General features: G+C 42.9%; 16 protein-coding genes, 2 long non-coding RNA genes and 2 pseudogenes across 24 annotated transcripts; 9 read left to right on the forward strand and 11 right to left on the reverse strand.

Moving 5' to 3' along the window:
* Window positions 1–349: 349 nt before the first annotated feature.
* On the forward strand, window positions 350–13,040 carry LOC101732591 (acyl-CoA (8-3)-desaturase-like). Its single transcript, XM_031900748.1, has 8 exons — window positions 350–424; window positions 604–669; window positions 2,584–2,631; window positions 7,939–7,999; window positions 8,083–8,159; window positions 8,241–8,338; window positions 9,402–9,557; window positions 13,001–13,040. Exons 1-8 carry the CDS (start codon window positions 350–352, stop codon window positions 13,038–13,040), a joined length of 621 nt encoding a protein of 206 aa, XP_031756608.1.
* A 2,599-nt stretch (window positions 13,041–15,639) lies between these two features.
* Window positions 15,640–38,948, reverse strand: LOC100490855 (anoctamin-9). Its single transcript, XM_031900750.1, has 24 exons — window positions 38,832–38,948; window positions 37,614–37,727; window positions 36,238–36,371; window positions 35,926–35,984; window positions 33,914–33,972; window positions 33,739–33,824; window positions 32,696–32,830; window positions 28,624–28,720; window positions 28,446–28,506; window positions 27,372–27,454; window positions 27,132–27,236; window positions 26,359–26,523; window positions 24,893–24,929; window positions 23,895–24,006; window positions 22,934–22,991; window positions 22,762–22,859; window positions 20,826–20,980; window positions 20,540–20,692; window positions 20,129–20,276; window positions 19,506–19,613; window positions 18,220–18,313; window positions 17,998–18,110; window positions 15,976–16,053; window positions 15,640–15,839 (listed from the first exon to the last, which is right to left on the reverse strand). The coding sequence occupies exons 1-24, from the start codon at window positions 38,946–38,948 to the stop codon at window positions 15,812–15,814; spliced, it is 2,397 nt and encodes a 798-aa protein (XP_031756610.1). The 3' UTR covers window positions 15,640–15,811.
* Window positions 38,949–40,492: 1,544 nt separating this feature from the next.
* LOC101732542 (anoctamin-9-like) lies at window positions 40,493–62,263 on the reverse strand. Its single transcript, XM_031900534.1, has 21 exons — window positions 62,111–62,263; window positions 60,743–60,876; window positions 60,431–60,489; window positions 56,883–56,941; window positions 56,708–56,793; window positions 55,700–55,834; window positions 51,143–51,239; window positions 50,965–51,025; window positions 49,884–49,966; window positions 49,643–49,747; window positions 48,788–48,952; window positions 47,657–47,693; window positions 46,659–46,770; window positions 45,701–45,758; window positions 45,529–45,626; window positions 43,520–43,674; window positions 43,234–43,386; window positions 42,823–42,970; window positions 42,207–42,314; window positions 40,923–41,016; window positions 40,493–40,813 (listed from the first exon to the last, which is right to left on the reverse strand). The coding sequence occupies exons 1-21, from the start codon at window positions 62,246–62,248 to the stop codon at window positions 40,640–40,642; spliced, it is 2,259 nt and encodes a 752-aa protein (XP_031756394.1). The 5' UTR covers window positions 62,249–62,263; the 3' UTR covers window positions 40,493–40,639.
* Window positions 62,264–77,304: 15,041 nt separating this feature from the next.
* On the reverse strand, window positions 77,305–80,187 carry LOC101731494 (serine/threonine-protein kinase 4). The gene is made up of 5 exons (XM_031900535.1): window positions 80,097–80,187; window positions 79,542–79,969; window positions 79,370–79,442; window positions 78,681–78,856; window positions 77,305–78,591 (listed from the first exon to the last, which is right to left on the reverse strand). The coding sequence occupies exons 2-5, from the start codon at window positions 79,558–79,560 to the stop codon at window positions 78,287–78,289; spliced, it is 573 nt and encodes a 190-aa protein (XP_031756395.1). The 5' UTR covers window positions 79,561–79,969; window positions 80,097–80,187; the 3' UTR covers window positions 77,305–78,286.
* A 2,355-nt stretch (window positions 80,188–82,542) lies between these two features.
* LOC105947186 (acyl-CoA (8-3)-desaturase-like) lies at window positions 82,543–91,125 on the forward strand. The gene is made up of 6 exons (XM_031900751.1): window positions 82,543–82,720; window positions 89,308–89,368; window positions 89,452–89,528; window positions 89,610–89,707; window positions 90,757–90,929; window positions 91,070–91,125. The coding sequence occupies exons 2-6, from the start codon at window positions 89,314–89,316 to the stop codon at window positions 91,123–91,125; spliced, it is 459 nt and encodes a 152-aa protein (XP_031756611.1). The 5' UTR covers window positions 82,543–82,720; window positions 89,308–89,313.
* Window positions 91,126–92,406: 1,281 nt separating this feature from the next.
* Window positions 92,407–93,091, forward strand: LOC108647373. The gene is made up of 3 exons (XR_001924382.2): window positions 92,407–92,513; window positions 92,895–92,955; window positions 93,040–93,091. It is a non-coding gene; the product is annotated as an uncharacterized LOC108647373 (long non-coding RNA).
* Window positions 93,092–99,092: 6,001 nt separating this feature from the next.
* Window positions 99,093–120,652, reverse strand: LOC101732650 (annotated as a pseudogene).
* Window positions 120,653–128,506: 7,854 nt separating this feature from the next.
* Window positions 128,507–131,448, reverse strand: LOC101731667 (serine/threonine-protein kinase 4). Its single transcript, XM_018093317.2, has 5 exons — window positions 131,358–131,448; window positions 130,804–131,230; window positions 130,631–130,703; window positions 129,909–130,084; window positions 128,507–129,819 (listed from the first exon to the last, which is right to left on the reverse strand). The coding sequence occupies exons 2-5, from the start codon at window positions 130,820–130,822 to the stop codon at window positions 129,488–129,490; spliced, it is 600 nt and encodes a 199-aa protein (XP_017948806.1). The 5' UTR covers window positions 130,823–131,230; window positions 131,358–131,448; the 3' UTR covers window positions 128,507–129,487.
* LOC108647376 lies at window positions 131,355–133,050 on the forward strand. The gene is made up of 3 exons (XR_001924385.2): window positions 131,355–131,464; window positions 131,558–131,679; window positions 131,763–133,050. It is a non-coding gene; the product is annotated as an uncharacterized LOC108647376 (long non-coding RNA).
* A 1,120-nt stretch (window positions 133,051–134,170) lies between these two features.
* On the forward strand, window positions 134,171–140,991 carry LOC101732828 (acyl-CoA (8-3)-desaturase). The gene is made up of 5 exons (XM_031900538.1): window positions 134,171–134,216; window positions 139,341–139,401; window positions 139,485–139,561; window positions 139,643–139,740; window positions 140,747–140,991. The coding sequence occupies exons 2-5, from the start codon at window positions 139,347–139,349 to the stop codon at window positions 140,883–140,885; spliced, it is 369 nt and encodes a 122-aa protein (XP_031756398.1). The 5' UTR covers window positions 134,171–134,216; window positions 139,341–139,346; the 3' UTR covers window positions 140,886–140,991.
* An 8,086-nt stretch (window positions 140,992–149,077) lies between these two features.
* LOC101732885 (guanine nucleotide exchange factor for Rab-3A-like) lies at window positions 149,078–174,992 on the reverse strand. Of its 2 annotated transcripts, XM_031900539.1 has the most exons (7): window positions 174,884–174,992; window positions 157,358–157,536; window positions 155,131–155,208; window positions 154,657–154,866; window positions 153,089–153,157; window positions 151,120–151,248; window positions 149,078–149,629 (listed from the first exon to the last, which is right to left on the reverse strand). In XM_031900539.1, exons 4-7 carry the CDS (start codon window positions 154,858–154,860, stop codon window positions 149,279–149,281), a joined length of 753 nt encoding a protein of 250 aa, XP_031756399.1. In that variant the 5' UTR covers window positions 154,861–154,866; window positions 155,131–155,208; window positions 157,358–157,536; window positions 174,884–174,992; the 3' UTR covers window positions 149,078–149,278. The 2 variants fall into 2 exon arrangements, with proteins under 2 accessions (XP_031756399.1, XP_031756400.1); XM_031900540.1 differs by lacking the exon at window positions 153,089–153,157.
* Window positions 174,993–176,354: 1,362 nt separating this feature from the next.
* Window positions 176,355–185,529, reverse strand: LOC101732939 (annotated as a pseudogene).
* An 18,987-nt stretch (window positions 185,530–204,516) lies between these two features.
* On the forward strand, window positions 204,517–213,203 carry best1 (bestrophin 1). The gene is made up of 9 exons (NM_001161751.1): window positions 204,517–204,696; window positions 205,365–205,459; window positions 206,646–206,879; window positions 206,969–207,123; window positions 207,807–207,884; window positions 208,540–208,692; window positions 208,996–209,076; window positions 210,446–210,597; window positions 212,203–213,203. Exons 1-9 carry the CDS (start codon window positions 204,545–204,547, stop codon window positions 213,113–213,115), a joined length of 2,013 nt encoding a protein of 670 aa, NP_001155223.1. The 5' UTR covers window positions 204,517–204,544; the 3' UTR covers window positions 213,116–213,203.
* Window positions 213,204–221,837: 8,634 nt separating this feature from the next.
* Window positions 221,838–227,592, reverse strand: ftmt (ferritin mitochondrial). The gene is given in 4 exon segments (NM_001005135.1): window positions 221,838–222,095; window positions 223,267–223,392; window positions 223,931–224,077; window positions 227,414–227,592. Coding segments are annotated over 4 exon segments (534 nt in total). The 5' UTR covers window positions 227,516–227,592; the 3' UTR covers window positions 221,838–221,936.
* An 8,358-nt stretch (window positions 227,593–235,950) lies between these two features.
* incenp (inner centromere protein) lies at window positions 235,951–247,234 on the forward strand. 3 transcript variants are annotated; one of them, XM_012960973.2, is made up of 19 exons: window positions 235,951–236,105; window positions 237,632–237,776; window positions 239,151–239,261; window positions 239,596–240,365; window positions 241,432–241,480; window positions 241,568–241,604; window positions 242,208–242,337; window positions 242,852–242,891; window positions 242,974–243,088; window positions 243,171–243,317; window positions 244,110–244,115; window positions 244,512–244,621; window positions 245,039–245,159; window positions 245,322–245,444; window positions 245,532–245,713; window positions 246,001–246,106; window positions 246,322–246,471; window positions 246,594–246,750; window positions 246,857–247,068. In XM_012960973.2, the coding sequence occupies exons 2-19, from the start codon at window positions 237,640–237,642 to the stop codon at window positions 247,066–247,068; spliced, it is 2,703 nt and encodes a 900-aa protein (XP_012816427.1). In that variant the 5' UTR covers window positions 235,951–236,105; window positions 237,632–237,639. The 3 variants fall into 3 exon arrangements, with proteins under 3 accessions (XP_012816427.1, NP_001121150.1, XP_031755909.1); NM_001127678.1 differs by lacking the exon at window positions 244,110–244,115 and having other exon boundaries at window positions 236,055–236,105; window positions 246,857–247,232; XM_031900049.1 differs by lacking the exon at window positions 235,951–236,105 and having other exon boundaries at window positions 237,640–237,776; window positions 246,857–247,234.
* An 888-nt stretch (window positions 247,235–248,122) lies between these two features.
* On the reverse strand, window positions 248,123–255,333 carry ppp1r32 (protein phosphatase 1 regulatory subunit 32). 2 transcript variants are annotated; one of them, XM_002937629.5, is made up of 12 exons: window positions 255,149–255,333; window positions 254,431–254,569; window positions 253,976–254,129; window positions 252,987–253,115; window positions 252,750–252,813; window positions 252,401–252,507; window positions 252,043–252,111; window positions 250,838–250,924; window positions 249,767–249,847; window positions 249,392–249,480; window positions 248,528–248,673; window positions 248,123–248,276 (listed from the first exon to the last, which is right to left on the reverse strand). In XM_002937629.5, the coding sequence occupies exons 1-11, from the start codon at window positions 255,252–255,254 to the stop codon at window positions 248,556–248,558; spliced, it is 1,143 nt and encodes a 380-aa protein (XP_002937675.2). In that variant the 5' UTR covers window positions 255,255–255,333; the 3' UTR covers window positions 248,123–248,276; window positions 248,528–248,555. The 2 variants fall into 2 exon arrangements, with proteins under 2 accessions (XP_002937675.2, XP_012817586.1); XM_012962132.3 differs by lacking the exon at window positions 252,987–253,115.
* Window positions 255,334–259,484: 4,151 nt separating this feature from the next.
* Window positions 259,485–263,757, reverse strand: sdhaf2 (succinate dehydrogenase complex assembly factor 2). The gene is made up of 4 exons (XM_018093319.2): window positions 263,632–263,757; window positions 261,521–261,705; window positions 260,063–260,172; window positions 259,485–259,909 (listed from the first exon to the last, which is right to left on the reverse strand). The coding sequence occupies exons 1-4, from the start codon at window positions 263,665–263,667 to the stop codon at window positions 259,779–259,781; spliced, it is 462 nt and encodes a 153-aa protein (XP_017948808.1). The 5' UTR covers window positions 263,668–263,757; the 3' UTR covers window positions 259,485–259,778.
* Window positions 263,758–263,995: 238 nt separating this feature from the next.
* cpsf7 (cleavage and polyadenylation specific factor 7) lies at window positions 263,996–275,266 on the forward strand. Of its 3 annotated transcripts, none has more exons than XM_012961295.2 (8): window positions 263,996–264,277; window positions 269,929–270,147; window positions 271,493–271,596; window positions 271,680–271,825; window positions 272,674–273,109; window positions 273,685–273,800; window positions 273,927–274,074; window positions 274,171–275,266. In XM_012961295.2, the coding sequence occupies exons 1-8, from the start codon at window positions 264,191–264,193 to the stop codon at window positions 274,301–274,303; spliced, it is 1,389 nt and encodes a 462-aa protein (XP_012816749.1). In that variant the 5' UTR covers window positions 263,996–264,190; the 3' UTR covers window positions 274,304–275,266.
* Window positions 275,267–276,356: 1,090 nt separating this feature from the next.
* Window positions 276,357–282,392, forward strand: LOC100497696. The gene is made up of 10 exons (XM_002937631.5): window positions 276,357–276,673; window positions 277,129–277,163; window positions 277,803–277,877; window positions 278,052–278,143; window positions 279,304–279,417; window positions 279,567–279,621; window positions 279,699–279,761; window positions 280,023–280,078; window positions 281,249–281,332; window positions 281,828–282,392. The coding sequence occupies exons 1-9, from the start codon at window positions 276,577–276,579 to the stop codon at window positions 281,325–281,327; spliced, it is 666 nt and encodes a 221-aa protein (XP_002937677.2). The 5' UTR covers window positions 276,357–276,576; the 3' UTR covers window positions 281,328–281,332; window positions 281,828–282,392.
* A 2,257-nt stretch (window positions 282,393–284,649) lies between these two features.
* Window positions 284,650–286,873, reverse strand: hspa1l (heat shock protein family A (Hsp70) member 1 like). Its single transcript, NM_001078961.1, is given in 1 exon segment — window positions 284,650–286,873. A coding segment is annotated over 1 exon segment (1,920 nt). The 5' UTR covers window positions 286,798–286,873; the 3' UTR covers window positions 284,650–284,877.
* Between the last annotated feature and the right edge of the window lie 1,485 nt (window positions 286,874–288,358).

Here is a 288,358-nt window from a genome sequence, read left to right on the forward strand (position 1 = left end):
TTCGGTGCTCTTGATCAAGTCGTACAGGGAGCCGCCGCTGCAGTACTCAAGGACAAGCTGAAATAGGAAGGAATGATTTCAAGCCGTGTATGTATTTTATCACCTCCAATGGAGGTCTCTTTGGCACATAAGGGATGAATGTGATGCAACAAACAATTTCTTACTTCCAGATACTCCGATGACTCCTCGTTTGGAGCAGGGTGGTGATAAGCTCCATAGTAAGAGGCGATGTTCCTGTGCCTGCTGAACTTCAGGAGAAAGTTTACCTCTCGGCAGACTGACTCCTCATCCTGGAGAGGAAAAATAGAAACCCTTTAGCTCACATAGGCAGCCACACAATAGGCATGATATGGAGAAAGGAACTATAAAGAAACCTTACCCAAGTGATGTTGGCCATCTTGACGGCTACCTTACCTCTGCGATGGTGATGGCCCTGTAACACACACAAAAAGGTGTAACTGACATTCAGTATTAGCTGGAAATATCAACACTCATATTGGGAACAAAATGACAGAAATATTGAGTGATTAAGAAATGGAAAATGTGCATAGCAGGGATAGTGATAGCACTTTCAACTTGCTTTCAGCTCCCCTTGCTCTCTAGGAATTTGGTTGGTCCCTTACCATGAACACGGCTGCAGTGCCGCCCTCTCCGAGAAGCTTCTCCTTGGTCAGCCGACCATCAGGAGGCTGGGAAAAATAGATAAATAGAATTAACAGGGGATTTTATAGATAACATAATATTCCACAGGAAGGAGAGGGACTATTGGGAAGGAGGGGCAAGAGAAACACAAGAAAGACAGAGGCAATTGGAAGGTGTGAGGTTCATAAAACCGGGGGGGGGGGCATCACCAAACCAACACCCAAATTCCATGCTCAAGTCTAGCAGCCCCTACAGGGACTTTTTACTCACCTTATATATTTCGGAGAGGCATCCGGATTCAGCCGTCCGCTGAGGGAAAATTAAAAGATTCTGTTAGTTTAAAGGAACATTATTAGGCCCAATACTTGCTGAGTAACAAAATGGTACTACCCCGTGTGGAACATGCCCTTCCCCCTTGCCCTTACTCAGTAAGAGATAGGATAGTAAGTAAGGATACCTATAGCAAAGTCACTTTAGGGCCCTCTAAACCTTGGGAATGAGACTTCCCACCCCCTATGCCCAATACACCCCCTGGGCCCCCAGCAGTCACAGGGTCTCACCCCTGGATAGGAAGGAACTGTCTGAATAAAGTGTCTGATTCTGGGATAAATTGGCCCCATATAGAAGTAGATATTTATTCAGGCTCATTAAAGAGCCCCATATGGGCAGGACACTGTTCTGTGTGTCACTGAATGGGTTAACATTCTATACTTTACACAAAAACCCTTGAGTCAAATGAAATCCATAGCAGGAGCCTTACCTTCCTCCGGGGGGCGCAGAATGGCATTGCGCCCTAGTGGTTTTGCTCTTAAAAGAGCAGTTGGGTTTATAAAAAAAAAAATATATCAGCTGATGTCAATGGAAGATGGTTTTTCCAAAGAGAAGCTGAAAAAATCACAAAGTCGCTGATTATCGCAAGAAAATCGCCTTGAAGACGCCTGGAAATCGCTTTCTCGCACAGAATTTCACTTTATGTGGAAACAGAAATGAAGAAGAGATTGTAAGTTCCATGGTCCGGCCCTCTCTGCTATACAGATCAGGATACACTGCATTATATTCACAGTATTCCCCCCTGACCAATCCACCCATTTAATAAAAAAAACAAAAGCCATAAACTGATATTTATTCTCTGTGATATTTTCATTCAAATTTCTGAATCTGATTTCTGTGTAATGTGACGTTATCTCAGGTAATGAAAAATCATGCTGCGGCTTTTGCAGCAATAACGGCATTAAAGGTGAAGTTCCCGTATAAATTAGGGTGAACAGGTTGCAGCATTTCCCCGTATTTGGCACCTTCCTTCCTTCCTTCTATTAGAACATACTGCCCAGTCCCTGCTGAAAATTCTATGCCATGTTGTACCGACCCCCTGCTTGCGTTTCTTAGTTCAGAAGGCAGCTGCAAAGGCTATCAGGGCATGCTGGGAGCTGTAGTTCTGTGCCACATAACTATGGACAAAGCTCCAGGCAGAGCAGAATTCCTAGGAAACTAATAGCTGTGCCTATAAACTGATGCTGGATAGAGAGGGGGCATGCTGATCTGTCCCATCTAAATCTAACAGTCTGTTATAGGGGTCAGATCATTCATCCATTTAAATCTCCCGGGCTTTACATTACTGTAGCTTTTGGGGTTTCCCATGAGAATGGACACAGTTGAAGCAGGGAAGGCATTTCTTATTAGCAACCCCCAGTATGCACCTTTGGGTACCAGCATATGCCAGCAGTGATTGGTGGAGCTCCCCTGTGGGAGATCATGGCTGGCTACATAACATAAAGCTCTCAGATGTTACTAGGCATCATCACCCCCCATCACTTGCACCAGTCCAGGTGGTGATATCATTACTAGCATAGGATACTGACATTTTGACTGTTTAACAGGGTGTACCAATACATAAGCAGGGGGTTATCAATCTGCACAGAAGGGAAATAGCAATAATGGCAGCTCTCAGAGCAGAGGGGATCCCATATAAAAGAAGGGAGAGGATTACAGGTACTTGTTTTGGATTTCAGGAAAGAGAACAGTAGTTGGTTTGGGAATGATGGAGCACATTAATGTATCCCCTGTATGAGTGTCTGTATGCTCCACTCACCTCTATAGTAAACATTAATATACCTGCATTGGTTTCAGCCAATCCCAAATTGCAATGGCAAGATCATCCCACATAGAAATGCTGCTAAGATGAAAGGGACCCTAGCAACCAGAAAGCAAGGGCCAGGCTGCAGGTCTAAAAGGGATGATGGGACTTGTAGGTCAGTGATAATTAGAGGACTACAGACTGAAGGTCTAATAGGGAATGCTGGGAGTTGGAACAAGCACCTGTCAACAGCTTCAAGAAGCATCAGGGGGATCATTAGTGGCTGGAAAATGGCAGCTCTGCCACTTTTCCCTTAAAAACTTTTAAAGAAGGCAGTTTTATGTACAAAGTGAGATACAGAGAGAGAAATATGAATATTAAGAGCATTGGAGCTGAAACATGAACACCAAGTGGCCAATTGTCATCCCAAACACTGTCAGAGTGACTGTTACTGGATGGGAAACTATGAGATTTCATACTGTGACCATAATAATTTCCAAACTTGCACATTATTAAAAAAAATCACAAGCAAATACAGAACTATGTGAATATTAACATTAAAATAGGAATCTGAAATCCAAATGTTACTTTATAGTCTCCCTGCTCCCCTGCTCCTTCCCCAACTCTCCCAAAATCATGGTTTATATCTATGAAAATGATACAATATATGCAAACCCAAGGCTAATATCCCAGGCGCTACCTAGTGATGCCATTAAATAGCGATTTTCTGCATTTATGTCATTATTTTCCTAAAATGTCTCCCCCAGCGTGTGGCGCGCTCCACTTACCTCTGATCCCAGAAATGAAAGTGAGAAAAACCGTTAATTAACGGACACTCTAGCAACCAAATGACAGTTAAAAAGTTTAAACTTAAGGGCATGACAATGGTTCAGTCACACATCAGGCTTATGGCAGTGTCACAGTGACAGTTGGTGGCTGTGAAATAGCAGCTCTGAGACTTTTAGCTTAATATCCTTCAAACCAGACACTTTTAAATGCAGTGCGACTTACAGAGAGAAATGGGAATAACAATATCTAATGCCCTGGGTGCTACACATAGTGATTTATGCCAATATTTTTCTCAATGCCCCCCCTTCCCCCATGTGTATATGCTGCACTCACCTTTGATTGTAGTAATAAAAATGTGAAATCTGGGCATGTGTCACAGTGGCTGTTGGGGGCAAAATGGCAGCTAAGACTTAACCCTTAATAACTTTCAAATTGGGCTTTTTTTCTCTAAATAAGATTCAGAAAGAAAAGTGCATAACAATGGCAATAGATGAGGAATCTATGGTCTTGCTGCCAATATAAGACATTATGCCAGCCCTAATGTAATATCCCATAATCCCATAGGAACATTACCTTTCCTGACACATTGGCACCAACTGCTGAGGAAGCGCCATATTTAGTGATTCCAGCTGCCTCCTTGAGTTCTCCATTGGCCGCAGGATTATCTCTAGGGCGCGCTTGCCAACGACGGGACCCACAGTAGGTACAATAAAACTCTGTAATGGATCTGCCTGTAGATAGAAGGTCTCCAGCGATGAGCTCTCCCACCTGGGCTGAACATTTCCATCTTTCTCCCTGAGCAGAAACATGAAAGTGTAGACACCATTGGATATCCCTGTTTGAATCACGGGGATATTAGAGTTACAGTAAAGAGAAATAAACCAGTTTATATTTATGGTTGTGGTGATGATTTATTTTTCTATTGAACAGACTAACTACAGTAAGGTGCTGTCTAAAGATTAAAAGCACATATACATGTACAGTAGAAGCGCCACCATGTAGGTATTCTGCCTGCCTGGCTGCTAACAGTTACCCTCTATGTCACTGTCATTAATAGGGAGGAAAGATAACACAGACAGGAAGGCTTTGTTCCCCCACCAATTACAAAGAGATGCAAAATGGAGTAAATGCTGGGGTAACTCTGTAGCTGCAGGTTTATACATAGGCACATCCAAGCATTTATACATGGAATAAATGCCAAAGGGCAGTGTTAATTAGTGGTGCTTGCAAAGCATCACTACTATTATCTCACAGGCTTATTATTATTCTTCTTCCGTACAAAAGTTCGGCACGGAACTTGTCCCGCACCGTTTGTCGTAGACCCATGAGTGAGGTGTCAAATCGTGCGGCCTATTCGGGAATGGGATGCTATCACTTTTCTGAGGTGTGGGTGGTTAATTGCCCCCTGCAGGGGGCAATTAACAGGGCCAAAAATCCCATTGACTTAACATTGAGGCCAACTTTGACGGATTGTAGCGCAGAGAGGGAATTTTTTCGAAACGTGAAATTTACCACATTTGAAGAGGTTTGCAACCTGTGTCAGAAGATACCCCGCACAAGGGTATAAGTTTTACCCCCGGGGCAAGAGAGGTCCCCAAATTTGCCCCATTGACTTATAATGGGGATTTTGGCAAATAATTAGTTCGTCGTAGACCCATGAATGAGGTGTCAAACTGTGCGGCTTATTCGGGAATGGGGTGCTATGCCTTTTCTGAGGGGTTGGAGGTTAATTGCCCCAGCAGGGGGCAATTAACCACCGTTTGTCGTAGACCCATGAATGAGGTGTCAAACCGTGCGGCTTATTCGGGATTGGGGTGCTATGCCTTTTCTGAGGGGTTGGAGGTTAATTGCCCCAGCAGGGGGCAATTAACCACCGTTTGTCGTAGACCCATGAATGAGGTGTCAAACCGTGCGGCTTAATCGGGAATGGGGTGCTGTGACTTTTGTGAGGGGTGGGCAGTTAATTGCCCCAGCAGGGGGCAATTAACCACCGTTTGTCGTAGACCCATGAATGAGGTGTCAAACCGTGCGGCTTATTCGGGAATGGGGTGCTATGCCTTTTCTGAGGGGTGGGCGGTTAAATGCCCCAGCAGGGGCAATTGTCACAGAGAACTGAAGGAAACATTGTAATATTGGGGCACGAGTTTTGCCATGGCAAGCACCACTCACATTTTCTTCAGGAAATGTACCTCTCTAGTTAACATACTGCAACCTTAAAAATACCTTTTTTGGTGTAAATGAAACAGCTTGACTTTACAAATATGAGCCCAGGCACCCACCCATCTCTGCCTCACACAGCTCAGCATGGTGGGATTTCTGCTGACTTTCTGTGGGAGAAATCATTCTGTAACTTTAGCCAGTGGGGAAAGCATCCTGCAGCCAATGGGAGAGTCATCTAAGTTTAGCCAATGGGAGAGTCATCTAAGTTTAGCCAATGGGAGAGTCATCTAAGTTTAGCCAATGGGAGAGTCATCTAAGTTTAGCCAATGGGAGAGCTTCTCCAACCATCACTGGCAATACTTCCTGTTCCTTTAGCTAATGGGAGAAAGCTGCACCCAGCCAATGGGAGAGCACTTCCTGCTCACACCAAGAGATGGCAGACAGAGCAGAGGGGGGCCTCTCTGGACAGAAGTTGCAATAGCGGTTCCATGCCCAAAAGCCAATGTTTCCTACTCCAGCTGTTGTGGAACAACATCACTCCGCACTCCATTGGGCTCTTTAGATGTTAAACAACTCCCTAAACCCCTGTGATCCACTTGCTGACAAAAACTCCTGCACAACTATGGTGCCCTCTAACCCCTGTAATCATCCAGCCATTGTGCATAATACAACTCCCAGCATCCCCTGCAGCCCTGCAGATGTTCTTGAAGTACACACGCATATTGCAACAGTCACCTGGGCATATTTACTGAGTTGGACCTGGGGCCCTGCAGGTTTCCCAGACATTTAAGGTCAATGCAACAGGTCGGGCTATATGCTAAATATAAGCCTTAAGGATTTCTAATCCCAGATTGCCCAATATAATGAATGGCCAAGGATATTGAGACCCTCAGACAGCTATGGCAATGATTACATTCATTTTGTGTTTTCCTAGGCCGGTGCTCCCTCAAAGCTCTGCCTTGTTCTCTACCCTCAGGCACACATTCACCCCCATAATATCCCCTGGCAGAGTATTAGCACTATTACCACCTCCATCTTCACAGTTGGCAACTGGTACCAATCAATCAGCACCTTCCAATATTCTGAATACAGAGAAGAAAAGTGCTGTTTGTATTTTGGGTCCATCTGCAAAGGGGTCTTCTTTTAACTAGGTGGTACCAGAATATTAGTCGTAAGCTCCATTTACTGCCTTGAGAACACCTGCCAATAGTTTGTAGTTTTTGCTACTTTCTCCTAAGGAAACAGATGCACAAAGGACACCACCTGACTTTATCTGATCCCACTCCCATTACAGCAATGGGGACCAGATTCTATAGGATCCCACTATATCTTGTGTTGTTGCATGCAAAGTTTGTGGGTCAGATAAAGTCTGACCCAAAACCCTGATCAAAATCTCCTGTGTAGCTTGGCCCTAAGGAGCTCTATTAAACTTTGTTTAATGTTATTTGACATTAGCATTTGCTACTGGAAGCTTTTATCATAGGTTTTAGTTTCCTGGGAGAACATATTGGGTCACCTGCCCCACAGGAGAGAGGGGGAAAAAATATAATGAAAGGCACCGGTTTTAATCTACAGCTCTTAATCTGTGTGGCAAACACTTACCGAACAACAAATGTGTTAAAATATAGTTTAAATACTGTTTGTAGAAGTAACATCTGGTTAAAGGCTACAGGTGCCCACCGACCTCTGTGCACACATGCAACTTACATTATTTTTATTTTTTTTACTTTCTGTTTATATATTAGCAGTTTTGCACTATTAATATCATACATGTGTTTCAGGAGCACCCCCGTCTGTTCTGTCCTGTACTGAATGAAAAAACCTTTTGGTTCGGTATTCAGCCGAATCGCTTGGGATGGATTCAGGGGTTCGGCCGAACCCGAAAAACTAGGTTTGGTGCATCTCTAATTTTGTCACCCAGAAAGATACACAAAGACGCAACAAGACTTAAACGACCAAATGAACTTGTTTATTTATTTTAATTAACATAAAACACAAACATCAGCAATTAGCAAGGGGGCTGATTGGTCAGACATTGTTCCAGATTGGGCCGTATATGGCTACCTAACTATATATATAATTAATAATAAAAATAAAAATGTGGTCCCCATTGAGCTCACATTCTAATGTCCCTATAACAGTCACACAATGCGCACACAACAGGGACTATTCCATCAGGGAAATGCACAGAATGAAACATCTATGCCTTGGGATGGAAAAAGATGTGAATAACGTTCATAATCCTTCCGGCACTCTCTCGTTTCCCCCCACAGCTTGGAATGAAGAAGAAGAAATACATGCCGTATAATCACCAGCACAAGTACTTCTTCTTCAGTGAGTGAGCTCAACACCAAGTACTTCATGTCTCAGGTATAAAGCTATTGCTAACGGATATTCATCCTCTGTTCTCTTTGCAGTTGGGCCTCCAGCACTGATTCCCGTCTATTCCCAATGGTATATTTTCTACTTTGCAATACGGCGCAAGAAGTGGGCGGTAAGCACGTTTAATTCTGCAGTAAATGGACTGACAGTAAAGTGAGGTTGCAATGGCTGACTCTGCCTCTTGTTCCTGCAGGACCTGGCCTGGATGATTTCTTTCTATGTGAGGTTTGGTCTGTGTTACATCCCGTTCCTGGGAGTGAGCGGCACCATCGCTCTGTTCATGGTGGTTAGGTGAGCACTGTTATAAACAGAAGGTACAAGGGAATGGAATAGCTGCAGGGAACAGGGGTACATACTACAGGCCATACCATGCCGTCAGATCTACAGCTAAGGAGTAAAACAAGAAGCTCCACAAAAACTATAGGTGCTTGTTTTGCTGCATTTGGTTGTACCCTATGGAATGCTGAAATCTATCAAATAGAATAGGGACCCAGTGTGTGTGGGGGGAACACAGTTTTGCAAACCCAAGGTAGTATTTTTTATAGATGTGAGCATGGTGTGAGCAAGCTGTATCCAAATGAATAACTTCCTCTAGCATTAAACAACAACAGAGAGAGAGAGAGAGAGAGAGAGAGAGAGAGAGAAGGCCCCAAGATATTATTTATGAAGCAAAACTACTACATGGTGGTCCCTGAGAAGTAGGGCCAGTAACAGGGGTAGGCAGGAGAGGCAAGTGCCTAGGGTGCAACAGTGGGGGTTGCACAGCACATACATCTTTCTGCCTTCCCCTAGTCCAGTCTAGTTTGATCCATCAGCACCCGCTCCTCAAATCTGCCTCCCCCAGTGGTCGGCACCCTTCTGTGTGTGCGAGCGTGCACGTGCATGCTCTCATTGAGGTGGGTGGGGTTTGGAACGAGGTGGGTGGCTGGGTTGCCTTGGGTACCCGGCTGGCTTGGGATGCCACTGGCAAGAAGTTTTGTTGCATTCAGTTGCATTGTGTCTGAACACATAAAGAACACCCAAATACACAAACACATTTTCCTCTCTAGGATGGTTCCTAAATTACAATTTTGTCCATGTGTGTCCAAATGCAACATAAAGAGATGAGGCATCTGATACATACACCGCTATTGCCTGCAGGGAGCTGATCCAAGCAACATATTTTATCCCTGAAACAGATCCCCTCAAAAGAGCCAGATGCCCTATTTGTGTTGCTGTTTTTATATGATCATGTATGTCCCCTCCATTGATTCACCTTGGGCCCTGGATACAGGGAGGATCATATTATAGATGGTAGCACGGCGCTGGTAGCAGCACATTAGTCTCTGATCAATGTCTTTGTCTTGTGTTTCAGATTTATTGAGAGCGACTGGTTCGTGTGGGTCACTCAGATGAACCACATTCCAATGAACATTGACTATGATCAGAATAAGGAGTGGCTCTCTACGCAGGTACCCATCCATATTAGTGATGGGCGAAATGTTTCGCCAGGCATGGATTCGCAGCGAATTTCCGCATTTCGTCATTGGTGGATTGTTTCGCAAAATGGATGAAAAAATTTGCCACGGAAAAATTTGGCCAAAATTGCGCAAGAATAGTCGCAAGTCCAAAAATGGTCTCTTCCTCCACTTTACTTTCTCACCCCGTGTGACTATTTCTCCCCACAGTTTATTTCCCACCATGCCCCAGCACAATTACTGGATTGTTTGCCTTCCTCTACTGAACCCAGCAGCCAACAAACAATTTCTCTGTGTAGCTACAATTTTATTGTTATTGTTACTTTTTATTACATATCTTTCTATTTAGGCCCTCCTCTATTTCTATTCCTGCCATTATCTGCCAACAGTCATTGAACAGCAGCAGAGGAGACCCAGGGGCTACTAGGATTCTCCCACTGCGGTGCCTCCTGGGCTTGTTTGGCCTCTGTGCCGTATTGGGAACCTTATACAATTCTGATGCTTTATGTCACTACTTCAGTGTCACAGGAGATCGGCCTACACAGTAATTCATAGGGAAGGCTCTCTGGGTTATGAGTCCCATTCATACAGTTTGCCCAAAGATTATATGGTGGAAATGCTCCTCAGATATGTCCTAGCTATTTATTTGACTCTACAGCGACACCCTCAGGAGACCCAGCAAGCTGCACCTTGAACGTATAAACATAAAGTCAGAACTAAATTCACTGCTTCGAGGCAAGATAAGCCATTCACCCAATCCTGTTTTTCCTTCCAAATCATACAATTCAGGCAGCCAATGGGCAGAACTGCTGTTTGCAAAAGTACAAAAGATACATTTTATAGATTCACAGAGGTGGCTTTTTGGATTTTTCAAAAATGATGTTCTCTCTGGCTGAGACCCTCAGGCATACGTAGCGTGTTCCCTGGCCAGAATCATATGAAAATGTCCCAACGTTTGAATGATTACGTGTGCCTTAGGCCAAGTCGGGGTGCAGCTTGGAGTAAAGTGGCTTCCTGTATGTCATAGTGGTGAGAGCAGTTTTAAAATCGATCCCCTCCTCCCTCCGCTGCCCAGGATCATGTCCTAGTGCCCTTCCTTCTCCAAACTGCCTGTTCTTACCAACAGATTACACATTATATATGCTAAAGTGTCAGTACCACTTAAAACATACCTCCCAACATTTGAAAAACAAAAAGAGGGGCACATTTTTGACCACGCCCACTTTTGTGACCACGCCCCAATTAACACACCCCATTTTTGTTCTAAAAATTCTCCTTTTATATAGTTGAAATGGCGGGATCAGACGCAAATGTGCTATACCCTCATACTGTACTACCTAAGGAAAACAAAATAGCAACTCCTACATATAAAATACAAATATAGAGAGAAGGCAGTCAGTTATGTATGTATGTATGTATAACTTTATAAATAAAGCACCACAAGGGTACGCAGCGCTGTACAATCTTACAATATACACAATTACACACAGGGAGGACAAATGTTATAATAAATATAAGTGAGTTATAATGATCTACCAGTTTTGCCCCCCCACACAGGGGAGACAGTACCCCCCATACACAGTGCCCCCCAGGCCCCCATAGACAGTACCCCCCATACACAGTGCCCCCATACACAGAGCCCCCCAAACACAGTGCCCTCAATACACAGTGCCCCCCATACACAGTGCCCCCCATACACAGTGCCCCCCCATACACAGTGCTCCCCCATACACAGTGCCCCCCCATACACAGAGCCCCCCCATACACAGAGCCCCCCATACACAGTGCCCCCCCATACACAGAGCCCCCCCATACACAGAGCCCAACCATACACAGAGCCCCCCCATACACAGTCCCCCCCATACACAGAGCCCCCCCCATACACAGTGCCCCCAAACACAAAGCCCTCCACAGAGCCCCCCATACACAGTGCCCCCAATACACAGTGCCCCCCAATACACAGAGCCCCCCCATACACAGAGCCCCCCATACACAGTGCCCCCCCATACACAAAGCCCCCCCATACACAGTGCCCCCCAATACACAGAGCCCCCCCATACAGAGCCCCCCAGAAGGAGCAACATAAGAAGAGAAGCAGCGCAAGGAGTCGGAGCGCTCAGCTGAAGACCTTCTCATCCTGCTGTCGCGGATCCTTCTATGAATGTCCCGCATTTCCGTAATCTATTACGAAAATGCGGGACATTCAGGGAACTATCCGGGACAGCGGGACGCGCTATAGAAAGCGGGACAGTTGGGGGGTATGCTTAAAAGCCACCTGTATCATGTGATAGGGGTAAGATGGAAGTAAGATGAAGATTAAAACCTTGATTTTTTTGTTGGTATGAGTTGATGAATAATGTATCAGTAAATTCATCCAGAGCACAGCCAGTAACTATCAGTGCTCCATCACATTCCTTTGCAGTTGGTCATTTTATCAAAGTCCCATTTGGCCCCGGTGCCATATTGTAATCTGCCAAAGGGCCATTCTAGCCTGACCTGCTGCTCCAACCTCTGACTGCATGGGGTCTGGGGAATTTTCTGGCATTCAGTAGCCATGGAAAGTAGCTGCTACTAGTAGCCCAGTGTGTCATTACCCTTAGGGTGAAGTCACACAGAGCTACTAGTAGCAGCTGTTTTTATTTCGGCTTTCTCACTTTTAAATCTAAATTTAAACCACAAAATCATTCATTACTTCAAACCACATAGGGCACATTCTATAACATATCAATATATATAATAGATTATTATTGTTGAAACCCTTTTAAATATGTTTTGTTCCCTGGCAAGAGATAGTCCCTTCCCCTTTGAATTGATATCAGAATAAATGAATTTACTAACTCTGCATTTATTTATACACATGAATTACTGTATAACTTCTCAAAAGCACTTTTTCCCAGTACTAAACATATCTTTAGTCATTTTGTGCCTTATATAGATCTTGATAGATGATAGGCCTTTAATTCTATAAAATAACAGCGGGACCTCATTAGTTACCACTAGGTGACTCACTTGTTCTTTCTGGGTCTTCACCTCATTAAGGGGTATCTACATAAATAAATGGTGAGATGTGGTTTCAATGTCTAATTATTCCTCTTACAAGCTCCTGGGGGTGCTCTTTTTTGCTATTTTGCTATTTTCATCAGGTTCCCTGGTTACTAAGTTTCCTAACTGACCTTGACTCAGTGTTGGACTAGGCCGGTGGGACACTGGGAAAAAACCTGGTCAGCCCCAGCCACCCAACAGACCCAGACCTACTCCCCTCTGACCTCCCCTCCAGATTGCTGCTGCATCGGAGATTACAAGGTATGAGTGATGGAGGGAGGGGGGGTTGTGGTGTTGCATATTCTTTGGAAGACTTGACAGTGACCTCATAACTGGGGGGGGGGGCAAGGGGTCCCTGAGGTGGAAGCCCTGGTGGGCCTTGACCCCCAGTTCTACTCTGTTTTGACTATTTTGTTTCCGAATATTGGATTTTGGTCTTTTGTTCGATGTCCAGCTTCCTCCTTAATCCTGACTTGAGCTCTAAGAAAGCCTAATGGCACAGTAGCTTAGTAAACAGAGTGTCTATGAAGGTTTTCATTCATCCAGGTGAAAGAGTAGTTGATCTCAGAGTGTGAGCACAGGTAGCCCAGCCAGGGCATAGTGTGTGTATACGTAACCAAGAGATAATTGATATAATAAGTGGCCTATTAAAGAATCTTGCCATACTGGCAAATATAGATATATATATCAGTATATAGTGTCATTTTACAGATTTTGCCTTGAGCCACCATCTTGTGATTGGCTGTGTGCAAAGATCACCTGACAGGAAGTAATGAAACAATGTTGGCTCTAATTGTATCAGGAACAAGAAATGTAGTAGTAAAAGAGCTTTGGCCATTTATGTAACCTGCGTGTAACTGGCATGTCTATATGTGCTTTAAAGCCTAATTAGAGCCAGATAGTAGGAAAACTATACCCCCAGAATGAATACTTAACCAACAGATGGTTTAAAGAATCTTACCTAACTGGTTTATATATATATCAGTAAATATTGCCCTGTTACATCTTTTCCCTTGAGCCGCCATTTAGTGATGGGCTGTGTGTTCCTTCAGAGATCAGCTGACAGGAAATAATGCAGCTCTAACTGTAAAGGTATACATGGGTATACAAATACACGGGCCGATTGTAGCTGCCAATATGGGTCCCTTAGACCAGTGTTTTTCAACCTTTTTTGGGCAAAGGCACACTTGTTTCATGAAAAAAATCACGAGGCACACCACCATTAGAAAATGTTAAAAAATTTAACTCTGTGCCCAGCAGCAGTGCCCCCCTAGTACACTGGTGCCCAGCAGCAGTGCCCCCCTAGTACATTGGTGCCAAGAGCAGTGCCCCCCTAGTACATTGGTGCCCAGCAGCAGTGCCCCCCTAGTACATTGGTGCCAAGAGCAGTGCCCCCCTAGTACATTGGTGCCCAGCAGCAGTGCCCCCCTAGTACATTGGTGCCAAGAGCAGTGCCCCCTAGTACATTGGTGCCCATCAGCAGTGCCCCCCCCCAGTACATTGGTGCCAAGAGCAGTGCCCCCCTAGTACATTGGTGCCCAGCAGCAGTGCCCCCATAAGTCAGTGTGCCCCGTGGCCCCCCCTAATACATTGGTGCCCAGCAGCATTTTACTCTTCGGCGGCTTCAGCAGCATCTTCCCCTCACGCGCGCCGCCTCTGCACTTCTGCCTACACGTGACCGCACACAGGCCCTTTTATAACGTTGTGCCCCATGCGTACTGACGTCACCCGTACACACGGGGCGCAACCAATGACAGGGCCCGGATTTTTTTTTTAAAGTAAAAATTGCGGCCCTGCCTACGGCACACCAGGCGTTGAAAAACGCTGCCTTAGACCGATTCGGCAGCTAATCGGCCCGTGTATGGGCACTACCGACGGGCCTGCCCGACCGATATCTGGCCTGAAATTGGGTAGGTTATAAAATGTAGTCGGATCGGGGGCCGCATCGGCTCGTTGATGCAGTCCCCGAACTGACTGTGCCTATTACCGGCTTTCTAATTCGATCGTTTGGCCCCAGGAACAAACAACCAAATTAGCCTTAATTCAACCGATGTTGCCCACCCGTAAGACATGTATGTGGGCCCTTGATTTGTTTGCACTATGAATCGTATGATCCCAGGGGGTGGCCCTTAGTACTCTATTTAGGATTACCCAACGGCACAATGGCTGTTTTATGCTATGTATTTTTTATAGAGACCTACATTGTTAGGGGGGTATAGTTTTCCTTTAAATTGCAGTTTTTTTTCATATGGGATTATCCAATAAAACACATGACTAGAAAAGAAAGTCTTTGCTGAAATGGCTTAATTAATCATAAAACAGGAAGAGGTGTGAGAATAAAAGAACTCCATTCATTGGCTCATGTAACCAGTATGTCTGTGTGCCTTTGGTCTATGCATAGGGAATTGTGCGAGCCAGGGGGCAGCTCTTTGTACATAAAATAGTGGCTCTTTCATTTAGGATTTCCAATGGCACACACCCCTAGAAATTATATTATATTTGTATGAAAATAGTTTATTTAGATTAAGCAGTGTTTTACATATGGGATGTATTATACTAGGGATGCACCAAATCCAGGATTCGGTTTGGGATTGGGCCAAGATTTAGCCTTTTTCTGCAGGATTCAGATTCAGCCGAATACATGGTCCTGGCCGAACCGAATCAGAATCATTAAAATCACATGACTTTTCATCATATAAACATGGAGCAGAAAATTTTCCACCACTCTGCGAGCAGTTCGGTATTCACAAAGGAATCGGGGTTTGGCCAAATCCCAAAATAGTATATTTGGTGCATCCCTACTATATACTGGGATGCCCTGAGCTAAGGCAATCTACAGAAGCACAGATCTTTACTGCTAAAGGGCAGTGGTTGCCTTGGGCTTGTAAATAAGCCCAAAACATAATGTCTAGCCTTTATTTTACATTATTAAGTTTTAGTTTTCCTTTAAATTGGAGTAGTTTGTGATTTTATTTAGGCCTCGTGGTCAGTAGTGAGCTGTTTTTGTTCATTAGAACAGGGGTTCAGCTGTGTAATGCATTTTATATAAGCATTTTCAGCATGATAATCCCCAAAAAATGAAGAAGCTTAAGCTTTGTAATAAAAAAAACCATTTATTTTACAAAAAAATAGAATTAAAAAAACAATAATGAAGTGTGGGGCCAGCCAGCAGCCTTATGCCAGCACTGTGCTTTGAGCAGGCTTTGTACATCTATAGAAAGGTCCCAGTTCCACGGTATCTCATTGCTCTGAGCCAGGCGTCCTCTCACACCTCCGTAGAACGTTCTATCATTCTGTAACAAACGAAAAATGCAGTTATAGTCTAGACATTTTTAACTGTAAAACATTCTAGTGAGTGGGGGGGTGTTCAGTCCAGGTAGGCACAGAATATTTATCTCCTGCTTAGAGTGGTCTGTGATTGGCCTTTACCTGTCGTCCATAAGAAAATCCCTGTAAGAATTGGGGCTGCCCTCCTTGTGATATTCATCACTTTCCTCTGGCATCATACTGTGGAATAGAGGAGGGGGAGAGTTAGCCCCCACTGACAACTCTCATTGGTGCTGATTTTTTATTTTTGGTGGAAGCAGCTACTTATCGAGGCTGAAATGGGAACTTAATGTGTCTAAGGGCGACTAATCTCCCCATGTACCAGAGCCCTAAGGGTAAAGGTGGCCACACACGTGGCGATCTGACGACATCGTCAGATCCGCCACACACCATCAGGGCTGAAACAGCAGATAAGGAGGTAAAAACAATAGGATTTCTACCTCCTTCTGCCGATTCAGCCCTGACGGCAGATTTTGGTCAGGTGCCTTCTATGGCGCCCAATCAAAATTTTCTAACCTGGGCGATCGGCGAGTCGTCCGATATCAGCAGCTTCCTGCGATATCAGTCAACTCGCCGACATGCCATACACGCACCGAATATCGTACGAAACGAGGTTTCATACGATAGTATCGGTGCGTGTATGGCCAGCTTAACTATGGCGTGTGTTGGTAGCTACAAGCTCCAGAAAAAGTCTACTTTCCAATTTTTGAGGGACCTAAATTAATTTTGCTGTGGGCTGCAGTAACAACTAGTTATGCCACTAGTTTTGTTGGATACATTTTGTTGAGGGTTTCCACCTGTATGGTTTTTTTAAGGCTGTGCAGGTCAAAACAATCTGCCCAGTTTTCCAAATTAGGAAAACCAGACAGGACTCTCTGCCCCATGAAAGCAGTATGCAGACAATGTGACCCCCCTGCCCGGAGTCACAGATGGAGAAAGGTGGCAACCCTAATTATGATCTATCAGTAGGCAATAAGTAGGTTACAAGAAAAACTGGTAATAGGTAATTAGTAGGTTTCAAGTGTTAAGGTGGCTATACATGGACCAATAAAAGCAGCGGATATCAGCAGCTAATTGGCCCATGAATGGGACCCTCAAATAGTCCTTCCTGACCGATTTCTGGCCGATATTCATCTTTGCTTCACACCCTGACTGCCTGCATCCAATCAAGATGGTCATACGGTGAAAGATCCACATCTTCACATGTTTAGCCACCTTTATTTACAAAACAATTCCATCAATGAACTTTTTATGCACCAAAAGCTGGATCAGAATTCCAGCACTCATTGCAGAAAGGAGCGTCGGGAGGCACCTCCTGCCATTCCCCTAAAGCTGGCCATACATGCACCGATAATATTGTACGAAACCTCGTTTCGTACGATATTTGGTGCGTGTATGGCATGTTGGCGAGTCGACCGATATTGCTGAAAGCTGCTGAAATCGGTCGACTCGCCGATTGGCCAGGTTAGAAAATTTTGATCGGGCGCCATAGAAGGCACCTGACCAAAATCTGCCGTCAGGGCTGAATCGGCAGAAGGAGGTAGAAATCCTATTGTTTCTACCTCCTTATCTGCTGTTTCAGCCCTGAACGGTGTGTGGCGGATCTGACGATGTTTCGATGTTTCGTGGTCGCACAAAACATCGTCAGATTGCCACGTGTGTCGCCACCTTAACTTGTGTGTTCGTGTAACATGCAAGTTAGATGGCAGATAGGGGGCAGGAGAGGGGGTACCTACGTGCCGCCCCCCCCCCCCCATGGATACAGCACTGACTAATGCAGTTATGTTGGCAGATACTGTATATTAGAATAAGGGTTGGATGCCTTTTTAGAAGTTGGGAAAATGCCCTAGTGAAATTAAATTGATGCAGGGACTGATTTCCCACTCAGGAGTCAGGACTAAAATTATTTTCCCTTGGGTTTTATTCCCCATCCTCAATAAAGGCTAAATTTCACTTAGTCAAAAAGCATGAATTTGATGGTTGGCTTTTTTTTTTATCATCTACTGTGCTACTATGAGACTGCCCCAGGTATACGAGGAATGGAGCAATGCTGCTGCATGTAACTAGTGAGGGGATGAGTAGGACATATTAGGAGTATAAGTTACACAGGTGTGTGCTTTATACCTGAGCTCCTCCAGCAGGTGTTGCTTTTTCATGTCAAGGTTATAGTTTTCCACTCGCTGAGGGATGTCTGGCACAAACCAGGCAGCGACAAATTTTATACATACGGCCACGTGCTGATAGAAGAGAAAACATTATTAAGGGACACGAAATGCCTTTTATTCTATGGCACAATCCTAGAGAAGGACAAGCAATACAGACAAACACTGCACATAGATTCCTCACCTCAAACACAATGAGAAAACCAAGTCTGGCAGCGAAAATGTGCCAAAACTGTGTTGAAAAGCTGTAATCGGCTGCAGAGCGATAGTCTCGGTACCTGCAGAAAGGAGGCAAACATTAGTCTAGTGGGAAGTTTGGGGTGCAAATGTCCAAACAGTCAATGGAAAGGATAGACAGGTACAAATAACTGGGCTGTTAAAGGTAGAAGGAAATAAATTCGAGGTCAGTAATTACAACTCAAAGATGTCACCGTGTGCTCCTAGTTAAGATGAGCAAACCTGCTTGGCCATACATGTCTAAAGGTCTGGAAGGAATAGTTCAGTGTAAAAATGAAACTGGGAAAAATAGAAAGTTAGGCAAAAATGTTATCTATAAAGGCTGGAGTGAGCACATGTCTAACACAATGGCCAGAACACTACTTCCTCCTTTACAGCTGTCTAAGCTGTTAGCAGTCAGTAACCAATCAGTGACTTGAGGGGGGTACCATATGGGACATGACTGTTTGGTTAGTTTGCTAAGACAAGGAGGAAGTTGTGTTCTGATCATTATGTTAGATATCCACTCACTATAGATTACATTTTTGCCTAACTAACTAAATTAGAAATATATTTTATTTTGCGCAGTTCATCTATTTTTTTTTTTAAAGGTTTTTTTTCTTTATTTGTAACTGTAAAAAAAATAAAATACAACACTTAATAAAACAGGTTACATAAGTAATATGGATGTTTGGTACAGTTGGCAGTTGAACTATTTACCCAGATTTTTACACTGAACTATTCCTTCAAACAATGTGGCTCTTATTTCCAGGAAGAAGTGTGTGTGGCCCATTGTAGCTCTTATATCACCCTAATTGAGTTTTACCCACTTAATACTAACCCCTCTGTTATTTTTGTCAGACCATTGGAAGATAATGGTTTGGGCCTAGTTTCCTACCCAATCAGAGAACTTAATAACTGTTCTTGGAGGAGCACTAATTGGATCTCAGTAGATACACTGTGGGAGGATAGAGGGATGAATATTTTAGCAAAGAATGACTGTGTGGGCATCACAGGTAGTGAAGGTAGAAAGCTGTTTGTGAGGAAGGGTCAGGCTGGTATACATGTACATGAACAAGTCGTAGCGGGGAAAGACAGATACGTTTCTATATATGTCCCAGAGGGCGATGATGACAGAAAAGTCACTTCAGAAGGATAGATGTGTCTGCAGAGACACTGATCTATATCTAGCCAATCCCCATGAATGTTATTACATATCTGATCTGCTTGGGCTCAACACAAACACACATTTACCTGCACTCTGTCACATTCGTGTACAGAGACCGCGAGACCTGCGTCAGATCCTCAAAATCTTTTGTGTAGAATACAGACAAACTGGAATCAACGTATCCCGAAAGACAGCTGAGGCGGAGAAAGAGAACACATAACAGATTAATCCCTACACCTACCCCCTAATATTGTGTATGAGCGGTAACAGCGCTGCCTATTGTTATTGTTATATATCTGTTCTCTCTCGCTCCACCACCAGGGGGTCATCTATACAATTGGCACAGTGCAGAATTATTCACACAGTGTACATATTTGCCCTGCCTGTGTTAATATATATATTTACATGATGCAGGGCAATATGTTAACTGTGCGAATAATTCTGCGCTGCGCTCATTTTATAAATGACCCCTCTCTGTTCAAATTACGCTACAACTTGGGTGGAGGAAAAAAACCACAATATAATTTGCGAAATTTTGTGCGTGATTTTTATTTCACGCAATTAGCAAAATAAAAAAGGAAAGACGGACACAGCAGTGCAAAACATAAGGGTTTAGGGGAAACCCCGAGCCAAAACAACCATTGTCTCTGCGCAAACTTTATATATGACCCTCACTGACTTTTATTGGATTCCATCTTAGATGCCTTACTTTATTCCTTCTGTGGTTCCATTGGCACAAGGTCCATAAACATAGAGGTATATGAGCCTGGGGATGAAGTCAGATGTGACAGCAATGACCAAACCATTGGTAATGACAGCAAGAACCCCAACTGCCTCCAGAACCTGCAGCCAGATACCTGGGAAAAGAACAATGTGACAGGTAAGAGCAGTACGAATAGAGTTGCACGTTGGAAACAGTCAACTCCCCAGTTAACTTTTTTCCTTTTCATTTATACATTCTCTTTCCCCCTGCTATGTTGAAGACTGTACCACTCCTTCTTGACAGTGGGGGATGCACCTAGAAGAAGCTAGAAGCCCTGGTGGTGAGGACCGAGGGGAAGCAGATTCTGTTTGAAAGTGGGCCCCTCTGAGACTGGCTTAATGTAAAGTAAGTTATTACCTATGTCATTTGCTTTTCTCGGCACAAAACGGCGTTGCAAACGTGTCATTTTGATGGCGTCCAGTCGTATCTCTAATACATTGTTTAAAAAGGCAAGAACCGGTGCCAGAGGGAAAGCAGCCACGAAGATTGTAGTAAAGCTATACTGGATCACTGAGGACGAAGAGAGGAAGAAGTAGAGTTAACAGAAGACCAATATAAAATAATTGCAATATATATTTGCCATATTAATGAAAATAAGTTATATGAAGAATATGAATGGATACAACGCTTTGGTGCACCTCACCCATTTCAAGGAATTCATCAAACAAGCTGAAGACATGAACAGCACCCAGCCTGTAGTTGGTCCTCCAACACTCTGCTGCGGAGTCTTCAGATCCATCCTCCCCATGCACCCTGCATCTCCGATCCTTCATAAGGCGCCATTTGTAGCTAAAGTACCTTTAGGGTGTGAATAGTAGGAACAGAACGTATCAGAACCACTGAAGAATGCAGGCAGCACTTTCCTCAACTAGAATACAAGGACATGCAGTAACAGCAACACAGGGTATAAAGTGCAAAAAAATGGTAGTTTGTGCATGTTCTTTTGCATACTGCACCCAGCCTTATACTACCTAAATAAGCCCTGTTATCTCCTGTTACTCCCACTGGAGCATAGGATAGTCAAGAATGTTGATTCCCCCCTTATTTCTATACCAGGGGTCCCCAAACTTTCTTACTCATGAGCAACAGTCAAATGTAAAAAGACTTGGAGAGCAACACAAGCATCATAAAAGTTGATGGAGGTGCCAAATAAGGGCTAAGATTGGCTATTAGGCAGCCTCTATGCACACTATCAGCTTACAGGGGCTTTATTTGGTAGTAAATCTGGTTTTTATTCAACCAAAACTTGCCTTCAAGTCAAGAATTCAAAAATAACTACCTGGTTTGGGGGCACTGAGAGCAACATCCATGGGGTTGGTGAGCAACATGTTGCTGTGAGCCACTGGTTGGGGATCCCTGCTCTATACAGTGCCCAAAAGGTGCACTAAACCTAACCATAAATATGTCCCACTGCATCCCCATGTTCTCTATAAGATACAAAATGTAATTATACATGGAAAACAATTCACCAATGAGAATTCTATTAAACACAAACCTAATTATAGATGCAATGGAATGCACCAATGAGAATGCAGCACTATGTCAGGCATCTTGTTGTTATGTTACATACAGAGATGATTGTGTCATAGTGGCTTTATTATATTACACTGGAAACAGATATGGGGGAGAAAGGAACTTATTTAATGATGGGAAAACTGTGCCTAAAGCTCACTAATGGATTGTGCACAAAACACACCTGTCTTTGGCCTGAGCAAATGGCTCGTTGAGTAAAATGGGGAGAAAGTGACAGTTCCTAGTATTATATTTCAGCACACCCCAATTAATCAAGCTGAAAAGTGACAAAGCCTTTCAAAATCCACTTCCCCTGTGCTAATTTGTGTGAGTTGTATCATTAAAGATGGCGGCTGGATAGATCACTGCTAGGGAAAACTGAGTGCTGGACTTCCTGAAATCTAAATGCAACAATTTTATCTTCACAGATCATGTATGGGGTGTATCCACCCACCTTCCCTCCACTAATAAAGCACTGACCAATGCAGTTAGTGCTGTTTTAATAAAGGGAACCATAGGCCTTTGTGCTCCGAAACAGCATGCAGAGGCCTGTAGCTATTCAGCATAAGCAAGTGCAAAAAAAATGGCTGATTATGGACTTTATTTTGCATTTGGGTTCACAAATAAGCCCTGTAATGTTTTTAAATTTTCTCAAATCTGAATATACAAATCAGGATTTGGACAAATCTTTTGTGGAGGATTTGGTATTTGGCCAAAGAGCATCCCTTGTAGATTGTAAGCTCTTTTGGGCAGGGCCCTCTTCACCTCTTGTATCGGTTATTGATTGCTTTATATGTTACTCCTTGTAGATTGTAAGCTCTTTTGGGCAGGGCTCTCTTTACCTTTTGTATCGGTTATTGATTGCTTTATATGTTACTCTGTATGTCCAATGTATGAAACCCACTTATTGTACAGCGCTGCGGAATATGTTGGCACTTTATAAATAAATAATAATAATAATCCCTAATAATCTTGTGTCTCGGAGCTACTTCTAGTATGAAGCCTGGTAGAACACAGACATAGATACAGATATTATAATTTGATGATAATTTCCCTCCAGTACTCACGGGGATAGATATTCCACACAGTTACTAAGCGTCTGTTTGAGGACCATGATCACGCACATCTGTATGAACAGGTCAGTGATGCAGCCACTGGGATGGCACTGTAAAGAAAGGAAGGTCAGCCAAACACAGCAGGCTTTAATGCCTCCATATGAACATCATGTGCCGCACTTACCTCCTCAAGCCTCCACTGCCCCGCGATTCTCACATAGTTTCCCGGGTACCCATTAATCCTACACAGAAATAAGTGGCAGACATTGGTATCATACATATATCATTTTTAGACTTTTGTATTCAGGATACTTGTTTTATTACTGCATGGATGAAGGTCTGTGCCTGGGGACCATAGTCCTGGGGTTTGTGCCCTGAAGCGTGGCTCTTTGCACTCCAAGGGGCCCATTTGCTAAACAAATTTGAGATAAATTCGTATTCTATTTTATTGTATTTCTAAATTTCGTTAAAGTTCCACCAGTTTTCTGTAAATTTTCGGTAAATTTCCACGAAAAAATCGTACTTTGCGCAAAGAATACGATCATTTTGGAATTCATTAATGCTTTGGTTACACTTTCATCGGGACTATCTTTTAGCCAGGTTTGATCTGTCGAGTGCCATTGAGTCCTATGGAAGGCATCAAAGCCAGAAAGGTTTTCATGGCATAACGAACTTTTCAGCACAAAAATATAGTGACTTTCGGAACACAATTGCAATATTTTCGTATGAACGATAAAAGCATTTTCGAGACATTTTAGAACTTCAAAAATTATCGTGGTTACTCCGAGTTTATACCATATCGTTTTTTAAGCCCAGAAAAAATAGATGTAATAAATGTGCCCCCAAGTGTAAAGAACTGCACCTCACTCTGAATGTAATTCTATCTAGTGCCCTTGCATGTTCCCCTGGAGTAATGAAAAATAAGCCCCATAATTACATTTTACATTATAGCACATGGAGATGGATTTGCAGTATCCCAAAAACCCGTGTTTGCGGTTAGATGTAGTTGCACAATAAGATTTTGTGGTATAGACCACATTTTGCCATGTTATTCAGCTCTAAATGTAAAAAAATCTAATTCAGGAATGTCCAGATTCGTTATAAGGCTGTAAGTGATAGTGATAAATACATGGCAAGGGCCTTACCGTCCCAGAAAGAAAGCCACGTAGAAGAGAGATGAAAAATGTGTAACGAACTGAAATGTGAACACTTTGGTTGTGAAACTGTTTTCTCGCTCTGTGAATGTTCGAGGTTTCTCTGCAAAGAGATAAAGAAGGACAGGTTTGTAATGAACACTGCTAATTTAATGAGTATGAAGAGACTTATTGGTAGGAGCTTAATTTACTTACAGAGGGCAATGGAATTGCCCAAGGTACCAAGGAGCGTGTTTACTAAGATTAGATATAAATATCACCAGTGATGTTGCCCCTAGCAACCAATCAGATCTTTGCTTTTGATTTATAACTTGTAGGTGACTGTTCTAATCCATATTCCATGTTCTTATCCATATTTCCCCCCCAAGAGCTCCCTATTTACGGTTATACATACAGGAAGGAACTGAGAAGAAGGAAGGGCTAAAGTGAAACTGCCTTCATCTTGTTAAGTGCCAGAAATAACAGAAACCATAGATATTTCTTAATTAAAACAATAGGCAAAGCTATGTTCAGCAAAGTCCTATTCATTGTGTGTACTGTCCCTTTAAGTGCAAACTTAAACTTGAATATACAAATCTGCCATCTAAAAGTTGGTAAGTTCATGTAGTCAATGAGAGTTGTATTTGTAGAATTCAAGACATTTTATAATTCCATGTCTCAGGTGGCACTTTACCGGGAGGAGGGCCAAAGTGCCCCTTTACATTTTGATGCCATTATTGGTTATACGAAAACAACTTGCTATGGAAACAGAGTATTAATGGAACCCTGGACTCAAAAGCAGTTGTTACATCCAAGGGTCCCTTGTGCCTATAACGTCACACTTTATACCTCATACACAAAGGCCAGCACTAAGGCTTAGGCATGTGTATTGTGCCAGTCTTGCCTGTTTTCCTTCCTTGTACTGCATGGCAGCTTGATAACTGATACCCAGAATCTCCTCTGAAATAGTCCCTGGACCCTGACAAGTGTCTCTAACGCAGATAACTTACCCAGGTTACACAGATAGCCGGCTATAACCCGATTCACCTGTTAAGAGGAAAGAGGAGAGCAATGTAAGATACAACAGAAGTCTTACAGTAGAGTTCCACCTCAAAAAGATTCAATCATTATGGACTCCCAATGTCTTGCATCTCCTGACACCCCTGGCTAGCAGTTCATGTCCCACCTCTATGTAATGTTGCTAAGTGCATGATAGGGGTTAAATTGCGCAGGCAGCCCCACATACAGAAACAGGTCCAAAACTTACTTTCTGGAAGTGACAGTGAATGAGCGGAAGCAAGAAGCCACATACGGAGAGCTTCACTGTAATTGCAAATGACTTAAGGTGGCCATGCACAGGCCCATTCTGGCTGCCGATATCGGTTCCTTAGACCAGCGTTTTTCAACCACTGTTCCGTGGCACACTAGTGTGCCGCGAGATGTTGCCTGGTGTGCCGTAGGCAGGGCACCAATGTACTAGGGGGGCACTGCTCTTGGCACCAATGTACTAGGGGGGCACTGCTCTTGGCACCAATGTACTAGGGGGGCACTGCTGCTGGGCACCAATGTACTAGGGGGGCACTGCTCTTGGCACCAATGTACTAGGGGGGCACTGCTGCTGGGCACCAATGTACTAGGGGGGCACTGCTGCTGGGCACAGAGTTAAATTTTTTAACATTTTCTAATGGTGGTGTTCCTCGTGATTTTTTTCATGAAACAAGTGTGCCCTTGCCCAAAAAAGGTTGAAAAACACTGCCTTAGACCAATTCGGCAGCTTATCTGCCCGTGTATGGGCAGTAACGACGGGCCTGTCCGACTGAAATTGGTCAGATCTCGATCGGGCAGGTTTAAAAATTAGTCGGATAGGCACGTTGATGCGGTCCCTGAACCGACGGATGCCTATACTTGTCGTTCTAATGCGAACATTTGGCCCCAGGGACAAACAACCAAATTAGCCTGATATCGTCCACCCGTACTGTAAGTGGGGATTTCGGGAGAAGATCCACTTGCATGGCAACCTCCCCAAGCGAGCGGATCTTAGCGTGTATGGCCACCTTTACAAATGAAACTGCTTCACAGTTTTAGATATACCACTCAAGAACCCACACAGGAGTGTGCCGGTAAGAACCTTCATAGGTGTGATGGGGGGTGATATTGGTCCTATATTTGGGTCAAATAGTTTTTGCTGGGGTGTCAAGTTAAACGTTTACCGGTCAGATGGCTGATACTGTAATGCATCTTGTACAACAGAGAATATTTGTATGCCTCTTGCCAGCACCTTTTTCTTATGTACTGTATTATAAAAGCTACCATACTATACACTAAAAAATGGCTAATGTGTTGTTAGGCAGTGAGAGCTCTATTGTGTACATTCCATGGGCCACAACTTAGTAACACACACAATGATGGATTCCCATTCCTGACTGGGCTGTGACACCGACAACATTTGAGATAGAGACAAACACACACATTATACCTTGGTCATGATGACGATAGTGAGGTAATGCAGAACTGCCCCTGACATGACGGCTGCGGTATTGGCATGTTCACGTAGGAATTCCCATGATGAGCGCATGAAGGACACAGTCACCACCACCCGATATATGACCAGAGCCTGGGCTATACCGATCAGAACTGCTATCTGTCATGGGAATCATAGAGAGTGGGTCAAACAACAGAAAGGTAAAAAGATAAGGCTGACGGCACTGTATATACTGTAATGGGTAAAGGAAGTAATGGACAACTAGTCAGTTCTTTGATCAGGCAGGTTTAAAAATTTCATCTGCAAAGGAACCATCAGCCAGGGATGGGCAGCTGAAGTGATGAGGAGCACAAAGTGGTAGGGCTGTGCAAAAATAAATATTTCCCACAAAAAATGGGCTACCAAAAATCCCTCATTAGTAAGATATTAATACTGAAAATGTGCTCCTGCCCTTTGCAGAGATTGGCAGCATCTCAATTGTAAGCTCCACGGGACAGGGACCTCCATCCTCTTGTGTCTTTGACTCTTCTCTTAGTGCAACTGTATCTTGTATTTATGTGTGCTTATTGTAATACTTTGTATTTATCTATTATCTTAATAACCCCCTGTTTGTATTAATTTATTCTACTGTACAGCGCTGCGTACATAAGTAGCGCTTTATAAATAAAGATATACATACATACATTGGCAGTGGGGAGTGAGTTGCACCCAGGACAGGAATATAGATGTGGGAAATGGGCCAGTTAAATGAAACAGAAATACATTACCACCACTGCAGCTCCCAAAAGAACTGCCATAGAGCGCCAGTATGAATGTTCATGTTTCTTAATGGTGCATTCTGGGTCATTTATCAGCTCCAAGGCGAGCTCCTCCTACAGAAAAAACATACACACAACAAAAACATACACACATGAAATTATAAATTACTTAGGCCACGGAATAATAATTTTATTTACAGTTTGGAACTATAAAATCTGCTTTTGGGTTTACTGAATTTCCCCAATTACCTCATCTTCGTCCCAGTTATAGAGGTTCCACCCGGAGACGGTATTTGCACGCGCTCTTTTCCACAGCTCCAGGAAAACAGTGGCTGCGGGGAAGGGAGAGCAAGGGCACAGTGTTATCTATCATGGCAGATCATTTGATCCCATCATTGAATCTTCATTGTGATAGCATGAAAATATATTTAATTGGATTTTCTTTAGAGCCCCAGTATAGTGATCCCTTAACCCTAAGCTACTGGCAGCAGCAAAGAGGCTCATTACAGAGAGTTAATTAACACTCATTAAACGTAGCTCATTTTAAGGGGAGGGAGCAAGGGTAGGTACAAAACCATAATCAAGTTTACCCCTTTTTTTATATAAAAAATAAGAAACTGTCGACTTTTAAATTAAGAACAGGTAGAAAACCTTTGGGATTCATTATGCGGAAACCTATTATCCAGAAAGCTCTGAATTACTGGGGGGCAAACTCCTATGGACATTTTAATCAAATAATTTTTTTTCTCTGTAATCATAAATAAGCACATTGTACATGATCCCAACTAAGATGTCATTAATCCTTATTGGAGGCAAAACAATCCTATTGGGTTTATTTTATGTTTAAATTATTTTTTAGTAGACTTCTGGCATGGAGATCCAAATTACAGAAAGATCCCTTAGCTGGAAAACCCTAGCATGCTGGATAATACTGTAGGTCCCATACCTGTACAATCCTTATACATTTGGTTCATGCTGAACATAGTTCGGAGTTGCTCTTGTAAGTTTTGTAACATGCTTAAGGGTGAAGACACACAGAGCTACTAGTAGCAGCTACTTGTCACAGCTACTAAAATAGACAATGCTGATCATTTACTGATAATTGTCTCTACATGTGTTTTAGCAGAGGCAATTCTCAGTATTGTCTATGGCAGGGGTTTTTCTGGTATTTAGGAGCTGTGACAAGTAGCTGCTACTAAGTAGCCCTGTGTGTCTTCACAATAAGTCTCTCAGGATGATTGGCTCTGTTCTGTAGTTATAATATTTTATAGCAAATTAAACAGCTATATTATTGCATTAAATATCATATCTGTATCTACTTACCCCAGACGGCCATGAACATGGCAAAGAAAACGGTGCCTTCATTGTCAAACAAATGTGTCACCTGCAAAGGATGGTACCATATTAGTCATGGCAATAAGAATAAAGGGATAAGGCTTGGTCAGACATATACGTATACTTGATGTATCTATACAGATGTATATAATGTATGTATATTCACCTTGGCATATGTACAGGTATCCGACAGGGGCCAGTAGGGGCAGTTCTGATCACACAGAGGACACATGAGTGTGTTGTTGGCTGTGCAGATCTCTTGGCTAATAACAGAGAGAATACAATGAGAACCTGGTACCAACACAGAGACATAAGTTGACTTTTGCACAAGTATCGGGCAACGCAGAGAACATATAAAAGGGTGATATAAAACATGATATAGAAAGAAACTGAAACATCATTCAGATACATTCATCCTATAGTACTTTAGCAGATGTCAGGCCCAGACTGGCAATCTGTGGATTATGGCAAATGCCAGGGGGGCTGCTGTAAGATGCCATAGGCAGTCACTATTTATTGGGCTGGTGGGGGCGCTATTTACGTCCACTTTTCTGGTGTTCGACTGTTTGGGCATTGTCTAATTGACTGGAACAGCAGGAAGTGAAGAGGAGCTGCAGTTCCTCCTCACTCCCTTTTAGCTGACCCATGGAAATTTGCCATATGTCTCCAGAGGGCCAGGTAGTATGGTCAAAAACAACGAGCTTGAGTATGTTTAGAAGTTGTAATTGTACAGTAGAGGCACTGCCACAAGGAGGCAAGCTGAAAATCTCGCCTCACGTGGCCCCACAGGTTGCCATGGGCGGCAAAAAGCCACTTGGAGCCAAAATTCTGGTGGTTACATTTTGGTTATTCTAAGAGGAGAAAGTGCAATTGTGCTCTCTGCACGAGCGTTGCAGCTCCCTCTCGACTTGCTGCATAAAACCGTATGTGCATTGGGGGGGGGGGGGAAGCATTAGGAAGGCATCCACGGGGCAGCAGAGAGGCCAGAATTGTCCCTGTCTGCTGTCCTAGGTATTCTTAAAACTGTGACTGAATGACTGATACACCTATACGTTTCTGTATCTTTACTTATTTTATGAGCTACGTGGGGTCCTGACCAAACCTTTGACCTTCATGGGGGGTTAAACTAAAAAATTTTGACAATCACTGATATAGGGTGTAAGGAAAATAGGTGATTCACAGAAGAAGATAGAGAGAGAGAACAGAACAACGCCGTACAGATGGCACTTAGAGCTTTTAGCAAGTCAAGGAATGTGACTGTTTAATGCCTGTGTAGGGACCCATAGGGTTAAGTTCCCTATGGCTTTACTTCCCTACTTTTCCTTATCTGTAGTGTTATAAGGCAGAAGCCCCTGTACTTAGTTTACAGTGTAAAGCTATCCCTTATAGGTTTAGCCTGGTTGTACACGCCCCCTGCAGGCTGATATAGTGTCTGGCAGGAGGGTGTGACTTCCTCTTTTGGCTGCATGCTGTGCCCTAGGCAGAGCCCCAACTGAGCCTGGGTACAGATCCGGCCCAGTAGCCACAATTCCATCCAAATTTAAGTCGGGACAGGGCCCCGTGAATGAGGAAAAGACAGCATAGTAATATATGTAATAGCACCCTCTAGGAGGTGTGAGTTCAGACAGAATTATATAGAAAGAGCAGCCATTTGCTCCATCAAGGATAATAGCAAAGGAGTAGTATTCCTACTAGGCCTTTATTGCCTTATTGTAGGGACACAGAAGTGCTAGGGAAATAGGTTAGCAAATATGCCTTGCCCTAACCTCCAAAAGAGCATGGGACTATGCCGGTGAGCTTTCCTACCTATCACTCTGTTGCTGTTCTACCTGCCCAACCTCTTGATGAGAAGGGATATCCAGGGGAGCATCATACTTCTGCTATTGATCCATCTTTACATCAATTGTATAACTGCATGCTGATCTGTGTAACATCTGAGTGAGTATATTGAAATACCCTGAATACCCTTGTCTTGGACAATAAAGTACTATCCAGTTATTCTGCAAGAGCTCCTGGCGTCCTATTACTTTAACCTATTGCACAACACCAGTGTGAGTTGTAGTTCAACAACACCATCTAGCCCCTGACATAGCTCCCATATAGCGGAGGCCCATCCTGGGAAAGGGGGTTGCATGTAACACATGCTCTAAGTCCAAACTAGCCTGGTAATAATACCACTATTAAGCCAAACAAGTGTTACACCTGCTTTTTGCTATATACAGTATACCTGTAGTATGCTAGCTGCTAAGATATACTCAATAATGCTGTATTTTACCATATATAGTGTGCTAGCTGATAAGAAGTATACTTTTCTTGTATTCTTTTTGGAGGTAAACATATATAAAGCTGGGTTTGGGGGGAGGCACTTTGACTTCAACCTGGACTTCAAAGTGCCATGATGTCTGGTTTTGTTGGAATTGCTGCTGAGCCATTGTTTATGTGGACTGGGTCCCTCAGCGATCAGTGCTAAGTATCAAAATATCTCTATATATTTATTTTTACTTGTGTGTGTGTCAATTTATTCACTCTACAGAACTAAAGGTGGCCATACACGCTAAGATCCAGGCCCGAATTTGTGGCGAGGCCACAAAGGCCCAAGCCTAGGGCGGCACAAACTTAGGGGTGGCATGCCACCCCGCTGCAGTAAAATTTTGCTCCCATACAGAGCAATTGGGACCTCTCCCCACTGCTCCATATGGGAGCACATGCATGCTCGTGGGGGGGTTGTATAGTGTTTGTGCATGCACACAGGGGGGGTTAGGGGGGCGCAGAATGGGGGTGGCCTCGGGGCGCCCGGATTAGAGATCCGGCACTGCTAAGATCTGCTCGCTTGGCGAGGTCACCAAGCAAGCGGATCTTCTCCCAATATCCCCAACTATGGGAGGGCGATATCAATCAAACTAATTTGGTCGTTTGGCCAATGTGCCAAAAGATTGCTTTAGAACAACGAGTATAGGTGTCCGTCGGTTTGGGGACTGCATCAACGAGCCGATGCGGTCCCCAATCCAACTAATTTTCTAACCTGCCCGATCGAGATCTGCCCGATTTCAGGCCAGATGTCAGTTGGACAGGCCCATCGTTAGTGCCCATACATGGGCCAATTAGCTGCCGAATCGGTCTAAGGGACCCATACCGGAAGCTAGAATAGGCCCGTGTATTGGCACCTTAACAAGGGCCCTTCTCAATACATAGGGTGAAAAAAACAGAAATAGAGAGAAATACTATGTAAAAAGATCTAATAGAAAGACATAGATATTGATTGAACAGATATTGGCTGTATAGAAAAGACAGAGGTTCAGCAGCCATGTAACAGTGATAGAGATGAGCAAGAGATAGAATGGTGGTGTTAGAGGAACAAGAGAGACACCAGCATGCACAGTGGGAGTATGCGTGTAACAGTCGTGTAGGATGTATGTGCTGCTATTGCTGCTATGCCAGGCAGGTACCGGCTTGTACAGTTAATGTGAATATCTCAGCAGTTCCCAACCTGTAAGCCTGTCAGTAATGGAAAGGGGGGTCAACCTGAAGGTTATTAGCATTATGGTTTTGGGGGCTTATTTACTGCCTTTCAGCATCCACACATCAATATGAGTGGCCCCAATAATGTAGCACCATCTGCACAGGCAATAGGCCATGTGTACTGTATTGGTACCGTATTGGTACTGTATTAGTACTGTATTGGTACTGCATTGGTACTGTATTAGTACCGTATTGGTACTGTATTGGTACTGTATTAGTACCGTATTGGTACTGTATTGGTACTGTATTGGTACTGTATTGGTACTGTATTGGTACTGTATTGGTACCGTATTGGTACTGTATTGGTACTGTATTAGTACCGTATTGGTACTGTATTGGTACTGTATTGGTACTGCATTGATACTGTATTGGTACTGTATTGGTACTGTATTGGTACTGTATTAGTACCGTATTGGTACTGTATTGGTACTGTATTGGTACTGCATTGATACTGTATTGGTGCTGTATTAGTACCGTATTGGTACCGTATTGGTACTGTATTGGTGCTGTATTGGTACTGCATTGGTACTGTATTGGTGCTGTATTGGTACGGTATTGGTACGGTATTGGTACTGTATTAGTACTGTATTGGTACTACATTGGTACTTTATTGGTACTGTATTGGTACTGTATTAGTACTGTATTGGTACTGCATTGGTACTGTATTGGTACTGTATTGGTGCCGTATTGGTACTGTATTGGTACATGGAATGGCATACCTTATCTGGCTGTTGTCAAAATGTACAAATCCATAAAAGAAAACAATGAGTCCAACCACAGCAGCGTAGAGTAGCATGATGGTGTACCAGCCGAGCCAGGCAAAATACAGCGCCACTTTCTCCCCATAATACGCCCTGCATTATCATATAGTGGAGAGAAAATACAGTTACAGTCAGGCAAATAAAATGCAGTCGTCCGCACCCAAAATGATAAAGGGCACTACCTATAACTGATCAGAATCATAAGATCAAAACCAAACTTGCTACAATATGTGTTTCCTATCCCAGACTTGGGCAGAAAAAAAACATCTAACGGCATAATAAACACCCAATAAAACAAGGCGACACTTACCAGCTTATTGAATGATAAAATTAATCTAAAGGGATTGTTCACTTTTAGCATGATGTAGAGAGTGATATTCTGAGACAATTTGCCTTCATTTTTTATTAATTGTGGTTTCTGAAGTATTTAGGTTTTTTTGTTCAGCAGGTTTCCAATTTGGAATTTCAGCAGGTATCTGGTTGCTAGGGTCCAAATTACCCTAGCAACCAGGCAGTGGTTTGAATGAGAGACTGGACTATGAAAAGGAGAGGGACTGAATAGAAAAATAAGAAGTAAAAAATGACAATACCAATGAAATTGGCAATAGTTTTTGGCTGCCGGGCATCACAGACCCCCATATGAAAGCTTGAAAGAACCATAAGATGAAGGAAAATAATTAAAGAATTAAAAAAAAAATGAAGACCAACTGAAAAGTTGCTGAGAATTTGCCATTCTATCACAAACTATAATTTAACTTGAAAGTGACCCACCACTTCATAGCTTCATTCATAGGTTCCCCCCTGAGGTAGATAAAAAGTGACTATAGAAGGGTGTAGCCCTTATATATAGGATGATATTCTCCAGTATCATGGTAGCCTGATTAGAAATTAAGCAGCCCTAACTGAGTATCTCAAACTTTAATTTGCTCCCTTGTGTCATTGGACAATTGGACATGCCTGTCCTAGAGCATTGCCATAAGCTCCGCCCCTGTGGCCCTCACCTGATTTCCTCTATGGGCTGAACATAAATGATGTCTCGCCACCTTGCCCATTTCTTTTTGAGTCCCTCTCTGGTTTGATCTTTGCGCTGAGCAGAAGGGAAGAACATTACAGGTTAAAGTCCATTACTACTATCACTGTTGCACAATAATTGCACTAATGTGTATTTAAACTCACTGTGTGCAAAGGAAATGCTGCCTCGAAAACTTGCGTTTTGATAAGGTCCTGCAGTTTTTCTATGGAAAAGGATGAAAACACATAATGAAAGGAAAGGATTAAAAAAAGGCTTAGTTACTAATGCAACAGCGAAGTGTCAATTAAAATGCTGTTCAGAAACACACAGCTGTCAGGGTGAGCAGACACACAGGTGCCCTGGGAAGAACATCTTTTAGGCTGATGCCACACGTGGCGTTTTTACGCAGCGTATTTTCTAATTCTCTCAGCGGCTGAAAAACGCCTAATATCATCATCCATAGAAATAACTTGAAAAGACTCGAGGCAAACCACACAATGCGTAAATACGCTAGAAAACGCCTTAGCGCGGATTTTTCAAGCGTTTGCCGAAATACGCCAGTATAACTATTCCTATGTATACACAAAGGCAGCAGCCAGACCTAGCGGAAATACGCAGCGTTTTTTTTACTATTTTGCACTATTAACACCATGGAAACGGGATTTGCTACGTCACCAGTACTAGGCTGAAAAACGCCACAGTCAGGGGCTGTGTGGCTTGTGTGGCGTTTTTAGGCTGAGAAAATACGCAGCGTAAAAATGCCACGTGTGGCATCAGCCTTAGGGCACCCGTTGCGGTTTGAATCTTCTACACGACTCACACCATATGAACCATATTTACAAAGTAGGGTAGAAATTCTAAATGTTATGTTTTGGGCTTCTGTACCAGCCCAAGGCAACCCCGGCCCATTACCAGGGCAGATCTGTGCCCCCAAAGATGCCCCCAGTAGCCCCTGTCTTCTTTTCTGCTGATACCCAGCATTTGCTCTGTGCTGCTGTCATTTACCTGAGCTTAGGGACTGACTCACTGTATATATAGAATATAAATATCACTATATACGGCTAATTTGTAAATAATTTAGATTTTCAGTAAATGGCAACTCTGAAACAACTGCAATTAGCATCAGATTATAACAATCAGCCCTGTAGCCTCAGCTCCTGTACCACGAGAAACTCTTTTTTTGCAACCTCTAAGCTTAGCTTCCCAACAGCTGCCCAGAGCGCACTAAGCACGTGCAGTGCCACTGACACTCATAACAGAATCCAAGATGGTGACCCACTGTGACCACTTTGAAGGCCTGGATCATTATTGTTATAGAGATGCTGAACCTTTAGTTTGGTACATTAAGCTCAGGATACGAAATATGTCAATTGTAGGCACACATTTATGGTGGATTTTGAGCAATAACTTTGCATCTGTTGTTGCTTCTGCACACTGCACTTGCATTAGCATTACCCACAATGCAGCATTCTCCCCAGAATTCCAGCAGGTATCTAGTTTGCAGAGCACATTTTTCTCACTGCAAATGTGCGCAAGTGCATTCCGTTCTGGCACATTGCTTCAATAATAAGTGTCTGAGTCATTTGCTGCAATTCCAATGTGGCTATGGACACAACCTACTGAAGAAACCGTAGAGCTGCTGTTAATTCCAGGGTTCCCATGTGCTCATGTGTGGTGTTGTGCACAGTTTATCAGCAGAGACTCAGCTGATACATTGGCAGGGTCGGACTGGGGGTGCAGGGCCCCCTGAACCCCCCAAGGGACCCCTGCCATGGTTCCCACACACCCACGGCCCCCGCATACTTAGGTGTGTTGGGAGAGGGGGAACTGCAGGCCCCGGAGTTCCCAGCCGGGATCGGTTCTGGGCTGGTGGGGCCCACCGGGATTTTTCCTTGTGCCCTACCAGTCCAGTCTGACCCTGCACCTTGCAGCTTGCTGTAACTTGCTAAGGAGCATGTATGTACGAGTGCCTTTGTATATAGCATCAATGTATTCACAGCTCTATGCTCACTTTAGGGCTTTGCAGTCGTACTTACATTCATATATTATCAGGTTATTTGTGGAGGTGACAGTATTTGATCTAATAGAAAACTTTTGCATTCAATAATAATTTGATCATTAGTAAATCAGAGTTATCAGACACAACCATAATCATATAATGTGTTGGCTACAGTACCTTCCTTTCCTCTGAATAGAATGGCAGTATTGTGAAGAATGAAATGTACAATTCGAATCCTGTAAATTATAAAGAGGTGAGATTTTAATAGTCTGCATACCCTTCAAACATAATATCAGCCACAAAACTTCATGTGTAAAATTGACACTTGGCGGATAATGTTTTTCATTTCTTTAATAAAAGTAAATACAGTGGGACCTGTTGTGTCCAAATCATTTGACCGTTACATTTATCTCTGTGATTCTGTGGCGCTCACCGCAAATGTGGATATTATTATCGGAACCGAACTTGCAAAATGGCCGTTAGTCTCACCTGCTTGTTGGAGAAACTGGGCTTTCAATGGATGTGTGGCCCTTATCTGGGTTATGCAGTAGCCGGACATATTTGTGGAAGATATCTGTAGGGGCCCGGACACCATAAAACGTTACCTTTCCATCCCGGACTTTCTGTGGAACAAGGTAAAAGAAAGAAATGTTGTTAGATCCAAAAGAGAGATGATGTCGGCCTTGTTGTTCCATAATAGAAGCATTTCAATTGCTGCTGATACTCCAGGAATCAGATGTTGGGGGTTAGGGGTGTAACTGATATGTAACCCCACATAAAATATACAACCATGTTAGTTCCACATAGGGATCCATGGGGAGGGGGACTGAAACCACCAATTATGAGAGCCACCATTTTAAGGGAAAGGAAACCCATTATGTGCCCCATGCAAATTATTACCATGGCACCATTTCGACCTTAAGGAAAACAGTAAAAAATATAATGAAATGCTGATGTGATGATATATAAAGTAAAAGTCTATCTGAAACCCCTCCAAGTAACATTTGGGCAGCGACACAGACAAACACTCCAAAGTTTGCCCCTATGTGATTGGCATGCCCATACACGTGAAGATCCTCGCCAAGTGAGCGGATCTTCTCCCGATATCCCCACCTACGGGTGGGCGATATTGGGGAAAATGTAGGCTAATTCGATCGTTTGGCCGTGGGACAAACTTTAATGGTGGCAATGGGGCAATCGGTTCGGGGACCGCAAAGAGCCAATGCGGTTCCCGATCCGACTAAATCTTTTAACCTGCCCAATCAATATCTGACCAATTTCAGGCCAGATATCGGTTGGGCATGCCCCTCGTTCCTGCCCCTACATGGGCCGATAAGCTGCTGAATCAGTCCAAGGGACTGATATCAGCCAATGCAATCGGCCCATGTATGGCCACTTTAAGTGCTACTGCATGTACTTGTCAGGCTGAGGGCCATAAAAATTCTTTGCCCCATTGGTCTCCAGTTGTAGATGGACAGCGCTACACAGGAAGAATACATTTCTTTCATAGGTTCACTTTATGCTAGAAATGCCATTAGTCTGAGGTAGGTCCTTGTGCCAGGCTCTGCCCCTGACCTTCCTGTTCCACCCGGACCCACTGCAGTCCTGCCCCCTATAATGATGCTAGACCCCCTTTTAACTATTGGCCTCAGAAAGCTGCCTGGAAAGGCCCAATGTTATTCCACCAATGAACAGAGGGCACTAAAAGCTAGGACTAATATGTGCCTGTAAGTTTATGGTACATCCCCACCAAGTGTGGAGCAAGGTGCACAGTAAAGAGTGCCCAGCGGTTACAATGCAGGGACTTGCACTGCACTTTCAGTCTATGCCCAGGGAAAGGCTTCCCATGAGAGAACTCTTCTGACCTTGGTCTTAAAGCCTTTCTTAAGTAGAACAGAAATGTAATGTTGTCTCTTCTGTTCTTCAGGGCTGTCAGTGGATGTGGGTTTGCAGACCAGCACGTAGTCCCAATTTATGTCCTGGAAAGAAATAGTAGGATTATTAACACAGACCTAGAGACCAAGCAGCAAAGCTCTCAAACACATGACCCCCACAAAGCAAACAAAAGCCTTATATACAGGTCTTTCTACCATCATCTGCAATATATTTGTTTCTGATTAGAACAGAAACCAGACATATTTTGGACACTTAAAAGGGGTGCCCCTGTGTGTTTGGGCCTGGCTTTTGTGTGCTGATTGGGGAGAAACCAAAAATGTCCCAGATTTTGATTCAGCGATGGCACAAATGCAGTGGGATGTGAAAAGTCGGAAATGTAATATAATGAAGTAAATTACCATTTATAGGGCTCTAATTTAATTTCTCTGCTTTCCTAGAAAATTCATTTACAGTTGTTTAATGATCTTGTACATGATTTGGGGAAAGAAATGGAGGCAGCAGGGCAGAGCAACCACAAAAAATCATGCGATCATGGTAATACACGAGCAGATTTAAGATTCCATTCCTTCTGACCTAGTCAGCAGCATCTCTGCCCTTCTAGATGACATATATCTGACCAAAAAGTGGGCACATATCTACCAGCAGGTTTGAAAATCCCATTAGAAAGGACCGCATCCATGTATTTATGTGCTGCTCTCCCAACAGACCTGCAGGGGCCTCTAATATTAAATAATTGACCTGAGAGCCAAAGATCGGATCAGCCTAAATTTGCACATATGGCCATATGTAGCTGTCAGGGCCCTCTGGGGGGCAGGTTATTATCCCACTATCTGCCAGCTAAGTAGAATGAAGCCCCAAATATAAAAATAATTAGACCATCTTCCAATATGACATATGGCATTACATACATATACTCCCCCCATACAAGGCAAACTCTACCAACTCCACAGGAAATCCCAACTTTTCCTGGGCCCCAAATCTAGATTACTGTGTCTGTTCAGGGTATAAAGGAATTCCCCAGCACAAGATGGGCCTAGATATACAGCAACCCCCCCCCCCCCATCTACCCCTGCCTCTCCTGCTACCCCTACTTCTGGCCCTGATCAGGAGCTACTGACATTCATTTCTACAGGGTCTGCCATGTATAGTATTATGTCTAGTCTAGACTACTTATATCCCAACACTACAGGATCATGCATGTGGCTTGGTGCTAACAGAAACTGTGTGTGGCTAGTTCCATAAGAAAGGAAACTGTGTGGGTGGAAGGTAGATCCTAGAACCACAGGTGTGTCCCGGCCATTCATGCTTGTACAAACAAATATCATTGTTAGATTGGTGCGTTTCTAAAGCAAACAGATATAAAGCTTTGTATTATTGCCATGGGCAGACTAATAGAATACACTTATTTTTTTTTTTTTGGTAACATAAAGGGGATCTAAATGCTGTTGCTGATTGACTCTTACATAGCCGTTGCTGGGCTACAAATCCCAACATATGTAACATGTTATGATGGGGCCCAATAGTGCAACGGTATCAGGTTTGTATTCATTAAACAATATTGATTAATGTCACTTTGTCCCAGTTCTCCAAGATAAGCAGTTTCATTACAATGCAAAGGAATGGATCTGGAGCTGGAAGCTTACATCTATCACAAATCTACTAGAGCAGTATGGTCTCCCTTCTGGTGTTGATTGATAGGATGGAAACAAGATTCTCATTGGTGAATTCTCTTGCATCTGTAGTTAGTTTTTATCTCCTTTAGAGAAGTAGGGGGCACGGATTAATTTTACATCCTTTCTCTGCCTCTTGAGCTCTTATATATCTGCTAATAACCTCTTAAATGATGGGTCAAAACTTGATAGCGTCTATTCATCATCAGCTATTAAAGGGTAAGAGATATGAGGAGTCATTTACCAATGAAAGTGCCATTTCAGATGCTAATCGCCATGTTTGTTATGCTTTGCTCTCGATGTTTTGCATGGACACAATTGTGTCTGCTTTTGAGGCAAATAAGGTGCAAGTTGTGTCTAGCATTGTCAGAATGAAAGCTGAGCTGCTTCTACTGAACCAACTGATGCAAGTCATTGTGGACCATGAAACTACCACCAGGCCCAGGGTAATGGTAGCACAAGGATTCCCCAGCATGAGTAGCAATCAGAAGAAGCAGGACTGACGCATTGGCAACTAAATGGAAGCCCAAGAGTGTGTTTGGATGCAAGTAGCCTGATGAATTGTGTCAATATTCCTGCCATTCCCCTAAAGCTGGCCATACATGCACCGATAATATCGTACGAAACCTCGTTTCGTACGATATTTGGTGCGTGTATGGCATGTCGGCGAGTCGACCGATATCGCAGGAAGCTGCTGAAATCGGTCGACTCGCCGATTGGCCAGGTTAGAAAATTTTGATCGGGCGCCATAGAAGGTGCCTGACCAAAATCTGCCGTCAGGGCTGAATCGGCAGAAGGAGGTAGAAATCCTATTGTTTCTACCTCCTTATCTGCTGTTTCAGCCCTGAACGGTGTGTGACGGATCTGACGATGTTTCGTGCGACAGATGGTCGCACAAAACATCGTCAGATCGCCACGTGTGTCGCCACCTTAACTTGTGTGTTCGTGTAACATGCAAGTTAGATGGCAGATAGGGGGCAGGAGAGGGGGTACCTATGTGCCGCCCCCCCCCCCCCCATGGATACAGCAGTGACTAATGCAGTTATGTTGGCAGATACTGTATATTAGAATAAGGGTTGGATGCCTTTTTAGAAGTTGGAAAAATGCCCTAGTGAAATTAAATTGATGCAGGGACTGATTTCCCACTCAGGAGTCAGGACTAAAATTATTTTCCCTTGGGTTTTATTCCCCATCCTCAATAAAGGCTAAATTTCACTTAGTCAAAAAGCATGAATTTGATGGTTGGCTTTTTTTTTTATCATCTACTGTGCTACTATGAGACTGCCCCAGGTATAAGTGGAATGGAGCAATGCTGCTGCATGTAACTAGTGAGGGGATGAGTAGGACATATTAGGAGTATAAGTTACACAGGTGTGTGCTTTATACCTGAGCTCCTCCAGCAGGTGTTGCTTTTTCATGTCAAGGTTATAGTTTTCCACTCGCTGAGGGATGTCTGGCACAAACAAGGCGGCGACAAATTTTATACATACGGCCACGTGCTGATAGAAGAGAAAACATTATTAAGGGAAACGAAATGCCTTTTATTCTATAGCGCAATCCTAGAGAAGGACAAGCAATACAGACAAACACTGCACATAGATTCCTCACCTCAAACACAATGAGAAAACCAAGTCTGGCAGCGAAAATGTGCCAAAACTGTGTTGAAAAGCTGTAATCGGCTGCAGAGCGATAGTCTCGGTACCTGCAGAAAGGAGGCAAACATTAGTCTAGTGGGAAGTTTGGGGTGCAAATGTCCAAACAGTCAATGGAAAGGATAGACAGGTACAAATAACTGGGCTGTTAAAGGTAGAAGGAAATAAATTCAAGGTTAGTAATTACAACTCAAAGATGTCACCGTGTGCTCCTAGTTAAGATGAGCAAACCTGCTTGGCCATACATGTCTAAAGGTCTGGAAGGAATAGTTCAGTGTAAAAATGAAACTGGGAAAAATAGAAAGTTAGGCAAAAATGTAATCTATAAAGGCTGGAGTGAGCAGATGTCTAACACAATGGCCAGAACACTACTTCCTCCTTTACAGCTGTCTAAGCTGTTAGCAGTCAGTAACCAATCAGTGACTTGAGGGGGGTACCATATGGGACATGACTGTTTGGTTAGTTTGCTTAGACAAGGAGGAAGTTGTGTTCTGATCATTATGTTAGATATCCACTCACTATAGATTACATTTTTGCCTAACTAACTAAATTAGAAATATATTTTATTTTGCGCAGTTGATCTATTTTTTTTTAAAGGTTTTTTTTCTTTATTTGTAACTGTAAATAAAATAAAATACAACACTTAATAAAACAGGTTACATAAGTAATATGGATGTTTGGTACAGTTGGCAGTTGATCTATTTACCCAGATTTTTACACTGAACTATTCCTTCAAACAATGTGGCTCTTATTTCCAGGAAGAAGTGTGTGTGGCCCATTGTAGCTCTTATATCACCCTAATTGAGTTTTACCCACTTAATACTAACCCCTCTGTTATTTTTGTCAGACCATTGGAAGATAATGGTTTGGGCCTAGTTTCCTACCCAATCAGAGAACTTAATAACTGTCCTTGGAGGAGCACTAATTGGATCTCAGTAGATACACTGTGGGAGGATAGAGGGATGAATATTTTAGCAAAGAATGACTGTGTGGGCATCACAGGTAGTGAAGGTAGAAAGCTGTTTGTGAGGAAGGGTCAGGCTGGTATACATGTACATGTACAAGTCGTAGCGGGGAAAGACAGATACGTTTCTATATATGTCCCAGAGGGCGATGATGACAGAAAAGTCACTTCAGAAGGATAGATGTGTCTGCAGAGACACTGATCTATATCTAGCCAATCCCCATGAATGTTATTACATATCTGATCTGCTTGGGCTCAACACAAACACACAATTACCTGCACTCTGTCACATTCGTGTACAGAGACCGCGAGACCTGCGTCAGATCCTCAAAATCTTTTGTGTAGAATACAGACAAACTGGAATCAACGTATCCCGAAAGACAGCTGAGGCGGAGAAAGAGAACACATAACAGATTAATCCCTACACCTACCCCCTAATATTGTGTATGAGCGGTAACAGCGCTGCTTATTGTTATTGTTATATATCTGTTCTCTCTCGCTCCACCACCAGGGGGTCATCTATACAATTGGCACAGTGCAGAATTATTCACACAGTGTACATATTTGCCCTGTCTGTGTTAATATATATATTTACATGGTGCAGGGCTAAATTGATTTCACAAACTGCAAACTTATTTGTGAAAACTGGCGCTATAATTGGGCACAATAAACACGCAAAGAGGCCCTGCTCAGACAAACCACAATATCATTTGTGAAGTTTTGTGCGTGATTTTTTCACTGCGATTAGCAAAATAAAAAAGGAAAGACGGACACAGCAGTGCAAAACATAAGGGTTTAGGGGAAACCCTGAGCCAAAACAACCATTGTCTCTGCGCAAACTTTATATATGACCCTCACTGACTTTTATTGGATTTCATCTTAGATGCCTTACTTTATTCCTTCTGTGTTTCCATTGGCACAAGGTCCATAAACATAGAGGTATATGAGCCTGGGGATGAAGTCAGATGTGACAGCAATGACCAAACCATTGGTAATGACAGCAAGAACCCCAACTGCCTCCAGAACCTGCAGCCAGATACCTGGGAAAAGAACAATGTGACAGGTAAGAGCAGTACGAATAGAGTTGCACGTTGGAAACAGTCAACTCCCCAGTTAACTTTTTTCCTTTTCATTTATACATTCTCTTTCCCCCTGCTATGTTGAAGACTGTACCACTCCTTCTTGACAGTGGGGGATGCACCTAGAAGAAGCTAGAAGCCCTGGTGGTGATGACCGAGGGGAAGCAGATTCTGTTTGGAAGTGGGCCCCTCTGAGACTGGCTTAATGTAAAGTAAGTTATTACCTATGTCATTTGCTTTTCTCGGCACAAAACGGCGTTGCAAACATGTCATTTTGATGGCGTCCAGTCGTATCTCTAGTACATTGTTTAAAAAGGCAAGAACCGGTGCCAGAGGGAAAGCAGCCACGAAGATTGTAGTAAAGCTATACTGGATCACTGAGGACGAAGAGAGGAAGAAGTAGAGTTAACAGAAGACCAATATAAAATAATTGCAATGTATATTTGCCAAATTAATGAAAAGAAGTTATATGAAGAATATGAATGGATACAACACTTTGGTGCACCTCACCCATTTCAAGGAATTCATCAAACAGGCTGAAGACATGAACAGCACCCAGCCTGTAGTTGGTCCTCCAACACTCTGCTGCGGAGTCTTCAGATCCATCCTCCCCATGCACCCTGCATCTCCGATCCTTCATAAGGCGCCATTTGTAGCTAAAGTACCTTTAGGGTGTGAATAGTAGGAACAGAACGTATCAGAACCGCTGAAGAATGCAGGCAGCACTTTCCTCAACTGGAATACAAGGACATAAGGGCAACACAGGGTATAAAGTGCAAAAGAACATGGTAGTTTGTGCATGTTCTTTTGCACACTGCACCCTGCCTTATGCTACCTAAATAAGCCCTGTTATCTCCTGTTACTCTGGAGCATAGGATAGTCAAAAATGTTCATCCCCCCTTATTTCTATACCAGGGGTCCCCAACCTTTCTTACTCATGAGCAACAGTCAAATGTAAAAAGACTTGGAGAGCAACACAAGCACCATAAAAGTTCATGGAGGTGCCAAATAAGGGCTAAGATTGGCTATTAGGAGCCTCTATGCACACTATCAGCTTACAGGGGGCTTTATTGTAGTAAATCTTGTTTTCATTGAACCAAAACTTGCCCCCAAGTCAGGAATTCAAAAATAAGCAGCTGCTTTGAGGCCACTGAGAGCAACATCCAAGGGGTTGGGGAGCAACATGTTGCTTTGAGCCACTGGTTGGGGATCCCTGCCCTATACAGTGCCCAAAAGGTGCACTAAACCTAACCATAAATATGTCCCACTGCATCCCCATGTTCACTATAAGACAAAAAATGTAATTATACATGGAAAACAATTCACCAATGAGAATTCTATTAAACACAAACCTAATTATAGATGCAATGGAATGCACCAATGAGAATGCAGCACTATGTCAGGCATCTTGCTGTTATGTTACATACAGAGATGATTGTGTCATAGTGGCTTTATTATATTACACTGGAAACAGATATGGGGGACAAAGGAACTTATGTAATGATGGGAAAACTGTGCCTAAAGCTCACTAATGGATTGTGCACAAAACACACCTGTCTTTGGCCTGAGCAAATGGCTCGTTGAGTAAAATGGGGAGAAAGTGACAGTTCCTAGTATTATATTTCAGAATACCCCAATTAATCAAGCTGAAAAGTGACAAAGCCTTTCAAAATCCACTTCCCCTGTGCTAATTTGTGTGAGTTGTATCATTAAAGATGGCGGCTGGATAGATCACTGCTAGGGAAAACTGAGTGCTGGACTTCCTGAAATCTAAATGCAACAATTTTATCTTCACAGATCATGTATGGGGTGTATCCCCCCACCTTCCCTCCACTAATAAAGCACTGACCAATGCAGTTAGTGCTGTTTTAATAAAGGGAACCATAGGCCTTTGTGCTCCGAAACAGCATGCAGAGGCCTGTGGCTATTCAGCATAAGCAAGTGCAAAAAAAATGGCTGATTATGGACTTTATTTTGCATTTGCGTTCACAAATAAGCCCTGTAATGTTTTTAATTTTTCTCAAATCTGAATATACAAATCAGGATTTGGACAAATCTTTTGTGGAGGATTTGGTATTCGGCCAAAGAGCATCCCTTGTAGATTGTAAGCTCTTTTGGGCAGGGCTCTCTTCACCTCTTGTATCGGTTATTGATTGCTTTATATGTTACTCCTTGTAGATTGTAAGCTCTTTTGGGCAGGGCTCTCTTCACCTCTTGTATCGGTTATTGATTGCTTTATATGTTACTCCTTGTAGATTGTAAGCTCTTTTGGGCAGGGCCCTCTTCACCTCTTGTATCGGTTATTGATTGCTTTATATGTTACTCTGTATGTCCAATGTATGAAACCCACTTATTGTACAGCACTGCGGAATATGTTGGCGCTTTATAAATAAATGTTAATAATAATAATAATCCCTAATAATCTTGTGTCTCGGAGCTACTTCTAGTATGAAGCCTGGTAGAAAACAGACATAGATACAGATATTATAATTTGACGATAATTTCCCTCCAGTACTCACGGGGATAGATATTCCACGCAGTTACTAAGCGTCTGTTTGAGGACCATGATCACGCACATCTGTATGAACAGGTCTGTGATGCAGCCACTGGGATGGCACTGTAAAGAAAGGAAGGTCAGCCAAACACAGCAGGCTTTAATGCCTCCATATGAACATTATGTGCTGCACTTACCTCCTCAAGCCTCCACTGCCCCGCGATTCTCACATAGTTTCCCGGGTACCCATTAATCCTACACAGAAATAAGTGGCAGACATTGGTATCATACATATATCATTTTTAGACTTTTGTATTCAGGATACTTGTTTTATTACTGCATGGATGAAGGTCTGTGCCTCGGGACCATAGTCCTGGGGTTTGTGCCCTGAAGCGTGGCTCTTTGCACTCCAAGGGGCCCATTTGCTAAACAATTTTCAGATAAAGTCATATTCTATTTTATTGTATTTCTAAATTTCGTTAAAGTTCCATCAGTTTTCCGTAAATTTTCGTTAAATTTCTACGAAAAAATCATACTTTGCGCAAAGAATACGATCATTTTGGAATTCGTTAATGCTTTGGTTACACTTTCATCGGGACTATCTTTTAGCCAGGTTTGATTTGTCATCCCATTGAGTCCTATGGAAGGCATCAAAGCCAGAAAGGTTTTCATGGCATAACGAACGAACGAACACAAAAATATAGTGACTTTTGGAACACAATTGCAATATTTTCGTATGAACGATAAAAGCATTTTCAGACATTTTAGAACTTCAAAAATTATCGTGGTTACTCCAAGTTTATACCATATCGATTTTTTAAGCCCGGAAAAAACTGATTTAATAAATGTGCCCCTAAGTGTAAAGAACTGCAACTCAATCTGAATGTAATTCTATCTAGTGCCCTTGCATGTTCCTCTGGAGTAATGAAAAATAAGCCCCATAATTACATTTTACATTATAGCACATGGAGATGGATTTGCAGTATCCCAAAAACCCGTGTTTGCGGTTAGGTGTAGTTGCACAATAAGATTTTGTGGTATAGACCACATTTTGCCATGTTGTTCAGATCTAAATGTAAAAAAATGTCACTCAGGAATGTCCAGATTCATTATAAGGCTGCTATGTAAGTGATAAATACATGGCAAGGGCCTTACCGTCCCAGAAAGAAAGCCACGTAGAAGAGAGATGAAAAATGTGTAACGAACTGAAATGTGAACACTTTGGTTGTGAAACTGTTTTCTCGCTCTGTGAATGTTCGAGGTTTCTCTGCAAAGAGATAAAGAAGGACAGGTTTGTAATGAACACTGCTAATTTAATGAGTATGAAGAGACTTATTGGTAGGAGCTTGATTTACTTACAGAGGGCAATGGAATTGCCCAAGGTACCAAGGAGCGTGTTTACTAAGATTAGATATAAATATCACCAGTGATGTTGCCCCTAGCAACCAATCAGATCTTTGCTTTTGATTTATAACTTGTAGGTGACTGTTCTAATCCATATTCCATGTTCTTATCCATATTTCCCCCCCAAGAGCTCCCTATTTACCGTTAAACATACAGGAAGGAACTGAGAAGAAGGAAGGGCTAAAGTGAAACTGCCTTCATCTTGTTAAGTGCCAGAAATAACAGAAACCATAGATATTTCTTAATTAAAACAATAGGCAAAGCTATGTTCAGCAAAGTCCTATTCATTGTGTGTACTGTCCCTTTAAGTGCAAACTTAAACTTGAATATACAAATCTGCCATCTAAAAGCTGGTAAGTTCATGTAGTCAATGAGAGTTGTATTTGTAGAATTCAAGACATTTTATAATTCCATGTCTCAGGTGGCACTTTACCGGGAGGAGGGCCAAAGTGCCCCCTTACATTTTGATGCTATTATTGGTTATACAAAAACAACTTGCTATGGAAACAGAGTATTAATGGAACCCTGGACTCAAAAGCAGTTGTTACATCCAAGGGTCCCTTGTGCCTATAACGTCACACTTTATACCTCATACACAAAGGCCAGCACTAAGGCTTAGGCATGTGTATTGTGCCAGTCTTGCCTGTTTTCCTTCCTTGCACTGCATGGCAGCTTGATAACTGATACCCAGAATCTCCTCTGAAATAGTCCCTGGACCCTGACAAGTGTCTCTAACGCAGATAACTTACCCAGGTTACACAGATAGCCGGCTATAACCCGATTCACCTGTTAAGAGGAAAGAGGAGAGCAATGTAAGATATAACAGAAGACTTGCAGTAGAGTTCCACCTCAAAAAGGTTCAATCATTATGGACTCCCAATGTCTTGCATCTCCTGACACCCCTGGCTTGCACATTCAGGATGAAGTTTGGCGTGTGATGCTCATTGTAGTTCATGTCCCACCTCTATGTAATGTTGCTAAGTGCATGATAGGGGTTAAATTGCGCAGGCAGCCCCACATACAGAAACAGGTCCAAAACTTTCTTTCTGGAAGTGACAGTGAATGAGCGGAAGCAAGATGCCACATACGGAGAGCTTCACTGTAATTGCAAATGACTTAAGGTGGCCATGCACAGGCCCATTCTGGCTGCCGAGATCGGTTCCTTAGACCAATTCGGCAGCTTATCTGCCCGTGTATGGGCAGTAACGACGGGCCTGTCTTACTGAAATTGGTCAGATCTCGATCGGGCAGGTTTAAAAATTAGTCGGATAGGCACGTTGATGCGGTCCCTGAACCGACGGATGCCTATACTTGTCGTTCTAATGCGACCGTTTGGCCCCAGGGACAAACAACCAAATTAGCCTGATATCGTCCACACGTACTGTAAGTGGGGATTTCGGGAGAAGATCCACTTGCTTGGCAACCTCCCCAAGCGAGCGGATCTTAGCGTGTATGGCCACCTTTACAAATGAAACTGCTTCACAGTTTTAGATATACCACTCAAGAAACCACACAGGAGTGTGCCGGTAAGAACCTTCATAGGTGTGATGGGGGGTGATATTGGTCCTATATTTGGGTCAAATAGTTTTTGCTGGGGTGTCAAGTTAAACGTTTACCAGTCAGATGGCTGATACTGTAATGCATCTTGTACAACAGAGAATATTTGTATGTCTCTTGCCAGCACCTTTTTCTTATGTACTGTATTATAAAAGCTACCATACTATACACTAAAAAATGGCTAATGTGTTGTTAGGCAGTGAGAGCTCTATTGTGTACATTCCATGGGCCACAACTTAGTAACACACACAATGATGGATTCCCATTCCTGACTGGGCTGTGACACCGACAACATTTGAGATAGAGACAAACACACATTATACCTTGGTCATGATGACGATAGTGAGGTAATGCAGAACTGCCCCTGACATGACGGCTGCGGTATTGGCATGTTCACGTAGGAATTCCCATGATGAACGCACGAAGGACACAGTCACCACCACCCGATATATGACCAGAGCCTGGGCTATACCGATCAGAACTGCTATCTGTCATGGGAATCATAGAGAGTGGGTCAAACAACAGAAAGGTAAAAAGATAAGGCTGACGGCACATGTTTTCTAAGTGGAGACATAAACAATATCACCACTGCCATTTCCTATTCATTTTAATGCAAAACATATGCCCTAATTTGGAAAGAAGACATATATACTGTAATGGGTAAAGGAAGTAATGGACAACTAGTCAGTTCTTTGATCAGGCAGGTTTAAAAATTTCATCTGCAAAGGAACCATCAGCCAGGGACGGGCAGCTGAAGTGATGAGGAGCACAAAGTGGTAGGACTGTGCAAAAATAAATATTTCCCACAAAAAATGGGCTACCAAAAATCCCTCATTAGTAAGATATTAATACTGAAAATGTGCTCCTGCCCTTTGCAGAGATTGGCAGCATCTCAATTGTAAGCTCCACGGGGCAGGGACCTCCATCCTCTTGTGTCTTTGACTCTTCTCTTAGTGCAACTGTATCTTGTATTTATGTGTGCTTATTGTAATACTTTGTATTTATCTATTATCTTAATAACCCCCTGTTTGTATTAATTTATTCTACTGTACAGCGCTGCGTACATAAGTGGCGCTTTATAAATGAAAACATACATTGGCAATGGGGAGTGAGTTGCACCCAGGACAGGAATATGGATGTGGGAAATGGGCCAGTTAAATGAAACAGAAATACATTACCACCACTGCAGCTCCCAAAAGAACTGCCATAGAGCGCCAGTATGAATGTTCATGTTTCTTAATGGTGCATTCTGGGTCATTTATCAGCTCCAAGGCGAGCTCCTCCTACAGAAAAAAACATACACACAACGAAAACATACACACATGAAATTATAAATTACTTAGGCCACGGAATAATAATTTTATTTACAGTTTGGAACTATAAAATCTGCTTTTGGGTTTACTGAATTTCCCCAATTACCTCATCTTCGTCCCAGTTATAGAGGTTCCACCCGGAGACGGTATTTGCACGCGCTCTTTTCCACAGCTCCAGGAAAACAGTGGCTGCGGGGAAGGGAGAGCAAGGGCACAGTGTTATCTATCATGGCAGATCATTTGATCCCATCATTGAATCTTCATTGTGATAGCATGAAAATATATTTAATTGGATTTCCTTTCTTGGTTAGAGCCCCAGTGTAGTGATCCCTTAACCCTAAGCTACTGGCAGCAGCAAAGAGGCTCATTACAGAGAGTTAATTAACACTCATTAAACGTAGCTCATTTTAAGGGGAGGGAGCAATGGTAGGTACAAAACCATAATCAAGTTTCCCCCTTTTTTTAAATAAAAAATAAGAAACTGTTGACTTTTAAATTAAGAACAGGTAGAAAACCTTTGGGATTCATTATGCGGAAACCTATTATCCAGAAAGCTCTGAATTACTGGGGGGCAAACTCCTATGGACATTTTAATCAAATAATTTTTTTTCTCTGTAATCATAAATAAGCACATTGTACATGATCCCAACTAAGATGTCATTAATCCTTATTGGAGGCAAAACAATCCTATTGGGTTTATTTTATGTTTAAATTATTTTTTAGTAGACTTATGGCATGGAGATCCAAATTACAGAAAGATCCCTTAGCTGTAAAACCCTAGCATGCTGGATAACACTGTAGGTCCCATACCTGTACAATCCTTATACATTTGGTTCATGCTGAACATAGTTCAGAGTTGCTCTTGTAAGTTTTGTAACATGCTTAAGGGTGAAGACACACAGAGCTACTAGTAGCAGCTACTTGTCACTGCTACTAAAATAGACAATGCTGATCATTTACTGATAATTGTCTCTACATGTGTTTTAGCAGAGGCAATTCTCAGTATTGTCTACGGCAGGGGTTTTTCTGGTATTTAGGAGCTGTGACAAGTAGCTGCTACTAAGTAGCCCTGTGTGTCTTCACAATAAGTCTCTCAGGATGATTGGCTCTGTTCTGTAGTTATAATATTTTATAGCAAATTAAACAGCTATATTATTGCATTAAATATCATATCTGTATCTACTTACCCCAGACGGCCATGAACATGGCAAAGAAAACGGTGCCTTCATTGTCAAACAAATGTGTCACCTGCAAAGGATGGTACCATGTTAGTCATGGCAATAAGAATAAAGGGATAAGGCTTGGTCAGACATATACGTATACTTGATGTATCTATACAGATGTATATAATGTATGTATATTCACCTTGGCATATGTACAGGTATCCGACAGGGGCCAGTAGGGGCAGTTCTGATCACACAGAGGACACATGAGTGTGTTGTTGGCTGTGCAGATCTCTTGGCTAATAACAGAGAGAATACAATGAGAACCTGGTACCAACACAGAGACATAAGTTGACTTTTGCACAAGTATCGGGCAACACAGAGAACATATAAAAGGGTGATATAAAACATGATATAGAAAGAAACTGAAACATCATTCAGATACATTCATCCTATAGTACTTTATCAGATGCCAGGCCCGGAATGGCAATCTGTGGATTATGGCAAATGCCAGGGGGGCTGCTGTAAGATGCCATAGGCAGTCACTATTTATTGGGCTGGTGGGGGCGCTATTTACGTCCACTTTTCTGGTGTTCGACTGTTTGGGCATTGTCTAATTGACTGGAACAGCAGGAAGTGAAGAGGAGCTGCAGTTCCTCCTCACTCCCTTTCAGCTGACCCATGGAAATTTGCCATACATCTCCAGAGGGCCAGGTAGTATGGTCAAAAACAACGAGCTTGAGTATGTTTAGAAGTTGTAATTGTACAGTAGAGGCACTGCCACAAGGAGGCAAGCTGAAAATCTCGCCTCACGTGGCCCCACAGGTTGCCATGGGCGGCAAAAAGCCAAAATTCTGGTGGTTATATTTTGGTTATTCTAAGAGGAGAAAGTGCAATTGTGCTCTCTGCACGAGCGTTGCAGCTCCCTCTCGACTTGCTGCATAAAACTGTATGTGCATTGGGGGGGGGCAGCATTAGGAAGGCATCCACGGGGCAGCAGAGAGGCCAGAATTGTCCCTGTCTGCTGTCCTAGGTATTCTTAAAACTGTGACTGAATGACTGATACACCTATACGTTTCTGTATCTTTACTTATTTTATGAGCTACGTGGGGTCCTGACCAAACCTTTGACCTTCATGGGGGGTTAAACTAAAAAATTTTGACAATCACTGATATAGGGTGTAAGGAAAATAGGTGATTCACAGAAGAAGATAGAGAGAGAGAACAGAACAACGCCGTACAGATGGCACTTAGAGCTTTTAGCAAGTCAAGGAATGTGACTGTTTAATGCCTGTGTAGGGACCCATAGGGTTAAGTTCCCTATGGCTTTACTTCCCTACTTTTCCTTATCTGTAGTGTTATAGGGCAGAAGCCCCTGTACTTAGTTTACAGTGTAAAGCTATCCCTTATAGGTTTAGCCTGGTTGTACACGCCCCCTGCAGGCTGATATAGTGTCTGGCAGGAGGGTGTGACTTCCTCTTTTGGCTGCATGCTGTGCCCTAGGCAGAGCCCCAACTGAGCCTGGGTACAGATCCGGCCCAGTAGCCACAATTCCATCCAAATTTAAGTCGGGACAGGGCCCCGTGAATGAGGAAAAGACAGCATAGTAATATATGTAATAGCACCCTCTAGGAGGTGTGAGTTCAGACAGAATTATATAGAAAGAGCAGCCATTTGCTCCATCAAGGATAATAGCAAAGGAGTAGTCTTCCTACTAGGCCTTTATTGCCTTATTGTAGGGACACAGAAGTGCTAGGGAAATAGGTTAGCAAATATGCCTTGCCCTAACCTCCAAAAGAGCATGGGACTATGCCGGTGAGCTTTCCTACCTATCACTCTGTTGCTGTTCTACCTGCCCAACCTCTTGATGAGAAAGTGACCGGTGACCCGTAGCAGGGCGTAGGGAAGCAGGGGCATGACAGCGTCGTGGGGGGGTGTAGGCCACTCCCAGCTGGTTTGGGATTGGTGGTTTCAAATAGCAGCAAGGCGAGGGTATAAATAGGCAGTTGGTGTTTCCCGCTTCCAGTCCATTTTAGACAGTGCAGGAAAACGCCCACCCTCCCTCCCCTAACAGGTGAGTTGGTATTATAGTTTGGCTGGCGGAGTGGTTGAGTCCGGGAACCAATGGTTGCATGGTTATTGGTGGTTGGCACGCCTGGCACCTCAGGGGTAAGGAGGTGTGTCAGGAAGTGAGTTTGTTGAGGAGTAGGTGGTCCCGGGCTAGGATGGCAGCTGGCAGCGCTAGTGGCGTTGCGCAGTTATTAGATTGTTACAGTTGTTTGTTATACAAACGTTCAAGTTATCATATGTTCATGATATGTTATCTTATTTTCATGTTGTTATGTTTGTTTATGTTTATCATATGTTTGTGTTATGCTATTTGCTTACGGTACGTGTTAAATTAAACTTCAGTGTTAATAAATGTTCTGCGGCCCTTTCCATCCAAAATTTGGTGTCTGTGTGATTCTTCTGGGTTTACGAAGGGGTGGTGTGGTAGGTTGTTAAGAGGTGGAACAAATCCCAACGATGCGCCTGTCAGGGATATCCAGTGGAGCATCATACTTCTGCTATTGATCCATCTTTACATCAATTGTATAACTGCATGCTGATCTGTGTAACATCTGAGTGAGTATATTGAAATACCCTGAATACCCTTGTCTTGGATAATAAAGTACTATCCAGTTATTCTGCAAGAGCTCCTGGCGTCCTATTACTTTAACCTATTGCACAACACCAGTGTGAGTTGTAGTTCAACAACACCATCTAGCCCCTGACATAGCTCCCATATAGCGGAGGCCCATCCTGGGAAAGGGGGTTGCATGTAACACATGCTCTAAGTCCAAACTAGCCTGGTAATAATACCACTATTAAGCCAAACAAGTGTTACACCTGCTTTTTGCTATATACAGTATACCTGTAGTATGCTAGCTGCTAAGATATACTCAATAATGCTGTATTTTACCATATATAGTGTGCTAGCTGATAAGAAGTATACTTTTCTTGTATTCTTTTTGGAGGTAAACATATATAAAGCTGGGTTTGGGGGGAGGCACTTTGACTTCAACCTGGACTTCAAAGTGCCATGGTGTCTGGTTTTGTTGGAATTGCTGCTGAGCCATTGTTTATGTGGACTGGGTCCCTCAGCGATCAGTGCTAAGTATCAAAATATCTCTATATATTTATTTTTACTTGTGTGTGTGTCAGTTTATTCACTCTACAGAACTAAAGGTGGCCATACACGCTAAGATCCAGGCCCGAATTTGTGGCGAGGCCACAAAGGCCCAAGCCTAGGGCGGCACAAACTTAGGGGTGGCATGCCACCCCGCCGCAGCAAAATTTTGCTCCCATACAGAGCAATTGGGACCTCTCCCCACTGCTCCATATGGGAGCACATGCATGCTCGTGGGGTGGTTGTATAGTGTTTGTGCATGCACACAGGGGGGGTTAGGGGGGCGCAGAATGGGGGTGGCCTCGGGGCGCCCGGATTAGAGATCTGGCACTGCTAAGATCTGCTCGCTTGGCGAGGTCACCAAGCAAGCGGATCTTCTCCCAATATCCCCAACTATGGGAGGGCGATATCAATCAAACTAATTTGGTCGTTTGGCCAATGTGCCAAAAGATTGCATTAGAACAACGAGTATAGGTGTCCGTCGGTTTGGGGACTGCATCAACGAGCCGATGCGGTCCCCAATCCAACTAATTTTCTAACCTGCCTGATCGAGATCTGCCCGATTTCAGGCCAGATGTCAGTTGGACAGGCCCATCGTTAGTGCCCATACATGGGCCGATTAGCTGCCGAATCGGTCTAAGGGACCCATACCGGTAGCTAGAATCGGCCCGTGTATTGGCATCTTAACAAGGGCCCTTCTCAATACATAGGGTGAAAAAAACAGAAATAGAGAGAAATACTATGTAAAAAGATCTAATAGAAAGACATAGATATTGATTGAACAGATATTGGCTGTATAGAAAAGACAGAGGTTCAGCAGCCATGTAACAGCGATAGAGATGAGCAAGAGATAGAATGGTGGTGTTAGAGGAACAAGAGAGACACCAGCATGCACAGTGGGAGTATGCGTGTAACAGTCGTGTAGGATGTATGTGCTGCTATTGCTGCTATGCCAGGCAGGTTCCGGCTTGTACAGTTAATGTGAATATCTCAGCAGTTCCCAACCTGTAAGCCTGTCAGTAATGGAAAGGGGGGTCAACCTGAAGGTTATTAGCATTATGGTTTTGGGGGCTTACTTACTGCCTTTCAGCATCCACACATCAATATGAGTGGCCCCAATAATGTAGCACCATCTGCACAGGCAATAGGCCATGTGTACTGTATTGGTGCCGTATTGGTACTGTATTGGTACCGTATTGGTACTGTATTAGTACTGTATTGGTACTGCATTGGTACTGTATTAGTACCGTATTGGTACTGTATTGGTACTGTATTAGTACCGTATTGGTACTGTATTGGTACTGTATTGGTTCTGTATTGGTACTGTATTGGTGCTGCATTGGTACTGTATTGGTGCTGTATTGGTACTGTATTGGTACTGTATTAGTACCGTATTGGTACTGTATTGGTACTGCATTGGTACTGTATTAGTACCGTATTGGTACTGTATTGGTACTGTATTAGTACCGTATTGGTACTGTATTGGTGCTGTATTGGTACTGTATTGGTACTGTATTGGTGCTGCATTGGTACTGTATTAGTACTGTATTGGTGCCGTATTGGTACTGTATTGGTACATGGAATGGCATACCTTATCTGGCTGTTGTCAAAATGTACAAATCCATAAAAGAAAACAATGAGTCCGACCACAGCAGCGTAGAGTAGCATGATGGTGTACCAGCCGAGCCAGGCAAAATACAGCGCCACTTTCTCCCCATAATACGCCCTGCATTATCATATAGTGGAGAGAAAATACAGTTACAGTCAGGCAAATAAAATGCAGTCGTCCGCACCCAAAATGATAAAGGGCACTACCTATAACTGATCAGAATCATAAGATCAAAACCAAACTTGCTACAATATCCCAGACCTGGGCAGAAAAAAAACATCTAACGGCATAATAAACACCCAATAAAACAAGGCGACACTTACCAGCTTATTGAATGATAAAATTAATCTAAAGGGATTGTTCACTTTTAGCATGATGTAGAGTGATATTCTGAGACAATTTGCAATTGGCCTTCATTTTTTTATTAATTGTGGTTTCTGAAGTATTTAGGTTTTTTTGTTCAGCAGGTTTCCAATTTGGAATTTCAGCAGGTATCTGGTTGCTAGGGTCCAAATTACCCTAGCAACCAGGCAGTGGTTTGAATGAGAGACTGGACTATGAAAAGGAGAGGGACTGAATAGAAAAATAAGAAGTAAAAAATTACAATACCAATGAAATTGGCAATAGTTTTTGGCTGCCGGGCATCACAGACCCCCATATGAAAGCTTGAAAGAACCATAAGATGAAGGAAAATAATTAAAGAATTAAAAAAAAAATGAAGACCAACTGAAAAGTTGCTGAGAATTTGCCATTCTATCACAAACTATAATTTAACTTGAAAGTGACCCACCACTTCATAGCTTCATTCATAGGTTCCCCTCTGAGGTAGATAAAAAGTGACTATAGAAGGGTGTAGCCCTTATATATAGGATGATATTCTCCAGTATCATGGTAGCCTGATTAGAAATTAAGCAGCCCTAACTGAGTATCTCAAACTTTAATTTGCTCCCTTGTGAGCATTGCCATAAGCTCCGCCCCTGTGGCCCTCACCTGATTTCCTCTATGGGCTGAACATAAATGATGTCTCGCCACCGTGCCCATTTCTTTTTGAGTCCCTCTCTGGTTTGATCTTTGCGCTGAGCAGAAGGGAAGAACATTACAGGTTAAAGTCCATTACTACTATCACTGTTACACAATAATTGCACTAATGTGTATTTAAACTCACTGTGTGCAAAGGAAATGCTGCCTCGAAAACTTGCGTTTTGATAAGGTCCTGCAGTTTTTCTATGGAAAAGGATGAAAACACATAATGAAAGGAAAGGATTAAAAAAAGGCTTAGTTACATAGGCGGAGGGTGACTTTTTTGTTTGGGGAGGCTAAAGATGGCCCATACACAGACTGACCTACAGCTAATGTGACACTTAGTGGATTCACTGCTGGTGTAAAAAATTAACCTCCCAACTACCTCTTGCCGTTCCCACTGACTCCCAGGGATACTGTGCAAAAGTGCGGGTGGGGGGGATTTTTTTAACCCTAAAATGCTTAGGATGTAAAAGCATTCATACGTGCACTTCTGTTAGGGGTTCTCTATACATTTGTGTTCAGTTAGGTTAAAGGGGTAGTTCACCTTTAAATTAACTTTTAATATGATGTAGACACTGATATTCTGAGACAATTTGCAATTGGTCCTCTTTTATTTTTAATGGTTTTTCGGTTATTTAGCTTTTTGTTCAGCAGCTCTCCATTTGGTATTTCAGCAGCTATCTGGTTGCTAGGGTCTTATATACCAGGTAGTGGTTTAAACAAGAGATGGGAATATGAATAGTTAAGGGGCCTGCATGGAAAAATAAAACTGTAGCCTCACAGAGCAATACTTTTTGGTCAGTGACCCTCATTTGAAAGCTGGAAAGAGGCAGAAGCAAAAGGCAAATTATTCAAAAACTATATAAAATTAACTAGGAAGACCAATTGCAAAGTTGCTAGGCATAGGCCATTCTATAACATACTACATGTTAACTTAAAAGTGAACCTCCCCATTAGATGTGTTTAAGTTAGCTTTATAGAAAGTGAGGCAGCAGGTACTGACATCCCAGGCACGTTATATACAGCGAGACCCAGTCTTTATATACAGAACCAGCACATTATATACAGTGAGAAGCAGTGGGTACTGATGGCAGATATTCAGGCCCTGGCACTATAACACTGGCACGGATACACAGCATTGGCCCCACTGTAACTTACTATAAATGAAAAAAACAATGACAAAAGTAAAAAAAAAAATAGAATGTGCAAAAAACCATAACAAATATATAAACACACAATGAGCTTTGTCAGGGGGGAAAATTAACTTACCCTCCATCTGTTAGGGTAGGGGATAGGGATATTATAAATGTCAGATGACAAAAAACAATTTAATTCCAGCTAGTGGGTCAGCCTTTAGAACATATACAGTATAGTGCCTGTGTATAGTACCTGTGTATAGTACCTGTGGGATGAAAACTGCAGCAAAGTTCAAAGCTGGTTCATGGGTAAACTTACAGTCTGCAGATTCTTCTTTTTTAAGTCTTCATTTCTGCAGTTTGCAAAATTTCCCGATCCCTGTCTGCATCTGTGTCTTGATTGGTCAATTTTACTGTCTGTCAAGAAAGCTGTGCTCTGATTGGAGAATATACAAGAAGAAAGATCCAATCAGAGCACAGCTGATTAGAGCAGAACCCGGAGCTTGCAGGGACAGGAGAAGATTTGCAGCACAGCCCAGAAACAGAGCCAGGTTTTTTAATTTTATTTTTTTATTTTTAGGGTGCCAGAGCAGGTTTGGGGAGGCTTAGCCTCCCCTAGCCTTATTGAAAATCCGCCTATGCTTAGTTACTAATGCAACAGCGAAGTGTCAATTAAAATGCTGTTCAGAAACACACAGTTGTCAGGGTGAGCAGACACACACGTGCCCTGGGAAGAACATCTTTTAGGCTGATGCCACACGTGGCGTTTTTACGCTGCGTATTTTCTAATTCTCTCAGCGGCTGAAAAACGCCCGATATCATCATCCATAGAAATAACTTGAAAAGATTCGAGGCAAACCACACAATGCGTAAATACGCTAAAAAACGCCTTAGCACGGATTTTTCAAGTGTTGGCCGAAATACGCCAGTATTTGCAAAGCAAGCTATTCCTATGTATACACAAAAGCAGCTGCCAGACCTAGCGGAAATACGCAGCGTTTTTTACTATTTCGCACTATTTGCACCATGGAAACGGGATTTGTTACGTCACCAGTACTAGGCTGAAAAACGGCATAGTCAGGGGCTATGTGGCTTGTGTGGCGTTTTTAGGCTGAGAAAATATGCAGCGTAAAAACGCCACGTGTGGCATCAGCCTTAGGGCACCCGTTGCGGTTTGAATCTTCTACACGACTCACACCATATGAACCATATTTACAAAGTAGGGTAGAAATTCTAAATGTTATGTATTGGGCTTCTGTACCAGCCCAAGGCAACCACGGCCCATTACCAGGGCAGATCTGTGCCCCAAAGATGCCCCCAGTAGCCCCTGTCTTCTTTTCTGCTGATTCCCAGCATATGCTCTGTGCTGCTGTCATTTACCTGAGCTTAGGGACTGACTCACTGTATATATAGAATATAAATATCACTATATACGGCTAATTTGTAAATAATTTAGATTTTCAGTAAATGGCAACTCTGAAACAACTGCAATTAGCATCAGATTATAATAATCAGCCTGTAGCCTCAGCTCCTGTACCACGAGAAACTCTTTTTTTGCAACCCCTATGCTTAGCTTCCCAACAGCTGCCCAGAGCGCACTAAGCACGTGCAGTGCCACTGACACTCATAACAGAATCCAAGATGGTGACCCACTCTGACCACTTTGAAGGCCTTATTGAAGGCATTATTGTTATAGAGATGCTGAACCTTTAGTTTGGTACATTAAGCTCAGGATACGAAATATGTCAATTGTAGGCACACATTTATGGTGGATTTTGAGCAATAACTTTGCATCTGTTGTTGCTTCTGCACACTGCACTTGCATTAGCATTACCCACAATGCAGCATTCTCCCCAGAATTCCAGCAGGTATCTAGTTTGCAGAGCACATTTTTCTCACTGCAACTGTGCGCAAGTGCATTCCGTTCTGGCACATTGCTTCAATAATAAGTGTCTGAGTCATTTGCTGCAATTCCAATGTGGCTATGGACACAACCTACTGAAGAAACCGTAGAGCTGCTGTTAATTCCAGGGTTCCCATGTGCTCATGTGTGGTGTTGTGCACAGTTTATCAGCAGAGACTCAGCTGGTACTTTGGCAGGGTCCGACTAGGTGTGCGGGCCCCCTGAACCCCCCAAGGGACCCCTGCCATTGTTCCCACACACCCACGGCCCCCGCATACTTAGGTGTGTTGGGAGAGGGGGAACTGCAGGCCCCGGAGTGCCCAGTCGGGATCGGTTCTGGGCCGGTGGGGCCCACCGGGATTTTTCCTTGTGCCCTACCTGCCCAGTCTGACCATGCACCTTGCAGCTTGCTGTAACTTGCTAAGGAGCTTGTATGTACGAGTGCCTTTGTATATAGCATCAATGTATTCACAGCTCTTTGCCCACTTTAGGGCTTTGCAGTCGTACTTACGTTCATATATTATCAGGTTATTTGTGGAGGTGACAGTATTTGATCTAATAGAAAACTTTTGCATTCAGTAATAATTTGATCATTAGTAAATCAGAGTTATCAGACACAACCATAATCATATAATGTGTTGGCTACAGTACCTTCCTTTCCTCTGAATAGAATGGCAGTATTGTGAAGAATGAAATGTACAATTCGAATCCTGTAAATTATAAAGAGGTGAGATTTTAATAGTCTGCATACCCTTCAAACATAATATCAGCCACAAAACTTCATGTGTAAAATTGACACTTGGCGGATAATGTTTTTCATTTCTTTAATAAAAGTAAATACAACTGGACCTGTTGTGTCCAAATCATTTGACCGTTACATTTATCTCTGTGATTCTGTGGGGCTCACCGCAAATGTGGATATTATTAACGGAACCAAACTTGCAAAATGGCCGTTAGACTCACCTGCTTGTTGGAGAAACTGGGCTTTCAATGGATGTGTGGCCCTTATCTGGGTTATGCAGTAGCCGGACATATTTGTGGAAGATATCTGTAGGGGCCCGGACACCATAAAACGTTACCTTTCCATCCCGGACTTTCTGTGGAACAAGGTAAAAGAAAGAAATGTTGTTAGATCCAAAAGAGAGATGATGTCGGCCTTGTTGTTCCATAATAGAAGCATTTCAAGTGCTGCTGATACTCCAGGAATCAGATGTTGGGGGTTAGGGGTATAACTGATATGTAACCCCACATAAAATATACAACCATGTTAGTTCCACATAGTGAGCCATGGGGTGGGGGACTGAAACCACCAATTATGAAAGCCACCATTTTAAGGGAAAGGAAACCCATTATGTGCCCAATGCAAATTATTACCATGGCACCATTTTGACCTTAAGGAAAACAGTAAAAAATATAATGAAATGCTGATGTGATGATATATAAAGTAAAAGTCTATCTGAAACCCCTCCAAGTAACATTTGGGCAGCGACACAGACAAACACTCCAAAGTTTGCCCCTATGTGATTGGCATGCCCATACACGTGAAGATCCTCGCCTAGCGAGCGGATCTTCTCCCGATATCTCCACCTACGGGTGGGCGATATCGGGGAAAATGTAGGCTAATTCGATCGTTTGGCCCTGGGACAAACTTTAATGGTGGCAATCGGTTCGGGGACCGCAAAGATCCAATGCGGTTCCCGATCCGACTAAATCTTTTAACCTGCCCAATCAATATCTGACCAATTTCAGGCCAGATATCGGTTGGGCATGCCCCTCGTTCCTGCCCCTACATGGGCCGATAAGCTGCTGAATCAGTCCAAGGGACTGATATCGGCCAATGCAATCGGCCCATGTATGGCCACTTTAAGTGCTACTGCATGTACTTGTCAGGCTGAGGGCCATAAAAATTCTTTGCCCCATTGGTCTCCAGTTGGAGATGGACAGCGCTACACAGGAAGAATACATTTCTTTCATAGGTTCACTTTATGCTAGCAATGCCATTAGTCTGAGGTAGGTCCTTGTGCCAGGCTCTGCCCCTGACCTTCCTGTTCCACCCGGACCCACTGCAGTCCTGCCCCCTATAATGATGCTAGACCCCCTTTTAACTATTGGCCTCAGAAAACTGCCTGGAAAGGCCCAATGTAATTCCACCAATGAACAGAGGGCACTAAAAGCTAGGACTAATATGTGGCTGTAAGTTTATGGTACATCCCCACCAAGTGTGGAGCAAGGTGCACAGTAAAGAGTGCCCAGCGGTTACAATGCAGGGACTTGCACTGCACTTTCAGTCTATGCCCAGGGAAATGCTTCCCATGAGAGTACTCTTCTGACCTTGGTCTTAAAGCCTTTCTTAAGTAGAACAGAAATGTAATGTTGTCTCTTCTGTTCTTCAGGGCTGTCACTGGATGTGGGTTTGCAGACCAGCACGTAGTCCCAATTTATGTCCTGGAAAGAAATACACAAACACATGACGCCCACAAAGCAAACAAAAGCCTTATATACAGGTCTTTCTACCATCATCTGCAATATATTTGTTTCTGATTAGAGCAGAGATGGAGCTCACTGGAAAGCAGGCATATTTAGGGGGCTTTAAAGGGGCGCCCCTGTGTGTTTGGGCCTGGCTTTTGTGTGCCGATTGGGGAGAAACAAAAAATGTCCCAGATTTTGATTCAGCGATGGCACAAATGCAGTGGGATGTGAAAAGTCGGAAATGTAATATAATTAAATAAATTACCATTTATAGGGCTCTAATTTAATTTCTCTGCTTTCCTAGAAAATTCATTTACAGTTGTTTAATGATCTTGTACATGATTTGGGGTAAAGGCAGAAATGGAGGCAGCAGGGCAGAGCTACCATAAGAAATTATGCAATCCATTCCTACTTAAGCTGGCCGTACAGGGGCAGATTTAAGGTGCCAATTCCATTCCTTCTGACCTAGTCAGCTGCTTCTCTGCCCTTCTAGATGGCCTGCCTGACAGATATCTGACCAAAAAGTGGGCACATACTGTATCTACCGGCAGGTTTGAAAATCCCATTAGAAAAGGACTGCATCCATGTATTTATGTGCTGCTCTCCCAATAGACCTGCAGGGGCCTCTAATATTAAATAATTGACCTGAGAGCCAAAGATCGGATCAGCCTAAATTTGCACATATGGCCATATGTAGCTGTCAGGGCCCTCTGGGGGGGGGGGGGGGCAGGTTATTATCCCACTATCTGCCAGCTAAGTAGAATGAAGCCCCAAATATAAAAATAATTAGACCATCTTCCAATATGACATATGGCATTACATACAAATACTCCCCCCATACAATGGCAAACTCTACCAACTCCACAGGAAATCCCAACTTTTCTTGGGCCCCAAATCTAGATCACTGTGTCTGTTCAGGGTATAAAAGGAATTCCCCAGCACAAGATGGGCCTAGATATACAGCAACCCCCCCCCCCCCATCTACCCCCTGCCTACCCCTACTTCTGGCCTAGATCAGGAGCTACTGACATTCATTTCTACAGGGTCTGCCATGTATAGTATTATGTCTAGTCTAGACTACTTATATCCCAACACTACAGGAACATGCATGTGGCTTGGTGCTAACAGAAACTGTGTGTGGCTAGTTCCATAAGAAAAGGAAACTGTGTGGGTGGAAGGTAGATCCTAGAACCACAGGTGTGTCCCGGCCATTCATGCTTGTACAAAACAAATATCATTGTTAGTTTGGTGCGTTTCTAAAGCACTAAAAGATCTAAAGACTAATAGAATACACTTATTTTTTTTTTTTTTGGTAACATAAAGGGGATCTAAATGCTGTTGCTGATTGACTCTTACATAGCCGTTGCTGGGCTACAAATCCCAACATATGTAACATGTTATGATGGGGCCCAATAGTGCAACGGTATCAGGTTTGTATTCATTAAACAATATTGATTAATGTCACTTTGTCCCAGTTCTCCAAGATAAGCAGTTTCATTACAATGCAAAGGAATGAATATGGAGCTGGAAGCTTACATCTATCACAAATCTACTAGAGCAGTATGGTCTCCCTTCTGGTGTTGATTGATAGGATGGAAACAAGATTCTCATTGGTGAATTCTCTTGCATCTGTAGTTAGTTTTTATCTCCTTTAGAGAAGTAGGGGGCACGGATTAATTTTACATCCTTTCTCTGCCTCTTGAGCTCTTATTTATCTGCTAATAACCTCTTAAATGATGGGTCAAAACTTGATAGCATCTATTCATCATCAGCTATTAAAGGGTAAGAGATATGAGGAGTCATTTACCAATGAAAGTGCCATTTTAGATGCTAATCGCCATGTTTGTTATGCTTTGCTCTCGATGTTTTGCATGGACACAATTGTGTCTGCTTTTGAGGCAAATAAGGTGCAGTTGTGTCTAGCATTGTCAGAATGAAAGCTGAGCTGCTTCTACTGAACCAACTGATGCAAGTCATTGTGGGAACCATGAAACTACCACCAGGCCCAGGGTAATGGTAGCACAAGGATTCCCCAGCATGAGTAGCAATCAGAAGAAGCAGGACTGACGCATTGGCAACTAAATGGAAGCCCAAGAGTGTGTTTGGATGCAAGTAGCCTGATGAATTGTGTCAATATTTACTCTCTTTTGCATCCATTTTAGAGAACCTGAAGGTGCCTTCATAAATGCCCCCTTTAGCCTCAATGTATCAAAGTAATATGAAGTATGCTTCTTGTTATACCTTAACTTATGGTTTACATTACAAGGATAAGAAAATAACCCGACGGGGGAAAAACTTATAGTTATTCAAGTGAAAATTGTGGTGTGATCATTTTGTGCTCCTTCCACTCTACAAGCTCCTCTGCAGGGTCCAGTGACCTCGACAGATTCCTTCTGTTGGTCCCTCATTTCTAGTCCCATATATTGATCTCAGGTTTTGACCTCAGCTTATTCCAGTTCTTCGAGTTTGCCTTCGAGTTTGCCTCGCGATTCTGCAGTTGGTTTTTGGTATGACCAGACCCAACCAACTACATCCAGAGCGAGGTCGATTGATGGTCATTTTGTGCTCCTTCCATTTTCGAACAATCACACCAACAGTTGTCACCTTCTCTCCCAGCTTCTTGCTAATGGTTTTGTAGCCCATTCCAGCCTTGTGCAGGTCTACAATTTTGTCTCTGACATCCTTGGACAGCTCTTTGGTCTTTCCCATGTTGGAGAGTTTGGAGTCTGCTTGATTGATTGATTCTGTGGACAGGTGTCTTTTATACAGGTGACTAGTTAAGACAGGTGTCCTTAATGAGGTTGACTAATTGAGTAGAAGTGTCTAACCACTCTGTGGGAGCCAGAACTCTTAATGGTTGGTAGGGGTTCAAAAACTTATTTCACTCAATGAAATGCAAATCAGTTTCTATCTTTTATTTAAAGTTATTTTTTCGATTTTCCTTTTGATGTGCTATCTGCCACTGTTAAAATAAACCTACCATTGAAATGATACTGTTCTGAGACTTTTCATTTCTTTGTCATTGGACAAACTTACAAAATCAGTGAGGGGTCAAATAATTATTTCCTCCACTGTAGTACCTGTGTATAGTACCTGTGTATAGTACCTGCATATAGTACCTGTGTATAGTACCTGTGTATAGTACCTGCATATAGTACCTGAGTATAGTACCTGCGTAAAGTACCTGTGTATAGTACCTGTGTATAGTACCTGCATATAGTACCTGCGTAAAGTACCTGTGTATAGTACCTGCATATAGTACCTGCGTAAAGTACCTGCGTATAGTACCTGTCTATAGTACCTGTGTATAGTACCTGCATATAGTACCTGTGTATAGTACCTGCGTAAAGTACCTGTGTATAGTTCCTGCGTATAGTACCTGAGTATAGTACCTGCGTAAAGTACCTGTGTATAGTACCTGCATATAGTACCTGTGTAAAGTACCTGCATATAGTACCTGTGTATAGTACCTGCGTAAAGTACCTGTGTATAGTACCTGCATATAGTACCTACATATAGTACCTGCGTATAGTACCTGCGTATAGTACCTGCGTATAGTACCTGCGTAAAGTACCTGCATATAGTACCTGTGTAAAGTACCTGCATATAGTACCTGTGTATAGTACCTGCGTAAAGTACCTGTGTATAGTACCTGCATATAGTACCTACATATAGTACCTGCGTATAGTACCTGCGTATAGTACCTGCGTAAAGTACCTGCATATAGTACCTGTGTATAGTACCTGCATATAGTACCTGCGTATAGTACCTGCATATAGTACCTGTGTATAGTACCTGTGTATAGTACCTGCGTATAGTACCTGAGTATAGTACCTGCATATAGTACCTGTGTATAGTACCTGCATATAGTACCTGTGTATAGTACCTGCATATAGTACCTGTGTATAGTACCTGCATATAGTACCTGTGTATAGTACCTACATATAGTACCTGTGTATAGTACCTGCATATAGTACCTGCATATAGTACCTGCATATAGTACCTGTGTATAGTACCTGCATATAGTACCTGCGTAAAGTACCTGTGTATAGTACCTGGATATAGTACCTGCGTAAAGTACCTGTGTATAGTACCTGCATATAGTACCTGCGTAAAGTACCTGTGTATAGTACCTGCATATAGTACCTGTCTATAGTACCTGTGTATAGTACCTGCATATAGTACCTGTGCATAGTACCTGCGTAAAGTACCTGTGTATAGTACCTGCGTATAGTACCTGAGTATAGTACCTGCGTAAAGTACCTGTGTATAGTACCTGTGTATAGTACCTGCATATAGTACCTGCGTAAAGTACCTGCGTATAGTACCTGCATATAGTACCTGTGTATAGTACCTGCATATAGTACCTGAGTATAGTACCTGCGTAAAGTACCTGTGTATAGTACCTGTGTATAGTACCTGCATATAGTACCTGCGTAAAGTACCTGCATATAGTACCTGTGTATAGTACCTGCATATAGTACCTGTGTATAGTACCTGCATATAGTACCTACATATAGTACCTGTGTATAGTACCTGCATATAGTACCTGCGTATAGTACCTGCGTATAGTACCTGCATATAGTACCTGCGTATAGTACCTGCATATAGTACCTGCATATAGTACCTGCGTAAAGTACCTGTGTATAGTACCTGCATATAGCACCTGGGTATAGTACCTGCATATAGTACCTGTGTATAGTACCTGCATATAGTACCTGTGTATAGTACCTGCATATAGTACCTGTGTATAGTACCTGTGTATAGTACCTGCATATAGTACCTGCGTAAAGTACCTGCATATAGTACCTGTGTATAGTACCTGTGTATAGTACCTGCATATAGTACCTGCGTAAAGTACCTGTGTATAGTACCTGCATATAGTACCTGTGTATAGTACCTGCATATAGTACCTGCATATAGTACCTGCGTATAGTACCTGCATATAGTACCTGCGTAAAGTACCTGTGTATAGTACCTGCATATAGTACCTGCATATAGTACCTGCGTAAAGTACCTGTGTATAGTACCTGCATAAAGTACCTGTGTATAGTACCTGCATATAGTACCTGGGTATAGTACCTGTGTATAGTACCTGCGTAAAGTACCTGTGTATAGTACCTGCATATAGTACCTGTGTATAGTACCTGTGTATAGTACCTGCGTAAAGTACCTGTGTATAGTACCTGCATATAGTACCTACATATAGTACCTGCGTATAGTACCTGCGTAAAGTACCTGCATATAGTACCTGTGTAAAGTACCTGCATATAGTACCTGTGTATAGTACCTGCGTAAAGTACCTGTGTATAGTACCTGCATATAGTACCTACATATAGTACCTGCGTATAGTACCTGCGTATAGTACCTGCGTAAAGTACCTGCATATAGTACCTGTGTATAGTACCTGCATATAGTACCTGTGTATAGTACCTGCATATAGTACCTGTGTATAGTACCTGTGTATAGTACCTGCATATAGTACCTGAGTATAGTACCTGCATATAGTACCTGTGTATAGTACCTGCATATAGTACCTGTGTATAGTACCTGCATATAGTACCTGTGTATAGTACCTGCATATAGTACCTGTGTATAGTACCTGCATATAGTACCTGTGTATAGTACCTGCATATAGTACCTGCATATAGTACCTGTGTATAGTACCTGTGTATAGTACCTGCATATAGTACCTGCGTAAAGTACCTGTGTATAGTACCTGTGTATAGTACCTGGATATAGTACCTGCGTAAAGTACCTGTGTATAGTACCTGCATATAGTACCTGCGTAAAGTACCTGTGTATAGTACCTGCGTATAGTACCTGTCTATAGTACCTGCATATAGTACCTGTGTATAGTACCTGCGTATAGTACCTGTGTATAGTACCTGCGTATAGTACCTGAGTATAGTACCTGCGTAAAGTACCTGTGTATAGTACCTGTGTATAGTACCTGCATATAGTACCTGCGTAAAGTACCTGTGTATAGTACCTGCATATAGTACCTGTGTATAGTACCTGCATATAGTACCTGAGTATAGTACCTGCGTAAAGTACCTGTGTATAGTACCTGCATATAGTACCTGCGTAAAGTACCTGCATATAGTACCTGTGTATAGTACCTGCATATAGTACCTGTGTATAGTACCTGCATATAGTACCTGCATATAGTACCTACATATAGTACCTGCGTATAGTACCTGCATATAGTACCTGCGTATAGTACCTGCGTATAGTACCTGCGTATAGTACCTGCATATAGTACCTGCATATAGTACCTGCGTAAAGTACCTGTGTATAGTACCTGCATATAGCACCTGGGTATAGTACCTGCATATAGTACCTGTGTATAGTACCTGCATATAGTACCTGTGTATAGTACCTGCGTAAAGTACCTGTGTATAGTACCTGCGTATAGTACCTGTCTATAGTACCTGCATATAGTACCTGTGTATAGTACCTGCGTATAGTACCTGTGTATAGTACCTGCGTATAGTACCTGAGTATAGTACCTGCGTAAAGTACCTGTGTATAGTACCTGTGTATAGTACCTGCATATAGTACCTGCGTAAAGTACCTGTGTATAGTACCTGCATATAGTACCTGTGTATAGTACCTGCATATAGTACCTGAGTATAGTACCTGCGTAAAGTACCTGTGTATAGTACCTGCATATAGTACCTGCGTAAAGTACCTGCATATAGTACCTGTGTATAGTACCTGCATATAGTACCTGTGTATAGTACCTGCATATAGTACCTGCATATAGTACCTACATATAGTACCTGCGTATAGTACCTGCATATAGTACCTGCGTATAGTACCTGCGTATAGTACCTGCATATAGTACCTGCATATAGTACCTGCGTAAAGTACCTGTGTATAGTACCTGCATATAGCACCTGGGTATAGTACCTGCATATAGTACCTGTGTATAGTACCTGCATATAGTACCTGTGTATAGTACCTGCATATAGTACCTGTGTATAGTACCTGCATATAGTACCTGTGTATAGTACCTGCATATAGTACCTGTGTATAGTACCTGCATATAGTACCTGTGTATAGTACCTGCATATAGTACCTGTGTATAGTACCTGCATATAGTACCTGCGTAAAGTACCTGTGTATAGTACCTGTGTATAGTACCTGCATATAGTACCTGTGTATAGTACCTGTGTATAGTACCTGCATATAGTACCTGCGTAAAGTACCTGTGTATAGTACCTGCATATAGTACCTGCGTAAAGTACCTGTGTATAGTACCTGCATATAGTACCTGCATATAGTACCTGCATATAGTACCTGCGTATAGTACCTGCATATAGTACCTGCATATAGTACCTGCGTAAAGTACCTGTGTAATAGTACCTGCATATAGTACCTGCGTAAAGTACCTGCATAAAGTACCTGGGTATAGTACCTGCATATAGTACCTGGGTATAGTACCTGCATATAGTACCTGGGTATAGTACCTGCATATAGTACCTGCGTATAGTACCTGCGTATAGTACCTGTGTATAGTACCTGCATATAGTACCTGGGTATAGTACCTGCATATAGTACCTGGGTATAGTACCTGGGTATAGTACCTGCGTATAGTACCTGGGTATAGTACCTGTGTATAGTACCTGTGTATAGTACCTGCATATAGTACCTGTGTATAGTACCTGCATATAGTACCTGTGTATAGTACCTGCATATAGTACCTGTGTATAGTACCTGTGTATAGTACCTGTGTATAGTACCTGCATATAGTACCTGCATATAGTACCTGTGTATAGTACCTGCATATAGTACCTGTGTATAGTACCTGCATATAGTACCTGTGTATAGTACCTGCATATAGTACCTGCATATAGTACCTGTGTATAGTACCTGTGTATAGTACCTGCATATAGTACCTGCGTAAAGTACCTGTGTATAGTACCTGTGTATAGTACCTGGATATAGTACCTGCGTAAAGTACCTGTGTATAGTACCTGCATATAGTACCTGCGTATAGTACCTGTGTATAGTACCTGCGTATAGTACCTGTGTATAGTACCTGCATATAGTACCTGTGTATAGTACCTGCATATAGTACCTGTGTATAGTACCTGCGTATAGTACCTGTGTATAGTACCTGCGTATAGTACCTGTGTATAGTACCTGTGTATAGTACCTGCATATAGTACCTGCGTATAGTACCTGTGTATAGTACCTGCATATAGTACCTGTGTATAGTACCTGCATATAGTACCTGTGTATAGTACCTGCGTATAGTACCTGTGTATAGTACCTGCATATAGTACCTGCGTATAGTACCTGCATATAGTACCTGTGTATAGTACCTGCATATAGTACCTGTGTATAGTACCTGCATATAGTACCTGCATATAGTACCTGCATATAGTACCTGCGTATAGTACCTGCATATAGTACCTGCGTATAGTACCTGCGTATAGTACCTGCATATAGTACCTGCATATAGTACCTGCGTAAAGTACCTGTGTATAGTACCTGCATATAGTACCTGGGTATAGTACCTGCATATAGTACCTGTGTATAGTACCTGCATATAGTACCTGTGTATAGTACCTGCATATAGTACCTGTGTATAGTACCTGCATATAGTACCTGTGTATAGTACCTGCATATAGTACCTGTGTATAGTACCTGCATATAGTACCTGTGTATAGTACCTGCATATAGTACCTGTGTATAGTACCTGCATATAGTACCTGCGTATAGTACCTGTGTATAGTACCTGTGTATAGTACCTGCATATAGTACCTGTGTATAGTACCTGTGTATAGTACCTGCATATAGTACCTGCGTAAAGTACCTGTGTATAGTACCTGCATATAGTACCTGCGTAAAGTACCTGTGTATAGTACCTGCATATAGTACCTGCATATAGTACCTGCATATAGTACCTGCGTATAGTACCTGCATATAGTACCTGCATATAGTACCTGCGTAAAGTACCTGTGTAATAGTACCTGCATATAGTACCTGCGTAAAGTACCTGCATAAAGTACCTGGGTATAGTACCTGCATATAGTACCTGGGTATAGTACCTGCATATAGTACCTGGGTATAGTACCTGCATATAGTACCTGCGTATAGTACCTGCGTATAGTACCTGTGTATAGTACCTGCATATAGTACCTGGGTATAGTACCTGCATATAGTACCTGGGTATAGTACCTGGGTATAGTACCTGCTTATAGTACCTGGGTATAGTACCTGTGTATAGTACCTGTGTATAGTACCTGCATATAGTACCTGTGTATAGTACCTGCATATAGTACCTGTGTATAGTACCTGCATATAGTACCTGTGTATAGTACCTGTGTATAGTACCTGTGTATAGTACCTGCATATAGTACCTTCATATAGTACCTGTGTATAGTACCTGCATATAGTACCTGTGTATAGTACCTGCATATAGTACCTGTTGGAGTGGAATGAAATCTGCAGCAAAAGTTGAGAGTTGGTTCTCAGGTAAAGATTCTTCTTTTCAGTCTTCATTTCTGCACTGCCTTCAGCTTGCAATATCTCCCAGCCCTGTCTGCATCTGTGCCTTGATTGGTCAATTTTACTGTCTGTCAAGAAAGCTGTGCTCTGATTGGAGAATCCACAATAAGAACGATCCAATTAGAGCACAGCAGAACCGACTTGCAGGAACAGGAGAAGATTTCCAGCACAGTGCAGAAACTGAGTGAGGTTTTTTAAGGTACCAAGCAGGTTTGGGGAGGCTTAGCCCCCGGCTCTAGTGGGCCCTGGTGGCCCAGACCCATCCCTTACCTGCGCTCCCCCTGCCCGACCGCTCCTCCCCTGACATGTTAAATTTACGTACTCAGGGGAGGACGTCGGGTGGGGGGTCCTGCGAGGGGGGTTAGGGGGGCCCCTACGGGGGCGGGGGGCGGTGCGGGCACCTTTAGGGCCCTTGGGGCGGGAGCCCCGGTGGGCCCTTCACCCCCCAGTCCGACCCTGCTTAGCCCCCCCTAGCCTTATTGAAAATCCGCCTATGGAGAGAGGGGAAGGAGGAGCCGGCCAGTGGTACTCAAAGGGTTGAAAGTCAGAAGTCAAGTAAAAATGCAAGATTGCAAAACATGGAGGCTGCAGTGCATACAGTAATGGCAGCAGCTACACTTGTGCAGTAATGATGAGGCTGGCATTTTGAAAGTGAGAATAGGCATCAGTCTGCCCGTTAGATGCCTAAATTCATCCAGAGCACAGCCAGTAACTATCAGTGCTCCATCACATTCCTTTGCAGTTGGTCATTTTATCAAAGTCCCATTTGGCCCCGGTGCCATATTGTAATCTGCCAAAGGGCCATTCTAGCCTGACCTGCTGCTCCAACCTCTGACTGCATGGGGTCTGATCCAAACTAATAAACAGGCGCTGGGGTCAGAATGAGCCGGCATAGTGCTACATGTCTGCCAAACCAATTAATGGCACTGATGTAATTATGTTTAAAGCACAGTTACCTAAGGTTGATTAATAAACTTTTCTCCATTAAGAACTGAGAGGAAGTGATTCTCCTGCACTCTGACTGTGGTTTTACTGCTGTGTTTGATACTCACAGAGCTGTAAATACTTGGCCTTTAAACGCCAGTGCTCGCTGGTTCAGGGGACTTTTGTATTTTTTTATGCCACTTCACTTACACTTTCTTCCCCATCTCACGTGACTATGGCACCCTATTGATTGTATATGGGAATATGACCAGTGTCTGACTTGGCTGCTAGGACCAACCATAAAAGCTTTTCTCGGGGGCCCATTCGGCATATTGTCTCCACTCAGCTTCTTCCTTTGCTCCTTCTTTTCCCTACTCCTTGTCCCATGACAAACTTTAGCCAAACTTTGCCTCCAGTGGATTCTACTCCCACCTTTATTTTTTTAAACCTTTTTCTTTTTTCATGTTTGTATTTCTTACTTAACTTTTCTTTCCAGTTGCTTCTCCTTCATTATCACTTTGTCTTCATTCCTGAATGCTCTGCATTACCGACCACTTCTTCTTTATTCTATGTGCATTATTGCCCGGCTGCATCTAAATCATGGGCACATAGGGCCCAGACCACAGACTGGCCTGACTGCATTCAGACCAATTATGAGACAAGTAACCCAGTTGGTACAGGGGCACACCCATGCCCTGGCAAAAGCCTAAATGAGCATTCTGATTAGGCATACTATAACTGACTGGCAGTGGCGATGCCTATGGATGCCGCTGTATCCTTTCCAATTAAGCTAATAGCCAGAAATCAGCTCAGTGATGGGTCAGCGTGGGTGATATATAAATAAAGGTTGAACCTTTCTATACAATTATAGGGATAGAGATGTAGGCAGGCAGTAACAGAGAAGGGCCTGGGTCTCTCTCAGTGGCCATGTACATCCTAGGTGAAGGGCTTGCAAATGGACTACTCTAAGACATAGGCTTGACCAATGAGAGGGCTCCCTTGGATGTTCCTGGTGTCCCAGTAGGCCAGTCAGCCATGAATGTCAGCATTATCTGATTGTATTACAACAATAAAGTGATTTTTTCAAACTGTGTAATGGCGTTGGCTTTTGTGCAAATATTTCTTAGCATCACGGGAGATCTGTTATATTCTGAAACACTGAGCTGCTTTACTGCATAATTCTGCAATATTAGAGAGCAATACACTAAGGCACATTTACTAATGCAAGTACTGAGTACAAAAACAGATGCAAATAACATCATCACACGCTGAGCTTTATATCCAGACAGGAGACCATCAGGGGGTTACAGACTGGGTCATGAAGGGGACAGGGCTGGTTGGTGTTTGGGTGGATCAGGGGTATAATTTGGGCATACTTGGGCAGATCAAAGGCATGCAGGGCTGCAATCAGAGGGGACAGGGTGACAGTCATCCCAAGCCTGGTGGATTTCTAGTTTTAAGCAGGGCCCCAATGTGCTGCACTCCCACAGATTAGCTGGGACCCCTATACCTAATACTGCCCAGTTTAGTTCACCCTGCCACCTGCTGTGTTTAAATTCATTGGTGGCCAGCAGCTAATCCAGTTGGGTTGTCCCGTCATACATGTGATGTTAGTACATATGGGCCCCAACCTTACAAGACTGCCTGTGGCCTGCCCCGTGCAGAAAGATGCAAATCATTGTTAGAGCCGAATGTCACAAAGGAAGTTGCTGCCGAGGAAGAGGAAGAAGTAACTCCCAATTTTTTAACCTTTAGGGGCCCCTTACCACCAATAATATGTAGGTTTCAACCTTTAGGGGTCCTTGGCCACCAGGGTGTGTGTTTATTTAACCATTAGGGATCACTGGGTAAAGTATTAACTGTTAGAGACCCTGGCCACCAAACATTTTTTTATTAAACATTAGGACCCTGGTCACCAATGTGTTTTGTTTGTTCTCAAAAACCATTAGGGCCCCCGGGCGCCAGTGATTTTAATAACCATTAGAGTCCCTTACAACAATGTTTTTGCAGGTATCTGATTCCTTTTGATTTTACGTACCACTGAGCAAAGCTGTACATTCTTTTCTTTTTCTTTAGAGATCTAAGATGCAGTGCAGAATGCCAGCAGGAAAACAAATCTCTTCTTCAATTGCCCTAATTAGGGCTGCGTATTTTTTAGACCAAGGGGTTAAACCAAATGGCTCTTATTTGCACATTACAAATGCAGAAAAAATCTAAAATTAATTGCAATTTAGCTTAGAGTAGGTACCTGCTTAAAGAGCCTACAATGACGTGGTGGCTTAATAATCCTTTAGTGATATTTACTGATTCAGTGCTGATTCTGTTGTGTTGGGGGGAGAGGGGCAGAAAACTTTACCTTACTGGGCCCCATTATTTCGTGCCCCTTAGGGCATGACAGTATGTAGGGCTGCCACCTGTCCGATTTTGACCTGGACAGCCGGGTTTTCTGTAGGGTCAAAGCTGCCTGCCTGGTTTTCCCAATTTGGAAACTGGGCAGGATTCTTGAAGACTGATGTGGCAATTGGCCAATCGTCGCATCATAGCCCTGCTCCGTGACAATGCGGCCCGCCCTGCCTCCCTACCCTGAGTTCCCAGGCAGGAGAGGGGGAAACCCTAACTGTATGTGAGGGATTTTTATTAAATAAGGGTCTCAATCTACTTTTTCACTGGGCCCCTTACCTAGGGGACCCAGTTGGCTGATAATATGGGAGCTGAATAAAAATCTATGGTCCCCATGTGCCCAGCTTTAATAAAAGGCCTTGGCCAAACAAAACTATGAAGCTGATACAGCCTTACCCTGCAATTAAATGATCTTAACTCTTGCTCTGCCTCTCATTAAAGGGCAAGTAAAACCTGGAATAATCATTAACTGCATGGACTCATATTGGGGCAAAAGCTGCTGCATTGCTTTAGGGTCCAACAGTCCTACCGTTTGAAGCTCCCACTTTAGCAGGACAAGACTCTGTATCACTGTGCTCTGCAGGGTACTACGGCAAAATATATAAATTACAAAGCAAAGGATATCAGTAAATGTAGATTAAATTACGCACAGTTTCCTTTGGGCAAGGGCTCCTGGAGCTTTCCCTAAGGGCTGATGACAGGCTGGGTGCTTTGTAGTCCAAATGACTGCATGTAAAACACTTTACACATGGAAAACCCACATAATAGTATAAAAGTGGCTTTCACAATTTAGCGCAACTACTCAGTTCATAGGGATGGAAAGGAATTTCCAGGTTCTCTGTGGCCTGCAGGAGAGGCGGTTTCCCATGGGTGCCAAAGTGCCCTGTGCACCATTAGCCTAATATTTTTGAGCTGCTCTCATATAGGACAAAAGTGTTATAATGACACTTACATGTTTATGTATCAGTTCTTTATAGACCCAATGTGTACCATAGATAGTAACGTATATGGGTCAGTCTCGCTTAGTCCCAAAGGGTACTCATTGCAGTAATGTCCCAGATGGTCCCAAAATGTACTGAGGGTAGTGACATATTAATAATTCTGTACTTCCTAAGCCCAGTCTCACAATGTACTGACCCCAGTGACATGTTTATATAGGCACTATATTCCCTTTTTATGTGATTATTTAAACACTATGAAGTCTCCTTCAAGGCTCGGACACTGACCAAAACTCCTTCCTTAATCAAGATCAGTAACACTGGGCCCAGACATGACTTATTCCCTGCTTTCTTCTTTCTTCATTATTAAGTGTCACTTTTCACCCATTTCTGCCCCCCCTGCCTATTGATTCCACCTTCTTTTTTCACTTACCCGTCTTCCCTTTAGAGGCGTAACTAGAGTTTGTGGGGCCCCCCTGCAGAGGAACTTTCAGGGGCCCCCTATGAGGAACTTTCGATGCCCCTGCCATTTATATTAGCCAATGGCAATGACGATATTAAATATAGATTTTTTCTTTTTGAAGTAACTATAAAATATATGGACTGGCTAAACCTCTCTTATAACAATGATCCTAACCATACAGTGCCTCTGCCCCAAAATTGCCAGATAGTAAGGTTATTATGTAGTGCAGGACCAGGACAGAGGACTGTCTCTCACTGCTGCTGCCTCTAACTGCACCAGAACAATGGAGCATTAATCACTTTCTCCCCTGGACCCCTCCCTATTCTGACCCCCCCTTCCCATCATCTCACTCTCTTCCAATCACCACCTCATTCTCTCCCATCCTTTTCCTTTCAATCCCCTTGGGGGGCTCGCTCCTTTCCAGTCCCTCCTCCCACTCATTTGCTCCCGCCCACCCAGTCCCGTCTGCTCATTTGCTCCCAGTCCCTCCTCCCGCTTGGTTGCTCCCTCCCTCCCAGTCCCACCCACTTGCTCCCACCCTCCACCCCAGGCTCCTTCCCTCCGCCCACACTAGTGACGAAACGCAACTCTTCCGGGTACGGCCCCAGGTGATTTTAGAGGTGATGGCCCCCTCAGATCCTGGTGGCAGTAGGGGCCCTTCAGGGCTCAGGGGCCCCCCATTGCAGGCGCCTTATTTACACCCCTGTTTCCCTTGCACTACAGGTGTGCGTTATCTCTAAAGCTCCCTGGCAATACTATGGGACTAAATAAAAATACAGGAACACCAATAAAACACCAATAAACATTCATAAAATGTATTCAATATTTATTTATAAAAAAGATGTTATTTTGGTATATTTTAGATTCATGTATCTTAATTTAAGTTGGAAAAGACTCATGTAATTTAAGTTGGAAAGGCCTATTTACTAGTTGGTCCAGAAGAAGGCGAAAAACCCTCATCTGAAGCCGGAGCCAATTTGCCTCAGAGGGGGTAAAAATTCCTTCCTGACTCCCAAAAGGGCAATCGGACAAGTCCCTGGATCAACTTATACTAAGGGGAGAAGAGGAGGCACCTGTGGGGGCACTGTAGCAGTGTTGGGCAGTTGAAAAGATAATCATTTTAAGGGGCATCAATTTTGGTGGGTGCTGTAAGGTGGTTAAAATGTCAATGAGAAGGTGTCAAAAGCTGTTTTGAAGAGAAGGAACTATTGGGGGAAAAAATATTACTTTTAAACTGTGTTGTCTGATATGCAGCTGTTGAAGGCAAGATACCACTGGTGGAGCTGCGATAATCTGAAAATGAGCTAATGACGATGATGGCGCTGCTGTTAGTAAAACAGACAATGATGGTGGATTTCTGAAATAAAACCCTGTTTGAGCTGAGGTAGGTGATATATGTAATGCTGATGGTGCTGTAAATACTAGGGGCGCATTAGCATGAGGTGCAGCAGAATGAGAAATAGAGGCTGGTGGTGGAGCCAAAGGTGAATAAAAAGAAGTAGGTGCCACTGTTGGAGGTGTTAAAAGTAAGAATCCAACTTGTGGAGCTGCAAAACTCAAAAGTGGACACCACTGTTGGTAATTTGAAATATAGATGTTAAATTCAGAGACTGCTGGTGGAGTTGCAGTCATTTTTAAAAGGAGACACTACTGTTGGACCTGCGGTAGCTACATGTTGAGGGAGCTGCAGATGTGCTGACCTGGCAAAAACATAGTGCTTACATTTTCTCCTTGGATGTTAATCAGGAGACTCACCCTGGGCACTTGATGTTATTGGCCACAGGATGACACTCAGGCAAAACCCTCCAGGGCCATTTGCTGAGCCTCCTTCTGTTCTGCCGATGTTTCAGTTGCGCAGAAGTCACAGGCTCGCCGTAGATGTTCCATGGCCCAGCAAGGCCGTAGATGTTCCATGGCCCAGTGAGGCCGTAGATGTTCCATGGCCCCGCGTAAATGTTTCCTGGCTTGCCCTAGATGTTCCATGGCCCAGTGAAGCCAGAGATGTTCCATGGTCCCGCGTATATGTTCCCTGGCCCCGCGTAGATGTTCCCTGGCCCGCTGGAGATGTTTCCTGGTCCAGCGAGCTACTCTCAATCCTGTATAGATAAATAAAATCACAGTAAAGAAAAACCCAAAACTGAACAGCTACAGACCCCAATTCTATACATATAATGGATTCCCTCACCTTGTTCGGCCGGCCGGTTCTGCACAGCCCGAAGGTGCTCCTCAATTTCAGCCCTGATGGTCTTCGCAGGGGGCAGTTCAGCAATGAACGGGTGCTGCAGTAGTTCTTTCGCACTCCATCTCTGGGAAGGATCCTTCTCAAGGCACGACTTCAAAAAGGACACAAAATGTTGTGACCTGGAAAAAATTAAGGGCTTTTAGCTCTGTCTAGTGCAAAACAGATGATATATAAGATTCCAAGGAGAGAGATAAGGGCTGAAGCATCTTCATTACTAAGTGGAATATCTTCGATATATTGTGTTTAGCTACATATACAGGGTATTGCTTTGTTTGATGAACCCTGTTTAATTCAGTTCAGCTATAAGCTGTGTTGCCAGTTGGTACCCAAGGTTTGGGGGGAATGGGGATTGCAGTAATAGAGGGGGGTCACTAGGGTTCTGGCCCTATGTACAATATTAATATACAATATTAGTGAAAATTTAATCATTGTCCCAAAGATTTGGGGGGATGGTGAGTAAAGAAATACAGTGAACCCAATGGGGTTCCTGATGTGAAGTATATCATGTATCTATCTATCTATCTATCAATCTGTCTATCTATCTAGTTCTGATCTATTTATGGAGAAGTGAGAGAGACACACAGAGTTGCAGTATCAGCATCGCACAGTGACATGAGCTGGGAAGGACTCACCAGGTTCTTGATTTGAGTCGTGGAGAGTCGTTGTTGATGATCAGGTCTGACACTAGTTTCTGATCGGCGTATGCTAAAAGTTAAAAACATATATAATATCAGTCCCTTCAAACATGAAGCTATATCCTTGGTTACAATGTACAGAGACCCACAATTGTTGTGATTCACTTACGTGTTTTTCCCTCGGCCATTTCGATGGCAGTGATTCCCAGGGACCAGATGTCACACTGGAAAAGAAGACACCAAAGAGCATTAGGATAGAATTGGGTTAGCGGGTGAGTCAGTTACTTATTACCGGGGGTTCTAACGTGCTTGCATACAATGAATAGAAAACACAGAAACAATTAGAACTCAGCCGCTTAGTACTGATAGAAGAAATGGCCCCATGTTTAACTGGCCTTTACTGAATAGAGCACCCATTTGTGCAGAGACATAAAAGCCATTGGGTCCTGCTACTACTTCTACAACATACTTTGGTGTCGTATTCCGGTTTCCTGTCCTTCCTCCTAAAGGTCTCGGGCGCCATCCAGTGTGCAGTCCCATCACCCTCGTTGCACTTCCCTGTCTGTGGGTCCAGGTCCCAGCAGTGTCCGAAATCGACTGAAATGACAGATAATACATATAAATGGAAAATTCACTTTCACCCTGTATCATGATACCCTCTGTACTTTATATTTACAGAAGCTTCCCCCCATCCATTCATCTTACAACTATAAGTTTTACTCACTGAGTTTGATGTTCCCCTTCTTGGTGAGCATCACGTTGGGGCTCTTGATGTCCCTGTGAACAGCCCGGTGGTGGTGAACGTGGTTGAGAGCCTGGGGAGATTGAGATGTAGGTTATAAGAATATAACAGACATTTGGTTAATTATTCCCAACAAAGACACATGGGGTTAATCCAAGTTTACCTTCAATACCTCCCTGCAGACAAAGCCAATCCAGGTCTCCTTCAGGGATTGGCCTTCGGTGCTCTTGATCAAGTCGTACAGGGAGCCGCCGCTGCAGTACTCAAGGACAAGCTGCAATAGGAAGGAATGATTTCAGGCCGTGTATGTATTTTATCGCCTCCAATGGAGGTCTCTTTGGCACATAAGGGATGAATGTGATGCAACAAACAATTTCTTACTTCCAGATACTCTGATGACTCCTCGTTTGGAGCAGGGTGGTGATAAGCTCCATAGTAAGAGGCGATGTTCCTGTGCCTGCTGAACTTCAGGAGAAAGTTTACCTCTCGGCAGACTGACTCCTCATCCTGGAGAGGAATAAAAGAAACCCTTTAGCTCACATAGGCAGCCACACAATAGGCATGATATGGAGAAAGGAACTATAAAGAAACCTTACCCAAGTGATGTTGGCCATCTTGACGGCTACCTTACCTCTGCGATGGTGATGGCCCTGTAACACACACAGAAAGGTGTAACTGGCATTCAGTATTAGCTGGAAATATCAACACTCATATTGGGAACAAAATGACAGAAATATTGAGTGATTAAGAAATGGAAAATGTGCATAGCAGGGATAGTGATAGCACTTTCAACTTGCTTTCAGCTCCCCTTGCTCTCTAGGAATTTGGTTGGTCCCTTACCATGAACACGGCTGCAGTGCCGCCCTCTCCGAGAAGCTTCTCCTTGGTCAGCCGACCATCAGGAGGCTGGGAAAAATAGATAAATAGAATTAACGGGGGGTTTTATAGATAACATAATATTCCACAGGAAGGAGAGGGACTATTAGGAAGGAGGGGCAAGAGAAACACAAGAAAGACAGAGGCAATTGGAAGGTGTGAGGTTCATAAAACCGGGGGGGGGGCATCACCAAACCAACACCCAAATTCCATGCTCAAGTCTAGCAGCCCCTACAGGGACTTTTTACTCACCTTATATATTTCGGAGAGGCATCCGGATTCAGCCGTCCGCTGAGGGAAAATTAAAAGATTCTGTTAGTTTAAAGGAACATTATTAGGCCCAATACTTGCTGAGTAACAAAATGGTACTACCCCGTGTGGAACATGCCCTTCCCCCTTGCCCTTACTCAGTAAGAGATAGGATAGTAAGTAAGGATACCTATTATCATTAACATTCTATACTTTACACCAAAACCCTTGAGTCAAATGAAATCCATAGCAGGAGCCTTACCTTCCTCCGGGGGGCGCAGAATGGCATTGCGCCCTAGTGGTTTTGCTCTTAAAAGAGCAGTTGGGTTTAGAAAAAAAAAAAATATCAGCTGATGTCAATGGAAGATGGTTTTTCCAAAGAGAAGCTGAAAAAATCACAAAGTCGCTTATTATCGCAAGAAAATCGCCTTGAAGACGCCTGGAAATCGCTTTCTCGCACAGAATTTCACTTTATGTGGAAACAGAAATGAAGAAGAGATTGTAAGTTCCATGGTCCGGCCCTCTCTGCTATACAGATCAGGATACACTGCATTATATTAACAGTATTCCCCCCTGACCAATCCACCCATTTAATAAAAAAAACAAAAGCCATAAACTGATATTTATTCTCTGTGATATTTTCATTCAAATTTCTGAATCTGATTTCTGTGTAATGTGACGTTATCTCAGGTAATGAAAAATCATGCTGCGGCTTTTGCAGCAATAACGGCATTAAAGGTGAAGTTCCCGTATAAATTAGGGTGAACAGGTTGCAGCATTTCCCCGTATTTGGCACCATCCTTCCTTCCTTCTATTAGAACATACTGCCCAGTCCCTGCTGAAAAATCTATGCCATGTTGTACCGACCCCCTGCTTGCGTTTCTTAGTTCAGAAGGCAGCTGCAAAGGCTATCAGGGCATGCTGGGAGCTGTAGTTCTGTGCCAAATAACTATGGACAAAGCTCCAGGCAGAGCAGTGCCTATAGCTGTGCCTATAAACTGATGCTGGATAGAGAGGGGGCATGCTGATCTGTCCCATCTAAATCTAACAGTCTGTTATAGGGGTCAGATCATTCATCCATTTAAATCTCCCGGGCTTTACATTACTGTAGCTTTTGGGGTTTCCCATGAGAATGGACACAGTTGAAGCAGGGAAGGCATTTCTTATTAGCAACCCCCAGTATGCACCTTTGGGTACCAGCATATGCCAGCAGTGATTGGTGGAGCTCCCCTGTGGGAGATCATGGCTGGCTACATAACATAAAGCTCTCAAATGTTACTAGGCATCATCACCCCCCCATCACTTGCACCAGTCCAGGTGGTGATATCATTACTAGCATAGGATACTGACATTTTGACTGTTTAACAGGGTGTACCAATACATAAGCAGGGGGGTTATCAATCTGCACAGAAGGGAAATAGCAATAATGGCAGCTCTCAGAGCAGAGGGGATCCCATATAAAAGAAGGGAGAGGATTACAGGTACTTGTTTTGGATTTCAGGAAAGAGAACAGTAGTTGGATTGGGAATGATGGAGCACATTAATGTATCCCCTGTATGAGTGTCTGTATGCTCCACTCACCTCTATAGTAAAGATTAATATACCTGTATTGGTTTCAGCCAGTCCCATATTGCAATGGCAAGATCATCCCACATAGAAATGCTGCTAAGATGAAAGGGACCCTAGCAACCAGAAAGCAAGGGCCAGGCTGCAGGTCTAAAAGGGATGATGGGACTTGTAGGTCAGTGATAATTAGAGGACTACAGACTGAAGGTCTAATAGGGAATGCTGGGAGTTGGAACAAGCACCTGTCAACAGCCTCAAGAAGCATCAGGGGGACCATTAGTGGCTGGAAAATGGCAGCTCTGCCACTTTTCCCTTAAAAGCTTTTAAAGAAGGCAGTTTTATGTACAAAGTGAGATACAGAGAGAGAAATATGAATATTAAGAGCATTGGAGCTGAAACCTGAACACCAAGTGGCCAACTGTCATCCCAAACACTGTCAGAGTGACTGTTACTGGATGGGAAACTATGAGATTTCATACTGTGACCATAATAATTTCCAAACTTGCACATTATTAAAAAAAATCACAAGCAAATACAGAACTATGTGAATATTAACATTAAAATAGGAATCTGAAATCCAAATGTTACTTTATAGTCTCCCTGCTCCCCTGCTCCTTCCCCAACTCTCCCAAAATCATGTTTTATATCTATGAAAATGATACAATATATGCAAACCCAAGGCTAATATCCCAGGCGCTACCTAGTGATGCAATTAAATAGCGATTTTCTGCATTTATGTCATTATTTTCCTAAAATGTCTCCCCCAGCGTGTGGCGCGCTCCACTTACCTCTGATCCCAGAAATGAAAGTGAGAAAAACCGTTAATTAACGGACACTCTAGCAACCAAATGACAGTTAAAAAGTTTAAACTTAAGGGCACCACAATGGTTCAGTCACACATCAGGCTTATGGCAGTGTCACAGTGACAGTTGGTGGCTGTAAAATAGCAGCTCTGAGACTTTTAGCTTAATATCCTTCAAACCAGACACTTTTAAATGCAGTGCGACTTACAGAGAGAAATGGGAATAACAATATCTAATGCCCTGGGTGCTACACATAGTGATTTATGCCAATATTTTTCTCAATGCCCCCCCTTCCCCCATGTGTATATGCTGCACTCACCTTTGATTGTAGTAATGAAAATGTGAAATCTGGGCATGTGTCACAGTGGCTGTTGGGGGCAAAATGGCAGCTAAGACTTACCCCTTAATAACTTTCAAATTGAGCTTTTTTTCTCTAAATAAGATTCAGAAAGAAAAGTGCATAACAATGGCAATAGATGAGGAATCTATGGTCTTGCTGCCAATATAAGACATTATGCCAGCCCTAATGTAATATCCCATAATCCCATAGGAACATTACCTTTCCTGACACATTGGCACCAACTGCTGAGGAAGCGCCATATTTAGTGATTCCAGCTGCCTCCTTGAGTTCTCCATTGGCCGCAGGATTATCTCTAGGGCGCGCTTGCCAACGACGGGACCCACAGTAGGTACAATAAAACTCTGTAATGGATCTGCCTGTAGATAGAAGGTCTCCAGCGATGAGCTCTCCCACCTGGGCTGAACATTTCCATCTTTCTCCCTGAGCAGAAACATGAAAGTGTAGACACCATTGGATATCCCTGTTTGAATCACGGGGATATTAGAGTTACAGTAAAGAGAAATAAACCAATTTATATTTATATTTATGGTTGTGGTGATGATTTATTTTTCTATTGAACAGACTAACTACAGTAAGGTGCTGTCTAAAGATTAAAAGCACATATACATGTACAGTAGAAGCGCCACCATGTAGGTATTCTGCCTGCCTGGCTGCTAACAGTTACCCTCTATGTCACTGTCATTAATAGGGAGGAAAGATAACACAGACAGGAAGGCTTTGTTCCCCCACCAATTACAAAGAGATGCAAAATGGAGTAAATGCTGGGGTAACTCTGTAGCTGCAGGTTTATACATAGGCACATCCAAGCATTTATACATGGAATAAATGCCAAAGGGCAGTGTTAATTAGTGGTGCTTGCAAAGCATCACTACTATTATCTCACAGGCTTATTATTATTCTTCTCCCGTACAAAAGTTCGGCGCGGAACTTGTCCCGCACCGTTTGTCGTAGACCCATGAGTGAGGTGTCAAATCGTGCGGCCTATTCGGGAATGGGATGCTATGACTTTTCTGAGGTGTGGGTGGTTAATTGCCCCCTGCAGGGGGCAATTAACAGGGCCAAAAATCCCATTGACTTAACATTGAGGCCAACTTTGACGGATTGTAGCGCAGAGAGGGAATTTTTTCGAAACGTGAAATTTACCACATTTGAAGAGGTTTGCAACCTGTGTCAGAAGATACCCCGCACAAGGGTATAAGTTTTACCCCCAGGGCAAAACAGATCCCCAAATTTGCCCCATTGACTTATAATGGGGATTTTGGCAATTAACCCGTTTGTCGTAGACCCATGAATGAGGTGTCAAACTGTGTGGCTTATTCGGGAATGGGGTGCTATGACTCTGAGGTGTGGGTGGTTAATTGCCCCCTGCAGGGGGCAATTAACAGGGCCAAAAATCCCATTGACTTAACATTGAGGCCAACTTTGATGGATTGTAGCGCAGAGAGGGAATTTTTTCGAAACGTGAAATTTACCACATTTGAAGAGGTTTGCAACCTGTGTCAGAAGATACCCCACACAAGGGTATAAGTTTTACCCCCGGGGCAAGAGAGGTCCCCAAATTTGCCCCATTGACTTATAATGGGGATTTTGGCAAATAATTAGTTCGTCGTAGACCCATGAATGAGGTGTCAAACCGTGCGGCTTATTCGGGATTGGGGTGCTATGACTTTTCTGAGGGGTTGGAGGTTAATTGCCCCAGCAGGGGGCAATTAACCACCGTTTGTCGTAGACCCATGAATGAGGTCTCAAACCGTGCGGCTTATTCGGGAATGGGGTGCTATGCCTTTTCTGAGGGGTGGGCAGTTAATTGCCCCAGCAGGGGGCAATTAACCACCGTTTGTCGTAGACCCATGAATGAGGTGTCAAACCGTGCGGCTTAATCGGGAATGGGGTGCTGTGACTTTTGTGAGGGGTGGGCAGTTAATTGCCCCAGCAGGGGGCAATTAACCACCATTTGTCGTAGACCCATGAATGAGGTGTCAAACCGTGCGGCTTATTCGGGAATGGGGTGCTATGCCTTTTCTGAGGGGTGGGCAGTTAAATGCCCCAGCAGGGGCAATTGTCACAGAGAACTGAAGGAAACATTGTAATATTGGGGCACGAGTTTTGCCATGGCAAGCACCACTCACATTTTCTTCAGGAAATGTACCTCTCTAGTTAACATACTGCAACCTTAAAAATACCTTTTTTGGTGTAAATGAAACAGCTTGACTTTACAAATATGAGCCCAGGCACCCACCCATCTCTGCCTCACACAGCTCAGCATGGTGGGATTTCTGCTGACTTTCTGTGGGAGAAATCATTCTGTAAATTTAGCCAGTGGGGAAGTCATCCTGCAGCCAATGGGAGAGTCATCTAAGTTTAGCCAATGGGAGAGTCATCTAAGTTTAGCCAATGGGAGAGCTTCTCCAACCATCACTGGCAATACTTCCTGTTCCTTTAGCTAATGGGTGAAAGCTGCACCCAGCCAATGGGAGAGCACTTCCTGCTCACACCAAGAGATGGCAGACAGAGCAGAGGGGGGCCTCTCTGGACAGAAGTTGCAATAGCGGTTCCATGCCCAAAAGCCAATGTTTCCTACTCCAGCTGTTGTGGAACAACATCACTCCGCACTCCATTGGGCTCTTTAGATGTTAAACAACTCCCTAAACCCCTGTGATCCACTTGCTGACAAAAACTCCTGCACAACTATGGTGCCCTCTAACCCCTGTAATCATCCAGCCATTGTGCATAATACAACTCCCAGCATCCCCTGCAGCCCTGCAGATGTTCTTGAAGTACACACACATATTGCAACAGTCACCTGGGCATATTTACTGAGTTGGACCTGGGGCCCTGCAGGTTTCCCAGACATTTAAGGTCAATGCAACAGGTCGGGCTATATGCTAAATATAAGCCTTAAGGATTTCTAATCCCAGATTGCCCAATATAATGAATGGCCAAGGATATTGAGACCCTCAGACAGCTATGGCAATGATTACATTCATTTTTGTGGGAAAATCCAGGAGTCTCAGCCACGTGGAAATCACAGAGAACTAGAGAGAAATACAAACACTTTTTTAAGCTTAAACACTTCTGTTTTTTCTGTTATAGATAATAAAGTTGATAAATTGCTCTGTCCCACTAAAAGGTTTGCTGCAGACACCCACAGCACCAATGGCACCCAAAGAGAAGTCCCGCTGACTGGGTGAGGAGTGGCACACCACTCACAAGCAAAAAGCCATATGGCAGCTTCTGCGCTTCAGTAGGAGATGGTATGAAATGGAACTCTTTTAAGAGATCATTAAACATTGTAGCAAAGGGCCGCCTGCTTTTTGTTGCACCCAGTGTAGAGAGTAGAGTACAATGTCAGTGGGTGCAAGTCAGCCGTGCCCGAAATCCTTGCCCTAACCTCCTGCCATGCATTTACTGCTGTGCAAGTCTGGGGATAGATAAGGGGCATGAGGGCGCTCTGGGACTGGCACATACACACTATAGTAAAATGTTAGTAGTTACTATACACTGTCCTGGACTGCTGCAATGAATCACTGGGAAATACAGTAAAGGTGCCGCTGCTCCAATAGGAAGTACCTGAAACCTGTGTATCGTTTAGGGATAAGAGCACCAACTCAGGGTTCAAGGTTACCAATTATATTCACTAGGGGTGCCTAACAAACTGGCTCTCCCCTCTAGTAAACTGCACTTTAGTTAGAGTATACGAATGACTTACTAAGACACAGCTGACACTAGGGGCTTATTTATACACACTGGGCAAATTTGCCCCTGGGCAGTTACCCATGCAACCAATCAATATTTTTGCTTTCAATGGCCTGCAGTTGATAAACCTGTATACTGAGTGGCTTCCCAAATGTAGCCGTGTCTTGCACAAGTTAGAAGCCAATTGTGTGAAAAAAAAGTCACCTGTCTAGATTTACTTTAGAAAAAACAGGACCAAAATAACATACAAATGTACAAAACTTACGCACAGCCCCTAGTAAAATAGATTGTGTTTTCCTAGGCCGGTGCTCCCTCAAAGCTCTGCCTTGTTCTCTACCCTCAGGCACACATTCACCCCCATAATATCCCCTGGCAGAGTATTAGCACTATTAGCACCTCCATCTTCACAGTTGGCAACTGGTACCAATCAATCAGCACCTTCCAATATTCTGAATACAGAGAAGAAAAGTGCTGTTTGTATTTTGGGTCCATCTGCAAAGGGGTCTCCTTTTAACTAGGTGGTACCAGAATATTAGTCGTAAGCTCCATTTACTGCCTTGAGAACACCTGCCAATAGTTTGTAGTTTTTGCTACTTTCTCCTAAGGAAACAGATGCACAAAGGACACCACCTGACTTTATCTGATCCCACTCCCATTACAGCAATGGGGACCAGATTCTATAGGATCCCACTATATCTTGTGTTGTTGCATGCAAAGTTTGTGGGTCAGATAAAGTCTGACCCAAAACCCTGATCAAAATCTCCTGTGTAGCTTGGCCCTAAGGAGCTCTATTAAACTTTGTTTAATGTTATTTGACATTAGCATTTGCTACTGGAAGCTTTTATCATAGGTTTTAGTTTCCTGGGAGAACATATTGGGTCACCTGCCCCACAGGAGAGAGGGGGAAAAAATATAATGAAAGGCACCGGTTTTAATCTACAGCTCTTAATCTGTGTGGCAAACACTTACCGAACAACAAATGTGTTAAAATATAGTTTAAATACTGTTTGTAGAAGTAACATCTGGTTAAAGGCTACATGTGCCCACCGACCTCTGTGCACACATGCAACTTACATTATTTTTATTTTTTTTTTACTTTCTGTTTATATATTAGCAGTTTTGCACTATTAATATCATACATGTGTTTCAGGAGCACCCCCGTCTGTTCTGTCCTGTACTGAATGAAAAAACCTTTTGGTTCGGTATTCAGCCGAATCGCTTGGGATGGATTCAGGGGTTCGGCCGAACCCGAAAAACTAGGTTTGGTGCATCTCTAATTTTGTCACCCAGAAAGATACACAAAGACACAACAAGACTTAAACGACCAACAGAACTTGTTTATTTATTTTAATTAACATAAAACACAAACATCAGCAATTAGCAAGGGGGCTGATTGGTCAGACATTGTTCCAGATTGGGCCGTATATGGCTACCTAACTATATATATAATTAATAATAAAAATAAAAATGTGGTCCCCATTGAGCTCACATTCTAATGCCCCTATAACAGTCACACAATGCGCACACAACAGGGACTATTCCATCAGGGAAATGCACAGAATGAAATATCTATGCCTTGGGATGGAAAAAGATGTGAATAACGTTCATAATCCTTCCGGCACTCTCTCGTTTCCCCCCACAGCTTGGAATGAAGAAGAAGAAATACATGCCGTATAATCACCAGCACAAGTACTTCTTCTTCAGTGAGTGAGCTCAACACCAAGTACTTCATGTCTCAGGTATAAAGCTATTGCTAACGGATATTCATCCTCTGTTCTCTTTGCAGTTGGGCCTCCAGCACTGATTCCCGTCTATTCCCAATGGTATATTTTCTGCTTTGCAATACGGCGCAAGAAGTGGGCGGTAAGCACGTTTAATTCTGCAGTAAATGGACTGACAGTAAAGTGAGGTTGCAATGGCTGACTCTGCCTCTTGTTCCTGCAGGACCTGGCCTGGATGATTTCTTTCTATGTGAGGTTTGGTCTGTGTTACATCCCGTTCCTGGGAGTGAGCGGCACCATCGCTCTGTTCATGGTGGTTAGGTGAGCACTGTTATAAACAGAAGGTACAAGGGAATGGAATAGCTGCAGGGAACAGGGGTACATACTACAGGCCATACCATGCCGTCAGATCTACAGCTAAGGAGTAAAACAAGAAGCTCCACAAAAACTATAGGTGCTTGTTTTGTTGCATTTGGTTGTACCCTATGGAATGCTGAAATCTATCAAATAGAATAGGGACCCAGTGTGTGTGGGGGGAACACAGTTTTGCAAACCCAAGGTAGTATTTTTTATAGATGTGAGCATGGTGTGAGCAAGCTGTATCCAAATGAATAACTTCCTCTAGCATTAAACAACAACAGAGAGAGAGAGAGAGAGAAAAGGCCCCAAGATATTATTTATGAAGCAAAAACTACTACATGGCGGTCACTGAGAAGTAGGGCCAGTAAGAGGGGTAGGCAGGAGAGGCAAGTGCCTAGGGTGCAACAGTGGGGGTTGCACAGCACATACATCTTTCTGCCTTCCCCTAGTCCAGTGAAGTCTGATCCATCAGCACCCGCTCCTCAAATCTGCCTCCCCCAGTGGTCGGCACCCTTCTGTGTGTGCGAGCGTGCACGTGCATGCTCTCATAAGAGGTGGGTGGGGTTTGGAACAAGGTGGGTGGCTGGGTTGCCTTGGGTACCCGGCTGGCTTGGGATGCCCACTTTTGTTGCATTCAGTTTGCATTGTGTCTGAACACATAAAGAACACCCAAATAAACAAACTTTCCTCTCTAGGATGGTTCCTAAATTTGTCTTTTACAATTTTGTCATGTGTGTCCAAATGCAACATAAAGAGATGAGGCATCTGATACATACACCGCCATTGCCTGCAGGGAGCTGATCCAAGCAACATATTTTATCCCTGGGACAGATCCCCTCAAAGGAATCCCCCAGATGCCCTATTATGTGTTGATGTTTATTGATCATGTATGTCCCCTCCATCTGATTCACCTTGGGCCCTGGATACAGGGAGGATCATATTATAGATGGTAGCACGGCGCTGGTAGCAGCACATTAGTCTCTGATCAATGTCTTTGTCTTGTGTTTCAGATTTATTGAGAGCAACTTGTTTGTGTGGGTCACTCAGATGAACCACATTCCAATGAACATTGACTATGATCAGAATAAGGAGTGGCTCTCTACGCAGGTACCCATCCATATTAGTGATGGGCGAAATGTTTCGCCAGGCATGGATTCGCAGCGAATTTCCGCATTTCGCCATTGGTGGATTGTTTCGCAAAATGGATGAAAAAATTTGCCACGGAAAAATTTGGCCAAAATTGCGCAAGAATAGTCGCAAGTCCAAAAATGGTCTCTTCCTCCACTTTACTTTCTCACCCCGTGTGACTATTTCTCCCCACAGTTTATTTCCCACCATGCCCCAGCACAATTACTGGATTGTTTGCCTTCCTCTACTGAACCCAGCAGCCAACAAACAATTTCTCTGTATAGCTACAATTTTATTGTTATTGTTACTTTTTATACATATCTTTCTATTTAGGCCCTCCTCTATTTCTATTCCTGCCATTATCTGCCAACAGTCATTGAACAGCAGCAGAGGAGACCCAGGGGCTACTAGGATTCCGCCACTGCGGTGCCTCCTGGGCTTGTTTGGCCTCTGTGCCGTATTGGGAACCTTATACAATTCTGATGCTTTATGTCACTACTTCAGTGTCACAGGAGATCGGCCTACACAGTAATTCATAGGGAAGGCTCTCTGGGTTATGAGTCCCATTCATACAGTTTGCCCAAAGATTATATGGTGGAAATGCTCCTCAGATATGTCCTAGCTATTTATTTGACTCTACAGCGACACCCTCAGGAGACCCAGCAAGCTGCACCTTGAACGTATAAACATAAAGTCAGAACTAAATTCACTGCTTCGAGGCAAGATACGCCATTCACCCCATCAATTTCCCCTGGCAGAATTAGCACTATTAGCACCTCCATCTTCACAGTTGGCAACTGGTAAAAATCATATCAGCACCTTCCAGATATAGCTGAATGGCCAGAGAAGAAAAGTGCTGTTTGTATTTTGGGTCCATCAGGCAAAGGGGTTCCTTTAACTAGGTGGTACCTGAATAATAGTCGTAAGTTTTAATTTACTGCCTTAGAACCCTGCCAATCAGTTTGTAGTTTTTGCTACTGTTGTCCTAAGGAAACAGATTACAAAGGATACCACCTGACTTTATCTGTCCAAAGCCCATTATCAGCAATGGGGCCAGATTCTATAAGATCCCATTATATCTTGTGTTGTTGTTGCAAAGTTTGTGGGTCAGATAAAGATCTGACCCAAAACCCTGATTAAAATCTCCTGTGTAGCTTGGCCCTAAGGAGCTCTATTAAACTTTGTTTAATGTTATTTGACATTAGCATTTGCTACTGGAAGCTTTTATCATAGGTTTTAGTTTCCTGGGAGAACATATTGGGTCACCTGCCCCACAGGAGAAGGGGAAAAAATATAATGAAAGGCACCGGTTTTAATCTACAGCTCTTAATCTGTGTGGCAAACACTTACCGAACAACAAATGTGTTAAAATATAGTTTAAATACTGTTTGTAGAAGTAACATCTGGTTAAAGGCTACATGTGCCCACCGACCTCTGTGCACACATGCAACTTACATTATTTTTATTTTTTTTACTTTCTGTTTATATATTAGCAGTTTTGCACTATTAATATCATACATGTGTTTCAGGAGCACCCCCGTCTGTTCTGTCCTGTACTGAATGAAAAAACCTTTTGGTTCGGTATTCAGCCGAATCGCTTGGGATGGATTCAGGGGTTCGGCCGAACCCGAAAAACTAGGTTTGGTGCATCTCTAATTTTGTCACCCAGAAAGATACACAAAGACACAACAAGACTTAAACGACCAACAGAACTTGTTTATTTATTTTAATTAACATAAAACACAAACATCAGCAATTAGCAAGGGGGCTGATTGGTCAGACATTGTTCCAGATTGGGCCGTATATGGCTACCTAACTATATATATAATTAATAATAAAAATAAAATGTGGTCCCCGTTGAGCTCACATTCTAATGTCCCTATAACAGTCCACAATGCGCACACAACAGGGACTATTCCATCAGGGAAATGCACAGAATGAAATATCTATGCCTTGGGATGGGAAAAAGATGTGAATAACGTTCATAATCCTTCCGGCACTCTCTCGTTTCCCCCCACAGCTTGGAATGAAGAAGAAGAAATACATGCCGTATAATCACCAGCACAAGTACTTCTTCTTCAGTGAGTGAGCTCAACACCAAGTACTTCATGTCTCAGGTTATAAAGCTATTGCTAACGGATATTCATCCTCTGTTCTCTTTGCAGTTGGGCCTCCAGCACTGATTCCCGTCTATTCCCAATGGTATATTTTCTACTTGCAACGGCGCAAGAATGTGGGCAGGTAAGCACGTTTAATTCTGCCAGTAAATGGACTGACAGTAAAGTGAGGTTGCAATGGCTGACTCTGCCTCTTGTTCCTGCAGACCTGGCCTGGATGATTCTTTCTGTGTGAGGTTTGGTCTGTGTTACATCCCGTTCCTGGGAGTGGAGCGGCAACCATCGCTCTGTTCATGGTGGTTAGGTGAGCACTGTTATAAACAGAAGGTACAAGGGAATGGAATAGCTGCAGGGAACAGGGGTACATACTACAGGCCATACCATGCCGTTAGATCTACAGCTAAGGAGTAAAACAAGAAGCTCCACAAAAACTATAGGTGCTTGTTTTGTTGCATTGGTTGTACCCTATGGAATGCTGAAATCTATCAAATAGAATAGGGACCCAGTGTGTGTGGGGGGAACACAGTTTTGCAAACCCAAGGTAGTATTTTTTATAGATGTGAGCATGGTGTGAGCAAGCTGTATCCAAATGAATAACTTCCTCTAGCATTAAACAACAACAGAGAGAGAGAGAGAGAAAGGCCCCAAGATATTATTTATGAAGCAAAACTACTACATGGTGGTCCCTGAGAAGTAGGGCCAGTAAGAGGGGTAGGCCAGGAGAGGGCAAGTGCCGTAGGGTGCAACAGTGGGGGGTTGCACAGCACCATACATCTTTCTGCCTCCCCCTAGTCCAGTCAAGTCTGATCCATCAGCACCCGCCTCCTCAAATCTGCCTCCCCCAGTGGTTCGGCACCCTTCTGTGTGTGCGAGCGTGCACGTGCATGCTCTCATAGAGGTGGGGTGGGGTTTGGAACGAGGTGGGTGGCTGGGTTGCCTTGGGTACCCGGCTGGCTTGGGATGCCACTGGCAAGAAGTTTTGTTGCAATTCAGTTGCATTGTGTCTGAACACATAAAGAACACCCCAAATAACAAACTTTCCTCTCTAGGATGGTTCCTAAATTTGTCTTTTTACAATTTTGTCCGTGTGTGTCCAAATGGCAACATAAAGAGATGAGGCATCTGATAACATACACCGCCATTGCCTGCAGGGACCTGATCCAAGCAACATATTTTATCCCTGGGACAGATCCCCTCAAAAGAGCCAGATGCCCTAATTTGTGTTGCTGTTTTTTATATGCATCATGTATGTCCCCTCCATTGATTCACCTTGGGCCCTGGATACAGGGAGGATCATATTATAGATGGTAGCACGGCGCTGGTAGCAGCACATTAGTCTCTGATCAATGTCTTTGTCTTGTGTTTCAGATTTATTGAGAGCAACTTGTTTCGTGTGGGTCACTCAGATGAACCACATTCCAATGAACATTGAGTATGATCAGAATAAGGAGTGGCTCTCTATCGCAGGTACCCATCCATATTAGTGATGGGCGAAATGTTTCGCCAGGCATGGATTCGCAGCGAATTTCCGCATTTCGCCATTGGTGGATTGTTTCGCCAAAATGGATGAAAAATTTGCCACGGAAAAATTTGGCCAAAATTGTGCAAGAATAGTCGCAAGTCCAAAAATGGTCTCTTCCTCCACTTTACTTTCTCACCCCGTGTGACTATTTCTCCCCACAGTTTATTTCCCACCATGCCCCAGCACAGTTACTGGATTGTTTGCCTTCCTCTACTGAACCCAGCAGCCAACAAACAATTTCTCTGTATAGCTACAATTTTATTGTTATTGTTACTTTTTATTACATATCTTTCTATTTAGGCCCTCCTCTATTTCTATTCCTGCCATTATCTGCCAACAGTCATTGAACAGCAGCAGAGGAGACTCAGGGGCTACTAGGATTCCGCCACTGCGGTGCCTCCTGGGCTTGTTTGGCCTCTGTGCCGTATTGGGAACCTTATACAATTCTGATGCTTTATGTCACTACTTCAGTGTCACAGGAGATCGGCCTACACAGTAATTCATAGGGAAGGCTCTCTGGGCTTATGAGTCCCATTCATACAGTTTGCCCAAAGATTATATGGTGGAAATGCTCCTCAGATATGTCCTAGCTATTTATTTGACTCTACAGCGACACCCTCAGGAGACCCAGCAAGCTGCACCTTGAACGTATAAACATAAAGTCAGAACTAAATTCCCTGCTTCGAGGCAAGATAAGCCATTCACCCAATCGTGTTTTTCCTTCCAAATCATACAATTCAGGCAGCCAATGGGCAGAACTGCTGTTTGCAAAAGTACAAAAGATACATTTTATGGATTCACAGAGGTGGCTTTTTGGATTTTTTCAAAAATGATATTCTCTCTGGCTGAGACCCTCAGGCATACGTAGCGTGTTCCCTGGCCAGAATCATATGAAAATGCCCCAACGTTTTGAATGATTACGTGTGCCTTAGGCCAAGTCGGGGTGCAGCTTGGAAGTAAAGTGGCTTCCTGTATGTCATAGTGGTGAGAGCAGTTTTAAAATTGATCCCCTCCTCCCTCCGCTGCCCACGATCATGTCCTAGTGCCCTTCCTTCTCCAAACTGCCTGTTCTTACCAACAGATTACATGTTATATATGCTAAAGTGTCAGTACCACTTAAAAGCCGCCTGTATCATGTGATAGGGGTAAGATGGAAGTAAGATGAAGATTAAAACCTTGATTTTTTGTTGGTGTCGCGTTGATGAATAATGTATCAGTGACCCCCCCACCCCGTGAGTATTTAGGAAATACAGTAATAGCAGCAGCTACACTTGTGCAGTAATGATGACATACCTCCCAACATTGAAAAATGAAAAGAGGGACAAAAAGATTTTGACCACGCCCACTTCTGTGGCCACGCCCCAATTACCACACCCCATTTTTAAAATTCATTTTTTGCCGCAATGGCCCAATAGGCAGTACCCCCCATACACAGTGCCCCATTACCCCCATAGACAATGCCCTCCATAGACAGTGCCCCCAATTGACCCCATAGACAGACAGTAGCCCCCATACACTGCCCCATAAAAAGTACCCCCCCATACACAATGCCCCCATACAGTGCCCCCAATTTCCCCCATAGAAAGTACCCCCCCATACACCAGTGCCCCCAATTTCCCCCATACACAGTACCCCCCATACACAGTAGCTCTAATTGCCCCCATAGAGAGTACCTCAATACACAGTTCCCCCCCATACACAGTAGCCCCTAATTGCCCCCATAGAGAGTACCTCCAATACACAGTGCTCCCCCCCATAGATGCTGCTTCTTGAGACTCCTGCTCTTTATGCGGCTCCTTCTATGGCGGCAACAGGCCCTTTTATAAGGTTGCGCCCGTGCGTACGTGAGACGTCACACATATGCGCGGGTGCAACATTATAAAAGGGCCTGTCGCTGCAGTTAGAGGAGCCGCATAAGGAGCAGGAGCCACGGAACAAGCCGGAGCCTGAGCGCTCGGCTCCAGCGAGCGCGTCCCGCTGTCCCTGGGTTGTTCAATGAATGGTCTGCATTTTCGTAATGCGGGACATTCATTCAACTATCCGGGACAGCGGGACGCGCTGTAAAAACCGGGACTGTCCCGCGAAAAGCGGGACAGTTGGGGGGTATGTGATGAGGCTGGCATTTTGAAAGTGAGAACAGGCATCAGTCGGCCCGTTAGATGCCTAAATTCATCCAGAGCACAGCCAGTAACTATCAGTGCTCCATCACATTCCTTTGCAGTTGGTCATTTTATCAAAGTCCCATTTGGCCCCGGTGCCATATTGTAATCTGCCAAAGGGCCATTCTAGCCTGACCTGCTGCTCCAACCTCTGACTGCATGGGGTCTGGGGAATTTTCTAGCATTCAGTAGCCATGGAAAGTAGCTGCTACTAGTAGCCCAGTGTGTCATTACCCTTAGGGTGAAGTCACACAGAGCTACTAGTAGCAGCTGTTTTTATTTCGGCTTTCTCACTTTTAAATCTAAATTTAAACCACAAAATCATTCATTACTACAAACCACATAGGGCACATTCTATAACATATCAATATATATAATAGATTATTATTGTTGAAACCCTTTTAAATATGTTTTGTTCCCTGGCAAGAGATAGTCCCTTCCCCTTTGAATTGATATCAGAATAAATGAATTTACTAACTCTGCATTTATTTATACACATGAATTACTGTATAACTTCTCAAAAGCACTTTTTTCCCAGTACTAAACACATCTTTAGTCATTTTGTGCCTTATATAGATCTTGATAGATGATAGGCCTTTAATTCTATAAAATAATAGCGGGACCTCATTAGTTACCACTAGGTGGAGGTGTTCTCCAATATAAAAGGGAATGACTCACTTGTTCTTTCTGGGTCTTCACCTCATTAAGGGGTATCTACATAAATAAATGGTGAGATGTGGTTTCAATGTCTAATTATTCCTCTTACAAGCTCCAGGGGGTGTGCTCTTTTTGCTATTTGCTATTTCATCAGGTTCCCTGGTTACTAAGTTTCCTAACTGACCTTGACTCAGTGTTGGACTAGGCCGGTGGGACACTGGGAATAAACCCGGTCAGCCCCAGCCACCCAACAGACCCAGACCTACTCCCCTCTGACCTCCCCTCCAAATTGCTGCTGCATCGGAGAATACAAGGTATGAGTGATGGAGGGAGGGGGGGTTGTGGTGTTGCGTATTCTTTGAAAGACTTGACAGTGACCTCATAACTGGGGGGGACTATTTTGATTCCGAATATTGAATTTTGGTCTTTTGTTCGATGTCCAGCTTCCTCCTTAATCCTGACTTGAGCTCTAAGAAAGCCTAATGGCACAGTAGCTTAGTAAACAGAGTGTCTATGAAGGTTTTCATTCATCCAGGTGATGATAGACATTATCTTTAGAGTAGTTGATCTCAGAGTGTGAGCACAGGTAGCCCAGCCAGGGCATAGTGTGTGTATACGTAACCAAGAGATAATTGATATAATAAGTGGGCCTATTAAAGAATCTTGCCATACTGGCAATATAGATATATATATCAGTATATAGTGTCATTTTACAGATTTTGCCTTGAGCCACCATCTTGTGATTGGCTGTGTGCAGAGATCACCTGACAGGAAGTAATGAAACAATGTTGGCTCTAATTGTAACAGGAACAAGAAATGTAGTAGTAAAAGAGCTTTGGCCATTTATGTAACCTGCGTGTAACTGGCATGTCTGTATGTGCTTTAAAGCCTAATTAGAGCCAGATAGTAGGAAAACTATACCCCCAGAATGAATACTTAACCAACAGATGGTTTAAAGAATCTTACCAAACTGGTTTATATATATATCAGTAAATATTGCCCTGTTACATCTTTTCCCTTGAGCCGTATAATTTTTCGCCTGCCTGTAGTAGGTGTTAATTTTCGCATAGCCGAATGCGATATTTAGCGCGCAAAAGTTATAGTGAATCATGCGATCGTATTCTTTTCAGCGCAGAAATTAACGCATGCGGTAAAACTAGTGCGAGAAATAACCCATGCGAAAATGTCGATTTTTCGCACGCGATAATACTATGGTGAATTATTTTGCGTTTTTTAACGCAAAAAAGCGTGCGATAATTTTTATCGCCCTTTAGTGAATCAGGCCCAAAATAGTGGCTCTTTCATTTAGGATTTCCAATGGCACACACCCCTAGAAAAGTATATTTGTATGAAAATAGTTTATTTAGATTAAGCAGTGTTTTACATATGGGATGTATTATACTAGGGATGCACCAAATCCAGGATTCGGTTTGGGATTGGGCCAAGATTTAGCCTTTTTCTGCAGGATTCAGATTCAGCCGAATACATGGTCCTGGCCGAACCGAATCAGAATCATTAAAATCACATGACTTTTCATCATATAAACATGGAGAAAATTTTCCGCCACTGTCTAGCCTTTATTTTACATTATTAAGTTTTAGTTTTCCTTTAAATTGGAGTAGTTTGTGATTTTATTTAGGCCTCGTGGTCAGTAGTGAGCTGTTTTTGTTCATTAGAACAGGGGTTCAGCTGTGTAATGCATTTTATATAAGCATTTTCAGCATGATAATCCCCAAAAAATGAAGAAGCTTAAGCTTTGTAATAAAAAAAACATTTATTTTACAAAAAAATAGAATTAAAAAAACAATAATGAAGTGTGGGGCCAGCCAGCAGCCTTATGCCAGCACTGTGCTTTGAGCAGGCTTTGTACATCTATAGAAAGGTCCCAGTTCCACGGTATCTCATTGCTCTGAGCCAGGCGTCCTCTCACACCTCCGTAGAACGTTCTATCATTCTGTAACAAACGAAAAATGCAGTTATAGTCTAGACATTTTTAACTGTAAAACATTCTAGTGAGTGGGGGGGGTGTTCAGTCCAGGTAGGCACAGAATATTTATCTCCTGCTTAGAGTGGTCTGTGATTGGCCTTTACCTGTCGTCCATAAGAAAATCCCTGTAAGAATTGGGGCTGCCCTCCTTGTGATATTCATCACTTTCCTCTGGCATCATACTGTGGAATAGAGGAGGGGGAGAGTTAGCCCCCACTGACAACTCTCATTGGTGCTGATTTTTTATTTTTGGTGGAAGCAGCTACTTATCGAGGCTGAAATGGGAACTTAATGTGTCTAAGGGCGACTAATCTCCCCGTGTACCAGAGCCCTAAGGGTAAAGGTGGCCACACACGTGGCGATCTGACGACATCGTCAGATCCGCCACACACCATCAGGGCTGAAACAGCAGATAAGGAGGTAGAAACAATAGGATTTCTACCTCCTTCTGCCGATTCAGCCCTGACGGCAGATTTTGGTCAGGTGCCTTCTATGGCGCCCAACCAAAATCTTTTAACCGGTCCGATCGGCGAGTCGACCAATATCAGCAGCCTCCTGCAATATCGGTCAACTCGCCGACATGCCATACACGCACCGAATATCGTACGAAACGAGGTTTCATACGATAGTATCGGTGCGTGTATGGCCAGCTTAACTATGGCGTGTGTGGGAAGCTACAAGCTCCAGAAAAAGTCTACGTTCCAATTTTTGAGGGCCCTAAATTAATTTTGCTGTGGGCTGCAGTAACAACTAGTTATGCCACTAGTTTTGTTGGATACATTTTGTTGAGGGTTTCCACCTGTATGGTTTTTAAAAAGGCTGTGCAGGTCAAAACAATCTGCCCAGTTTTCCAAATTAGGAAAACCAGACAGGACTCTCTGCCCCATGAAAGCATTATGCAGACAATGTGACCCCCCTGCCCGGAGTCACAGATGGAGAAAGGTGGCAACCCTAATTATGATCTATCAGTAGGCAATAAGTAGGTTACAAGAAAAACTGGTAATAGGTAATTAGTAGGTTTCAAGTGTTAAGGTGGCTATACATGGACCAATAAAAGCAGCGGATATCAGCAGCTAATTGGCCCATGTATGGGACCCTCAAATAGTCCTTCCTGACCGATTTCTGGCCGATATTCATCTTTGCTTCACACCCTGACTGCCTGCATCCAATCAAGATGGTCATACGTTGAAAGATCCACATCTTCACATGTTTAGCCACCTTTGATTACAAAACAATTCCATCAATGAACTTTTTATGCACCAAAAGCTGGATCAGAATTCCAGCACTCATTGCAGAAAGGAGCATCAGGAGGCACCTCCTGCCATTCCCCTAACTTGTGTGTCTGTGTAACATCCAAGTTACATGGCAGGTTGGGGGCAGGAGAGGGGGTACCTACGTGCCGCCCCCCCACACGTTATGGATACAGCACTGACTAATGCAGTTGTGTTGGCAGATACTGTATATTAGAAGGTTGGATGCCTTTTTAGAAGCTGAGAAAATACCCCAGTGAAATTAAATTGATGCAGGGACTGATTTCCCACTCAGGAGTCAGGACTAAAATTATTTTCCCTTGGGTTTTATTCCCTATCCTCAATAAAGGCTAAATTTCACTTAGTCAAAAAGGATGAATTTGATGGTTGGCTTTTTTTTATCATCTACTGTGCTACTATGAGACTGCCCCAGGTATAAGTGGAATGGAGCAATGCTGCTGCATGTAACTAGTGAGGGGATGAGTAGGACATATTAGGAGTATAAGTTACACAGGTGTGTGCTTTATACCTGAGCTCCTCCAGCAGGTGTTGCTTTTTCATGTCAAGGTTATAGTTTTCCACTCGCTGAGGGATGTCTGGCACAAACCAGGCGGCGACAAATTTTATACATACGGCCACGTGCTGATAGAAGAGAAAACATTATTAAGGGACACGAAATGCCTTTTATTCTATAGCGCAATCCTAGAGAAGGACAAGCAATACAGACAAACACTGCACATAGATTCCTCACCTCAAACACAATGAGAAAACCAAGTCTGGCAGCGAAAATGTGCCAAAACTGTGTTGAAAAGCTGTAATCGGCTGCAGAGCGATAGTCTCGGTACCTGCAGAAAGGAGGCAAACATTAGTCTAGCGGGAAGTTTGGGGTGCAAATGTCCAAACAGTCAATGGAAAGGATAGACAGGTACAAATAACTGGGCTGTTAAAGGTAGAAGGAAATAAATTCGAAGTCAGTAATTACAACTCAAAGATGTCACCGTGTGCTCCTAGTTAAGATGAGCAAACCTGCTTGGCCATACATGTCTAAAGGTCTGGAAGGAATAGTTCAGTGTAAAAATGAAACTGGGAAAAATAGAAAGTTAGGCAAAAATGTAATCTATAAAGGCTGGAGTGAGCAGATGTCTAACACAATGGCCAGAACACTACTTCCTCCTTTACAGCTGTCTAAGCTGTTAGCAGTCAGTAACCAATCAGTGACTTGAAGGGGGTACCATATGGGACATGACTGTTTGGTTAGTTTGCTTAGACAAGGAGGAAGTTGTGTTCTGATCATTATGTTAGATATCCACTCACTATAGATTACATTTTTGCCTAACTAACTAAATTAGAAATATATTTTATTTTGCGCAGTTGATCTATTTTTTTAAAGGTTTTTTTCTTTATTTGTAACTGTAAATAAAATAAAATACAACACTTAATAAAACAGGTTACATAAGTAATATGGATGTTTGGTACAGTTGGCAGTTGATCTATTTACCCAGATTTTTACACTGAACTATTCCTTCAAGCAATGTGGCTCTAATTTCCAGGAAGAAGTGTGTGTGGCCCATTGTAGCTCTTATATCACCCTAATTGAGTTTTACCCACTTAATACTAACCCCTCTGTTATTTTTGTCAGACCATTGGAAGATAATGGTTTGGGCCTAGTTTCCTACCCAATCAGAGAACTTAATAACAGTCCTTGGAGGAGCACTAATTGGATCTCAGTAGATACACTGTGGGAGGATAGAGGGATGAATATTTTAGCAAAGAATGACTGTGTGGGCATCACAGGTAGTGAAGGTAGAAAGCTGTTTGTGAGGAAGGGTCAGGCTGGTATACATGTACATGTACAAGTCGTAGCGGGGAAAGACAGATACGTTTCTATATATGTCCCAGAGGGCGATGATGACAGAAAAGTCACTTCAGAAGGATAGATGTGTCTGCAGAGACACTGATCTATATCTAGCCAATCCCCATGAATGTTATTACATATCTGATCTGCTTGGGCTCAACACAAACACACATTTACCTGCACTCTGTCACATTCGTGTACAGAGACCGCGAGACCTGCGTCAGATCCTCAAAATCTTTTGTGTAGAATACAGACAAACTGGAATCAACGTATCCCGAAAGACAGCTGAGGCGGAGAAAGAGAACACATAACAGATTAATCCCTACACCTACCCCCTAATATTGTGTATGAGCGGTAACTGCGCTGCTTATTGTTATTGTTATATATCTGTTCTCTCTCGCTCCACCACCAGGGGGTCATCTATACAATTGGCACAGTGCAGAATTATTCACACAGTGTACATATTTGCCCTGCCTGTGTTAATATATATATTTACATGATGCAGGGCAATATGTTAACTGTGCGAATAATTCTGCGCTGCGCTCATTTTATAAAACCTTGTTCAAATTACGCTGCAACTTTGGTGGAGGAAAAAAACCACAATATAATTTGCGAAATTTTGTGCGTGATTTTTATTTCACGCAATTAGCAAAATAAAAAAGGAAAAGACGGACACAGCAGTGCAAAACATAAGGGTTTAGGGGAAACCCCGAGCCAAAACAACCATTGTCTCTGCGCAAACTTTATATATGACCCTCACTGACTTTTATTGGATTCCATCTTAGATGCCTTACTTTATTCCTTCTGTGTTTCCATTGGCACAAGGTCCATAAACATAGAGGTATATGAGCCTGGGGATGAAGTCAGATGTGACAGCAATGACCAAACCATTGGTAATGACAGCAAGAACCCCAACTGCCTCCAGAACCTGCAGCCAGATACCTGGGAAAAGAACAATGTGACAGGTAAGAGCAGTACGAATAGAGTTGCACGTTGGAAACAGTCAACTCCCCAGTTAACTTTTTCCTTTTCATTTATACATTCTCTTTCCCCCTGCTATGTTGAAGACTGTACCACTCCTTCTTGACAGTGGGGGATGCACCTAAATGAAGCTAGAAGCCCTGGTGGTGATGACCGAGGGGAAGCAGATTCTGTTTGGAAGTGGGCCCCTCTGAGACTGGCTTAATGTAAAGTAAGTTATTACCTATGTCATTTGCTTTTCTCGGCACAAAACGGCGTTGCAAACGTGTCATTTTGATGGCGTCCAGTCGTATCTCTAGTACATTGTTTAAAAAGGCAAGAACCGGTGCCAGAGGGAAAGCAGCCACGAAGATTGTAGTAAAGCTATACTGGATCACTGAGGACGAAGAGAGGAAGAAGTAGAGTTAACAGAAGACCAATATAAAATAATTGCAATATATATTTGCCAAATTAATGAAAATAAGTTATATGAAGAATATGAATGGATACAACGCTTTGGTGCACCTCACCCATTTCAAGGAATTCATCAAACAGGCTGAAGACATGAACAGCACCCAGCCTGTAGTTGGTCCTCCAACACTCTGCTGCGGAGTCTTCAGATCCATCCTCCCCATGCACCCTGCATCTCCGATCCTTCATAAGGCGCCATTTGTAGCTAAAGTACCTTTAGGGTGTGAATAGTAGGAACAGAACGTATCAGAACCGCTGAAGAATGCAGGCAGCACTTTCCTCAACTAGAATACAAGGACATGCAGTAACAGCAACACAGGGTATAAAGTGCAAAAAAATGGTAGTTTGTGCATGTTTTTTTGCACACTGCACCCAGCCTTATACTACCTAAATAAGCCCTGTTATCTCCTGTTACTCCCACTGGAGCATAGGATAGTCAAGAATGTTGATTCCCCCCTTATTTCTATACCAGGGGTCCCCAAACTTTCTTACTCATGAGCAACAGTCAAATGTAAAAAGACTTGGAGAGCAACACAAGCATCATAAAAGTTCATGGGGGAGCCAAATAAGGGCTAAGATTGGCTATTAGGCAGCCTCTATGCACACTATCAGCTTACAGGGGCTTTATTTGGTAGGAAATCTGGTTTTTATTCAACCAAAACTTGCCTTCAAGTCAGGAATTCAAAAATAACTCCCTGGTTTGGGGGCACTGAGAGCAACATCCAAGGGGTTGGTGAGCAACATGTTGCTGTGAGCCACTGGTTGGGGATCCCTGCTCTATACAGTGCCCAAAAGGTGCACTAAACCTAACCATAAATGTGTCCCACTGCATCCCCATGTTCTCTATAAGATACAAAATGTAATTATACATGGAAAACAATTCACCAATGAGAATTCTATTAAACACAAACCTAATTATAGATGCAATGGAATGCACCAATGAGAATGCAGCACTATGTCAGGCATCTTGCTGTTATGTTACATACAGAGATTATTGTGTCATAGTGGCTTTATTATATTACACTGGAAACAGATATGGGGGACAAAGGAACTTATTTAATGATGGGAAAACTGTGCCTAAAGCTCACTAATGGATTGTGCACAAAACACACCTGTCTTTGGCCTGAGCAAATGTCTCGTTGAGTAAAAGGGGTAGAAAGTGACAGTTCCTAGTATTATATTTCAGCACACCCCAATTAATCAAGCTGAAAAGTGACGAAGAGTTGTATCATTAAAGATGGCGGCTGGATAGATCACTGCTAGAGAAAACTGAGTGCTGGACTTCCTGAAATCTAAATGCAACAATTTTATCTTCACAAATCATGTATGGGGTGTATCCCCCCACCTTCCCTTCACTAATAAAGCACTGACCAATGAGTTAGTGCTGTTTTAATAAAGGGAACCATAGGCCGATGTGCTCTGAAACAGCATGCAGAGGCCTGTAGCTATTCAGCCATAAGCAAGTGCAAAAAAAATGGGCTGATTATGGACTTTATTTTGCATTTGGGTTCACAAATAAGCCCTGTAATGCTTTTAATTTTTCTCAAATCTGAATATACAAATCTTTTGTGGAGTATTTGGCCAAAGAGCATCCCCTTGTAGATTGTAAGCTCTTTTGGGAGGGCTCTCTTTACCTCTTGTATCCGTTATTGATTGCTTTATATGTACTCCTTGTAGATTGTAAGCTCTTTGGGCAGGGCTCTCTTCACCTCTTGTATCGGTTATTGATTGCTTTATATGTTACTCCTTGTAGATTGTAAGCTCTTTTGGGCAGGGCTCTCTTTACTTCTTGTTTCGGTTATTGATTGCTTATATGTTACTCTGTATGTCTAATGTATGTAACCCACTTATTGTACAGCGCTGCGGAATATGTTGGCACTTTATAAATAAATGTTAATAATAATAATAATCCCTAATAATCTTATGTCTCGGAGCTACTTCTAGTATGAAGCCTGGTAGAAAACAGACATAGATACAGATATTATAATTTGACGATAATTTCCCTCCAGTACTCACGGGGATAGATATTCCACACAGTTACTAAGCGTCTGTTTGAGGACCATGATCACGCACATCTGTGATGCAGCCACTGGGATGGCACTGTAAAGAAAGGAAGGTCAGCCAAACACAGCAGGCTTTAATGCCTCCATATGAACATTATGTGCCGCACTTACCTCCTCAAGCCTCCACTGCCCCGCGATTCTCACATAGTTTCCCGGGTACCCATTAATCCTACACAGAAATAAGTGGCAGACATTGGTATCATACATATATCATTTTTAGACTTTTGTATTCAGGATATTTGTTTTATTACTGCATGGATGAAGGTCTGTGCCTCGGGACCATAGTCCTGGGGTTTGTGCCCTGAAGCGTGGCTCTTTGCACTCCAAAGGGCCCATTTGCTAAACAATTTTCAGATAAAGTCATATTCTATTTTATTGTATTTCTAAATTTCGTTAAAGTTCCACCAGTTTTCCGTAAATTTTCGTTAAATTTCTACGAAAAAATCATACTTTGCGCAAAGAATACGATCATTTTGGAATTCGTTAATGCTTTGGTTACACTTTCATCGGGACTATCTTTTAGCCAGGTTTGATTTGTCATCCCATTGAGTCCTATGGAAGGCATCAAAGCCAGAAAGGTTTTCATGGCATAACGAACGAACGAACGAACACAAAAATATAGTGACTTTTGGAACACAATTGCGATATTTTCGTATGAACGATAAAAGCATTTTCAAGACATTTTAGAACTTCAAAAATTATCGTGGTTACTCCAAGTTTATACCATATCGATTTTTAAGCCCGGAAAAAAACTGATTTAATAAATGTGCCCCTAAGTGTAAAGAACTGCAACTCAATCTGAATGTAATTCTATCTAGTGCCCTTGCATGTTCCTCTGGAGTAATGAAAAATAAGCCCCATAATTACATTTTACATTATAGCACATGGAGATGGATTTGCAGTATCCCAAAAACCCGTGTTTGCGGTTAGGTGTAGTTGCACAATAAGATTTTGTGGTATAGACCACATTTTGCCATGTTGTTCAGATCTAAATGTAAAAAAATGTCACTCAGGAATGTCCAGATTGATTATAAGGCTGCTATGTAAGTGATAAATACATGGCAAGGGCCTTACCGTCCCAGAAAGAAAGCCACGTAGAAGAGAGATGAAAAATGTGTAACGAACTGAAATGTGAACACTTTGGTTGTGAAACTGTTTTCTCGCTCTGTGAATGTTCGAGGTTTCTCTGCAAAGAGATAAAGAAGGACAGGTTTGTAATGAACACTGCTAATTTAATGAGTATGAAGAGACTTATTGGTAGGAGCTTGATTTACTTACAGAGGGCAATGGAATTGCCCAAGGTACCAAGGAGATTGGATATAAATATCACCAGTGATGTTGCCCCTAGCAACCAATCAAATCTTTGCTTTTGATTTATAACTTGTAGGTGACTGTTCTAATCCATATTCCATGTTCTTATCCATATTTCCCCCCAAGAGCTCCCTATTTACCGTTAAACATACAGGAAGGAACTGAGAAGAAGGAAGGGCTAAAGTGAAACTGCCTTCATCTTGTTAAGTGCCAGAAATAACAGAAACCATAGATATTTCTTAATTAAAACAATAGGCAAAGCTATGTTCAGCAAAGTCCTATTCATTGTGTGTACTGTCCCTTTAAGTGCAAACTTAAACTTGAATATACAAATCTGCCATCTAAAAGCTGGTAAGTTCATGTAGTCAATGAGAGTTGTATTTGTAGAATTCAAGACATTTTATAATTCCATGTCTCAGGTGGCACTTTACCGGGAGGAGGGCCAAAGTGCCCCCTTACATTTTGATGCCATTATTGGTTATACAAAAACAACTTGCTATGGAAACAGAGTATTAATGGAACCCTGGACTCAAAAGCAGTTGTTACATCCAAGGGTCCCTTGTGCCTATAACGTCACACTTTATACCTCATACACAAAGGCCAGCACTAAGGCTTAGGCATGTGTATTGTGCCAGTCTTGCCTGTTTTCCTTCCTTGCACTGCATGGCAGCTTGATAACTGATACCCAGAATCTCCTCTGAAATAGTCCCTGGACCCTGACAAGTGTCTCTAACGCAGATAACTTACCCAGGTTACACAGATAGCCGGCTATAACCCGATTCACCTGTTAAGAGGAAAGAGGAGAGCAATGTAAGATACAACAGAAGTCTTGCAGTAGAGTTCCACCTCAAAAAGGTTCAATCATTATGGACTCCCAATGTCTTGCATCTCCTGACACCCCTGGCTTGCACATTCAGGATGAAGTTTGGCATGTGATGCTCATTGTAGTTCATGTCCCACCTCTATGTAATGTTGCTAAGTGCATGATAGGGGTTAAATTGCGCAGGCAGCCCCACATACAGAAACAGGTCCAAAACTTTCTTTCTGGAAGTGACAGTGAATGAGCGGAAGCAAGATGCCACATACGGAGAGCTTCACTGTAATTGCAAATGACTTAAGGTGGCCATGCACAGGCCCATTCTGGCTGCCGATATCGGTTCCTTAGACCAATTCGGCAGCTTATCTGCCCGTGTATGGGCAGTAACGACGGGCCTGTCCGACTGAAATTGGTCAGATCTCGATCGGGCAGGTTTAAAAATTAGTCGGATAGGCACGTTGATGCGGTCCCTGAACCGACGGATGCCTATACTTGTCGTTCTAATGCGAACGTTTGGCCCCAGGGACAAACAACCAAATTAGCCTGATATCGTCCACCCGTACTGTAAGTGGGGATTTCGGGAGAAGATCCACTTGCTTGGCAACCTCCCCAAGTGAGCGGATCTTAGCGTGTATGGCCACCTTTACAAATGAAACTGCTTCACAGTTTTAGATATACCACTCAAGAACCCACACAGGAGTGTGCCGGTAAGAACCTTCATAGGTGTGATGGGGGGTGATATTGGTCCTATATTTGGGTCAAATAGTTTTTGCTGGGGTGTCAAGTTAAACGTTTACCAGTCAGATGGCTGATACTGTAATGCATCTTGTACAACAGAGAATATTTGTATGTCTCTTGCCAGCACCTTTTTCTTATGTACTGTATTATAAAAGCTACCATACTATACACTAAAAAATGGCTAATGTGTTGTTAGGCAGTGAGAGCTCTATTGTGTACATTCCATGGGCCACAACTTAGTAACACACACAATGATGGATTCCCATTCCTGACTGGGCTGTGACACCGACAACATTTGAGATAGAGACAAACACACACATTATACCTTGGTCATGATGACGATAGTGAGGTAATGCAGAACTGCCCCTGACATGACTGCTGCGGTATTGGCATGTTCACGTAGGAATTCCCATGATGAGCGCATGAAGGACACAGTCACCACCACCCGATATATGACCAGAGCCTGGGCTATACCGATCAGAACTGCTATCTGTCATGGGAATCATAGAGAGTGGGTCAAACAACAGAAAGGTAAAAAGATAAGGCTGACGGCACATGTTTTCTAAGTGGAGACATAAACAATATCACCACTGCCATTTCCTATTCATTTTAATGCAAAACATATGCCCTAATTTGGAAAGAAGACATATATACTGTAATGGGTAAAGGAAGTAATGGACAACTAGTCAGTTCTTTGATCAGGCAGGTTTAAAAATTTCATCTGCAGAGGAACCATCAGCCAGGGACGGGCAGCTGAAGTGATGAGGAGCACAAAGTGGTAGGACTGTGCAAAAATAAATATTTCCCACAAAAAATGGGCTACCAAAAATCCCTCATTAGTAAGATATTAATACTGAGAAAATGTGCTCCTGCCCTTTGCAGAGATTGGCAGCATCTCAATTGTAAGCTCCACGGGACAGGGACCTCCATCCTCTTGTGTCTTTGACTCTTCTCTTAGTGCAACTGTATCTTGTATTTATGTGTGCTTATTGTAATACTTTGTATTTATCTATTATCTTAATAACCCCCTGTTTGTATTAATTTTTTCTACTGTACAGCGCTGCGTACATAAGTAGCGCTTTATAAATGAAGATATACATACATACATTGGCAATGGGGAGTGAGTTGCACCCAGGACAGGAATATGGATGTAGGGAATGAAGGGCCAGTTAAATGAAACAGAAATACATTACCACCACTGCAGCTCCCAAAAGAACTGCCATAGAGCGCCAGTATGAATGTTCATGTTTCTTAATTGTGCATTCTGGGTCATTTATCAGCTCCAAGGCGAGCTCCTCCTACAGAAAAAACATACACACAACGAAAACATACACACATGAAATTATAAATTACTTAGGCCACGGAATAATAATTTTATTTACAGTTTGGAACTATAAAATCTGCTTTTGGGTTTACTGAATTTCCCCAATTACCTCATCTTCGTCCCAGTTATAGAGGTTCCACCCGGAGACGGTATTTGCACGCGCTCTTTTCCACAGCTCCAGGAAAACAGTGGCTGCGGGGAAGGGAGAGCAAGGGCACAGTGTTATCTATCATGGCAGATCATTTGATCCCATCATTGAATCTTCATTGTGATAGCATGAAAATATATTTAATTGGATTTCCTTTCTTGGTTAGAGCCCCAGTGTAGTGATCCCTTAACCCTAAGCTACTGGCAGCAGCAAAGAGGCTCATTACAGAGAGTTAATTAACACTCATTAAACGTAGCTCATTTTAAGGGGAGGGAGCAAGGGTAGGTACAAAACCATAATCAAGTTTCCCCCCTTTTAAATAAAAAATAAGAAACTGTCGACTTTTAAATTAAGAACAGGTAGAAAACTTTTGGGATTCATTATGCGGAAACCTATTATCCAGAAAGCTCTGAATTACTGGGGGGCAAACTCCTATGGACATTTTAATCAAATAATTTTTTTTCTCTGTAATCATAAATAAGCACATTGTACATGATCCCAACTAAGATGTCATTACTCCTTATTGGAGGCAAAACAATCCTATTGGGTTTATTTTATGTTTAAATTATTTTTTAGTAGACTTATGGCATGGAGATCCAAATTACAGAAAGATCCCTTAGCTGGACAACCCTAGCATGCAGGATAATACTGTAGGTCCCATACCTGTATAATCCTTATACATTTGGTTCATGCTGAACATAGTTCGGAGTTGCTCTTGTAAGTTTTGTAACATGCTTAAGGGTGAAGACACACAGAGCTACTTGTAGCAGCTACTTGTCACAGCTACTAAAATAGACAATGCTGATCATTTACTGATAATTGTCTCTACATGTGTTTTAGCAGAGGCAATTCTCAGTATTGTCTACGGCCGGGGTTTTTCTGGTATTTAGGAGCTGTGACAAGTAGCTGCTACTAAGTAGCCCTGAGTGTCTTCACAATAAGTCTCTCAGGATGATTGGCTCTGTTCTGTAGTTATAATATTTTATAGCAAATTAAACAGCTATATTATTGCATTAAATATCATATCTGTATCTACTTACCCCAGACGGCCATGAACATGGCAAAGAAAACGGTGCCTTCATTGTCAAACAAATGTGTCACCTGCAAAGGATGGTACCATATTAGTCATGGCAATAAGAATAAAGGGATAAGGCTTGGTCAGACATATACGTATACTTGATGTATCTATACAGATGTATATAATGTATGTATATTCACCTTGGCATATGTACAGGTATCCGACAGGGGCCAGTAGGGGCAGTTCTGATCACACAGAGGACACATGAGTGTGTTGTTGGCTGTGCAGATCTCTTGGCTAATAACAGAGAGAATACAATGAGAACCTGGTACCAACACAGAGACATAAGTTGACTTTTGCACAAGTATCGGGCAACGCAGAGAACATATAAAAGGGTGATATAAAACATGATATAGAAAGAAACTGAAACATTATTCAGATACATTCATCCTATAGTACTTTAGCAGATGCCAGGCCTGGAATGGCAATCTGTGGATTATGGCAAATGCCAGGGGGGCTGCTGTAAGATGCCATAGGCAGTCACTATTTATTTGGGCTGGTGGGGGCGCTATTTACGTCCACTTTTCTGGTGTTCGACTGTTTGGGCATTGTCTAATTGACTGGAACAGCAGGAAGTGAAGAGGAGCTGCAGTTCCTCCTCACTCCCTTTCAGCTGACCCATGGAAATTTGCCATACGTCTCCAGAGAGCCAGGTAGTATGGTCAAAAACAACGAGCTTGAGTATGTTTAGAAGTTGTAATTGTACAGTAGAGGCACTGCCACAAGGAGGCAAGCTGAAAATCTCGCCTCACGTGGCCCCACAGGTTGCCATGGGCGGCAAAAAGCCACTTGGAGCCAAAATTCTGGTGGTTACATTTTGGTTATTCTAAAAGGAGAAAGTGCAATTGTGCTCTCTGCACGAGCGTTGCAGCTCCCTCTCGACTTGCTGCATAAAACTGTATGTGCATTGGGGGGGGGCAGCATTAGGAAGGCATCCACGGGGCAGCAGAGAGGCCAGAATTGTCCCTGTCTGCTGTCCTAGGTATTCTTAAAACTGTGACTGAATGACTGATACACCTATACGTTTCTGTATCTTTACTTATTTTATGAGCTACGTGGGGTCCTGACCAAACCTTTGACCTTCATGGGGGGTTAAACTAAAAAATTTTGACAATCACTGATATAGGGTGTAAGGAAAATAGGTGATTCACAGAAGAAGATAGAGAGAGAGAACAGAACAACGCCGTACAGATGGCACTTAGAGCTTTTAGCAAGTCAAGGAATGTGACTGTTTAATGCCTGTGTAGGGACCCATAGGGTTAAGTTCCCTATGGCTTTACTTCCCTACTTTTCCTTATCTGTAGTGTTATAGGGCAGAAGCCCCTGTACTTAGTTTACAGTGTAAAGCTATCCCTTATAGGTTTAGCCTGGTTGTACACGCCCCCTGCAGGCTGATATAGTGTCTGGCAGGAGGGTGTGACTTCCTCTTTTGGCTGCATGCTGTGCCCTAGGCAGAGCCCCAACTGAGCCTGGGTACAGATCCGGCCCAGTAGCCACAATTCCATCCAAATTTAAGTCGGGACAGGGCCCCGTGAATGAGGAAAAGACAGCATAGTAATATATGTAATAGCACCCTCTAGGAGGTGTGAGTTCAGACAGAATTATACAGAAAGAGCAGCCATTTGCTCCATCAAGGATAATAGCAAAGGAGTAGTCTTCCTACTAGGCCTTTATTGCCTTATTGTAGGGACACAGAAGTGCTAGGGAAATAGGTTAGCAAATATGCCTTGCCCTAACCTCCAAAAGAGCATGGGACTATGCCGGTGAGCTTTCCTACCTATCACGCTGTTGCTGTTCTACCTGCCCAACCTCTTGATGAGAAGGGATATCCAGGGGAGCATCATACTTCTGCTATTGATCCATCTTTACATCAATTGTATAACTGCATGCTGATCTGTGTAACAACTGAGTGAGTATATTGAAATACCCTGAATACCCTTGTCTTGGACAATAAAGTACTATCCAGTTATTCTGCAAGAGCTCCTGGGGTCCTATTACTTTAACCTATTGCACAACACCAGTGTGAGTTGTAGTTCAACAACACCATCTAGCCCCTGACATAGCTCCCATATAGCGGAGGCCCATCCTGGGAAAGGGGGTTGCATGTAACACATGCTCTAAGTCCAAACTAGCCTGGTAATAATACCACTATTAAGCCAAACAAGTGTTACACCTGCTTTTTGCTATATACAGTATACCTGTAGTATGCTAGCTGCTAAGATATACTCAATAATGCTGTATTTTACCATATATAGTGTGCTAGCTGATAAGAAGTATACTTTTCTTGTATTCTTTTTGGAGGTAAACATATATAAAGCTGGGTTTGGGGGGAGGCACTTTGACTTCAACCTGGACTTCAAAGTGCCATGGTGTCTGGTTTTGTTGGAATTGCTGCTGAGCCATTGTTTATGTGGACTGGGTCCCTCAGCGATCAGTGCTAAGTATCAAAATATCTCTATATATTTATTTTTACTTGTGTGTGTGTCAGTTTATTCACTCTACAGAACTAAAGGTGGCCATACACGCTAAGATCCAGGCCCGAATTTGTGGCGAGGCCACAAAGGCCCAAGCCTAGGGCGGCACAAACTTAGGGGTGGCATGCCACCCCGCCGCAGCAAAATTTTGCTCCCATACAGAGCAATTGGGACCTCTCCCCACTGCTCCATATGGGAGCACATGCATGCTCGTGGGGGGGTTGTATAGTGTTTGTGCATGCACACAGGGGGGGTTAGGGGGGCGCAGAATGGGGGTGGCCTCGGGGCGCCCGGATTAGAGATCCGGCACTGCTAAGATCTGCTCGCTTGGCGAGGTCACCAAGCAAGCGGATCTTCTCCCAATATCCCCAACTATGGGAGGGCGATATCAATCAAACTAATTTGGTCGTTTGGCCAATGTGCCAAAAGATTGCATTAGAACAACGAGCATAGGTGTCCGTCGGTTTGGGGACTGCATCAACGAGCCGATGCGGTCCCCAATCCAACTAATTTTCTAACCTGCCTGATCGAGATCTGCCCGATTTCAGGCCAGATGTCAGTTGGACAGGCCCATCGTTAGTGCCCATACATGGGCCGATTAGCTGCCGAATCGGTCTAAGGGACCCATACCGGTAGCTAGAATCGGCCCGTGTATTGGCATCTTAACAAGGGCCCTTCTCAATACATAGGGTGAAAAAAACAGAAATAGAGAGAAATACTATGTAAAAAGATCTAATAGAAAGACATAGATATTGATTGAACAGATATTGGCTGTATAGAAAAGACAGAGGTTCAGCAGCCATGTAACAGCGATAGAGATGAGCAAGAGATAGAATGGTGGTGTTAGAGGAACAAGAGAGACACCAGCATGCACAGTGGGAGTATGCGTGTAACAGTCGTGTAGGATGTATGTGCTGCTATTGCTGCTATGCCAGGCAGGTACAGGCTTGTACAGTTAATGTGAATATCTCAGCAGTTCCCAACCTGTAAGCCTGTCAGTAATGGAAAGGGGGGTCAACCTGAAGGTTATTAGCATTATGGTTTTGGGGGCTTACTTACTGCCTTTCAGCATCCACACATCAATATGAGTGGCCCCAATAATGTAGCACCATCTGCACAGGCAATAGGCCATGTGTACTGTATTGGTGCCGTATTGGTACTGTATTGGTACCATATTGATACTGTATTAGTACTGTATTGGTACTGCATTGGTACTGTATTAGTACCGTATTGGTACTGTATTGGTACTGTATTAGTACCGTATTGGTACTGTATTGGTACCGCATTGGTACTGTATTGGTATGGTATTGATACTGTATTGGTACTGTATTGGTACTGTATTAGTACCGTATTGGTACTGTATTGGTGCTGTATTGGTACTGCATTGGTACTGCATTGGTACTGTATTGGTGCTGTATTGGTACTGTATTGGTACTGTATTGGTGCTGCATTGGTACTGCATTTGGTACTGTATTAGTACCGTATTGGTACTGTATTGGTACTGTATTGGTGCTGTATTGGTACGGTATTGGTACTGTATCAGTACTGTATTGGTACTGTATTGGTACTGCATTGGGTACTGTATTGGTACTGTATTGGTACTGTATTGGTACTGTATTAGTACTGTATTGGTGCCGTATTGGTGCTGTATTGGTACTGTATTGGTACTGTATTGGTACATGGAATGGCATACCTTATCTGGCTGTTGTCAAAATGTACAAATCCATAAAAGAAAACAATGAGTCCGACCACAGCAGCGTAGAGTAGCATGATGGTGTACCAGCCGAGCCAGGCAAAATACAGCGCCACTTTCTCCCCATAATACGCCCTGCGTTATCATATAGTGGAGAGAAAATACAGTTACAGTCAGGCAAATAAAATGCAGTCGTCCGCACCCAAAATGATAAAGGGCACTACCTATAACTGATCAGAATCATAAGATCAAAACCAAACTTGCTACAATATGTGTTTCCTATCCCAGACCTGGGCAGAAAAAAAACATCTAACGGCATAATAAACACCCAATAAAACAAGGCGACACTTACCAGCTTATTGAATGATAAAATTAATCTAAAGGGATTGTTCACTTTTAGCATGATGTAGAGTGATATTCTGAGACAATTTGCAATTGGCCTTCATTTTTTTATTAATTGTGGTTTCTGAAGTATTTAGGTTTTTTTGTTCAGCAGGTTTCCAATTTGGAATTTCAGCAGGTATCTGGTTGCTAGGGTCCAAATTACCCTAGCAACCAGGCAGTGGTTTGAATGAGAGACTGGACTATGAAAAGGAGAGGGACTGAATAGAAAAATAAGAAGTAAAAAATGACAATACCAATGAAATTGGCAATAGTTTTTGGCTGCCGGGCATCACAGACCCCCATATGAAAGCTTGAAAGAACCATAAGATGAAGGAAAATAATTAAAGAATTAAAAAAAAAATGAAGACCAACTGAAAAGTTGCTGAGAATTTGCCATTCTATCACAAACTAGAATTTAACTTGAAAGTGACCCACCACTTCATAGCTTCATTCATAGGTTCCCCCCTGAGGTAGATAAAAAGTGACTATAGAAGGGTGTAGCCCTTATATATAGGATGATATTCTCCAGTATCATGGTAGCCTGATTAGAAATTAAGCAGCCCTAACTGAGTATCTCAAACTTTAATTTGCTCCCTTGTGTCATTGGACAATTGGACATGCCTGTCCTAGAGCATTGCCATAAGCTCCGCCCCTGTGGCCCTCACCTGATTTCCTCTATGGGCTGAACATAAATGATGTCTCGCCACCTTGCCCATTTCTTTTTGAGTCCCTCTCTGGTTTGATCTTTGCGCTGAGCAGAAGGGAAGAACATTACAGGTTAAAGTCCATTACTAGTATCACTGTTGCACAATAATTGCACTAATGTGTATTTAAACTCACTGTGTGCAAAGGAAATGCTGCCTCGAAAACTTGCGTTTTGATAAGGTCCTGCAGTTTTTCTATGGAAAAGGATAAAAACACATAATGAAAGGAAAGGATTAAAAAAAGGCTTAGTTACTAATGCAACAGCGAAGTGTCAATTAAAATGCTGTTCAGAAACACACAGCTGTCAGGGTGAGCAGACACACAGGTGCCCTGGGAAGAACATCTTTTAGGCTGATGCCACACGTGGCGTTTTTACGCAGCGTATTTTCTAATTCTCTCAGCGGCTGAAAAACGCCCGATATCATCATCCATAGAAATAACTTGAAAAGACTCGAGGCAAACCACACAATGCGTAAATACGCTAGAAAACGCCTTAGCACAATTTTTCAAGTGTTGGCCGAAATACGCCAGTATTTGCAAAGCAAGCTATTCCTATGTATACACAAAGGCAGCAGCCAGACCTAGCGGAAATACGCAGCGTTTTTTACTATTTCGCACTATTTGCACCATGGGAAACGGGATTTGCTACGTCACCAGTACTTGGCTGAAAAACGCCATAGTCAGGGGCTGTGTGGCTTGTGCGGCGTTTTTAGGCTGAGAAAATACGCAGCGTAAATATGCCACGTGTGGCATCAGCCTTAGGGCACCCGCTGCGGTTTGAATCTTCTACACGACTCACACCATATGAACCATATTTACAAAGTAGGGTAGAAATTCTAAATGTTATGTTTTGGGCTTCTGTACCAGCCCAAGGCAACCCCGGCCCATTACCAGGGCAGATCTGTGCCCCCAAAGATGCCCCCAGTAGCCCCTGTCTTCTTTTCTGCTGATTCCCAGCATATGCTCTGTGCTACTGTCATTTACCTGAGCTTAGGGACTGACTCACTGTATATTTAGAATATAAATATTACTATATACGGCTAATTTGTAAATAATTTAGATTTTCAGTAAGTGGCAACTCTGAAACAACTGCAATTAGCATCAGATTATAACAATCAGCCCTGTAGCCTCAGCTCCTGTACCACGAGAACCTCTTTTTTTGCAACCCCTAAGCTTAGCTTCCCAACAGCTGCCCAGAGCGCACTAAGCACGTGCAGTGCCACTGACACTCATAACAGAATCCAAGATGGTGACCCACTGTGACCACTTTGAAGGCCTGGATCATTATTGTTATAGAGATACTGAACCTTTAGTTTGGTACATTAAGCTCAGGATACAAAATATGTCAATTGTAGGCACACATTTATGGTGGATTTTGAGCAATAACTTTGCATCTGTTGTTGCTTCTGCACACTGCACTTGCATTAGCATTACCCACAATGCAGCATTCTCCCCAGAATTCCAGCAGGTATCTAGTTTGCAGAGCACATTTTCCTCACTGCAACTGTGCGCAAGTGCATTCCGTTCTGGCACATTGCTTCAATAATAAGTGTCTGAGTCATTTGCTGCAATTCCAATGTGGCTATGGACACAACCTACTGAAGAAACCGTAGAGCTGCTGTTAATTCCAGGGTTCCCATGTGCTCATGTGTGGTGTTGTGCACAGTTTATCAGCAGAGACTCAGCTGGCACCTTGGCAGGGTCGGACTGGGGGTGCAGGGCCCACCGTGGCTGCTGCCCAAGGGGCCCCACACACCCCCCAAGGGACCCCTGCCATGGTTCCCACACACACCCCCGGCCCCCGCATACTTAGGTGCATTGGGAGAGGGGGAACTGCGGGTCCCGGAGTGCCCAGCCGGGATTGGTTCTGGGCCGGTGGGGCCCATCTGTTTTTTTCCTGGTGCCCCACCTGCCCAGTCTGACCCTGCACCTTGCAGCTTGCTGTAACTTGCTTAGGACCATGTATGTACGAGTGCCTTTGTATATAGCATCAATGTATTCACAGCTCTTTTCCCACTTTAGGGCTTTGCAGTCGTACTTATGTTCATATATTATCAGGTTATTTGTGGAGGTGACAGTATTTGATCTAATAGAAAACTTTTGCATTCAGTAATAATTTGATCATTAGTAAATCAGAGTTATCAGACACAACCATAATCATATAATGTGTTGGCTACAGTACCTTCCTTTCCTCTGAATAGAATGGCAGTATTGTGAAGAATGAAATGTACAATTCGAATCCTGTAAATTATAAAGAGGTGAGATATTAATAGTCTGCATACCCTTCAAACATAATATCAGCCACAAAACTTCATGTGTAAAATTGACACTTGGCGGTTAATGTTTTTCATTTCTTTAATAAAAGTAAATACAACTGGACCTGTTGTGTCCAAATCATTTGACCGTTACATTTATCTCTGTGATTCTGTGGGGCTCACTGCAAATGTGGATATTATTAACGGAACCGAACTTGCAAAATGGCCGTTAGTCTCACCTGCTTGTTGGAGAAACTGGGCTTTCAATGGATGTGTGGCCCTTATCTGGGTTATGCAGTAGCCGGACATATTTGTGGAAGATATCTGTAGGGGCCCGGACACCATAAAACGTTACCTTTCCATCCCGGACTTTCTGTGGAACAAGGTAAAAGAAAGAAATGTTGTTAGATCCAAAAGAGAGATGATGTCGGCCTTGTTGTTCCATAATAGAAGCATTTCAAGTGCTGCTGATACTCCAGGAATCAGATGTTGGGGGTTAGGGGTGTAACTGATATGTAACCCCACATAAAATATACAGCCATGTTAGTTCCACATAGGGATCCATGGGGTGGGGGACTGAAACCACCAATTATGAGAGCCACCATTTTAAGGGAAAGGAAACCCATTATGTGCCCCATGCAAATTATTACCATGGAACCATTTTGACCTTAAGAAAAACAGTACAAATTATAATGAAATGCTGATGTGATGATATATAAAGTAAAAGTCTATCTGAAACCCCTCCAAGTAACATTTGGGCAGCGACTCAGACAAACACTCCAAAGTTTGCCCCTATGTGATTGGCATGCCCATACACGTGAAGATCCTCGCCAAGCGAGCGGATCTTCTCCCGATATCCCCACCTACGGGTGGGTGATATCGGGGAAAATGTAGGCTAATTCGATCGTTTGGCCCTGGGACAAACTTTAATGGTGGCAATGGGGCAATCGGTTCGGGGACCGCAAAGATCCAATGCGGTTCCCGATCCGACTAAATCTTTTAACCTGCCCAATCAATATCTGACCAATTTCAGGCCAGATATCGGTTGGGCATGCCCCTCGTTCCTGCCCCTACATGGGCCGATAAGCTGCTGAATCAGTCCAAGGGACTGATATTGGCCAATGCAATCGGCCCATGTATGGCCACTTTAAGTGCTACTGCATGTACTTGTCAGGCTGAGGGCCATAAAAATTCTTTGCCCCATTGGTCTCCAGTTGGAGATGGACAGCGCTACACAGGAAGAATACATTTCTTTCATAGGTTCACTTTATGCTAGCAATGCCATTAGTCTGAGGTAGGTCCTTGTGCCAGGCTCTGCCCCTGACCTTCCTGTTCCACCCGGACCCACTGCAGTCCTGCCCCCTATAATGATGCTAGACCCCCTTTTAACTATTGGCCTCAGAAAACTGCCTGGAAAGGCCCAATGTAATTCCACCAATGAACAGAGGGCACTAAAATCTAGGACTAATATGTGCCTGTAAGTTTATGGTACATCCCCACCAAGTGTGGAGCAAGGTGCACAGTAAAGAGTGCCCAGCGGTTACAATGCAGGGACTTGCACTGCACTTTCAGTCTATGCCCAGGGAAAGGCTTCCCATGAGAGAACTCTTCTGACCTTGGTCTTAAAGCCTTTCTTAAGTAGAACAGAAATGTAATGTTGTCTCTTCTGTTCTTCAGGGCTGTCACTGGATGTGGGTTTGCAGACCAGCACGTAGTCCCAATTTATATCCTGGAAAGAAATAGTAGGATTATTAACACAGACCGAGAGACCAAGCAGCAAAGCTCTCAAACACATGACGCCCACAAAGCAAACAAAAGCCTTATATACAGGTCTTTCTACCATCATCTGCAATATATTTGTTTCTGATTAGAGCAGAGATGGAGCTCACTGGAAAGCAGGCATATTTAGGGGGCTTTAAAGGGGCGCCCCTGTGTGTTTGGGCCTGGCTTTTGTGTGCTGATTGGGAAGAAACAAAAAATGTCCCAGATTTTGATTCAGCGATGGCACAAATGCAGTGGGATGTGAAAAGTCGGAAATGTAATATAATTAAATAAATTACCATTTATAGGGCTTTAATTTAATTTCTCTGCTTTCCTAGAAAATTCATTTACAGTTGTTTAATGATCTTGTACATGATTTGGGGTAAAGGCAGAAATGGAGGCAGCAGGGCAGAGCTACCATAAGAAATCATGCAATCCCTTCCTACTTAAGCTGGCCGTACAGGGGTAGATTTAAGATGCCAATTCCATTCCTTCTGACCTAGTCAGCTGCTTCTCTGCCCTTCTAGATGGCCTGCCTGACAGATATCTGACCAAAAAGTGGGCACATACTGTATCTACCGGCAGGTTTGAAAATCCCATTAGAAAAGGACTGCATCCATGTATTTATGTGCTGCTCTCCCAATAGACCTGCAGGGGCCTCTAATATTAAATAATTGACCTGAGAGCCAAAGATCGGATCAGCCTAAATTTGCACATATGGCCATATGTAGCTGTCAGGGCCCTCTGGGGGGGGGGGGCAGGTTATTATCCCACTATCTGCCAGCTAAGTAGAATGAAGCCCCAAATATAAAAATAATTAGACCATCTTCCAATATGACATATGGCATTACATACAAATACTCCCCCCATACAATGGCAAACTCTACCAACTCCACAGGAAATCCCAACTTTTCTTGGGCCCCAAATCTAGATCACTGTGTCTGTTCAGGGTATAAAAGGAATTCCCCAGCACAAGATGGGCCTAGATATACAGCAACCCCCCCCCATCTACCCCCTGCCTACCCCTACTTCTGGCCTAGATCAGGAGCTACTGACATTCATTTCTACAGGGTCTGCCATGTATAGTATTATGTCTAGTCTAGACTACTTATATCCCAACACTACAGGATCATGCATGTGGCTTGGTGCTAACAGAAACTGTGTGTGGCTAGTTCCATAAGAAAAGGAAACTGTGTGGGTGGAAGGTAGATCCTAGAACCACAGGTGTGTCCCGGCCATTCATGCTTGTACAAAACAAATATCATTGTTAGTTTGGTGCGTTTCTAAAGCACTAATAGATCTAAAGACTAATAGAATACACTTATTTTTTTTTTTTTTGGTAACATAAAGGGGATCTAAATGCTGTTGCTGATTGACTCTTACATAGCCGTTGCTGGGCTACAAATCCCAACAGATGTAACATGTTATGATGGGGCCCAATAGTGCAACGGTATCAGGTTTGTATTCATTAAACAATATTGATTAATGTCACTTTGTCCCAGTTCTCCAAGATAAGCAGTTTCATTACAACGCAAAGGAATGGATCTGGAGCTGGAAGCTTACATCTATCACAAATCTACTAGAGCAGTATGGTCTCCCTTCTGGTGTTGATTGATAGGATGGAAACAAGATTCTCATTGGTGAATTCTCTTGCATCTGTAGTTAGTTTTTATCTCCTTTAGAGAAGTAGGGGGCATGGATTAATTTTACATCCTTTCTCTGCCTCTTGAGCTCTTATATATCTGCTAATAACCTCTTAAATGATGGGTCAAAACTTGATAGCGTCTATTCATCATCAGCTATTAAAGGGTAAGAGATATGAGGAGTCATTTACCAATGAAAGTGCCATTTCAGATGCTAATCGCCATGTTTGTTATGCTTTGCTCTCGATGTTTTGCATGGACACAATTGTGTCTACTTTTGAGGCAAATAAGGTGCAGTTGTGTCTAGCATTGTCAGAATGAAAGCTGAGCTGCTTCTACTGAACCAACTGATGCAAGTCATTGTGGGAACCATGAAACTACCACCAGGCCCAGGGTAATGGTAGCACAAGGATTCCCCAGCATGAGTAGCAATCAGAAGAAGCAGGACTGACGCATTGGCAACTAAATGGAAGCCCAAGAGTGTGTTTGGATGCAAGTAGCCTGATGAATTGTGTCAATATTTACTCTCTTTTGCATCCATTTTAGAGAACCTGAAGGTGCCTTCATAAATGACCCCTTTAGCCTCAATGTATCAAAGTAATATGAAGTATGCTTCTTGTTATACCTTAACTTATGGTTTACATTACAAGGATAAGAAAATAACCCGATGGGGGAAAAACTTATAGTTTTTCAAGTGAAAATTGTGTTAAATTAATATTTGTGGTGTGATCATTTTGTGCTCCTTCCACTCTACAAGCTCCTCTGCAGGGTCCAGTGACCTCGACAGATTCCTTCTGTTGGGCCCTCATTTCTAGTCCCATATATTGATCTCAGGTTTTGACCTCAGCTTATTCCAGTTCTTCGAGTTTGCCTTCGAGTTTGCCTCGCGATTCTGCAGTTGGTTTTTGGTATGACCAGACCCAACCAACTACATCCAGAGCGAGGTGGATTGATGGTCATTTTGTGCTCCTTCCATTTTCGAACAATCGCACCAACAGTTGTCACCTTCTCTCCCAGCTTCTTGCTAATGGTTTTGTAGCCCATTCCAGCCTTGTGCAGGTCTACAATTTTGTCTCTGACATCCTTGGACAGCTCTTTGGTCTTTCCCATGTTGGAGAGTTTGGAGTCTGCTTGATTGATTGATTCTGTGGACAGGTGTCTTTTATACAGGTGACTAGTTAAGACAGGTGTCCTTAATGAGGTTGACTAATTGAGTAGAAGTGTCTAACCACTCTGTGGGAGCCAGAACTCTTAATGGTTGGTAGGGGTTCAAAAACTTATTTCACTCAATGAAATGCAAATCAGTTGCTATCTTTTATTTAAAGTTATTTTTTCGATTTTCCTTTTGATGTGCTATCTGCCACTGTTAAAATAAACCTACCATTGAAATGATACTGTTCTGAGACTTTTCATTTCTTTGTCATTGGACAAACTTACAAAATCAGTGAGGGGTCAAATAATTATTTCCTCCACTGTAGTACCTGTGTATAGTACCTGTGTATAGTACCTGTGTATAGTACCTGCGTATAGTACCTGTGTATAGTACCTGCGTATAGTACCTGAGTATAGTACCTGCGTATAGTACCTGCATATAGTACCTGCGTATAGTACCTGTGTATAGTACCTGTGTATAGTACCTGAGTATAGTACCTGAGTATAGTACCTGCATATAGTACCTGCGTATAGTACCTGCATATAGTACCTGCGTATAGTACCTGTGTATAGTACCTGCGTATAGTACCTGAGTATAGTACCTGAGTATAGTACCTGCATATAGTACCTGCGTATAGTACCTGTGTATAGTACCTGCATATAGTACCTGCATATAGTACCTGCGTATAGTACCTGCGTGTAGTACCTGCATATAGTACCTGCGTATAGTACCTGCATATAGTACCTGCATATAGTACCTGCGTATAGTACCTGCGTGTAGTACCTGCATATAGTACCTGCGTATAGTACCTGCGTATAGTACCTGCATATAGTACCTGAGTATAGTACCTGCATATAGTACCTGCGTATAGTACCTGCGTGTAGTACCTGCATATAGTACCTGTGTATAGTACCTGCATATAGTACCTGCATAATGGACCTGCATATAGTACCTGCGTATAGTACCTGTGTATAGTACCTGCATATAGTACCTGTGTATAGTACCTGCGTATAGTACCTGCATATAGTAACTGCATAATGGACCTGCATATAGTACCTGCGTATAGTACCTGTGTATAGTACCTGCATATAGTACCTGGGTATAGTACCTGGGTATAGTACCTGTTGGAGTGGAATGAAATCTGCAGCAAAAGTTGAGAGTTGGTTCTCAGGTAAAGATTCTTCTTTTCAGTCTTCATTTCTGCACTGCCTTCAGCTTGCAATATCTCCCAGCCCTGTCTGCATCTGTGCCTTGATTGGTCAATTTTACTGTCTGTCAAGAAAGCTGTGCTCTGATTGGAGAATCCACAATAAGAACGATCCAATTAGAGCACAGCAGAACCGACTTGCAGGAACAGGAGAAGACTTCCAGCACAGTGCAGAAACTGAGTGAGGTTTTTTAAGGTACCAAGCAGGTTTGGGGAGGCTTAGCCCCCGGCTCTAGTGGGCCCTGGTGGCCCAGACCCATCCCTTACCTGCGCTCCCCCTGCCCGACCGCTCCTCCCCTGACACGTTAAATTTACGCACTCAGGGGAGGACGTCGGGTGGGGGGTCCTGCGAGGGGGGTTAGGGGGCCCCTACGGGGGCGGAGGGCGGTGCGGGCACCTTTAGGGCCCTTGGGGCGGGAGCCCCGGTGGGCCTTTCACCCCCCAGTCCGACCCTGCTTAGCCCCCCCTAGCCTTATTGAAAATCCGCCTATGGAGAGAGGGGAAGGAGGAGCCGGCCAGTGGTACTCAAAGGGTTGAAAGTCAGAAGTCAAGTAAAAATGCAAGATTGCAAAACATGGAGGCTGCAGTGCATACAGTAATGGCAGCAGCTACACTTGTGCAGTAATGATGAGGCTGGCATTTTGAAAGTGAGAATAGGCATCAGTCTGCCCGTTAGATGCCTAAATTCATCCAGAGCACAGCCAGTAACTATCAGTGCTCCATCACATTCCTTTGCAGTTGGTCATTTTATCAAAGTCCCATTTGGCCCCGGTGCCATATTGTAATCTGCCAAAGGGCCATTCTAGCCTGACCTGCTGCTCCAACCTCTGACTGCATGGGGTCTGATCCAAACTAATAAACAGGCGCTGGGGTCAGAATGAGCCGGCATAGTGCTACATGTCTGCCAAACCAATTAATGGCACTGATGTAATTATGTTTAAAGCACAGTTACCTAAGGTTGATTAATAAACTTTTCTCCATTAAGAACTGAGAGGAAGTGATTCTCCTGCACTCTGACTGTGGTTTTACTGCTGTGTTTGATACTCACAGAGCTGTAAATACTTGGCCTTTAAACGCCAGTGCTCGCTGGTTCAGGGGACTTTTGTATTTTTTTATGCCACTTCACTTACACTTTCTTCCCCATCTCACGTGACTATGGCACCCTATTGATTGTATATGGGAATATGACCAGTGTCTGACTTGGCTGCTAGGACCAACCATAAATGCTTTTCTCGGGGGCCCATTCGGCCCATTAGAGTCCCTTACAACAATGTTTTTGCAGGTATCTGATTCCTTTTGATTTTACGTACCACTGAGCAAAGCTGTACATTCTTTTCTTTTTCTTTAGAGATCTAAGATGCAGTGCAGAATGCCAGCAGGAAAACAAATCTCTTCTTCAATTGCCCTAATTAGGGCTGCGTATTTTTTAGACCAAGGGGTTAAACCAAATGGCTCTTATTTGCACATTACAAATGCAGAAAAAATCTAAAATTAATTGCAATTTAGCTTAGAGTAGGTACCTGCTTAAAGAGCCTACAGTGACGTGGTGGCTTAATAATCCTTTAGTGATATTTACTGATTCAGTGCTGATTCTGTTGTGTTGGGGGGAGAGGGGCAGAAAACTTTACCTTACTGGGCCCCATTATTTCGTGCCCCTTAGGGCATGACAGTATGTAGGGCTGCCACCTGTCCGATTTTGACCTGGACAGCCGGGTTTTCTGTAGGGTCAAAGCTGCCTGCCTGGTTTTCCCAATTTGGAAACTGGGCAGGATTCTTGAAGACTGATGTGGCAATTGGCCAATCGTCGCATCATAGCCCTGCTCCGTGACAATGCGGCCCGCCCTGCCTCCCTACCCTGAGTTCCCAGGCAGGAGAGGGGGAAACCCTAACTGTATGTGAGGGATTTTTATTAAATAAGGGTCTCAATCTACTTTTTCGCTGGGCCCCTTACCTAGGGGACCCAGTTGGCTGATAATATGGGAGCTGAATAAAAATCTATGGTCCCCATGCGCCCAACTTAATTATTAATCAGCTTTAATAAAAGGCCTTGGCCAAACAAAACTATGAAGCTGATACAGCCTTACCCTGCAATTAAATGATCTTAACTCTTGCTCTGCCTCCTACCCTGCCTCTCATTAAAAGGCAAGTAAAACCTGGAATAATCATTAACTGCATGGACTCATATTGGGGCAAAGGCTGCTGCATTGCTTTAAGGTCCAACAGTCCTACCGTTTGAAGCTCCCACTTTAGCAGGACAAGACTCTGTATCACTGTGCTCTGCAGGATACTAGGGCAAAATATATAAATTACAAAGCAAAGGGGTATCAGTAAATGTAGATTAAATTACGCACAGTTTCCTTTGGGCAAGGGCTCCTGGAGCTTTCCCTAAGGGCTGATGACAGGCTGGGTGCTTTGTAGTCCAAATGACTGCATGTAAAACACATGGAAAACCCACATAATAGTATAAAAGTGGCTTTCACAATTTAGCGCAACTACTCAGTTCATAGGGATGGAAAGGAATTTCCAGGTTCTCTGTGGCCTGCAGGAGAGGCGGTTTCCCATGGGTGCCAAAGTGCCCTGTGCACCATTAGCCTAATATTTTTGAGCTGCTCTCATATAGGACAAAAGTGTTATAATGACACTTACATGTTTATGTATCAGTTCTTTACAGACCCAATGTGTACCGTAGATAGTAACGTATATGGGTCAGTCTCGCTTAGTCCCAAAGGGTACTCATTGCAGTAATGTCCCAGATGGTCCCAAAATGTACTGAGGGCAGTGACATATTAATAATTCTGTACTTCCTAAGCCCAGTCTCACAATGTACTGACCCCAGTGACATGTTTATATAGGCACTATATTCCCTTTTTATGTGATTATTTAAACACTATGAAGTCTCCTTCAAGGCTCGGACACTGACCAAAACTCCTTCCTTAATCAAGATCAGTAACACTGGGCCCAGACATGACTTATTCCCTGCTTTTATCTCTTCATTATTAGTGTCACTTTTCACCCATTTCTGCCCCCCCTGCCTATTGATTCCACCTTCTTTTTTTACTAACCCTTCTTCCCTTTAGTGGCGTAACTAGAGTTTGTGGGGCCCCCCTGCAGAGGAACTTTCAGGGGCCCCCTATGAGGAACTTTCGATGCCCCTGCCATTTATATTAGCCAATGGCAATGACGATATTAAATATAGATTTTTTCTTTTTGAAGTAACTATAAAATATATGGACTGGCTAAACCTCTCTTATAACAATTATCCTAACCATACAGTGCCTCTGCCCCAAAATTGCCAGATAGTAAGGTTATTATGTAGTGCAGGACCAGGACAGAGGACTGTCTCTCACTGCTGCTGCCTCTAACTGCACCAGAACAATGGAGCATTAATCACTTTCTCCCCTGGACCCCTCCCTATTCTGACCCCCCTTCCCATCATCTCACTCTCTTCCAATCACCACCTCATTCTCTCCCATCCTTTTCCTTTCAATCCCCTTGGTGGGCTCGCTCCTTTCCAGTCCCTCCTCCCACTCATTTGCTCCCGCCCACCCAGTCCCGTCTGCTCATTTGCTCCCAGTCCCTCCTCCCGCTTGGTTGCTCCCTCCCTCCCAGTCCCACCCGCTTGCTCCCACCCTCCACCCCAGGCTCCTTCCCTCCGCCCACACTAGTGACGAAACGCAACTCTTCCGGGTGCGGCCCCAGGTGATTTTAGAGGTGATGGCCCCCTCAGATCCTGGTGGCAGTAGGGGCCCTTCAGGGCTCGGGGGCCCCCCATTGCAGGCGCCTTATTTACACCCCTGTTTCCCTTGCACTACAGGTGTGCGTTATCTCTAAAGCTCCCTGGCAATACTATGGGACTAAATAAAAATACAGGAACACCAATAAAACACCAATAAACATTCATAAAATGTATTCAATATTTATTTATAAAAAAGATGTTATTTTGGTATATTTTAGATTCATGTATCTTAATTTAAGTTGGAAAAGACTCATGTAATTTAAGTTGGAAAGGCCTATTTACTAGTTGGTCCAGAAGAAGGCGAAAAACCCTCATCTGAAGCCGGAGCCAATTTGCCTCAGAGGGGTAAAAATTCCTTCCTGACTCCCAAAAGGGCAATCGGACAAGTCCCTGGATCAACTTCTACTAAGGGGAGAAGAGGAGGCACCTGTGGGGGCACTGTAGCAGTGTTGGGCAGTTGAAAAGATAATCATTTTAAGGGGCATCAATTTTGGTGGGTGCTGTAAGGTGGTTAAAATGTCAATGAGAAGGTGTCAAAAGCTGTTTTGAAGAGAAGGAACTATTGGGGGAAAAAATATTACTTTTAAACTGTGTTGTCTGATATGCAGCTGTTGAAGGCAAGATACCACTGGTGGAGCTGCGATAATCTGAAAATGAGCTAATGACGATGATGGCGCTGCTGTTAGTAAAACAGACAATGATGGTGGATTTCTGAAATAAAACCCTGTTTGAGCTGAGGTAGGTGATATATGTAATGCTGATGGTGCTGTAAATACTAGGGGCGCATTAGCATGAGGTGCAGCAGAATGAGAAATAGAGGCTGGTGGTGGAGCCAAAGGTGAATAAAAAGAAGTAGGTGCCACTGTTGGAGGTGTTAAAAGTAAGAATCCAACTTGTGGAGCTGCAAAACTCAAAAGTGGACACCACTGTTGGTAATTTGAAATATAGATGTTAAATTCAGAGACTGCTGGTGGAGTTGCAGTCATTTTTAAAAGGAGACACTACTGTTGGACCTGCGGTAGCTACATGTTGAGGGAGCTGCAGATGTGCTGACCTGGCAAAAACATAGTGCTTACATTTTTTCCTTGGATGTTAATCAGGAGACTCACCCTGGGCACTTGATGTTATTGGCCACAGGATGACACTCAGGCAAAACCCTCCAGGGCCATTTGCTGAGCCTCCTTCTGTTCTGCCGATGTTTCAGTTGCGCAGAAGTCACAGGCTCGCCGTAGATGTTCCATGGCCCAGCAAGGCCGTAGATGTTTCATGGCCCAGCGAGGCCGTAGATGTTCCATGGCCCAGCGAGGCCGTAGATGTTCCATGGCCCCGCGTAAATGTTTCCTGGCTTGCCCTAGATGTTCCATGGCCCAGCGAAGCCAGAGATGTTCCATGGTCCCGCGTATATGTTCCCTGGCCCCGCGTAGATGTTCCCTGGCCCGCTGAAGATGTTTCCTGGCCCAGCGAGCTACTCTCAATCCTGTATAGATAAATAAAATCACAGTAAAGAAAAACCCAAAACTGAACAGCTACAGACCCCAATTCTATACATATAACGGATTCTCTCACCTTGTTCGGCCGGCCGGTTCTGCACAGCCCGAAGGTGCTCCTCAATTTCAGCCCTGATGGTCTTCGCAGGGGGCAGTTCAGCAATGAATGGGTGCTGCAGTAGTTCTTTCGCACTCCATCTCTGGGAAGGATCCTTCTCAAGGCACGACTTCAAAAAGGACACAAAATGTTGTGACCTGGAAAAAATTAAGGGCTTTTAGCTCTGTCTAGTGCAAAACAGATGATATATAAGATTCCAAGGAGAGAGATAAGGGCTGAAGCATCTTCATTACTAAGTGGAATATCTTTGATATATTGTGTTTAGCTACATATACAGGGTATTGCTTTGTTTGATGAACCCTGTTTAATTCAGTTCAGCTATAAGCTGTGTTGCCAGTTGGTACCCAAGGTTTGGGGGGAATGGGGATTGCAGTAATAGAGGGGGGTCACTAGGGTTCTGGCCTTATGTACAATATTAATATACAATATTAGTAAAAATCTAATCATTGTCCCAAAGATTTGGGGGGATGGTGAGTAAAGAAATACAGTGAACCCAATGGGGTTCCTGATGTGAAGTATATCATCTATCTATCTATCTATCTATCATCTATCTTTGTCTGTCTATGTATCTATCTATCTATCTGTCTATCTATCTAGTTCTGATCTATTTATGGAGAAGTGAGAGAGACACACAGAGTTGCAGTATCAGCATCGCACAGTGACATGAGCTGGGAAGGACTCACCAGGTCCTTGATTTGAGTCGTGGAGGGTCGTTGTTGATGATCAGGTCCGACACTAGCTTCTGATCGGCGTATGCTAAAAGTTAAAAACATATATATATATCAGTCCCTTCAAACATGAAGCTATATCCTTGGTTACAATGTACAGAGACCCACAATTGTTGTGATTCACTTACGTGTTTTTCCCTCGGCCATTTCGATGGCAGTGATTCCCAGGGACCAGATGTCACACTGGAAAAGAAGACACCAAAGAGCATTAGGATAGAATTGGGTTAGCGGGTGAGTCAGTTACTTATTACCGGGGGTTCTAACGTGTTTGCATACAATGAATAGAAAACACAGAAACAATTAGAACTCAGCCGCTTAGTACTGATAGAAGAAATGGCCCATGTTTAACTGGCCTTTACTGAATAGAGCACCCATTTGTGCAGAGACATAAAAGCCATTGGGTCCTGCTACTACTTCTACAACATACTTTGGTGTCATATTCCGGTTTCCTGTCCTTCCTCCTAAAGGTCTCGGGTGCCATCCAGTGCGCAGTCCCATCACCCTCGTTGCACTTCCCTGTCTGTGGGTCCAGGTCCCAGCAGTGTCCGAAATCGACTGAAATGACAGATAATACATATAAATGGAAAATTCACTTTCACCCTGTATCATGATACCCTCTGTACTTTATATTTACAGAAGCTTCCCCCCATCCATTCATCTTACAACTATAAGTTTTACTCACTGAGTTTGATGTTCCCCTTCTTGGTGAGCATCACGTTGGGGCTCTTGATGTCCCTGTGAACAGCCCGGTGGTGGTGAACGTGGTTGAGAGCCTGGGGAGATTGAGATGTAGGTTATAAGAATATAACAGACATTTGGTTAATTATTCCCAACAAAGACACATGGGGTTAATCCAAGTTTACCTTCAATACCTCCCTGCAGACATAGCCAATCCAGGTCTCCTTCAGGGATTGGCCTTCGGTGCTGTCGATCAGGTCGTACAGGGAGCCGCCGCTGCAGTACTCAAGGACAAGCTGCAATAGGAAGGAATGATTTCAGGCCGTGTATGTATTTTATCGCCTCCAATGGAGGTCTCTTTGGCACATAAGGGATGAATGTGATGCAACAAACAATTTCTTACTTCCAGATACTCCGATGACTCCTCGTTTGGAGCAGGGTGGTGATAAGCTCCATAGTAAGAGGCGATGTTCCTGTGCCTGCTGAACTTCAGGAGAAAGTTTACCTCTCGGCAGACTGACTCCTCATCCTGGAGAGGAATAAAAGAAACCCTTTAGCTCACATAGGCAGCCACACAATAGGCATGATATGGAGAAAGGAACTATAAAGAAACCTTACCCAAGTGATGTTGGCCATCTTGACGGCTACCTTACCTCTGCGATGGTGATGGCCCTGTAACACACACAGAAAGGTGTAACTGACATTCAGTATTAGCTGGAAATATCAACACTCATATTGGGAACAAAATGACAGAAATATTGAGTGATTAAGAAATGGAAAATGTGCATAGCAGGGATAGTGATAGCACTTTCAACTTGCTTTCAGCTCCCCTTGCTCTCTAGGAATTTGGTTGGTCCCTTACCATGAACACGGCTGCAGTGCCGCCCTCTCCGAGAAGCTTCTCCTTGGTCAGCCGACCATCAGGAGGCTGGGAAAAATAGATAAATAGAATTAACGGGGGATTTTATAGATAACATAATATTCCACAGGAAGGAGAGGGACTATTGGGAAGGAGGGGCAAGAGAAACACAAGAAAGACAGAGGCAATTGGAAGGTGTGAGGTTCATAAAACCGGGGGGGCATCACCAAACCAACACCCAAATTCCATGCTCAAGTCTAGCAGCCCCTACAGGGACTTTTTACTCACCTTATATATTTCGGAGAGGCATCCGGATTCAGCCGTCCGCTGAGGGAAAATTAAAAGATTCTGTTAGTTTAAAGGAACATTATTAGGCCCAATACTTGCTGAGTAACAAAATGGTACTACCCCGTGTGGAACATGCCCTTCCCCCTTGCCCTTACTCAGTAAGAGATAGGATAGTAAGTAAGGATACCTATAGCAAAGTCACTTTAGGGCCCTCTAAACCTTGGGAATGAGACTTCCCACCCCCTATGCCCAATACACCCCCTGGGCCCCCAGCAGTCACAGGGTCTCACCCCTGGATAGGAAGGAACTGTCTGAATAAAGTGTCTGATTCTGGGATAAATTGGCCCCATATAGAAGTAGATATTTATTCAGGCTCATTAAAGAGCCCCATATGGGCAGGACACTGTTCTGTGTGTCACTGAATGGGTTAACATTCTATACTTTACACCAAAACCCTTGAGTCAAATGAAATCCATAGCAGGAGCCTTACCTTCCTCCGGGGGGCGCAGAATGGCATTGCGCCCTAGTGGTTTTGCTCTTAAAAGAGCAGTTGGGTTTATAAAAAAAAAAAATATCAGCTGATGTCAATGGAAGATGGTTTTTCCAAAGAGAAGCTGAAAAAATCACAAAGTCGCTGATTATCGCAAGAAAATCGCCTTGAAGACGCCTGGAAATCGCTTTCTCGCACAGAATTTCACTTTATGTGGAAACAGAAATGAAGAAGAGATTGTAAGTTCCATGGTCCGGCCCTCTCTGCTATACAGATCAGGATACACTGCATTATATTCACAGTATTCCCCCTGACCAATCCACCCATTTAATAAAAAAAACAAAAGCCATAAACTGATATTTATTCTCTGTGATATTTTCATTCAAATTTCTGAATCTGATTTCTGTGTAATGTGACGTTATCTCAGGTAATGAAAAATCATGCTGCGGCTTTTGCAGCAATAACGGCATTAAAGGTGAAGTTCCCGTATAAATTAGGGTGAACAGGTTGCAGCATTTCCCCGTATTTGGCACCATCCTTCCTTCCTTCTATTAGAACATACTGCCCAGTCCCTGCTGAAAAATCTATGCCATGTTGTACCGACCCCCTGCTTGCGTTTCTTAGTTCAGAAGGCAGCTGCAAAGGCTATCAGGGCATGCTGGGAGCTGTAGTTCTGTGCCAAATAACTATGGACAAAGCTCCAGGCAGAGCAGAATTCCTAGGAAACTAATAGCTGTGCCTATAAACTGATGCTGGATAGAGAGGGGGCATGCTGATCTGTCCCATCTAAATCTAACAGTCTGTTATAGGGGTCAGATCATTCATCCATTTAAATCTCCCGGGCTTTACATTACTGTAGCTTTTGGGGTTTCCCATGAGAATGGACACAGTTGAAGCAGGGAAGGCATTTCTTATTAGCAACCCCCAGTATGCACCTTTGGGTACCAGCATATGCCAACAGTGATTGGTGGAGCTCCCCTATGGGAGATCATGGCTGGCTACATAACATAAAGCTCTCAAATTTTACTAGGCATCATCACCCCCCCATCACTTGCACCAGTCCAGGTGGTATCATTACTAGCATAGGATACTGACATTTTGACTGTTTAACAGGGTGTACCAATACATAAGCAGGGGGGTTATCAACCTGCACAGTAGGGAAATAGCAATAATGGCAGCTCTCAGAGCAGAGGGGATCCCATATAAAAGAAGGGAGAGGATTACAGGTACTTGTTTTGGATTTCAGGAAAGAGAACAGTAGTTGGTTTGGGAATGATGGAGCACATTAATGTATACCCTGTATGAGTGTCTGTATGCTCCACTCACCTCTATAGTAAACATTAATATACCTGTATTGGTTTCAGCCAATCCCATATTGCAATGGCAAGATCATCCCACATAGAAATGCTGCTAAGATGAAAGGGACCCTAGCAACCAGAAAGCAAGGGCCAGGCTGCAGGTCTAAAAGGGATGATGGGACTTGTAGGTCAGTGATAATTAGAGGACTACAGACTGAAGGTCTAATAGGGAATGCTGGGAGTTGGAACAAGCACCTGTCAACAGCCTCAAGAAGCATCAGGGGGATCATTAGTGGCTGGAAAATGGCAGCTCTGCCACTTTTCCCTTAAAAACTTTTAAAGAAGGCAGTTTTATGTACAAAGTGAGATACAGAGAGAGAAATATGAATATTAAGAGCATTGGAGCTGAAACCTGAACACCAAGTGGCCAATTGTCATCCCAAACACTGTCAGAGTGACTGTTACTGGATGGGAAACTATGAGATTTCATACTGTGACCAAAATAATTTCCAAACTTGCACATTATTAAAAAAAATCACAAGCAAATACAGAACTATGTGAATATTAACATTAAAATAGGAATCTGAAATCCAAATGTTACTTTATAGTCTCCCTGCTCCCCTGCTCCTTCCCCAACTCTCCCAAAATCATGTTTTATATCTATGAAAATGATACAATATATGCAAACCCAAGGCTAATATCCCAGGCGCTACCTAGTGATGCCATTAAATAGCGATTTTCTGCATTTATGTCATTATTTTCCTAAAATGTCTCCCCCAGCGTGTGGCGCGCTCCACTTACCTCTGATCCCAGAAATGAAAGTGAGAAAAACCGTTAATTAACGGACACTCTAGCAACCAAATGACAGTTAAAAAGTTTAAACTTAAGGGCATGACAATGGTTCAGTCACACATCAGGCTTATGGCAGTGTCACAGTGACAGTTGGTGGCTGTAAAATAGCAGCTCTGAGACTTGTAGCTTAATATCCTTCAAACCAGACACTTTTAAATGCAGTGCGACTTACAGAGAGAAATGGGAATAACAATATCTAATGCTCTGGGTGCTACACATAGTGATTTATGCCAATATTTTTCTCAATGCCCCCCCTTCCCCCATGTGTATAGGCTGCACTCACCTTTGATTGTAGTAATAAAAATGTGAAATCTGGGCATGTATCACAGTGGCTGTTGGGGGCAAAATGGCAGCTAAGACTTAACCCTTACTTTCAAATTGGGCTTTTTTTCTCTAAATAAGATTCAGAAAGAAAAGTGCATAACAATGGCAATAGATGAGGAATCTATGGTCTTGCTGCCAATATAAGACATTATGCCAGCCCTAATGTAATATCCCATAATCCCATAGGAACATTACCTTTCCTGACACATTGGCACCAACTGCTGAGGAAGCGCCATATTTAGTGATTCCAGCTGCCTCCTTGAGTTCTCCATTGGCCGCAGGATTATCTCTAGGGCGCGCTTGCCAACGACGGGACCCACAGTAGGTACAATAAAACTCTGTAATGGATCTGCCTGTAGATAGAAGGTCTCCAGCGATGAGCTCTCCCACCTGGGCTGAACATTTCCATCTTTCTTCCTGAGCAGAAACATGAAAGTGTAGACACCATTGGAGTTACAGTAAAGAGAAATAAACCAATTTATATTTATGGTTGTGGTGATGATTTATTTTTCTATTGAACAGACTAACTACAGTAAGGTGCTGTCTAAAGATTAAAAGCACATATACATGTACAGTAGAAGCGCCACCATGTAGGTATTCTGCTTGCCTGGCTGCTAACAGTTACCCTCTATGTCACTGTCATTAATAGGGAGGAAAGATAACACAGACAGGAAGGCTTTGTTCCCCCACCAATTACAAAGAGATGCAAAATGGAGTAAATGCTGGGGTAACTCTGTAGCTGCAGGTTTATACATAGGCACATCCAAGCATTTATACATGGAATAAATGCCAAAGGGCAGTGTTAATTAACATACTGCAACCTTAAAAATACCTTTTTTGGTGTAAATGAAACAGCTTGACTTTACAAATATGAGCCCAGGCACCCACCCATCTCTGCCTCACACAGCTCAGCATGGTGGGATTTCTGCTGACTTTCTGTGGGAGAAATCATTCTGTAAATTTAGCCAGTGGGGAAAGCATCCTGCAGCCAATGGGAGAGTCATCTAAGTTTAGCAAATGGGAGAGTCATCTAAGTTTAGCCAATGGGAGAGCTTCTCCAACCATCACTGGCAATACTTCCTGTTCCTTTAGCTAATGGGAGAAAGCTGCACGCAGCCAATGGGAGAGCACTTCCTGCTCACGCCAAGAGATGGCAGACAGAGCAGAGGGAGGCCTCTCTGGACAGAAGTTGCAATAGCGGTTCCATGCCCAAAAGCCAATGTTTCCTACTCCAGCTGTTGTGGAACAACATCACTCCACGCTCCATTGGGCTCTTTAGATGTTAAACAACTCCCTAAACCCCTGTGATCCACTTGCTGACAAAAACTCCTGCACAACTATGGTGCCCTCTAACCCCTGTAATCATCCAGCCATTGTGCATAATACAACTCCCAGCATCCCCTGCAGCCCTGCAGATGTTCTTGAAGTACACACACATATTGCAACAGTCACCTGGGTAAATTTACTGAGTTGGACCTGGGGCCCTGCAGGTTTCCCAGACATTTAAGGTCAATGCAACAGGTCGGGCTATATGCTAAATATAAGCCTTAAGGATTTCTAATCCCAGATTGCCCAATATAATGAATGGCCAAGGATATTGAGACCCTCAGACAGCTATGGCAATGATTACATTCATTTTTGTGGGAAAATCCAGGAGTCTCAGCCACGTGGAAATCACAGAGAACTAGAGAGAAATACAAACACTTTTTTAAGCTTAAACACTTCTGTTTTTTCTGTTATAGATAATAAAGTTGATAAATTGCTCTGTCCCACTAAAAGGTTTGCTGCAGACACCCACAGCAGCAATGGCACCCAAAGAGAGGTCCCGCTGACTGGGTGAGGAGTGGCACACCACTCACAAGCAAAAAGCCATATGGCAGCTTCTGCGCTTCAGTAGGAGATGGTATGAAATGGAACTCTTTTAAGAGATCATTAAACATTGTAGCAAAGGGCCGCCTGCTTTTTGTTGCACCCAATGTAGAGAGTAGAGTGCAATGTCAGTGGGTGCAAGTCAGCCCTGCCCGAAATCCTTGCCCTAACCTCCTGCCATGCATTTACTGCTGTGCAAGTCTGGGGATGGATAAGGGGCATGAGGGCGCTCTGGGACTGGCACATACACACTATAGTAAAATGTTAGTCGTTACTATACACTGTCCTGGACTGCTGCAATGAATCACTGGGAAATACAGTAAAGGTGCCGCTGCTCCAATAGGAAGTACCTGAAACCTGTGTATCGTTTAGGGATAAGAGCACCAACTCCGGGTTCAAGGTTACCGATTATATTCACTAGGGGTGCCTAACAAACTGGCTCTCCCCTCTAGTAAACTGCACTTTAGTTAGAGTATACGAATGACTTACTAAGACACAGCTGACACTAGGGGCTTATTTATACACACTGGGCAAATTTGCCCCTGGGCAGTTACCCATGCAACCAATCAATATTTTTGCTTTCAATGACCTGCAGTTGATAAACCTGTATACTGAGTGGCTTCCCAAATGTAGCCGTGTCTTGCACAAGTTAGAAGCCAATTGTGTGAAAAAAAAAGTCTCCTGTCTAGATTTACTTTAGAAAAAAACAAGACCAAAATAATATACAAATGTACAAAACTTACGCACAGCCCCTAGTAAAATAGATTGTGTTCTCCTAGGCCGGTGCTCCCTCAAAGCTCTGCCTTGTTCTCTACCCTCAGGCACACATTCACCCCCATAATATCCCCAGGCAGATTATTAGCACTATTACCACCTCCATCTTCACAGTTGGCAACTGGTACCAATCAATCAGCACCTTCCAATATTCTGAATACAGAGAAGAAAAGTGCTGTTTGTATTTTGGGTCCATCTGCAAAGGGGTCTCCTTTTAACTAGGTGGTACCAGAATATTAGTCGTAAGCTCCATTTACTGCCTTGAGAACACCTGCCAATAGTTTGCAGTTTTTGCTACTTTCTCCTAAGGAAACAGATGCACAAAGGACACCACCTGACTTTATCTGATCCAACTCCCATTACAGCAATGGGGACCAGATTCTATAGGGTCCCACTATATCTTGTGTTGTTGCATGAAAAGTTTGTGGGTCAGATAAAGTCTGACCCAAAACCCTGATCTAAATCTCCTGTGTAGCTTGGCCCTAAGGAGCTCTATTAAACTTTGTTTAATGTTATTTGACATTAGCATTTGCTACTGGAAGCTTTTATCATAGGTTTTAGTTTCCTGGGGGAACATATTGGGTCACCTGCCCCACAGGAGAGAGGGGGAAAAAATATAATGAAAGGCACCGGTTTAATCTACAGCTCTTAATCTGTGTAGCAAACACTTACCGAGCAACAAATGTGTTAAAATATAGTATAAATACCGTTTGTAGAAGTAACATCTGGTTAAAGGCTACATGTGCCCACCGACAGAAATGTGTATCAGGAGTACCCCTGTCTGTTCTGTCCTGTACTGAATGAAAAAATGTTAAGTTTTTCCTTAGCATATGCTAATTAGGATTTGGATTTGGTTCGGTATTCAGTCGAATCGCTTGGGATGGATTCAGGGGTTCGGCCGAACCCGAAAAACTAGGTTTGGTGCATCTCTAATTTTGTCACCCAGAAAGATACACAAAGACAAAACAAGACTTAAACAACCAACAGAACTTATTTATTTTAATTAACATAAAACACAAACATCAGCAATTAGCAAGGGGGCTGATTGGTCAGACATTGTTCCAGATTGGGCCGTATATGGCTACCTAACTATATATATAATTAATAATAAAAATGTGGTCCCCGTTGAGCTCACATTCTAATGTCCCCATAACACACAATGTGCACACAACAGGGACTATTCCATCAGGGAAATGCACAGAATGAAATATCTATTCTCGTTTCCCCCCACAGCTTGGAATGAAGAAGAAGAAATACATGCCGTATAATCACCAGCACAAGTACTTCTTCTTCAGTGAGTGAGCTCAACACCAAGTACTTCATGTCTCAGGTATAAAGCTATTGCTAGCGGATATTCATCCTCTGTTCTCTTTGCAGTTGGGCCTCCAGCACTGATTCCCGTCTATTCCCAATGGTATATTTTCTACTTTGCAATACGGCGCAAGAAGTGGGCGGTAAGCACGTTTAATTGTGTAGTAAATGGACTGACAGTAAAGTGAGGTTGCAATGGCTGACTCTGCCTCTTGTTCCTGCAGGACCTGGCCTGGATGATTTCTTTCTATGTGAGGTTTGGTCTGTGTTACATCCCGTTCCTGGGAGTGAGCGGCACCATCGCTCTGTTCATGGTGGTTAGGTGAGCACTGTTATAAACAGAAGGTACAAGGGAATGGAATAGCTGCAGGGAACAGGGGTACATACTACAGGCCATACCATGCCGTCAGATCTACAGCTAAGGAGTAAAACAAGAAGTTCCACAAAAACTATAGGTGCTTGTTTTGTTGCATTTGGTTGTACCCTATGGAATTTGTGTGTGTGGGGGGAACAGAGTTTTGCAAATGAAAAGTAGTGGTTTTTATAGATGTGAGCATGGTGTGAGCAAGCTGTATCCAACTAATAACTTGTTTTAACATTAAACAACAACACGAGAGAGGGTCCCATGATATGAAGACGGCCAATTATTTATGAAGCAAAACTACTACACAGCGGTCCCTGAGAAGTAGGGCCAGTAACAGGGGTAGGCAGGAGAGGCAAGTGCCTAGGGTGCAACAGTGGGGGTTGCACAGCACATACATCTTTCTGCCTTCCCCTAGTCCAGTCAAGTCTGAGCCATCAGCACCCGCTCCTCAAATCTGCCTCCCCCAGTGGTCGGCACCCTTCTGTGTGTGCGAGCGTGCACGTGCATGCTCTCATAGAGGTGGGTGGGGTTTGGAACGAGGTGGGTGGCTGGGTTGCCTTGGGTACCCGGCTGGATTGGGATGCCACTGGCAAGAAGTTTTGTTGCATTCAGTTGTATTGTGTCTGAACACATAAAGAACACCCAAATTAACAAACACATTTTCCTCTGTAGGATGGTTCCTAAATTACAATTTTGTCCATGTGTGTCCAAATGCAACATAAAGAGATGAGGCATCTGATACATACACCGCCATTGCCTGCAGGGAGCTGATCCAAGCAACATATATTATCGCTTGGACAGATCCAGATGCCCCATTTGTGTTTCTGTTTTTATATGATCATGTATGTCCCCTCCATTGATTCACCTTGGGCCCTGGATACAGGGAGGATCATATTATAGATGGTAGCACGGCGCTGGTAGCAGCACATTAGTCTCTGATCAATGTCTTTGTCTTGTGTTTCAGATTTATTGAGAGCAACTTGTTTGTGTGGGTCACTCAGATGAACCACATTCCAATGAACATTGACTATGATCCATATCCCATAATTCTCCCCTTTTCCTTTTTGCCTTTCTATTTAGCCTCCTTTCAGTGGCGTAAGTAGATATTACTGGGCCCAGGCCTGGCTATTTGAGGATTCCCAGAGGGGCTGCTGTAAGATGCCATAGACATTTATTGACCCCAGCAGCTAACAAATATTACTCTGGGAGACTAGTGTTTTGTTATTTTTCATCTTCCGGTCTCTCATTCAGTTCAAACCTCTGTCTGGTTGCTAGGGTGGGGGACAGGAGAGACTATAGGGAGCAGGGTGGGGGACAGGAGAGACTATAGGGAGCAGGGTGGGGGGGCCCAGTCAGCACTAGCAGATGGGTGCACAGGGGATTGAGGGTGGCTGAATTAGTTTGCGTGGGGTGAAAGGACTCGCAGTTACACTTTTAGCAAAGGCTTAGCCTCATGAAAAGGGCCATAGACATAACACAAACATAATTTTCCCTTTCTATGGAAAAGCTGTTGCAGGGCAACTCTAATCTTCTGGAAAGGTGTTTCTTATCGAGACAAGTAGCTACTCATTATTGAACAAAACAATTTTTCAGTGTGAATGAAATGTATAACCCACTCCAGATACCTTGTGCTTCGGTTTAAACAAAAAAAATACTTAACCCTGGAGCGCCCTCCTCTGTCCAGACTTCTCAGATGAAGTCTTGTGGGGTAAAAAAAAATAAATAAAAAAAAAATAGCGTAATACAGTAATGAGATATTAATAATCACCCCTCTAAAACGTGTTTATATCTAAAACAAATCTAGTGAACACCACTACTAAATTTACTTCACTTTTCTGTGAAAACACATAAATACAATCCATCGCGAAATATTTAAAGTTCGTGTCTATTTAAAAAAGTGAATTTCCGTATTTCACACTCTTCCGTGACTTCTTTTTATCCTTAGCCAATTGTGCATATACTTACAGACCAACACTGTGGTCTTGGAGCTTGTAACAAATTCCCTCGTGGTTGAACTATAACTCCCAGCTTCTCTTTTTCCACTTTCTCCTGCTGCTGGACAAATATACAACGGACATGTGTAAAATCCTAAAACTTTATTCTAAAACATATTAAAAGTTTAAACTCACAAACGCCATAAAAATTGCGCCCATCGGGAGTCCTTTTGTAAACAGCATTGGATCCTTGCTTGCTTATCAGTCTCTTTATGCGATCTGCAGTACTCGCTTTGATCCTGGCTTGCAAATCTCTCCGTTCGCGTTCTCCCTTTGGCGTCTCTCTCCACCGGGAGCTACTCATTATTACTGTGTTCCTGAGCCCCTCATACAGTGAAGTGACTAGAGGCCAGTAGCCTATTGGGCAAACTTGGCTCCAGGACCCCCTGTACCGATATCAACCTCTCGCAATAAAACAGCAAGTAAGTGAGTCCGGCCGCAGGAAGGCTCACTGTGGGTAGGCCTATTGTTGTGAGTGCAGTTTAAGCCCCTCAAACCCAGACAGCGGCTGGGCCGGTAAATGGCAGAAGTTGGTGCCGCTCAATATTAGGAGCCTGCGGCTCTGTGTGAGGTGTCACTGGGCCAGGCCACGCCCCCAAGGCTGCTCCGAGGCGCAACGTGTGAGGATCCAGACTGTGGCGCTCCGGAGGGACCCGCACAGGGCAGCAAAGACACAGGTAAGGTCCTTATTCCTGACTCAATACTTGGCCAGAGTGCGCCCAAAGTTGGCTAAGTGACTAATGGCACAGGGTGCCCAGCCAGGGATAGTGGCACTGCCAGCTTTCATCTAGTGCTTATTGTAATGTTTATCCAGGGCTGCCCCTCTATGCGCGTCCCTCCTGCCATAGCCACTTCTACTCGTCCGAGATGCCCATTCACATTGTTCCCCTTGGGTTCCACTTGTACAGACACAGCAGCTCTGGGAGGGCTCAGGGGAATATGGGCGCTGTATTATATCCAGTATATATAACTTGGCACAATGCCATCCTATAGGTGCCAGGCAGATATATAACTTGGCACAATGCCATTCTATAGGTGCCAGACAGATATATAACTTGGCACAATGCCATTCTATAGATGCCAGGCAGATATATAACTTGGCACAATGTCATTCTATAGGTGCCAGGCAGCTATATAACTTGGCACAATGTCATTCTATTGATGCCAGACAGATATATAACTTGGCACAATGCCATTCTATAGATGCCAGGCAGATATATAACTTGGCACAATGCCATTCTATAGATGCCAGGCAGATATATAATGACACAATGCCATTCTATGGGTGCCAGACAGATATATAATGACACAATGCCATTCTATGGGTGCCAGACAGATACATAATGACACAATGCCATTCTATAGATGCCAGGCAGATATATAACTTGGCACAATGTCATCCTATAGGTGCCAGGCAGATATATAACTTGGCACAATACCATTCTATAGATGCCAGGCAGATATATAACTTGGCACAATGTCATTCTATAGGTGCCAGGCAGCTATATAACTTGGCACAATGTCATTCTATAGATGCCAGACAGATATATAACTTGGCACAATGTCATTCTATAGATGCCAGACAGATATATAACTTGGCACAATGCCATTCTATAGATGCCAGGCAGATATATAACTTGGCACAATGCCATTCTATAGATGCCAGGCAGATATATAATGACACAATGCCATTCTATGGGTGCCAGACAGATACATAATGACACAATGCCATTCTATAGATGCCAGGCAGATATATAACTTGGCACAATGTCATCCTATAGGTGCCAGGCAGATATATAACTTGGCACAATGTCATTCTATAGGTGCCAGACAGATATATAACTTGGCACAATGCCATTCTATAGATGCCAGACAGATATATAACTTGGCACAATGCCATTCTATGGGTGCCAGACAGATATATAATGACACAATGTCATTCTATAGATGCCATACAGATATATAACTTGGTACATCATTATTCTATAGGTGGCAAACAGATATATAACTTGGCACAATGTCAGTCTATAGATGCCAGACAGATATATAATTTGGCACAATGCCATTCTATAGGCGCCAAACAGATATACAACTTGGCACAATGCCATTCTATAGGTGCCAAACAGATATACAACTTGGCACAATGCCATTCTATAGGTGCCAAACAGATATACAACTTGGCACAATGCCATCCTATAGGTGCCAAACAGATCTATAACTTTGCACAATGTCATCCTGTAGGTGCAAGGCAGATATACAACTTGGCACAATGCCATTCTATAGGTGCCAAACAGATCCTCTGCCCCAGTCTGTGCTGTTCGTGGGGGTGAGTTTCCCTGTTTTTGTTGGTGCTGGGGGGCCCAGTGGTTACTGTTGTTTAAACCTCAAACAATGTAACCAGATATGAGATCAAAGTTATAATCCATGTCTATTCCATTTCTGCCCTTACTAAAGGTCCCCATACACGGGCCGATTCTGGCTGCTGATATGGGTCTCTTAGACTGATTCGGTAGCTAATCGGCCAGTGTATGGGCACTACCGACGGGCCTGCCCGACCGATATCTGGCAGTGCCCTATAGTATCTCTCTATACAGTCTATGGGCACAGTTAGGGGGCTGTTCTTTTTGAAATAGACACACTGTCAAGGTGATACTGTATCTCCCCCTATATACAGGCCATGAGCAAAAATAAGGGGTTGTTCCTGCTGGCTAATGCTTAGTACTAAGCAATACCTATGCTGGTATAGTGTTATGGCATCTCTTTGTACAGGCCACAGAAACTCCTCATATTATAATTTGTATTCCCTATATATTACTATATAACTTCCTCACTCTCAGGGGGAGGGGGGGGGATACAAATTGGTATCAAATTTGTCTCAGTCTGGTGATACTGGTCCCATGTGCCATGGATGTGATAGTCAGGCTGATATTAAAGGGGCAGTTAGGGGAGTCAGGAGCCCTGAGTCTCCCAGTGCTATCACAAGGCTGGTAACATTAACTCTGGGCCTCTCTGCAGAATTTCACACCAGTACTATGCAGGATATAGGCATTAATTGCTGGTTGGCCATTAACACTGTGGCAATATAAAGCTCTGGCTCAGCATGGCATCTCACCCAGGCTGGCATTATAGCTTTGAAGCAGCGCAGAGTTACATACAGGTGTGCAAGTGGGAATTGGCACCGTCACCATCAGTAACACAAGTGAGACACAAGTGAGACACAAGTGAGACACAAGTGAGACAGTCTCGGTGTGGGGGTGCCTCAGGGCTCTGCGCTTGGTCCTTTCCTGTTCTCCCTGTACACTCTCTCTTTGGGTGACCTTATTTTATTTTGGTCTTAAATATCACTTATATGCAGATGACATCCACATATATTTAGTAATTAGTGTTAAAGACACGCAGAAAGAAACTGGCACACCTGTTTTAATAATAAAATATAGCTTTTATTCCTATTGTTTGAAAATCAAATACCACTAAAAAAAGGGGATAGAAAAGTCAAGAAAAGAAATTTGTTAAAATATAAATCCCACCCTGAGTCTATTACAAATCTCACTGACTCGCTTTTAGATACTGTTGCTTCAAATGTATCTTTTGTTATCACCATTGACTTATGTTGGCAACAATTTTAGTAACTGTTTCTATGGGCGTATTGGTTGTGCACAGAGTAACTTAACTGCCCAGTATATTATCTACAGCCTTATACTGAGAGAAGGATCGTGACTCTAGCCGACCCGTAAGTATATTATTTCTTTCCAGGGCTTTAGAGTAAATCATAATTGAAGCTCCTATGGCTTCATCCGTGCACCTCACAAGTGTAATACATTTCGTTAATCATTAAATGTTCTGGTCTAATTTTATTTATTTTTCTTTTTTTTCTCTGTTTTCTGTGTGTATATACAGCGTCTTATTGACCCGCAATTATTGCATGTTTTCAAAATTCTTTATTATATACAACGTTTTTAAAGTTCAGGAATGACAGTCATGTGTACAATATTTGATGTATATCAGGGTAAGGTAAGTATCATAGGGATTTGCAGACAGATCGTATCCCTCGATAATTAGTATAATTAATTTCTTGGGACTTACATGCTCCTACAATCGAGATGTCTACGAAACACTTCCCAAACGGGCAAGGTAACTTTTCTAATTATTGTACCCCCATTTCTTTTAAACTCCTTCCTATAATTTACTGCGGTAGGGATCTCTAGAGAATAAAGCGCTCTGGGCTCCAATACATATTAAGGATACTCACTTTGAGATACAATTACGACTCCTTTAAACAACAACAGTCGGTAACATTACGGCAGCCTTAATCGGTACTATTAACTTTAATTTCCCGTGCCACATGGATATTTGAATTTAATTATATAATGATCTATTGATTCGCCGAATTTTAATTAAGTTTCGATTAATTTAAGCCTGGGGTGCAGATCGGCAGGGTGGGCATTACCACGCCGAAATCTGATGATAAGAATGATGTGATTTTGCGCCGAGGCACCATTCTCTTGTTTTGTTTTCGTTATCGCCGACAACTGCTGGAGGCTAGCAATTGAAATACCATCCGAAAGTCTTTTTGTAATTAGCATCTGAATTAGGGTGTATCCACCAATATTGGACTAAAAGGCTAATACCAACTATTGACACCAAGGCACTGTTTATTATATTAGTTTGATCTGTGTAGACATTTTGTATGAGCGACCTTAATACCATTTACACAACCAGTATTGATGTATGAAAGTAGCGGCTGCAGACGAGTTGTATCTATTGGTAATATTTTTAATTTGTAATCCAATGTGTTGGCACTTAATCTACGAACCACTCATAACCTTCCTGCTTAAATGAAAAATTAATAACGAGGTGCGAATACCAAAATTGGAAATAGCAGTCTGCGTGGAATGGAAAGGGATCAAGAGTAATTATATAATGAGAGCAGTTTCTGTTTGACAGCGCGGCAGGTACTGATTATCCACTAACCAATTATATTGGAATTCTGGCCGATATATGCGCCGTGACATGCTGAGCCCTCTAGGAATTTTTGATTAATATCCTAGAATTTCAAAGTTACTCTATAAGGGTTAAGTGTGAGAGTTATAATTTGCTTTGACTATTTATCTCAAAAATTAAGTGGGATGAACGCTAAGCGCCAACTACTACTGAAAAATGGCACGGGAAATTAAAGTTAATAGTACCGATTAAGGCTGCTGTAATGTTACAGACTGTTGTTGTTTAAAGGAGTCGCCGTAATTGTATCTCAAAAGTGAGTATCCTTAATACGTATTGGAGCCGAGAGCGCTTTATTCTCTAGATATCCCTACCGCAGTAAATTATAGGAGTTTAAAAAAATGGGGGTACCATAATTAGAAAACTTACCTTGCCCGTTTGGGAAGTGTTTCGTAGACATCTCGATTGTAGGAGCATGTAAGTCCCAAGAAATTAATTATACTAATTATCGAGGGATACGATCTGTCTGCAAATCCCTATGATACTTACCTTACCCTGATATACATCAAATATTGTACACATGACGTTGTATATAATAAAGAATTTTGAAAACATACAATAATTGCGGGTCAATAAGACGCTGTATATACACACAGAAAACATTTAATGATTAACGAAATGTATTACACTTGTGAGGTGCACAGATGAAGCCATAGGAGCTTCAATTACGATTTACTCTAAAGCCCTGGAAAGAAATAATATACTTACGGGTCGGCTAGAGTCACGATCCTTCTCTCAGTATAAGGCTGTACATAATATACTGGGCAGTTAAGTTACTCAGTGCACAACCAATACGCCCATAGAAACAGTTACTAAAATTGTTGCCAACATAAGTCAATGTGACATTTGTAATAGACTCAGGGTGTGATTTATATTTTAACAAATTTCTTTTCTTGACTTTTCTATCCCCTTTTTTTAGTGGTATTTGATTTTAAAACAATAGGAATAAAAGCTATATTTTATTATTAAAACAGGTGTGCCAGCTTCTTTCTGCGTGTCTTTAACACTAATTACTATATTCCAACATACACACCGCGCACCCTGGACACACTGGAGTGCGAGGTTTTCCTTATTTAGTATATATCCACATATATTTAGACACCCCTGCACTAACCACTGATGTTCAAACCCAGATTGGTAACTGCCTCCTGGCTATCTGCTCCTGGATGAACCAACACCAGCTCAAACTTAACCTGGCTAAAACAGAGCTCATGGTCGTCGGGCCCCAAACCTAGCCCTTCTCCTTTTTCCCTTACTATTGACGGCATGACCATTAACCCTATTAGTTCAGCACGCTGCCTTGGGGTTATCTTTGATCTGTCACTCTCCTTCTCTAACCATATTAATAACACTGCCAAAACCTGCCACTTTTTACTCCACAATATTACCAAGATACGCCCCTTTCTTTAACAAGTAACAGCTAAAATATGGTGTATGTATGTATGGTATATGGTGCAGTTTATCACAAAAGGCCCCAAATATTCTAGCAGTATAGTGGTACTGGGCCCAAAAATAGATAAGACAGACAGATAGAATCCGCAAGTATACCATGACAATCAGTGGACCTATTTGTAGGGTTTTGACCCAAACAGCCCTTCCAAAAACCAGGCTGCCTGGTTTTCCACATTAGGAAGACCAGGCAAGATTGACGTGGCAATTGGCCACTGTGATGTCATTGCCTGCCCACCCTGTGACATCACTGCCCGCCCCCTGCCCGGAGAAAAAGCCACCAACCCTAAGATATGCTTTCTAGGAACAAATAAATGTATATATTCTGCACGTTTTTGCTGACACTTTATGTCTCCTTTGAAAACAAATAAAGCTTTTTTCATTAAAATTAGTCTTGCAGTTACTGGGTTAAAGACAGCCCTAAGAAGCCATTCTCTTTTTAGTTCAAGTCATTAGTGAGTTAATGAAAGCAGAATTAGGGCTGTGGCACAGGCTAAGATTAGTCGCCCGCGACAAGGGAGATTTGTCGCAGGCGACTACTCTCAGCGTGTGCCACAGCCCTTATGCTTTATCTCACTTATGTTACAACCTCTACCTGACACCCGCTGGAAAGAAGAATGAAAGAAAAACATGGCCGAGTCAAGCTATGCATTGTATATGGGAGTAGTAACTTTTTGGCTAAATGACATGGATAACACTGTTCAAGCAGCAGTGGATTGCATTATTATTATTATCATTTATTTATAAAGCGCCAACATATTCCGCAGCGCTGTACAATACCTGGGATTGCATTAGGTGGAGTTGGAGAATAGGCCCAACAGACGCCAAGAAGACAAACTGATTATGCACCGGCTGAACATAAACACTTCTGCACAGAATGAGCAGCACTCAAAACTTATATAACATATTCACATTAACGGGGTTCATTCAAACAGTTATGTTGCGGGCCATGCAAACTAAGGGCAGTGGCACATAGGGAGTGTTTTGCTGCCGCAGCCATGGGTGAGTAACTAGTTCCATGGGTAGGGGACAAAATACTTTAAATCCCTCTCCATTCACATGTAAGGCAATTGCCTGCAACTGCAGGTGTACTCGCTTGTCAGTAATGCTGACTGCAATGTTTCCAACAATGTTTCCCACAATGACCGGGCTAGCAGGGGCACCAGTGCTTTCATGTGAGAATGGTGGCCAACTGAAAGCATTTTGTCCCATGAATCAGTGTGGGTAGAAAACATGTTGCCCTGCATATCATTTCCTATTTTGTGCCCTAATACATTTAATACGCACAAATACCTGGGTCCCCCACGTTCCACTGCAGAAGCTTTGACAACAGGCAATATGGGTTGCACCACTGGTTCCACAGACAGCATGTTACCCTCCACGGCAGTCAGAACCTGTTCTGAGAGCTGCAGGAATAGAAGAACCATGATTCCATTTATAAGCACAGGAAAGAGGCTGATGTGCAAGTATAGCCATTTATCCTTCACTCTTTCTCTTAACATCTGAAATCAGCACAGACATATGCAATAATAATGTAGGTAGGTGGCTCCGAGGTTAGTAAAGAGGGGGCCCCTGGCAATGCAGAAGTGAGGAAGAAGTGTACATAATATACACATTAGCAGAAAGTCAAGTGACCTCTGTCATAGATACTGGTGCTGCAGGACTAAATATTAGTCACGACTGCAGCTGCATTAAATGCAAAATAATCCTCCAATGGGAATCCCAGATGATCCGTGTAAATCTGTCCCCTTCTATAAGTAACTAGTGGGTGTAGCTTTATGTATGGCTTTTGTGTACCACCTTAAGTACAAGAATTTTCATACAAAGTGTCATTCACCAACTCAAACCATTTTTAGCCAAGCTTGAAGCAAATAATTACTTGCCTTTTTTTTAATAAAATAACTTAATGGTCCCTATCACTTAACACAAAATGATCAATTTAATCAGGAGCCAGTTAAGATGCCTGTATGATTTGGGGTGTAAGAAAACAGAATTACCCAGAGGAACCAACACAGACAGGGGATTAACATACAGGGTCTGTGCAGATAGTGCCCTTACTGGAATGGGGTGATGCTTAACATTTAGATACTATGACACCCTGGGTACATTCAACAATACAACATTTTTTTATTGCTGCCAGGCAGGTCCAGAGCTAGGGAAGGCAGAAGAGGCAAGTGCCTAGGGTGAAACAGTGTAGGGGAGGAGATAGGCACATACTCAAAGCCCTGACCCCCAGAAGAGGGCATTGATGAGAAGGGGGTCTGATGAGCCAAATAGGTGGTCTGAAGAGGGGGGGCAATTGGGCAGAAGCATACCTAGGACGCAATTAACTTGTGGACCGGCACTGTCGCCAGAAGAGTAACTGAAGGGAAATCTATCATGGCAGGCATATAAACAAATACATTCCACTTCTTTCTGGTGGAGGATTAACTGAAGGCTGAAAAATTTTAGAACAGGGGTCCACAAATCTGAATGGTTTTGAAGACCCTTTAATTTAGGTCTGTGAGTGGATATTTGTTAGTCCCATGCAGAAATCTTGTCTGCAGCAGGGACTTTTTGGCACTACACTTTGGGGCATATGTATTACAGTGTGTAAGCCAACATCACGTGTGATGTTGCATATAGCAACCAATCAGATCTTTGCTTTTGTTTTCTAACTTGTAGGTGACTATTAAATTCTAATTGCTGATTGGTTGCTATGGGCAACATCACTATTGATGTTGGCTTACACACTGTAATAAATATGTCCCTTTGTCTTAATGTATCCAAAACTTGCCTTTAAGCCAGGGAATAAAAAATAAGCAACTTCTTTAAGGCAAGTGGAAACAACATCAAAGGATGGGGGTGGTAAGTAACATGTTGCTTTACAACATCCTTTTTATTCCCACACATATACCTCTCTTTCAGCAAAGTCCAAATATGGCTTAATATCTTCTAGATAGATACGGGAAAGGAAAGGGCAGTATCTGTCCAGCGTTGGGCTCTCCTTCCAAGCCAGGAACTCAGAGTAGAGGAGAGTGTCCACCTATGGAAGGGAAGAAAGGGCAAATATTCATCTTCATAGTTTCTAAAAACTTCATTTAGAATGTCTGGTTGTACTCATTAGTAATACATAAAATGCACAAAGACAAGCAGCTCTACACTGACCCATTTTTTACATGATGTTTGTTTAGGATGGGGGTATCCCTACTGTCCAGCCAGATCATATCAAACATTTAAGAGCATCCTAATGAAGATGTCAGTGCCCGACAGGGGAGTGTGCTGCTTACTTATTCAGCTAACTCATGTCTGTCTATGTAGGACTCCCGGCAGGCCACTTCACAAGTCTAATGGCAAGTATTGAACATCTGGAAGTGGGTACCATTCATTTTTTATTTCTTGTTTCTGTGTCTTTTCACAACAGAAGCCCACAGTGTAATGCTAATACAAGCAATATCAGAATACGGACGGCTCTAAAATATCAGAAACATTGTCATTTGGAATTAAATGGGTAGTTTGCTTTTAAATTAACTTTTAGTATAATGTAGAGCTTGCTAGTCTGAGTCTTTTTTTTTTATTATTTGTGATTTTTTAATTATTTAGCTTTGTGTTCAGTCGCTCTCCAGTTTGAAATTTCAGCAACTATTCAGGTTGTTAGGGTACAATTTTCCCTAGCAACCAGCTATTGGTTTGAGTGGGAGTGTCACGATCTCCCTGAGGAGACGCTGTGGAGTACCAGGAAGGTGGGAGCCTGAAGACTGGGTAACCCGGAGTGTAACCATAAGTCACAAAACTGGTGTCGGAGGCCATGTTGAAAGTGAAGAACTTTAATAAACTTAGTGATGTAACAACACACAACGAATATACAAACTGAATGTAGAACGGCAGGCAGAGGCAGAATCCAAAAACAGGCAAAAGGTCAGGGCAAGCGGCAGTCAAGCGAAGTCAAGGACAGGCCAAGGTCAAAACCGGGAAATCAAGGCAGGACTAGAAAGGACTCAGGAACAAGGCAGAAGGCAGGATCAGGACACGGAACTGGAGCTTGGAACCAGCGGAACAAGAACAGACACAGGAACAGGGAACACGAAGGCAGGGTCACGAGAGACAATTAATGACCAAGCAAGGGGCAATGGTCAGGGAAAAGCTTATAAAGGGAGAAGATTAGAAGATGGGAAACACATGAGGTTAATGAGGTGGGCGGAGGAAAGGGAGCAGACAGAAAGTAGGAGACAAGAGAAGAAACACACAGGCCGAAATGCCTCCAGTGGCTACAGAGGCAAATGCATGCCGCCAGGAACACCCCAAGTGGTGTTCGAATCCCGCTGATCCTGACAGGGAGACTGGGAGATAAACAGGACAGGGTTTGAACAAAAACATAAGTAATAAAAAGTGACAATAAAGATAAAAGTGTAGCAGTACAGGGCAATACTGAGGTCAAAAACCAAAATTTAAACTTAGAAGATAAAAGCAAACAATTCAAAAAACTAAAAAAATAAATGAAGACCAGTTTATTTAAAGGCGAACAACCCCTTTAAATTGCTCCCTATTTTGTTGTGTTAGTTTTCAGGACAAAAAAGGTTTATTTCAGCTCTCCGCACATCAGAGGCACTTATCCATGTATAAAATGTTTTCTGCTTTGAGGAGTATGGGTTCGGCCAGGACGGCATAGTGTGGTCACAACCAGTCCAGCCCCTGACAAATTAGAAAAAAGTTACGCTTTGTGTAAAGAAGAGTCAATAAGTCAGAGATCAAGGTCTAATATGAGCTGGAAAATCCTTACTAGCATAATCTAAGGGTGGTTTTATATCAGGAATACTTGTACAATGTTGCCATTATTTGGAAGTCTAAGTGGTTTATAGGCCATATCAAAGAGTGAGCAATGGCACCTGTCGGGAGAAGGAGGAAGAAGAGTCCTCAGGAAGAGGCCACCCTGGTTCGTAGGTTATATGGACGACCTTCCCCGGGACAATATAGAGAAGTAGTGAGAGGAGAGAAGGAACTGCAGAGAACTGACAGATGAGAAAAAGAAAATAAGGACAGAGGAGATATGAGAGGAACAAGAGCATAGACAAAAGGGAACATGACAACAGAAAGCAGCACAAGAAGTAAGAGTATGGGGTAAGAATGGATATGGTACTGACAGAATGCAAAAGTAACACTTTAGATTTAAGTATTCAGCTTCCAGTCCTATCCATCTGTTGTTGGGGTTGTCGGTGGTGCTTTGGATATTGGACATCCCCAATTTAAAATAATATCAAAATAGCAATGTTAATGATGTTTCTATAGCAAGTCACTAGCATTAGGAGCCTGCTATTCTCTTGGAAAGAAAAACATGTGTGTACAAAGGGTAGCAATATATAATAATGATGGAAGGATTAGGTGGAAATGCAGCTCCAGATACCAGTCAGTTAGAAGTCATTGGGCATAAAGTGTATAGTTTATGGACCAACACAGGACAAGGTTCTGCTACAAAGACCTTTCATTGGTACCACATAGTAACACAACTGATATGTGTTCCGGACAACTAAACCAATTATATGCATATGAGGAATCATGAGGTGGTTTTAAACTGGGGATGCACTAAATACATTATTTATTCATCAGGCCAATACCGAATTTTGGTGCCTGCAGTTGAGGGAAGTATATGGGTGGCATTGTGGTTCCACTGCACCTAGGAGAGGATAACTTTAAGCTCCAGATCTCAAATCTAAAAGGCAGAGCTCTGGTACTAGAGTACAGATGGTGCATCTACAGACAAACAGACCAGCTTTGCACCTGACTAAAGGTGGCCACATGTTCAGATCCGCTCGTTGGCAAGGTTACCAAATGAGCAGATCTTCTCTAGTTACAACGATGGGTATAAGGGCTGTCAGACCAAGGACCATGTCAATGAGCTGATACAGTCCCTGATTCAACAGGAAAATCAAACCTGTCCAATCGACACCTGGACAATTTTCGCCTAGATATCAATCTCGGAGCCCCATTAGGGGGCCCCATACACGGCCAGATAAGCTGCAGAATCAGTCTAAGGGATTCGAATTGACAACTTAAATCTGCTCATGTATGTTTTCTCCTGAAGGCATCTTTGTGCAACAAATTGAAGCGTATGCCTTTCCACCGGCCATTAACTTTGTTGCTGGTAGAAAGGCATCTCGGGGAGATTAGTCGCCGGTGGAACCAGAGAATCCAATCAGAGATTTCCCAAAGGAAAAACCAGAGGGCTATGTGGAGCAAGCACAATGATGGTTGCAGGGGAAATGATGGTCATGAAAGAGAAATACAGAGAAAAAATTTGGGACGCAGCTACAGAAAGAGACAATAAATAGTAGACTGTACATTTGGTATTTGTATGTTGGATCGACTCGTTTTTTTTAAGTCCTGATGGTCTACAGAGTCAAGTGAAAAATCATCACTAAACAAAACATGTTTCCATTGCCTAGTGAAATGGACTCACCTCTTTGCTCTCACTAGGCGTTGGCTGGGCTGTTGGAGCCGGGGACGCGAGCACAGCACAGCCTGCACTTTTGTTGCGAGCATGGCCTTTGCGTAGAGCATTCTTGGATGGGCTCAGGAGCTGGGGGTGTAGGTCTCGGTTTGGAGATGACGGTGTTGATGTGATGACTAGTGTTTTTAGAGCTGTGACTTCGGCCTGCAGCATGTCGATCTAATGCAAGTGAGAAGGAAATAGATTAAATAAAGGCCAGTAAGAAGATATATACAAGATAAGGGTAAAGCAAGACCAAAGAGCCCTCTGACTGCAAGCCATATTAAACCTGCTACCAAATTAAGATGCCATGCTGAGATGGTCCAGCCAGTGGCGTTAACCAGTATCCCCCCGACACTGTACAGACATCTTTGGATTGCCGGAAAACCCATTAACACAGTATTAACATTCATGACATTATTTAAGCAATCAAAATGTAGTTACCTTTCCAAGAGCCTATTGCAGCTGCTTCTCTGACCCAACCTGTTTGGTTTTGGCTTCTCACACCATTTTGTGTGCTTCCTAAGGAGATAAAATGCAAGGAAAATGTGTAAAAATGCTCCTCTACAACAATTCTAATCCCATACACACCAAGGGTACCTCTTACTAAACATTAGTTAAATTATGTAACTGAAAATATGGGTGGATAGGTTTTTTCTTCCTTTGCTCAGATATTTCAATAGCTCACTGTTTATGTTTTAAATGATATTGCAGTTAGAACAGGTGGCATCGATAACAAAATACTCTTCAATAAATATTCCTGGGATTTAGTTATGAAGAATACTAGAACTGCTGCTACAGCCCAGTTATTGCAGTCTCAGCACAGCAGTGAGCTCGCCGGTTACTATGGGTCTATGTATAAGCACAGCGGCCCTTTCAAGGCACAAACACAATGATCAAAGGCTTACGCCTCCAATTAAGACTTCTTATTCCACATGACCACTTATACTTCTACCCACTTTCACTCTATTTGAACACGTCACGTTATATCAGTGAATCAGAGGGAACTGGAGAGGGAGGAGATTAAGGGGACACTGATTCAGCAGCTGAGATCTCTCATGTCACAGTGCTGCTGGGCTCCCAGACTGAAATAGTCACTATATAACCAAGCTGTTTTCATATAAAGTTAATTTCTGTAGTTGCCCTTTGGTTGTATAAAAACATTTACAAATAGATCTCGCCCTTGTCAACTTTTTACAAAATGTCTTCTTGTGCTAAATACCTGGATCCTGGAACCCAAAAGAATATACAGTATCCATTTACCAGGGTGTTCTGTTCTTGATATGTTATATGGAAGCAGCATACTGTAGTTCTGCTTCACAGGCTGGGACTACACAGCCAAATGCTGATCTACATGAGGCTGGAGTTTATCTGTATTATCTCCTTTCATTAATTGTACAGGTACACTTACTGTTTAAGGGCAAAGACACATGTGGCGCTTAGTCACCGCAACTTTTTAAAATGGTGGTCACGGCAACTAAACGCAGCGACTTTCCCACCATAGGTTAGAGTATAAGTTGCTGCGCCTATTCGGCCACACAGACTTGCTGTGCGGATTAGTCAGTGCAACTAATCGCTGCATGTCTTCGCCCCAAAAGCAACCCAAGGTGGGTGGACGTATGAGTCAGATAAATAAGGTTAAATAACCAATAGGTGTGTGGTTAGTCCTTCCAGTAATGTAACCCAGAACAATAGCACTGCAAGGATAAACAGATAAGCAGCAATGGAAGAACTTTTAATCATGTTGCAATAGTTTCCCAAGCTGTTTCATCTGTGCGGAAGACAATAAACCTTTATAACAACCAAGACTGTGTGGGATGTACTAATTGCAAACACAGGGCATGTGAGGTAGGACTCAGATTCTACGGTTCCTGTTAAGGCCTCGTACTGAGGAGCAATTCTACTAAAGCACGGCCCTATTAAAATAAAAGTAAAATTCATTAAGAAAAGGGGGTCTAAAGCCGGCCTTTTGGTCGGATAGGTCGCGAATAAAGGACAAAGGCGGGCCAAAGGCTAGGTAGGGATTTACCAAATCCAGGGCTTTGTACGGGTTTCGGCCAAGATTCTGCCTTTTTTAGCAGGATTTGAATTCATCCAAACCATGTTCCTGGATGAACCAAACCCTTAAATTTGTGACTTTCTGTCAAATAAATGCGGAAGTTTCTCTTTAACCCTTCCCTTGCATATCCAAATTAGGATTTGGTTCAGTATTCGGCCAAATCCTTCACAAAGGATTCGGGGTTCGGCCGGATCCTAAATGGTGGATACAGTGCATCCCTACTAAAGACTCTTATCATTTTGGCTGGATGACTAAGGAGACAGCCTGTTTTTTGAGGCAAAGTCTACAAAGTCAAACTTTTGTGGGTTTGCACTTATGTGTTTTGTGTGTGGCTCAGAGCTTTGATAAAAGAAAAAAATGAAAAAAAAAAGAAGCCCGACAAATAGACATGTCAACTCACTTGCCTTTTTCAAGAGTCCCCTGCTTTAACCCCAATCACCTGCTAACCCAAAGCAACAGCCCAGATACCCACTGTCATTAATTTACACCAGAATTTCAACTTACCCCTACCACTGAATTAGGGTTATCACCTTAAGTGGGCAATATAGGGTTAATTTGATTGTTTGGCCCTAGGGCAAAGCAAATGAATTAAAACAGCACCCCATCTAGTACCTCAAACAGACTGGCAGTCAGCTGCTCCAGCTCCTGTTCCAGTTGCTCTCTGACTTTGGACAACCTCTCGCATTCCTCATCTCTTAGCTTCAGCTCCTCTCTTATTTGTAGATGTTTCCAATATCTTATTTTCCATATAGCCCTTTGGGCACCACAATTAGAAATTCGGCATTGAGTACCTATATATAAATATACATAACTTTTTAATTATACATTCTTTCATGTTTGAAATAAATGTTTAAGTATTCAATTGTAAAACTGTATAATTTGGTATTTTTGTTATGCAGTGAAGTGAGGAGACAATTGGTCGAGGGATATTTTTGCAAGCACTATATATACAGTGAGGAACATAAGTATTTGAACACCCTGCGATTTTGCAAGTTCTCCCACTTAGAAATCATGGAGGGGTCTGAAATTCACATTGTAGGTGCATTCCCACTGTGAGAGACAGCATTTAAAAAAAAAATTCAGGAAATCACATTGTATGGTTTTTAAAGAATGTATTTGTATTGCACTGCTGCACATAAGTATTTGAGAAAATCTGTGTTAATATTTGGTACTGAAGCCTTTGTTTGCAATTACAGAGGAAAAACGTTTCCTGTAGTTCCTGGCCAGGTTTGCACACACTGCAACAGGGATTTTGTCCCATTCCTCCACACAGATCTCCTCTAGATCTGTCAGATTTTGGGGCTGTCGCTGAGCAACACGGAGTTTCAGCTCCCTACAAAGATCTTTTATTTGATTTAGGTCTGGAGACCCAGCCAAGACCCATCTTCAATGCTCTGACTGAGGGAAGGAGGTTGTTGCTCAAAATCTCACAATACATGGCCCCATTCATCCACTCCTTAATACAGTGCAGTCGTCCTGTCCCCTTCGCAGAAAAGCACCCCCAAAGCATGATGTTACCACCCCCATGCTTCACAGTAGGGATGGTGTTCTTGGGATGCAACTCATCCTTATTTTTCCTCCAAACACGGCGAGTGAAGTCTAGACCAAAAAGTTCTACTTTGGTCTCATCTGACCACATGACTTTCTCCCATGCCTCGTCTGGATCATCCAGATGGTCATTGGCAAACTTCAGACAGGCCTGGACATGTGATGACTTGAGCAGGGGAACCTTCCGTGCAATGCATGATTTGAAACCATGACCATGGCGTAGTGTTCTACCGACAGTGAACACTGTCATCAATTTTGGAGGCACGTCCAGTTCTTGGTAATGTCACTGTTGTGCCATATTTTCTCCACTGGATGATGACTGTCTTCACTGTGTTCCATGGTATATCTAATGCCTTGGAAATTCTTTTGTACCCTTCTCCTGACTGATATCTTTTACCAATGAGATCCCTCTGATGCTTTGGAAGCTCTCTGGGGACCATGGCTTTTGCTGTGGGATGCGACTAAAAAAATGTCAGGAAAGACCAACTAGAGCAGCTGAACTTTATTTGGGGTTAATCGGAGGTACTTTAAATGATGGCAGGTGTATACTGAGTCCTATTTAACATGGTTTTGAATGTGACTGCTTAATTCTGAACACAACTACATCCCCAATTAGAAGAGGGTGTGCACACTTATGCAACCACATTATTTTAGTTTTTTTGGTTTTCTTCCCACCACCTAAAGGATTTCACTTTGTTTTTCAATTGAGTGGTACAGTTTATAGGTCACATTAAAGGTAGAAAAATTTCTGAAATTATTTATCTTTGTCTCATTTTTGTACAGCACAGGAACCTGACATTTTACCTGACATTTTACCTGACTTTTTATATCCACTGTATATATATATACACAGAAATATAAATATAAATATATATATATGCACAGACATAATCCAGAATATACAATACATGATCTATCTATCACATCTGTGCAGAATTAGCTTTGTACATACCCATACTGTATTACATAGGGAATATGTGACTCTGTGGATCTATCTTGTCATCAAAATCTGGACAAGCACTCCAAAAAACTCCAACTATGACTGTTAAATAAAGTAAATATTTATTAAGTATTACATGCCCATATAAAAAGCCTATAGTGCTATAATGCACATAATCATAGGCTATGATCTGTGGATCTATTATCTATTTAGACAAATAAACCTCTGATTATTATTTTGCAATACTTCTCAACCGCGTGTGAAAATCCTGCGTGTGCCGTCACTCCTATGCCTGTTTAATTCTTTTTTGCACAGGCACCCAAGTAGTATCACCTTGTATGGTGTGCAGCTTCTAAGCATTTATATATATATATATATATATATATATCTTCGGACCGGAACGTCAATCTATTTGCACCAATAAAAGGATATTTTTTGATTCAGTCCTGTGAGTGCTGTGTTTTAGAGAGAACCTATACCTTCAGAATAGTGTTGCACTGGTTAGCCCAAAGCCCACAGGACCCGAGGTCAGACTTACCAATTGCCCCCCCCCCCTGTAGTGGCAGGCTGTATTTACTATTAGCCCCTTTCTGCCTGCCTTACCCTCTCCCAAACCCAATTCTGACCTGATGTAACCTAGCGTGTATGTGTGCCTTTGGTTTGTTTCTTCCCTTATTAACCCTTTCCATACCAATAATGGTGGCTCTTAGGGGCAGTTGGATGGCACTGTTTATGTACCCTAGATAGTGATCAAGAGTAAAAGGGACGATATTTGCAATCCACTGGAATCCATGCTATCCCACATATAGACTAACCCCCTTCCCAATCATTATGATATTATTCTGGATTATTAGAGGTTACATACACCCTATGTAGCTCCACCCACATTATTCTTGACTACAACTCCCAGCTTACTCAATTATTTTATGGGTTAAGTCCTGGTAAAAGGCTTTTGGAATCTATAATCTCAAGCACTTGCTACATAGTAAACATGGGCAACAGCACTGTTTCATTGCAGGTTTTAAACATTAACATTGGGTCATCATCTAATGCCACTGATACGCACTATTCCTTATGTATCTTTCTCTTTTTAAAAAGCCTAATTTAAGTGACAGGTCTCAGCCACCATTCCCCTGCCACCAACGCTCACTCTGGCACTTGCCCTGATTTCTCATTTTTAATTCTGGGATCAGAGGTGGGTGGAGCACTGATACACTGGGGGGGGGGGCATTAAGGGAAATAATGGCAGAAATGAAATAAATCACTGGTGGGACTCTGGGTAGCACTTGGGGTATCAGTCTTGGTTTTGTACTTATTCTAATATAAAATGTCATTATGGGAGAGTTGGGCGTTGGCGGAGTAATCGGGGAGCAGGGAGACTGCAAACCTCTCGGAATAAATACACAGAAGGATAAAAAGACATTTGGTACCAGATTCCTCTTCAAATTTATTGATATTCTTATTTCTCTCTGTAAGTTACACTGTATTTAAGTGTCAGGGCTAAAGGATATTGAGCTACAAGTTGCAGAGCTGCCTTGTTCACAATCACCAACTGTCACTGCCATAAGTCTGATGGCTGCCAGTGGGTAACTGCCTAGGAGAGACCACGGGCTGAAGTAAGGGAGATAGTAATGATTATGTCTTTAATTGCATTGCTTTCTTGTTTTGTTTTAACTGTCATCTGGTTGCTAGGGTCCCTCTTACCCTAGCAAGATTTACATGTGTGGCAAACTTGCAGAAAATCACAGCTGGAATAAGAAAGCTTGTGATTGGCTGCAAAGTTACTGGTCACTCGCCGCATGACTAAGTGTCCGTTAATTAACGGTTTTTCTCACTTTCATTTCTGGGATCAGAGGTAAGTGGAGTGCGCCACACGCTGGGGGGGGACAGTTTAGGAAAATAATGACATAAATGCATAAAATCGCTATTTAATTGCGTCACTAGGTAGCGCCTGGGATATTGGCGTTGGTTTTACACATATTCTGTCATTTTAATAAATATAAAATGTGGTTATGGGAGAGTTGGGGTTCGGGAGCAGGGAGACTACAAACCTCTCAGGATAAACACAAGTATAAAATAATATTTGGGGTTCAGATTCATCTTCTAATATTAATATTCACATTTCCCTGTATTTTTATGTGTATTTTAAAAAGTGTAAGTTTAAACTTATTAAGGGAAAAGTCTGAAATCTCCCATTGTCCCATCCACTAATGGTCGCTCTCACAGTGTTTGGGTGACAGTTGGCCACTTGGTGTTCAGGTTCCGCTTCTAATGCAATTAATATTCCTATTTCTCTCTGTATCTCACTTTGTTTAGAAAATTGTTATAAAAATAGTTGCAACTTCCCAGCCACTAATGGTCCCCCTGACGCTGCCTGAGGCTGGTGACAGTTAATGACAGGCAGCCATTGCTTTCCTCTGATCTTAAACTTATGTTCCCAGCATCCACTATCAGACCTGCACCCTGTAGTCCAGGGGTGCCCAAGAGGTAGATCGCGCTCTACCAGTAGATCTTTAAAGTTTTTGGATGCCATCCCATCACTTTTTTTGCCCCAACATAACAGAGCTTTTGACTGCAGCCATACTGCTGTGTTGACACTTGTATAATGTAATGTGGGCATTACATGTGAATTTGACACTGCATTTATATATATTGCTGTGTGTATTTAGGTCAGGTGGCAAGAGTAGATCACAAATTCTGGGTGCCCCTGCTGTAGTCCTATAACTGTCACTGACCTACATGTCCCAGCATCCCCTATCAGATCTGCAGCCTGTAGTCCTATAACTGTCACTGACCTACATGTCCCAGCATCCCCTATCAGATCTGCAGCCTGTAGTCCTATAACTGTCACTGTCCTACATGTCCCAGCATCCCCTATCAGATCTGCAGTCTGTGTCCCTTGTCATTTGGTTGTCAAGTGTCCCATTCACCTTAGTACCATTTTGTGAGGTGATCCAGCAGCCAATTACAGTTGGGCTATGAAAGCAGACTGTGATTGGCTGTAACCCATACAGGTATATTAATCTGTACTATAGAGGTGGGTGGAACATACAGACACTCATACAGGGGATACAGTAAAGCAGCCCCATCATTCCCAACCCATTGGCCTTTATATTTTATGAAATCCAAATAAGTGTCTGTAATCCTCCCCTTGCTTTCTATGGGATCCCCTCTATTTGAGAGCTGCCATTATTGCTACTCCCCCTATGTGCTGATTGATACCCCCCGGCCCATGTATTGGTACATTCGGTTAAACACTCAGACTCTCAGTATATTTTGCTAGTAATGATGTCGTCACATGGGCTGGGGCAAGGGATTGTGGGAGTTCTAGTAACAGCTGAGCGCTTCATGTTATGTAGCCATGATCTCTAACAGGAGGGCCCCCATAATCACTACTGGCATATACCACTACCCAAAGGCCCTGCTTTATCTATGCCTATTCTCATGGGAAACCCTAAAAGCTACAGAAATGCAGACCTGGGTGAATTTAAAGTGGCAAATGATCATATATTATTTTACACAGATGAGATTTAGATGGGAACAGATCTGCATTGGAGTATAACAGTGTCAGTTCCCCAACCTGTGGCCCCCCAGCTGTTGCTGAACTACAGCTCCCTGCTTCCCTGTCAGATCTCCAACCTATGGCGTTCAGTTGTTTGTGACCAATAAAGTATGGTGGGGATATCGTGCTGCTGTGAGGCTGCTCCTCATCAGCAGGGACTGGGCCTCATGTTATAATAGAAGGGAGGATGGATGGTGCCAAATACAGGGCAATGCTGCAACCTGTTTCACTCTTATTTCATTTCAAGGGGAACTTCACCTTATTTGCTGTTACTGCACAGATTTATGTTTAGGATGCTAACCTGAGACAGTATCACATTGCAGAAAAATCACATTTCACAATTTTGACTGAATAACATATTCAATGAGGGTCTGTTTGTAAAATGGGAGAACATGTCGAGGGTGTGAGTACTTATATAAGGCAGTGTATCCTGATGTGTGTAGCAGAGAGGGCTGGCGCATGTGAGCTCACAATCTCTACTTTCTTTCCCTCTCCCCATAAAGTGAAAATTGTGAGCGACTCCGAGCGACTCAAAGTGATTTCGAGGCATTTTCTGCGAGATTTTCTTGTGATTTTTTTTTGAGATATTCAGCTCCTTTTTGACGTTTCTAAGGAAATAACATCTTCCATAGACGTCTGCTGATATCTATTTTTAATACCCAACTGCTCTTTTAAGAGCAAGAAGACCGGGGCGCAATGCCATCCTGCGCCCCCTGGAGGAAGGTAAGGGAGCCGCTACGGTTACATTTGAATGAAGGGTCTGGATGTATAAAGTATAGAATGTAACAGAATCTTTCTCTTTTCCCTCAGCGAGAGGCAGGACCCAGACCCCTCTCCGAGATTTATAAGGTGAGTAGAAAAGAGGGTAAAACTGTGCCCCACTCACTGCTACTGCTATAGGGGCTGCAGGTTTTGTACCCTGGGGAATATTATGTTATCAATAAAATCCCCCTTTTATTCTATTTTTCAGCCTCCTGATGGTCGGCTGACCAAGGGTGTGCTCCTCGGAGAGGGCGGCGCTGCAGCCGTTTACAAGGTAAGGGCCCCAGCAAATTCCTAGAGGGGTGAAAGTGCTGCCCCTGCTGTGCCCAGGATCCCATTCCCTAACACCGGCTCATCACACATTGAGCTGCTTTAGGCAGGCATATCAGGCCACTCTTTTGGGGCCACATGGGGCCCTCTCTTTCCTACTTGAATGTTAAGTGACACCTTTCTGTGTTACAGGGTCTCCACCATCGCAGAGGAGTGGTTGCAGTGAAGATAGCTAACATCAGCCTGGTAGGGTATCTTTCTAGTTCCATTCTCCATAGCATTCCTATTGGTGGGGCTGCCTATGTGAGCTAAAGGGGTTTCTATTATTCCACCCCAGGATGAGGCGTCGGTGTGCAGGGAGCTGAAGTTCCTCCGGCAGTTCGGCGGCCACAAGAACGTCGCCGCTTTCCACGGAGCCTATTACCAGGCTCCACCGAGGGAGGACAAATCAGAGCTCCTGGAAGTAAGAAATGACTTGCTGTATTACATTCCTCCCTCTTGTGCCAAAGAGACCTCCATTGGAGGAGATATAATCCCCGGCCTAACACCATTTCTTTCTATTGCAGATTGTCCTTGAGTTCTGTGAGGGAGGCTCCCTCCACAACCTCATACAGACCAACGGCCGATCCCTGAAGGAGCCCTGGATTGGCTACATCTGCAGGGAAGTATTAAAGGTAAGGCCAGAATAACCCCATAAGGACTCATCTATTTAGCAATTTAGCATTACATATATACAGTATATATATTTATTGATTTTGTTTATAGATCATCATTATGCTAAAATGTGTTACACTCCTTGTTGGAAATATTTAGATTTATATCTGTTATATTCTTATAACCTACATCTCAATCCCCCCAGGCGCTCCACCACATCCACCAGCACCGGGCCGTTCACAGGGACATCAAGGGCCCGAACATCATGCTGACGAAGGAGGGGAAGGTGAAACTGAGTGAGTAAAACTTACAGTTATAAGATGAATGGATAGCGGGAACGGGTTTCATAATTCAGGTTTTTATTGTATTGCATTTAAAAAGTAATTTTTCATTGATAAATATATTCTGTCATTTCAGTCGACTTTGGACTCTGCTGGAACCTGGACCCAAAGACTGGACTGTGCAAGGATCCTGGAGGGACTGAGCATTGGATGGCACCTGAGACCTTTAAGAGGAATGGCGAGCCCCCGGAGTACAACACCAAAGTAAGTTGTACTTATAATACTTGGAACAATAGGGTGCATTAACCTATCAATGTTAATGGGACATAGAAGCAGTGGGAGGAGCCAATGGCATTTTTCATCAGTGGCCCAGTTCTGATTGATTCTATATTTTCCATTCATTGTATGCAGGCACTGATGAAAGAACCAGCCCAGTAACAACTGAATAATCCACTAACCCAGTTTTCTCCTTCTAATGCTCTTTGGTAACATTTAAAGACTAAGTCTGCAAAAGAATCAAAAATATTAAAAATATAAAGCTTTATTGTAAACCATTAAAAAGTCATACCCCATGTATGTAGGCCACATACATGGGGTATGACTTTTTAATGGTTTACAATAAAGCTTTATATTTAATATTTTTTACTCTTTTGCGAACTTTATCTTTAAATGTTACACTGTTTCCCTCCTTTGGTCACTAGAGGGCTTTGTCTGCAATGTGAATATTATTAACTTGATTTTTTGATTTAAAGTTTTCTTTTCCCAGTTTGGCTACTTTTTTGTAATGCTCTTTGGTGTCTCTTTTCCAGTGTGACATCTGGTCGCTGGGGATAACTGCCATCGAAATGGCCGAGGGAGAGCCACGTAAGTAAATCACAACAATTGTGGGTAATTGTGGATATTGTTTCTATACTTTGAGGAGAAGATATTTTGTAGCAGAATGGGAAGAACTGGGACTTTTTCGCTATTTTCAGCAAAAAAAACCCCATTTTTTTCTTTAGATGGAATAAATAGTACAGTGTATAGACATGGATGGATCTGATATTTGTGTTTTTAACTTTCAGCATACTTCCAGCAACGCTCGGTGTATGACGTAATACTCAAGAGCCAACCACCGAAGCTTCGGGCAAGGACCTGGTGAGTCAAACCATATATCAAGTTAACTCCATATCGTGTTGAAGATTCTTCACTCCTTGTCTCTCTCTCTTTAGCCATCTATTTTTCACCAGATAAAGCTAAAAGTTCTTTCTCATTCCTTTTCACAGGTCTCAACAATTTGAGTCCTTCTTGGAGTCCTGTCTGATGAAGGATCCTGCGGAGCGATGGAGCGCTGAGGAACTCCTGCAGCACCCCTTCATCGCTGGACTGCCGCCAACGAAGATCATCAGGGCCGAGATTAAGGAACACCTTCAGGGTCAGCAGACGCGGCCGGCCAAGAGAGGTGAGGGGATCCATTGTATCTGGTATGACCGCACCATCATGAACATTAAACTGAGAAGCTGTCTTATTATAGTTGCGCTATAACAGATTTTGAGGGCTACATTACCTTAATATTACATTTTAGTACAAAATTGACCAGACAACTTGCATTTGATCACAGATTGTTGCAGTTACCCTCATAACTGTTGCACCAGCCAGAGGTTGCACAAGATGCAGCAATACCCGTACTAATTAGCGGAGTTATGGCAAGGATTTTCCAAGCTGAGTGCAGATTGGTCACGATTTCTGACAATTCTGTGTGACGATTGGTCTGTGTGCAGGGACCCAAGTGAGTCTGGGTCTGGCCATGCTCATATTAAAGTATACTCTTGTATGTATTTCCAAATAACTGAACAAAATGATTGAATTTTTGGCTATTTCCTTACTATGACTTTATTTTTTATACAGGAGTGAAGGAAGCAGCTCTCTGGGCCAGAAAACAGCTGCGTCGCACTTGTTACTTCTGCGTACACAAGACCTTGCCAGAAGAAAAAACAGCTCAGCAAATGGCACTGGAGGGCTTTCCTTGTTGTTGATCTTGTGGCCAATAACATCTAAAGCCCAAGATGAATCTCCAGAATAACATCCTAGGAGAAACACCCACAGAGAAAGGTACCGTCTCCATTAAATATCCCTATAGATTGGTCATACACAGCCTTAGGCCAACACTTCCTTTGCCAATGGGCAAATTCCAATTTGGGTCCCTACTGCCCACTGTGTGTGTGCATTGGCAGGAATGGACTCTGCCTGTCAGTGTCTAAAAGAGGTGAATTTTAAGTAAAAAATGCTCATGTGTGCATTTCCTGGCTAAAGTGACAAGCAGATACACACACCCGGGCAGTAGGGGGCAGCGGGTTCTGTGCGGGCGGGCATTAGCTTTATTGTAACAGCTGCATAAAAAAACCCAGGCAGTATATCCTATATCTTCCTCTGAGAAACTACAGGCACAATATCACTGATGCCATCATTTTGTAAGTGTTTTAAATAAGACTTAGTCATCACGTAGGTTCATGGTGTATTTATATGGATGGGGATTTAGTTCAAGCATCGCTACAAAGCTGATATCCCAGATCTGCCACCCCAAGGGGATTTCTCACATTTATTTGGCCTTTAAAGGCTTAGAAATAAACATTATTCTATACACCCATTGTACAGTAAACCAGTCCTGTGCAAAGGAGAATGCAGTGTGAGCATAAAATTATTCTTAATGCCATTGCTGTTAATAAGTATTAATAATAATGTATTACTTTTTTATTTTATGTTACAGCTCCAGGATCATCCGCTACTTTTGAGACTACCGGAGCTACATCAGTGGTGTCTTTGCTTGAGATCGTGCAACACAAGCAGCAGTCTCACTTCATGGGCCACATCTCCACCAGTGGTACCATACTTTCCAACTAACATCAATCCCACCCATGGCTTTTACTTTTGATACAGCTCTGCCTCCAGTCCCTTCTCTATCTACTGCTCCTCAGTTCCATCATGCCACCACACCTCCAGCATCCACAGCTCCCTACCACCACCTCCAGCATCCACAGCTCCACCCACCACCACACCTCCAGCATCTACAGCTCCACCTGCCACCACACATCCAGCATCTACAGCTCCACCTACCACCACACCTCCAGCATCTACAGCTCCACCTGCCACCACACATCCAGCATCTACAGCTCCACCTACCACCACACCTCCAGCATCTACAGCTCCACCTGCCACCACACATCCAGCATCTACAGCTCCACCTACCACCATACCTCCAGAATCTACAGCTCCACCTACCACCACACGTCCAGCATCTACAGCTCCACCTACCACCACACCTCCAGAATCTACAGCTCCACCTACCACCACACGTCCAGCATCTACAGCTCCACCTACCACCACACCTCCACTCACCATATTTATTTCCACTTTAGACTGCCATAATTTCACCAGTGGTATCTTCTTTTGAGAGTACTGTGACTCCACACAGGGGTGGGCCAAGCCTTAGGCAACCCGGCCGGCCCCTCTGCCAGTAAAACATCATGCTGATACACCACCAGCAGTTCCACCTACCACAGCTCAAACAGTGCCTCCTTCTACAGCTTAATTATCCTTATCTTATTTATAGACTACAACAGCTCCACCAGTGGGACCCTAATTACTAATTACAATATCACTACATACAGGGACATTGACATAAACACATAAACCCTTAGTAGAAGTTGATCCAGGGACTTGTACCGATTGCCCTTTTGGGAGTCAGGAAGGAATTTTTTTCCCCTCTGAGGCAAATTGGCTCCGGCTTCAGATGGGTTTTATTTTGCCTTCCTCTGGACCAACTACTAAATAGGAATGTTCCATCTACACTAAAAACAAGCCCTTTCCAACCTAAATTAATATAAATAAATCTAAAATACATAAATATAATATCTATTTTATAAATAAATATTTCAATACATATTTGAATGGTGTTCTTGCATTTTTATATTATTGCCAGGGAAGTTTAGAGAGGGCGGAGACCTGTAGTGCAAGGGAAAAGGGTAACTAAAAAGAGAAAGTGAAATCAGGGGGCAGGGGAGGGATATAAAGGATAAAGAAATAAAAATCAGAGAATAAGTCTGAACCCAGCCATAGTGATCTTCATAATAGCGCCTGCTTTAGTCTTAGGTGCGACGGGGGAGTGCCACAGAGATTGGGTCTGGGGCAGGGTCCCACTAGGGCAGCGGACCCACCGGGGTTTTTCCCAGTGCCCCTCCAGCTCACTTTGACCCTGAAGAGGAATCAAACTACAGCTTTTTGAATTGGTATCAGTAGGAGGGCTGGGTGGCAGTGCTGGGGTCCTGTAGGTCAGATCCATTGGGCCCATGGGTCTTCAGCCCAAGACTGGGCGTGCTTTATGCCTCTTAATTTCATTGCTACTAATAGTCCCCTAGTACTGTGCCTCGTGGTACCAATTTAGCCTGATAAGGAACAAGACTGGGCTGTTGGCTGTCCTGATGGTGTTGAACAGCTGTATGAAATGCCTTGTAGCCCAGATAAGTATATTCGGCCCAAGCCCTATTCATTGCACTACAACTCCCTGTACCTGCAGTGAGACAGAAGAACAGGTGAGGGCAGTAAAGTTCTAGCTAGTTTAAATGGGAAATACTACAAAAGGGGAAATACTACCTTTTATTCTGAAATCAATAATATACAGTTATTGGATCAATTATCTGGAAACCAGTTATCCAGAAAGCTCCCAATTATAGAAAGTCCATGGCCCATAGACTCAATTTTGATCAAATAATTAAAATGTTTTAAAAAAGATATTCTTTTCCCTGTAATAATAAAACAGTACCATGTACGTGATCCTGGCTATAATCAATCCTAATTGGAGGAAAAAAATTATTTTTATTTCTGGGTTTATTTAACGTTTTAATGTAATTATTTTTTAGTAGACTGAAGGTATGCAGATCCAAATAATGGGAAGATCCCTTACCCAGAAAACCTCAGGTCTAGAGCATTTTGGATAAGAGGTCCCCATACCTGTATTAGAGCTTTGCTGATTGAAAAGAATGACCTGTCATTTCTAAAGGTTGCTATTGGTGAGGCCCACTAGGGTCAGGGCTGGTTTGTAGTTGGGACAGTCCGGCCCTAATCATAGGCATGGCCATGTGTGTGCGCACCATTGCTTTGTTATTGGGGCCCCATAGTGTCATTCATCTGGTCCCCCTCAAACACATGGTCATACCCCTGATCTTCCCTAGTTATTTTTGTGTTATGGGGTACTTCAGGGATCCCCAACCTTTTTTTACCTGTGAGCAACATTTCAATGAAAAAAGGGTGGGGAGCAACACAAGCACAAAATCTTTCCAAGTAGGTGACCAATAAGGACTTAGATTGGTCAATTAGTAGCCCAATGTGGACTGGCAGACTACTAGAGGTACTGTTTAGCAGTACAGATGGCCTTTATGCCTCCGAAACATGCCTCCAAATAAGAAATTCAAAAATGGGCACCAACTTTGAGGCCACTGGGAGAAACATCAAAGGGGTTGGGGAGAAACATGTTGCTCAGGAGCCACTGGTTGGGGATCACTGGGGCTGCTGTAAGATGCCATAGACAGTCACTATTTATGGGGCTGCTGGGGGGCTGTTTTGGGCCTCTGTGTGCTTGAAATGACAGGGGCTATTTTGAGTCTGGGCCTGGGTATTTTATACAGTAGCAGCCTGGTAGCCTTCCAAGGGCAGTGCCCTATAGTATCTCTCTATACAGGCTATGGGCACAGTTAGGGGGCTGTTCTTTCTGAAATAGACACACTGTCAAGGTGATACTGTATCTCCCCCTATATACAGGCTATGAGCAAAAATAAGGGGTTGTTCTTGCTGGCTAATGCTTAGTACTAAGCAATACCTATGCTGGTATAGTGTTATGGCATCTCTTTGTACAGGCCACACAAACTCCTCATATTAGAATTTGTATTCCCTATATATTACTATATAACTTCCTCACTCTCAGGGGAAGGGGAGGGGATACAAATTGGTATCAAATTTGTCTCAGTCTGGTGATACTGATGCCATGTGCCATGGATGTGATAGTCAGGGTGATATTAAAGGGGCAGTTAGGGGAGTCAGGAACCCTGTGTCTCCCAGTGCTATCACAAGGCTGGTAACATTAACTCTGTGCCTCTCTGCAGAATTTCACACCAGTACTATGCAGGATATAGGCATTAATTGCTGGTTGGCCATTAACACTGTGGCAATATAAAGCTCTGGCTCAGCATGGCATCTCACCCAGGCTGGCATTATAGCTTTGCAGCAGCGCAGAGTTACATACAGGTGTGCGAGTGAGAATTGGCACCGTCACCATCAGTAACACAAGTGAGACACAAGTGAGACAGTCTCGGTGTGGGGGTGCCTCAGGGCTCTGCGCTTGGTGCTTTGCTGTTCTCCCTGTACACTCTCTCTTTGGGTGACCTTATTTCTTCTTTTGGTCTTAAATATCACTTATATGCTGATGACATCCCCATATATTTAGTAATTAGTGTTAAAGACACGCAGAAAAAAACTGGCACATCTGTTTTAATAATAAAATATAGCTTTTATTCCTATTGTTTTAAAATCAAATACCACTAAAAAAAGGGGATAGAAAAGTCAAGAAAAGAAATTTGTTCAAATATAAATCACACCCTGAGTCTATTACAAATGTCACTGACTCGCTTTTAGATACTGTTGCTTCAAATGTATCTTTTGTTATCACCATTGACTTATGTTGGCAACAATTTTAGTAACTGTTTCTATGGGCGTATTGGTTGTGCACAGAGTAACTTAACTGCCCAGTATATTATGTACAGCCTTATACTGAGAGAAGGATCGTGACTCTAGCCGACCCGTAAGTGTATTATTTCTTTCCAGGGCTTTAGAGTAAATCGTAATTGAAGCTCCTATGGCTTCATCTGTGCACCTCACAAGTGTAATACATTTCGTTAATCATTAAATGTTCTGGTCTTATTTTATTTATTTTTCTTTTTTTCTCTTGTTTTCTGTGTGTATATACAGCATCTTATTGACCCGCAATTATTGCATGTTTTCAAAATTCTTTATTACATACAACGTTTTTAAAGTTCAGGACTGACAGTCATGTGTACAATACTTGATGTATATCAGGGTAAGGTAAGTATCATAGGGATTTGCAGACAGATCGTATCCCTCGATAATTAGTATAATTAATTTCTTGGGACTTACATGCTCCTACAATCGAGATGTCTACGAAACACTTCCCAAACGGGCAAGGTAAGTTTTCTAAATATTGTACCCCCATATAATTTACTGTGGTAGGGATCTCTAGAGAATAAAGCGCTCTGGGCTCCAATACTTTTGAGATACAATTACGACGACTCCTTTAATTTCCCGTGCCATTTTTCAGTAGTAGTTGGCGCTTAGCGTTCAGCCAACTTAATTTTTGAGATAAATAGTCAAAGCAAATTATAACTCTTAACCCTTAACCCTTATAGAGTAACTTTGAAATTCTAGGATATTAATCAAAAATTCCTATAGGGCTCAGCATGTCACGGCGCATATATCGGCCAGAATTCCAATATAATTGGTTAGTGGATGATCAGTACCTGCCGCGCTGTCAAATAGAGACTGCTCTCATTATATAATTACTCTTGATCCCTTTCCATTCCACGCAGACTGCTCTTTCCAATTTTGGTATTCGCACCTCGTTATTAATTTTTCATTTAAGCAGGAAGGTTATGAGTGGTTCGTAGATTAAGTGCCAACACATTGGATTACAAATTAAAAATATTACCAATAGATACAACTCGTCTGCAGCCGCTACTTTCATACATCAATACTGGTTGTGTAAATGGTATTAAGGTCGCTCATACAAAATGTCTACACAGATCAAACTAATATAATAAACAGTGCCTTGGTGTCAATAGTTGGTATTAGCCTTTTAGTCCAATATTGGTGGATACACCCTAATTCAGATGCTAATTACAAAAAGACTTTCGGATGGTATTTCAATTGTTAGCCTCCAGCAGTTGTTGGCGATAACGATTTACACATATGCTTCTCCCATATATTTTAAGCCTGGGTATCACAAGATCAGAGCAAATTATTTACACACAGTGGTTGTCGGCGATTACTACTTACTTCTAGAGGTCTGTGCCCACAGATCACAAAACAAGAGAATGGTGCCTCGGCGCAAAATCACATCATTCTTATCATCAGATTTCGGCGTGGTATCTAACAGTATCTAAAAGCGAGTCAGTGAGATTTGTAATAGACTCAGGGTGGGATTTATATTTTAACAAATTTCTTTTCTTGACTTTTCTATCCCCTTTTTTTAGTGGTATTTGATTTTAAAACAATAGGAATAAAAGCTATATTTTATTATTAAAACAGGTGTGCCAGTTTCTTTCTGCGTGTCTTTAACACTAATTACTATATTCCAACATACACACTGCGCACCCTGGACACACTGGAGTGCGAGGTTTTCCTTATTTAGTATATATCCACATAAATTTAGACACCCCTGCACTAACCACTGATGTTCAAACCCAGATTGGTAACTGCCTCCTGGCTATCTGCTCCTGGATGAACCAACGCCAGCTCAAACTTAACCTGGCTAAAACAAAGCTGATGGTCTTCCCACCCCAAACCTGGCCCTTCTCCTTCTTTTTCCCTTACTATTGACAGCATGACCATTAACCCTATTAATTCAGCACGCTGCCTTGGGGTTATCTTTGATCTGTCACTCTCCTTCTCTAACCATATTAATAACACTGCCAAAACCTGCTGCTTTTTACTCCGCAATATTTCCAAGATACGCCCCTTTCTTTAACAAGTAACAGCTAAAATATGGTGTATGTATGTATGGTATATGGTGCAGTTTATCACAAAAGGCCCCAAATATTCTAGCAGTATAGTGGTACTGGGCCCAAAAATAGATAAGACAGACAGATAGAATCCGCAAGTATACCATGACAATCAGTGGACCTATTTGTAGGGTTTTGACCCAAACAGCCCTTCCGAAAACCAGGCTGCCTGGTTTTCCACATTAGGAAGACCAGGCAAGATTGACGTGGCAATTGGCCACTGTGATGTCATTGCCTGCCCACCCTGTGACATCACTGCCCGCCCCCTGCCCGGAGAAAAAGCCACCAACCCTAAGATATGCTTTCTAGGAACAAATAAATGTATATATTCTGCACGTTTTTGCTGACACTTTATGTCTCCTTTGAAAACAAATAAAGCTTTTTTCATTAAAATTAGTCTTGCAGTTACTGGGTTAAAGACAGCCCTAAGAAGCCATTCTCTTTTTAGTTCAAGTCATTAGTGAGTTAATGAAAGCAGAATTAGGGCTGTGGCACAGGCTAAGATTAGTCGCCCGCGACAAGGGAGATTTGTCGCAGGCGACTACTCTCAGCGTGTGCCACAGCCCTTATGCTTTATCTCACTTATGTTACAACCTCTACCTGACACCCGCTGGAAAGAAGAATGAAAGAAAAACATGGCCGAGGTCAAGCTATGCATTGTATATGGGAGTGGTAACTTTTTGGCTAAATGACATGGATAACACTGTTCAAGCAGCAGTGGATTGCATTATTATTATTATCATTTATTTATAAAGCGCCAACATATTCCGCAGCGCTGTACAATACCTGGGATTGCATTAGGTGGAGTTGGAGAATAGGCCCAACAGATGCCAAGAAGACAAACTGATTATGCACCGGCAGAACATAAACACTGCTGCACAGAATGAGCAGCGCTCGAAACTTATATAACATATTCACATTAACGGGGTTCATTCAAACAGTTATGTTGCGGGCCATGCAAACTAAGGGCAGTGGCACATAGGGAGTGTTTTGCTGCCGCAGCCATGGGTGAGTAACTAGTTCCATGGGTAGGGGACAAAATACTTTAAATCCCTCTCCATTCACATGTAAGGCAATTGCCTGCAACTGCAGGTGTACTCGCTTGTCAGTAATGCTGACTGCAATGTTTCCAACAATGTTTCCCACAATGACCGGGCTAGCAGGGGCACCAGTGCTTTCATGTGAGAATGGCGGGCAACTCAAAGCATTTTGTCCCGTGAATCAGTGTGGGTAGAAAACACGTTGCCCTGCATATCATTTCCTATTTTGTGCCCTAATACATTTAATACGCACAAATACCTGGGTCCCCCACGTTCCACTGCAGAAGCTTTGACAACAGGCAATATGGGTTGCACCACTGGTTCCACAGACAGCATGTTACCCTCCACGGCAGTCAGAACCTGTTCTGAGAGCTGCAGGAATAGAAGAACCATGATTCCATTCATAAGCACAGGAAGGAGGCTAATGTGCAAGTATAGCCATTTATCCTTCACTCTTTCTCTTAACATCTGAAATCAGCACAGACATATGCAATAATAATGTAGGTAGGTGGCTCCGAGGTTAGTAAAGAGGGGGCCCCTGGCAATGCAGAAGTGAGGAAGAAGTGTACATAATATACACATTAGCAGAAAGTCAAGTGACCTCTGTCATAGATACTGGTGCTGCAGGACTAAATATTAGTCACGACTGCAGCTGCATTAAATGCAAAATAATCCTCCAATGGGAATCCCAGGTGATCCGTGTAAATCTGTCCCCTTCTATAAGTAACTAGTGGGTGTAGCTTTATGTATGGCTTTTGTGTACCACCTTAAGTACAAGAATTTTCATACAAAGTGTCATTCACCAACTCAAACCATTTTTAGCCAAGCTTGAAGCAAATAATTACTTGCCTTTTTTTTAATAAAATAACTTAATGGTCCCTATCACTTAACACAAAATGATCAATTTAATCAGGAGCCACTTAAGATGCCTGTATGATTTGGGGGTGTAAGAAAACAGAATTACCCAGAGGAACCAACACAGACAGGGGATTAACATACAGGGTCTGTGCAGATAGTGCCCGTACTGGAATGGGGTGATGCTTAACATTTAGATACTATGACACCCAGGGTACATTCAACAATACAACATTTTTTTATTGCTGCCAGGCAGGTCCAGAACTAGGGAAGGCAGAAGAGGCAAGTGCCTAGGGTGAAACAGTGTAGGGGAGGAGATAGGCACATACTCAAAGCCCTGACCCCCAGAAGAGGGCATTGAAGAGAAGGGGGTCTGATGAGCCAAATAGGTGGTCTGATGAGGGGGGGCAATTGGGCAGAAGCATACCTAGGACGCAATTAACTTGTGGACCGGCACTGTCGCCAGAAGAGTAACTGAAGGGAAATCTATCATGGCAGGCATATAAACAAATACATTCCACTTCTTTCTGGTGGAGGATTAACTGAAGGCTGAAAAATTTTAGAACAGGGGTCCACAAATCTGAATGGTTTTGAAGACCCTTTAATTTAGGTCTGTGAGTGGATATTTGTTAGTCCCATGCAGAAATCTTGTCTGCAGCAGGGACTTTTTGGCACTACACTTTGGGGCATATGTATTACAGTGTGTAAGCCAACATCACGTGTGATGTTGCATATAGCAACCAATCAGATCTTTGCTTTTGTTTTCTAACTTGTAGGTGACTATTAAATTCTAATTGCTGATTGGTTGCTATGGGCAACATCACTATTGATGTTGGCTTACACACTGTAATAAATATGTCCCTTTGTCTTAATGTATCCAAAACTTGCCTTTAAGCCAGGGAATAAAAAATAAGCAACTTCTTTAAGGCAAGTGGAAACAACATCAAAGGATGGGGGTGGTAAGTAACATGTTGCTTTACAACATCCTTTTTATTCCCACACATATACCTCTCTTTTAGCAAAGTCCAAACATGGCTTAATATCTTCTAGATAGATACGGGAAAGGAAAGGGCAGTATCTGTCCAGCGTTGGGCTCTCCTTCCAAGCCAGGAACTCAGAGTAGAGGAGAGTGTCCACCTATGGAAGGGAAGAAAGGGCAAATATTCATCTTCATAGTTTCTAAAAACATCATTTAGAATGTCTGGTTGTACTCATTAGTAATACATAAAATGCACAAAGACAAGCAGCTCTACACTGACCCATTTTTTAGATGATGTTTGTTTAGGATGGGGGTATCCCTACTGTCCAGCCAGATCATATCAAACATTTAAGAGCATCCTAATGAAGATGTCAATGCCCGACATGGGAGTGTGCTGCTTACTTATTCAGCTAACTCATGTCTGTCTATGTAGGACTCCCGGCAGGCCACTTCACAAGTCTAATGGCAAGTATTGAACATCTGGAAGTGGGTACCATTCATTTTTTATTTCTTGTTTCTGTGTCTTTTCACAACAGAAGCCCACAGTGTAATGCTAATACAAGCAATATCAGAATACTGACGGCTCTAAAATATCAGAAACATTGTCATTTGGAATTAAATGGGTAGTTTGCTTTTAAATTAACTTTTAGTATAATGTAGAGCTTGCTAGTCTGAGTCTTTACATTTTATTATTTGTGATTTTTTAATTATTTAGCTTTGTGTTCAGTGGCTCTCCAGTTTGAAATTTCAGCAACTATTCAGGTTGTTAGGGTACAATTTTCCCTAGCAACCAGCTATTGGTTTGAGTGGGAGACTGGGAGATAAACAGGACAGGGATTGAACAAAAACATAAGTAATAAAAAGTGACAATAAAGATAAAAGTGTAGCAGTACAGGGCAATACTGAGGTCAAAAACCACGATTTAAACTGGAAAAAAATCAGAAGATAAAAGCAAACAATTCAAAAAACTAAAAAAATAAATGAAGACCAGTTTATTTAAAGGCGAACAACCCCTTTAAATTGCTCCCTATTTTGTTGTGTTAGTTTTCAGGACAAAAAAGGTTTATTTCAGCTCTCCGCACATCAGAGGCACTTATCCATGTATAAAATGTTTTCTGCTTTGAGGAGTATGGGTTCGGCCAGGACGGCATAGTGTGGTCACAACCAGTCCAGCCCCTGACAAATTAGAAAAAAGTTACACTTTGTGTAAAGAAGAGTCAAGAAGTCAGAGATCAAGGTCTAATATGAGCTGGAAAATCCTTACTAGCATAATCTAAGGGTGGTTTTATATCAGGAATACTTGTACAATGTTGCCATTATTTGGAAGTCTAAGTGGTTTATAGGCCATATCAAAGAGTGAGCAATGGTACCTGTCGGGAGAAGGAGGAAGAAGAGTCCTCAGGAAGAGGCCACCCTGGTTCGTAGGTTATATGGACGACCTTCCCCGGGACAATACAGAGAAGTAGTGAGAGGAGAGAAGGAACTGCAGAGAACTGACAGATGAGAAAAAGAAAATAAGGACAGAGGAGATATGAGAGGAACAAGAGCATAGACAAAAGGGAACATGACAACAGAAAGCAGCACAAGAAGTAAGAGTATGGGGTAAGAATGGATATGGTACTGACAGAATGCAAAAGTAACACTTTAGATTTAAGTATTCAGCTTCCAGTCCTATCCATCTGTTGTTGGGGTTGTCGGTGGTGCTTTGGATATTGGACATCCCCAATTTAAAATAATATCAAAATAGCAATGTTAATGATGTTTCTATAGCAAGTCACTAGCATTAGGAGCCTGCTATTCTCTTGGAAAGAAAAACATGTGTGTACAAAGGGTAGCAATATATAATAATGATGGAAGGATTAGGTGGAAATGCAGCTCCAGATACCAGTCAGTTAGAAGTCATTGGGCATAAAGTGTATAGTTTATGGACCAACACAGGACAAGGTTCTGCTACAAAGACCTTTCATTGGTACCACATAGTAACACAACTGATATGTGTTCCGGACAACTAAACCAATTATATGCATATGAGGAATCATGAGGTGGTTTTAAACTGGGGATGCACTAAATACATTATTTATTCATCAGGCCAATACCGAATTTTGGTGCCTGCAGTTTAGGGAAGTATATGGGTGGCATTGTGGTTCCACTGCACCTAGGAGAGGATAACTTTAAGCACCAGATCTCAAATCTAAAAGGCAGAGCTCTGGTACTAGAGTACAGATGGTGCATCTACAGACAAACAGACCAGCTTTGCACCTGACTAAAGGTGACCACATGTTCAGATCCGCTCGTTGGCAAGGTTACCAAATGAGCAGATCTTCTCTAGTTACAACGATGGGTATAGGGGCTGTCAGACCAAGGACCATGTCAATGAGCTGATACATTCCCTGATTCAACAGGAAAATCAAACCTGTCCAATCGACACCTGGACAATTTTCGCCTAGATATCAATCTCGGAGCCCCATTAGGGGGCCCCATACACGGCCAGATAAGCTGCAGAATCAGTCTAAGGGATTCGAATTGACAACTTAAATCTGCTCATGTATGTTTTCTCCTGAAGGCATCTTTGTGCAACAAATTGAAGCGTATGCCTTTCCATCGGCCATTAACTTTGTTGCTGGTAGAAAGGCATCTCGGGGAGATTAGTCGCCGGTGGAACCAGAGAATCCAATCAGAGATTTCCCAAAGGAAAAACCAGAGGGCTATGTGGAGCAAGCACAATGATGGTTGCAGGGGAAATGATGGTCATGAAAGAGAAATACAGAGAAAAAATTTGGGACGCAGCTACAGAAAGAGACAATAAATAGTAGACTGTACATTTGGTATTTGTATGTTGGATCGACTCGTTTTTTTTAAGTCCTGATGGTCTACAGAGTCAAGTGAAAAATCATCACTAAACAAAACATGTTTCCATTGCCTAGTGAAATGGACTAACCTCTTTGCTCTCACTAGGCGTTGGCTGGACTGTTGGGGCCGGGGACGCGAGCACAGCACAGCCTGCACTTTTGTTGCGAGCATGGCCTTTGCGTAGAGCATTCTTGGATGGGCTCAGGAGCTGGGGGTGTAGGTCTCGGTTTGGAGATGACGGTGTTGATGTGATGACTAGTGTTTTTAGAGCTGTGACTTCGGCCTGCAGCATGTCGATCTAATGCAAGTGAGAAGGAAATAGATTAAATAAAGGCCAGTAAGAAGATATATACAAGATAAGGGTAAAGCAAGACCAAAGAGCCCTCTGACTGCAAGCCATATTAAACCTGCTACCAAATTAAGATGCCATGCTGAGATGGTCCAGCCAGTGGCGTTAACCAGTATCCCCCCGACACTGTACAGACATCTTTGGATTGCCGGAAAACCCATTAACACAGTATTAACATTCATGACATTATTTAAGCAATCAAAATGTAGTTACCTTTCCAAGAGCCTATTGCAGCTGCTTCTCTGACCCAACCTGTTTGGTTTTGGCTTCTCACACCATTTTGTGTGCTTCCTAAGGAGATAAAATGCAAGGAAAATGTGTAAAAATGCTCCTCTACAACAATTCTAATCCCATACACACCAAGGGTACCTCTTACTAAACATTAGTTAAATTATGTAACTGAAAATATGGGTGGATAGGTTTTTTCTTCCTTTGCTCGGATATTTCAATAGCTCACTGTTTATGTTTTAAATGATATTGCAGTTAGAACAGGTGGCATCGATAACAAAATACTCTTCAATAAATATTCCTGGGATTTAGTTATGAAGAATACTAGAACTGCTGCTACAGCCCAGATATTGCAGTCTCAGCACAGCAGTGAGCTCGCCGGTTACTATGGGTCTATGTATAAGCACAGCGGCCCTTTCAAGGCACAAACACAATGATCAAAGGCTTACGCCTCCAATTAAGACTTCTTATTCCACATGACCACTTATACTTCTACCCACTTTCACTCTATTTGAACACGTCACGTTATATCAGTGAATCAGAGGGAACTGGAGAGGGAGGAGATTAAGGGGACACTAATTCAGCAGCTGAGATCTCTCATGTCACAGTGCTGCTGGGCTCCCAGACTGAAATAGTCACTATATAACCAAGCTGTTTTCATATAAAGTTAATTTCTGTAGTTGCCCTTTGGTTGTATAAAAACATTTACAAATAGATCTCGCCCTTGTCAACTTTTTACAAAATGTCTTCTTGTGCTAAATACCTGGATCCTGGAACCCAAAAGAATATACAGTATCCATTTACCAGGGTGTTCTGTTCTTGATATGTTATATGGAAGCAGCATACTGTAGTTCTGCTTCACAGGCTGGGACTACACAGCCAAATGCTGATCTACATGAGGCTGGAGTTTATCTGTATTATCTCCTTTCATTAATTGTACAGGTACACTTACTGTTTAAGGGCAAAGACACATGTGGCGCTTAGTCACCGCAACTTTTTAAAATGGTGGTCACGGCAACTAAACGCAGCGACTTTCCCACCATAGGTTAGAGTATAAGTTGCTGCGCCTATTCGGCCACACAGACTTGCTGTGCAGATTAGTCAGTGCAACTAATCGCTGCATGTCTTCGCCCCAAAAGCAACCCAAGGTGGGTGGACTTATGAGTCAGATAAATAAGGTTAAATAACCAATAGGTGTGTGGTTAGTCCTTCCAGTAATGTAACCCAGAACAATAGCACTGCAAGGATAAACAGATAAGCAGCAATGGAAGAACTTTTAATCATGTTGCAATAGTTTCCCAAGCTGTTTCATCTGTGCGGAAGACAATAAACCTTTATAACAACCAAGACTGTGTGGGATGTACTAATTGCAAACACAGGGCATGTGAGGTAGGACTCAGATTCTACGGTTCCTGTTAAGGCCTCGTACTGAGGAGCAATTCTACTAAAGCACGGCCCTATTAAAATAAAAGTAAAATTCATTAAGAAAAGGGGGTCTAAAGCCGGCCTTTTGGTCGGATAGGTCGCGAATAAAGGATCAACCCTAGCCTTTGGACAAAGGCGGGCCAAAGGCTAGGTAGGGATTTACCAAATCCAGGGCTTTGTACCGGTTTCGGCCAAGATTCTGCCTTTTTTAGCAGGATTTGGATTCATCCAAACCATGTTCCTGGATGAACCAAACCCTTAAATTTGTGACTTTCTGTCAAATAAATGCGGAAGTTTCTCTTTAACCCTTCCCTTGCATATCCAAATTAGGATTTGGTTCAGTATTCGGCCAAATCCTTCACAAAGGATTCGGGGTTCGGCCGGATCCTAAATGGTGGATACAGTGCATCCCTACTAAAGACTCTTATCATTTTGGCTGGATGACTAAGGAGACAGCCTGTTTTTTGAGGCAAAGTCTACAAAGTAAAACTTTTGTGGGTTTGCACTTATGTGTTTTGTGTGTGGCTCAGAGCTTTGATAAAAGAAAAAAATGAAAACAAAAAAGAAGCCCGACAAATAGACATGTCAACTCACTTGCCTTTTTCAAGAGTCCCCTGCTTTAACCCCAATCACCTGCTAACCCAAAGCAACAGCCCAGATACCCACTGTCATTAATTTACACCAGAATTTCAACTTACCCCTACCACTGAATTAGGGCAATATAGGGTTAATTTGATTGTTTGGCCCTAGGGCAAAGCAAATGAATTAAAACAGCACCCCATCTAGTACCTCAAACAGACTGGCAGTCAGTTGCTCCAGCTCCTGTTCCAGTTGCTCTCTGACTTTGGACAACCTCTCGCATTCCTCATCTCTTAGCTTCAGCTCCTCTCTTATTTGTAGATGTTTCCAATATCTTATTTTCCATATAGCCCTTTGGGCACCACAATTAGAAATTCGGCATTGAGTACCTATATATAAATATACATAACTTTTTAATTATACATTCTTTCATGTTTGAAATAAATGTTTAAGTATTCAATTGTAAAACTGTATAATTTGGTATTTTTGTTATGCAGTGAAGTGAGGAGACAATTGGTCGAGGGATATTTTTGCAAGCACTATATATACAGTGAGGAACATAAGTATTTGAACACCCTGCAATTTTGCAAGTTCTCCCACTTAGAAATCATGGAGGGGTCTGAAATTCACATTGTAGGTGCATTCCCACTGTGAGAGACAGCATTTAAAAAAAAAATTCAGGAAATCACATTGTATGGTTTTTAAAGAATGTATTTGTATTGCACTGCTGCACATAAGTATTTGAGAAAATCTGTGTTAATATTTGGTACTGAAGCCTTTGTTTGCAATTACAGAGGAAAAACGTTTCCTGTAGTTCCTGGCCAGGTTTGCACACACTGCAACAGGGATTTTGTCCCATTCCTCCACACAGATCTCCTCTAGATCTGTCAGATTTTGGGGCTGTCGCTGAGCAACACGGAGTTTCAGCTCCCTACAAAGATCTTTTATTTGATTTAGGTCTGGAGACCCAGCCAAGACCCATCTTCAATGCTCTGACTGAGGGAAGGAGGTTGTTGCTCAAAATCTCACAATACATGGCCCCATTCATCCACTCCTTAATACAGTGCAGTCGTCCTGTCCCCTTCGCAGAAGCATGATGTTACCACCCCCATGCTTCACAGTAGGGATGGTGTTCTTGGGATGCAACTCATCCTTATTTTTCCTCCAAACACGGCGAGTGAAGTCTAGACCAAAAAGTTCTACTTTGGTCTCATCTGACCACATGACTTTCTCCCATGCCTCGTCATCATCATCCAGATGGTCATTGGCAAACTTCAGACAGGCCTGGACATGTGATGACTTGAGCAGGGGAACCTTCCGTGCAATGCATGATTTGAAACCATGACCATGGCGTAGTGTTCTACCGACAGTGAACACTGTCATCAATTTTGGAGGCACGTCCAGTTCTTGGTAATGTCACTGTTGTGCCATATTTTCTCCACTGGATGATGACTGTCTTCACTGTGTTTCATGGTATATCTAATGCCTTGGAAATTCTTTTGTACCCTTCTCCTGACTGATATCTTTTACCAATGAGATCCCTCTGATGCTTTGGAAGCTCTCTGGGGACCATGGCTTTTGCTGTGGGATGCGACTAAAAAAATGTCAGGAAAGACCAACTAGAGCAGCTGAACTTTATTTGGGGTTAATCGGAGGTACTTTAAATGATGGCAGGTGTATACTGAGTCCTATTTAACATGGTTTTGAATGTGATTGCTTAATTCTGAACACAGCTACATCCCCAATTAGAAGAGGGTGTGCACACTTATGCAACCACATTATTTTAGTTTTTTTTGGTTTTCTTCCCACCACCTAAAGGATTTCACTTTGTTTTTCAATTGAGTGGTACAGTTTATAGGTCACATTAAAGGTAGAAAAAGTTCTGAAATTATTTATCTTTGTCTCATTTTTGTACAGCACAGGAACCTGACATTTTACCTGACTTTTTATATCCACTGTATATATATATACACAGAAATATAAATATAAATATATATATATGCACAGACATAATCCAGAATATACAATACATGATCTATCTATCACATCTGTGCAGAATTAGCTTTGTACATACCCATACTGTATTAAATAGGGAATATGTGACTCTGTGGATCTATCTTGTCATCAAAATCTGGACAAGCACTCCAAAAAACTCCAACTATGACTGTTAAATAAAGTAAATATTTATTAACATGCCCATATAAAAAGCCTATAGTGCTATAATGCACATAATCATAGGCTATGATCTGTGGATCTATTATCTATTTAGACAAATAAACCTCTGATTATTATTTTGCAATACTTCTCAACCGTGTGTGAAAATCCTGCGTGTGCCGTCACTCCTTTGCCTGTTTAATTCTTTTTTGCACAGGCACCCAAGTAGTATCACCTTGTATGGTGTGCAGCTTCTAAGCATTTTTATATATATATATATATATCTTCGGACCGGAACGTCAATCTATTTGCACCAATAAAAGGATATTTTTTGATTCAGTCCTGTGAGTGCTGTGTTTTAGAGAGAACCTATACCTTCAGAATAGTGTTCTGTTTCATTGCAGGTTTTAAACATTAACATTGGGTCATCATCTAATGCCACTGATACGCACTATTCCTTATGTATCTTTCTCTTTTTAAAAAGCCTAATTTAAGTGACAGGTCTCAGCCACCATTCCCCTGCCACCAACGCTCACTCTGGCACTTGCCCTGATTTCTCATTTTTAATTCTGGGATCAGAGGTGGGTGGAGCACTGATACACTGGGGGGGGGGCATTAAGGGAAATAATGGCAGAAATGAAAGAAATCACTGGGTGGGACTCTGGGTAGCACTTGGGGTATCAGTCTTGGTTTTGTACTTATTCTAATATAAAATGTCATTATGGGAGAGTTGGGGTTGGCGGGAGTAATCGGGGAGCAGGGAGACTGCAAACCTCTCGGAATAAATACACAGAAGGATAAAAAGACATTTGGTACCAGATTCCTCTTCAAATTTATTGATATTCTTATTTCTCTCTGTAAGTTACACTGTATTTAAGTGTCAGGGCTAAAGGATATTGAGCTACAAGTTGCAGAGCTGCCTTGTTCACAATCACCAACTGTCACTGCCATAAGTCTGATGGCTGCCAGTGGGTAACTGCCTAGGAGAGACCACGGGCTGAAGTAAGGGAGATAGTAATGATTATGTCTTTAATTGCATTGCTTTCTTGTTTTGTTTTAACTGTCATCTGGTTGCTAGGGTCCCTCTTACCCTAGCAAGATTTACATGTGTGGCAAACTTGCAGAAAATCACAGCTGGAATAAGAAAGCTTGTGATTGGCTGCAAAGTTACTGGTCACTCGCCGCATGACTAAGTGTCCGTTAATTAACGGTTTTTCTCACTTTCATTTCTGGGATCAGAGGTAAGTGGAGTGCGCCACACGCTGGGGGGGGACAGTTTAGGAAAATAATGACATAAATGCATAAAATCGCTATTTAATTGCGTCACTAGGTAGCGCCTGGGATATTGGCGTTGGTTTTACACATATTCTGTCATTTTAATAAATATAAAATGTGGTTATGGGAGAGTTGGGGTTCGGGAGCAGGGAGACTACAAACCTCTCAGGATAAACACAAGTATAAAATAATATTTGGGGTTCAGATTCATCTTCTAATATTAATATTCACATTTCCCTGTATTTTTATGTGTATTTTAAAAAGTGTAAGTTTAAACTTATTAAGGGAAAAGTCTGAAATCTCCCATTGTCCCATCCACTAATGGTCGCTCTCACAGTGTTTGGGTGACAGTTGGCCACTTGGTGTTCAGGTTCCGCTTCTAATGCAATTAATATTCCTATTTCTCTCTGTATCTCACTTTGTTTAGAAAATTGTTATAAAAATAGTTGCAACTTCCCAGCCACTAATGGTCCCCCTGACGCTGCCTGAGGCTGGTGACAATTAATGACAGGCAGCCATTGCTTTCCTCTGATCTTAAACTTATGTTCCCAGCATCCACTATCAGACCTGCACCCTGTAGTCCAGGGGTGCCCAAGAGGTAGATCGCGCTCTACCAGTAGATCTTTAAAGTTTTTGGATGCCATCCCATCACTTTTTTTGCCCCAACATAACAGAGCTTTTGACTGCAGCCATGCTGCTGTGTTGACACTTGTATAATGTAATGTGGGCATTACATGTGAATTTGACACTGCATTTATATATATTGCTGTGTGTATTTAGGTATTAAACATCTACTATTTTTATTAAAGTAGATCTCAAGATGGAGGCCAGGTGGCAAGAGTAGATCACAAATTCTGGGTGCCCCTGCTGTAGTCCTATAACTGTCACTGACCTACATGTCCCAGCATCCCCTATCAGATCTGCAGCCTGTAGTCCTATAACTGTCACTGACCTACATGTCCCAGCATCCCCTATCAGATCTGCAGTCTGTAGTCCTATAACTGTCACTGTCCTACATGTCCCAGAATCCCCTATCAGATCTGCAGTCTGTAGTCCTATAACTGTCACTGTCCTACATGTCCCAGCATCACCTATCAGATCTGCAGCCTGTAGTCCTATAACTGTCACTGTCCTACATGTCCCAGCATCACCTATCAGATCTGCAGTCTGTGTCCCTTGTCATTTGGTTGTCAAGTGTCCCATTCACCTTAGTACCATTTTGTGAGGTGATCCAGCAGCCAATTACAGTTGGGCTATGAAAGCAGACTGTGATTGGGTGTAACCCATACAGGTATATTAATCTGTACTATAGAGGTGGGTGGAACATACAGACACTCATACAGGGGATACAGTAAAGCAGCCCCATCATTCCCAACCCATTGGCCTTTATATTTTATGAAATCCAAATAAGTGCCTGTAATCCTCCCCTTGCTTTCTATGGGATCCCCTCTATTTGAGAGCTGCCATTATTGCTACTCCCCCTATGTGCTGATTGATACCCCCGGCCCATGTATTGGTACATTCGGTTAAACACTCAGACTCTCAGTATATTTTGCTAGTAATGATGGCATCACATGGGCTGGGGCAAGGGATTGTGGGAGTTCTAGTAACAGCTGAGCGCTTCATGTTATGTAGCCATGATCTCTAACAGGAGGGCCCCCATAATCACTACTGGCATATACCACTACCCAAAGGCCCTGCTTTATCTATGCCTATTCTCATGGGAAACCCTAAAAGCTACAGAAATGCAGACCTGGGTGAATTTAAAGTGGCAAATGATCATATATTATTTTACACAGATGAGATTTAGATGGGAACAGATCTGCATTGGAGTATAACAGTGTCAGTTCCCCAACCTGTGGCCCCCCAGCTGTTGCTGAACTACAGCTCCCTGCTTCCCTGTCAGATCTCCAACCTATGGCGTTCAGTTGTTTGTGACCAATAAAGTATGGTGGGGATATCGTGCTGCTGTGAGGCTGCTCCTCATCAGCAGGGACTGGGCCTCATGTTATAATAGAAGGGAGGATGGATGGTGCCAAATACAGGGCAATGCTGCAACCTGTTTCAGTCTTATTTCATTTCAAGGGGAACTTCACCTTATATGCTGTTACTGCACAGATTTATGTTTAGGATGCTAACCTGAGACAGTATCACATTGCAGAAAAATCACATTTCACAATTTTGACTGAATAACATATTCAATGAGGGTCTGTTTGTAAAATGGGAGAACATGTCGAGGGTGTGAGTACTTATATAAGGCAGTGTATCCTGATGTGTGTAGCAGAGAGGGCTGGCGCATGTGAGCTCACAAACTCTACTTTCTTTCCCTCTCCCCATAAAGTGAAAATTGTGAGCGACTCCGAGCGACTCAAAGTGATTTCGAGGCATTTTCTGCGAGATTTTCTTGTGATTTTTTTTTTAGATATTCAGCTCCTTTTTGACGTTTCTAAGGAAATAACATCTTCCATAGACGTCTGCTGATATCTATTTTTAATACCCAACTGCTCTTTTAAGAGCAAGAAGACCTGGGCGCAATGCCATCCTGCGCCCCCTGGAGGAAGGTAAGGGAGCCGCTACGGTTACATTAAAATGAAGGGTCTGGATGTATAAAGTATAGAATGTAACAGAATCTTTCTCTTTTCCCTCAGCGAGAGGCAGGACCCAGACCCCTCTCCGAGATTTATAAGGTGAGTAGAAAAGAGGGTAAAACTGTGCCCCACTCACTGCTACTGCTATAGGGGCTGCAGGTTTTGTACCCTGGGGAATATTATGTTATCAATAAAATCCCCCTTTTATTCTATTTTTCAGCCTCCTGATGGTCGGCTGACCAAGGGTGTGCTCCTCGGAAAGGGCGGCGCTGCAGCCGTTTACAAGGTAAGGGCCCCAGCAAATTCCTAGAGGGGTGAAAGTGCTGCCCCTGCCCCTGCTGTGCCCAGGATCCCATTCCCTAACACCGGCTCATCACACATTGAGCTGCTTTAGGCAGGCATATCAGGCCGCTCTTTTGGGGCCACATGGGGCCCTCTCTTTCCTACTTGAATGTTAAGTGACACCTTTCAATCTGTGTTACAGGGTCTCCACCATCGCAGAGGAGTGGTTGCAGTGAAGATAGCTAACATCAGCCTGGTAGGGTATCTTTCTAGTTCCATTCTCCATATCATTCCTATTGGTGGGGCTGCCTATGTGAGCTAAAGGGGTTTCTATTATTCCCCGCCAGGATGAGGCGTCGGTGTGCAGGGAGCTGAAGTTCCTCCGGCAGTTCAGCGGCCACAAGAACGTCGCTGCTTTCCATGGAGCCTATTACCAGGCTCCACCGAGGGAGGACAAATCAGAGCTCCTGGAAGTAAGAAATGACTTGCTGTATTACATTCCTCCCTCATGTGCCAAAGAGACCTCCATTGGAGGAGATATAATCCCCGGCCTAACACCATTTCTTTCTATTGCAGATTGTCCTTGAGTTCTGTGAGGGAGGCTCCCTCCACGACCTCATACAGACCAACGGCCGATCCCTGAAGGAGCCCTGGATTGGCTACATCTGCAGGGAAGTATTGAAGGTAAGGCCAAAATAACCCCATAAGGATTTAGCAATTTAGCATTACATATATACAGTATATATATTTATTGATTTTGTTTATAGATCATCATTATGCTAAAATGTGTTGGAAATATTTAGATTTATATCTGTTATATTCTTATAACCTACATCTCAATCCCCCCAGGCACTCCACCACATCCACCAGCACCGGGCCGTTCACAGGGACATCAAGGGCCCGAACATCATGCTGACGAAGGAGGGGAAGGTGAAACTGAGTGAGTAAAACTTACAGTTATAAGATGAATGGATGGCGGGAACCTTCTGTGAATATGGAGTCAGAGGGTTTCATAATTCAGGTTTTTATTGTATTGCATTTAAAAAGTAATTTTTCATTGATAAATATATTCTGTTATTTCAGTCGACTTTGGACTCTGCTGGGACCTGGACCCAAAGACTGGACTGTGTAAGGATCCTGGAGGGACTGAGCATTGGATGGCACCCGAGACCTTTAAGAGGAATGGCGAGCCCCCGGAGTACAACACCAAAGTAAGTTGTACTTATAATACTTGGAACAATAGGGTGCATTAACCTATCAATGTTAATGGGACATAGAAGCAGTGGGAGGAGCCAATGGCATTTTTCATCAGTGGCCCAGTTCTGATTGATTCTATATTTTCCATTCATTGTATGCAGGCACTGATGAAAGAACCACCCCAGTAACAACTGAATAATCCACTAACCCAGTTCTCTCCTTCTAATGCTCTTTGGTAACATTTAAACACTAAGTCTGCAAAAGAATAAAAAATATTAAAAATACAAAGCTGTATTGTAAACCATTAAAAAGTCATACCCCATGTATGTAGGCCACATACATGGGGTATGACTTTTTAATGGCTTACAATAAAGCTTTATATTTAATATTTTTGATTCTTTTGCGGACTTAATCTTTAAATATTACACTGTTTCCCTCCTTTGGTCACTAGAGGGCTTTGTCTGCAATGTGAATATTATTAACTTGATTTTTTGATTTAAAGTTTTCTTTTCCCAGTTTGGCTACTTTTTTGTAATGCTCTTTGGTGTCTCTTTTCCAGTGTGACATCTGGTCGCTGGGGATAACTGCCATCGAAATGGCCGAGGGAGAGCCACGTAAGTAAATCACAACAATTGTGGGTAATTGTGGATATTGTTCCTATACTTTGAGGAGAAGATATTTTGTAGCAGAATGGGAAGAACTGGGACTTTTTCGCTATTTTCAGCAAAAAAAACCCCATTTTTTTCTTTAGATGGAATAAATAGTACAGTGTATAGACATGGATGGATCTGATTTATGTGTTTTTAACTTTCAGCATACTTCCAGCAACGCTCGGTGTATGACGTAATACTCAAGAGCCAACCACCGAAGCTTCGGGCAAGGACCTGGTGAGTCAAACCATATATCAAGTTAACTCCATATCGTGTTGAAGATTCTTCACTCCTTGTCTCTCTCTCTTTAGCCATCTATTTTTCACCAGATAAAGCTAAAAGTTCTTTCTCATTCCTTTTCACAGGTCTCAACAATTTGAGTCCTTCTTGGAGTCCTGTCTGATGAAGGATCCTTCGGAGCGATGGAGCGCTGAGGAACTCCTGCAGCACCCCTTCATCGCTGGACTGCCGCCAACGAAGATCATCAGGGCCGAGATTAAGGAACACCTTCAGGCTCAGCAGACGCGGCCGGCCAAGAGAGGTGAGGGGATCCATTGTATCTGGTATGACCGCACCATCATGAACACTAAACTGAGAAGCTGTCTTATTATAGTTGCGCTATAACAGATTTTGAGGGCTACATTACCTTAATATTACATTTTAGTACAAAATTGACCAGACAACTTGCATTTGATCACAGATTGTTGCAGTTACCCTCATAACTGTTGCACCAGCCAGAGGTTGCACCAGCCAGAGGTTGCACAAGATGCAGCAATATCCGTACTAACTAGCGGAGTTATGGCAAGGATTTTCCAAGCTGAGTGCAGATTGGTCACGATTTTGTCACGATTCTGTGTGACGATTGGTCTGTGTGCAGGGACCCAAGTGAGTCTGGGTCTGGCCATGCTCATATTAAAGTATACTCTTGTATGTATTTCCAAGTAACTGAACAAAATGATTGCATTTTTGGCTATTTCCTTACTATGACTTTATTTTTTATACAGGAGTGAAGGAAGCAGCTCTCTGGGCCAGGAAACAGCTGCGTCGCACTTGTTACTTCTGCGCACACAAGACCTTGCCAGAAGAAAAAACAGCTCAGCAAATGGCACTGGAGGGCTTTCCTTGTTGTTGATCTTGTGGCCAATAACATCTAAAGCCCAAGATGAATCTCCAGAATAACATCCTAGGAGAAACACCCACAGAGAAAGGTACCGTCTCCATTAAATATCCCTATAGATTGGTCATACACAGCCTTAGGCCAACACTTCCTTTGCCAATGGGCAAATTCCAATTTGGGTCCCTACTGCCCACTGTGTGTGTGCATTGGCAGGAATGGACTCTGCCTGTCAGTGTCTAAAAGAGGTGAATTTTAAGTAAAAAATGCTCATGTGTGCATTTCCTGGCTAAAGTGAAAAGCAGATACACACACCCGGGCAGTAGGGGGCAGCGGGTTCTGTGCGGGCGGGCATTAGCTTTATTGTAACAGCTGCATAAAAACACCCAGGCAGTATATCCTATATCTTCCTCTGAGGAACTACAGGCACAATATCACTGATGCCATCATTTTGTAAGTGTTTTAAATAAGACTTAGTCATCACGTAGGTTCATGGTGTATTTATATGGATGGGGATTTAGTTCAAGCATCGCTACAAAGCTGATATCCAAGATCTGCCACCCCAAGGAGATTTCTCACATTTATTTGGCCTTTAAAGGCTTAGAAATAAACATTATTCTATACACCCATTGTACAGTAAACCAGTCCTGTGCAAAGGAGAATGCAGTGTGAGCATAAAATTATTCTTAATGCCATTGCTGTTAATAAGTATTAATAATAATGTATTACTTTTTAATTTTATGTTACAGCTCCAGGATCATCCGCTACTTTTGAGACTACCGGAGCTACATCAGTGGTGTCTTTGCTTGAGATCGTGCAACACAAGCAGCAGTCTCACTTTCATGGGCCACATCTCCACCAGTGGTACCATACTTTCCAACTAACATCAATCCACCCATGGCTTTTACTTTTGATACAGCTCTGCCTCCAGTCCCTTCTCTATCTACTGCTCCTCAGTTCCATCATGCCACCACACCTCCAGCATCTACAGCTCCACCTACCACCACACCTCCAGCATCGCTCCACCTGCCACCACACCTCCAGCATCGCTCCACCTGCCACCACACATCCAGAATCTACAGCTCCACCTGCCACCACACATCCAGCATCTACAGCTCCACCTGCCACCACACCTCCAGCATCTACAGCTCCACCTACCACCACACCTCCAGCATCGCTCCACCTGCCACCACACCTCCAGAATCTACAGCTCCACCTACCACCACACCTCCAGCATCTACAGCTCCACCTACCACCACACCTCCAGCATGTACAGCTCCACCTACCACCACACATCCAGCATCTACAGCTCCACCTACCACTACACCTCCAGCATCTACAGCTCCACCTACCACCACACCTCCAGCATCTACAGCTCCACCTACCACACCTCCAGCATCTACAGCTCCACCTACCACCACACCTCCACTCACCATATTTATTTCCACTTTAGACTGCCATAATTTCACCAGTGGTATCTACTTTTGAGAGTACTGTGACTCCACACAGGGGTGGGCCAAGCCTTAGGCAACCCGGCCGGCCCCACTGCCAGTAAAACATCATGCTGATACACCACCAGCAGTTCCACCTACCACAGCTCAAACAGTGCCTCCTTCTACAGCTTAATTATCGTTATCTTATTTATAGACTACAACAGCTCCACCAGTGGGACCCTAATTACTAATTACAATACCTCTACATACAGGGACATTGACATAAACACATAAACCCTTAGTAGAAGTTGATCCAGGGACTTGTACCGATTGCCCTTTTGGGAGTCAGGAAGGAATTTTTTTCCCCTCTGAGGCAAATTGGCTCCGGCTTCAGATGGGTTTTATTTTGCCTTCCTCTGGACCAACTACTAAATAGGAATGTTCCATCTACACTAAAAACAAGCCCTTTCCAACCTAAATTAATATAAATAAATCTAAAATACATAAATATAATATCTATTTTATAAATAAATATTTCAATACATATTTGAATGGTGTTCTTGCATTTTTATATTATTGCCAGGGAAGTTTAGAGAGGGCGGAGACCTGTAGTGCAAGGAAAAAGGGTAACTAGAAAGAGAAAGTGAAATCAGGGGGCAGGGGAGGGATATAAAGGATAAAGAAATAAAAATCAGAGAATAAGTCTGAACCCAGTCATAGTGATCTTCATAATAGCGCCTGCTTTAGTCTTAGGTGCGACGGGGGAGCGCCACAGAGATTGGGTCTGGGGCAGGGTCCCACTAGGGCAGCGGACCCACCGGGGTTTTTCCCAGTGCCCCTCCAGCTCACTTTGACCCTGAAGAGGAATCAAACTACAGCTTTTTGAATTGGTATCAGTAGGAGGGCTGGGTGGCAGTGCCGGGGTCCTGTAGGTCAGATCCATTGGGCCCATGGGTCTTCAGCCCAAGACTGGGCGTGCTTTATGCCTCTAAATTTCATTGCTACTAATAATCCCCCAGTACTGTGCCTCGTGGTACTAATTTAGCCTGATAAGGAACAAGACTGGGCTGTTGGCTGTCCTGATGGTGTTGAACAGCTGTATGAAATGCCTTGTAGCCCAGATAAGTATATTCGGCCCAAGCCCTATTCATTGCACTACAACTCCCTGTACCTGCAGTGAGACAGAAGAACAGGTGAGGGCAGTAAAGTTCTAGCTAGTTTAAATGGGAAATACTACAAAAGGGGAAATACTACCTTTTATTCTGAAATCAATAATATACAGTTATTGGATCCATTATCTGGAAACCAGTTATCCAGAAAGCTCCCAATTATGGAAAGACCATGGCCCATAGACTCAATTTTGATCAAATAATTAAAATGTTTTAAAAAAGATATTCTTTTCCCTGTAATAATAAAACAGTACCATGTACGTGATACCAGCTAAGATATGATCAATCCTAATTGGAGGCAAAACAATTATTATTATTTCTGGGTTTATTTAATGTTTTAATTTAACTATTTTTTAGTAGACTAAAGGTATGCAGATCCAAATAATAGGAAGATCCCTTATCCAGAAAACCTCAGGTCTAGTGCATTTTGGATAAGAGGTCCCCATACCTGTATTAGAGCTTTACTGATTGAAAAGAATGACCTGTTATTTCTAAAGGTTGCTATTGGTGAGGCCCACTAGGGTCAGGGCTGGTTTGTAGTTGGGACAGTCCGGCCCTAATCAAGGGCATGGCCATGTGTGCGCGCACCATTGCTTTGTTATCGGGGCCCCATAGTGTCATTCCTCTGGTCCCCCTCAAACACATGGTCATACCCCTGATCTTCCCTAGTTATTTGAGTGTTATTAAGTTACTTACTTATAGGCTCAGTTTAAAATGCCTGGGTCTATAATTATAATCACACATTACATGCTCTGCACATGGAAGGTACCTGCATTGTGGGATTATATAATGCTAAGGCTTTGCTGGGATCTGGCAATATATAGAATCTGGCAAATGCCAGGGGGGCTGCTGTAAGATGCCATAGACAGTCACTATTTATGGGGCTGCTGGGGGGCTGTTTGGGCCTCTGTGTGCTTGAAATGACAGGGGCTATTTTGAGTCTGGGCCTGGGTATTTTATACAGTAGCAGCCTGGTAGCCTTCCAAGGGCAGTGCCCTATAGTATCTCTCTATACAGTTTATGGGCACAGTTAGGGGCTGTTCTTTTTGAAATAGACACACTGTCAAGGTGATACTGTATCTCCCCCTATATACAGGCTATGAGCAAAAATAAGGGGTTGTTCCTGCTGGCTAATGCTTAGTACTAAGGAATAACTATGCTGGTATAGTGTTATGGCATCTCTTTGTACAGGCCACACAAACTCATCATATTAGAATTTGTATTCCCTATATATTACTATATAACTTCCTCACTCTCAGGGGAAGGGGGGGGGATACAAATTGGTATCAAATTTGTCTCAGTCTGGTGATACTGGTGCCATGTGCCATGGATGTGATAGTCAGGGTGATATTAAAGGGGCAGTTAGGGGAGTCAGGAACCCTGTGTCTCCCAGTGCTATCACAAGGCTGGTAACATTAACTCTGTGCCTCTCTGCAGAATTTCCCTACACACCAGTACTATGCAGGATATAGGCATTAATTGCTGGTTGGCCATTAACACTGTGGCAATATAAAGCTCTGGCTCAGCATGGCATCTCACCCAGGCTGGCATTATAGCTTTGCAGCAGCGCAGAGTTACATACAGGTGTGCAAGTGGGAATTGGCACCGTCACCATCAGTAACACAAGTGAGACACAAGTGAGACACAAGTGAGACACAAGTGAGACACAAGTGAGACAGCCTCAGTGTGGGGGTGCCTCAGGGCTCTGCGCTTGGTCCTTTGCTGTTCTCCCTGTACACTCTCTCTTTAGGAGACCTTATTTCTTCTTTTGGTCTTAAATATCACTTATATGCTGATGACATCCCCATATATTTAGACACCCCTGCACTAACCACTGATGTTCAAACCCAGATTGGTAACTGCCTCCTGGCTATCTCCTCCTGGATGAACAGACGCCAGCTCAAACTTAACCTGGCTAAAACAGAGCTCATAGTCTTCCCGCCCAAACCTGGCCCTTCTCCTCCTTTCACCATTACTATTGACGGCATGACCATCAACCCTGTTAATTGAGCACGCTGCCTTGGGGTTATCTTTGACCAGTCCCTCTCCTTCTCTAACCATATTAATAACACTGCCAAAACTTGCTGCTTTTTCCTCCGCAATATTACCAAGATACGCCCCTTTCTTTCACAAGGGACAGCTAGAACACTAATACAGGCCCTTATCCTTTCCCGCTTAGATTACTGCAATCTCCTACTAACCGGCCTCCCAGACTCCCACCTCTCTCCCCTGCAATCAATTTTAAACTCTGCTTCCAGGACCCTCCTGCTCTCTCAGAAGAGGGAACCTGCTCAGCCTCCCTTAAGCTCTCTGGCATGACTGCAGGGGCGGGCCACCTCGCCCCTACAACTTCCTCATTTGCCGCCCACCCCCTTTGGCGCGCATGCACAGTTGAGCGCGGGGGGCGGGGTTCGCATTGCGATTCATCATTGCCCCCACCACGTAAGGACAAGCGGCGGGGGCAATGACTAAAGAACGCTGACTAGGGGTAGGCAGGAGAGGCTGCCTGGCGCCCCCCAATCGTTGCTCCCTAGGCAGCTGCCTCTTCTGCTTACCCCTAGTTCTGGCCCTGCATGACTGCCTGTTCAGCAAAGGATAGAATACAAAATCCTTCTGCTAACATTCCAGCCCTTCACTCCTCTGCTCCTCACTACATTCCCTCACTGGTCTCCCTGCATGTTCCTGGTCGTCTCCACTCAGAGCCTCCATCTTTTTACACCATCCACACCCACTGCGCTCTCTCGGCTTAAACCTTTCTATTTCGCTGCTCCTTACCTCTGGAACTCTATCCCTGAATCCCTCCGTAGGGAACACTCACCCACTCTCTTTAAGAAAAAGCTCAGACTGTACCTTCTGGAACACTAAAACATTATTTTGCCCAGTCCTGCGCTTAAGGGCAAATGCCCATACCTGGTGCACTCTTACCTTCCAATTTGTGCCTGTATGTTACCCAACCACTCAGATTGTAAGCTCTACGGGACAGGGACCTCCTTCCTACTGTGTCTCATACCACATGGCACTTACTCCCTGTGCATTTATATATATTTATTGTATTTATAACTGTATAACACTTGTCCTCCCTGTGTGTAATTTTGTAAGATTGTACAGCGATGCGTACCCTTGTGGCGCTTTATAAATAAAGTTATACATACATACATACATTAAAAGTTAAAAAGGACTAATTGGTTGCTACGGGTTACTAGATCTTATACAAGCATGATAACATTTTGCTAAGGCACCATAACTTGTGCCATAACTAGGAAAGGGGGGGATTAATTAGTGCATAATAGGTGTCCTTTAAATTTAAATTCTGTGTTTGGTGCATCCTTTATCAAAATAAAGTCGGGCTAACCATTTGGAGGCAAATCCGAGGCATTTTTATGACCCCCAGGCAGACCATTGATTTCAAAGATTTCCTTGTGTGTGACATCATCATCATATTAACAGAATCTGGTACCCAAATGTGTTATATTGTGGGTCCATATTATAGAAGAAGCTGAACATAAATGTTTCAAACCAAAGAAGTGCAGACATTTCACTTGAATTGATCCCATATCATCCATTTGAACTTGCATCTTGCACTCTAGCACCACCTTGTGGCTAAATGAGGAAATTGAACTTTATTTCTCACCTTATAGAGCACTTAATCTTGTTCTTACTAATCTGAAGGGGAATCCAAACAGGAAAGATTTAAAGAGCAAACAGTTTACACTGAGTAGAGAGAATGGTGCCAGGAGCTGTGCACGCTAAACCCGCGGCTGCTCACGGGCGCTGGGAGGGGGGACAACAAAGCCAATACTGTGCGGAGATTAGGGGATCACAGGACCAGGGAAAAGGGTTGAAGTTGAACAATTCAACAGCAGATCTCAAGTTGGAAAGAGAACGACCAGTGGGGCACAAGAGCTGAGCGGAACTGATCTAAGTCTGTGAGTAACTTTATCAGCTTTCACTCATAAATCCTACTCATTAAAACCCTACCCCACAACTCACCCAATACACAGACACCAGGGGCACATATCTTACCTCTCCCTAATACACAGACTTCAGGGGTACAAGTCTCACCTCTCCCTAATACACAGACACCGGGAACACATATCTCCCCTCTCCCTAATACACAGACACCGGGAACACATATCTCCCCTCTCCCTAATACACAGACACCGGGAACACATAGCTCCCCTCTCCCTAATACACAGACACCGGGAACACATATCTCCCCTCTCCCTAATACACAGACACCGGGAACACATATCTCCCCTCTCCCTAATACACAGACACCGGGAACACATATCTCCCCTCTCCCTAATACACAGACAACGGGAACACATATCTCCCCTCTCCCTAATACACAGACACCGGGAACACATATCTCCCCTCTCCCTAATACACAGACAACAGGAACACATATCTCCCCTCTCCCTAATACACAGACACCGGGAACACATATCTCCCCTCTCCCTAATACACAGACACCGGGACACATATCTCCCCTCTCCCTAATACACAGACACCGGGAACACATATCTCCCCTCTCCCTAATACACAGACACCGGGAACACATATCTCCCCTCTCCCTAATACACAGACAACAGGAACACATATCTCCCCTCTCCCTAATACACAGACAACAGGAACACATATCTCCCCTCTCCCTAATACACAGACAACGGGAACACATATCTCCCCTCTCCCTAATACACAGACACCGGGAACACATATCTCCCCTCTCCCTAATACACAGACACCGGGAACACATATCTCCCCTCTCCCTAATACACAGACACCGGGAACACATATCTCCCCTCTCCCTAATACACAGACACCGGGACACATATCTCCCCTCTCCCTAATACACAGACACCGGGAACACATATCTCCCCTCTCCCTAATACACAGACACCGGGAACACATATCTCCCCTCTCCCTAATACACAGACAACAGGAACACATATCTCCCCTCTCCCTAATACACAGACAACAGGAACACATATCTCCCCTCTCCCTAATACACAGACAACGGGAACACATATCTCCCCTCTCCCTAATACACAGACACCGGGAACACATATCTCCCCTCTCCCTAATACACAGACACCGGGAACACATATCTCCCCTCTCCCTAATACACAGACAACAGGAACACATATCTCCCCTCTCCCTAATACACAGACAACAGGAACACATATCTCCCCTCTCCCTAATACACAGACACCGGGAACACATATCTCCCCTCTCCCTAATACACAGACAACGGGAACACATATCTCCCCTCTCCCTAATACACAGACACCGGGAACACATATCTCCCCTCTCCCTAATACACAGACACCGGGAACACATATCTCCCCTCTCCCTAATACACAGACACCGGGAACACATATCTCCCCTCTCCCTAATACACAGACACCGGGAACACATATCTCCCCTCTCCCTAATACACAGACAACGGGAACACATATCTCCCCTCTCCCTAATACACAGACAACAGGAACACATATCTCCCCTCTCCCTAATACACAGACACTGGGAACACATATCTCCCCTCTCCCTAATACACAGACACCGGGAACACATATCTCCCCTCTCCCTAATACACAGACAACAGGAACACATATCTCCCCTCTCCCTAATACACAGACAACGGGAACACATATCTCCCCTCTCCCTAATACACAGACAACGGGAACACATATCTCCCCTCTCCCTAATACACAGACAACAGGAACACATATCTCCCCTCTCCCTAATACACAGACAACGGGAACACATATCTCCCCTCTCCCTAATACACAGACAACAGGAACACATATCTCCCCTCTCCCTAATACACAGACAACAGGAACACATATCTCCCCTCTCCCTAATACACAGACACCGGGACACATATCTCCCCTCTCCCTAATACACAGACAACAGGAACACATATCTCCCCTCTCCCTAATACATAGAAACCAGGGGCACCCCCCTACCTAATACACAAGGATCACTTTTCTGACCTGCCCCTGCTACATTATGCTCAGAGGCACATCTCTCATTCTCCCTAGACATTAGTCAGACATTCAGGGTTCATTTCTCACCTCTTCCTAATACCCAAGAGCTAGGGGTTCATCCCTACAGACTCTGTTGCCCAGAGGCACAGATCATACCTTTCTATTACACACCCAAGAGCACATTCTCATGCCCCCGTAATCACATCACCCCAAAGTCCCAGCTCATCAGTACTAGCACTAAGCCAGTCACCTCATTTTATCTAACTTCTCCATATTTAATACAAGGGGTAAAATCTTGCTTGTGCAATTCCAGATTCTCCCACAGACTTCAGATGCAATAACCACAAGATAAGTTTTTCTTATTGATCTGAGTTTGGCCCATAATTAGACTGCTGGTTCCCATTGACTGAAATTGCAGTTCAACAACATATTGTAAAGCAACACTTGAATTGAAAGCTAATGTCCATATGAGATATCTCCCAGCATGCTTTAAAGGGAATGTTTACCATTATATATATATTTATAATATGCTATAGACGAACATATTCTAAGCAACTTTTCAACTGACCTTCATTACTTGTTTGGATGTTTTTTTACATTATAAGCATTTCTATTCTGCCTATTTCCAGCCTTCATCTTAATATGCTATGTGGTTTTGGTGTTCGCTAGCCCCAGCAACAAAAAAAGATAATAGTTTCATTCTATAATTATGCTGAGCTGCTAGTCTTTCCTATTGATCTCCTATTATAACTTCCAAACTTCTGCCAGTAAGTAAGCCCTAACGACCAGATAGCAGTTATAACAGCAAGACTGGGGGCTACAGAACCAAAAACATCTCTATATTAAAAAAAAAAATAAACCTAAAAAGAAAACAAATGAAGACTAAATGCAAATGAGCTTAGAATGCTGCTAACTACATCATACTAACATGTCCTTTTAAGGTAAAGTAGTGCTTTAACCCTTGATGACGTACACAAGGCAGGCAGGATTCTAACTGGTGATCAAGTACAGAGGCGTTAACAAACCCTCTTGTCAACATGGTGATAGTAAGCGACACAGGGCATTTTCAAGATCTTAAGTTACCATTAAGAGTATTAGGGCAGTTAACGTCTCTGTAGATGGGCCCCTGGCCCTGAAAAATGTGCCTGATAGTCTGAACTACAGATCCCAGCATGCTTTAAAGGGGTTGTACACCTTTGAGTTAACTTTTTGTATGATGTAAAGCAGGGAATCCTAACCTTGTATACCCTTGAGCCACATTCACATTGAAAAAGTGTTGGGGAACAACACAAGGATGAAAAACGTTTCTTGGGGTGCAAATAAGGGCTGTGATTGGCTATTTGGTAGCCCCTATGTGGATTGGCAGCCTATAGAAGGCTCTGTTTTGGTTATACTTGGTTTTTATACACCCAAAACTTGCCTCCAATCCAGAAATTCAAAAATGAGCATCTGCTTTGAGGCCACTGGGAGCAACATCCAAGGGGTTGGGGAGTAACATGTTGCCCCAGAGCCACTGGTTGGGGATTACTGATGTAGAGAGTAATATTCTGAGACAATTTACAACTAGTCTTCATTTTATTATTTGTAGTTTTTAGTTATTTCACATTTGTTCAGCAGTTTTTTGGTTTTAAGTTTCAGCAACTATCTGCTTGGGTCCAATAGAAAGATATGAAATAAAAAGTAACAATAACAATAAAACTGTTGCCTCACGGAGCAATCGTTTTTTTTGGCTGCTGGGGTCAGTGACCCCCTATTTAAAAGCAGCAAAGAATTGGCAAATAATTCATAAACTATAAAAAAAAAAAAAATAACGAAGACCAAATGAAAAGATGCATTTGGCCATTTTATAACATACTGAAAGTTAACTTAAAGCAAAACCACCCCTTAAATTTTTGATAATAGGTTGGAGGAAGCTGGTACTTACAGTCCAGAAAAATGTAGGTGGAGCAACACTGATATGGCAGCTTTATGTCCTCTTTAAACAACCAAAGAAACTTTTCCAATTCTGTATGAAGCCATGGACAGTAATGCAATCCTTTTAAAGAGATGGAATATGTATTTTTATATATTAGTAATGTGTTGCTATATCCTGCCACAAGGCAAGGCAATGATGAGCCATCTGAAACCCCTGGTTTTACCCTCTTCTGTATTTCTATGACTGTTTTTTCCTGTATATACTGGATACAGTGCCTTCTGCCTCATTACCTAACAATTCCAGCCATTTAGTAGCCAGCAATCCCTACGCTCAATTTAGTTACAAAAACACAGCTGTTATTCCTGCAAAGCTTTGCCAAAACCACTTTGCTTGTATCATTTGAGAGATTGCCTGTGCCCGAATCAAAACATGGTCGGAGGGAAAGGACAGGAGTTAGGGAGGGGATGCTCCACTGAGAATGCTGTCACCCGGAACTACATCAGTTATCTCTCTGTTATCCATAATATGGGGATTATTGATCTGCTGGAGTTCCGGTATTACACTGAGATCAGTGTTACCATAAAGTAGCAGACATTACAACAAAACCAAAAAGCAGATTTACATCCATATGTCAGCGTTTTTCAACCGCTGTTCCGCGGCACACTAGTGTGCCGCGAGATGTTGCCTGGTGTGCCGTAGGCAGGGCCGCAATTTTTACTTAAAAAAAAAAATCCGGGCCCTGTCATTGGTTGCGCCCCGTGTGTACGGGTGACGTCAGTACGCACGGGGCGCAACGTTATAAAAGGGCCTGTGTGCGGTCGCGTGTAGGCAGAAGTGCAGAGGCGGCGCGCGTGAGGGGAAGATGCTGCTGAAGCCGCCGAAGAGTAAAATGCTGCTGGGCACCAATGTATTAGGGGGGGCCACGGGGCACACTGACATATGGGGGCACTGCTGCTGGGCACCAATGTACTAGGGGGGCTGGCTCTTGGCACCAATGTACTGGGGGGCACTGCTGCTGGGCACCAATGTACTAGGGGGGCACTGCTCTTGGCACCAATGTACTAGGGGGGCACTGCTGCTGGGCACCAGTGTACTAGGGGGGCACTGCTGCTGGGCACAGAGTTACATTTTTTAACATTTTCTAATGGTGGTGTGCCTCGTGATTTTTTTCATGAAACAAGTGTGCCTTTGCCCAAAAAAGGTTGAAAAACACTGCCATATGTAATAAAAGGCACTATGTTTGCCCAGGAGCAGTAACCCACAGCAGCCAATAAGACATTTGTTTTTAAACAGGTGACCATTAAATGCTACCTGCTAATTGGTTGCTTTGGGTTACTGCTCCTGGGCAAACCTAGTGCCTTTTATTACATAACCCCCTTAATATCTTGTTTGTCCCTGCTGTCAATGTTTGCATCCAACAGAAATCTGTGCCTGTTTCTTGCAATTTGTACCTTGTGCCGAAATGTGCACCAAGGTTCAACTTTTTGCACTCCTCAAATGGGCATCTGTATACAGCACTGCCTGTTTGGGGCAGGAAGAGTGCATCGCCCATTGTTTTTTTGCATGTCTTCTTAGTCTGCATGTCATTTATAACGTACAAGCTGTGGAATGCAAGGCACTAAGGAGCCCTGTAGCAGAGGTAGTTCACCTTTAAGTTAGCTTTTAAGTTTGTTATAGAATAGACAATTGTAAGCAACTTTTCAATTGGTCTTTATTATTTTATTTTTTATAGCTTTTGGATTATTTTTCTACTTTTTCCAGCTTTCATATATGGGTCACTGACCCCAGCACTCAATAAACCTATTGTCCTGTGAGGCTATAATTTTATTGTTATTGTTACTTTTTATTACTTATCTTTCTATTCACTCCCTTTCCTATTCATATTCCAGCCTCTCATTCACACCACTCCCTGGTTGCTAAGGTAATTTGGCCCTAGTAACCAGACAGCTGCTGAAATTCCAAACTGGAGAGCTGGTGAACAAAAAGTGCAATACTTAAAAAGCCACAAATAATAAAAAATTAAAACCAATTGAAAATTGTCTCAAAATATTTCTCTATACATTATAATAACAGTTAACTCAAAGGTGAACAACCCCTTTAAAGGAATACTGTCATGGGAAAACAGGTTTTTCTCAAACCCATCAGTTAATAGAGCTTCTCTAGCAGAATCCTGTATTGTAATCTGTTTTTCAAAAACAAAAACAGATTTTTTATATTTAATTTTAAAATTTCACAGGGGGCTAGCCATATTCTTCATTTCCCAGGGTGCCAGAGCCATGTGACCTGTGCTCTGATAAACTTCAGTCACACTTTACTGCTGAGCTGCAAGTTGGAGTGATATCCCCCCCCTCCCAGCAGCCGATCAGCAGAACAATGGGAAGGGTGCGTGATAGCAGCTCCCAGTAGGTATCAGAATAGCACTCAATAGTAAGAAATACAAGTCCGGCTTGGGACTCCTCCAGTAACATGGGAGTAGGAGAAACAACAGGTTACCTAAAAGTAGTTCTAATGTGTAGCACTGGCTCCTTCTGAAAGCTCAGGCTCAGGCTACACACCAACATTACAGCTAAATATATATTTGTTGGTTCAAGAATAAAACATTTTTAAATGGTAGAGTGAATTATTTTCTATGTAAACAGTGTAATTTAGAAACACAAAGTACCCCATCAAAATCATGACAGAATCCCTTTAAGTACTGGGTTGCCTTCAGACCAATGTAAGCAGTGCTCTCCTCCTGCTAATTTGCCAGCACTTGAGGTCCATTTGACACTACATGGAACTAACAATGTGTGTATTCAGTATAAATAAACAAATGCTAATATTGTGCTTTACAAACCTATCAAGCTGCTGCCCTCAAAAGCACAAGCAGGGCCCATCCACTCGTGCCCATGACTGTGACGTACAGCAATCGTGTTGCAGATGCCCGACTCGGTACCTTCTCTCGCTTGCTCCTTCGTTGGCGTGGCAGCATCTACAAACTGCTGTACAGGGAGTTCCTCATCTTCATCAGCTGTTACTTCATCATCAGTGTCACGTACAGGTACCTGGGATTTGAAGAGCAGCAACAGTGACCTAGGTTGGACTGCCATATTTTATATAATTAATTGCATTTATCCATGGCCCAGACTGGCAATGTGGATTCTAGCAAATGGCAGAGGGGCCGCTGTAGGATCCCACAGACAGTCACTATCAGGGCTGGAACTAGGGGTAGGCAGATGCCTAGGGCACAGCTACAGGGGGGCACAGTTGGGGCACAAATCAAACCTACTAGTCTCTATCTCCTGCCTGCCCACCCTGTCTTGCTGTATTTCCACAGACGACGAGCAGGAGAAATCCACAGTGGGGGAAGGGGGTCACCATTGCTGCTACCGCCGGCATTCTGAGCTTTGATGCCTTGGGCACAATTACCGCTTGGCCCGGCACTGGTCACTGTTTAGGGAGCTGGTGGGGGAGCTGTTTGGGCCCCTGTGTACTTGAATTTATCCCAACATTTTAAAACAAAATAAAAATCCAGACAATTTAGACCACAACACCAATCCACTTATAACACCTAGACACCCCCCTATCCACTCAAGACCTTGCCATTCCATTCCCATTTCATTTGGGATAAATTATTTGGGACAAATGGGGGGGTATGTAATTGGGCCACATAAATTCAGACTGCTCTGCTACAACAGTCCTGTGTGTCGGTGATATTTTCTGTTTTAGGTTTCTGCTCAATGAACAGCAGCGGATTTATTTTGAGAAGCTGGCATTGTACTGTGATAACTATGCAGAGCTGATTCCTGTGTCATTTGTATTAGGTAAGTGGAAAATAGGTCCAACCCAATCACAAATTGCCCAGTCACCACCTCAGGAGTCATCAGCACTCATGATACTGTAATATCACTCCCAATGTTATATACATCACAGCCACATGGAGACTAGAGACCTGGGAATCACTGATATTAAAAGGGTGGTTCACTTTTACTATGTTAAGAAGTTTTTCAATTGGTTATTATTTTTCGATGATTTTCTGGCCTTTCCGGCTTTCAAATGGGGGTCACTGACCCGGGAGCCAAAAATCTGTTACTTTGTGAGGCTACAATTTTATGGTTATTATTACTTTTTATAACTTGATGATGATGATGCTCACTCAGTATAGAGGATCAAAACAAAAACAATCTAAATTGGGCCCCTTAATTGATAAGCGTGGCCCTTGTGGTAAGCAAAACTGGGACAACTATTTAAATAGATGATGGGTGCACTCTATGTAGAAACACAATTTTACTATTATAATCTATAATTACCAAGGGTCGGATTGGCCCAGACCCAATCCCCACCAGAGCTCCCCAGGCTGCAGATGGTGGGAAGCCCTAGTGGGCCTTGCACCCCCCAGTCCGCACCTGTAATGACCTAGTTTGTTTGTAAATGTTTTTATATGACAATAGTTTCTATAAAACTAGAATTTTATATTGTTGCCTTAGTGATAGCTGAGCTGTAAATTCCTATCGAGCAGTTCAGGCTCACTTTCTGAGAATAATCATTAACACCTAGCCCTATGCCTAGTGGTGGCACACATACACGGGCTGATTCTAGCTGCCGATATCGGTCCGTTAGACCGATTAGGCAGCTAATCGGCCCGTTTATGGGCACTACCGACGGGCCTGCCCATCCGACTGAAATCGGCCAGATCTCGATCAGGCAGGTTAAAAAATCTAGACGGATCGGGGACCACATCAACGAGCCAATGTGGTCCCCTATCCGACTAGATTTTTTAACCTGCCCGATCGAGATCTGACTTTTCCTATACTCATCATTATAGGAAAAGCCTGGATTCTCCCTATATCGCCCACCCGTAGGTGTGGGATATCGGGAGAAGATCCGCAGGTGTATGGGCACCTTTAGTCTATAGCCTCATTATTTTTTTCACCAAATGCCCAGTTAGCCAGTGTTTTATAATAATATTATAATATAATGTTTCCATGGAGTTTCTATATCTTTGTGTAGGTTTCTATGTCACCCTGGTGGTCTCTCGCTGGTGGGGACAGTATGAGAGTGTCCCGTGGCCAGACCGCCTGATGTGCCTGGTGTCCAGTAATGTACATGGAACGGATGAGAGAGGAAGGATGCTCCGCCGGACCCTCATGAGATATGCCAACCTGACTGGGCTGCTCATCCTGCGCTCAGTTAGCACCGCAGTCTATATGAGGTTCCCCACCCTGCAGCATGTTGTGAATGCAGGTGAGTGGGTAACATAGTGTAGAAGTCAAAGGTACAACTAAACTCATAGTTCCTTTACCAGGCTCATTGCTTTTACCCACCTGCTGCAGGTTTCATGACCCCTACGGAACGCTCAAAGTTTGACGGCCTGGTCTCCTCACACAACAAGTTCTGGGTGCCATGTGTATGGTTTGCCAATCTGGCAGTCACAGCAAGGAGCGAGGGGAGGATCCGGGACAATGTTGTACTCCAACTTATCCTCAAAGTAGGAAAAGCTGGGAATGGGCATCATTAAGGAGAATAGTGCAAAGGAGATTAGTTGCAGATTCCAAATTCCACATCTGTTTTTTTTGTGGTTCTGTGTGGAACTGCTGGTTTCTAACAGGCTTTCAGTGTACAAATACATTCTAGAAGCCTCTAATAACCCTGCTGATGGGGCCTCCTCTCCCAAAAAAGCTTTCCCTTAACATCTCTGTAATGTCCAACACACAGAGCTTCTCCCAAGCTGTCTCACTACAGCTCCCTAAGGTTCTCTCTAACCTACTCCTCAAGGCTCCCATCCCTAACTAGAGTACAATCCCCTGGGGCTCTACCCAAAAAATACTCATTCCTCATCTTTGCTATTTAACCTGACTACCTCACACTCCTACAGTGAGCTGATATCAACCTCCTAACTCACCTTTTAGCCCTATCAGAGTCCAGCCTCCCACTTGGTATGGCCCTGTGGCCTTCCTTCCTGCCTGCCGATGATCCTGGGACAAACAGGAAGTCTTCGGTTCCTGCAGGGGAATTCCCCTGCTGCCTAACCCTAAGGGTTGGTGCCACCTGCTGGCTGAATTAGAGTATTGCATAACTCTTTACATTTATACTAATTACTACTATAAATACAAACTGTTAATCTTCAGGCAAACTTTTACTTTAATGCCTTTGTTTTCTTCTTTTTGATAGGAGCTAAATTCTCTGAGGACACAATGTGGCAGGCTGTATGGCTATGACTGGATTAGTGTCCCACTGGTATATACCCAGGTAAGATGCCATTTCAAGTAACTATCCGATACAGGTATGGGATCCCTTATCCGGAAACCCATTATCCAGAAAGCTCCAAATTACGGAAAGCCTGTCTCCCATAGACTTCATTTTAATCAAATAATTCAGAATTTTAAAACGGATTTCCTTTTTCTCTGTAATAATAAAGCAGTACCTTGTAATTGATCCTAACTAAGATATAAATAATCCTTATTGAAGGCAAAACATTCCTATTGGGTTTATTTAGTGTTTTATTGATTTTTTAGTAGACTTAAGGAATGGAGATCCAAATTATGGAAAGATCCCTTATCCGGAATACCCTCGGTCCTGTTCATTCTGGATAACAGGTCCTATACCTGTATTATATATTGGTGACAGGTTTCACTGCCACATCAGCCCCTGTGTGCGATTGGCCTTACACTTGCCAGAATATGTTGGCTTCCACTGTGTCCATAGTAACACAGTCACAGGGCTAATGAGGTTAAAAAATGGCCCAGAAGTAGCCAGAGATTCAATCAAATGTCTGATGTTTGCACTTGGCACCATGCCACCATACATCACCATACACCACACATACATCATGTAGCCGTCTTTCTTTTCTTGGGTCCTTCTCACTTAATTGCCTTTTTTTATGTACTTTCTTTTTGCCATTAAGGTGGTCACAGTTGCTGTGTACAGCTTTTTCCTGGCTTGCCTGATTGGCCGACAGTTTCTAGATCCTCAGAAAGGGTATCCAGGGCATGATATGGACCTGTATGTTCCGGTCTTCACCCTACTACAGTTTTTTTTCTATGCTGGTTGGTTAAAGGTAAGAGCCACAGATGGTGATCCATCATCATTTCATTGACAATAGTCTATTAGTAGGGGGGTGGATGCATAATGTTTTTCTGGATGGTACATTCTACAGACTTCAATAAAACAACTTCATCATGTAATGGTCAAAACAGATGGTGCTGCTCTACTGTAGTCTATTGTGAATGCCTTATTCTGGGAAAGCATCATGGCCTCTTTTCAATATGAAAGCAACTATGGAAGAAATGTTCTGTGTACACAATAAGAACACATTCATTGAATGTAGGTCAATGTAGTCATACAGTGTTTGTCTACACAGGTAGCGGAACAGCTCATCAACCCCTTCGGCCAAGATGATGATGACTTTGAGACCAATTGGCTAATTGATAGGAACCTGCAGGTGGGTGTCTCATTGCCACATTTGGATTGATATTATTTTATATATCTCACATGGCTCTATTGTATAGTTGTTAAAATCTCTTGCTTTGGACACACAAAGAGCAACTATATGAGGGTTCTGGAATCCAGCGCCATAGGTATAGGGAATGCAGCTTGACATGTTATTACAAGGGGACATGCATACTGTTTTAGGATATGACAATGATGTGGCCACCATCCTCCCCTCGGTTCAGTTACCCACTCAAGTGAAGAAGTGTTTCTGCTCTGCTCTGGTCTACAAACTTGAAGTCCTAGCATTCCCTGGCAAATGACAGTCCAAGGGTCTCAAAGATGCTGGGTAGGGTTGCCACATTTAATTTTAGGAAATTTGGGAAGGGGGATAGGTGGTGACATCACAGGGAAATGGTGGTGAAGTCAGTAGGTGGGTCTGATTGCATAGGTGGGCAAGAAGATTTATGTCCAGATTTCCTGAATTGAAAAACTGGGCAGGACAGTCCCTCCAAAACCAGGTTTCATGGGTCAAAGCCAGACAGGTGGCCACCCTAATGCTGGGAGATTACAGCAATTACAGATTACAGCAAGCAACTAAAAAAAAAAAGCAAATAAAAAATTATCTAAAGAATGATAAACTCTATTTGTGAGACAGATTTAAGGTGGTCATACACGAAAGATTGTTCGTTCGTCCACTCCACTAACATTAAAGGTGGCCATACACGTAGCTATTTCGATCTTTTGTGCCATTGGTCGCACGAAAGATCGTTCCCACCCTCCACTGACGTTCAGGGCTGAATCGTCAGATATGGAGGTAGAAACAATAGAAATTCTGCCTCCTTCTCCCGATTCAGCCCTGAATGTAGATTTTGCTCGGACGGCATCAAAATCTTTTAAGCTGGCTGATCGGCACGTAGAGCGATATCCGCAGCCTTTTGCGATATAGGTCACCTTGTTGAGCCACCATACACGCACCGAATATTGTACAAAAAGAGGTTTCAGACAATATTATCGGTGCGTGTATGAATTGTCAGCTATGCAGGTGGAAACAATAGGAACTCTACCCCTATCTGAAGATTCAGCATTACCGTATAAGAAATGTTTGAGCGCCTTCAAAATTTTCAGACCTGTCCGATCAACTAGACGACCAATATCCAAGGCTTTTGCGATATCGGTCGCCTCATCAACCCACCATACAAACAAATATTGTACGAAAGCTTGTATGGGCACCTTTATTGAACTTCCGAATACACAATGGGTGCATTGCTCTAGCTATACAGACATATTACTAGTAGGAATAGATACTTGATGGGTCCTGAGAACCTGCTAGACTGTTATCTGTACTGTGCTTTACGCTGTTTATGTTTCTCCTTTTCCAGGTCTCTCTGTTAGCAGTGGATGAGATGCACCAAGATGTCCCTCCTCTAGAAAAGGATATCTACTGGAATGATTCTGACCCCCAGCCACCATACACAGCATCCACTGTGGAAACCCGTAGGCCATCTTACCAGGGTTCTGCATTTGACATTAGGTGAGAGTTGAATTCCTTGTGTAATCAATAAGGTTCACTGTTATCAGGCAATAATTGCCCCCACCCCACCTCCAATTCAAAACAAAGCACAGCCAGTCATTAGTGCATAAATTCTTCCCAGGATAACATGCTTTCCAGGATCAGTGAACCTCTATGGACAAGGAGATCCAAAGCCCTGATTTGTAATGAGTCCATTGATGACTAAAGCAGCTTTTATCAATAGCCTTGCTTCTATTACTAGAACAACAGTTTCCATCATCAAACAATGGAGCAATTATATAAAGCAAGTACCATACTGCATCTCTTCTCCAAGTCAAAGCCTTTATATTCTCTAAATAATGCAAATTTCCACCTCAGCACATATAAGACTTGTGTCAATTATATCAGTAACCAACAAATCATATCAGTTTTAACGTTTATGTCCAGTACATGCACTAGGGTAGGGCCAAGATGCACCCAGATCACTTTGGATTTCCTAAAAAGTAATATAGAAATAGCTCTGGACTAACCATTCTAGGGCCCTGCTCTCACAACAATAGGCTTTAGACCAGGGATCCCCAACCTTGTATACCCAAGAGCGACATTCAAATGGAAAAAGTGTTGGGGAGCAACGCAAGCATGAAAAAAGTTCCTGGAGGTGCCAATAAGAGCTATAATTGGCTATTTGATAGCTCCTATGTTGACTGGCAGCCTACACAAGGGTCTGTTTGGTAATTACACTGGGTTTTTATGCAACCAAAACTGCCTCCTAACCAGAAATACAAAAATAAGCACCTGATTTGAGGCCACTGGGAGCAACATCCAAGGGGTTGGTGAGCAACATGTTGCTCACGAGCCACTGATTGGGGATCACTGCTTTAGACAATACTACACTTTGCAGGTATTATTTCAACCTATATAGAAAATAAGTAGGGGCTGATGGGAATAATCCTAGACTGTGGTCAACTAGGAGATCCTGTGGTACTCCAGAAGTGTGTGTCATAGCACAAGTCACCCTCGGTTCCTAGTTGAGTTTCTTACAAACAGAATTAATAAGTTTCTTTTGAACTCTAGACAAGCTGCCATTCACCAGGTTTCTATAATACAGTATGCTCTAGATCAGTGATCCCCAACCAGTGGCTCAGGAGCAACATGTTGCTCACCAACCCCTTAGATGTTGCTCTCAGTGCCCCCAAACCAGGTAGTTATTTTTGAATTTCTGGCTTGGTGGCAAGTTTTGGTTTATTTACTACCAAATAAAGCCTCATGTAAGCTGATAGTGTGCATAGAGGCTGCCTAATAGCCAATTTTAGCCCTTATTTGGCACCTCCATTAACTTTTATAATGCTGTTGTTGCTCTCCAAGTCTTTTTACATTTGACTGTGTTTCTCGAGCTAGAAAGGTTGTGGACCCCTGCTCTAGATATTAACTTAGGCAATTCTTGACATGCTGCCACCCCTTACAGTTAGTATGGTATGCTACTTATAGTGCAGACTCATAGTACATTCAGTCATAATAAGGGACAATATCTTGGTGTTTCCACAATATCTCCCTATATAACATTATCCAATCTATATGTAACATAGAGACAGCCATGTGATAACTCTCTCTTTTTTCCCCCTGCAGTTTGCAGAAAGAGGATCTTGAATTCCAGCCTCTTGAACAAATCAATGAGAATGAGGAGGCCAATCACTCCACCCCACTTCTGGGGCCACTTGGAAGACTGCTGGGTGTCAACTCCCCAGGCCCTCAACGTTCAACCTCCCGCCTGAGCCTGCTGATGAGGAGAAGAAATAGGGGCCCAGCTGGCGTTCCTCATTTTAATCAACGGGACCCTGGCAACATAAAGTGTGGTGAAGCCCTCCGCGATCTCAACGTGTTTATGTCCACTCCTTATTATGAGAGGCCAGGGTTTTATAGCGCTCCCCAGACTCCACTTAACGGGGGCCCTACAGTTTGTCCACCTCGTTTTTCTACACATGGAAACACAACTGTGTTTACTACACATTGGGCTAGAAAAAAAGTGCCCATGGGTGAGGTCGCAATGGAATCCTCAAGTCTATCTCCTGGATCCAAGAACTGCTTTGTGTGGCCGCCGGGAAGCATGGAAGAAGATGTGGAAGGAGTTATAAGTAATGGTGAAAGTGTCACCACCTTGCAATCAGAACATTCAGGGAATCTGCAAAGCACCGTACAGGTTCCCAGTAAGTTACCCAGGGCCCTGCGTCTCTCTTCTTTGATTCAGGGGAATTCTGCCCAGGCTTCACCTGATGCCTTACAGACACCAGGACATCGAGCACCTCATTCCATCTTCTCTTTTTCTCCTGTTACCTCTCCAGTTCTCCAGAGGGCATCGCTTGCTAGGCCGGGACAGTCAGATGGAGAAAGTGAAATGAGCAACAAAGAGCAGCACAAAGCCCAGTGCCCCTCCTCCAAGGACTCTGGCATTAGTCTGGCAGAAGGGGATTTTACCGACCTAATGGAAGTCATAATGGAGGATGGGGAGATTTCAGAGCAATCTGAAGAAAAGAGTGGTTAATAAAAGTAATGCGAGTCTGTTTGGGAAAAATAGAGAAACTCAATACTTTCACTTGAATTCATACAGTATTGATCATTGTATAATATATCAGATATGAAGGTATAGAATAGAATGGTCACAGACCACTGGTTATATTCAGGCTCTGAGTGCTTTCAATAGCACAGAGATTCCTAAACAATATAGCTGGGAAGGCTCAAAGCGTTGGATGAGAAAACCCAGCAGAACCACCATTAAGCTGGCCATACACGTGGCGATCTGACAATGTTTCGTGCGACCATCGGTCGCACGAAACATCGTCAGATCTGCCACACACCGTCAGGGCTGAAACAGCAGATAAGGACGTAGAAAGAATAGGATTTCTACCTCCTTCTGCCGATTCAGCCCTGACGGCAGATTTTGGTCAGGCGCCTTCTATGGCGCCCGATCAAAATTTTCTAACCTGGCCGATCGGCGAGTCGTCCGATATCAGCAGCTTCCTGCAATATCGGTCGACTCGCCGACATGCCATACACGCACCGAATATCGTACGAAACAAGGTTTCGTACAATAGTATCGGTGCGTGTATGGCCAGCTTTAGAGTAAAGTTTAAACCTTAAGGAGTTATTTACCTTTCTTAATACTGTATAAACTGTTGGAGGCTGTCTGTTATAACTGTGTTTTTTTATTTGTAGCATTGTTAGTAATTGTTGTTAAAGCAACTTTAATCACTGATACTCTACAAAGTACCAAAATACAGCATTAAAGTTATTGATATTGATTTTTTGTATAAATGCACTTGCACTAGCAGTTCACCTGCAGATATAATGGTTAATTCCAGGATCTAGAATATCATTAAATAAACCCAATAGGGCTGTTCTGCCCCCAATAAGGGGTAATTATATCTTAGTTGGGATCAAGTACAGGTACTGTTTTATTATTACAGAGAAAAGGGAATCATTTAACCATTAAATATACCCAATAGGGCTGTTCTGCCCCAATAAGGGGTAATTATATCTTAGTTGGGATCAAGTACAAGTACTGTTTTATTCTTACAGAGAAAAATTAAATCAATTTTAAAAATTCGGGATCCCATACCTGTACAATATATTCACTCAAAATGTTATTATTGCCTCATTCATTAAGCTAAAACTGCAATAACAATGCAAACTAGAGAGGTACATTTCCTGAAGAAAATGTGAGTGGTGCTTGCCGTGGCAAAACTCGTGTCCCAATATTACAATGTTTCCTCCAGTTCTCTGTGACAATTGCCCCTGCTGGGGCATTTAACCGCCCACCCCTCAGAAAAGTCATAGCACCCCATTCCTGAATAAGCTGCACGGTTTGACACCTCATTCATGGGTCTACGACAAACGGTGGTTAATTGCCCCCTGCTGGGGCAATTAACCGCCCACCCCTTAGAAAAGTCATAGCACCCCATTCCCAATTAAGCCGCACGGTTTGACACATCATTCATGGGTCTATGACAAACGGTGGTTAATTGCCCCCTGCTGGGGCAATTAACCGCCCACCCCTCAGAAAAGGCATAGCACCCCATTCCCGAATAAGCCGCACGGTTTGACACCTCATTCATGGGTCTACGACAAACGGTGGTTAATTGCCCCCTGCTGGGGCAAGGGCCAAAAACGGTGGTTAATTGCCCCATGCTGGGGCAATTAAACACCCACCCCTCAGAAAAGTCATAGCACCCCATTCCCGAATAAGCCACACGGTTTGACACCTCATTCATGGGTCTACGACAAACGGTGGTTAATTGCCCCCTGCTGGGGCAATTAACAGCCCACCCATCAGAAAAGTCTTAGCACCCCATTCCCGAATAAGCCGCACGGTTTGACACCTCATTCATGGGTCTACGACAAACAGTGGTTAATTGCACCTGCTGGGGCAAGGGGCAAAAACGGTGGTAAATTGCCCCGTGCTGGGGCAATTAAACACCCACCCCTCAGAAAAGTCATAGCACCCCATTCCCGAATAAGCCGCACAGTTTGACACCTCATTCACGGGTCTACGACAAACGGTAGTACAAGTTGCGTGCTGAACTTTTGTACGGAAGAATAATAATAATAAAAATAATAATAATAAGCCTGTGAGATAATAGTAGTGATGCTTTGCTTCGCAAGCACCACTAATAATAATAAGCCTGTGAGATAACTTTGCTTCGCAAGCTCCACTAATGTGAGGAAAAAACTGTGAGTAATAACTTTTTATATATAAGATATAAACTTTTTTTTAATCAGTGATTTATGTGTTTATAACATGTTACTGAGGCTTTTTGCCCCTATTGTTCTAGGGTTAGACAGAGACTTGCCCCCTAACAATGAGGCTGCTAATCCCCGTTAACCTGTTAATAATCCCCCAATGGGGCCCCCCCAGAGGTGTGAAATGGAGACTGGGTTAAACCAAGCAAAACAGCAGAGTTTACAATTGATCTGACAGTTACACTGAGCTTCACTCCATTTTCAAAATGGCGGGAAAATGCCCTTTAAAAGACAGCCCCCCTAGTTATATAGGGCTTGGGGCAAGCAGCAGGCTCTAACCCTGAGTGTTTCAGTCAGTCGGTTAGGATACACCAACCGCCAATATGCAGAAGACAAGATTACGAAAAAACATACTACAAGTGGGAGGAGGAAGGATAGTCTAGTGGAACGGCGCCTGCCTTACACCGATGGGCCTTGAGTTCGATTCCCGCCTGGGAGCCCTGCAAATTAAGCAAGGCCCCTGGGACGGGGGAATCTAACTCATACCCAGCGTATGATTGTATGGGCCAGCTTGAGTTCGATTCCTGCCTGGGAGCTCTGCAAATAAAGCAGAGCCCCTGGGACGGGGGAATCTGACTCATACCCCAGCAATTGTAAGGCACCACCGGCCCCACTGGGCCCCTTACCTTGTGACCCTGGACAGAGTCACTTAACCTCATAATGTCCCAGCAATGATGGCGTCTAGAAATGGCAAAACATTGCTGTCCTTTTAATTACTGGCTACATTTACATTTCCCCACAAATCCTCTTTTCTTTTGCATTTTCAAGGGCAGCTCATGATTTATGATGCCGGCTATTAAATTGTCCCTGTCACAGTGTCTATGGCAGCTGGAAGCAACTGTCACAGGAAAAATCCCTTTCTTATCACTGGCAATAAGAAGCCAATTGATAGGTGAGCTGAGCTACAGCGCAGGGACAATGGCATTCCCAGTACCCAGAGGCACAAACAGCCCCCCCAGCCCAATAAATAGTGACTGTCTGTGGCACCTTACAGCCCCCCTGGCATTCCCAGTACCCAGAGGCACAAACAGCCCCCCCAGCCCAATAAATAGTGGCTGTCTGTGGCACCTTACAGCCCCCCTGGCATTCCCAGTACCCAGAGGCACAAACAGCCCCCCCAGCCCAATAAATAGTGGCTGTCTGTGGCACCTTACCTGGAAGCTGGTTGTTTTGTGTGGGAGCAAACTCTGCACTAATTACTGTATTTCCAATCCTGAAGGCTAAAATGATAATCTGAGGGAACATGAAGTCGAATCAGCTCTCAGTATTTAAGTCCCGGTACAGCTGAAAACTGATTGGATAGACTGGAAGCATTCACCCTGCAGCCCATCCAATCACTGCGCAGCTGTACCAGGACTTAATCTGAGGGGAAGAGGAACAGGAAGTGTGGGCCCCAGCCTGGGAATAAGGTACCGGTGCTTTATTCATTATCAGTCACGGCCCCTGATTTGAATTCCCAGTACCCCAATATCGCAGTTTGGGTGCCAGTGTGTATGTGCTGCTTGCTGATCCCCAAGGGGCTGCTGGGAACAGAAGGGGCACAGCTAAGGTTAGGGGGGGGCAATGCTGTCAGGCAGCTCTGTAGTTCTGCTATGGGGGGCACAGATAAGCTGGGGCGAGTGTCAGTGAAGGGATTAAAGAGGGGACACTGCTGCTAAAACGAACAATTTAACTTTTAAAGGAACAGTAACACTAAAAAAATGAAAGCGCTTTAAAGTAATAAATATATAATGCACTGTTGCCCTGCACTGGTAAAACTGGTGTGTTTGCTACAGTAACACTACTATAATTTATATAATAAGCTGCTGTGTAGCCACGGGGGCAGCCATTCAAGCTGGAAAAAAGGAGAAAAGGCACAGGTTACATAGCAGATAACAGATAAGTTCTGTAGAATACAATAGTGTTTTATCTGTTATCTGCTATGTGCCTGCGCCTTTTCTCCTTTGAATGGCTGCCTCCATGGCTACATAGCAGCTTATCTATATAAATTATAGCAGACTTTCTGAAGTAAACACACAACTTTTACCAGTGCAGGGCAGCAGCACATTATATTTTAGTTACTTTTATACACTTTCAATTTTTGGTGTTACTGTTCCTTTAACAAAAATGTATAGAGGTATGGGATCCGTTATCCAGAATGCTCGGGACCAATGGTATTCTGGATAAGGGGTCTTTCCGTAATTTGGATCTTCATACCTTAAGTCTACTAAGAAATCAAAAAACATTAATTAAACCCAATAGGATTATTTTCAATCCAGTAAGGATTAATTATATCTTAGTTGGGATCAAGTACAGGTACTGTTTTATTATTACAGAGAAAAGGGAATCATTTAACCATTACATAAACCCAATAGGGCTGTTCTGCCCCAATAAGGGGTAATTATATCTTAGTTGGGATCAAGTACAGGTACTGTTTTATTATTACAGAGAAAAGGGAATCATTTAACCATGAAATAAACCCAATAGGGCTGTTCTGCCCCAATAAGGGGTAATTATATCTTAGTTGGGATCAAGTACAGGTACTGTTTTATTATTACAGAGAAAAGGGAATCATTTAACCATTACATAAACCCAATAGGGCTGTTCTGCCCCAATAAGGGGTAATTATATCTTAGTTGGGATCAAGTACAGGTACTGTTTTATTATTACAGAGAAAAGGGAATCATTTAACCATTACATAAACCCAATAGGGCTGTTCTGCCCCAATAAGGGGTAATTATATCTTAGTTGGGATCAAGTACAGGTACTGTTTTATTATTACAAAGAAAAGGGAATCATTTAACCATTAAATAAACCCAATAGGGCTGTTCTGCCCCAATAGAACACTGGCAGTGTGTATTTGCTGGTCAATTTCCACCTCGGCCCCCTCTCCAATTCTCCCCAATCCTGGATTCCATCTTAGCTTCTTTTTTCCTTGCCCCTGCCCTACCTAGCACATTTTTGCCAGATTGACCCCTTTTATGTCCCTCATAATCCACTTTCCTTCTGTATTCTTACAGCCACAAAGTTTTTTCTAAAATGATGGCAACCCAATATAGACAGGATCTCCTGTAGGCCCATGTATGATAAGCTCCCTTGCCACCTCTGGAAGGGTGCACACACAGAATTATTCAGGGGCTAACTGTACTTTATTATCTCTTAGTTGGGATCAAGGACAAGATACTGTTTTATTATTACGGAGAGAAAGAAAATCATTGTTAAAAATTTGAATTATTTGAATAAAATGTGTGAGTCTATGGAGGATGGCCTTTTCTTTCTGAATAATAGGTCCCATACCTGTATATTAGTTCATCCTAAGGCACAGAAAAAACACTGTCCAGCAGGGGGTGAAAAGACAAACATCAAAAATTGTTCCTTAAGGGCAGTTACCAATGGGGAGATTTATCATCAGGGATTTCCCAAAGTTGCCTCTCGCAAGGAAACTTCAGGCGACTTTGGAAAAACCAAGCGCCGCATATGCCATCCCACCGGCGATTTACATTCTTACTGGTGGGATGGCATGTCGGGGAGATTAGTTGCCTGTAATAGCGAAGATTTATCGCAGGTAACTAATCTCCCCGTGTGCCTCTGCCCTAAAGGCCTGGCCCAACCTTTGCTCTTCCTCTGCTTCTCCCAGCCTTTTTCTCCTTTCAATGCAAGTAAAACCAGGACTGCTGTAATGCTTCACAAGCACACCAGCCCTATCAATGGTAACTTTACATCCCCCAATTCCTTGTTACTCTGGCGGGGTCCCCCCTTGAGCTGTTCCCATGTAGAACAAAAGTGTTCTAATAACAGTAACATGTCTATAGGTTGGTTCTTTCCTATGTGTATAATAGGCTGTAACATGTTTATGGTTCACTCTCCTAGTCCCAAAGTTTCCTGCAACAGGTTTGGTCAGATACTTTTGGGCCCAAAGAGTGATCTCATCCACTTTATGCATGACTGGGAGAAAATCTGGGAAAATATTAGGTCAAGTGTCACCTGTGTAAGATAGAAAGAGAGTCCATATAAGAATGTTCTACTGGTATTACACCCCAGTAAAGCTGAATAGAATACCCTGATACCTCCAGATCCTGCTGGAGGCAGTGTGGACAGGAAAGTTCCCTACTGCATATTATGTGGCATTGTCCTAAGCTTATAGGATTTTAAGGTATGAACAAAAAATATTGAACTTTATCTATACTTCTACTAGGCTCTCTGTTCCAAATGGAAATCAACAACACAACCAACTGTAGGTGAAGTCACTAGCTGCATGCAGGAGATGAAACTGATGGATATTACCTTGAGGTATAAAGGGTCAACCCCACTTCATGAAAAGATCTGGTCAAATTGGAATTATGTCTCAACATAGGGCACATTATACCCCTCTTAATGAAACAACTCCCACCTTCCTTTCTCTACTTCAAATCCCTGGCCTTACTTTTCTAGAATATTACAGATACTAGCTATATATATGGCATTTTATACTTCATTCTTTTCCACTGTTTTTATCTTTTTTTTTTATTGCCTTCGTATAAGATAAGTCTATATGATTAAATGTTTATAAAAATTGCATAAAAAAAAAAAAAACACAAGATACAAAAAAAAAAAAAAATACTTCTGGGCCCTACTGGTGAAATGTTTGTAGGGTGGTCTATAGAAAGCCCAACATATACTAAAGGACAGGATGTCTATAAGTCTCACAATGTACCCATCCCAGCAATATGTTGAATGTGGATTTTTTTTTTTTTTTTTAAATGATTAAGTCTCCTTCAAAGCTCTAAACCCTTAACTAAACTCCTGCCACAAATAAGATCAGATGCATTGGGTTCAGACATGACTTGTTCCCCACTTTTATTTATTAGTAGTATTATTCACATATTTCTCCCACCCCTGCCCCTTGACTTTACCTTCTCTTTCACTTACCCTTGTCCCTTGCACTACAGGTGTCCATCATCTCTAATGCTCCCTGGCAATAATATGGGACTATGAAAAGGCAAGAACACAAATTAAATATGTATTAACATCTATTTTATAAATAAATCTTTTATTTTTAAGTATTGTAGATGTATTTAAGTTTAGGTTGGAATGGACTCATGAACATTCATTTTAATTCGTAAATCTGCCCAATTGCTAGCTCATCCAGAGGAAGGACCATCTGAAGCCATAGTCAATTTGCCTCAGAGGGGGACCAAATTCCCTTCCGCCTCCCAGAAGTGCAATCTGACGAGACAGCTTTTTTGGCTTTCCACTGTACTGTGTATCCTCACAAAGAATGAAAATACAGGAAGAGGATTGTGCCATGGTGCTTGCCGAGAAGAACTCCAAGGTGGGTGCAGTTGTCTGCTGTAAGGAGCACCAGACAGGGGTATCAGGTAAGTGTATATAGTGTGTAAGCTCCATGGGACAGGGACCTCCATCCTGTTGTGTCTCTAACTTGTTGCAACTGTTATACGTTGTATTTATCTATTATCTTAATAACCCTGTTTGTATTAATGTATTCTACAGTACAGCGCTGCGTACATAAGTAGCGCTTTATAAATAAGATATACATACATACGAGTGATTACATTGGCTGGGGGGGGGGGGTGGCCAACGTTTGGCATTTCCCCAGCAAGTCACATTTTTCAGGCCAGTTTAATAAGTACAAACAGAAGTGAACACACACACACACACACACACACAATGACCTGACAAGGAGGCTTTGCCATTGCATCAGCTTTTACATTTGAATTTTGTGACAAAGTACAGTGCACTGACCTTATGCCTGGGCTCTAAGCATGGAGTCAACACAGCAGCGAGGACATGATAGTCAGTAAAGAGCGCTGGGATCATTTGCACCCTACACAACCCAAAATGGTCTGAGGAAACTACTATGAATCTGCTGGCTATAGGTGTTACAGGGTCTCATTATGTACAGACCTTTTTATATCAAACAGCCCAAGCATGTCCAATGAATAACCACTCTAGAACAGCCAGTAATAAAGGAGGACAAAAGCCCTAGGGAAGCTTATCCACATAAGGACATAACTGTTAAATAGTAACAGGCAGGGACAAAAATCTAGGTAGGCAGAAAGACACATACCTAGGGCACTAAGGAGAGGGGGTGCTGGGCACTTACCTCTTCAGCCTGACTGCCCCAGGGCCCATCTATAGTACATCAGGGAGTAGAGGGGGGACACACATACACTTCTATAGTACAATTACCCTGCCAAAACATTTTAAATTCAAGTTATCTTGGGTAGCAAATCCTGTTTGGGGAGGCACATCCACTAGGCAAAACAACTAAATTAAATTACCAATACAGGTCAGTTTACAGAGGTTATCCAGTTACTGCAGAATTTTCTCACTTTCCTATAAACATTTTGGATTTTTCCACATTAAAACAAAAAATTAAAGACATTTTATTACCTTACAAAGTTTAATAAGCAAATATAAATATTCAGGGAAATTAATCTTGCACTTGGCAAATAATTACAGCAGAGAACCATTTTTTTTTTTTTTTAAATTACTTTATTGGTGTCAAAAAAAGCAGAGAAACAAAATGACCACAGATATTAAACTACAGGGGGAAGCAGTAACAGAAGAAAGCAGAAAAAGGGAGATCAGTCATGGTGTTCCCCTAATGTGTGTTTGTCAAACAGGTACTCTGCCATGCCATTGCTGGGAGCACCCATCCGGCGCAGGTTGGTAATATGATCTCCAAGCTCCTTCATAGATTTTACTTGTTCATCAAGGTAATGGCTCTCCAGAAAGTCGCACAACTGCAAAAGGGGGGACATAAACCTAGTTAGCAAGAGAGCAAACACTTCTTTATCCTCATGCAACAGAACCAACGCCTGGAGTTACACTCGGACGCTTTCCCCAAAGCTTTGAAATAGGGAAAAAACCTAAAACATTAAAAGGGGTTGCTCACCTTTAAGTTAACTTTTAATATGTTATAAAATGGCCAATACTAAGCAACTTTTCAATCAGCCTTCCATATTGATTGGTTTGAAATGATTAGTCTTCTTCTAACTCAATGCAGCTTCTAAATGGTGGTCACCGACCCCAGCAGCCAAAAAAGATTGCTCTGCGAGGCTATAATTTGTTATTGTTACTTTTAATAACTTATTTTGCTATCCAGGTCCCCTGCTATTCATATACCAGCCTCTCATTTAAATCACTCTGGTTGCTAAGATAATTTGGACCCAAGCAACCAAATACCTGCCGAACAAAGATTGAATTACAAAAACTATAAATAATAAGTTATGAAGACCAATTGCATATTGTCTCAGCATATTACTCTTTACACCATAGTAAAAGTTAACTCAAAGGTTAACAACCCCTTCAACAATGTTGCAAGGCATTAAAAAAAAGTGATGGGAAAATTTAGCAACCTCAGCTATATTTGTTATTTACCGGGTTTCCTGCAACAAGTTGGTTATAAACCAAATTATAGCAGTTAATATGTAAGCTGTGCCATAAAACAGTCTTTGAACTGTTAGAATTAAGGGTTAAGTAAAGCTTTAACATAGGTCAATGTAAAATTGATGAGTGCCATTCTAAGCACTTTTGCAATTTACATTTATTAAGGGATATTTGTGCTGTTAATATAAAAATTTTTACAACAGTGCCACCTGCTTCCAGTTTTTCATTCATATTAACAGTACATGTATCGCTTAAAACAGTCTTTGAACTTTTAGAATTAAAAGGCTAAGTAAACCTTTAGTGGGTAAAAAAAAAAAAAAAAAAAAAAAACAGTTTGGGGTCCCAGCCTTAATATCTTGGATTAAAACAAAATTCAAATAAAGAATGTATGTTGCAAAAGTGCTTAGAATAGCACTCACATTTTAGATTCACATATTTTAAAGGTTTACTTATCCTTTACAAAAAATAAACACCCTAGCAGTGCCGTGCACTGCGCACTGCTCAGGCGTGTAACCAAACACTTACATGGGGATCATTGTGGTCAGTAGAAAGCTTGTGCAGCTCCAGAAGAGACTGATTAACACTCTTCTCCAACTGAAGAGAGCACTCTAGGGCTTCCAGCCCATTTGCCCATTCATCACGGTCTGGTTTCTGTAAATGTTAAGATAAAAAACAGAACATATTAATGGCAGGCCTAAATTTCTTTGCTCTATTTACACGGCCATGAATTATTAAGTGCCTTGGATTGTCCGTGCACGGATAGTAGCCTTTGCTTATTATTACTACTACACTTTCCAGAATCAGTTTGCCAAGAAATCAGCCTAAGATCCGAGGCACTGTGCAGCATTCCTCTTACAGTGAAGGGATAAAAGGGCCAATATTAAGGCACAAAACACCAGTATCTCGGCACATCAGATTCCTAGGCAAGAACAGATGCCAGAATCACGTTACAGCATGCACGCAGGGAGCGGCACATTTCGGCACATGTTAGAAACAGGAACCTTAGTAAAGATTTTAATCAGAACACATCCAACTAGGCAAGCACTTTTATGTAAGGGAACAACTTCATGCCCAAGGCTATGGGCTGAGAAAAATCATGAAACATCAGGCTTGGGTTGTGTTACTGCCCCCTACAAGCATGGATTAGAATTGCCTTTATGTGCACCTTCCCTTCTCAGTTTGTTCTTACCTTCACGTCCTGCAGAAATATCCGCCCCCCGCGCTGGTTTTGCATTTTCATCAGTTTCTCTGCATGCTCACGTTCTTCATGGGACTGATGTAGGAAGTATTTTGAGAAGTTTTTCAATGCCACGTCGTCACGATCAAAGTAATAGGCCTAAGTAAGAGAAATAGCAAAACAGAACCAGGTTAGACCTAGGACCTAGACTTTTTTTTTTGCAAGAGCAGCACCCATACCGGAATCAAAAAGGTGCCATCTAATCTAAATATGCTCAGGACCTGGGGTTTTCCAGATAAGGGGTCTTTCCATAATTTGCATCTCCATAACTTAAAGTCTGCTAAAAATCATAAAATCATTTAAATACTGAATAAATCCAATAGGCTTGTTTTGCCCCCAATAAGGATTAATTATATCTTAGATGGGATCAAGTACAGGTACTGTTTTATTATTACAGAGAAAAGGGAATCATTTAACCATTACATAAACCCAATAGGACTGTTCTGCCCCCAATAAGGGGTAATTATATCTTAGTTGGGATCAAGTACAGGTACTGTTTTATTACTACAGAGAAAAAGGAAATCATTTTATAAAATTAAAATTATTTGCTTATAATGGAGTCTATGGGACATGGCCTTCCATAATTCGGAACTTTCTGGATTATGGGTTTCCAGATAAGGGATGTCATACCTGTACAAACTTGTACTTTTGCAAGTACAGTAAGTAATTGAACCCTAAACTATTCTTTCTTAAACATGTGCTTCACATAGAATCTTTAATCCTTTTTTAAGATCACCTTCCAGTGAACACAGTGTAACGCACCACAAGCTTTTAACACCGAAAAATACTCTACTTTAGGGACCTTAAAGCAATTATGTTATACATATGAGATACACAAGAACAAAAGGCTGCCACTACTTCTGTATAGAAGTAATTTTGCATTTAATGCATTCCTTTCACCCACATAAAGAGCTCCTGTAGCAGGAGAACAGACAAAACAGCAGATTCCTCTACCCCCGCTCTGGATTTTATCCCATGTTCCTCCCCAAATCAGAAGGAGTAGAGACTCCGAAATGTCAGTTTTACACAGCGCCAGCAAGTCACACAGCACTACACTCATTTATAACAGGAGTCTCACAATAACTTCAGCAAGGAGGTTACAGAATAAAAATTGTTGTGGCTACTATCTGTTGGTTACTGTGCAATGCTTTCCACTGTTTGAGTCCTGAGAGCCACCAGCCATGTTCCTGCCAAGTTACGCGAAAACTGTTTGGGGACAGTTTGGGCAAGATTTGGGGAGAATGCATATCAGTTCTGCAGCCCCTGAACATCCAGTTAGAAGGTGAGTTAGGGGCCCAATGTTTGTTTGCTGCCCCATTTATTCTTGGAGCTCTTTCTGAAAGGCTGGTACACTGGTATTTCTCTATTTCTGTGACGTTATTTTTTTTGAATAATGGTTGATCCTCCAAAGAGGGCTTAAGGAGAAAAAAAACACGCTGAAATCTTCCTGTGTATGGCCATCTTTACCGATTCAGGCCTTTAGACTGAGCAACAAAACCCAAGGAACACCTGACCAATATCCAGCAGCTTATTGATGCGGTCCTCGCTGAACCAGGTCCTATTTCTGTTTCAAGGGCCAAATGATCAAATTCCTTAAATATCACCCACCTTAGGTGGGCATATAGCCATATCAGTGGAAAGATCTGCTCATTTGACAACCCCCCAAAACAAGGGAATTTTATGGTGTATGGCCACCTTTAGCCTCACTTCTAGGAGATAAAACTATAATTTATACATCACCATTGTCCCCTACAGCACTTTAAATGAGTAAAGGAAAACAAATACAAAACAGCACTTTGCATTTACTTTGTTCCTGTCTACATACACATAGTTACTTACATATTGTTAGGAGGCAACAGAGGAAGCCCTTGCACATAGGAGCCTACAATCTAAAATGCAGAGGGTGCAGGCGATAAGGTAAAGAATAAAAAAAATAAAGTGTGCGGTTGGCAAGGTCCTATCGATCAAGATAGCAGTTGTGAGTACAAAGGGAAAAATGGCAAACCAGTGAGTTGTGTGAACAAAAAGTATGGGGAAAAGAATGTGCCTAGTTGATGAAGGTTTGGGTTATTGGCTTAAACCATAAGGGGTGTTCATTGAAAGCCTAGATATTCCAGGAGAGTGTAATGGATAGGGGGAAGGGAGTTTCAGAGGATGGGCGCGCCACGTGAAATGTGCTGGACGCGGGAGCTGTAATGAGCGAGGAGGAGGAGGAGAGAAGCTTGTGTGCAGACCAAATGGTGTTTGGAATAGAAATTTATCTATAGCTATCTACCCCACCACCCGCACCATTATTATAAACTCCATTTAACCAAAATAAATTCTGTGTGGGAGAAAATCAATAGAGCAATCCTAAATGAAGGCAGCTGGATATTATATTACAATCTTCCACAGGGAAAAGCAGAGCACTGGCTCGTGCTCACACTCCCCCTCACGTGGCACTTTGCCCCTCCCCATCCCACGTGCACACAAACCCTATACTTAAAGGTCACTGCGCCTTTGTGCCATAATCTTCTACCAGCTATTATGATCCATTCCATCACTACAAACACAATACCATACAGTATCCATACATTAACTCACTATGTAACCAACATGCTTAGAAAACAAACAAACAATCCCAGCCTTGCTTTATATTAGCTCAGCATAGAGATCAAGGTTGCAATGCCTTTTATTAGTGGTGACTTAACTGCTGCAAATGGTACAGCCTGCTAAGCAGTCAATAAATATCCCCCAAATGGGAACAGATTGAAGTACAGCAGAGACAAGGTATGCAGAAATATCCCACTATGCAGTTGGTCAGTGTCTGACATACAGGCCAAAAAGAGCCATTAGCCAGCAATGTATTGATTACATAAACAGAAGGACTCAAGGAGACAGCTTGGCTATTACAGTAATGGAACTGCAGCACATATCTGGCCCTTTGCAGCCAAATCCACCAGTGATGGGTTACCCATAAGTCAAAGGGATAATGGCACAAATGTTTTAGCTTAAAAATGACGTTTCAAGCCAGAAAGTGCAAGCATTAGCGCTGCCAGATATTTCTCATCTCAATGGGCTAATAAGTATTGGGGATTTAAGCCTTTTCTAAACAGGTTACAGAACCTTTATTGCCCATGATACACTCAGCCAGGACAGGTCGCACTCACAGCGCTGGATCCCAGAGCAACGTACTCCGATAGCGTAGTGTGTTGCGCTGCTGCCCTGATATCACTGATGCCCAATCTTTACGCAAAATGCGTAAGTGCCCAGCGCTAGAATTAATATACTGCGTCACTAAACCTGCCTACTGCCGTACCGCGCTGTGAATGCCAGCCCATTGGGACTCCAAGAAGTTCTAATTTTATACCAAACCAGGCAGAAAGCCAAGTCACCAGCGCGTATACCTTAGACATTTTTTTTGGGAGAGGGGGTTGCCAGGTGCTAAATACTCACCATGGACAAGTACACATAGGAGGCGTACAGCTCCATGTTAACCTGCCGATTAATGGCGGCCTCACATTCCTGGTGGTAATTCTGTCGAACCTGAGAATTCATGGTTAGTTCCGTCCAAGCACTGTTGAAGCAGGAACCTTAAACTACAATGATTCTTCTGAAGCGCTGTGTCTCTCTCTGACTAACCTGCGCCTCTCCGCCTCTTATATATAAGAATAAGGGACGCTCAACCTACGCGCTGACATGTGATAGGGGAAGAATCGGCCATTTTTATTAAGGGCAGCGATTCCTAAAAATAGAAATAAAACATTGTAGAAGTAATAAGTGAATAAGCCATTATGTTTAATCTACTAAAAGTAATTTATCAAGAAAAAAAAAATGTCCTTAAACAAAACTCCATGTTCGCTGGAATGGATTTAATTACCAAAACAAAAGATGGCTGACCAAGGAGCTAGGCGGGCCTAGAACATAGGTAGGCGTGGTTAAAGAAACGCTGGAAAATGTGCTCTGTAGCTGTTTCATAAACATGTTTACGCAATATTGGGAATCCTGGCTGCAATGCTAGGAAATGGCAACATTCTGTATTTTTGCGCTGGTGTGTATTAAGAGTATTTCTAGGCACATGACTGTCTTTCACTTATTTGTAAATCCTTCAGCAAGGGGGAAAATATACGATAAATTTTAATAACCTAACCAGCCACTCACTGGGCCCCTTCTCCCCTACAACCCTGATCTATAGCTATCCATTGTAATATTTACTTTTCAAGCATTTTTCATCTTCCACAGATAAAAAAGGCAGCAATTTCTATAAAATATAGAGATATTAGAAGTCATTGTGGAACTCAGTGACCTAAAACTACACATGGCAACAAGGGCAGGAAGTCCACCTTTTGATATTCATATTTTTATAAGCAGAAGGAACATTATTATTAATTATATATATTTCGTAATTTATAGAATTGCTTTGTGAAGCTGGTTTATGGGAATAGCGGCTGGTTGTTACTCATAATTATATGGTGCAATACTCAATAGCATGTGGCACCTTTTTGTGTATTTCATTATTAATCATGGGGCTTCACAGTACTAATGTAGCAGGGGCCTTTCCCCCATTTGTAGCCACCATCCCATTTTGGCCAGCCATGATTCACCTATATCACACCTACTCCCCTACAAACCCCACCCCACCAATTGCTTCTTGGTCCCCCTGACTGGAGTACCTTGGCCCCCACTGATGGCAGCCCTGTATTAACATCAATGATTGACTAGTATGTAGGCATGAAAATCGGTCACCCATTTTTATACCCCCAGCTGACGATCAGGGCATGCCGTGGGAATGGTGAAAAGTCACCCAGTTTGGTTCTCAGGAATCAACTTCTCTCCCTTTTGCCACTGCCACCAGCAGTATTTCTACAATTTACACCAGGTAAGCGTTAAAGGAGAACTGTCAGAAATACATACATGCACACAAACTGTGCGTGATTAATAATTATTTTTTACAGATTGGTTACATTTTTTAAATGTTTTTCAAAACATAAAATTGTTTCTAAGTATCCTCCCTAAAATTAAAATGATTTGCAAACAACCCAACCATGCTGTTAGTAGTGTATTGCAAATTGCTGATTCATTCTGGAATCAGCCAATAACAGCAGGGGAAACCTGTCAGTGATTTACAGCATGAGTGTGTGTTGGTTGCAGGCTGAAACAAATGTTAGGATGAGGAACTCAATTCATTAGATATCTAAACAAGAGTAAGAAAGAAAATGATGAGTATTATTAGTAAAAATAATGTTAAACATCCACTACACTTTTATATTGTAGGAAAGGCATTTGTTGTAAAACTGCTTTTATATTTGTCAGTGCTTTATTTTGACTAATAATTAACATGGGTGGATTCCCATTGTGTATAAGTGCAGGTGTAAAATCCAAGTCTGCATTATATAGGAGAGTGCTTTGTATCATATGTTCTCCACTGTTGGGCAAAAACAATTTAATGATATACTGCTAATAGAATTATTATCCTGCACATTTCTTTCAAATATTACATAACTCCAGAATCATTCCAGGGTAACACATGGCACATAAATATCAACAATGACTGGGCAGCTATGTGTTTATTCTGGTAGAATGTAGGTTAGTTTTTAAGGCTTATTAAAAAAAAGAGCTTTGGCCCACAGGGTGTTTTGATCACTGCTATTAGTTGTGGGAGTAAAAACACCATCAAAGGACACTTCCTTAGGATCTAAGCTAATGTTCTGCAATCATGTTTCCAGCCAAAGTAGCTTTCAATATTGCATCTACACTATCAATAATATTTTCTATAATAAGAACCTTAATGGTTAGTTAAAATTGTATGTGTATATCTGGCTGGAGATAATTATATCAGGTGGAGACACGACATTGTAAAATAGAGAAGTTCTAACAGATTCTAGACACAACAGTAAGGAAAGGAGAAGTAATTAAATTGGCAGGTCCAAATGTGTTCTGACATGGAAACAAGTGATAAAATTTAGGATTATTAACCAATGATAAAATAGACGATTACATAGAACGAAAGTGACCAGTCAAAGGATGAAAAGTAAAGATGTATTCTATGCTCTGTGCTTCCAACCATTTAGGCTTCCTTCTCTGACTGAACATCTTATTCAGGTCTTCAGGTGTTGGTGATCTCGGGTAAACTTAACCACAATCCTACACGGGGAGCTTTCTGCTTACTATATAAACCCCCATGAGTAGCCCATTGTGAACAAATAAACTGTGTAAGCAAGCTTTGTAGCAATGAATCTTATGCCAAGGGCTACTCACAATGCTTCCTACAATCTTACAAAATTACACACAGGGAGGACAAGCGTTATAATAAATAAATACAATAAATATATATAAATGCACGGGGAATAAGTGCCATGTGGTATGAGACACAGTAGGAACGAGGTCCCCGCCCCGTAGAGCTTACAATCTAAGTAGCCATATGGAAGGGTTTTGATTATAGTTCCTATGGGTAAGATACCATGGAGAGGTTCAGTTACCTGCAATAGATCTCTGCTATCGTGGACGTCTAACCAATCTGAAATAGCAACAATAGAAGTCACTGGTGGAAAGCCCTTCACATCACTTTGGTAATCCGTAGTCACGCAAAGTTTCCTCCTGCAGGCAACTTCCCACGACTTTGGAAAACTAAGCAATGTGAAGGGTTTTCCACCAGCAACAATGTAGCAAAAAAACCCTGAAAAACTCTAAAACCTTAAATTAAGTAAATATTTTACAATTTCCAAAGTACAGCATCCCAACTTATAGATGGTGTAGTTTTGTATCAGAGTTTTTTGTGATTTTTATACTTAATAAATTTAGAAAATTCATGGTTTTAGAGTAATTAATTAAATGCAAGATTTTGTTGATCTAAAGAGTTTGATTTGAGAAAAAGAAAAAAAAAAGGAAGAATGTTAATAAATCTGCCCCAAATGGATAACCAAGCCAATTTTGAAATTTGTTTCTCACCACATTATAGTGAGCACATGGTCATGGAAAATATATCGTACATATGTAACACTAATTTTTTGTTCCTGTGATTACTTGAATTTTGTCCTTGACGCTAACATTCAAAAGTAATCAAAACTTTTAGATTTTTGATGGACCTAACCCTTAAAGGGAAACTCTAAAGATCATGTTTACTTTTCAAAAAGCTCAAGTTTTTGGTGGTGTTCCCCTTTAATAACACAGAATTGCTATGGGAAGTGTCTATTGGAATCACTTCTTTATGATTCTGGGTGCAAATGAAGATATAACTCCTCAGAATGAGTTGTGTGTTTGGATGCATTCTTTTCAAGGAATGCAAATAAAAATGGGAGTTGTTCCAGATTTTTTGTGTGTCACTGTTGTGTAACCTGCAGTGGTAAAACCACCTGACCAATGGGGAAGAGTAGCAGACAGCTGACTCACATCTTGTGTAACAAGTCTTATGTGCATATGGAAGGGTGAAGATGGACAAGTTATGCAAGCTGGGAATTTGAACATAAAAGTTCTGAGACGCTGGATTTATGGAACTGCCCCACATAGCACAGCACACAAAATAGGGCAAACATGGACAAATTATATTGTTGGCATGGAGGGGGCAAGCCTCCCCAAACAAACATTTCCCTATGGAGGTATTATACATAAAGTTGCCATTGCATTTGTCCTGCTGTGATATTATCAATTAAACTGACACTGTACACTGTATATATACTACTGTGTGTTCTGGGGGGTTTGCATGTGGAATTGGCATGTACCTTGTCATGTCTTCTGGGGTGTTATATATAAAACAGGCAGGTTTGTGGGAGGTATTTTCATAAAATTGCCACTGCATTTATCTGGGGAATTTTCAAAGCTGTCAGCTCTCCTGGTTTTCCCCGCAATTACCCAATTCAGAGACTCTTCTCCTGGCATCCTATTCCCCGTTTAAACATTTTTTTTACTAATTCTTTTAAACTGCGCATATGCAATGAGCATGGGCTTCACACACATGCACATTGACGTTACTGGGTCCCCACATTTGGCCAGGTCACAAATTTTGGCAGCGCGTTGTGTGTGCTGCAGTTTCCCTCATCCCACGCTAGTTGACAGCTATGTATTATAGTCCTATTGCACCCTAATTCATTCTCACTAAATAGTGAGCAAAAGGAAGGTGTGTAGAAGGATGCCCTCACCCAAGCCACAATGTACATGCACAGATAATTCCCCTGTACAATGGACTTCTGCTTATGTGTAGGTCAAAACAATCACAACAAAGGTGAAAGGGAGGAGCTTCAGTTGCTCTGTTTAGCACAATACAACATAGATTCATGGGAATGCTGTAAATTCCAGGAGCTTACTGTTGTCCGAGATGTTTGCTTACAAATACTGTTGTTTTATAAAACACATGCAATGTCATTTTTAGGAACTCCTCTGAACTCTTCTGAAACAAAAGCACCTGTTTTCAGACCAAAATTCCAATGTTAGTCTTCACTTCTATTCTACGTCACATTCATACTCTTTATCCTGATGAGTGGAGGAGGAAGGAAAGATACAAGCTGTATGAGGAAGAGGTAATAAAGGCAAAGGTGTCAGATCCAAGGGGGGGGGGGGTGGCAGCAGTCCAAGTCAAAGATACAACTGTTGTATGTAGTGGTCTGTGGAGGGTTTTTATTTTATATTATCAATTATAAAGGCACCTGAGGGCTGCCGCCCTAGGCACAGGTCCTCAGGTGCCTAAATAAAGACAAGGCTCTGCTTCTTGGTAGTACCCCTAGCATTCCACCTTCCCAGTAAGTTCTCTGCCTATGTTGCCACCTCTCTATGTTCGACCTACAAGCAGTAGCTGCAACAAAACAGCTGGGAAATATGATGGGCTATTGGTGCATTTTAAACAAACCACTCTAAGGCCCAGAAAGGTCTCATTTCAACACTGGCACATAAAGCACACACCAGGTAAATGGGCCTGGTGTCAAATTTGAAAATTTGCAACAGAACCCCAGTTTTACACCCTTCCATGGCAAAAACTTATCATCACTATGGCAGGAGGGAGTTCTGCAGGCCACCCGACGGGCCCAACTAGAGGATGGGCCCTATGTAGTTGCACTCCTTACACAAGCTCAGAGACACACAGTGCCCAGGTTAAATCAGTACAGACAGGAAACCCAGTTGTTGTGAGCCCGGGAGAATAGAGAAATATGGGCCCTGACTAAGGGGCTGATTTACTAATCCACAAATCCGAATGGGAAAAATTCGGATTGGAAAACAAACATTTTGCGACTTTTTCGTATTTTTTGCAATTTTTTCGTCGCCGTTACGACTTTTTCGGAAATTGTCGCGACTTTTTCGTAACCATTACGACTTGCGCGAATTGCCGCAACTTTTTCGTAGCCATTACAATTTGCTCGTATATTGTCGCGACTTTTTCGTATTGAGCGCTCGTAAACGGCGGGCAAACCTTTCAGACTTTGCATGATTTTGGAAGCCTCCCATAGGGCTCAATGGCACTCTGCAGCTCCAACCTGGCCCAAGGAAAGTCACGATACTGAAGCTTGAATGAATCCGAAACTTTCGTACTTCGCGCGACGGCTATGAAAAAGTTGCGACAATTCGCGCAAATCTTAATGGCTACGAAAAAGTTGCGACAATTTACGAAAAAATTGCAAAATACCGATCATTACGAAAAAAACGCATTCGGACACCTTCGGAGCGTTCGTGGATTAGTAAATGTGCCCCTAAATATTCATAAAACTGCTAATTCCTCTAGTCTCAGCTTAGGGGTCCAGTAATTTCTAGGTATGCTGCTGTTTTAAAAACACACACAGATTCTCCCTTTCTTCTCACAAGTAACATCCATTCTTTCTGCAACTGGAGCCAGTGGGAGAGACACTTATACTGCATGTCTGCGAGATGACTTCCTACAGGTGCAGCCAATGGGAGGAAGCTTTAGCAACTGGCCGCCTGAGGCAGGGCAGATGCCAGATACTGGCCAATAAGAGGGTGGACCCTGTGGACAGAAGGTGAAATAAGTGCCCTGCTGTCTGTTAATATTAAAAGTAATGGAATCCTGGCCAGGCCAGTAAAGCACCAGCCAGAAGGCAACCACAGATGGAGAAGGGCCTCAGTAAGAAAGTGTCACTTGTTGTTAACTTCATCGCCAAGTATATCCAAACCCTGTGACACTCTCTCTGACAGTCTAAAATTCCCAGCACCCACTGTCAGTTTCTATATGTTATGTAACCACTACAGATGATATTGACCAGCATATACTAAATTCCTGTGTCCTTGAACAGTAGCCCCTGCATACCCTGCTGCCTTCTAGATATCACTGAATTACAAGGCTCTACTACCTGTAGATGATGCTGTGAAACTATTACCTTCCACCTGCCCACCTGATAAGTTGTATAAATACAAAATGTTAACTCAAATGTGAGCTAGCAGTTTAATCTCTGCACTGAAACAAAATGAAACTTTAGTTACAAGCCCTGGAGTGGCCACCCTCCTGAATTGCACCACTACTAGCATCAATTGGACCCTAGCAACCAGGCAGATGCTGAAATTCCAGACTGGAGATCTGCTGGACAGAAAGTTAAGTAATTTGTAAAAAATCTACAAAAATTAAAAAAATCTTCATTGAAAAATGCCTCAGAATATGACTCTCTACATAACAAATTTGAAAAACATTTGATTTTGGCAAATCTCAACAATTAATTTTTCATCTAAATGAGACAAAACAGCAGCACCCATTTTTATCCACTAGGTGGACCAAAATCCAGAAATGTGTAAAATGTGTAGAACAGTGGCTCAGGGGCAATATGTTACCCACAAACCCCTTGGAAATTACTCCCAGGGGCGTCAAAGCAGCTGCTTATTTTTAGATTACTGGCTTAAAGTCACATTTTGGTTACATAAAAACCAGGTGTACTGCCAAACTGAACTCTGAACTCTGTAGGCTGCCAGGCCACATAGGGGCTATCAGATAGCCAATTACAGCCCTTATTTGGCACCCCAGGAACATGTTGCATGTGTTGCTCCCCAACTCTCTTTACATTTGAGTGTGTCTCAGGGATAAAAAAAGGTTTAGGATCCCTGATGTAGAACATGGTCTCCCTTTATAGCAGTTCTCATTTTGATGCAACTCACAAGCAGAAATGATCATATATAAGAATTAGAAAACAACATATTATTCTCAAGCTCAGCATGATAGAAATGCTACTTTTTTTTAACTGTGGATGCACTGGATCCATAAGGTTTGAAACCTCTGGAAAGATCTGTCTGACTTCTGAACTAAATTTGAACCCTAATTATTTTATATATTTTTTATATATAAAAAAACCAAACTGCATTACATGGGGGGGGGGGGGGTAGGCTCTTGGGCACATACTGTTAGGCCTTGTGGTACTCTGGCCCTGTGCATTAGGAAGTTGAAAAGGGGGGGGGGGGGGGGGTGGCAGAAAACAGCAGGGGGCATGTCTTGGGCATCCATACCTTAGGCCTGCATCAAATTGTTTTTTTTTATACACAATTTCAAAAACAATCACATTCTTATTGTATTCACATCAGTCCTTGCCCTAATGCCCCTATGACAATCACAGACACTATGGTCAGTGCTGTCAGGAGCCAATCAACCTTCGTAAATATTTTCAGAGAAGGTGAGTTGCCGCAAAAACATCACTATAATCACAGCCATAAAGCACCAGGACTGTCGCTTAGATAAAGAAATAATCTAAACGCGCATTTAAATGACCCATTGCAGCTACAGTAGTTTTTTCCGTAAATGTTCTCATTTTTGCGAGCAGCATGTTGGGACCGAAAGGATTACGCTTCTAGAGCCCCATTCAGTACAAATCCGGATCTGCGTACTGAGCTTTAAGCAGACAGTACCTGCACAATAGTACAACAAACGCAATTATTTAGTATAATATCCCACTAGCGCATTTGTGAGTCCTCCACTACCATAGAGCTACTTTCCTTCCCCAAACAGCCCCGCCCCCTAGGTGTCAAGCTAACCAATCAATGAGCGAGCCTGGGTTCGCAAGCCCCTCCTTCTGATGTCACAGCCTCTCAGCTACGGCCGTTAGGTTTTTGAAACATTTGAACTCTTTGGGCGGGAGAGGAAGGCACCGCTTGTGCAGGACGGGGTGGGAAAAAACGCAAAGGAAAATAAGAGCGGGTTACAAAGCAGCGCACGGTACGGGACCCGGAATCGGTAAGTGCCGGCTAATGTTAACCCTTTCCGTGCCCACGGCATGCTTCTCATAGGTTCCTGTCAGACTGCCCGGCTGGCCGCTGTGAGGCTCTATCTCCACTGCTGGAGGTTCCAGACTGGCCTCTAACAACCTCTGATGCGCTGCAGCTGCACAGCTCTGTCCCTCACCCCTTCTCTCTATCTGGGTTCCCTATAAGCCCCGTATTTGTCGCGAATAACTACGCACTATCCAAGGCTTTCTCCCTCTACCAGCCGGACATAATATCCTCAAGCCGTATGGGGCCGGCATGCCCCCTTTGGGTTTAAATGACCAGCGCTGACCCCTTCGGGTTTAAATGGACCGGTCCCCCCCCCTTGTGTTGAAATGGCCCAGCCTGACATATTTAGCTCAATGCAGAGTTGGCTGCTATAGGAAAGCCTGGGGCAATGACTGGGGGTGGCATCATAATTTAAAATTACGTTGGATATTGTAGAGGTTGTGTTTGTTTTCCTATTTATGTGTGTAATCCTAACATAAGGGTCAGTTATGGGGATTGCTGTACTGCAGTGTGGGGTCTGATACCCAAAATGCTTAGGAATTGGTTTTTGTTTTATTGAAACCAATATAAATTCATGCAACTTGGTTACCATCAAGTACAGAGTATTGTCTTATTATAGAGAGGCAGGAAATCATTTTTTTTAAATCTAATTATTTTGCTTTCTGCTTAAGAGGCCCCCAATCTTGTTTTGTATCTTAACGCAGGGGTATCACCTAAAAAATACAAATAAATCTTAAAACCACTAGTTTAAATTTTTAATTTTTTGCTTATTTTGTCACAACCCACCAAGACTTTTATTTAACTCATTCCATGCCAGCTGCAGGAGTGCTCCAAGTCTGCTTTTTGTTTCACTGACTTAAACAAAACCTGGAAGCATATAAATACATTGATAGTACTCTGTTTGCCAGCAATGTACATTCATTTTTTTTGTTGTAGTTTTCATATTATTAGCAGTTTTAGACAGCATTGCACTGGCTGGCCACCAAAAGGTTAAGTGACTACTGCTGGCAGCATCTCCTGCACGGTGTTCTTGTCAGCTCATGTAGAATTTTCTGAGGAGTGTCATTGGGGATGCTTTTTTCTCTCACAGAAATTGGCATTTTGGTATCCCCTGGTCTGTTAGGGTGAAGACACACAGAGCTACTTGTAGCAGCTACTTGTCACAGCTACTAAAATAGACAATGTTGATCATTTACTGATGACTGTCTGTGTTTTATCAGAAGCAATTCTCAGTATTGTCTATGGCAGGGTATTTTCTGGCGTTTAGTAGCTGTGACAAGTAGATGCTACTAAATTGCTCTGTGTGTTTTATACCCAAGGCTTTACTACACTGCATTGTGTGACAGGATCTAGTTGTCTCCTGTTTGGTATATGTTTGACCCTCTATGAGAGTAAACTACAAGTTATGTTTCTAATAAAGCCAAGTTGTCTGCTGATGACTTTCATTGTAATGTTATCTGCTATTAGTAAGTCCTCTTTATTTTGCAGGTTCCACCATGAACGACGCGGAGTGCCTGTCCCACCTCTTGCAGGTGTGTGCTCGCAAGACGGAGGAGTTTGTTCGGACTCTTGACAGCAAGCACATGGTTTGGCTTCTGGAGATTGAAGAAGAGGCAAGAAAAATGTTCAGCAGGTGCGTTCTGTATGAACCATAACAATTCGACACTTATTACTCTATCGCTAGATATGGAATGCATGCTCAGTCTACTGATTTAGCATCATATAATCATATATAATATCTTTTTAAACAATAATCCCTGCCTTTCCTAATGCCCTATTACTTACCAGTGTCAAACTCTAAAGTCCCATCACATGTTTGCTGCAACCATTGCATTGTGTTTGTGGAGTGGATCTATAGGCTGGATGCACTGTTTCCATGGGTTGCGTCAGCCAAACGGGTCTGTTTCCCTCTTAAGCTCCATGTCATGGCTGTTTCTTCTGGTAAGTAATAAAGGTCCTGGGGAGGCAAGAGTTTAGTGCCACAAAGGTTTTTGTGATGCCCATTCCTGTAAAAGGGTGGCAGGAGTCCAGTTTGTATTTCCTGATTGGTTGGTCCAAGTAGCAAATGTTGACTAGCAAGTGAACTGGATAAATGCTTTATGGGCCTTAGTTATTTTTTTTTATTTATAACTATTTAACAAATGCAGGCATATCTGCAAGTCTCTCCCCAGTAGTGCCCTTTAGCCTATCCTATCACTGCAAACAGTCGGTATTGATGATGCACTTGTACCCAGAAATTGAAAGTTCGCCCTAGAATTTTTAGGTCACAAGCATGTTAAGTTTTTAACCATATTGTTTAGGTTGTGGTTATTGTTTGGCAAAGAAAGCTAATCTGAAACAGCTTCCGGGTTAACTTGATTTTTTTGTTACTGGAATGCCTTCTTGCCAGGCAACCCAGATTAACTGTGTAACCCTTTAACATTTATAAAATACGTAATACATTCCATACCTCTGTTCTGCAAGACTGTATCCAGAAAATGTGGAATATATAATAATGTTTGCAAGAAATCCACTTCCTCCAGCCCAAAAGCTCTAATTAAATCCTACAAATATTTCTTCTGAATTGATTTAAAATATTGTTTCAGTCCAGACTGTGTGCCTGTAGGGCTTTTGTTTGGTATATGTATAGATAGGTGTGCGCAATACATCTGGAATGCAGAAAGTTCTGCTTGAGGGAAGAAACAAGCCTGCTTCTATTGTTTGTCTTGAGTTTAAGGGAAGGCATCTTATTTATAATGTTGGTTTATTTTCTATACCTATTTTGCTTACTTATTAGCGAACTGTGAGCAAGAATAGCTGTCTAGAAAAAGTATTTTTGCAGCCTCCACTCACAAATACATGGGTGTGTTCAATTTAAGTTCTCATAGCGGATTATTTTGAGTTTAAATTAATATGTATAGTTTAAGTTTGATTGGCTCCGTAGGATGTGGCTTTACACTGCAATTTCCAAAGAGTGTGCAGGTTAATGTTTTACATGATCCAATCGCAATTCATCTCTCTCCCTTAGTGACTTTAATGCTGAACCTGAGCTGATGCCTAAGACTCCATCTCAAAAGAGACGGAGGAAGAAAAGAACCTCAATTGTACCAGATGAGAATCGTGATCCCAGTGGGCGTAGGTGAGAGTTCATTGCTTAAAGGATTTGCTCTCAGTTGTTATATATGCATGGAAAGTAATATACAGATACTTTCTCTTCAATAATATTTACTAAAATGTTGCCAGTATTCATTCGGAACATGGGCAGATGCCAGTTAACATAAATTGCTACTAAAAGCTTCTTATCCCAATTTAAACTCTCATCCTGGAATTTGCAGTTCTGCTGCCGCTATATTGGCACTAGTTTCCATTCCATGTCTTTTGCTTCCAAGAAAGTTAATGAAACCTTTTCTGTAGGATACTTGCACTGTTAAATGTCTGTTGGTCTTTATCAATCTTGCCTTTTGACTTTACAGGATATCCCGCCGACGAAGCAGTGCCAACTGGAGCAATTCTGTACGCAGGCTTTCGATTAGAAATCAGAACAAAACAAATGAGGATTCTATGCAGGAAGAACCAGCACAGCCAAAAAGGATGACCCGGGCAAGGGCACAAGCCAGCATAATGTGTCCGTCTGTGGTAGAGATGGCTTTGCCTGAGTCGCCATCTCAGCTGTACCAAAAAAATGTCCAGGTTACTATCAGTGAGCAAGATCGCAGAAGTGCAGAGCAGAAGCTTGTAGGGTCAGCCACTGAGGAGTCTGAGATGAAGACTGATGTACTACCTGTCCCCAAGATTGCAAAGGACACTATCTCAGAAATAGTGAACACTGTAGTGCCACCACCAGTCCCTGAGACTCCAGCAGTCCCAGTTACGCCTGAAAACAAAAGCAGAGCTGCAGCCAAACTTAAGATTGCCGGAAGCTCCACGCCAATAGAGGCAGCTGAAATGGTGGATCTGACCTGTGAGTCCCCACGTCCTGCTAATGAGCTGGCAAATGAGCAACCACTCAATCTCACAAATCAAAGTGTAACACCTACAGGATCAAAATCCGACCGCCGATCAGTGCGTCGTAGCCTGGTGGTCGTAAAACCCAGCAGCCGCCGTTCCTCGCTCGCTAGTCAGTTCTCTCTGGCCAGCAAGAGGGAAAGCATGACTCGTGAAGCTGTGCGGAAGTCTATTCGCCAGTCAATTGCAAAGAAGAAAGCAGCGATGGAGACCTCTTCTGCCTCAAGCCAGAGGAGCTGTAAGTTTGCTCATTTACATGCAAGTGGCCATGTGGGCTTTATCTGAAAATTATGGTGGAATTTTTATCCTAATTAATGTTATAACCCCCTTTTCTTGTCCCCTGTCCTTCAGCAGACCTTGTCTCGCAGGGCACATGACTGTACATGTACAAAAATGGGTATAAATACCTTCTGTCATCCAGCCCCACTAAGATTTATAAGAGTATGGTAAAATGTATCTAAATGCTAAATATTCTAAGAAAGGTGGGCTTTATTTGCCCTTAAAGGAACAGTAACACCAAAAAATTAATAATATATAATATACTGTTTGCTACAGTAACACTACTATAGTTTATATAAATACCATGCTGTGTAGCCATGGGGGCAGGAGAAAAGGCACAGGTTATATAGCAGATAACAGAATGTTTTATCTGTTATGTAACCTATGCCTTTTCTCCTTTGAATGGCTGCCCCCATGGCTACACAGCAGCTTTGTTTGAGCTTTATAGCCAAACACACAACCAGTGCAGGGCAACACTAAATTATATTGTAATTTCTTTTATACGCTTTCATTTTTTGTTGTTGCTGTTCCTTTAATATTTTGGGGCAACTTCTTAATTAAGGTATCTTCCATGCACTTTTTAGGACAAATCCAATTTTCTTGTGTTATTGACTTTATACATCATGACAGCCCCTAATAGCAAATCTATACTGAGGACTGTTAAGGGGGCCATACATGTACCAATAACAATTTTTCCTGCAACCATTGGTTTGTTTCCTCCATTGATGTTGGAAACAAGGACTCTACCTCCACCTGACGATTCAGCCCTAAATGCCGATTTTGCTTGGGTGCCTGATCAAAATCTTTTGACCCACCCGACCGATGATTGAACAGATAGCCAAAGCTTTTGTGATATGTTGTCTTGTTGATCTGCCATACATGCACTGAATATCATACAAAAATAGGTTCCATATGATACTACTGGTCTGTGTATTGCCATCTTAAGACTTGGTGCATACATACGTTTAATATAGGAACTAAAAGAAGTGTCTGTAACATTTCCTGCCATTGCTTGTTTTCTGCAGGCCAGAGCTCTATTGAAATAATCGATGACGAGATCACCATCAAAATCAGGTATGGGGCAGGCATAACAATCAGAGTCAAATAGATTTTCTACAGCAAGAATCCTGGTATTAATTTTTCTTTGAATTCCTTTTGCAGACCTGAAACTGCCCCAAGTGAGTCAGTATCCGAAGAGGTAGGAACAAATCTCAATATATCCATTATATGCCTTCCGTTATCTATCTTCGTTTGCCACTTGCATTGCTTAAGGATAGCCCTTAACTGCTAGACTTCTGGAATGTTTTCATTTGCTTGTCACCAATAAACTTTTCAGAGCAGGGCTTATTAATAAATTGTAGCTAAGTTAAGCAATTTGGTGGTTTACTCAAAGCTAGAGTAAATTCTGTTTTGGAAGCCCCTTTATACTGTACCATTCCAAATACTAGAAGGATGCATGAAATTACAACTATTCAGCTCTAAGTGTTGCCCATTACTGTTAATTCAAGTGAGCCAACTAGACTGCAATGTAAAGTCTGCTAAAAGGAGGGGAAAGTGCTAATGATTAATTTGGATGCCAACGTTTTCTACATGACTGTTATATTACATTATGAACAGAAATAAACACAATTTGAATAAGGCACCTGTGAAAACAGCCCTTTAAATACCCATCAACAATGATGCTGTCACTCCTTTACTAAATAATAGTCCCAGTAATAGTGCAATGTAGTTCAGTGGTTGGCTAATCACTTGATATATCAAAGCCGTCTTAAAGGATTTATCTGTTTTTTCTATCATTTAGGCTCATACAATAGAGAGCCCTAGGCGCTCCCTACGTTCACGTACCTTTAAAAAGATTGCTATAAGTAACCTGCCTGATTCTGAAGAGCCTCAAAGAAGAGTGACAAGGCAAATGGTGGCAATGGATGCAGGTAAGATAGTGTCACCCTTTGGAATGCCTTTCTGTATATGGCTGCTTGCTGTAATGTCATGACGATCTATTTTATGTAATGGGCTACTAAGCCAAGGAGAGAAATGGTTACGTAAATATTTATATTTGAGCGTTTGGAAGGCATAATTTTAGTTAGTCACTTAATAGAATAAATGTATTCCATTTACACCAGTGCAACTGCATAATGAACATGTTTAGTCAGCAAATGGTTAGAGGGCCCCACAGTGATCTACCACAATACCTTCTTTTGTATATTTCCCCTTCTCTAATTGAAATATTAATGTCTGAATCTCCTGTGCACCTTTTTGTAATTGACCCAACCTGCAGTTTGTGCATATGCCCCATTGTACCTTAGTCTATGTGGTAGTGGAGTTAGGTGGTGGTTATGGGTGCTTTACAGCTACATTTCTATATATTTAAAACTACCCTTTTACACTCTATCAAAATGTGGGTAATGTAAAACTGTCCCAGTAATCACTTGTCTGCTTTTACAGAACCCACACCAGAGACCACCGATGATGCTCAGAATATCAGGTAGGATCTCGCCCACATTATAGTGTATTGTATCTTGTTGGGTACGTATGTATTCTGACAATACTGGCTCTGTCCTTAATAGAAGAAAGAGTTACAAGCGAGCAGTGGATGAACTGTCAGATGACGAGAGGCCATCTGAAGGAGAGCGTTCACCTCCTAGAAAGAAGACCCCGTCACCTCCATGCCCTCCTAGCAAGGTACTATCCTAGTGCTTATATTGTGATGCATGTTCCACTGTACAAAACAGGTGTAATAAATTCAATCATTGTTTTCCTGCAGATTGTAAAGCCCCCTCCACACATGAAATCTTTTCTGCACACTGTACAAAAGAACCAGTTGCTCATGATGACACCAGGCTCTATTGGAAAAAACATAATGATGAAATCCTTCATCAAACGCAATACACCCCTCAAAATGGACCCCAAGGTAAGAGAATGAAGCCCACTTGTGTGCCATGAATGAGCAATGAAGTGCTACTTTGAGAATTGAAGTGCTAAACTCAAGCTTCAGACTCTTTAGGGACCATGTATGCAAGGTAGTCTGTTAGGTAGTGGTTTCAAAATAAATAGTATAGCCCCCATGTGAGTGCAGGGCTTGGAGCAGTGGCTGAATGCCAGTTAAGGTGAGATTTGGGCTATTTGCTCTCCTATACACCTGAAAGCCCAGCTTGATTGTCATTAAGGTTGAGATTTAGGGTGCTTTTCTAGAGGTTTGTGGAACTGTGGCCAAAGGACTGATATGCCAATATTGTACTATATCTGTCCTGTGACTTGTTATATGCTAAGAGGGGCTGTCTGTTGGATGGATGGCAGATGGGGGGTGGGAAAAAAAAAAATATATATATATTTTCATATAATAAATTTGAGCATATTTGTTAAATATGCTTCTGAACCCTAATTTAGGATATACTTTAAAGGGTGGGGTTTTTTTTTCTTTTAAACAATTGTAGTGCTGACTTAAAGGGCAGTTATTTCTCTTTCAAAGATCTAATAGAGCGTTAGTTTTCAAGCAATCCCTTTTAACACTGCCTCGGCATACAGTTTCCTGTATACGTAATGGGCACCTTCCAGCATGACAGTGCGAGGGCATAGTGTCCCTTATACTGTGCTGATAATTCTGCTATGATTATCTTGTGCTGTTTCTTTTAAACTGAAGTATATGGAGTGTTTGATACGTTTATATTTAGTATTTTTTTTTCTTTTTTTCCAATAACTGGAGACTGAAGTAAGTAATTTCTAGCTTGTTTAGATGTCACTGGTGTGGGGTCTATGGGTGCAGGGCAGAGAGGTCAAATCCAGCTTGGCTGTTAGCACTACAGCTCCCACTTCTTTTGACTGAAAGAAGTATTTATTATTGTCTTTCATTTTGCTGTGCAGCCCATTCACTCATCATTCTTCCTTTCATCTCTAGGCTTGCCAGAAGGGTTGCATGTTTTTGAGTATCACTCTTAAGGGTCTTGGTGTCCCAGATAAAACTATACAATGGGTGTTGGGCAGTGTTTTAGGGCACTCCTTTTTTCCCCTGGATTCAGAACTATTTTTTCCCTCAGCACTGTGGCTGTCTTGATAATAAATCCCAGATAAAAGTAGTCTGGTTCTCACTCTTGCATATCTATTCCAGGAGAAGGAGCGACAGCGCCTTGATGCTTTGCGCAAAAAGGAAGAGGCGGAACTTCAGCGGAAGCAGAAAATTGAGGAGGGCAAAAAACGCAAACAGGAGGAGTTGAAGCTGTAAGTGTCCTTCATATGAAAAACAAGCAACTGATTGCTTGCTAGCGAGGTTGAGAATAAGATTCCTGCTCAGATTAAATTCTGATACAGCTGCAGTTTTTCATTACTTACAAGAAACCTGCATCATGCAGAAAAGCAAGAGAACCTCTAGTTTTAGCTGGTTCCTCTGAACTGCAGCAAAACTATTCCCCCCCCCCCCCCTTAATGGACTACAGGGTATCATTTTTAGCTGAAAACAATACTAGCTAGATAAAAATAAATACAAATTAACCATACAAATTGACATGGATAAAGTTGGGCACAGTACAGTAAGCACCATGCTCTTATGTATTAAAGAATAGCGTCCATTGGTAACCATCATGCCTGTGACTGTTTAGCTGCATAACCAGATGAATTTGATCTGTTTGTCATTTTTAGGCGCCGGGAAGAGCGGTTACGTAAAGTTCTGCAAGCCCGAGAGAGAGTGGAGCAACTAGAGGAAGAAAAGAAAAAGAAAATTGAGCAGAAGTTTGCACAGATTGACGAGAAGAGTGAGAAGGTAAAACTTTGTTTAGGGATTTTGTCACTGACATACAGAAGGTATTCAGCAATCCCTTAGCGGATATAGCTTATTAAGGGAAAGTTGTACTCTTGTAGGTCTGCCATTTCATCTAAAAAGTTTCCACGTGCAGAACTTTTAGTAATCTGGGTTTGCTTGCAGGTGCGAGAAGACCGAATGGCAGAAGAGAAGGCAAAGAAAAAAATCACAGCTAAAAAACAGGAGGAAGTTGAATGCAGGAGGAGACAGGAGGAAGAGGCACGGAAACTAAAAGCCAAACAAATGGTTGGTTTATCCTGTTATCTGCACCATTATACAGAAAAATCCTGACAAATGGAGTCTCTAACCATTATCTGGTCTGCCCATATATAGGAGGAAGAGGAGCGCAGACATCAAGACCTTCTGCAAAAGAAGCGAGAAGAGGAAGAGCTGGAAAGGCAAAAGAAAATTGCAGAGGCAAAGAGGTTAGCAGAGCAGAGGCAGGCAGAGCAAGAAAGAGAAAGGCAGAGAGAACAGCAGCTGTTAGCTGAGAAGGAGCGGCTCAGAGCAGAAAGGTATGTTATATATGTGTATTGCAAATATTTATACTCCATATATCTGAGCTGTTGTACAATCTGTTTGGCTATACCATTTTTTTATTGCATTATATTCATCACTATGGTTGCCAAAAAAAACCCTCCTTTTTTTACTACAACAAAACTTTAGTTTTAATTGGGTTAGAGCTGCATAAACAGTCATTTAAACCCCTAGTTGCAAAGTATCTGATGATAAAACTTAATGGTGAGGTTGGCCTTTCCTTGTCAATCTAATGACTGATAACAAAACTGTTGTGGTGCTGCAGAGAAAGGATAGAAAGAGAAAAGGCCCTGCAACTACAGAGAGAGCTGGAACGAGCAGCACAGGAGAAAGAGCAGCAGCGGCGAGAGGCAGAAGAGCGCAAGAAGAGGGTAAGTACATTAATAACATTTGCATCCTATCCTGTGACTAGTAGAAATGTTTCATATCTAAACAGACTTCACTCTGGTCACTTATGTGCTGTTAGGTCCTAACATACCTGGTTGACATCTGTAAAGGATTTGAAAGACAAGTGATGAATTTGTAGTGATTTTAGAAGCACAAGCTGTTTGAATGAGCAAAGTGCCTTCATTATTCTGTAATGCAGGAGCAGCAGGAACGCCTAGAACAGGAAAGGTTGGAGAGGCTGCATAAGGAGCAGGAAGCTAAGAGACTCCAGGAGGAGCAGCAGAGAAAAGCCAAGGAACAAGCGGCTGCAGCAAGTGCTCCAGTGATGAATGTTACTGTAGACATGCAGGTGTGTATGATCATATACTGCACCCACACAAATACTAGCATAGAAATATATGGGCTGTCTTTCTGATGTTGCATGGTAACTGCTAAAACACATTCAGCTCACTATTTTCCTTTTTTCTCTAGAACTCACCTGCATGTGAATCTTATGAGATGACTCCTAAGAGCTACAAAGCTCCATCAGTTAAAGTCAATGAAGAAAACTATGGAATGGATTTGAACAGTGACGACTCCACAGATGACGAGAGTCAGCCAAGGAAACCCATCCCAGCCTGGGCTTCTGGTAAGCACATTGGTCTTAATGAAACTGCTCCTGACAATTCAGTCCGTTGTACGACCACCAATCGGCAGAGTCCACACAATTACAACCATGTTTTCTTTCTTCACAGGTAACTTACTCGCTCAGGCTATTCGTCAGCAGTACTATAAACCCATGGATGTGGACCGTATGTATGGCACCATTGACAGCCCAAAATTGGAGGAACTGTTTTATAAGAGCAAACCTCGCTATTATAAGCGCACTAGCTCTGCTGTATGGCACTCCCCTCCACTTAGCAGCAACAGACACCACCTTGCAGTGGGTTATGGCCTCAAATACTGAGGGGAAAAAAAAGCAGACTTTACTCATACTATTGGGACTACTGCATGCTGCTTCCCTCCAACTGACTGTCTGTCCTGTGTACATTTTTCTTTGTTGTTTTAACTGGCTATCTTTATTTGTATTGTAGAGACTTGTCATTTTAAAAATAAAGGTTATATAAGGGAGAGTGCATGTTGCCATAACTGCATGAATGGTTAAACTACAGATTTGTCTTATCCATAAAATATGGATACACATATATAATTCCAGGAGAAATGGTAATTGTGCTAATACTGTGGTGGAGGCACAGACCGAAACCCTATTGTATACGTATCTTTGTAAATAGAATAGTGGCTGCCACCGTTTTTCACCTCTTTGCTTGGGAGAATCTGACTAACTGTAATTGATTTCATTGTTATATAGATAATCTCGTATATAGGGATATTTCTTTTGGACAGTAGTGATGGTCAAAAAAAGCTTGTGCCATTGCCCATAGTAAGCAAGCTCAACACTTACAGGGGATGATCTGCCCTGTACAAATAAATCTTGACTGACCCCTTAGGTGATATTATCAGGTGGGCTGGGAAGGGCGGTTATCTGACTTTGGAGGGTGCAGCACAGGCCTGCTGTAAGGCTTTGTACCGCAGTAAATTTGGACTTGCTGCTGCTATAGGCACTATTTCTCCCTAGTATACCTGCTATCCCAAAGCCACAGTCCCTTCCCACTGCTACTATAGGCACCATCTCTCCCTACTATACCTGCTATCCCACAGCCCCAGTCCCTTCCCAGAGGCTATTATCCCCCCACTGCTACTATAGGCACCATCTCTCCCTACTATACCTGCTATCCCACAGCCCCAGTCCCTTCCTAGAGGCTATTATCACACTGCTGCTATATAGGTACTGTCTCCCTACTATACCTGTTATCGTTCTGTTGTAATAGCACTTGGTCAATCAAATCAGTTGTTCCATGGTAGTCTGTAAACTATCAAACAGGTTGGTTTTTACAGAGGGGTACTCAAACCCTGCTTGGATCTTTACATAATTTGATCATAAAATCTTAGAACAATTTGTCTTATTATCTTAAGTACATGAAAGCAGGTGGTGCATTTTATTTTAAACAGAATCATCCAAAGTTTCTCCAGCAGGAAGAGGCTTGTTACATTTTCCCAGTGATCCTTCTCAATGCGTCATCTTGAAAGATCCTACACTTGATTCCAATATGCTTCCTGCAGGGAAAATACATAAAAAGTGTATAATACTTGAGGCTAATTTATCAATGATTGCCATTGCTCAAGGAAAAGGAAGAGTAGAATGGGGGTGTCTAGCTGTTCGCTTTCAAAGGCACTGCTTCTATGGTGAACAATATAGGGAGCTACTAATTGCCTGTATCTAAGCAGATCTCTACCAGAAAAAGGAGGAGGTGCCCCTCTGCATACCAGTAAATGATTTTGGAGATTGTTGAAGACTAAAGCTATACCTGGGTCTCTCCTCTTTGCATCCTCTGCTTAAATACCAGGAACGTGATCTTCGTTGTTTAATGAAAAGCCACTGAAATGTTGTTTCTGTATACCTCCTCGTGTCCAGCCTTCTCTGTCTTTCCCGACTGGTTTTGGGTCAGTGAATCTTGCATGGAGAAAAGAGAGTCTGTTACTGAATAGGAGTTAAACCAGGGTTTCTTATTCTTTCCAACATTTTACCCACAAATTAAGATATGAGATAAAAAGTTTATAATGGGATGTTGGGGTGGGCCAAGCCAACCAGGTTGCCTAGGGTGCCCAGTCTGCTTAGCCTGGCACTACCTCCAGGCCAAGAATCGAATCGTAATAGGGCCCTATGTAGTTTTTGTCCAACAGGACTTTCAAACCTGCCCAATAGATATTGGTCCAATTTTCTGCTATATATCTGTTGTTAAAGGCCCATACACAGACAGATTTAAGATGCTGGTTCGGCACCTTCAGACCGAGTTGGCAGATTATCTGCCTGTGAATGGTCCCTCTCCAACTGCCTGGTATAAATGCTATACCTTATGCTCCCTCTAGCAGTAAATGTGGCCATATACATTAAGCTATGCCTGTTTGCTGAGGTCACCAAACGGGTGGATCTTCTCCCCATATGCCCACCTTAGGTTGGCAATATGGGTTTAATTCGGGCCTAAATAAATGGCCTAATGGTTGAATTACGACAATGGGTATAGATGCCATTGGACTGCATCAATGATTCATGATCAGAAGGGGCAATCAATCGTAACTGATTTACATCTGATTTTTTTTTTTTTATATAAGTTGAGGGTATAACTGTTGGAAGCCAGTGGGTTAATTGCTTTAGAGTTGGCATTTGATACCTCATGTTGTAGTTGGTCAGATACTGCTGCGGTGGCTGTTGTTGTGGCTGCACATAGAGGAAGTTATTCTGACTGTATCCTGAAGGTTCCTACAGAAGAGAGCACAGGCAGGTATCAGAACAAGCAGATGGACAGCCATTAAATAAGAACAATCGTGCAAATATATGGCTAGTTAATAAAAACAGATATAAACATGGTCGGCTAATAGAAATTCCCTGCAATTGGTGATTTGTTTTTTTGTTGTTTTTTTTTTTGCTGATTTTCTACCCAATTGTGTAATCACAGCAAATAAAAGCCTAAAGAGAAACCCTACATGTGCCATTACCCATAGATAATGTTCCCTACTGTTCCCATAATTCCTTGCTCTGTACGTACCTTTATACCCACAGACACTTGTCCCAACATGTCTAGGTTTTGTCTGTTTCCGTTGTCACCAGGCTGTGTGCCGTGTGGTGTCTGCGTGAGTCACATAAATTCAGAAAAAGAAATTAGTTAAAGGGGAACTCCACCCAAACACAACTTAAGCTTTTTTGAAAAAATACGCAGCCTGATTATGATTTGTAATGTAATAATATGGTTTGGAACAGTTCCCTAAGCCCCGCCTCCTGTTCCCATGCTGATCTGGGCGACTACTTTGATACTCAAAAGAAAATGTAACAGTAGTCGCCTGTCCTCTGCCTGCCTTCTCCAATTCCCTGCACATGTGATGTCAATAAGGAGCATCACAGTACAATGCATTGTGGGTTATATAGTTCCTGCATGCTGTCTGTAAGCTGTGGAGAAGTTACAAGTTGTAACTTCAGTGTTTTAGACCCTCCCCTGCCAGGATTTCAAATGATGCAGAAAGAGAAGAGCTGTTTTGCAGCTGGATTTCAGCATAGAAAATAATATGAATAGAATGCCATTTCAGGCATACAGGGATTTTAGTGATTAAAAAGGAAAAAGAACTGTGTTATTATTTCAAGAAATTTAGGAGTAAGCAAGGAATGTAGCCATTTAGTATGAAGCTGCCATACTCATCAGTGCCACCAACTGAACAGATTTTTGCCAAATCATGCTGACCCAATCATTTGGCCCCAGGGCAAGTACTAGAACAGAAGCCAATGTTAGCCCATCAAGATAGGACCACATCAATGGCCCGATGCAGATGGAGTTTTCCTGTATGTATTTGCCAGGTTGGGTTCACTTTCCAAAAACCATCCTGTGACCCTGTTGGAATGCAGAATATCTGTCCAATCTGAAATTTCATGCTGCTAATGCCCCATGTCCACAGTACAGGCTGGATGTTGGCCCAAACTAATGGAAAGGTATGTGGCTGTACCCAAGTACCCATTAGGGCAGTGGGCCAATAGGTTATATAACATTGTGGGTCAGTCCGTGGATGGCCAGCTTAACCCTTGGTCAGGACAAACTTGTATAAGAAATGTCATGCAAAAAGAGCCTCACATTGACACTCAGCACTGTGTTTGCCTCACGTGTAAATCCACTGTCACGCTCGGCTTTCTTGGCCAAAGCTGGTAGCAGTTCTCTGCCCTATAGAAAAAAACAACAATGTTTATTATATAACATTACCGGGGGGGGGGTGTTCATTCAGGTTTGTGATTAGTTTAAAAAAAACTGCCATGTTTTAATTACCACTGCATACTACAAACACGGCTTTTAGTGTACTGAGGGGACTACAGGGACCCTGTAATAATAAGATGGTACCTCGTGCTTTATGTTAAAATTCTGGCTTGAAGTTATGGAAGCAGAGAGACATAGTCCAAGCAGAGCTTCCTGTAGGCCAGTAGGCATAACCAAAGAACCTTTTTCATGCTTGTGTGGCTCATAAATAAAGTTTGGGAATTCTTGCCTTAAGGCAGGGTCCAACCTTTAAAATGTGTGAGCCACATTCAAATGGAAAAGGTGTTGGGGAGCAACACAAACATGGAAAAAAGTTCTGGGGGTGCCCTATATGGCTGGCAGTTGGATCGTTGGTGCGGTCCCTGGACTGACTTTGGGTATACCCGTTGTTATAATTTGATCGTTTGGCCCCAGGGCCGATCGAATTACCCTGAATTCTCCAGATATCGCCCACCCGACATTGCCAAGCGAGCGGATCTTAAGGTGTATGGGCACCTTAAGGCATGGTGCCTCTCATATGCCAATTGTTCTGGCTAACCAAAGCCATACCTGTAGATATGGAGGCTCTCTTGGTCTTTAAATGTCAACACTAAGAATTACTGATAAAAAAAAGAGAAATATGGTACCAATAGTATCAATCCTCTACATTAGAGGGCACACAATTTAATTCCATTGGTTCCATTCCCCATTTGTCTCCCTTGCTCTTATGCAAAGCTTAGGAAGACAATACATCTAGCACCCTATTATATAGTTTGGGTTCTAGAGCTTTTATTATGTACAGGGATAGTTTAAGAGCGAGGGTAGAGAGGACATGTGCCCTGATCCTGCAGCCTCAGCAGGGGCCTGTATAACAACTATTTTCTGTGCTCCCATCAGTTTGCAGGGCTCCTGGAAGTTGCAGTTCCAGGACACCTTTCCTTCTACTTATTCCCTAAAATGAAGCCAATAAAGTTGCATTTAATTTTCAGCTTCTTAGCCACTCCAGTGTCATATTCGTATAAGCCATAGATATAAGCCAACAAAATCACCTGGAGTGTAGTCAGTGGCAGGAAATCTGTCTTGGTCATACTTTGTCCCATCATACGGTGATATCCTTTCTGCCATACAGTAATAGAGAGACAGTGTCAGAAGCTTGAGATAAGAACATGGCTGGCTGGAGGTTATTGCACCCAGTCTACCCTTATATAAACTGGTAACTGATGAAGGAAGAGGTCTCGTGGGACTAACCCAGATAGACTGTGTTCAAATCACTTAAAGGGAAGGTCTTATGCCTAGTTACCCAATATTTGACGTTCATGCCCTTTAATTTAAGAACAGATCTATTGATGACTGGACACATTTGAAGACTAGACAAGATGGGGGACATTATCTGTGGAACATGCTTACCGGTGCTCTATGCTGTGAGTAGGGGTCATAGTTTATTATTTCCAAATTTAAGCCTTCAGTGAAGCCTGAATTCTCTGTGGGACCGACAACAGCAGAGCGAGGAAAACCTGTTGGACGAGACAAGAATCAGCCATTCATATGGCACTACCCTACAGACAGAACTGCCTTTGGGGGTGGTGAAAACAGGGGAAGCTGCCTTGAATCCTGCACATAGGTAGTAGTGGGTATACAGATACAACAGTGTATGAAAAAAACATGTCATAGGGGTATAACAGTCCTGAGAGACCCTGTGCGTCCCAGAGGCAAAAGCTTCAGCATGGCTTTGAAATAATGCGCTGATAAGACTCACCTGGACGATGCCCATTGCCCGGTGTAAACCTGCTTTTGTACTCTGTAGACATAAAGGCTGGACCCTGTGGCAACAACAGCAAAGTGCAACTTGAGTCACTTAAACATCACTTACAACCATTCTGGGTCCCCCCCCAAAAAAGTCAAATGTATTAAGAATGACTCACACAAGGCTCCAAATATTTTGCCTAGTGGGGCCAAGTGTGTGTCTAAACAAAATCGTATTTATAGAACTTGCATGATAGAAGTTTTCCGTCTCTGGGGCTCCCTTTCCTTTCTGTGCAGTTAGCAGCGGGCGATGCACCGGGGGAACACCAGCCACGCCACTGGCACAATGATCTCGGGTGTCAAAGTGAACAGACTTAACCTGAAAAGAACATTAATATGGCAAACAAGTCATTTAAGGTGCATTAGCCACAACCCAGAGCAACAGTCCAATGCTGATACTTATTTATTCCATATATTTCGCTAGATGTTATTACAGACTATTTAACATTGAAATATCCTGTTGTAAAATATGAAGATATTAGAAGTCGCACTGAAGTCCCATGACACAAACGAAAGCACTCAGCCTTATATAATCATGGAACTCCTCTGTGACTTATAGTATCCTTATATTTTACAGTAGGGGGAACATTATTCACTATATATATTACCACTTATTTGTTCTTACAATAAAGAAATGAGGCCGATAGTCCTAATTATGTTTCTGCGTATACTCATAGTTCATAGATTTGGTGAAAATAGGTAAAATACACCTTTGGCTCTAGGTCCTTGTTATAGGCAGTTGTATGGGGCATTTCTTGGTAGCTTAATGCACAGAATGTATTAATGTCCTAAATATATTGATAATGGGGGAGTGCAGAGGGAGTGTTGTGGGCAGTGGGCCTGTGGTTCAGGAAGCAATTAAGCAGGACTGTTGTGGGTCTATGTGGGTCAAATTGTTGGTCCCGGTAGGGTTGCCACCTTTTCCTGCTGCTAGCAAGGGCAGGGGGGTAGGCGGAAGACAACACAGGGGCGGTCTATGACGTGGTGATCGCTACATCAGTCTTGGAGAGTCCTACGCAATTTTTTTTGGAAAACTGGACAGGCTGGCAACCATAGGTCCATGTTTCAGAAACTTTAAGGGTAACTAAGCTGGTGCAATGTATTTTCAGCCACTATAAGTCCTCATGTAGTGTTTCCAAACAAATCCAATTTTCAGCCTCCCATTTCCAACATACTCACAGCTCTAAACTTGGGATTTGTAATCTCGCTGCTCTTATGGTACCCGCTGTTTGGTGGGTGAAGTGTATAAGGGAGTGGTTCCGTGCCAGTAGGTACTTTCAGAGGCCCAAAATCCCTGTTGGTTATTGATGTGTAGTTGTTTCGCAGCATCAACCTTTAAGAGACAGCAGAATTATGGCGGCCCTGCTGGGCAGGGGAGTAGAGGAAGGGCAGATGCAGGACCCAGACCAGCCCAGGTTGAGAGTAGCAAAGAAGGAAAGAAAACTATAGGGCTTGGAAGAACACCAATTTCTAGCGCTAATTGAAGTTCTGCTTGATCAGCCCACTAATAAAAAAGAATTAGCTAAATTGGACTAATTTCCAAGTAACACTTGCCTGCATACACCTAGATTACTGCTTACATCCCTGCTGTACTCCAACAACTAGACAGTCGCTTGGCGATTGCGTGGGCTTACCCCATGTTTGGATTATCCAGCCGGTCCAAGCTGGGTGAGTAATAGACCGCTGGCCGCAGGTTGGACTGATATCCTGTTCTTCTGTGAGAGAGACCAGCACTGCGATGTGAGAATCCCCCCGTGGGTATATCTGACAAACCTGCAGGAGATCAGAATGTTGGTATAGAAATGAGCGAGCTATTTAGCTTAGAAATGTGACCTTACACTTGTATGGCCCTTTGTACGGTATCTGCCCAATCAGCCCACAGGCCAATAGGCTTGCATTCTAATTTTGATAAAAGAAAGGAGTGTCCCCCCAAAATGTTGATTTTTGTGGTTTCACTGGTATAATAAATGGGGTAAGCACCCCAGCCAATAAATATTATCAAGCAGGTGGCATACCATATGGGTCAGGCCGTGTATGGCCACCTTTAGCAGTGCCGAGTCCTGCCTCTGAGTAGCCACTCTGATACAAACACAGGCACATAAATATCGAGGAGGCAGATCCTGCAGTTTCTGGGGGAGCCCGAGTACAACAGTGATTGTTGGGGCCCCACAGTTTCAATTAATAGTTATAAAAAAAAATCTTATTTTCAAAAGGGGCAAAAATGATTTGGCTGTGGGACCCAGTAACATCTCATAATGGCACTACACTAACACTAGAATTTTCTGTGCCCACAATACAAGCCTCCCAGCCCACTCCACACTTCATCCAATCTAATCCCGTTGGCTGCCTTACCATAGGAGTTGTTATATGTGGTGCAGTAGAAATTCAGTGCATCGCAGCTTCCTCCTAAACTTCCCTGAATTTGGGGAGACATAACGCCGAGAGGAAAGCGCCCCATTGCAACTGCTTATGTGCAGATTGGTGCTCTAACTCCAGGACTCAGCCAGCTGACCAGCTTGTTCCACAGGATTGAATGACTACAGTGTCATAGTTACAGTAACTACGGCAACAGTAACACTGCTAAGTTGCATGGCTGTACTGGCATCTTTCCCCTGCACATGTCCAATAGCTCAGTACCTCAGAAATGAACATGTCAAATACACTATTACTCATTAGCAGAAAAGCCACTGGGCTTTACACACAGGGTCGGACACCGGGAAAAAACCTGGTGGGTCCAGGCGGCCCAGACCCGATGCTGTTGCTGCTCCCCCTGGCCGCAGGTGTCCTGCCCTGATGCGTTTCACTTATGCTCGCTCAGGGGAGGACATCGGAGGGGGCCCCTGCGGGGGTCGGGGTGGACGGCAGGGGCACCTTGTGGGGTGCAGGGCCCCCGGGGGCAGTAGCCAACACAAGCACCCCTCATTGGGTACTTTACCCAAAGGTGAATAATTGGTTACCTCACAAATAAGCTCATTCTGATTGATCATAAAAATTCATATACCGTACGTGACAAAAGCCATTTTACCTGCTTCATTTGGGTCATTTTTCATATGGCATATGGCAACTATCTGCGACCACTAAAAATGCTGTTCTACACACACACATACATATATATACCAGTGCTGTCCAACTTCTGTGGTGCCGAGGGCCGTAATTTCTCTAGCAAACATAGTGGAGGGCCGCTAATGAAAGCCGGTTTTGACCACTCCCCCTTTTAAATCACACCCACTTCAAACCACACCCATGTTATCACAAGAGCTTTTAAGACCATGCCCACATTATTGGTGGTAGTGCAGCAAAAACCCAAATGGTTGGTGCTCACTGCAGGGATATCAGACTTCATTCATATGCGAAAGAATTCTATTATGTCATATTAAGACACAACCTTAAATCCATATGCCTCCTCCCCTGTGGGTAGCACAGCAACCTCCAACACACCTTAGGGACCATTTAATGGCTATATCCAACTGCTAACAAACTCCCAGAATAAACCCCTGCCAGGTTCACCTCTCACAGGCAGCATACGGCAGGCAGAGTATGGCACACACAGGCAGCATAGGACAGGCAGAATATGGCACACACAGGCAGCATAGGACAGGCAGAGTATGGCACACACAGGCAGCATAGGGCAGGGTGTTCCATACTCTGCCTGCCCTACCCTGCCTGTGTGTGCCATACTCTGCCTGTCCTATGCTGCCTGTGTGTGCCATACTCTGCCTGCCCTATGCTGCCTGTGTGTGCCATACTCTGCCTGCCCTACCCTGCCTGTGTGTGCCATACTCTGCCTGCCCTATGCTGCCTGTGTGTGCCATACTCTGCCTGCCCTACCCTGCCTGTGTGTGCCATACTCTGCCTGCCCTACCCTGCCTGTGTGTGCCATACTCTGCCTGCCCTACGCTGCCTGTGTGTGCCATACTCTGCCTGCCCTACGCTGCCTGTGTGTGCCATACTCTGCCTGCCCTACGCTGCCTATGTGTGCCATACTCTGCCTGCCCTACGCTGCCTGTGTGTGCCATACTCTGCCTGCCCTATGCTGCCTGTGTGTGCCATACTCTGCCTGCCCTATGCTGCCTGTGTGTGCCATACTCTGCCTGCCCTACCCTGCCTGTGTGTGCCATACTCTGCCTGCCCTACGCTGCCTGTGTGTGCCATACTCTGCCTGCCCTACGCTGCCTGTGTGTGCCATACTCTGCCTGCCCTACGCTGCCTGTGTGTGCCATACTCTGCCTGCCCTACGCTGCCTGTGTGTGCCATACTCTGCCTGCCCTACGCTGCCTGTGTGTGCCATACTCTGCCTGCCCTACGCTGCCTGTGTGTGCCATACTCTGCCTGCCCTACGCTGCCTATGTGTGCCATACTCTGCCTGCCCTACGCTGCCTGTGTGTGCCATACTCTGCCTGCCCTATGCTGCCTGTGTGTGCCATACTCTGCCTGCCCTATGCTGCCTGTGTGTGCCATACTCTGCCTGCCCTATGCTACCTGTGTGTGCCATACTCTGCCTGCCCTAGGGCAGGTAATACATACAGTGACAAAATGCTGGCACTGCTCCTAGGTGTGAGGTGTGAACAGGTTAACTATGTGGGTGATGAACAGCCTGAGCCTGAGGTGTGAACACTGCAGGGGGTGAACAATGCAGAAACTAAAAGGTGTGAACAACACAGGGGATTACATGTTTAAACAATACAGGGGGATTACAGCCTGAATCTGAGGTGAGAACCATGCAGGGGGCCAGTTAATCTCAGTACTGATACCATTTGAAGTTTACACAAAGGTAAGCCATCAAAGCAGCCAGACAGGTGGGGGGGCCACACAGAGGGGGTCGCAGGCCACCAGTTGGACAGCACTGATATATACCATAACACTTGCTTCAATCAAGGCATTGCCAGTGTGTGTATGGAGCAGCACCAGTTCTGGCCAAACCATTTTCTATATGTATAATCAGGGCCGATGAATGGTCTGATGGTGGGCCCCAGTCCTGGTGGGTCCTGGGCAATTGCCCATTTTTTAGAACAGTCCTGTGTATAATTTACAATTGAGAGTGAGAACACTTGCCAGTAACTACAGCACATGAGTCTGTTGAGATGAGGTTGAAGTATGCCATGAAATCCACCTCACTGAGGATTTAAAAACAAGATGTCTGCCCTACATAAAAAGTGTGGGAGTGAGGTTAGTTATCCATTACACTTATTAAATCAGCTGCTATGGCACTGAATAAACAATTGTACAAAGGTGGCCATACACGGGAAGATTTGTTCGTTTGGTGAGTTTGCCAAGCGCGTGGATCTTCTCTCGATATGCGCACCTAATGTGGTATATAGGGCTAATTTGACTGTTTGGCCCTAGAGCCAAAAGATCGAATTACAACGGCAGGTTTAGGCCCCGTCAGGCCGAGGGCTGCTTCAACAAGCCGCTCTGAAGGACCAGAACTGGCAGCTGAAATCTGCCTATGTATGGCCACCTTAAGACTCCAGTGATGAGTGGGTTAGGAGTTCAACACAAACCCCACCCTTAACTACCATTTACCAATCTGTGTCCAACCTGGCTCCCCTCTGATGACTATAGTTGCCATTAGCCACCATAGGGGGTTAGCACTAGTATATCATCAAAGAGGAGGAGCCCTGGTTAAACTTTGGCCCGTCGCCCACCTGAACATGCCCAACCCTTGGGTTAACCTGCTTAGCTCTAGAAGACTGCACTGCTTTCTAAGCAACCATGTGGCATTAAGTTGAGCTTACCCGCCATCAGCCATTCAGAATCATTTATGTAAATACACCTCAAATAGGCAGTTCTTGTTTGCCCCACACCATATTTATATATATGATAAACTGTGTAAATCCGGCAGCAGAGCTGGGGGTGAGTGTTCCTGGCGGTGTTGATGGAGTGACAGCACACGCAACCGGACATGATGTCATGTACATGAGTAGATTACAGGCTTGGGGGGCAGGTCCAGTGCCTAGGATAGTGCCAGACCTAAATACAGCATTGCCCGTACCCTAGGGCTTTCACTGGTCACTAGGGCAGAGCAGCAACACTCTGCCTCCAGGTGCTCTGAGAACTTTTGCAGTTGACATTATTTGTTTTCATAATAATAGCGGTTTTACACTTCCAATATAATGACTTTAATCAGCAGCGACAGGGAAATATTGCAAAAGAACCTTTCAGGCTGCTAAATAACTCAAAATTGGGGTAAAGTTTATATTCCAATAGGACAATAATCCTACATACAAGGACAAAGTGACACTGACTGAGTAACTCCAGAACAAACAGGTGAAAGTCCTACAATGGCCCAATCAAATGTCTGGTCTAAGGCCAATTCTTAATCTGTGGCACTGTTTCAAAACCGAGGTGCATCATGTGATCAGTGTGCAAATGATAGTTTCAACAGGAGATCAGAAAGGTCAAGGGTTAGCTTTTATACGGTGCAAGCCTGGAGCCCAACTTAAGGGAAAAAGGAAAAAGTATTTCAGAGTTGCCAGCCTGTCACCCTCCAGCATAACACTGCACGAATAAAAACAAGGTGTAAACCAAAGCAACAAAATCTAGTTATTGCGGTACAAAAACTCGTTTCCAGCTGAGTAATTCTGAGGTTTAGCTCTTCTTCAACTACGGAGTTCCATACCTTCAGGAGTCACTGTAATGAGTGCTGCAAAACAGAATGGCTCCTCAAAAATTGCACACTTGCTCAGGATTCCATTATCTTAGATGTTTATAGAATGAAAAAACAGATATACTACATGTACAGGGACATTGCAATACATAGTTTTCACTTGAAATGGAGCGAATTATATACAGTCTTATTCATATCTTTTTCTGAATCTCTTTTTTCTCATAAATTGTTAGAAACAGAGGCAAATGCTAAAATGTACTCAATTTTCTGTTTTGAGCTAATGCAGTTTATATATGACCCTTAGACACAGAGAATCATGTAGACACCTCAATGTATACATTTATTCCCTACAGGAGGTTGTATGTCCCATATTGGTCACTGAGCATCTTTGAAGAGGTACTCCAGATCGGGCTGGCGCAGACGCTGTTCCATGTCTTTGTTCTTGGCAAACTCTTTTAACAAATCCATAACTTCGTTATTGAACTCTTTGGGAGTTTCCTGGGCTCCTACAGGAAAATAGCAAAAATCATGGTGCTGGGGTGAATGAACAGATGGTGGGAGAATTATATGCTTAATGTAAATATGAGCTGGAAAACAGAAAGAGAGGGTAGAAGGACGGGCAGTATATAAAGACTGAAAAAAGAGTCAGGGGTTAATACCTGTGGCCCAGTAATAAAGGTCCCAGTCATTGCTTGGCATATTGATCAGTCGATCATACTGTGAAAGCTGTGTGTCTGTCATGGAGCTCAGATATTTTTTGGCAAACAGGCTGCAAGTTAAGAGCAGAATTAAAAATGAGAAAATAGGAAAAAACATGTTTTTATGAACCACAGAAGGAATCTTTAACTATATTCAGGGGTTGTTTACTTTAATAAGTAGGATCTGTTATTTCTTAAACTTAACAAAGAAAACCAGAAAACTGCAACTATTTCCGATCTCCTACTTTCTGGTTCTTGTGAGAATTTCAGTTGAAAAAGTTTGTCAGATAATCAGTGCGTTATGAGCTTCTACTTATCTATAAGCCAAAAAAGAAAGAGTGAAGAAGGGGACTCTTTATACAGAGCACTCTCTCTATTTAAACTAAAGGTGGCCATACACAAGTCGATTTCGGTCCTATGGTCCTATAGACTGATTCGGCAGCTTATCTGCCCGTGTATGGGCACCACTGACGGGCCTCCCCGCCCTAGGGCCAAACGATCAATTAGTCTGATATCCACCACCCCTAGGTGGGCATATCGGGAGAAGATCCACTCGCTTGGCAACCTCACCAAACAAGCAGTTCTTATAGTGTATGGCCACCTTAACTCTGAGAAAGCTGATTACGGAGTATGTAGTGGCACACTTCAAAAAATCTGCAGCACAGTTCCACTTTCCAGGCTTCCATCTTTATTTCTAAAATATTGGATTAACTGTTGTACTATGACAGGAGCACTCTGCTAAAAATGACAATTATCACTTAAGAAGTTAAAAGCAAATAATCTGAGATGAGCAGCAATGTATTGATTGTCACTACAAGTGCCATTATCCAAAAGGCCCTGTGTGCCACAGCACTGAAATTGCCTGCTATGGAGGACTATGTAGTCATTCCAGTTCTGGTTATGTTGGCACAGAAGCCAAATATTTCATTTAAGTTTGGCCTGACCCTAGATAGAGATCCCTGTTAATGTTAGTCTCCCTGTCTATTCTAGCTGTCAGTACAGGAGATGAGGCACTAACAAGGTTTCCATTTCTATATTAGAAGCACAAAATAGACTCTATCTAAACAAAAAAAAAACACCCTCTTTAGCCAGCGATTCTATTAACAATACAACAAAGCTGCCTAGATTATAGTTATGTGTCCTAGCTGGTCACCCATGGTATGTGAATGATCAATCCTGGAACCAGCTGGTCATGTGTTTAGTTATTAAGTCACACTCATTGATGTCCAAATCGACTTGATCCTACCAATCACTGATAGTGTGTGAATAGGAAAAATAAGGTAATAGGTTTTATCATGCCGGATCATTGTATTAATCACTAAACACGTGTTTGGGGGCAGCAACAGGAAAGAAGAAAAGGAAGCATGTCTAAATATCCAAACCATGTGTAGGCTGATCATATTGAGATACATATGATACCTGAGCAGTATGCAGTTTTCTAGCATGCCCCTCTTCCGGCTCTCATACACCAGTCTTGCTCTCTTGATTTCTGGAGTCTCATTAAGACGTTCCTTCCAAGGAGGCAGCTGGATTTCTGACTCGTATGTCCCTGTGGCATCTGAAACTTGTCCCCGACGCACAGCAAAGGAACTCAAGAGGTACCTCTGTGGAAATCAGGGGAATTTATTAGCTCTGAGCACATGAAACAGTACAGAGCACAACCCCAACATGATACCATTTTTGCTTATCTGGCACCATAGAATTGTACCATAGCAGGTACAACTGCACTTGGCTGGAATATTTCTGATGTCTTTACTGGTCAACTGCCTAGGATACTTTGATGATTTCCTTGAGATTTTTCTTTCTTCATCTTCTGGCTTGTTACAAAGTGGATACTAAACAGCACACACTCAGTATCCCATCAGAATAAAGGAAAATAATATGAAAGGCTAACGGTGTATCTAAATATAAGTATGTGCTATTTTAGCTTCTAGGTTGCAATATCCCTTAGGAAAAGGCCTAGTTGTTTAAAAGCTTGAAATGTAATTCAACTTACATAATAAAGGTGTCACAAAAACAACATTTATCTTGTTTCTTAGATGGCTCTTATGGTGCAGTCTTCAGATAACTACAATAATTTTAAGGGAGTTGTACCTTTCAAAAAATTTACGCAGTATGTTTATACTGATGTTGAATATTGGATTAAGGTTAAAGCGGGATCAAAAATGCCAATGGATAACCTGTATATTCTCTTTGGTCTTGGTCTGATATCCAGCTGAAGTTATCTGAGGAGTTTTCTCTCCTCTAGTATGGCCTTTTGCACTCAATTATAATTATCAGAATCTAGTTTTAAAGGGGGTAAAGCTGTCACTACCATTTGACCCTTATAAATGAGTGATACCTAATGGCACAATATGGCTCCTAGATTTAACACCAGACCTAAGGGAAATGTATCCTCGCCCTGTTTGGTTTTTCCTTGACTTTTTTCTAATAGAATGAAGTGACAGAGAAAAGGAATCTGGCCAATAAGACAAGCAGGCTTAGGCTAGATGACTCTGTTTGAAAGTGTTGCAAATTGTATCCTATATATATATATATATATATATATATATATATATATATATATATATATATATATAGTATAGGTAAATCTAAAGCAACTGGACTTGATAAGTAATCATTGAACTTGAGTCATGCGAAGTTTGCAGCAGAAGGAAACTTTGTGAAGCAATGTGTAGGCCTTTCCACCGCAGATTCTCTTTGTTGGTGTAATTAGGGCTCTGGCACACGGGGAGATTAGTCGCCCGCGACAAATCTTCCTTGTCACGGGCGACTAATCTCCCCGAGTTGCCATGACCCGCCATCCCACCGGCGAACATGTAAGTCGCCGGCGGGATGGCACACGCGGCAGCGCGATTTCCCGAAATCGCCGAAAAAGACTGAAATCGCACTGCCGCGTGTGCCATCCCGCCCGCGACTTAATCTCCCCGTGTGCCAGAGCCCTAAAGGCATTTTGGATAGATTAGTCTCCTCTGTAATCAGAGATTTATCGCAGGCGTCTAATCTCTGAGTGGGACTTTAGCCTATGGGCAGTGGTACAGGGGAGATGTGTCGCTGCGATAAATCTTCCCTAGCGACTAACGACTAATCACCCCAAAATGCCATCCCACCCACACGTAGGATGGCATACGTGTAGGAAATCGAACCTACTCTATATCTGGTCCATGGGTGGTAAAGGAATTACCAGCATACAACTTCCTTCACCCTTTGTTGTGACTGTTGGGAGAAAACTTGGAATCCAATAACAACAGACATACGTTCCTGCACTTATGCTGACTAAGAGACTATAGTGCCCCTTTGGGGGATAAACACTTACTTGGCCCTTTTGCTGTGCTACTGAATGCACTATTGCTGAGCTGCTGATAATAACATGGGAGTTCCTATATGTATAACCTTGGTAAAAGCTAGAGGGATCACATGACAGATGGAACCAATAAATCTGACAACTGTGCTGGAGAGGATGCTGGGTGCCGTAGTTTACAGACACATGTGCAAGACAAGGGTAACCCTCTGCCCCCACAGCTTCTCACCGCAGGGGCTCTTCTCAGCATCCCCGCCGCGAACATCCCAATTCCGTACACTTCCGGTGCCCGACCTTCTCTACCGGAACCTGGTCCCTGACGCGAACATCTTGCGGGTCACGGTGTAAGTCACAATTCCGTACACTTCCGGTGCCCGACCTTCTCTACCGGAACCTGGTCCCTGACGCGAACATCTTGCGGGTCACGGTGTAAGTCACAATTCCGTACACTTCCGGTGCCCGACCTTCTCTACCGGAACCTGGTCCCTGACGCGAACATCTTGCGGGTCACGGTGTAAGTCACAATTCCGTACACTTCCGGTGCCCGACCTTCTCTACCGGAAGTGGGTCCCTGACGCGCATCTGAGGCGGCGGAAGTTCCGGTTTGCGCGGGAGTCTGGGAGCAGAGCATATTCCGGAGAGCGGAGGACTATCAGTGGGGGAAGAACAGTGTGGCTGAACGGAACCGGAGCAACCAAAACGGACGCGGAGACAAAGTTGGGGCAGTGGGGAGGGGGGGAAGTGCTATCCGAACTGAGCATCCTCGCTCGGGGGGATCCGGGCCGGGGATGGCGGACGGGGCCGATCTGATTGATATTTACGCCGAGGAGGAGTTCATCCAGGTGGGGGAGACCCGGAGCGGCCCAAAGAGAAATGTACATATATTTATCTCTGTCGTGTCCGTATGTACGCACGTTGGCTGCTGCTTTGGCTACAGGGCTGGACAGATCCCCGCAATCAGCCGTGGGCCCTTCCCCCCAGTGCAGGGTTCTATGTATTTCTATTCCCAGCCTGGTATATAGTGTGTTATGCACCTCAGTATATATATATATATAAAGCCCATTGTCCATCCCTCCCCCTCTGGCTGTGATATATTGATATGCAGTCCCCTGGCTCCTATATATTATGTCTCTCTGTTTATCTCTCTTATCATTAAAATCAATCTGTTTCTCCAACCTTGTCTTGCCTGGCTTTAAATAGCTTTGTTTGTTTAAAGGGGAACTCCACCACAAGTCTATTCAATAATGAAACAAACTGTGATGCTAAGCAGCTTTCCCATTTACATTAATCAACCCTGTTCTATGTTTTTTTTTAAAGTTATCTGCTAATATTATTATAATTGAAAACAAGAGTCTTGTCTTTTTAAATGCTCTGCATTGCTGTTTGGACTCTTTATAATAAATATAGCAGGAGCCAGCTGATTAACAGACCGGGTGGAGAACTTTTCAGAAACAGGGGCAGACTGCAAAAATCTATATACACAACTATAAAGCCAACATTTATAATGACTTTATACTGAAAAGTTTATTTTTTTTAAGAATTATCTTTCTCTTTGTAAAAAATGGTGGAGTTCCCCTTTAAAGGAACAGTAACACCAAAAAATGAAAGTGTATAAAAGTAACTAAAATATAATGTGCTGCTGCCCTGCACTGGTAAAAGTTGTGTGTTTACTTCAGAAAGTCTACTATAATTTATATCAATAAGCTGCTGTGTAACCATGGAGGCAGCCATTCAAAGGAGAAAAGGCACAGGCACATAGCAGATAACAGATAAAACACTATTGTATTCTACGGAGCTTATCTGTTATCTGCTATGTAACCTGTGCCTTTTCTCCTTTTTTCCAGCTTGAATGGTTGCCCCCATGGCTACACAGCAGCTTATTATATAAATTATAGTAGTGTTACTGCAGCAAACACCCCAGTTTTACCAGTGCAGGGCAACAGTGCATTATATTTTTATTACTTTAAAGCTCTTTCATTTTTTGGTGTTACTGTTCCTTTAATATGTATTTAGACCCATGCCGTGCATGTAACCCTTGATTTATTTTTGTCTGAAAACCCTTTATTACAGCTAAGTGTATGGTATTAATAGTAACATATCAAAGCTGTTCCCTTAATTTAGAGCTATTTATATAGTACTCCCCAATGGGATTATACATATTACTGTGCATTGTCATGGCTGACTCGCGCCTTTTGCGCAGCTCTGTGCCTCTGGGTGAGGGATGGATACAGCTGCAAAGTTCTTTTCAGGTCTAGTAACTCATGGTAGCCAATCAGCATGCAGCAACTACTGCTTCACCGCTTGAAAGTGAATCTATGGTTGCTATGGGTTACTAGACCTGAACAAACTTTGCACCTGCAGTTATCTGATGTTTGCCTGTTTGATCACTAGGGGCTTCTCTGGGATCAGTCAAAAATAATGCTTTGTTTTGTCTTGTAGTGATTTGTTTGGAAGGCTTTAACAGCTAACAAAAACAATTTTTTGTTGGATCTACTTTGAGGGGATTCCTGTATTTTAGCTAAATGCAGCCTTAAAGTTATCTATCAGATATGGAATGAGCAGTGGTTCAGCTTTGGGCTTAAGACATTAATATTTAGTACCATGTCCAGACCCTCTGTCCCATACAGAATAAATACTCCATTAAATGGGTAGTGTACCTTTAACATAACATTTTTTTTTTTTATAGAATATCCAATTCTTATCAAGTTTTCGAATGGCCTTCAGTTTTATAGTTTTTTTAATTATTTGTCATCATCTTCTGTCCCTTTCAGCCTTTGAATTGGGTGTCACTGACCCCAGTAGCCAAAAAATATATATTTCAGATCATTGTTCAAACCACTGCCTGGTTGTTAAGGTAACTAGATAGCTGCTGAAATTCAAAACTGTAGAGCCAACCAACAAAAAGTTTAATTAAACAATCACTAAAAATAAGATATGAAGACTAATTGCTAATTTTCTTAGAATATCACCATCTACACTATGCTGAAAGTTAATTTTAAAAGTGTACTACCCCTATCATCTTGCAGTGTCTTATGAAAGCCACTTTGATTACTAAGGAAAATTAAACCTTAGCTACAAGATAGGTGCTGAAATTCCTAACTGAAGAGCTTCTGAATGAAAAGCTAAGAAATTAATAAAAAATATATAGTATCATATAATTGGTATTTTAACTTCATTTATAGATGAACAAGCCCATTCAAATTTCATGTATCTCTATGTAATTGTAACATGAGCCCCGTATTGGTGGATTGCAGTAAAGTCTCCAAAAAAAGCATGATGGGAACCCAATTAAAGTACAATAATTACTCCAGTGCTGTGGATCTATCTACATTACTGTATATTTTGGAAGCATTTCTCTTTGCAGCCAATATGGGAAACTGATACGCGCACATTCTGTAGTGATAATCCCTAGAGCATGTCAGTGCAGCATGGACTTGTTTTATTGCCAGAGAATAATATACTCAATACAATTAGCAGGAAATGATTTTTAGATTAAAATAAAGATGACCCTTCATGCACCGAAAAGTGCTGGAATTATTATTGCTCCTTTACATAGTCAGGGAAAAGGTTATGCACACATCCCTTGTAACAAAATATATAGGATTGTATATTGTCAGTCAGCACAGGAATAATGCAAACTGTATATGACCAGTAGAGGGCAATGTTAAAAACATCAATGAATGTGCCTGCCGAGGCAAGACATATGGCAGCTCCTATTTATGGTTCTGTGCAACAGGGATCTATTATACTGCTTAAACATACAGGCAGATTAACTGAAGCCTGATGAAGCTGACCCTAGTGAATATGACTTATGTGATTGTGATATGGCCTTAACTTGCTATGGGACAGAGGCTTATATGAATTATGCCCAGTTTCTCTACCGCTATGGATAACATACTAATGCTGTATAAACAGTGGATAATATAGGGAGTAATTCTCACTGTTGCTGAGGAGTCCCTTGATCATATAAAAGCGTGAAATGAAGGCTGAGTGGCTTTATTCAGACCACGGTTTCTAAGGATATCATTTACAGAATATTTATGGGTTTTGGGTGCTATAATCTGATATATACCAAGTACAATATGTAAATAGGGTGTGTAGACCTGTTGTGCATAAAATCCATATAAAACTAACAACAGTCTTTGTCCTGAATAGAGAGGGTCAATGCAGGTAGGTTGGATCTCCATTCCTGTAGTTATGGGATATTCGGCATTGCAATTTAGCAACAGTTAGAGGGCTGCAGATTTGGTATTGTGAAATTATACCACAATATATATCTCTTTATCTATCTTATCTAGCCCAGGTGCTGGTTAATTATAGTCTCAGCTGCCCCCCAGTTTCTTTTGGTTTATTTTGGGGTTGGTTTGGTGTTACTTGGGGGGATCTGCAATAAGCAGAGTGTTTTCAGGCATCTGTAAGTACAGGTTGGTACTGCTACTACATATCTTGCAGTTACTTATAGCAGCATTAAAATAGGGTTTGTTTGTATTGTACAACCCTGTGGAGTAGAAATTATAGTGCAGGCCTGTCTTCATAGGGCAGAATGGATTAGTTGTTGCTATTGACACTGCAAATTGACACCTATGTTAGCATGGTAGCCACCCAGGCATCGCAGAGGTAAGAATATTCTGGCAAATTTAGCTTGTGTATATAATATATCTGTATATGATGGAGCCATAAGTTGACATACCTGAATACATTGGTCGTTGTGTTTCATCGTTAGCAGAAATGTGGTTGTGGAAGGAAATATACTTTTTGCTGCTCCTGTAGAACAGGTAGGTCTGAGAAAAAAGCTCTAGTAAAATGTCTTGACTGTGCCAGAAATAAGGCACAAGCCTTCTCTGTTGATGTCCAGCTTCCACATGTGTCTCAGCTGGGCATTGCTATTGGGTTTGTATTTGGGTTACAGCTCCAACCCTGCATCTTGGGCTTAGTCCTGCACCATCCACTTGTTCATGATATCCTTATGGGGGAGGGCTATAAGTCCTGCTAATCAAAAAGGTATGTCCAGGGAGCATGTAAAGTGCCCCGTGGCAGCCCTAGGAGCAGGACTGGGTTGGTGGGGCCCACCGGGTGTTTTTCTGGTGTCTGGCTGTCTCAGTCCAACACTGAATAGATTTTCCCTGTAGAGATGCCTATATTAGAATGTTCTGTCTGGGTAAATGCACTTACATGAGAGTGATTCATCTTTTTTGTTTAAATGGATCCTGAGTAAATGTGTTGTATCACTCCCTATGTGCATGCACTGGGCCCCAGTATTATTATTATTGTTATTATTATTAGTTTGCTGTGTGTCTGCAGTAAATGAGTGGTTAGATAATGGGAGCTATTGTAACTCTAGAACTAACTAGCTTTTCCTAGCACCTAATCTGTATAACCCTCTGGCATGTTGGGAAGTCAGTTCCTGTAAGTGAGTGATTAGCTGTGTATTTGTAGGATAATAGGGAATATAGGGATTGCTTAAGGTGCCCATACACTCACAATATTCTCGTACAAACGAGGTTTCATACGCTATTCGGTGCATGTATGGTGGGCTGACTAGGCGACCGGTATCGCAAAAGCTTTGGATAATGGTCGTCTTGTCCATCGGTCAGGTCTGAAAATTTTTATGTTGCCCAAACATCACCTATACGTTAATGGTGAATCATCAGATATGCAGGTAGAAACAACAGGAATTCTACCCCTATCTGACCATTCAGCTCTTAATGTTAGTGGAGTGGACAAACAATTTTTTCTGCAAGAAAGATTGTTATTATAACTTGTACTTGTCCACCTTTACTCTCTTGCTGTTGCAGTTTTGGCTTGAAAAAGAAAAATAGTCTATTTTTATACGTAGGTTTTATATTCCTAAATGTGCAAAGCTCCAGTCAGACATGGATGTACCATAGAGCTTGCATATAACATGCACATGCATTCCCCTATAAGATAGATATACCGGTATATGTCTTTGATAAAGACCAACACTCTCATATTTAAATTAACAAAAGTTTCTTTATTTTACCACTTGTGTGCAGTGGTTCAGTCGTCATTAGGACCATTAATCTAGGATCCTTGTGGTATGTGAAATAAAGAAACTTATCTTTTAAATATGGTATAAGAGAGCTGTCTGATTGCATTTCTGGTTGACTGTACACCTTGAGGAATTGTTTGGAAACTAGTGCATACATGTGTGAATATATATATATATATATATATATATATATATATATATATATATATATATAATATAAAAAATCTTTCATTGAACTGGTCCTTATGCTGCAACTACAACACAATAACTAGATTCCATGAAGCATGCTGCCCTTTTCATTCTGCTTAACACCTGTTCCTTCTTTTCCCCTTTCAGCTTAAAATAAATAATACATTTGTTTTTATATATAAAATGCCATCAGCGCATTCTCTGAACTGTGTAATATATCCTGCAATCCCCTTATTAGTAGTAGCCAAAGGTGTGTTGCTATGGCTGTTCTGCTTTAATTTGCCTGTATAATTTCATTTTTAAGCTTGTGCTACACCTTTCTTATAGGAGTCGGAGTTTGCTGCTGAGCAGGTAGACCTGTATGATGATGTGTTGGCTGTGCCAGCGATTTCCTCCTCGCATGTTGAGAGCAACAGGAACAGCAGTGCCCTGGAACCAACATCTCCAGTACAGAGCACTTCTCCTATGTCAAACAACAAGACTCCTGAAGTCCTGTACCACAGTGGGCGCAACAGGGTGTCCATGTACATCGGAAACTTCTCGTGGGTAAGTGATGGGTCAGGGAGACTAACTGACACTCGGATAGAAGGCCCAACCACTAGCACAGTATTATATTCAGTCCCCAGTAGTTGCAGGGCTTCTGCTCTTATAATCTGTCACTTTATAATCAAGGAGTAAAGCATAATGGGGCACTATAGCCAAGAGACTAAAGTGCTATTAGAAAAATAGAACTGTTTATGGACTCTGATTCTTGTACTAAACCTTAAAGGTCATGGAAAGTATGCATGGAGGCAATGTTTACCATAAACCCATAAATGATATTCATTTTTGGTTGTATTAATATTTACTAAAATTAGAATTAAATACAGTTTGATATAATGAGATTGGTATAATCACAAAACAGGGTCACATCTAGAAAAACCAGAAAGCAGGGTTGAAATTATTGCAATTCAGTTAAATGCAATTGGTGCAGCTCTTCTATGTGCATTTATTGGATGTTTCCCTGAATTTTCAGTTCAGATGGTAGCCTTAATCCCATTAAAACACCAGTTTTTTTTTTTTGTTTGTTTTTACTGTAAAACTTTAACGCCTGTCTGTTTGCCAGTTCTAGCTGGAAAACATAATTGGCTTGTTAAGGTGGCCATACACAGTCCAATAAGGCCACCTAGGGTGGTAGATATCAGGCTAATTCGATCATTTGGAGAATCAAAACGGCAGGTATATGGGCTGTTGGACCGAGGACCGCATCAACGAGGCCCATCGAGGGTCACCATACTTGGGCAAATAAGCTGCCGAAACGGTCTGAAGGACCTGAATCGGCAACTGAAATCTGCCTGTGTATGGCCACCTTTACATAGTTACATAGGAGATCAGGTTAAAGAAAATAAAATGCATCCAAGTGAAGCTTGTCTAGCATTTAGTTTTTCCAGAGTAGAGGGAATCCAGATGGGAAAATGGAACAGCTCTTACATCATCTGGAAGGACCTACTGGTGAATAAGGCATCAGAGAGTGCATTATATGGTCCAATTACATATTTATGCATTTTCTAGATATTTTCCATATTTTCTAGATATATTCTGTACTCAATAGTTCCACCATCCCTTTTTTAAGTGATGGAGCTCAAAACTGCACTGCTTGTTCTAGATGAGGATGTTAAAAATGCCTTGTAAAGGGGAAACATTTCCTTTCCTCCTGTAAAACTATAACCCTTTCAATACAAGACAGTACCTTGCTGGCTGTTTCTGACTGGCATTGCTTGTTACAACTAGGTGTATTATCCACAAGTATCTTTATACATTTCTGTTTCAATGTTTATTCTTAGTATTTTCCAAGTATTGCTCCCCAGTCCATTGCATCTGACTCCATTGCATTTTTTTTTTTTTACCGCAGTGGACAACAGATCAGCAGCTGCTTGCTCTAATCCGTTCCGTGGGCATCAAGGACCATGTGGAAATAAAATTTGCAGAGAATAGAGCTAATGGCCAGTCCAAAGGGTAAGGAACAGTGGAAATGAATAGCTTTAGTAGCACATTGAGATTATGTTCGTAATGCTTACTGTCATATATTGGCTGTTTAGGTTCGCTGAAGTCATCCTCTCGTCTGAATCCTCCATGAACCTTATACTAGAGCATTTGCCTCAGAAGAAGCTGAATGGGAAGAAGCTGGATGTGAGACCAGCCAATCGTCAGAATCTGTCCTTCTTTGAAGCACTTTCACGCAAGAGTGAGACACCAAGCATCCCCTGCTACTCAGCTCATCAGATTACATGCCCCACACATTTCCACTAGAATATACTATATAGGAGAGAAACAGATAGGATCTCTGTGAACCAGGGCAATATATTACTTATATACACACACAGTGACATTCATTGCAAAATAATGCTACTCACCACGTCCAAAAGCCTCTCTTTTATTCTGCAAGGGTCTTTCTTGAAGGGCTGTGCTGTTGGTTTTCCTAGCACTCTGTTCTGATTGCATTACCTAAAAAAATATGTGCACTTATGTGTGCCAGGGCCCATACACCAGATTAGTGGAAACTTGGTATTACTAACCCAGACTTAGCTTTATATGGCCATTTGTGTTTACGGAATGGGAGTTGCAATACTGCTAGAAGGCACAATATAGTGTGTGTTGTAGATTTTTTTTGCATGGTTTTCTCCAAGCAATAAGTAAGAAATCATCTGGTGTTCCTTGGTGTAGGATAGTGCAAAACACTTTATACCACATTTACAGTTTAATTGGGCAGTAGAATGTCCTTTTAATATTAAAAAAAAAATCATCAAACTACAGTCTGATGGACTTACTGTGGATCTTCACCTAGCAGATTGATATTCGAGGAGAAATTGTTGAGCAACTAGGGAGAACTTATAATATAATTAGTTGAAGTAGGGGGTAGAAACTGAGCCATTGGTTTGCTTGGCTGCTTAGCTTGCTTTCACAGTGCATAGCATTTTAGACACAGCCAAATGTACACTGCACCTGTGGGGGTGGGCAAAGAAGTACTTCCCCTTTACCAACCACATTAGCTTCCAGTCCATGTTCTCATTCATATTTCTCTTCTTTCTACAGAGATTCCACCTCGAGCCAATTCAAAGAGCTCTTCAGACTTAACAGATGGGTCTCCTACCTCAGGAGAGCCTACAATGGTGTCACCTCAAGCCGAGGCTCCAAAAAGGATTATGCCGTTGCTCTCCAACACCTGCTATGCTGAGGCTCCTTCTCGCATCCCTGTTATGACCCTTCAGAGACCCACTATGACTCTTCCTCCTCCTCAGTCTCCCGGACTGCCTGCTGCGTACCGGCCACCCCCTATTCCCCCTTTACACTATACCCATTTAATGCCTCCACCTCCTAGGCTGCTGCCACCTCCACTAGGCATGCCACCACCTGGCGGTGTGCCACCCGCCCTCCATCTAAACCCTGCCTTCTTTCCCCCTCCCAATTCTGTCCTTGGTCCCCCACCGGAACCGTTCAAGGTGATTCCCAACCCCTATATACATGGCCGGTAAGTGATGCTGAAGTGATTGCTAAAGTTATGTACGGGGCTTATTCTGGCTTTTAGTAATTCAAAGCTTGAGGCTTCGTCACTTTATTAGATTTTATCATTTGGGAGGGGGGGATATTGTAATTCCAGAGCATATATCTAAGTGTTGCAATGTCATTCCATTTATATTAGCAAATGTATGAACCAATACACAGGACTTTATTACTAAGCTGATTTAGTAAAGATCCACTGGAGTTATAATAATAATGATGATGATGGTTACCCTTAAATATGTAGCAAGTTATATAATGGACGTTGTCACTGTGCATAGCAGATACCTGAGCACACACGTCACAGTCGTCCTATTATAGTAGCATTATTCTAAATGGTAGCAGTATAACTGAACACTTTGAGGTTTTGAATGCTCTGAATCAGGGCTGGCCAAAATTTTCCATATTGTGTTCTAGTTATCAGCTATGTTTGGGGCCTGACCCTTTGTAAATATTACGGCATGCTGGGATTACTTTCTGCTATGATACTACATTTTATGAGATGATGTTTAGTCTGTTCAGTGTAACTGTGCTTATGTTTTGCAGAGATCCAAAAGGGCCTTTTCCTCCGGTAAGTGAAGCAGAGTTCGAAGAGTTAATGAACAGAAATCGTGCAATCTCTAGGAGTGCTCTCTCTAATGCTGTATGCGGGGCAACTTCAGGTAACTTACCCACCCACAGGCTTTCAGGGTGCGCTTTCTAATGCATTCCGGGTGACTTCCAAATGAGAAAAGCTACGTGAGTGAATATATTCCATGATACTTTGAATTTCCCTCTTTTACTCTCAGGGGATTATGCAAACGCCATTAAAACTCTAGAAACAGCTATTGCTGTGATTAAGGAGTCACGTGTGGCCAATGACGATCGCTGCCGAGTCCTGCTCACCTCCCTTAAAGACTGTTTGCATGGGATTCAGGACAAAGCCAACTCTTCCAGGTACTAAGCATGAGTGATTTGGAGGGAGGACCCAAGGGTTTTGTTGAGTTTTGTCGAGTTCTGGGCTTTCATTTTCTGCCTGTCCCTTCACTGTAGGAAGAGACACCGCTCCAGAGATAGATCTCCAAGCCGATCAAGGGAAGGCAGCAGCCGGCGTCACAGGGACTCACACGACCGATCAGACGAATACTACCAAGAGCGCCACCGTGACAAAGACCGACACCGCTAAAAGGGGGCTGGTAGCACTCTTCAGACTGGAAGGGATTCATAATCATTTCTGGTACCACCCCAGCATTTCACTTTGAATTTCTTTTCAGGTCTCCATGATGCCACACAGATTTGTTTTTCGTTTTTTTTAACTAAAGGACTCGCATTGTGACCTAATGAAGCTTGCCACTCTCATCTCTTATAGTGACTTCTCCCTTTGTTACTCATGGGATTTTATTCCAGTTCATGCAGGGACCAACCTGTCTCCTTCAAGCACAGCTTTTCCACCAGCTCCCAAACCCAGCAGTCTTTTGTCGGCACCTCCAAAGAGGCTGAGGCTTCTCCCTATCATGAGTCTCCGTTTCCTTCCCTTCTAATGGAAGTGTTTGGGACAGAGTCAGGGCTTGCTTATGATAGCAGTCCATAAGAGAATCTCTATTTTTTTTCTTTTTTGCACTCTTCTATGTTCTTTCTTTCCGTAGTTTGTTCCTCTCAGCATCTAATTGTAAAGAGACAGCTGTTTAATTCATTTGTGAACCAGAGCAAGCTTCAAGTCACTGTAAGACAGAGCATCTAACTACATTGTATCTGTCCGGTGTGCAAACTGTTGCTGAGGGCATTGCTCATATACTGATTCCACATCGGAATGTGTTTCGGACAGATGTTGAAAAAGATTTTTCTCTACCTGTGCCCACCCTCTCTCTTATCATGTTCATTATAATGAGTCTGGTGGAAGGAGCTGCGGTAACCTGCTGTGCTGGGAAGGTTGGGCAAATATTAGGTTGTTTTTTTTTTTTGTTTTGTTTTTTTACCATATCCGAATGTTTAGTTGTGCATTTTATGGAGGGGCACTGTAATAGCTTAAGGGAAGCCCTGCGTCACCCCCTCTGGCGGGGAATTAACCCTCCCAACACCATCAGTTGCTCCTGTTCATTTACCCCGCCTGGAACTTGTGGAATAAATTGATTATGTTGTCAAACTTTTACATGACTCGTCTGATTTTTGTATGAAGCTTTACATAGATTCTTGTCAGGGCTGTCCCACATGGAAGGAGCTGGATGTGTGATTCCAAGGGATATTTATGACTCTTTATTTAATGAAGGAAAGCCTTAACAACAGTGGGTGTTAGGAACCCCCCCAGTGATTGTAATTACTTACCTGATACTCGGGGATGGTGCTCCTGTTAGAGGACTGCACTGGCCCTGGTTCTTCTTAGCAAGCACTATGGAGCAATCATCTTCCTATTCTTCTTTCTTCAATGCTCCTGGGCCAACACATGTGCAGGAAGAGCATCAGTCTGTGGTGCTCATGTACCCCCCCTTCTTACTTATCCCCCCAGGAAGGGAGGGGAGGTTTAAACAATAAATTCTGAAGTTAAAGTTCAGTGCTTGTGGGTTCCATATCATGCCCATCTGCAAGAGATCAGGTATAAGGCCCAGTGGGTTGTGATACTGCTAAAAAAGCCTGCACGTTATCTGTCTGCATTGTGGCATGCCAGGGTAACCTATAGGACTTGGAGACTATGGCAGCCCAACCCCTCCTTCATTCAGCCAGGGGGTCAGGCATGGTTAGAGACAGGGCAGCAGGAAGAAGAGCATATACACTTAGTGACACCTAAGGATCCATGCAAAGCTTTTATGGGGGAAACCTGCGGCACATAGAGTGTTAATACTGCTGCTCCAGCAGGCACTTTTTTTTACTGTGCAGTTATATACTGAGGTCTCTGTGCCATTATTATGCTTTTTTCAAATATCACATCTAGGCATGGAAAGTAAGATCGAGGTTACAATTCTGGGGATTTATAAACTGGTAAACCACATGTAGCAAGGTGGGAAACTTAATGGGATGATGAATATAAGAAAGTTTGTCATGTGTATTGGCCCACGGCATAATGCCATGGGTTATTTTAGTTCTCCTTTACCAAATGGAAATAAGAGTTGAACAAGTTGGACTGATCATCATAATATCATTATTATTATATGACACTATAAGTGTTGTAAATTGAACTTGGTTATAGTTGACTTGATAAGAGTGGAAACCTTTGGACATTTAAGGATGTGGATTTCCTTCCAAGCAGGGGGTGTGTGTGTTTTAAAAGGTTAAAAATCTGGCCCTAGTCCCCTCTTCAGCATGGATTTACAACTCTCCTCGTGAGATGTGTGGTTAAAAGCCTGCAGTACCAACCATGCACAGCAGGTGGCAGCAACAATCTTTACAGTAAAAGCCCCGTCTCCTGGAAACACCCAAACATTGCTATGAACCTTGTGAGAGCAAGGAGTCACTAAAACGTGAGCTATGAAGAGTGCAGAGAGGGGAGAGAGAATGCAAAAACAAGCCCAAAAGCGTGTGACGTACAGCGACACAACTGACATGGACCCAACAGGATCTAGAGGTGAGTCTACAGGTGACTGGCACAAGTGGGCAGAAAATTTGGACCTCTGCAGACCCCGACTTAACACTGAGGTTTCCTTTTGGAGGGTTTAGAGATCTCTTAGCTTGTGTGCTACGTCTCTATAGGATTATTTGTATTTTCCTTATGCACAGAATTAGTGTGATTGCACCAATTCTAATGAACTTATTAAGTATCTGTCACCTATAATGATATTTGATTGTAAGTGCCTTCCAACTTAAAATCTACACCCCTAAGGGTAGGATTGTGTTAGACTATAGGTGCATGGGTGCCATGGTTATACATGGGTGCAGTAGAAGGGTTCATGAGCACAAGTGGTACTGTACCCTGTGCCTGATATACAAGGGGAGCTGCCCCTAAAGGTGCTCAGTGCTGATATATGCCAGGGGTACTAGCTGTGCTGCTGTACATAGACTTTGTTTTCTATTCTTTTGCAGTGGAGGAGAAACATGAAGGAGAATCTATAAATGAGGTTGGTTATTCCTAATTTACTAGTGTTGGGAGTTGTGCGGATCCTAGTGCATGGCTATAGGAGGGCCCCTCCTCTCCAGTTTGTTTTAGAAATCAAGATCCCTCAGTCTGAAGCCCAGAGAGACCCTAAAAACTTCAGTCCCGGACTGGCAATCTGTGGATTCTAGCAAATGCAAGAGGCTGTAAGATGCTGTAGGCCTGTGATCCCCAACCAGTGGCTCGGGGGCAACATGTCACTCATCAACCCCTTGGATGTTGCTCCCAGTGGCCTCAAAGCAGCTGCTTATTTTTGAATTCCTGGCTTGGAGGCAAGTTTTGGTTGCAAAAAATAAGGTACTGGCGAACAGAGCCTCCTATAGGCTGCCAGCGCACATACAGTAAGGGCTACCAAAAAGCCAATCACAGCCTTAATTTAGAGTTCCCAGAAACATTTTTCATACTTCTTACCCAAATCTTTTTACAGTTGAATGTGATTCATGGGTAAAAAAAAAAGGTTGGGGACCCCTGCCATAGACAGTCACTAAATATTGGGCCTGTGGGCTTAAAATGCCGTGGCCTAATATGAACCCCATATAAATTACGCCTATCCCCCTGCCTATGATTTATTGTTGGTGTTGTGTTAAAAACCATTTTGTTTCAGGGTGCGGAGGTGTTTGAGGGTCTCTGTGACCGGATGCTATCAGCTCTCTCCCTTGTACAAACCAGCGTATCAGAGGTGAGAATCACACAGGAGACAGTGCACTTTTATGTGGCTAAGTAATCCTTATAGTGTGTGCATTGCTGTCTGAGCTGCCATGAGATTTTATATACTGTCCTGTTTTAAAGGGATCAGCTGGCAACCCTGGCAGAATTTAAGATGTATTTTTGACTCCCATGTCTTTGTCTCCAGGTCCTTGACTTGAAAGACGAAGTGCTTGTTCAGAATGTGCCAAGCTCCCTGCAGACTCTGCTGTCACTCTGCACGGCTCGGCTCTTTAGGAGGTAAACTTGACCTTTTGTTTAGTGGCACTGCCAGTCTAGCCACTGGGTTCTTACTTTGCAGGGTCTCTGCTTTTCCCTCTATGGATCCTCATTATTCAGCCTGTGTCTGAAATAGAGCTCCCAGCAGTTAAATCCAAGAAAAGATGGAGGGTGGCACAGGCTAGTGGCAGATCTGAGCAGTTTCCCGGCAGGCTTGTCCTATGCACAGTTCAGCAATCTGGCAGTAGAAGAGGTGTCTTGTTGCCATGGTCAGCAGTATGCATGATTTCCTTCTCACCAATATTCGGCCAAAACTCATAAAGAGACTGGTGTTTTTGGAAACTAATCTGGGGTCCTTCTGTTGAATTATAAGACCAAGTGTTCCTATAGATGCTGGCATAAAGTTATTCCAGTGAAAGCACAAGCCCTTCCTTATTAAGGTCTAAACATATATGATGAACTCTTCCTCATCTGTGAGCCTGAGACATAGGCATCAGCTGGAGGAAAAGCTGATTTCATACAAACTTTATTGATCAAGGTGGGGAGTAGTAGTGGTAAAATACAAGAATACCTATGTTAAAGGCAGGTGTTTATTGTACCCTGGGTAAGGAAACCCTTAAAACCAGTGAATGTAAAATTGATGAGAGTTATATTCTAAGCACTTTTTCAATTTACATTATTTAGTTTTTTTTTTAATTCCAAGATATTATGGGGTATAGGTTCTGTGAATATGAATGAATTATGTTACAACAGCGCCACCTGCTGGTCAGTTTCTGACCATAAAGTACTGGAGGAAGATGCCAGGAGAAAGAAAGAGAGCTGATCTGATGTTCTTCAGGTTAGGACATACGTAAGAAAAGTTATCTGAGGTTTCTAGTGTTTTTCCTAACCAGAAGAACATCAGGTCAGCTCTTTCTTTCTCCTGACAACTTTCTCCGCTACTTCATGGTCAGAAACTGACCAGCAGGTGGCGCTGTTGTAACAAATTTAATTCATATTGACAGTACATGTATCCCTTATTATCATGAAATTAAATAAAGAAATGAATAATGAATTTAAATCACAAAAGTGCTTGGAATAGCATCTCATCAATTTTACATTGACTTATTTTAAAGGTGAAATTCATCTTTTCATTGCCTAAGTTTTATTTTGTGTTTATCTTTCTCTTTCCTTTCCATCAGCCTGTTGGATCTTTACGTCCCCAGCAGAGAGCTTGTCCGTCTGGTTCGAGTGTTTGGTCCCCAGTGGGAACAGAATCTTTTAACCCTAAAACAGCTGCAGGAAGAACATGAGAGGTAACCAGTGGTGCATAAATGGCGATAGAGCTAATTTCTGGGGGAGGAGATAGGGAAAAGTCAGCAGTGCTAAATGTTACAGTGGCAAACAGGAGTAGGTGGTGTATGTAGGGGTAAGAACACCTAATTGCCCTGTTTCTCTGTGATAGGCTGCAGCGGCTTCTGTCCTTGGCTATGCATCGCGTGCAAAATTTGGAGGCTCAGGTAAGTGTATCTGCTCTCATACATAAAGGCATTTGCATGGTGGTTATTGGCTGAAACAACATTCTTCTTTCTTTTAGTCGCACAGAGATGCACGGGGTCAGCCAAACAGGAACTGGGAGAAGCTGTTTGTGAGACTAATGGTGAGTGTTTTTCTATTGGCCTCCAGGGCCCTCATTCACTTTTAGCATTAGGGCATAATATCAAGTGTGGGGCCCCATTATTTATTATCCACACCGCAGCACTTCAACTCCTGGAGGCTGCAGCTTGGATACCCATCCACTCCCAAAACCTTGGTTAAGATATTGTGGGTTTTTTCAACTTATATAGAAATGTACCATCCTCCAGTTATTCTGATTCCCAAAGTCTTGCTCTTCCCTGATTATTACTGTTTCCCCCTTCAGCGCATGGGGCCGTACAAACCTTCCCAGGAAATGATACAAGAGTTAGAAGGCAGCAGGTAAGTAGAACAAACTAATCAGCACCATGGCTGGCATTTAGTGGCAGGGCTTTTTATTGGCTAGACATAATTTTCCAATGCACATTGGGAACAGGGCTGTATTTACCATATAGGAACCTGAGGGCCCATGCCTAGGGAGGCAGCTTTAGGGGAGCAGCCCCTGGGTAAATGAAAATGTACAAAAATAAAAAAATATTCTTTACCTCAGCTGGCTACTTACCGGTTAAATTTGGCTGCGGAACTGGGGGTGAGTGTATCTGAACATTTGCAATTGGCGCAAGTGCAGTACAGATAGTTTGTCGCCACTTAGTTCATCGAGGGCTTAGGGGGTTGATATCTGAAGTGTGGGGTGGCACTGGACCCAAATACAGCCCTAAATGGGAAATTATTTATTTGTTTCTTATGCCCAGGGATTGGTACAACCAATAAGGATATTCTGAACTCAGCAGCTCTCAGCATCCCCTGCAGGTTAAATACATGTGTAGGGCAGCCGTTTTGAGATCCATGATTTAAATATATAATGCACTAACAGCTGGGCACTCACATTTAAGTAGTCAATTCCACCTGGGTGCAGATTAAAGTCAGCAATATCCATCCAAAATAAGGAATATCACATTACTCAGAACTTATTTTAAAAGAGATGACTTTTATTGTGGGAGACTGACGTTTCGACAGGGCCCTGCTCTGAATGATGCAGCACTCACATATCACTCACAGCTCAAATCAGTTCAAAAGGATTAGAAAAGATTTATTGTTCCACACTCACATCAACGCGTTTCGATCCACTAGGGATCATCGCCAGGATGGATCCTTGTGAATCGAAACCCGTTGATGTGAGTGTGGAACAATAAATCTTTACCAATCTTTTTGAACTGGATTTGTTTTTGGTGAGCACCCGGCATGTGATTTTGGAGTGGTGAGTACCGTCAATGGAGCATATATATATATATATATATATATATATATAGTGTGATATGTGACTGCCGCATCATTCAGAGCAGGGCCCTGTCCGGATTTCTGACTTGTTTTCTGACACCCTCTTGGGCAAATTCTGGTGCGTTGATATGCCTGCATACTTACTGTATAGTCAAAAGGCCAACGGGTACAGCCTTTGGGGTGATGAAATGACAATAATGTGTTTAAAGGTCAATTAATCTTCTCCTTTCCCAGCTCGCGAGGGCAGACCACTTCTCAGGATACAAGAGATGCGGCATTGCATAAGTCGCCATTCGCACGTAATGGGATGTAACACAGGTTTGTTGATTATATTTCAGTTTGTAGGTGTCTCAATGCCTCTGAAACCGAATCTTTTTTGTTTTTACAAGGGGAGCAAAAGCTATTCATTCATTCAGCTTCACCGCCCAGATATTGGCATTAACCCAGTTACACACTTTATTTTAAAGGAAAAGGCAAGGCTAAATCACTGGGGGTGCTAAATGATTGTAATCAAGTCCCTGATACTCCGGGCCGGTACCCCTGTTAGGAGATTCTGCTTTAATAATAATCCCAGGCATGACTAAACCGAACTATGTTGGTTTCTGCTGTCATGTTGTAATCCTTATTGTCTTATTACTATGTTGGACGGGGCACTGTGCAGCCATATGATGCGCCTTGGTATAAATGATAGAGTATATGTGGCCATTGCTGTTATACAGAAACAAAATGTCTCAGACATAAAGCACGAGAGGCTGCTGTTTGGCACAGGATGAAATTCAGTTACCTTCATGTTTCCTCTCCTTTCCTAAACAGACAGTGTAAGGATACCTGAAGAAGAGAAATGAAACAAGGAAGCAATGGGAAGTAGCAAGTGTCTGGAGCATGGAATGCTGGGATTGATTGTGGCCTCCGAAACAGAAGGGGCGCTGTGGTAGCAAACCTAACTAGGAGAGATTTGTGGCTTGGTGTCCGGTGGATGAAACTGGCAGCTCTGTGCACTTTGGTTGCAGCCTATTAGATACTTGTTTTCCTTTTGCTATCATGCCGTGTTCATGTTTTGTAAATGCAGTATGGAATAAGCAGGCTTTTTTTGGGGTGGATTTAGATTTTTGACATGATTACAGCTTATGGACTCTAAGTAGGCAGTTGACAATACTGGGGGGCAAGTGCTTTTACTGGAGCTGATTGAACTACAACTCACTTACTTTTTGTACTGCATTGGACTGTTTATGGACACTAATGGGCTCTCACAGAGACTGGAATGGAAACAGCCCCCTCAGCAAAAGTGATTTCCACTGACGTGGGGTGGGGTTGTGCGCCTTTAAGAGATGTTTTTGTTAAATAAAGAAGACAGCAGCACAGTTTCTGCATGAATGTCTGTTTCCTCGTGTTTATTTACTGGAATCTACTTTGTGGTGGGACCTTGAGTTAAGGAAACAGGCACCATCATTATTTCTCTACAATCTGGTCCAGAACCGGTTTTCATTTTGACAGAAACTGAGAGCTAACATGAATGGAGAATGCTGAAAGTGCCATAACAAACTGTTCTTGTTTGGGAACTGATTTGTATATATATTACATGAACACATAAAAGCTAAGAACCCATGGAGTGGTTCAGTTGCCGGGCAAATAACTGCTCTGAAATGGCTTTCCACCGGCAACAACAGGAGTCACTGGTGGGAAGCCCTTTGCAAAGTCCCGTGAAGTTGGTCATAAAACTTTGGAATAGCAAAGCGATGGCCTTTCCACTAGCGACTCCTATTGCACGTAAAAAGCCATTTTGGACCTATTATGGGCGACTAACCCAATCCGTGGGTCCTTAGCCTAAGTCAGTGCTGACCAACTGGCGGCCCGCGGGCTGCATGCGGCCCACGGGCTGCATGCGGCCCACGAACCCCCTCTGTGTGGCCCCCCACCTGTCTGGCTGCTTTGATGGCTTACTCTTGTGTAAACTTTAAATGGTATCAGTACTGAGATTAACTGCCCCCCCTGCATGGTTCTCACCTCAGATTCAGCCTGTAATCCCTCTGTATTGTTAAAAAATGTAATCCCCTGTGTTGTTCACACCTTTTAATCTCTGCATTGTTCACCCCCTGCAGTGTTCACACCTCAGGCTCAGGCTGTAATCACCCCCATTGTTCCCCTGTTCACACCTCAGGAGCAGTAGAAACCCACAAATAATCCCTGCACACTACAAAAAGAACATATACTGAGGTGGTACTGCAACATTGTGTCACTGTAGGCAGCCTGTGTGTGCCGTACACACAGGCAGGGTAGGGCAGGCAGAGTATGGTACACACAGGCAGCATAGGGCAGGCAGAGTATGGTACACACAGGCCGGGTAGGGCAGGCAGAGTATGGCACACACAGGCAGGGTAGGGCAGGCAGAGTATGGCATAAACCAGCCAAGAATGGCACACACAGTCAAAGTATGGCACACAGGCAGGATAGGGAAGGCAGAGTGTGGCACACACAGGCAGGATAGGGAAAGCAGAGTGTGGCACACACAGGCAGGATAGGGAAGGCAGAGTATGGCACACACAGGCAGGGTAGGGAAGGCAGAGTATGGCACACACATGGTCATGTGATAACACAGGTGTGGTTTCAAGTGGGTGCGGTTTAAAAAATGGGAGGGGTCAAAACTGGCTTCCATTATCGGCCCTCCACCTCGTAGGTCGGAAAAATTCCGGCCCTAGGTACCACAGAAGTTGGACAGCACTGGCCTAAGTGATTTGGTGGTGGACAAACCTTTGACCCATGTCTAACCCCAACCTGCCCTCTCTTGAACTTGTGGCCCCAAGTGCCAAAAAAAAAATTACCGTGATTGTTATTAGATGAAGTAAATAAAAGCCTGATTGGTTAGTCACAATTTTTACCATTTTGGAGTAAACTTACACCTGTTATGTGAATACCCATTCTCCCAGCACTTGAAATGATTTGATACCTACTTTTATAGGTAGAGTAAAGCTATTTATAAGCACAGCCGTGGCAACCGCTATTGTACTCGGCAAGATATCCCAGGATTCATTGGGGTCTTCATATTTCAGTTAAATCCAATTAGTATTACTTCACTGCCTTATATCTTATATTGAAAGAATAAAAGGGTCTGATGGCTGTTTAGCCCCATAACATTATTTAAAGGGGTAGTTCACCTTTAAGATAACTTTAGTTTATAGATTTTACATGATTTGCATTCTTAATCTGATTCTTTCTCTCTTTCAAACCACTACCTGGTTGCTAGGGTAAATTGCACCCTAGCAACCAGATAGCTACTGATTTTCCAAAATGGAGAGCTGCTAAACAAAAAGCTAATGGGAAATATAGACCAACTGCAGATTGTCTCAGGATATCTCTGCCTATATCATAGTAAAAGATAAGTAAAAGGTGAACTTAATTTGGCCAGGGGACAGAAAGAAAATTCAAAGGCCAAAACCAAACTTCCTGAGCATCCCTGTATCATAAGTTTGACACCTTACCCTTTAATAATTCCCAAACCTGATTTTGAGCAGGAAGTTACCTTTCCTGGCACATTAACCTCACTGCAAGAATGGGTAGCCAATTAAAGGTCAGTGTTTGCCACTGGACACATTACATACGTTTCCTATACAATAGGGATTGAATAAAAAGGCTGCATATATTGCAAACAACTGGTTTTATTAAATACATTTTAAACCTAAACATTTTAATGACAGTGCAAATAAATGAAAACGCCCAACACAACAGCATTTGGCATCAGTAACAGCTTTCTTGCTTATTATTTAAAGCTATAAAAATATAGTTAAACATCTTGTAACGACTTAGTCCAAAACCCTGTATCCATGTATCCTCTGCATTAAATAAATGTCTTTCAGATTTATAGAAGCTTAATCTACCTCCTCAATAGTTGGCCCTTGTTTGGGCTCAGCAGTGCAGCCAGCCCCTGGCATTCCCCCTGGCATCCCGCCTTGGTACAGTTTGGTAATAATGGGATTACACAGCTTTTCCAGCTCCTTCTGCTTGTGGGTATATTCCTCCTTTTCTGCCAGTTGGTTCTGCTCCAGCCATGAGATGACCTCCTGGCATTTGTCCAGGATGGATTTCTTGTCATTGTCACTGATTTTATCCTTAATATTATTATCCTCCACTGTGCTCTTCATGTTAAATGCGTAGGATTCCAGGGAGTTCTTAGCAGCAATTTTCTCCCTCTGTTGTTCATCATCAGCTTTGTATTTGTCTGCCTCCTGCAGCATCCTCTCAATCTCCTCCTTGCTCAGCCTGCCCTTGTCATTAGTGATGGTGATTTTGTTCTGCTTCCCTGAGCTCTTGTCAACAGCAGAGACATTGAGGATTCCATTGGCATCAATATCAAAGGTTACCTCTATCTGGGGCACACCTCGGGGAGCTGGAGGGATGCCAGTCAGGTCAAACTTGCCCAGGAGGTTGTTATCCTTGGTCATGGCTCTTTCTCCTTCATACACCTGGATCAGAACCCCCGGCTGGTTGTCTGAATAAGTAGTGAAGGTCTGGGTCTGCTTTGTAGGAATGGTAGTGTTGCGCTTAATAAGAACAGTCATTACACCTCCTGCAGTTTCCAGACCCAATGACAGAGGAGCCACATCCAACAAGAGCAGGTCTTGAACATTCTCAGACTTGTCGCCCATCAAGATGGCAGCTTGTACTGCTGCCCCATAGGCCACTGCCTCATCAGGATTGATGCTTTTGTTCAGCTCTTTGCCATTAAAGAAATCTTGCAGCAGCTTCTGGACTTTGGGAATGCGAGTGGAACCTCCCACAAGGACGATCTCATGTATCTGGGACTTGTCTAGTTTGGCATCCCTCATGGCTTTCTCCACAGGTTCCAGGGTGCCCCTGAACAGATCTGCGCACAGTTCCTCAAAGCGAGCCCTGGTGATTGAGGTGTAAAAGTCTATGCCTTCAAAGAGAGAATCAATTTCAATACTGGCCTGGGTGCTGGAGGAGAGAGTGCGCTTGGCTCTCTCACAGGCTGTCCTCAGTCTCCTCAGGGCCCTTTTGTTTGGGGAGATGTCTTTCTTGTGTTTGCGCTTGAACTCTTCCACAAAGTGGTTCACCATGCGGTTGTCGAAGTCCTCTCCCCCAAGGTGGGTGTCTCCGGCCGTGGCTTTGACTTCAAAGATGCCGTCGTCTATGGTGAGGATGGATACATCAAAGGTGCCACCTCCCAGATCAAAGATGAGGATATTGCGCTCTCCCCTGCCGCTCTTATCCAGGCCGTAGGCAATGGCGGCCGCCGTGGGCTCATTGATGATTCTCAGCACGTTCAAACCAGCAATAACGCCGGCATCCTTGGTAGCCTGTCGCTGGGAGTCGTTGAAGTAAGCTGGCACGGTGATGACGGCGTTGGTGACTTTGTAGCCCAAATAGGCCTCTGCCGTCTCCTTCATCTTGGTCAGCACCATGGATGAGATTTCCTCCGGGGAGAAGGATTTCCCCTCCCCCTTGTACTCCACCGTGACTTTGGGCTTCCCCCCATCACTGATGACTTTAAAGGGCCAGTGCTTCATGTCTGACTGCACCACCGGCTCATCGTACTTCCTGCCGATCAGTCTTTTGGCATCAAAGACGGTGTTGTGGGGGTTGAGGGCCACTTGGTTCTTGGCAGCATCGCCAATCAGCCTCTCTGTGTCTGTGAAGGCCACATAGCTGGGGGTGGTGCGGTTCCCCTGGTCATTGGCGATAATCTCCACCTTGCCATGCTGGAAGACCCCAACGCAGGAATAGGTGGTCCCCAGGTCAATGCCGATTGCAACCCCTTTGCTCGCCATGTGGTACAGTAGGAGGGATGGGAGACTCTGGTACCTGCTGTATCTGTAGCTTCTGGTACAGGAGGAGGGAAGGATGGGAGACTCTGGTACCTGCTGTATCTGTAGCTTCTGGTACAGGAGGAGGGAAGGATGGGAGACTCTGGTACCTGCTGTATCTGTAGCTTCTGGTACAGGAGGAGGGAAGGATGGGAGACTCTGGTACCTGCTGTATCTTTCGGTCTGACAGAACTTGCATCTCCCGGGTTTATATATTTTGCACGTTGTCGCCCCGGCAACCACTAGATGCTTCCCGAGTCTTCTACAGGCAGTAACCAATTGGCTTTCAGACTGTAACCATGATGTCACGGCAGGGCGGGGCGTTCCAGCGGCTTCTAGATACACGTCTATCTGTGCGCTTTAACCAATCAGCGAGAGGCGGTGAGTAAGTTCGGGAGAGTTCCCGCAGTTTCTCTGTGACTCAATCATTGGGCAGCCAAGGAGGGGGCGGGGCAGGGATGAGAGACTGGGAGAAGAAAACAAAACCATTCGACGCTTATTGCTTCAGTCATTTGCACTTGGTTCACAGTTAGGGAAGTTATAGTGATTATGTAGTACATACGTAGTACATGGATGCGCATAAATGGATTTTTTGGATACTTATATTGTATTATATTACGCGTCTCGTTTGTGTAAGTCAGCTATAGACTGTCGACTTTAAAGGGGAAGTTATTTATGGGAGTAACTTTTACTATTAAGAAATGGCTGAGGGGGGTCAGTTACACATTGGTTCTCTCAGGCCCCTGGGTGTTTAGTTGGTTGTACTGTTAAACATGATTAATAAAGCTGGTTTTGGCCGTGTGTGGTACTAAAGCAAAAAAAAAACAAACAAACAAACAAAATACACTGGGCTTTCAGTTTGTTGGACACCCCCAGTGGATCTAATCTCTAACCTTGTACCCCAGGCCAGCGCCCCTCCTTATTGGAACAAAAACACTGTCACCGTCACACTGTTTCCCATGGGTTACTTACACAGCCCCCCATGAGCATTACACCTTACCTACATTACTGTTGTGCCCTTGGGATAGATGGCGGCACAGACTGTGGTGCTAGCTTGTTATTTAGATTCACAGGGGTGGATAACAACTTCCAACCCCTTTATAATTGTCCTTTTGTTCTTTAAAGCAGAAGGAAAGGTTCAATATTAGCCCCCCAGTGACTATAATTACCTGATACCCCAGGCTGGTGCTCATGTTCACTGAATACTGCACTGGGCCGGGGTATCTGTAAGCAAGCGCCATAGAGAGATTGTCTTCTTACTGCTTTTTCATTCTTCAGTGGCTCCCGGGCCGACGCATGCGTGGCAGATTGAGCCATTTTTAGCGTAAAGTTCAGATTTTCACTGTTCCACGCATGCCTATCCAACTCAAAGGAGGAAAAAAATAGAAAGAGGATCTCTCTGTGGTACTATATGTACCCTAGGCCGGTGCCATTTTTTGCTTACAGGAGGACTGGCCTGGGGTATCGGGTAAGTAATTATAATTTATAAGTAATTATAATCACTGAACAGAATTCGCAGCCCAAT

The sequence above is a fragment of the Xenopus tropicalis genome, chromosome 4 (genome assembly GCF_000004195.4).
Source record: "Xenopus tropicalis strain Nigerian chromosome 4, UCB_Xtro_10.0, whole genome shotgun sequence".
Lineage (NCBI taxonomy): Eukaryota > Metazoa > Chordata > Amphibia > Anura > Pipidae > Xenopus > Xenopus tropicalis.

Coding starts and splice junctions, on each gene's coding strand:
- LOC101732591 (XM_031900748.1), top strand. CDS start 350: ATGGAGAAAGGAACTATAAAGAAACCTTACCCAAGTGATGTTGGCCAT. Junction 8,000..8,082: donor GCACAAGTACTTCTTCTTCA/GTGAGTGAGCTC, acceptor TTCTCTTTGCAG/TTGGGCCTCCAGCACTGATT. Junction 9,558..13,000: donor GGCATGGATTCGCAGCGAAT/TTCCGCATTTCG, acceptor TTCGATGTCCAG/CTTCCTCCTTAATCCTGACT.
- LOC100490855 (XM_031900750.1), bottom strand. CDS start 38,948: ATGAATGGCCGGGACACACCTGTGGTTCTAGGATCTACCTTCCACCCA. Junction 36,372..37,613: donor AGAAAGGCTTTAAGACCAAG/GTCAGAAGAGTT, acceptor CTTGTTCCACAG/AAAGTCCGGGATGGAAAGGT. Junction 18,314..19,505: donor ACGAATGTGACAGAGTGCAG/GTAAATGTGTGT, acceptor TCCTTTCTGCAG/GTACCGAGACTATCGCTCTG.
- LOC101732542 (XM_031900534.1), bottom strand. CDS start 62,248: ATGTGTTTGTGTATTTCTTTCCAGGACATAAATTGGGACTACGTGCTG. Junction 48,953..49,642: donor TTTTGGGAGCTGCAGTGGTG/GTAATGTATTTC, acceptor TTCCCATGACAG/ATAGCAGTTCTGATCGGTAT. Junction 42,971..43,233: donor GAGAAAAGCAAATGACATAG/GTAATAACTTAC, acceptor TTCTTTTCCCAG/GTATCTGGCTGCAGGTTCTG.
- LOC101731494 (XM_031900535.1), bottom strand. Junction 78,857..79,369: donor CGACTCAAATCAAGAACCTG/GTGAGTCCTTCC, acceptor AATTTTTTCCAG/GTCACAACATTTTGTGTCCT. Junction 78,592..78,680: donor GAACCGGCCGGCCGAACAAG/GTGAGGGAATCC, acceptor TTATCTATACAG/GATTGAGAGTAGCTCGCTGG.
- LOC105947186 (XM_031900751.1), top strand. CDS start 89,314: ATGAAGAAGAAGAAATACATGCCGTATAATCACCAGCACAAGTACTTC. Junction 89,369..89,451: donor GCACAAGTACTTCTTCTTCA/GTGAGTGAGCTC, acceptor TTCTCTTTGCAG/TTGGGCCTCCAGCACTGATT. Junction 89,708..90,756: donor GCTCTGTTCATGGTGGTTAG/GTGAGCACTGTT, acceptor CTTGTGTTTCAG/ATTTATTGAGAGCAACTTGT.
- LOC101731667 (XM_018093317.2), bottom strand. Junction 130,085..130,630: donor CGACTCAAATCAAGGACCTG/GTGAGTCCTTCC, acceptor AATTTTTTCCAG/GTCACAACATTTTGTGTCCT. Junction 129,820..129,908: donor GAACCGGCCGGCCGAACAAG/GTGAGAGAATCC, acceptor TTATCTATACAG/GATTGAGAGTAGCTCGCTGG.
- LOC101732828 (XM_031900538.1), top strand. CDS start 139,347: ATGAAGAAGAAGAAATACATGCCGTATAATCACCAGCACAAGTACTTC. Junction 139,562..139,642: donor TACGGCGCAAGAAGTGGGCG/GTAAGCACGTTT, acceptor TTGTTCCTGCAG/GACCTGGCCTGGATGATTTC. Junction 139,741..140,746: donor GCTCTGTTCATGGTGGTTAG/GTGAGCACTGTT, acceptor CTTGTGTTTCAG/ATTTATTGAGAGCAACTTGT.
- LOC101732885 (XM_031900539.1), bottom strand. CDS start 154,860: ATGCTGCAGGCCGAAGTCACAGCTCTAAAAACACTAGTCATCACATCA. Junction 151,249..153,088: donor CTTCCTCCTTCTCCCGACAG/GTGCCATTGCTC, acceptor TCCCTTCCATAG/GTGGACACTCTCCTCTACTC. Junction 149,630..151,119: donor TGGACTTTGCTGAAAGAGAG/GTATATGTGTGG, acceptor CTATTCCTGCAG/CTCTCAGAACAGGTTCTGAC.
- best1 (NM_001161751.1), top strand. CDS start 204,545: ATGACTGTGACGTACAGCAATCGTGTTGCAGATGCCCGACTCGGTACC. Junction 204,697..205,364: donor ATCATCAGTGTCACGTACAG/GTACCTGGGATT, acceptor TTTCTGTTTTAG/GTTTCTGCTCAATGAACAGC. Junction 207,885..208,539: donor TCCCACTGGTATATACCCAG/GTAAGATGCCAT, acceptor TTTGCCATTAAG/GTGGTCACAGTTGCTGTGTA.
- incenp (XM_012960973.2), top strand. CDS start 237,640: ATGAACGACGCGGAGTGCCTGTCCCACCTCTTGCAGGTGTGTGCTCGC. Junction 241,605..242,207: donor GTGAGTCAGTATCCGAAGAG/GTAGGAACAAAT, acceptor TCTATCATTTAG/GCTCATACAATAGAGAGCCC. Junction 246,472..246,593: donor ATGTTACTGTAGACATGCAG/GTGTGTATGATC, acceptor TTTTTTCTCTAG/AACTCACCTGCATGTGAATC.
- ppp1r32 (XM_002937629.5), bottom strand. CDS start 255,254: ATGGGGCGCTTTCCTCTCGGCGTTATGTCTCCCCAAATTCAGGGAAGT. Junction 253,116..253,975: donor CAAATCCCAAGTTTAGAGCT/GTGAGTATGTTG, acceptor TGTTCTTTTCAG/GTTAAGTCTGTTCACTTTGA. Junction 252,814..252,986: donor AGACGGAAAACTTCTATCAT/GCAAGTTCTATA, acceptor TTGTTGCCACAG/GGTCCAGCCTTTATGTCTAC.
- sdhaf2 (XM_018093319.2), bottom strand. CDS start 263,667: ATGTTCGCGGCGGGGATGCTGAGAAGAGCCCCTGCG. Junction 261,706..263,631: donor TGCTGAGAAGAGCCCCTGCG/GTGAGAAGCTGT, acceptor TGATTTCCACAG/AGGTACCTCTTGAGTTCCTT. Junction 259,910..260,062: donor CCTTTATTACTGGGCCACAG/GTATTAACCCCT, acceptor ATTTTCCTGTAG/GAGCCCAGGAAACTCCCAAA.
- cpsf7 (XM_012961295.2), top strand. CDS start 264,191: ATGGCGGACGGGGCCGATCTGATTGATATTTACGCCGAGGAGGAGTTC. Junction 270,148..271,492: donor ACATCGGAAACTTCTCGTGG/GTAAGTGATGGG, acceptor TTTTTACCGCAG/TGGACAACAGATCAGCAGCT. Junction 271,597..271,679: donor GCTAATGGCCAGTCCAAAGG/GTAAGGAACAGT, acceptor TTGGCTGTTTAG/GTTCGCTGAAGTCATCCTCT.
- LOC100497696 (XM_002937631.5), top strand. CDS start 276,577: ATGAAGAGTGCAGAGAGGGGAGAGAGAATGCAAAAACAAGCCCAAAAG. Junction 279,418..279,566: donor CTGCAGGAAGAACATGAGAG/GTAACCAGTGGT, acceptor TCTCTGTGATAG/GCTGCAGCGGCTTCTGTCCT. Junction 280,079..281,248: donor CAAGAGTTAGAAGGCAGCAG/GTAAGTAGAACA, acceptor CTCCTTTCCCAG/CTCGCGAGGGCAGACCACTT.